The sequence below is a fragment of the Taudactylus pleione genome, unplaced genomic scaffold, assembly GCF_031769625.1.
Source record: "Taudactylus pleione unplaced genomic scaffold, aTauple2 ptg000519l, whole genome shotgun sequence".
Taxonomy (NCBI): domain Eukaryota; kingdom Metazoa; phylum Chordata; class Amphibia; order Anura; family Myobatrachidae; genus Taudactylus; species Taudactylus pleione.
In genome coordinates, this window is record NW_028284921.1 from 2,051,884 (window position 1) to 2,274,092 (window position 222,209).

A 222,209-nucleotide genomic window follows, 5' to 3' on the forward strand; every position below is an offset into this window, starting at 1 on the left:
ATGATTCACAAGGCACTTCCTCAATGATTTCTTGTGTCTCTGCAGCATCTAGTGGAAGATTAGGTGAACTGTATTTTTTGCAATGCTCATAAGGAACTGCTGTTTATTATAGATTTATGCTGAATTTATGGGCTGCCGGGTTATTTGTGGATTCTAAAACATAGAGCTATATTTATCTCTTGCACAATCTATAATATAATAGAATAATAGAAATTAAGCAATAAAAATACATTATTATAATGTGCATTGTTTTTTTTAAAAATATATCTACTATATAAAAGTTAAAATTTGTCCTTCTGTCCTCCTGTCTCTCTATACAAATCCACAGTTTACAAGCCACGTTTGTGAAATTTTACATACGAGTGTATTAAAACACGGCAGAGGCAACTTAAAATTTTTTAAATCTAAATGAATTACTGTTAATTTTAATGAATGAAAAACCACATTTTTTGCATAGCATTTGCCCTCTATAGGTCAGGTACGGAATTACAAAAGGATTTAGCTTATCCACTATTCTTTCTTTTCTATCTTCTCTACTAAATCGAAATTAATTACTGTTACTTTTTAATTAATTAAAAACCACAATTTTTGCATAGCATTCGCCCTCTACAGGTCAGGTATGGAAGTACAAAAGGATTTAGCTTATCTACTAGTTTTTCTTTTCTATTTTCTCTACTATATCAAAGCAAAAATTTTCCTTCTGTACTTGTTCTTCTTTTACATTGCTTAGTCTAATGGTTCCCATACACGTTACGATTTTTTACCCGATATGGATACAAATTCACAGTTTACAAGCAAAGATTGTGAAATTTTACATACGAGCATATTAACAACTAGGCAACTAAAAAAGTTTTAAATCGAAATTAATTACTGTTAATTTTTAATTAATTTAAAACCACAATTTTTGCTGGACGCTCATTGTGGGACCTCACGGCATATGGGTAGGGCCTCGGAGCAAGCATTTTGTGTTGTCATGTTTTGTCATGATCTTAATGTTTATTATCGAAGAGAGCTTAAGCAGGCTTTGCCTGCATTCTCAGCTCTCTGGCTGTACTGTAAGCTGCCAAAATATTACACATGGAATGCTTCTCCCAAAGTTTTTCTGAGCAGAAAACATGGAGTCGCTGTAGATGGTCATCCTGGTATCAGAGCAACAGAAGCTCTTGGCCGTGTTTACACTGTACATCCTACAATTTTGAATGCTTCTATCTCCAAAGTTTGCTTTACACCGTTACAGGTCCTACTTCCTTCGAAGACCTTAGTACTGTTGATGGGGAAGTTTGTCACACTTTTCGTGAGGCCTGCCTAAGGAGAGGTTGGTTGGAGGATGATGTGTAAACAAACATTCTTAAAATCCCAGGCAACTCCAGCTAGTATATATTTGTTGGCTAAATATTGGTGTTAACTCTATTTTAGGGGACAATGAATAGAGCAATCTCATTAAAATATACTTTGATCTGGAAAGAGAAATTAGTTCCTACCCTTTCAGTTTTTGGTAAGATATAATATTTCCACTTGTTTCCTAATGAAAGGAGCAGCATATAAGTTCTAGATAGTTTGTGGTCCCCAGAGTCTATGCGTTTCTCCTTTGCGCTTTTCTTAATAGGGCATGTTGTAGTGACATGTCTTCTGGGATTGTCATGTTATAAATATTATCTTGGATCATGTTCAGCGGCGGCAGCAGATCATGTTCAGCGGCGGGGAGGAAACAACTCCCCCTGGGACTGCCTGTCTGACATGTGATTAGCAGAAAATGCTTCCGAAAGGTAGCGCATCTGCATTTATTAAGGCTGCTAATTCACATGCAGGGTTTCTGGGGGATCACAGGGAAGTGTTGGATTTTACTGGGGGGCTGTAGCCCTGCAGCCCCTAGGTGAAATCCGACACTGGTCATGTTGAGTGTTTGATCTAGAATAGTGCTGGCCAATAGGTCGATCGCGATCTACCGGTAGCTCGCGGAGCTCCCGCTGGTAGATCGCGACCAACCTGCTGCAGTAATTGGGATACGCTGGTCTCTGAAGTAAACAGAGACTAAAGAAGCCTCTGTTCACTTCAGAGGCTAGCGTTCCCAGTCATGCAGTGCGCGGGTGATGTCATGATGACACCTGCCATGTGAGGAGCCTGTGCGCTGGCTGGATCTAGCTAGATCCAGTCAGCAGCAGGCACAGACAGATGCCGAAGAGAAGCTGGTGCGGCGTGCGCTGACACGCGTGAAGACAGGTAAGTACTGCACAGTGGAGGGAGCACAGCATAAGGGGCATTACTGGGGGCACATAATAAGTGGCATTACTGGAGGCACAGAATAAGGGGCATTTCAGGAGGCACAGCATAAGGGGCATTACAGGAGGCACAGCATAAGGGACATTACAGGAGGCACAGAATAAGGGGCATTACTAAGGGCACAGAATAAGTGGCATTACAGGAGGCACAGCATAGGGGCATTACTGGAGGCCCAGCATAAGGGGCATTACAGGGGACACAGCATAAGGGGCATTACTGGAGGCAAAGCATAAGGGGCATTACAGGTGGCACAGCATAAGGGGCACTACTGGGGTCACTGCATAAAGGGAACTACTGGGGCACTGCATAAGCGGCTGAAATACAAAGGGCATTGCATAATGGGCACAACTACAGGGGAACTGCATAATGGGCACAACTACTGGGGGCATTGCATAAAGGGCACTACTACTGTGGGCATTGCATAAGGGGCACTTCTACTGGGGCATTGTATAAGGGGCACTACTACAGTGGTCATTGTACATAAGAGCCCTACTGTGTGTCGTATCATGAATAAGGAACACTACTATGTGGTGTAATGTGAATAAGATTGTGCTGTTGTGTGGAGTAATTTGAATTGGGGATACAATGGGTGATTTTGCCAGGACAGACCCCCACGCCCCTCGCTGTGAGGTCATGCCCCCTTTTTTGCATACCACGCCCCTGTTTTTGGCTCGGTAGATCACAAAAAGTTTTAAGTTTTAAAAGTAGATCACTGAGTCCAAAAGTCTGGCCACCCCTTATCTAAAACATATTAAATATGCTGTAATCCTGAAAGCGAGTTGGTAGGGACAGTGCTAAGCTTTCTGAAGAGCTGATAATATAAATACACAGGAGGCAATCCAATTAGGTGTGAGCTGGCTTGTGTGAGCAGTTCTCACGGCGAACTCGCACTGGGAATTGCAGTTGCAACCCAATTCCAAATTTTTTCCAAAAGAAAATCAATATTATTAGTGCGCACGCCCCCAGAGGGTGTGAAAAGTAAGGAAAATCTTTATTTTAAGGTAAAAATGTCGGGACACAGTGCAGAACAGCATTTGGAAGTCTTCAATTTTCTTAATTAGTCCAATAATTACGTCATTATGGGTGTTAAAATAAATGGCCTGAAATTATCTCAAAATCAACTTTTTATTTATTTTAGGCACCCCAAATTGAAAGCATTTTTTAAATGAAACAGAACTGCTTTTATCATTTTGAAAAATTATTTTACATTTTTTTAGTGGCCTAGTTAGTAGTTACCACAAAATCACCTTTTTGTTTTTTCTACTTTTTGTTTTGCATTTTTCTTTTAATTCGTTTGAGATTAAACTAAAAAAAGTTAGCTTTTTTATAATTTTTTGTATTTTTAAAAAATGCACATATCACTCATTTGACACTGTTCAAAGAACTCCAGTACTTTCCTTATACCCCCTATCAGCATTCTGTAGGATTCTGCTAATGAATTTGTCACTTTTATGGGGTCCAAGATGGTTTCCCCACTTTTTCATGCCCTTCACCCAAATCGCATGTTATAGACAATTCGCACACCCAAACAGGCATTTTTAATTGGATATTGCATTTTTTAGGAGTGCGCATTCGAGCAATGTCTGCGAGTTTAATTAAACAAACTCGCTTTTCCAAACTCGCACCTAATTGGATTGACCCCACAATGTTATGAAGAAAAAAAAACGAATCTTTCCAGTCAAGCTGGGGTCCATGGATTCAAGGGCGACTGTAGGCATTGTGGACAGTGGAGCTCTACAGATGTTGCCTGATTGGAAAGTCAACATTTAGCTCTTGCTCTTGGGCCATGGGATGGGGGGTGTAGAAAGGTGATGGACAGACCTTGTAATCTTTGCTTTACGCTGACTCAGGCAGTAACAAACCTTATATATAATAAGAAAAGCAATATTTACCTGGCTTTAGACCTATGTGACCTTCCCAATTGTAGGTTTCTTAATTGTTGTCATTAAACAAGTCAATAATACTTGTTTAATGACAACAATTAAATACCCCTTTTCCACCAAAATTCTGGGTCTGACCCGGAGTTAGAACAGAGGGCCTCATTCAGAGGCGGTCAGAGGATGCAAGCGGTCCCTCAGAAACTGGGCGGCCACTTGCATCCTGACCGCCCGCCTCTGTTGCGGTCGTTAGGCTGTGGATTTACACCCACAGCTCTAACGACCGCTCGGGTGATGGACTTCAGGCTGTAATTGCCTGCAAAGGATTTGCAACAAAGTATTAAAAAGTGAAAGTTAGATTTACGATTGTTTAGTTTGTCCCATTACTTTTGGCCCCTTAAAAAGTGGGAGGCACATATAGAAACCGTTGTAATTCCTACACCGTTCACCTGATTTGGATGTAATTACCCTCAAATTAAATCTGAAAGTCTGCAGTTAAAGCACCTCTTGTTTGTTTCATATCAAAGCCATTGTGGTGGTGAATAGAGGCCAAAATATGAAAATTCTGTCAATGTTCCAATATCTATGCACCTGACTGTATGTGCTTGCTCCCCACATCACTATGGTGAGCAGGTGCTGAACGCAGCTGCTTTTTTAGGGACGGGAGCATTTGGGGTTGAAATAAAGCTTCAGAAGCTCTAGTCATATGGCACATCCCAAGCATAGTCCCTAAATTATTGTATTTGTGTCCTTGAAATTTCTGTCTTCAAGTGTTACGTAAAAATAATATTGAAGATTACCTCCACCCTAAAATGGAAAGCAGTGTGTGACAAACCTCCCATGCAGAGAAAAACAGCAGTTACAACAAGTACATTATGTGGATCCTTAAGGGATAATTTACTGTCCAGGTGCCGAATTTGCAGCCAAACAAACCATGTTATACTGATAGACGTGCAAAGCCAAATGCTTGCATGTTGAACAGGTATACCAGCTAGCTGTATTCTTTACACTGCATTTTAGGATTGGGCTAAGCTGTTCCCTCCTCACAAGTATAATCAAGTTGCACATATTACACCCTACGGCACAAGCTGGTTTATTTGTTGCAGATTTTGCATCTAGTAGCTCAAATTGCTTCTAAGTCTTAAGGTGCGTACACATGTAACGATTTTAGGAACGATTTAACTATAACAACGTCGTTATTGTTCAATCGTTCAAAAAATCGTTCAGTTCCTGAGTTATAACAATGAGCGATAATCGTTAAAGCACGCTCCCATTTGTAGTTTGTAGTTCATTTCAGACTGACCAACATAACGATTTTCATTAAGGGAAGGAACATCTTTCGTTCATCGTTGTAAAAATCGTCCATTACACTTCAAAAAATCGTTCACTTTTCCAGGGAAAATCTTGCAGATAATCGTTTGTTACAAAATCGTAATGTGTGTATGCACCTACAAACTACAAATGGGAGCTTGCTTTAACGATTATCGCTCATCGTTATAACTCAGAAACTGAACGATTTTTTGAACAATAACGACGTCGTTAACGACAAATCGTTAAAAAAATCGTTATGTGTGTATGCACCTTAAATCAGCCCCATAGTCAGAGGAAATTTGAGGAAAAATTACTTCACAGAAAGGGTAGTGAATAAGTGGAATAGCCTCCCATCAGATGTGGTTGGAGCTAAAACAGTGGAACAATTTAAACAAGCTTGGGATAGGCACAAGAATATCTTTGAGAGACGTAAGGAGTAAATAGGGTTGAAGTTGCCTAACGGATACATGAAAATGGGCAGACTAGATGGGCCAAGTGGTTCTTATCTGCCGTCAAATTCTATGTTTCTATGTTTCTAGTTAGCACACCTATAGTGATTCACTGTTGTTAATTTACCAATACATGAAAAAATATAAAATGATTGGAATACATTACACATTTCATGGAGGTAATTGAAAATGATGGGAAATAAGGAGAATAGTTGGTGCAGACAATTTTTATTGGAATCACATGAAGCATGCTGCTATATGGAGTGCACTGACCTGTTGTCAAAAGGAGCAGCCTCCTTGTCAATGTGTTGAACAGCATTTTGTGTTGGATAGCGACAAAATGTACACTGTGTTGTAGGACTTTGTGGACGTGGTGCAGAGAAAAGTAATGAAGAGGTCAAAGGGAAGATGTTCTCAAAACACAGCTTTTTAGTCCAGGTTTGCAATTATTTTCTTTGTCTGAGACAGCCATCAGTCACTCACGTACAGCATGGTCATGATTGAGAGTTTTTTAATGTGGTCCCCAAGGAGGACTAAAGCAACTTGTGTGGTAGAGGCTGTGTCGCTTTTGTTATGCACAGATCCTGATGTGACACATTCTTTTGGTTATTACACATCCAAGACTCTGTAATGCTGCAAGATCAATCTTATTTCTGTATAATATATAACTACCCTTTTACTGGTCTTTTGCAGCCCAATTCAGCAAGCAAAGCATTCCTCCGCAGAACTTGCCAGGAAGCCTGACATATATCTGGTAAACAGAGAAGCAGTTTAGTATCAAAAGGATCTAAAGTTTAAACCTAACAAAAACCTTAAGAATAATTTATTTAACCAGTTCTGTTCAGTGCTTTGACCAGGCTGCAGGTAATGTGGACCTGTGAGACTGGTTTAGACCACATGCTGTAGCTACACTGAGTTACCCACAGAGTTTACTGATTCAGATAAATATAATCAGAGCACAGAAGACAAAACAAGAGAAATTTTGGCTGGAAAATCATTCAAGATAAGAAATGGATTCAAAGAACTGGGGCCCTGATTCAAAGCCGGACGCTCTGACCAGAGCGCTCGCTCTGAATCAGGGCCGTCCTATTTAAATTTGGAGCGGCCTTTTGGACGCTCGCATAGCTGTCGGTTACCACCCACAGCTTATACGAGCGTCCATGATGATGGTCACGATGGTCAAGACCATCGCGACCATCAGGCTTGCAACGAGACCCTGCGGTAGGGTCTCGCTGTCGCAAGCCCTGGAGTGATTTTGGCTCTATCAGAGCCAAAATCACTCCCACTGACATCACTAGTGATGTCAGTGGGGCCGGCCCCAGACGGTAGGCGTTCCCATGGGAACGCCTCTGTCTGGCAGCCATGCCCCCGGCACGCCCACCAAAGGGGGCGTGCTGTCAATCACCATCGACAGCACGGCCCCTTTGGTGCGAGACCCAGAGTGACAGCTTGGCTGTCGCTATCCGTGTCTCACGCATGCGTACGACGGAGCTCCCTCCGTTGTGTGCATGCGCATTTGGGTACCATCGACCCGCTTGCGAGCGTCCTGCGCTCGCGAGCGGGTCTGAATGAGACCCTGGGTGTAGAAGAAAGTCCAGATCGGGAATAATGTGTTGTTCAATTCCGGACGGTGGGGATCAAACACAGGATGAGAATGCCATAGGAGATGGTTTTCCAGTAAAAATAATGAGGAAGCCAAATCTGACCTATGTGAGGGTAGTAAAAGTGAAATGATTAACGTGGAACCAATTACAAAAATAATAAATCACTGAATTTAAACCAGCATACAAGTATTTATGCATATATGAGAAATATTCATATGTTATACAAACCTACATCAATTCCACAATCTCATGTTTTGAAGACGGGAAGCTACATCATGATCTCTCTCAAAGTAGTCTGTTACACATCCTGGGCCTATTCAGAGGTGCGCGCTAATGCAGCCACGACTCCGTCTTTTGCCGCAGCACGATTCTGTCTGTATGCTAATACCGCAGCTGATGGGATTCATATAGAGACATAAACCAGCTGCGGCGCTAATATTCCACTGTGTACATTAAGACACATCATCAGAGATTGCACCAGCCCTATAGGGGCGCAGAATCTCTATTTGAACATGGCCGCCTGTGTCAGTGCAACTGCTGCAAAAGATGCAGTCGCTGACCACAACACGCCAGCGACATACTCACTGATACCACCCAGAAACGTCCACTGAAATTGCCTCTCTGCGTTCAATTTCATTCTGCATCTTTTGGCGGTAACCATCGAGACTCATGTATAGACTGAAAACATCGACCGCATCTACACTGTGTTGCACCTCTGAATCAGGATTTCATACTGATGAAATGTTTGCTTGGAGTTTTTCGTGTTTTGGATCAGGATTTGGTATTGCAAAACCACCATTGAGTATTTTGGTTTTGTATCTGTATTTTTTTTTTTTTTAATAAAATCATAGAAACAGTTGAAATCATATTATTTGGGCCTGCTATTGTTCCTACAGTATTATTAACCTCAATAACATTTATTTCCAATCGGTTTTGACCACCTCACAGCTCACAATATTGATTTAATCCAGTTTAGGCCAAAAGATTGCACCGAGCTAGCTGGCTGACTAAGCTAAGCGACAGCAGTGGGCATAACAAACATGTGGCAGTTCAGCTTCCAACATGGTACATCTAGGAAAGAGTGGCACTGCAGTGGCAGACAGTATGGCAGTTTAATAAACTATATGACCCCATAGAGAAACCAAGAATGTTTTCATTAATCAAGAACTAGATCAGAAGCCCGAAGGAGATGGAGTATGTTTATGGAGTAGTTGAAGGCAGGCAAAAGGATTGATTAGTTTGTAAATGTAATTATTTTTTTTTATTCTGAAGAATATTTATGAGGGAGGATCAATGTAGGATCAAGTTCTTTAGTTCCTGAAAGACATCTTTGATCTTGAGAAGGTTCGCTATTTGAGTGTGGAGAGTTTGTCAGAAGATAGTACGCAGTGTCTGGACCATCGCACAAAGATGCTTGGGGCATATATGGGAGCAGGCTGACTGAAGCCCACTTGTGTCCAATCCTATGTGAACCAACCACTTAAAACCTGATCACCTGAGTGACATTTGCAAAGCACCTGTCGCTAACACACAGTGAGGGCAGCCACTTTGTACCGATCCTGACTAAATATTGATGAAGAGACAATATACGCTGTATATTTTTATACATCTAATAGAAATGCGGTGGCCTTGCTTATGGAGGTGCTAAGTAGTACACACTGTAAACAGACATTTACTTTGTGCTCAGGGAGGTTGTTGGGGATAATGGGACCAATACTTTCTGTTTACATCAGAGGAAAGCAGCCTGTAGCTTCCTGGCTGAACTAAAACTCCCAGCATCCGTGCTGTTTGTCGGGTCACTAGAGGTTGTTTGTCAACAATGGGTGGAGTTCCACAGGTTACCTCAGCCTGCTTTACACCCAGTATGTACCATGTAAATATGTATGTATGTGACCAATATACACAACTCATTTTTGTATTAAATAGATTTGCACTTTATTGTACACATCCTGGTAGGAAGATGCTCTGTGCAGCTGCTCATATTTTTAGTCTCTCACATGACATCCACCATCTGGACGGACAGCACAGCCCCTGGATGGACTCAGCACTGGAGCGGATGGATACTGGACAGATGTGTCGGCACCAGGGATGCTGAGAGGTGGGGAGCAAATACAAATTAACTGGACCCGGGCTCGCTGCAGGGGCCCGGCACTGCTCCCCCTCCCTCTTAAGTCACAGCAGCCCAGCACACGCTGCTGTGTGCTGGGCTGCACTGGAAGACTGCTCGTGGCTGCTAAAGCAGCAGCCGGAGCAGTCTCCTATGCCTATGGGAGGAGTGATCATGCTGATCGTGCCCCCCATTGCCTGTGCGCCAGGCTGAGGGGGCACACAATGCCCCCCTCCCCAGCACGCAGTGCTGCTTCGTGACGCTGAAATATTTTTTTCTAAGGGGGCGTGGCCACACCTCCCATGATTAGGCCACACCCCCTGTCACCTGGGCCCAGAACAACTCTCCTCGGCAGCACAGGAGTAGATGGACACAGCACAGCACTGAGCACAGGAGCAGCCACTAGCATGTACGGACGGAGCACAGCCCCTGGACAGACACCGCACAGCCCACAACTCAGCCACCCAGCAGAGTATAGCATAGCCGGAGTGTAGCAAATGGCGCCGATCACCGCGAAGAGGGACTAATATGAATACCAAAACCTGCGAGAATCTGAAGCGGGATTGATGACGTTTTGCCTACTTTTTGGATCAAAGTAAAACTGGCCACACACTAGACCAACTTACATCCAAACAGCCAACTAGTTGATTGGTTGGAATGAAAATCTGGTAAGGTATGAAAGCAAATGACAATCAGCAATTTGCTCCCAAAAGCCGGAAAATGGACAAAAACTGTTGTTTGAACAAATTGTTTAGATCAAACGTTTAACAAACTTGTCTGAACGACCATTTTCATCTGTTTTCTGGCATATAGGAGCAAATTGCTGATCATCATTTACTCCCATTCCTTACCAGATTTTCATTCCAACCAATCAACTAGTTGGCTGGTTGGATGTAAGTTGGTCTAGTGTGTGGCCAGCTTTAGGCGGGAATGCCTGAGCCTGACTTGGATCCGATTCGTATCTGCAATGTTCGGGTGGGTCCGGTTTTCAGAGAACCGGATCCGCTCATCTCTAATAACATACAGGACATACTTAAGAACTTATAAAGAGTTGCTCCTATCGTAATTCAAAATAAACATGTAAATATGTTCACATGAATGTATGTTTTAAGTATCTATATGGGTCATTCCATGAAAAATAGGACACAATACATGAAAATAAAATTTCACATAATTGCTAACATTTTAGTATATTTATGCTGCTAAAAAATCATAGTAGATTAATGTAACTGTCACAGTGACTTCAGATGATGTAGTGAACGTTGGTGACTGATTCCATGTTGAATATGATGGAAAGAGTTACCCAGGTGAGATCAAGGACTTCAGAGATGGTGAATACCTAGGGGTAAATTTACTAAGAATTGAGTAAACCTGTGTCTGGCCATTTTTAAACACATGTAGGAATGATCAGAATCAGGAGGTTTTTTTTTATAAATTTGGGAATTTACAAATCTCCCAAGCTTCCCTATGGTGTATGCGATTGTTTTCAACCCATGTTTAATCCCTTAATCTCTGTGTATCCCTCCTGAACAAGCAGCCTGTACATATTAGTGTGCAGATTGCTTGTGTGTGTGTAACTAAAAGGTTTTTTTTTTTTTTCTTTGTTTTTTTTTAATGGCCCCCCACCAGGGCATAACCAGCCCCATGCTCCTCAGCCAGTCCTGGTTCTAAAAATACTGGGGAAAAATTGCCTGGGGTACCCTGTATTTTAGGAACCAGCACTGGGCTCCATAGCCAGTCCTGATGTTAAAAATAGGGGAAAGAAAATGCATGGAGGTCTCCCTATTTTTAAAACCACCACCGGACTCAAATGTAGCTGGGTTGTAATGCCACAGCCAGGGGACCCTTTCACTGGGTCTCCCCGGCTAAAGCATTAACACCCTAAAGCAAGTCAGCACAAGCTAGGTACACCAATAATGGGGTCTCTCCTCTCCCAAGCACCCCAGGCTTACGCTTAAGCCCGGGGCTCTTCCCTGCACCCCTGGCCGGTAGGTGCAGGGGTAATCATGTGAAGATTAGAATGATACTATTGTTTTTTACAGTAAAACTACAAGTGCCAGCGTGCCTGCTGTCAGAAACTGTATGGGAAGTTCCTCGGGAGAAGACAAAAGCCAGAGGGTTAGGGCGGCTAGGGAATAACCAGGTGAGTGACAGTACTAGGTCTCCCTATTGTGGCTAAACCCAGGTTTGGCTAGACCTGCCCAGAGGTGTGGAGTATAACTCACTTGGTGGTCTTCACCAGTGACCCCTCCAGTTGGGATATAGATTTTGCTGTACTAAGTGAGCAGGTCACAGCCCTCTGAACAGGTACCTGGGAGTGGCAGGAAGACTGGAACTATATTAGAATGAATTAGCACTAGGAACCCTAGGAATGAAATAACACTAGTGGCCAGCATGAAAACTAAATAGCTAGGACACAAAGGACCAGCTAGGACTGAATAATTGAACACAGGAGATCAGCGAATGAACTGAATACTTGAACACAGGAGATCAGTGAATGGACTGAATCTTGAACACAGGAAATCAGTGAATGAACTGAATACTAGAACACTGGAGATCAGCATATGAACTGAATACTTGAACACAGGAGACCAGCATATGAACTGAATACTTGAGCACAGGAGACCGGCATATGACCAGGGTATGAATTGAGGGCCTGATTCAGAGCCGGACGCTCTGACCAGAGCGCTCGCTCTGAATCAGGCCCTCCTACCTAAAAATGGAGCAGCCTCCTGGCCGCTCGCATAGCTGTGGGTGACCACCCACAGCTTATGCGAGCGGACAAAAAGATGGTCGCGATGGTCTTGACAATAATAACAACACAAGAGCTGTAAAGTAAAGAATTGAAGTTCAGTGAGAGAACTGAAATGACACACTGGAAAGTCAGCACGGAAGCTGATATAAATAACAGGAGGACAGCGAGAAGGCTGAAGCAACACACTGAGGACTTAACACGGAGAAACACTGATAAGTATCACAGTCACTGGAACAGTGCAGTTGAACAGCAGTTTTACTGTTCCTGGAGTCAGACTTAAATACCACTAGGCAGTTGGTCATTGGATGAGGAGATCAGCTGAGACTGCAGGACTGCCATTGGAGGAAACTGATCAGGTGACATAGACCAACATGGCTGCGCCCATGCCCGCTACCACGGGAACTTAGCAGACCCCAGGGAGAATACTCAGTCACCACTCACCTCCACTCCCAGCGACTGTACACCTAAGCCCAAGAATGCCGGTGTGGAAGTGAGTAGAGGCTGATCCCAGGTCGCATCCTGAACCTGTCTTTTGGCATTTGTGGAACTACGAGTGCCAGAAGGCGGCCAAAACCCTTACCCCCACTGAAAAATAGTAAAAAAAGACAGTACACACACACCATAAAATGTAAAACTTTATTACATACTTAATACACTCACACATACTTACCTTCTACCATATGTTCACATCCAATTCTCCAGTAGAATTCCCACGGGTTTACCTGTGAAAAAAATCCAATACTCACCAACCTCCTGGGTTAGCTTTGGTCCCCTTCTCCTGTAGGCTCCACGGGTCTTGGAAAAAAAAAAAAAAATCCATATCGGACATTTAGAGATGTATGTGTTAAAGTGAGTTACATATGTATGTAACATGAGTCTCATGTCAAAATTGATTTTAAGTATAGTTTGGTTAACATTCAGGGCCTGATTCAGAGCTGAACGCTCTGACCAGAGCGCTCGCTCTGAATCAGGGCCCTCCTCCATGAAAATGGAGCATCCTCCTGGACGCTCGCATAGCTGTGGGTGACCACCTACAGCTTATGCGAGCGTCCACGATGATGGTCGCGATGGCCAAGACCATCGCGACCATCGTGTTTGCGACGGAGACCCTGCGGTAGGGTCTCGCTGCCGCAAGCCCTGGAATGATTTTGGCTTTTATCAGAGCCAAAATCACTCCCACTGACATCACTAGTGATGTCAGTGGGGCCGGCTTCAAATTGTAGGCGTTCCCATGAAAATGCCTCCGTCTGGCAGCCACGCCCCCGGCACGCCCACCAAAGGGGGCGTGCTGTCAATCAACATCGACAGCACGCCCCCTTTGGTGCGAGACCCGGAGCGACGGAGAGCCCGTCACTACCCGGGTCTCGCGGATGCGCACAACGAAGCTCCCTCCGTCGTGCGCATGCACAGTGGGGCAACATCGACCCGCTTGCGAGCGTCCTGCGCTCGCGAGCGGGTCTGAATGACCCCCTCAGTTTTTTGTTTATGTGTCAAGCAGAAGTTTAGGGTCTTATAAGTGTATAGTATAACAATCATATTGTAAAACTAATTAGGAAAGCAGGTTTAAATAAATATATAAGTCCCCTCGGTTCCTATGTCCATTCTGTTGTAACATGAGTCACGCATGTAAACAATAAAATTTAACTACTAAGAGTACATTATTTTATGCTTCAAAGCATTAATTATGACTACATTATTGTCATATTTTGTAAAATATTGAATTCCAGCTCTATTTTTGTGTGTGGTGCATTTAAACTTCTAATAATTAACATGAAATGTAACGTGAGTCACATTGAATGACCCATATATAAAAACAAATGTCCTGATTGACTTATCAACCCCTGCACCTATAAACATGTAATTCAGTGAGTATATTCCTTCCATGACATAAGCACCTTCTAAGCATGAATTTTTCAAAACTTGAACCCTTAAGGGGGTGAAAAGTGGTAAAATGTTTCCTCTTGACGGAGTGCCTAGTATGTACCCACTGTAAAGCTGGGTACATACTAGGACAACGGAATGGCCATCTGGCTAATCTGCCGTCCTATCTGATGATTGGTAAGTGCATAAACACTGTGGTGGACAACTGGGAGGAGTTCTCCATCATGTCCCATGACAGCTCGGGGGACAACTACACCAGCTCCACTTAGTACCTCCTTGACATGTCACAACTCTTGAACTGGAGGTGGCTGGGCAACTGTTTGAGTGCGTCTTCGAAGTTTACTACACTTAGGGGTAAATTTACTAAGATTCGTGTTGGTCCAAATATGGATATAATTGGAGTGTTGAGTCATTTTTTCAAACACGGGAAGTTACTATTGCAAAAACAGGAGTATTTCCCATATCTTTAGAGTTAATCACGGGCGAAATCACAGTTAAAATGCAGCCACAAATAAATATGAATACACCATCGTCTCAACACGGCAGTACTTTCCCTAGACAGGAATTCAACACAGAAAGTTACCAAAAATCGTGATTATAATCATGGGTGTAATACTAGCAAACTCTGTGTCTATATAGAAGTTTCAAATAGATGCCCTCCTGAGCAGCGTGTCTAGCAGAAATATACACAGATCAGTGTGATCTGTTTATGTTTCTACTTTGTTATTGAAATGCTTAAATGTTTTAAAAAAATTACACGGGGTTCCCCCCCAAAAGCATAACCAGCCCCAGGCTCCTGACAGTCCTGGTTCTTAAAATACGGGGAAAAACACATGTAGGGTTCCTCCATATTTTAGGAACCAGCACTAGGCTGCTGCACCAGTGCTTGTTTTAAAAATGGGAGGAAAAAAATTGCATAGGGTTCCCCTATTTTTAAAACCAGCACTGGGCTCATATTCGGCTGGGGTGTAATGCCACAGCCAGTGGACCCTGGCCCTATTGTTTTTTACAGTGGAACTACAGGTGCCAGCGTGCCTGCCCTTTGGCACTTGTAGAACTACAAGTGCCAGCAGGTGGCCGACACTCGTACTACCACTGTAAAAAAAATGTTAAAAAATAAACCACAAGACACACACACCGTAGATTGTACAATTTTATTGCACACCTACCACACTCACACATACTTATCTACTGCCAGATGTTCGGTTCCCTTCTCCTTGTAGAAATCCAATGGGATACCTGTAAAACAAAAAAAATATTATACTCGCCTACCTCCTGGCGTAGATTCGGTCCTTTTCTCCAGGTAGAAATCCAATGGGTCTACGGTGTGTGTGTGTCTTGTGGTTAAAAATCTTTTTTTACAGTGGAAGTAGAGGTGCCTGTTGCCTGCTGACACTTGTAGTTACACAAGTGAGAAATGGCAGGCACGCTGGCACCTGTAGTTCCACTGTAAAAAATAATAGCTTAATTCTATTTTCAACACTATTACCCCTGCACCCACTGCCCACGGGTGTGAGAAGAGCCCCAGACTTAAGCTTAAGCCTGGGGTGCTTGGAAGAGGGGGGACCCCTCTATTGGGGGGATCCCCACCTTCCGAGATCACCGGCTTGTGCTGACTGGCTTGGGGTGATATTGCTATGGCATTACACCCTGGCCCGGATTTGAGCCCAGTACTGGTTTTAAAAATAGGGAGTACCCTATGCAATTCCCCCCCCCCTATTTTTAAAACCAGGACTGGCTGAGGCACTTAGGGCTGGGTATGCTTTTTGGAGGGGGACCCTATTTGATCGGGCAGGAAAGATCAAATACACCATTGGAAAACACGATCCTGACAAACACGGGAGCTAGGAAAATACCCGATTTTGTTTATTTTTTTAAATTCCCGATTTTGATAGTTTCTACCCGTGTTTAAAAATGGATCAAAACGGGACCAACGCGAATCTTAGTAAATTTACCCCTTAATCTTGATACTAGCACACTCTTTTACACCAGAGACATAAAATAAACTAAGCATATAAATTAAGATGGTATGAAGGAAATTAAAATATCCATGGTCTACCCAGGTAATACTGGGTAACCAGCTAGTATTGTAATATAGCAACTAACTTGAGGCGCCATTAACCAACATCATCAACTTGATAATGATAGTGAAAGATTTCGGAGAGTAGGTGTATATGCATCTGAGTAACCCACCCCAGATGTACTGGTCCCCTGGTCAAGGCTTGTTTCCAGATACTAGTATACAAAGCAATCTCTAGCATCACACACTGAGATAATTCTAAAGGCCTCATATGTTACTCACCTATACACTGTACTGTGCTCTCTGCTTTGTGTTGGTAAGATAATACACCAATATCCTCTACAGGACATAGAAGCTTTTAAGTTTAATTGCTGAGCAATTTTAATCTGTACCAAGGTTATAATTGAAACCCTAAGGATCCTGTTTGTTTACAATGATTGGTAGAAATCTCACTACAATTACATTGTTCCCAAAAGACATAATTTAATTTCTGATTATCCAAATGACTATTGTTAACAGTATATCAATTCATATAAACTATATTTGCAATTCATATTAACTATATATGCAATTGAAAATGTTGATTGCCATATTTGTTTAATAGTTCCATGCTAAATGTTAGGTTAAATAGGCCCAAAATGCAGCATGGTTATACATAGGGTTATTAGCCCTGTTCCTTCTAATTATGGGTATCGGGGTTTGTCATCAGCAAATGATTGTTGCTCTATTATTATTATACACTATGTAGCCAAAAGTGATTGGACACTGGGCCTAATTCAGCATGGATCGCTATTCTGCTTATATGCACGCAACGCAGTTGCTAATATCAGCGGTGATATGTAAATGTTTGCATTCGCATTGCGATCACAGCCTCACATAAGGACGCCCACTTCCCCTTACTCACATCCGTATACTTTGACAACATAGCTAAATAATCAGTAACATTGGACCTATACGCACAGTTAAGGCAGGTCAGACCTCACTCACTCAGGGTCTTGTGGAAGGAACTGTGAGACGGCCGCCTTCCTGCATTCTCCACCCTTCGCCAGGGCCGGATTGAGGGCCACATGGGCCTGGAGCTGAAAATGATCAAGGGCCTATTATGAAAAGCAGAGGTGTGACCATTGCTGCGTGGGTGTGGCCAGTGCCATGTGGGAGTGTACACACCCTACACTATCATCCCCAATGTCTCCCTAAAACTGTAACAGAAAAAAAAAAGCTTAATTTTGTGAGGTAACTAGAAATATAATTTTACTACTTATGATTTATGGCTGACCTTGTGGACAGCAGATGGGCAGTCAACATCATGCTGTCATGATGATGGGCCTATTTTTATGTGGAGGCCTGGAGCTGTAGCTCCATCCGCCCCCATTGTTAATCTGGCCCTGCCCTTCACCCAGTGTCGATTTATCAGCAGCAGGGCAAGCACACAAAGTGACATGCAATTGATGCTGGCTGATGCAGTTATTTCAGACTTCACTGGTCGCTGAAATTCATTACCTGGGCCTGCATCCTTGATGAAAACCAGACTGAGGAGCACAATGGCTGTGAATTGAACCCAGCAGTAACATTATAATATAATGTTGAAGATATTATCAAGCCTCTGGAAGCAACTCCAGCAACTTGCATAAGGTACTGTACCAAGAAATCTCTAAATATGAAGGGAACTTTATATATACTTTGGCAGTATCATCAGAGATGGCGCTGGTGAGCAGCAGATTCTAGTTGGGGCAGGAGACATCCGTCCACACAGGGTAGAAATACAGATGGTGACTGTAAGACCTGTGAGGCAAAGGTACAGAATGTACAGAAGTCTACAGAGATACAGTAGTGATGGCTTCAAAGGATGTAGTTGTCGTGTGTTCAAAGGATGTAGTTGTCGTGTGTTCAGAGTGATAAGAATGTAACTCAATCACACAGTTTTGCAGTGCAAAGCAGAACCTTAAAATAAGTTAATATTGACAGTCTTGTGAAGAGTAATAGTCCTGTATGTGAAACAGAGCCTTCATGCGACCAGGATGGAACTTGCAACGCAGCCGAATTTGCCTGTGAGGAAGTGATGTTGTCTCACAGTACAAAGCTTAGAGCAAGTAAACCTGCTAAACAGTATTTGAAACTAAAGACCTCTGTGGAGACTGAACTCCAACCGGAGCTGGTGGAAAATGTGGTAGTTCATCATATTTTCAAGGCTCAAAAAAAGGATGCTCAAGAAAATTAGTGATATACATTGCCTTGCAAAAGTATTCACCCCCCCTTGGCTTTTTTCCTTTTTTGTTACATTACAACCTGTAATTTATTTATTTTTTTTATCTGAATTTTATTGTGAAGTGAAATGAGAAAAAAATATATAAGAAATAATCTTTATAAATAAAATTCTGATAATTGGCATGTGCATATGTAATTACGCCCTTTGCTATGAAGTCCCTCAAATGTTCTGGTGCAACCAATTACCTTCGAAAGTCACATAATTAGTGAAATGAAGTCCATCTGTGTGAAATCTAAGTGTCACATGATCTGTCAGTATAAACGCACCTTACACCACTAAGCAAGAGGCATCACACCATGAAGACCAAGGTGCTCTCCAAACAACTCAAGGACAAAGTTGTTGAGAAGTACAAATCTGGGTTGGGTTATAAAAAAATATCCAAATCTTTGATGATCCCCCGCAGCACCATCAAATCCATCATCATCAAATGGAAAGAACTTGGTACCACAACAAACCTGCCAAGAGAGGGCCGCCCACCAAAACTCACAGACCTGGCAAGGAGGGCATTAATCAGAGAGGCAGCACAGAGACCAAAGGTAACCCTGAAGGAGCTGTAGTGTTCCACAGCAGAGACTGGTGTATCTGTGCATGTGTCCACAATAAGCTGTACACTCCACAGAGCTGGGCTTTATGGAAGAGTGGCCAGAAAAAAGCCATTACTTAGCGATAAAAATAAGTAGACGCGATTTGAGTTTGCCAATAGGCATGTGGGCGACTCCCCAAATTTATTGAGGAAGGTGCTCTGGTCAGATGAGACTAAAATTTAACTTTTCGGCCACCAAGAAAAACGCTATGTCTGGCGCAAACCCAACACATCCCATCACCCCAAAAACACCATCCCCACAGTGAAACATGGTAGTGGCAGCATCATGTTGTGAGGATGTTTTTGCAGCAGCAGGGACTGGGAAACTGATTCGAGTCGAGGGAAAGATGGATGGTGGTAAATACAGGGATATTCTTGAGCAAAACCTGTTTCAGTCTGCCTGTAATTTGAGACTGGGACGGAGGTTCACCTTCTAGCAGGACAATGGCCCGAAGCATACTGCTAAAGCAACACTCGAGTGCTTTAAGGGGAAACATTTAAATGTGTTGGAATAGCCTAGTCAAAGCCCAGATCTCAATCAAATTGAGAATCTGTGGTCAGACTTGAAGATTGCTGTTCACAAGCGGAAACAATCGAACATGAAGGAGCTGGAGCAGTTTTGCCTTGAGGAACGGGGCAAAAATCCCAGGGGCAAGATGTGGCAAGCTCATAGAGACTTATCCAAAGTGACTTGCAGCTGTAATTGCCGCAAAAGGTGCCTCGACACAGCAGGGCCGAAACTAGGATATCTGTCACCCGGTGCAAGGCAGCAATTTTGTGCTCCCTCCCTTCCCATACCTGGATTTTGTCCTTGCTCCTCCATAAGGCAGTGCACTACTCAAACGTCCCTGGTATTTACACATTATGCCACACATTGTAATGCCTATTATCAAAGTGCCACTTACATATTTGCCCAAGACCATTTTATGCCCCACAGTAAGGCTTCTAATTACTTTAAAATTACCTGCTTGTTGTCAGGAGTTTTATGCTCGTTGCCAGGCGGTTCCATGCTCGTTGCCAGAGGATTTCATGCTCGTTGCCAGGGGGTTTCATGCTCGTTGCTATGGGGTTTATGCTCGTTGCTATAGGGTTTATGCTCATTGCCAGGGGTTACATGCTCGTTGCCATGGGGATACATGCTGGTTACCATGGGGTTTATGCTCATTGCCAGGGGGTTTCACGGGAGAAGATGCAGCTTTCAGCATCTTCTCCCAGCACTTACGCTGGCCTAACAGACACTAGAGGTCCAGTAGGACCTGTAGTGTCTGTCTCCTCCTTGGCAGCGCCCATTTTTGGATGGCCGTTTTCAACAGAGTCCATGGGGACGGCTAGTCCACATGGAATCTGCTGAAAATGGCCATCCAAAAATGGCCACCGCCAAGGAAGGGACAGACACTAGAGATCCAGTAAGGACCTCTAGCATCTGTCTCCTCCTTGGCGGCAGCCATTTTTGGATGGCCATTTTCTGAATCTGCAGCCCCGAAGCCACCGTGAGTCAGCCCTTTTTCACCCCCTGCATTCTGGCACCTGGTGCACGTGCACCTCTAGCCCCCCCCTAGTTGCGGCCCTGGACAAAGAACTGACTTTAAAGGGGTGAATAGTTATACATGCTGAAGTTTTCTGTTATGTTGTCCTAAATGTTGTTTGATTCACAATATAAAAAAAAACACAACTTCACAGTTGTAGGCATGTTCTGTGAATGAAATGATGCACACATTCAAACAATACATTTTAATTCCAGGTTGTGAGGCAACGAAACATGAAAAATGCAAAGGGATGTGAATACTTTTGCAAGGCACTGTGGCCCTCATTCAGAGGCGGTCGGAGGATGCAAGCGGTCGCACAGAACCTGGGCGGCCGCTTGCATCCTGACCACCCACCTCTGTTTCGGTCGTTAGGCTGTGGGTTTACACCCACAGCTCTAACGACCGCTAGGGTGATGGTCACGATGGTCAAAGACCATCGAGGCTTACGACGAGACCCTAGGGTAGGGTCTCACTTGTCGTAAGCCCCGGAGAGCTTCTGGCTCTGTCAGAGCCGGAAGCTCTCCACTGACATCACTAGTGATGTCAGTGGGGCCTCCCCCAAACGGCAGGCGTTCACATGGGAACGCCTCCGTTTGGGCTGCCACCCCCCCCTGCCCACCTTCCAAACGGGGTGATCTGTCAATCAACATCGACAGCTCACCCCCTTTGGAAAGAGACCTGCTACGACCGGCGCTGTCGGTCATAGCGGGTCTCACGCATGCGCACGAAGGAGCCGGCTCCTTCGTGCGCATGCGCACTGGACAAACATCGAGGCGGCCGTGCGGTCGTAGATCGTACGGCCGCCTCTGAATAAAGCCCTGTATGCCTTATTGAAGTGGCAGATTGTCATCAGAGCCATGAGATAAAGTTTGTGAATCAATGGAGCAAAGATTCAAGTATTTTATGTGGGCATGAGAGTCTGGTATCTGAGGGTGGCAGTGGCAGTACATGCTCGGGATGACATAAAGCTTGGAAACTGTGATGCTAGTGACTCTCAGGATGAGGGTGGCACTATGAAAGAAAATTATTTGCCAGTGAAGTATGCCAATAGCCAATATCATGCTTCAAGGCTAAAGGTTAATTATCTGATAAACAGAAGTTGGCCAAATGGTGTGACTTTAAGAGGTTTAAGCAAGAGAAACCTATATGTGGGGGAAAATAAACAAAGAAAAAGCTGTTCTTTGTACTGTATGAACCAGAAGATTCTGAGGAAATAATTTGCTGGGTTTTGCTGAAGTTGACAAGAGTGAAGATGAAGTATGTCACTTTGGGAAAAGTAACTTCAAGTTCTTGATGCCTGACGTAGTACCCGGGGATGAGCCTCAAGTACTGCATCAAGAAAGCAAAGAGGACAAATGGTACCATAAAGTGAGAAAAAAAGTGAGGAGGAAGATAAACTCTGGAACCTGGAGGATGAGACCCCCAGAAAGTCTGTATGACCGTGTATGCGCTGGATTTTCCTCATGAGGAGAGTAAAGAGGGACATCATCATGAAGATGCCTCTTCACATTTCACTGAACCCAGGGGTTTCAAGCTGGGGAGGGGGATATGTGGCAGTATCACCAGAGATGGCGCTGGTGAGCAGCAGATTCTGTGTGGGGCAGGAGAGATCCGTCCACATGATAGAAATACTAAGTTTGACCACAACTATGGGCTGTAATGAGAGTCAGTCTGCAAGACTCTGCAGTAAGGACAGGCTGGGGCCTGTGTCCAGTCCAGGTGGGACTATAGTTGGAGACCAGTGTGGGCTGGGAAGCCACAGGTGGCTAGGAAGCCGGGTTCAGACCTACAGGAGGTAGGGAGAACCCTAAACTCAGAAAGACTGTATGTTAACCTGCTAGAGGAAGCAGAGTGTGAGACTGCAAGCAGGCCAGGAGCCTGAACGTGAGTAGGCTGGAGCCTGCGAGAATACCTGTCAGAGACAGGACTGGGACTTTGACACTGAGAGACTGTGGGCCTGATTCAGCAAGGACCGCAATTGCAAAGCTGCATGCAGGCAGCTTTGCAATTGCAATCCTTGCAGATATGGTAATGCAGCAGGAGGCATCATGCCTCCTGCTGCATTACGTATCCAAGCTGAGTTGTTCAACGCAGCATCAGATACTCTGCGGACCATCGACCGGCTGCGTGACCCATGGGATCCCACAGCCGGATGCCGCAAATTATAGTAAAAGGCCAGGAAATCTCCATCAGCCAACGGAGATCCTGGCCTCTTCCCTTCCCTCCAACTGCGGCGACACACCTCCGTTTTGGGAAATGGAGGCCATTGCCGCCCCCTCCCCACCCACAAACACCAGCAGACTGTCAATCACTGACAGTCTGCTGGCAGTCTCCGTGCGGCCTCGCAAACCTGTTCTGCACATACGCAGAACGGGTCGGGAATCTGCGTTCAGCAGTGCACTAGTTGCCCTAAATTGGGCTCGGCATTTATTATTTTGTGTTCATTTGTGTTGCACCCAAGTTATGCTGAAAAGTAAAGCACCATTCCATTTATTTACCTGAAAGTTGTGTTGGATCCTGATTGAGCACCTAATCACTGCACCACTGACACCCATATACCGAGCTAATTACCTGTGTCATCACAATACATACACACACATATAGACACAAGATAATGCTGACTGTGGTAGGAGCTGGAGGAGTTGTTTGAGGTAAAACTAATTCTATTAAGTTAATTGCCCTGGGGTCCCCAAAACCATGCCCTAGTGCCACCAGCCAATGAGGAGTATCGGTAGCAGTGGACGCAATGGACCTGAGAAGAAGAATCAGCCAAGGATCAGACAATGGACTGAAGCCACCAGGCCAGCCGTGGAGGAGACAGGTAAGCAATGCTCAGACATTGGGCTCCATTTACCATTAATATTACCGTTAGCGATACAGTGACAGACAACTGTAAGGTAAGCTTACTGCTGTTTGTTAAATACGGAACGGAGAACATAAGCCCTTTAATGAGTGCCAAAGAGGTTATGTTTCATTGGGTATTGGAGCCCAGAGTCAGAGAGAGACTGAGCACTGCAGAAATCCTGTGGCAGATGGGCCCGGCCTTTGTGGGTACCAAGGATCTGGGCTAGCACTTCCCTATATGAGTGAATTATTATAATATTGTTACATTTAGAATGCTGATTTTTTGCACATAGTTTATAATTGTAATAAAGTATATATTTTAACTAATGGGGCTATTCAATTCAGTTTCAAATAAGTTTGGCTTTATGCTTGCATCAATAATGACAGGCAGCAGTAAGCACACCCTCATACCACTGCGGTGGAACACTGCAGAGAGATGTGTCTCTCTAAAAGCTATGGGGGGGGAAGGGGTCCTTTAAAATTTTGCCATGGGGCCCACAAAGTTCTAGTTATGTCCCTGGTCCGGGGCATAATACAGATGTCGCCACGGCGCAGTGAAAGGCTACACAAGCTCTCCATGCACAACATAAGATCTCACCGCCGACTCAGCACCTAAAGGGACAGAGTAACTGAGCCTAAAGTCTGTGAAGTCAGCCCGGGCCTCCTTATGACCATGTCTATTAGTGTGTCAATACGTACACTAGCATTGGTCATGCTTACATGACTAGTCGCATCCCTGCGGTGCTGGTCACACCCCTGCAGCAGCCCACAATAGGCCCTTCATAAGTTTCAGCTCCATGCCCATGTGTACCTTAATCTGGTACTGCTTTTGACAACTGTTATTAATTATTATATTATATTTTGTATTTTAGTTTCCATAGTTGCTCTGCAGATCTTAATGGAGAAGGGATGATGTGGAGTTGAGTTTTATGGCCAATATGATGTTTAATTAAAAGAATCACAAAACTTCTGAGGGAGGTCAGTGCCATAAACAGAGTTTAATCCTTAATTGACTTGATCACTGATACACTGTAACATTAATAAACAACATTACCACAGTGACATTGGGTTCATACAAAGCCCTATATAGCTAAAAAAAATAATAGGTAAATCCTGCCATAAAAATAATAATAATCTGATGTGAATGTAATAGTTGTAAATAAGGAGTGACATCACATTTCCCTTAGGTCAGTCATACAAAATACACCAGGGGCCTCAAACCAGAAATAAGCAGTCTTGGGTATGTTGGAGTGTGTGAGGTCATGCTGTGATGTCATAATGGTAACTGTCTATCAGGCTTTGCTCTTGCTGCCTCTCTCATACACTACCAGTTCACTGACACTGCACAACACACCAGCAGAAGGAGCTACTCACATAAAGGATAATAAAGTTATTGACTGGACATATATAAGGGCAGCTTAGTTCCATGCGTCGGCAGACAGCGTGACTACTATAATATGACATGACAGTATTGGATAATAACAGAATTTCACACCAAGTGGGACAATTTCGTTACTTCATAGCACAAAGCGGCTGCATCTGGGGCATCTCTTATAGATGTTAGGTGGGCACTGTCTGGATGGGACTATGATGTTTCTAATTACTTACACAGGGCTCCTGCTGGGAGGTGGGTGGTAGATGGGACTATAATGTTCCAAATTAAATTCTTTATGCTCTATGTCCGGTATGCCAATATTGCAGACTGTTCCACTGTTATTAATGTGCAGGTATGAGACAATTATATATATTGTGCTTTAGTCATTTGCTTTTATTCATTACTGTCATTAGTAAATGTTACATCAAGATTATACTTTGGGTCTATTTAAGAGTGATACTAAATGCTGGTGGCATATTTTGTTTCATGTCACTGTGATGCATACAAAAATGGCGTTGGTATTTACCATCACTTACCTGTCCAGCGAGGTCCGCCTCTGCGGTATCCTCTGCTGTGTTGCTGGCAGCCTAAAGCTGCAGGCGATCGGTCACTGACTAATGCACATATGTGATGACCATCTGTGTATGGGCATAGAGCTCAAACCCTGTGGGGAGTCAGAAACAGCGTTAGAGCTGTTTTCTAGGAATAGCATTGGAGTTGTCACCCCTTTTTAGCACCAGAAATGAGTACTATAACTCTTTCTTAAATGGAGCTTTAAATACTAAGGGGATGCTAGGGTGTTTTCTTCCCATCCCCTCTTCCCTTCTCTGTCTTGTTTCTATCCCTCCCATGCCCACTTCCCCTGTCTGTCATTCTCTTTTCTGTCTCTCTCACCGTGGACATGCGCTCGTCATCAACTTGCAGATGCGTATTTCACCAGCCGGGTGATAGATGAAAATAGATTTGAGGTGCCAGAAGGGATGACCGGGTTATGTAAGGTTAGTGGTGGGTGGGTGATTTGGGCAAACTCTGCATAGCCTCTTAATGCCTAGAGGGACGGGCAGTCCTTCAGCCATGTCCCCAGAGGTTTCCTCCACGGAGGTTTTTCCTCTCCTGAGTGCTGAAGGATGATTCTTCGTGAGTCATGAGGCTTCTGCCATCTTGTTCCTCTTATAGGACAAGAGTGTAAGAATTCAGGAATAATCTTAGTCTAGAATTCTCTATTTTATGAGGCAGAGTAAATAAAAAAACAGTTTACATTTTACTTGAAATAAAAGCTTAAATAAATTTTTTAAAATATATTTTACTTGAAGTTGTCTTTAGTTTTATTAATAAATGCTCTCAAAAGGTGAAGAGGCTGAAGTGAGGCCTGGCGAGGTAAATGAGAGCAGAGTTGGTAATGGAAAGTAATACGGTGGTGGGGACGCTGAAAGGATGAACATTTAGCTTAAAGTATAGGTAAAGGTGTAAAATCTACAGGCTTAGAACCTAAAGACTGAGGTGACAATGCAAATGAGAGGGGTTTATTGAGAAATTATGAGAATGGATCGATGCCTCTAAAATAAATAATATGAGACCAAGAATTGGTAGTGAAACATATTTGTATGTAAGAGATTAATAAAAGTTAATAATATCATATATGGGCGATAAACTCCTAAAAAGTAGTAACAATAATAATTATAAATGACAAAATAATATTACATTTATATAGCACTTTTCTTCAACATGACTCAAGGTGCTTTACAGATACTATAAATATAATACAGAGGTTTAGATTTTCATAAAATACAGAAACCATGAATAAAATGCAAAGAGCAGCCAATTTGGGTCATCAATTCCCAGGCTTACCCACAAAGGATCCGGGTGAGGCAGCCATTTTAGGCACACTACAGATATAAAATACTGTACTAGGAGAGATCCTTGCTAAATCATCAGAACCATTCATTGTTTATTCTACACAAGAGAGCACCAGGTGAGACAGCCATGTTGGGTGCACTCCATAGGTATATGTGCAATTAGCGATACATAAAAATAAAACATACTGTACAAGGGTAAAATGAAAAATGACTAACTGGATACTAACTGCATAAATAGTTCTGCATCTTACAGAATGAAGAATATGGTCTTATAGTGAATACACATGGGACGATTGTCAGCTATAACGATATCGTTGAACAATCTCCCGTGTGTGCTGGATGATCGATATCGATCATCTAGCACACCACCAACGACCCGTGATCAACGAACGCGGGTCCCTATAGTAACCTGGTCGATATCGACCAGGTTGGCCTGCATGCACAGGCGATGGACGATATCGTTATCATCCATATGTGCCCGCACATCGCAGGACGCTGGTGTGTTGGAGGCACCGAAAAATGCACTATATGAACAATAACGATACGTTCATATCGTACTGTGTGTACGCACCTTTGCTCTATAATTGGTTTTATCCACTTTTCTCCTTTACAATTTTAAAGTGAGCTGAGGGGAAAATATCAAAAGAGGGTCCAGTCATATTAATAATTTACAAAACAGTTTGTAATGATGTAGTGATGTGATAACTTTGAGCTGTGGTAAGGGTTCCAATGACACAGAGTTTATTTAGGTGCAACATAGGTAAATGCAAGCACTATGTGACCACCTAAACAGTTTTTAGAAGTGAAGATGTTGCCCATAGCAACCAATCAGATTCTAGATATTATCTGCTAGAAGGTGCTAGTTAAATGTTCAGTAGAATCTGATCGGTTGTTATGGGCAACATCTCCACTTCTAAAAACTCTCACTTTAGTAAATATTCCCCCGAAGAGTGGAGTTAATATCATACAGGTTTAATCTACCGGTCACATGAGAACCATTATCTATAAAATGAATAATAATGTGGTGTTATATTAGCATAAGCACTATAGCTCCAATGTACTGTATATATAGGATACTGTGACCAAAAATCAATTAACAATGTGCCTATTATCAGGGTGCTTGGATAAATAGCAGATCAGGGTGGGCTCTAGGTCTACTAGCACCCTGTGTGAGAAAATTTGGATATCTTACATTACATGTACAGAGCAACTGTCTTGCAGTAATGTAAATCTTCAAATTATATTAGGAATGGATGTTGAGAATAAGCCTACAATAATTACATTGGTACCAACAATTTATTACACTCATATTGAATTAAGACTCAAAAATATGAGATATGGTAAGACCTTACCTTTGTTATCTCTATTTCTACGAAGTCCATAGGGTTCCACAGGATACCTTGGGGTATAGGTGATGACGTCAGACATCGGGCACCATAGAGTTAAAGCTTTCAGTCTCCCAGGATGCACTAGGGTCCCCCTCCTATACCCCGCCCCCGAGCCAAGGCATCTCAGTTACGTACCAAGCCATAGGCCGGAGGAGGAGAAGGAAGAGAGAGAAAAAAGATCTGGACACACACAAGAATCACATTCTCACCAGAGGGAGACGGAAAAACCGGTGACCAGAGCAAAGCCCATCTGCAGTACAGGTGCGACAGGGCGGGAGTCCTGTGGAACCCTATGGACTTCGTAGAAATAAAGATAACAAAAGGTAAGGTCTTACCATATCTCATATTTTCTACTTCAGGGTCCATAGGGTATCCACAGGATACCTTGGGGATGTCCCAAAGCAGTATCCTTTAAGGGTGGGGATGCTCCTGTGCTGAAAGGAGAATCCGCCGCCCGAAGGAAGCATCCTGAGAGGCAAAGGTGTCAAACGCGTAATACCTCACAAAGGTATGGACCGAGGACCATGTGGCAGCCTTGCAGATCTGGACTGCAGAGGCACCACGTCGAGCAGCCCACGAAGGACCCACGGACCTAGTGGAATGAGCCCTCACAGAGGAAGGAACCGGAAGGCCTTTATGAAGCTAAGCTTCTGAAATGGCCATACGAATCCAGCCTGCCAAAGTCTGCTTTGAAGCAGGCCAACCCTTTTTACGGAAGCCATAGAGGACAAACAAGGCGTCCGACTTCCTAAACGAAGAAGTGCGGTCAACATAAATCCTCAAGGCCCGCACAACGTCCAAAGTGGCCTCACCCACTGAAAGATAGGTGAGTTAAAAGCCGGCACAATGATTTCCTCGTTGATGTGAAAACTTGAGACAACTTTAGGAAGGAAACCAGGACGAGTTTGCAGCACCGCCCTGTTCCTATGAAAAATCAGAAAAGGGGGTCTACAGGAGAGAGTCCCTAAGTCAGAAACACGTCTGGCCGAAGCAATGGCCAGAAGGAAAATTGTTTTAGCTGTCAGCCATTTGAGGTCCACTGAGCCCAGTGGTTCAAACGGCGGTCCCTGGAGAGCCCTCAGGACCACAGCTAAATCCCAAGGCGCCACCGGTGGAACAAAAGGTGGCTGAATTCTGAGAACACCTTGCATAAAGGTGCGCACATCAGGGATTGCAGCAATCCTACGATGGAACCAGACGGACAGGGCAGACACCTGCACCTTCAGAGATGCAAGGCGAAGCCCATGGTCCAGTCCCGCCTGCAGGAAGGCTAACACTCTAGACAGATGGAACTCCCGAGGGGCATAACCTCTCGGTCGACACCACTGGAAGAACGTATGCCACACTCGATGGTATATCCTTGCAGAGGATGGTTTCCGAGCCCGTAGCATTGTTTGCACTACAGAGCTGGAAAACCCCCTGGACCTTAACATGGCCGTCTCAACAGCCACGCCGTCAAAGACAGCCGAGTCAGGTCCGGGTGAAGACAAGGACCCTGTGACAGGAGGTCCGGTCGTAACGGCAATTGCAGAGGAATGTCCACGGACAGTCCCTGGAGGTCTGAGAACCAGTGCCTCCGGGGCCATGTGGGAGCTATCAACAGGAGCAGCCCTCCTTCCTGTTTGAATTTCCGGATTACCCGTGGAAGGGAAACCAGAGGAAACAGATAAGCAAACCGGAACGTCCACTGGACGGACAGAGCATCCACCAGAGACGCCTTTTCGTCTCTTGTGTGAACCCGTACACCGGCAACTTGTTGATGTGCCGTGACGCCATGAGGTCGATCTCTGGAAGACCCCACCTGTCCACCAGAAGTTGAAAGACATCCTGGTGCAGAGACCATTCCCCCGGATGAACGTCCTGGCGACTGAGAAAGTCCGCCTCCCAGTTTAGGACTCCCGAGATGAAGACTGCTGATATGGCCGGAAGATTGCGCTCCGCCCAAACCAGGATCCGGGACACCTCCACGAGAGCCGCCCGACTTCAGGTTCCTCCTTGCCGATTTATGTGACCCCAGACGCTTACCAGCATCCCTGGATCGGTACCGGCGTTCTGGTACCGGCGGGGGTGTAGGGAAGACAGCATGGACGTCAGCACTGACTGTCCATGCTGTACTTCCAGATGTGCAGCCACAGCTGCATTGTAGAAAGCTTCAGGGGCTCTTCTAAGCCCCCCTCTAACAGGTGCATCCGACTCCGGCCGGGCACCAAACTAAACTGAGATGCCTTGGCTCGGGGGCGGTGTATAGGAGGGAGACCCTAGTGCATCCTGGGAGTCTGAAAGCTTTAACTCTATGGTGCCCGATGCCTGACGTCATCACCTATACCCCAAGGTATCCTGTGGATACCTTATGGACCCTGAAGTAGAAATACATGCTGCTCCTGCTTTTCACATTAATTTTCCACCTGCAATCGCCTGCATTCATTATTTGGAATTAAAAGCATTTAACATCAATTTACAAATTGGAAGAGACATCCATCACCTGCTCAGCCCCTCAGACCAAGTCTGGAGTCAGCACTGCGCCCGCAGTCTGCCCTGCCGCTCTGGTAGTGACTCACCCCCACTATGGGGTGGTGCCCTTGTGTGGCTACCCCGCATGAATGACTTTCGAGTGGGCCATGTACCAGGTGTAGACAGTCGGCACTGTTCATGGTGGATAACCACACTATTGTATGGTGAGAGATGATAGGTTAATATCCTGGCAGATGAAAAGCTCAGTGAGGATGGTCCTGTGGCATAGTATGCACTAGTATCCGAGTGTGAGCATGCCAGTGAGAGAGCTCTGGCTACTGATGGTCCAGTGGCATAGTCCACACTAATATCCAGATGGGAGCAGGCCAGCGTGAGAGCTCTGGCTACAGATGGTCTGGTGGAATAGTTTGCACTAATATCCGGGTGGGAGCAGGCCAGTGTGAGAGCTCTGGCTACAGATGGTCTGGTGGAATAGTTTGCACTAATATCCGGGTGGGAGCAGGCCAGTGTGAGAGCTCTGGCTACTGATGGTCTGGTGGAATAGTCCGCACTAGTATCTGGATGGGAGTAGGCCAGTGTGAGAGCTCTGGCTACTGATGGTCTGGTGGAATAGTCCACACAAGTATCTGGATGGGAGTAGGCCAGTGTGAGAGCTCTGGCTATAGTTCAGTGGCGTAGTCCGCACTAGTATCTAGGTGTAAGCAGACGAATGTGTAAGCAGACTAATGTGTAAGCAGGAGTAAAGGCACTCTACTAGCAGATACGTAATGTTCTGATGTAGGTAACAAATTGCAGTCCCAAAGGTGTGTAGAAGTGGAATAAACAGTGAGGTATCACTATAACGCTTTATCTTGTGTTGAATCGTAAAATAAATCTTTAGTACATTCCTGCCTATAAACCTCTAAGATTCACCTGCCTAGAACCTCTAAGACAAAACTTGCCTATACCTTCTAAAACCACAAGATGTCGCTAATTAGCGCTGTGTTTAATTATACCATTAATAAAACTCTAAGACAGTTGAATAGCGGTCCAACGCGCTAAAGATTATTATTCAGGTAACAGTACAGATGTTACAAGGCTATGATCTAATAATGAGTGCAAATAAATTGTACAAACATTAGGTAATAAAGTACAGTTAATGTACATGAAACTGTTATTAAAGATCAAAATACAATGAGCAATATGAGACAGGGAGACAGAGGACAGAGAGAGAAAGAGACACATCAAAATACAATGAGAGAGATATCAATGTCTGCTGAGAGCACATGTTCAAGATGGCTAGTGATGGTGTGTGTGTGTGTGGGGGGGGGGGGTGGGAATGCTACCTGCCCTATTGTCCAAACCGCATGGTCTACAGACAAACTCCATTATGAAGAAAACCCACATTAAGTTGTAACTCTGTAAATCATACATCCATCAATGATCACAATTATAATAATTACAATATACCTATCTGACCCATACAACACCATAACTGGGTAGAATTATAATTTCCTTTGTTCACCCCACATGGAGGTAGCCATCTTTAACAAACTGCAGACTATCTTCCATACGGCAATTACTTATGACCATTCAAAGCTGTTATTAATTCAACTTCCATAATATAACACTGATACCAGCCTATGATTACATTCATGAGTATACAACACATACCAAGCCTATCTCTCCCAAGCAGAGACATTGTTCAAACACATGGGAAGGCCCTAACACAGCTAACCAGCGGATCTCAAACAATTATATCAACCAGCATCAATCATTTCAAATATTACAAAAACTCCATAATCAATCCCTTTCGTGCATGCTGCTAAAACAACCACTATGAACAGACTATTGTACACTACAGTGTAGATGATAACATTACAGACTAGATCACATCATATCATCCACTGTATGCTAACACAGACTTATGAATATCCTTAAACTACAAACCACAACCTTAGATAAGCTAATAACAGGTTAACACCAAAAATAGCTACAGACACCCAAATAGGCTAAATATTGCACAATTTATACTTAGCCATATCCCAGGGGAACTGAGACCCATTTTCCGTTGTCTTGTGAGAGAGGGAACCTCTCTCTTCCAAAAATCCCTCCTGCAAGTGTGCCCTGGCCTCTGAGTGTGTCCAAAATGTGCATGCCATGTTCCCACCCCCTTTCACCTGTGAGGTCATCAGAAAGGGAATATCCTTTTGGTTACCTGAAACTACTGCTAATTAGATTCTAGTCTCAGTTAGCCATCTCTATTGATTAGACTGGAATAACCAGTCCTTTGGACAAAAATGTAAACAAGCCTACACAATGTCATTGTCCTTTGATAAGGGTTAGAAATCTGTTACAGGGCATTCATTGGACAATTTCAAATGGATACAAAAGGTCTCCAACCTCCCTTTGCATCCCCCTTTCTCCCCCACATGCAAATCTAAGCTGCTATGGCATACAACAGTTCAAGTAGTTATTCTCTCTAACATTCATATTTCATAGCCGCATGTTCTGATCTTCATATTGATGTCACCGGAACGCTGTGGGAACAGAGTAGATCAGTACGGTACCAAACACAGTCCAATTGTCATTTACTAAGCCATAGTTACAGAAAACATTCATTTCTTTATATACTGACATTGCGTTTAAACCAATAATTATCCTTTTTGCGTTACGGGACCATTGCTTTTAAATGTATGCGGGGAGAAACAGCACTGAATTGCGTTGTGCGTCAGAGAGTCGGTGGGGCACTCAGCGAGCAGCACTAAGCTGGAAGGGCATCTATGTGTGTGTGTGTGGCCATGCCAGTATGATTTTGGGAAGGATCACTAAAAAGCTGACTGTGTTCTGTTTAACATTGTGTGTATGAGTTGCAGGGAATTTTGCTACTTTTCAAATATAAGTCTGTGTGTGATATTATACACGTAAGTCCATGCATGATGGGCCACATGCACATACATATATATATACATACACATAAGCACACATGTATTTTTCTGATGTTTTTAAACTGCAATTGCAAAATGTGTTTATACAGTGAATTTAATTCTCATACAGGAAGGAGGCTTCCAGCTGTGCTGTCGGAGCCTCACTGTTTATTCTGCCTGTTTTGGGTTGAAGATGGGCTTTGTATAGGGTTCCAAATGTTAATAAGTTAGTGTTTGTGTTAAACACGGTCTGCCTGTGTTTGAGGAAGGCTGACTATGTACCTTTTTTTTTACAAAATAGTGCTGAGATTTTATTTCTAAGATGGAGTCTTGTCGCCCTTTACAAGATAGCATTGCGCAGATTCCAATTGCAAACAGATTCTGTCTTCGCCAATTATCCGGTTTTGACACTTGTTTCAGGGAAACTAACGTGCCATCAGTATAACTGAATGTTTATAATCTCACTATAAAGAAGCCTATGGGTGTGGTCTAATGGCAATGAGTGGTATATATAGGTAGGATATGAGGTCATTGAGGAGGGTGGATAGGTCTAGAAAAGACACAAAATATATACGACAGAGGACTAGCAGACACAACACCTTATGTTTCCTTACAGCCGCATCAGGACAAAATTCCTCCACCCCCAAATTTGTGCTGATCCCTCAGAACTTGTGCCAACTGCTGCCAGGGCCAAGAAGAAGCAAGGACACTGGTCTTCTCTAGGCTGCAGGTTTCCGTTCTACACAATCTGCTATCAAAATACTAGTGCTACAGGGGAGCGATGGTGCTGACCCCTAGGCCCTGCACAGCAGCACCTCTTGCACACCCTTAGTTATTGCCCTGGCCTGCACAGAGATAGAACATAAAACCTTGACTAACAGATGTAGTCTGTGCTGGAAAAAATTAAGCAAAGCAAATTGGGAAAATGTAAAAGAACCATTAAATGTAAATTATTTAGGCTGGCTTTCATAAAGGGAAAGGATATCACATATTATTGTATTATTTACACCATCACCAGGAATTCCTAGCAGCGGTGGGGTTGCACCCACAAAAGATAGACATATGAGTCCATTACAAATCACATAACTGACTCATATCCACTCAAGACCAGGGACATCTTATGAGAGGGGGGGCGCCCGTGTGCGGTGTCCAAGTGGGCCCCTCCTCCCTTGTGCCAGCACATGTGCATGGTAGACTGACTCTTGCACTGTGCTAGTTCCATTTTCCCGGTGATTCCATTATTGTGCTAGCAGCTGCAGAAGGTAAGTATATTGAACAGGTCTGCAGCGCACACCCTGCACCAATTACAGATACGCCACTGCACTGAAGCACACATTACGTAGCAAAACTGTCTCCAGCAGTGCAGAGTGGGCATGTACATGTGGCCTGTATGCAGGGCCGGCCCTACCATTACGCAAAGCGTAATTACAGTTAATTCAAACTTTGCTCGTCACTGATTTTCACAGAACCACAACACAAGTCTCTCTGCAGCAAGGAAAACACCCACACAAAAGAAAGAAAATAACAGTATTGGAACACCCGAGCTCTTCCGTATAGGTAGTAATTACCAAACATCTCAATATCATGCTCAGGTCTCAGCTCTAATATAATTGTATTTATATTGCGCTTTTCTCCCGATGCAGTATATAAAACATGTATCTATTTATAAACATTTGCTGAACAGTTAAATTCTGTGTATTTACCTATTATAATACATTATATACAGCGGTGCTATAAATTTTGTGAACCTCCAGGATTATTAGCTAATTTAAGAGTATAATTAGCAAGGAGCTTCATTCAATGGAGTGACAATCTGGTGTGTTTGGGTGGCCCTCCCCTATTTAAAAAAGCATAAACCAGAGTCTTCACTACCATCTGGTCTTACCAATAATGGTGTCACACTTCAGGGTCTTAACTCCTGTTACCGGGTCTGAAGTTGTCATGTCATCCGTGCCCCTCCTGTTGCTTCTGAAAACTTGCCTGGCACATCACATGTGGGCCCAACAAATCCCCTCTGGTAGTACCCATGGCGGTGGAGCATGGGTGTCGTCATCTTGGATTTGTTCATGTGACTACATTGACCTGCAGTCAGCCTCACATGACTTATCTGACCAATAGACGCTTGGAGTGCCCTATTTAAACCTCCTCTACTGGCATGCTGATTGCAAGAAAGCAAGATTCCTGAGTGCAGTATCCTGGCTACTGGCTGTGGTGGTTTCCAGCTTCCGAGTATTCATTAGACCATGTCCATTGTGCTTCCGGCACTCCATTCTGAGTATTCATTAGACCATGTCCATCGTCCTTCCAGCACTCCATTCCAAGTATTCATTAGACCATGTCCATCGTGCTTCTAGCACTCCAATCTGAGTATTTATTAGACTTAACCCATTGTATTTCCAGCACTCCATTTCCACTATTCATTAGACTATATTTATCATGCCCCCGGCACTCTATTCCGCTTGTTCATTCATAACATCCATTAACACTGGTTTAAAAGAGAAAGAGCTTTATCAAGGCTTCTGCTGTTCTTCTAACTACAAGGCTAATCCTAAAGGAAAAGGATGGGGGCCCTGCTATCTAGAGAACAGCAGAGAGCACAGACTGACATTGATTCTGTCACACATACTGTATAGGGTGCAAGCATACAACAGCTCACTCACCAGTTCGTCTTGCAGTGCTTTGCTGCATTAGCAAGTAATTCAAGTGCATGTGCACCAGCTCTTTGCCACTCTTTTTATATCCTTGAAACTATGAGGGTCTTATTTGTATTTAAGAATGAAGATAGTGTCCGTGACGGTGAGCAATGCCCTCAGCCGGGTGATGTTGCAGAGCTTAGGCTGTATCGGAAGCTGCGGACCGCTCCGTGGGGCAGCGTCGGCAGTTGATTCCCCAAGTGGTTGCAATAGGTCACATTGAGGTACATATATGATAGCGGCACTTAACGTGCCGCTATACCATTTCCTGCTTCGCCTCTTTACCGAGGCGAAGCAGGAAGCACTACCGATGAGATGTAAGAACATCTCATTGGCTGGAGAGGGGCAGCGTTAACTCCCCCCTATGGCGCTACCCGCTAGAGACAGCAGCGCATCAGCCAAGTGCTGAGTCTCTGTCCCAACCGGTTCCACTGAGCATGCGCGGGGTCTCGCAAATATCGCGAGATCCCCGCATGCAGCCCTGGAGCCGGCAGCAGCCCCAGCAGGGACAGCCCTGTCCCTGCTGTGGGGATAGGCTAGCGCCAGGCTGTAGCTGTCGATAACGACAGCTACAGCCGGCCGAACGGTCATGCGGTATGACCGTTCGTACATGGCCCTGCCGCTCGGCGCTGCTATCTTGTAGATAGCAGCGCAGATGAAATGGGCGCATAGCGCCCCTGTCATTTACCGCCCAGACCCCCAATCATACACTGGGGAGAAGCGGTATCGGCGCACATAACGTGCGCCGATACCGCTTCTAGGCTTCGTACATCTCCCCCATTAGTCCTTAGCAGCCCCGTAACTCTTCTGCCGGTGTGACCTCTAAGTCCGGCAATATATTGCGGCAGCCAGAAATCGTGCTTGTAAGCTCACAGGGTAGTAAATGGGTAGGTAGGAAAAGCAGCAAACGTCAAGGCATGTCATTGTCTTGCAAAGAACTTTTTCAAGACTTCCATCCCTGTACCTTGTAAACCCGAAATTAGCAAATCTGACTCTTTGACTTCCTTGAACTTTTTCTTTAAAATTCAGGAGATTCTCTACAAGATTGTAAACAGGTATATGAGGCTTACACCTCTTCTAATCAATATTCTACAATCATATTATCACATTACATTGTACATGTTGTTATTTGTTTTAATAAATGTACAACACCATGGGGATGTTTTTCTTTGAGTTTGGGCACAGTTATTACTTGCTGAAAGGTTGATGAGGACCACAAAGCTATTCCAGATAAATACATTTTACTGTGGCACACAGTTTAGACATTTCTTAAGCATAAAACACTTTGAATATATACTGGTTATAGAGTTTGTGCCTTTCTTTTTATTTCTAAATTCCAATCTGTGGGAGAAAAATAGGACACATCTAGGGGTAAATTTACTAAAATTCGAGTTTGGTTGAGTTAGCATTCTCTGGAGAGTTTGGGCATTTTTTTCCACTTGCAAATTTACTAATGACAAACTCGGGAGAGAAATCTCCTTTGCTACAGGAAAATTCTGGAGAGTTGGCAAACTCTTCACTTCACCAACGGCCAAACTCGAGTAACTTATCACTAGTGAAGATAGGATTCGGGAATTTACCAAGAAGAGAATTTCTAAACTCTCATGAGAACGGACAAAACTCCTGTCCAAATTCATGAAATCAATTCACCTGTCTGTGAGCTGCGAGTTCAACAGAAACATGCACAGATCAGTGTGATTCATGTATGTTTCTGGCTGTAAATAGTTAAGGGATAATTTTTATTACAAAAATTACGTAGCCCCAAAAAGCATAACCAAGCCCCAGGCTGCTCAGCCAGTCCTGATTCCGCAAATTACGGGGAAAAAAAATGTGTAGGGTTCCCCCGTAATTTAGGAACCAGCACCTGGCTGCAGGGCCAGTCCTGGTTTTAAATATAGGGGTTAACAAAATGTGTAGGGGTCCCCCTATATTTAAAACCAGTACCGGACCCAAACCGACCGGGGTGTAATGCCACAGCCAGGGAACCCTATAACCAGGTCTCACCAGCCAAAGCATTCACACCCCCAAGCCAGGGATCTCAGGGAAGGTGGGGACCCCCCAAGAAGGGGTCCCCCCTCTCCCAACACCCCAGGCTTAGCCTGAAGCCTTGGGCTCTTCCCCATACCCCTGGGCTCTGGGTACAGGGTAATAATGGGGGAAATAGTTCAAAACTGTTGTATTTTACAGTGGAACTACTGGTGCCAGCATGCCTGCCCTTTGGCACTTGTGGAACTAAAAGTGCCAGCAGGCAGCCGGCACCCGTACCCCCACTGTAAAATAGTTAAATAACCACAAGACACACACACCATGACAAGTACAACTTTATTACATACACCTACATCACTCACACATACTTACCTGTTGCCCGTCGTTCTGTCCCCTTCTACAAGTAGAAATCCACTGGAAGTACCTGGAAAAAAATCCCATACTCACCATCATCCTCGCACCGCTCTCCGTTGCATCCCCATACTTGGCAAAATAAAAATACGACTGAGCCAATCCATGCCGGACATGTGTAAGTATATGTTGTCACATATACTTATACTACTTGAAATGTATTTATTTACCGTTACCTATATAGCGCAGCAAATTCCTTTGCGCTTTACAATTTGAATCAACATTAACATTTTACTGGGTTGTAAAAGATAGACAGACATATGTAAAAGATATACATTAAGGTAAGAGGGCCCTGCTCGCAAGCTTACAATCTATAGGGAAATAGGTGTTGATACACAAGGATAGGTGCTACATATTGCAAATTGATACAGCCCGATTGCAGATGTTCTTGGTGGGCTGTATAATCCAATCACACTGGAAAGTTGGCCTAGGGTTAGGAGGATGTTAAATTGAAGAGAAGATGTGATAAGTGTTTACTATAAGAAGGGAGATAGATAGGGAAGCTATAAAAGGTTATGTGGGCGGTCTTGGAATCTGATAAGCTTGCCTGAAGAGGTGAGTTTTGAGAGAACACTTGAATGTTTGGAAACTAGTGGAAAGTCTTATTGTGCGTGGGAGGGCATTCCACAGGGTGGCTGCAGCCCGAAAAAAGTCCTGTAACCGTGCATGGGAACAAGTAATGCGCGGGGATGAGAGACGCAGATCTTGTGCAGAATGGAGATGTCGGGTTGGAAGATATTTTGAGATAGGTGAAGAGATGTATGTTGGTGTGGTTTGGTTAATAGCTTTATGTGTAAGTGTTTTACATTGAATACAGTAGAAGACCAGCAGCCAATGGAGGGACTGACAGAGTGGATCAGCAGACACTGAATGTTTGGTGACAAAGATCAGCCTTGCAGCTGCATTCAAAATGGATTGTAGTTGGGAGAGCCTCTTTTTGGGAAGACCAATAAAGAGACTATTGCAATAGTCAATGCGGGAAATAATGAGTGCATGTATGAGTTTTTGCAGTGTCTTGTGTAAGATATGGTCGAATTTTGGCTATGTTTTTTAGATGTATGTAACAGGATTTAGAGACAGATTGAATGTGGGGACAAAAGACAGGTCAAGTCAAGGATGACACCTTGGCAGCGAGTTGTGAGGTGGGGCTGATTGTCAAGTTGTCAACAAGAATAGAGAGATCAGGTTGATAACTACTATTGGCCAGTGGAAATATAATCAATTCTGTTTTGGATATATTAAGTTTGAGGTGGTGAGATGACATCCAAGATGAAATGGCAGAGATACATTCAGTGACTAGGACCAGCACAGATGGTGACAAATCTGGGGAGGATAGGTAAATTTGAGTATCGTCCGCGTACAGATGATACTGAAAACCAAAAGAGCTGATTAGTTTGCCAAGAGAAGTGGAATAGATTGAGATAAGCAGAGGACATAAGACTGAGCCTTGCGGTACTCCAACTGATAGAGGTAGCGAAGTGGAGGTAGAATCAGAAAAGCGAACAGTGAAAGAGCGATTAGATAGGTAGGATGAGAACAAAGATAGGGCTGTGTCTTGAAGACCTAGGGATTGTAGTGTTTGTATGAGAAGAGAGTGGTCAACAGTGTCAAAGGCAGTCAAGAGATTTAGAAGAATTAGAAGTGACTAATGGCCTTTACCACCTTAGTCATTCCTGTCTCAGTGGAGTGTTGGGAACGAAAGCCTGACTGAAGTGGGTCCAATAAATTGTGAATGTTAAGAAAGTGTGTGAGGCGAGTGTAGGCAAGTCTCTCCAGTAGCTTGGAGGGGCAAGGGAGCTGGGAGATAGGACGGTCATTTGAGAGTTAGGGTCAGAATTTTGTTTTTTCAAAATGGGTGTGATCACTGCATGCTTGAACAGTGATGGAAAGATACCAGTAGAGAAAGAGAGATTACAGATTTTAGTTAAGTGTGGAATGAGCACAGGAGACAGAGCTTTACTGGTTTGTGAGGGTATAGGATCAAGAGGAGAGGTAGTAGAGTAGGAGGATGAGAAGAGTGTAGATACTTCATCTTCATTAGTGGGGTCAAATGATTAGAACGTGCCTCTGGGTTCAGGTAGGGAATTGAACAAGTCCCTGGCTGAGGAAGTGCATACCATTTCATTTAGGATATTATCAATCTTGTTCTTGAAATAGGAAGCAAGATCTTGTGCACTGATAGTAGCAGGTGGGTTGGGTGAGGGAGAGGTAAGAAGTAAAAGACGCTTTGGGTAAGAGGTTTGGGCAGAGATGACAAATTGGAAATGTTTGTTTAGCATTGTCCAGTGCATTACGGTAAGAGTTGTAGATCGTGTTATATGTGAGAAAGTCACTTGGAGTATGAGACTTTCGCCACTGACGTTCTACTTTACGTGAGTTTTTGTAGGTGTCTTTTCAATGTGGAATGCCACGGTTGACGTTTAAGTCTACGCGGAGTGTGATGGGTAGCTGGAGCTACTTCCTCAAGAGCTAGTTCTAGGGTCTGGTTTAGGTGTGATACAGCAGTCTCAGGAGAAGTGAAATTAGAAATAGGTACCGTAAGAGTGATTGTTGCAGAGAGGTGGATAGTTGTTGAAAATAGCATTAATATCTTGAGGCTTGGTTAATTTGATTGGCATTGAGGTTGATGTAATGGAGGAGAGTGTGCAGGTGATAAGGTTATGATCTGAGAGAGGGAAAGGAGAATTAGTGAAATCAGAAACTGAAGCATAGTCTGGTAAATACAAGATCAAGGCAGTGGCCATCCTGATGAGGAGTCAGTCCATTGGGAGAGGCCAAGAGAGGATGTTAAAGAACGAAGTTTGGAGGCATTGGGAGATCGTGGACTGTCAATGGGAATATTGAAATCACCCATGATGATATCAGAGGATAGGAAGTGAGGGAGCCAGCTAATAGAAGTAGAGGGATATAAATATAATTGTGGATTTTGTATGAAAGATTTTTATGGCGACAGGTTATGGTCAGTTTATAAAGATAAGTAAATAGCTTATGTGTGTTCACAAGAGGGGAGCAAAATATACAGGCTGCAATGTGTACAGAGGGGTGAGCTGCAGGGAGAGTGAAGAATGTAATAGCCCTAAAGAAGATTCAGATGATCGCTGTCATCTGTGTTCCCCACGGACCGCTAGCAAGTTAGCAGCCATTCATTGGCTGGGACCCATGTGTAACCAGCCAATGAGCGGCCGCTTCATGTAAAGCGACCGCTGATTGGCTCGCAGTCCATGGAAAATACAGATGACAGCGACCATCTATCATTTCGTGTAGTGTAAGTATATGTGACAACATATACTTACACAGGTCCGACATGGATCGGCTCAGTGGTTTTTTTATTTTGCCAAGTACGGGGATGCAACGGAGAGCGACGCGAGGATGAAGGCGGGTATCAGATCTTTTTTCCAGGTACCCCCATTGGAAATCTATTGGAGAAGGGGACAGATCAGCTGGCAACAGGGTCATATGTGTGAGTGAGGTAGGTAGGGATATGTAATAAAGTTGTACTTTAGACGGTGTGTGAGTGTTGTGGTTATTTAACTATTTATTTTACAGCAGGGGTACGGGTGCCGGCCGCCCGCTGGCCATTATTACCCCCGTGGGTGCGGGGAAGACCCCCTGCTTTAGACTAAGCCTGGGGTGTCGGACGTTGTCCCCACCTCCCCGGCTTGGGCTGACCAGCTTGGGGAGTGAATGCTTTGGCTGGGGAGACCTGGTGATACGGTCCTCTGGCTGTGGCATTACACCCCGGTCGGTTTGGGTCCAGTGCTGGTTTTAAATATAGAGGGACTCCTATGCACTTCTTTTCCCCCTTATATTTAAAACCAGGACTGGCCCTGCAGTCAGGTGCTGCTTCCTAAATTACGAAGGAACCCTACACATTTTTTTCCTGTAATTTGAGGAATCAGGACTGGCTGAGCAGCCTGAGGCAGGTTATGCTTTTGGGGGGGAGGGGGGACCCTACGTCTTTTTTTTTTTTTAAACAGTTAACCCTTTACAGGTACAACACAAGCAGCCTTTACATATATCACTGATATGTGCAGGCTGCTTGTTCGGAAGAGTTAGGCAAAAAGAATACACTGCAATCTCAGGTGAGTAATCTCCTTCAAAACTTGCTACTCGGGGGAGAAATCTCGATCTGCTTCACTAACAGCCAACTCACTCTCAGCTAAACTCACTTCTTAGTAAATTTAAGAGTTTCAGAAGCCTCAAATCACTGGTCTTTCAGCTATGCTAATCGTGTTGAAATGAAAAAAACTCGATCAGACTCGATTCTTCGTAAATTTACACCCTGGTGTCCAAAAACCTAACCATTTTTTCAGGAATAAACAATACCATTAGGGCCATGATACATTCTTAGATAAACAGTACTATAATTCTGATATTTGTAGCTCAATGTCTCTCTCCAGGATACATTCAATATCCCGACAGATGGGATTCTGGCGGTCAGAATGCTGGCGCCGGAATCCCGACACCTGTCAGAAACCCGGCGCTGGCATCCCAACCGCTAGAATACGGAAGGTAAGTAGCAGGGTTGGGGGGAGGGTTAGATTTATGGTGCAGGGAGAGGAAGTTTAGGATTGGCCACTAGGGGTGGGGGGGGGGTTAGGGAAAGGGTTAGGATACCGACCGACAGGTGTCTCCTATACTTTTCCCCATTTAGCCGTTTGTCTCTCCCCATTTCTTTTTAGCCTGTTTGGATTCATATATAACATTTTTTTTTATAGCAACTGTGTAGCAATAACAGGACATGTACACACCATCCATTGTGAAAGTGCTTGGCAAGTTGTGCACTCATCTACAATGTTTCCATTGCAGAATCCTTACTGGTCTGGATGCTGGGTAGAATGGGGATATACAGGTGTGGTGCCCATAGGCAAGACTAATCCCAAAACAACCACGCAAAGTCTTGTGAAGAATTCAAAATAAATTCTAGTCATAGCTCCACTTTTTCATTATACGTATCTGATTTACAATTAGTCCTTCCCAAAGTGGGGATGGCCTTCGACCATCAATTATTCAAAATCATCAATAGTTCATGGCCAATGTCATACTTTTACCAATGGTTCTCTGCCATCCATTAATAAGTGGGTGACAATTTTTTTTTCTCTGGACGGGAGTAGTGATGGACATCAGAAGCCAATGGTTAGCTACCATTGATGTTTCCGATTCAATGGAAGTACTTCTTCCATCGAATACCAGAAATTTGACGGTTGCCAGCCATCAGATGCAGCTTTCCGATACCCATCTGATGGCTGGCCGTGGAGGGGGTGCACATTGCTCTGCAGCAGGTGAACAGCAGGAAAATAGACGGCGTGCGCATGTGCATGGCATATGCTCTCAGTGTAGGGAGAGCCTGGGGGCTGCCCAGCATCTCAGAGCGTGCTGGGCCCTTTTTTCGGCCGGTACTATACCCATTGCGAATTGTTGCGATCGCATAATTTGATGTCGGAAGCCTGGCAACTACTCAATGTCCATCCCTTGACGGGACTTAGCCCCACCCCTGTCTTTGATTGGCCCGCTGTTCCCCACCGCAGCTTTGGCCATCGAGGGGGTACAAATCCAGACCCTCCAACATGACCCTTCCGTCAGGTACAAAATGCTGTGCTCCTGGACTTTTCTCTTAATTGATGACTGCAGCCACCTGTGGTGATACCCCTGCCTCATCTATTAACTAGCTCAATACAGGTGTCTGCAATAATTAATTAGGTGGGAAGTCCAGGAGCAGAGCATCTTGTACAGGGTGAAAGGGGTCATGTTGGAGGGTAGGCAAATCATCGATGGTTCACTATAGATTGATTTTATGCCATCAATAGTAACCAGCGATGGAACCCATCAATGGACACCCCTGAGACGGCCATCCTTATCCACAAAGGGACAGAGCGGATAATGCCATCTTGTGGTGTTAGCTAACAGGACCACTGTCCAAAAGTCACTCACAGTAACTAAGCAGCATGTTTACTGCGACAAAAGAAAAACGCATCGTCGCACGTCATGACACAACTGGGTCTCTCGGTCTAGGTCTACGTCCTCACAGCACCCGAGCCGGGCGGCCGGTACGCGTCGCAGCAGAACCTTCCAGAAGCACCACCCCCAACCGCTGCTGCCATTGCGCCCTCACCCTGTCAGTCACCGCAACTATACTTCATCTCTCTGACCACGCCCCTTTATGCGCTCTCCCTTGCAGGCATTGGCTGGGCTGCCGGTGACGTCAGTGTCGCTGCCGGTCGCAGTCACTACCGGAGACGGAGCGGAGTCAGGTGCCGGAATATAGGTGAGAAATGGTCGGGGTGACACAGGGGCAGGGCGTCGTGTCTATATAGGGTGTGTGAGCGACACGTCATGCTCCACAAACTGGGGTTATACGCTGCTGCCGTTGTCGGCCTGGACTACTGTAGAATGAATGGAGATGGCAGCCATAGTCCTGATTCCTAGTGACACAGGAGTAGGCATGGCGGCCTGTATTTCCTTAGTGGTGCAGTCTGTGCATTGGGGCTGGTGCTGTGCTGTTATGATTGAGTACTGTTACCATTATATTGCATTGATCCTGTCAGTGACTGTGTTGCACCATTTGCTGCTTACTCATTCCATCATTTCCCAAGTACAGACATACCCCTAGGGAAGTGCTTCCTCATTAAGAGTCATTCGTTTTTACCCTGTTGTTTGTAATGTTTAGTAATAGGTTGAATTATCTGGATCACATCAGCCATAATTACTTTTTTAAATCTGTATTTTATTTTGGAGTTTCTTAATAAAATAAAATTGCTGAAGCCCTTGGAGATGTACCCATGGGGGGATTTATTTGTTATTTGCATGCCCGTTACAGCAATTTAATTGTTTTTCCGATTGGGCACAAGTGCCGCGGGCCCCCAGATTTCTGCTCGCAACTTCCTGAGGTGGCAAGCAGAAATCCACGAAAAGTCCAGATGTCTGGTTTATCACCAATCGTCATCCGGGCTCTTGCACCAGCTATTTGTTGCAAATGATACACCTGGCAGTAGTTCTTTTTATGCTTGCGTCCAACACTGCATAGCTTGCGGTTGCGCACCCACTGAAGCCTACGTGAGAACACCTGTTACATCCCATTCCTGACTCCCCAGCCGCAAAGTGAAGATGTGTTTAAAATGTATAGGACTTTGCATCGCCGTGTGTGCTCCTTTCTTTAGCATATGCACTGCAAAAACATGATATGCTTTGCATACAGGCATGTGCTCAACCAGCCCCTTTATTTTTCACTTGAATGAAGAGTTGAACACATTTAAAGGCACATTTAAGCTGACATTCAGAAATGTACAAGCTTCTAACTTTCACACTTTTTTACTCATTAAAAACCTTGACTTTCCCCTAAAGCTGGGTACACTCTCAGCGATCCGCAAACCCAGCAACATGGCGATGGATCAATACATCTCATCACCGTACGATGATACAATATATCATTGCAGGCTGTGTGACAACACTGTGTCTTCCATTGCGCTGTTCCATGTGCAGCACATCAGATGGGAAGATGCAACCACACAATGCAAACGATGAATTGGGTGTACGCACTATATGATGGTTTTTGCGAACCATCTCGGATCGCAAGGTTGGCCAATATATTCTATAATGTGTACCCAACTTATGTTCCCAAAGATCAGAGGTCGTCCTATACTTTCAATGGGATTCATTTTACTCCATTCAGATGTACATCTGCTACAATGCAAATTTCACTTCAGCTGTAATTAACCACTTAACTGGCTAATATCTTGACCAAAATATCCCCAATTGGCTTTTTCTTCTGCTAAATTCTCAAATTATGTATAAGAACTATTAACCAAATTCAGTATCATTTTATAAACCATTATGCATATTTGTCAATAAAGTTATACTGAATAAGGGTTAAATATCCTTTAATTATAAAATGTGATAATTATTTTTGAATAAATTTTATACAGTTAAACGTGTATGTATATATGTGTGTGTGTTTGTCTATATAAATATATGCTGTATAAAGTGTCATTATTAATCCACTTCTTACAGGACTCATCAGTCCTACAAGAAGATCAGCCAGCAGCAGGGAATCGCTGGGAGTGGGAGAGACCAGAAAGGAAACAGGACTCCCGCAGTGCTGGTGGCCGATCCCATTAGGTACGCCTATCGCAGTCGCCCTCCGGCAGTGCCTGTAGCCGGGGGAAAGGAAGCTGCAGGTTCCCTGATGCCCATGAGCTCAGGCAGCAGGCAGACTTGTCTGTCTTCCTGCAGCAGCGGGTGGGCGATCACCACACTTCTGTACACAGCCCGGCCTGCAGAAGGAGGCTGGGGGGTGGTTGCCGAACAAATAAGGATCTTACCGGGAGGGATTATGCGACCATGTCTAGGAAAGCTCAGCCTGGCGTGGCCACATGAGATGCTGCCACTCCTGGCAAGTGGTTAAAGTTATAGAAAAAGTCCAGCATTATTTTATTGTAAATTGGAGAATTAAGTTAAAAAAAAATAGATGTTTCACTAAAGTGCATTTTAAGATGAATCCACAAAGTTATGTACAGACTGCTTTTTGGGGCAGTTCTAATGAAAGTGGGCAGGCAGCTTAAAATGCTTTAGTTGAACAAGTAAGTACCAAGTAGCAGTTTGTAAATTACGTTTTGCAAGTGATGTTTGTTCAGTCATATAGAGGGCGATTCAATTCAGCGTGCGTAGAATAGCAGCGGGAAGTTGGTCCCGGAGACATACAATTCAGCACACTGTTTAGTCCGACACAAGTTAAGTCTGAGAATGCAGTTTCTCGTGACTTAACACCCAGGTTAAGGGGGGTATTCAATTTGGAGCAAAAAGTCCCTGCTGGACTTTTCGCTCCACATTGGAGGTTTTCCGGGGATAAAGTATCGTCCGCGCGCCCGCTTTATTCCCGTATTCAATTAGGAAACAGTGAAAACGGGAGCCGGTGGAAAGGTAAGTTTCGGGAAAAATAGGGAATTTTCGGGAATTCATCCTAGGACACCCCTAATGATGTCCTGACATGGGGGATTTGTGTGTACCCCCGTTTTTCCATGCAGAAGGTAATTAGGATTTTTAAATAGCCACGGCAGGTGTTTTTTCCCGACTTTTTAAAAAGTGATGAAGAACAGCACTTAGGTTTTTTGGGCAAAAAATAACTATGCCCATCAAATTTGGGGCACATGAAATGGGTGCAAGATTATTTTTAAGTCCCTTAAGTGCATTTTGAAAATTCTTCAAAAATGCACCTGTCGCTACCACCCGCATTCTTTTAAACACCTGCTGCTTAATTGGAACCCCCCCCCCCGAATGAATTTTGTTATTTAAAAACTTGTTCCCAATATAATTTTTTTTATTAACCCCAAAATGGAAATATTTTTTTTGGGGTGTCCCTATTTTTTTGAAACTTTTTTTGACACAGTTGATTTTTAGGGGCTATTCCCAGGGGTGCAGGCTATTTTTTTTAAGCCTGCACCTCTAAACCCCAATTCTGCACTTTTTTTCGCCATGTAAAACATGGTGAAAACTTATCCCCGTTTTTTTTCAAAGACTTTTCGCACTGGCGAAAAGTCTTTGAAATTGAATATGGGAATAATTCAAACATGCGAAAATGACGTCACAGGCGATAAATTATCGCTGATTCCAACTTTTCACAGCTAATTGAATATAGCCCATAGTCGCAAATACCGGCATTCTCAGACTAAAGTGCCCGCCGCGAGGCTGTTAGCGCCACGCTGAGCAGGAAAACAGCCTCGCAGCTGGCACAGCACGGTCAATTGAGAAGCTCCAGAAGCTCCTCCCGGCGCTATTCAACTCCTGCTGAACTGAATCGCCCCCATGATGCTTAATAAAAAATGCTATTTGAGTTTTCATTTGAAAGGCTGTGCAAATGCATTTGGCCATTAAAGGTAGAACTTTAAAATCTATACAGTATATTGGTCTGCTGTAAAACTTCTGTATCTTTTGTACAAGCTGTAGTATCTATCTACAAGTACTTTTATGTAGGATCATGTTTAATAATAATGCCCCTTTCTCCTTAATTTATCTGTAGTCAATTTCGCCTAGAATGGTGTAATAAAACTGCCCAACATGTCACATGACTGATTCCCTTGGAAGGCACAGTGTCTGTCATAGAAAAATGAAGTGCATAAACTATTTAAAGTGTTATTGCTACTTTGAGGTTTTTTTTCTACATAACAAAGGAAGCATTTATTACTAAGTAAATATTCTTAGGTCTATAAACTTCCTTCCTAGGGTGATATCAGATAATACAGGGAACTCACAGGTTCAAGAGGTTGTTACATTCAGTTTCTGTAGTTGTAAAAACATAAACCTATCTGTCTAGTTGTATTTTCAGACTCATTTACAGAGATTGTTGACTCAATCTGTTATTTTAAGGACACTGAAAAAGAACGCATTGAGAACTAAATAAACTACAAAGCTAGTAAAATGTCTAGTTAGTTAAAGGAATTTGTCCAACATTGAGCCCTACTAGAACAATGGTATCATTTCATACAATGCTTTGGGGAAATAATATTCAAATAAACCAAGAAGGGACATGTAGAAAATGCACTTAATGGGGAATTCCATTCAATGCGATGTGCTGCGTGCCTGGCTGCGCACATATCGAGCATTTATGGTAGTGTCGACATCACAAGCACCTCTATGGGGTGATGGCACATCGTGTCCATCGTGTAGAATTCCCCCTTATATGGCAACCTTATCAGTCACAGCCCAGTGGAGATATGTTGACTTGCATGGCCGCCATGTAAACAGTATTTTCCAGATGTCCCTTACCCACCACTAAATAAACCAATTAATACATTAAAGTGATTTTCACTTAGGCTTCTGCATTGGATCATAGTCAGGGGCAGAACATGGCATCACTGGGCCTCATCAAAGTTTTGGGAGGGTCTGACAATCTGGCTGACTCATCCTCCTAGACCTAGACCCTCCCATACTCTGAAGTAGACTTTGGGCCTCTTTTGAGCATGCGTGGTAACTGGGGCTTCACTGCGCATGTTCACAGTAGGTGCCCGCTCTGGGGGCCACAGGAAGATGAGCAAACCCTGCAGAGCCCCCTCACTTCCAGGCCCTATAGTTTCTGCCTCGCTGGCGATAGTTCTCGATCATAGTTCTTGATTAGTTTTTCAGCATTTGGATGCAATGGTGACATTGATTTTAGGAGAACAGATGTTATATGGAGATAATTTGATTGTCACAATGTAACATTTTCTCTTTGTGTTTGCAGACATGGCGGACTCTGTTCCTAACAGTCCTCCTCAGGGAGGGGCAGTGGTGAGTAGACTTACAGCATATTACATTCTGTAGCCTTTTGTCCAGGCACTGGTGTGATTGGGATGTAAGTGGGATCCTGGTGTACAGAATGACGTCACTCAGCGCCTCGGCGCAGGAATCCTGACGGTTGAGAATGCCGGCACCAGCATCCCTGCGGGTAAGTATGAGGGTTAGGTTTAGGCTGCAGGGAAGGTAGGGTTAGGCTGCGATGGGGGTTACACTGAGGGGGGGGGGTTAGGATTAGGGGGAGGGTTAGTGTAGGTGTACTTAACTTTGGGCATTGGGATTCTGACTGTCGGTATGCCGCTGTCGGTATTCTGGCCGTTTGCATACCGACCGCCGGGATCCCAACGCGTGTGATTTACATTCATAGCACATCATTTTTATCTTATCTCTTATCTTCATTATCTTCTTCTTCTAGAAGATCATAGCTAATCTATGCTATGGGCAACTTCTCCACTTCTAAAAATCGCACTTTAGTAAATATGCCCCTAAGAGATCTCTAGAATTCATTCAGTTTTCTGGTAATGTTCTGTTTGATTCTGAACTGGAATGTATTATCACTCAGATAATAGGAGAGAAGAGTTATTTTCTGCTGGCAAATGTCCCTTGTAGGTTTCGGTCTGTTTTAATCTCTCTTGACGCTAACAGTGCATGTTTTCCAGATCATTTAGCTGGAGCACAGGTCTGTTAATTGACTAATACAATAAATCTACAGGTGGTACTAATATTCCTGAGGGTACCTTGAAAACATGCACTGTTAGGGTTCCATGAGGACTGAGTTTGTTTCTAGACTAGTGGTGAGCAATAAGTGGCCTCTCAGCTGTTGTATAACTATACATCCCAGCATGCCCTGCAACAGTTTTGCTATTTGGCCATGCTAAAACTGTTGCAAGGCATGATTGAATTTGTAGTTCAACAACAGCTGGAGGGCCACTTATTGCCCACCCCTGCTCTAGACTCTGGGGAGGTATATTTACTAAAGGTTGATTTTTGTATTTCAGGGTCTAAAGGTGCATACACACACAATGATTTTTTTGAACAATTATCGTTAAATGAAATTGTTATCGTTCAATCGTTGAAAGAAATCGTTCACTTTCTGAGTTAAAACGATGAACGATTATCGTTCATGCACGTTCATGTTTGTAGTTCAGTCAGACTGACCAACTCAATGATTTTCAGTAAGGGAATATGCAAAAATCGTTTGTAGTTCAAAAAATTCGTTCATTACATTTAGGAAATGAATGATTTTAGTAAACGATTTTTGTTCATTTTTGCCTTGAAAAAATGAACGAAAATCGTTTACTAAAATCGTTAATTTACTAAATCGTTGTGTGTGTGTATGCAGCTTTAAGGTGCATACACACACAACAATGTAAGTAATGAACTATTTTCGTTGAATGATTTTCGTCCAGTTTTTCCCTTGAAAAAGTGAACGAAAATGGTTTTACAAAGTAGTTGGTTTTACTTAACTTAATAAACAATTTTCTGTGTGTTGAAGGAAAAATGTTGCAACTTCTATTGAAAATCGTTCAGTTGGCCAGTCTGACTGAACTACAATCGACAAACGTGAACGCATGAACTATAATCGTTTACACTGAACGATTTTTTTGAACGATAATGACGTTGTTATAGTTAAATCGTTCAATAAATCGTTGTGTGTGTACGCACCTTTTAATCATAGATTTACTGATTTATTTTTTTTTAATCATTTTTTTTAAACAATGTCAAAATCTGTTCGTAAATGTGTGCTTTAGGGGTATATTTACTGAAAGTCGATTTTTGGTAAATTTTGTGTTTCAGGGACTAAATCACACATTTACTTAGAGATGCATTTTAGACGTTTGAAAAAAAAAAAAAAAAAGATGTAAAAAATCATCTGTTAGTAAATATGTGTTTTAGAATCTGTACACAAAATCGACTTTTAGTAAATATACCCCTATGATCTTACAGGAAGGTCTAGTAATGGGATTTTAACTCTTTATGGCGGGATGTACTAAACGCAAAAATGCAAATATCTCAGGACTGGGATGTGGTAGAGCATTGGGACAAAAACCATTATTCTCAGCAAAGTTTGGGCTACATTTTTGGCTTGGTGCATATATTACCTTATTTAACTTTAATGGTGAAAAAGGGCCCAACGCGAACAAAATATTTGTGAAAACATGACTTTTCAGGCAGTGATTATCTCAACTGATAGAAATATCAGGTTTCATTTTTTTGTGAGCGATACATATGTACTAGTAGTTTGTTACCAAAAATGCTGAAGTCTGATATTTTTGTCCTACTGTTTTTATTAGATTTTGAAAAGTATGCTTAAAATTTTACTAACTTTAGGCCTAAAAATCTCGGGTTGGCAAAATATAAAAAATAAATTTTTTGACTCAAGCCAAGGTCCATATGATTCTAATCTTCTGTGAAAATTTCAAGTTTGAGACTGAAGGCAGAATGAAGTTATTGATACAAATGATAAAGAAAAAAAACATTTTTACAGGCTCCATATAAGTTTATAATACTGGACTTAGGGCCTGATTCAGACCCACTCGCGAGCGGCTGTCCGCTCGCAAGTGGGTCGATGTTATGCACTGAGCATGCGCACGACGGAGGGAGCTCCATCGTGCGCATGCGCCAGACGCGACGAGCGAAGGAAAGTCCTTCGCTCGTTGTGTCTGATCAAAGGGGGCGTGCTGTCGATGTTGATTGACAGCACGCCCCCTTTGGTGGGCGTGCCAGGGGCGTGCCTCCCTGACGGGGGCGTTCCCACGGGAACGCCTCCCGTCAGAAGCTGGCCCAGATGTCAGTGGGAGTGATTATGGCTCTGATAGAGCCAAAATCACTCCGGAGCTTGCGGTTGAAAACCTCAACCGCAGGCTCCGGCTTGCAGTTTCGATGGTCGCGATGGTCACGACCATCGCGGCCATCAAAATGCACGCTCGTATAGGCTGTGGGTGGTGACCCACAGCTATACGAGCGTCCAGGAGGACGCTCCATTTTCATGGAGGGCGGCCCTCATTCAGAGCGTGCGCTCTGCTCAGAGCGTACGGCTCTGAATGAGGGCCTTAATGTCTTAACTTACAGGTTTATTTTTATTAGTAGGACATTAATATATTTAATAACAATCACTTTTTATGTACTCACTAGTGATTACATTGGTGTTCAGCAGTAGGTGGGAAATCTCCTCAGAAAGTTTAGGTTGAATATTCTGTGATCGTCTAGTTGATGTTGTCAGCTCAATTGCATTGTTACCACAGGAACCCAGGTTGAGTCCTTGTTGTTCTTCTGAAATGAGGTCCTTGGTCCTGATGGATGGTAGAAAACCATGTGAATGTTCTGCATGCTGATGTCCTCCACTTCCCCCAGCCACCACCGTCCATCGTACCCACAGGCAACTGTGTCTTTGATCCTGGTTGTAAGAGGGACAAACTTGCTCACTAATGGTGCGTACACACGGTCAGATATTCTTGTCGATATAAACGATAACGATATCGTTAATCGTTTGATCTTTTTCAACGACCAAACGATGGTTGATGCGCGGGCACGGATGGTCGATATCGATATATGTGTACGGGCCATTAGACGACTTCATTCTCTGCAGAGGTTGAAGTTAAGTAGCATTCAGTCTTGCTCTCTGACAGAGGATCAAATCGATGGTAGCTCCTGGTCTCAGGAACTTGTTGGCAGAACTTTAGTTTTTTGTAATTTTTTTTCCGCAACCTTTAGATGCGTCATTGCCTACACGGAGGAGCTGGCTTAAATTGTGTGTTATCGTAGACAGGTGCTTAGAAGTAGACATGATGTGGAACAAAGCTTCTTAAAATGTATATTACTGTTCTCTGTGATTGATTTAATTTACCTCTAACACACAATAGTGTGGTCTTGACACTCACTATTTTTTGGTCCAGTAACACAAGTCATTAATTACTTTCTCAATGCTTTTGTGTTTTTCATAAGTCTGTTGCCTGTAAATAGACATCATTCTAACAAGATCTTTTTTTTTTTTTTTTTTTTTAATGATTTGTACTTTTAAATTTACTTTCCTATTGGCATTATTAAAAAAGAAAATGTGTATTATATATTTCAGGCTAATTAGTAACAGAGTGTCAGACACTGAGAGTGAGGAAACAAAGCAACTAAACAAAATGGAACACAGCAGAAAATGGTCAGCCACACAAAATTAATGACTATACACTTAGAAAATTTAGTTTAAACATACATTTAAATTGTAGAGTTTTGATAACATTGCAAAATCTTCAGCACGTTTCTGACTCAATCAGCAAATGGCTCAAACTGCAAAAGTAAAAGAATAAATACAGCAGTGAAAGGTAAATGACAGGTGCAGCCTTCTAGAATGAGTTTGTTTTTCAGGTGTACAGTTACAGTTGCCAGTCGTGTGTGTCTTGATTATTGTTTAGTGTATTAATTGCTTTCTCTTTTTTATTAGCAATTCATGCTGGCAAATAAGCTTGATACTGCAATGTGGTTGTCGCGGTGGTTCACAGTATACTGTTCAGCATTATTTATTCTTCCTATCTTAGGGTAAGTAACTCTAGGTTAGTCATTGCCTAAACCAGGGGTAATGGGACCAACAAATAACATAACATATTTTTGATTGTAGAAAATATGTTATTACATTTCAAACCACATAACTATAAATTGTAGGAAGTAGTAGGATGGTAGCATCAAACCGTTGGAGCTGGCAAGACACTAATAACCAAGCTTATGGGTAAAGCAAAGGGTTTCGGAGTGTTGGTTTTGTCTGCTATCTTCAGAACCTTCAGCGTGCCACATGACACGGTTGCTGACCTCTGGTCTAGACTTGCTCTTCCTGGATTGTACACTATCTCCATTACTTGTCCACCTCTCACACTGTAGCTAGTGAAGTAGTTTTTAAAAACTCTGCCCAGATTCACTCTTATTATCCTGTTTGCGCTAAAAGTGGTAATTTGCTATTGTCTTGTTATTCCCATCTACAGCTTACATGAAGCTGCCAGCTTCTATCAGCGTGCCTTGCTGGCCAATGCTCTCACCAGTGCCCTTCGGTTGCATCAGAGGTTGCCTCACTTCCAGCTGAGCCGGGCATTTCTAAGCCAGGCTTTGTTAGAGGACAGCTGCCACTACCTACTGTATTCCCTCATCTTTGTCAACTCCTACCCTGTCACAAGTATCCTTTGCAAGCACTGTCTGTAAGCAGTTACAACTAAGGGTGTAGAATCAATATATGGTAACATTTCAGAATTGTAAATAACCTGTGAGTATATGCCTATTAAATTGAACTGGTGATGGCTACTAGCTATCTTGAAGTTGGCCACACATTGCTATAGAGCCGCTGAAATCAGGTTCACACAGCTTGGTTCCAAAATGATCACGATGCCAGATTACTGTCCTATTTGAAATTCAGAGTACCGTTATCAGGCCTATTGAGGTGTGAAGATGGCCACTATTGTATGTTCTGGCCGCAGTGAAGCCGTGAATGGGCGTTGGCTTATTTTTAACAAAATTGTTATTCCTATACTAGTGTTGTTGTGGCCAGACATGGTCTTATTCTGCTGCTTCACCAGAGGGCAGAGCTGATGTCTTCTGATTCGGGCTGAATCGACCTCTGATCCAGTCTCTGAACTGCTCACATTCACAGCATGTCATTGTACATCGTGCAGTCGTACCACTGCTTCATGGAGTGTGTACGTACAGTGCAGTATGCCGGACTGGCGGATCGGCCGGGAACACATCGTGTACTTGGCCAAAGAGAATTAAACTTGTACATTGTTGATAGCTGGAAATGGCTTTGACAACTTTGTCTTGCAGCAGGTCAGGAATTGGTTTTACAGCAGGCTGGTACCAGAAGTCAGCTTACAATAGTGTGTGTATGTAGATTGCTGTTTTATAGATTAGTGCATATGTGATGGTGGTGACTTACTGTCATTCTTCCCCACCACATTGGCTTTTTTTGATCATGTGGTTACTTATCCCCAATACTATATATAACCATTCATTATATGGTATCCAGATAGTAGATACACAGTAACTAGAAAAAATGTCAACACATAGACACCAGAAGGTCGACAGTGACTTAGGTAGACAGGGTGAAAAGGCCGATAGGTTAATGGACAACCTGGTCAAAAGGTCGACACATGGTTTTTCATGATTTTTAGGGTTAGGCACTTGACGGAGGGTTTAGGTTAGGCTTCGGAACGGGAGGGTTAGTATTAGGCACTTGGGGGAGGGTTAGTGTTGGGCACTAGGGGAGGGTTAAGATGGAAAAAAAAATAAGTCAACCTTTTCTGTGTCGACCTTTTGACTTTGCTGACCGAATTCCATGTCGACATTTTGACCCTGTTGACCATTCACTTTCTACCTTCTGATGTATATACCAGTGGTTCCCAAACAGGGTGCCGTTACCACACTGGGGTGCCTCAGGGCACTTGCAGGGGTGCCTCGAGTTGGGGGTCAAAAGTATTTATCATCTGTGTGATAGGCAAAATCAGCGCTTGTGGTTATCAATCAAAAAATGTGTACAAACAGAAATACAACCCTGTCAACCACCACATAATGGAACCTTAGGATGACAGATGAGCACAATTTTCTTAATTTAATAATTTTTTTCTGAATTTCTCAAGAAGATATATTTGGTCTAGGGGGTCCATGAAAAAAATGCTGATAATCTGGGGTGCCGTGATTCAAGAAAGTTTGGGAACCACTGGTATATACATTCATTGTCTATCTATTAATCTACTCCCATTATATAATCCCAATCCTATATACAACTCTTCTAAAGAGTGTTTCCAATACTTCTCCACTGTTTTTATCTTTGGGAATCCATGTATATACAGGTATAGGTTTTCATATGCTCATTCATGAATTGACTGATGCAAATAGAGGCCATAGACGATATGCCTGGCCTCCCAAAAAGTTAGGTACACTCTCAGATTGTTAGACATGGGGCAAGGTGCTGTACTTGCAAGATATTTAGCAAATATATTTGTGGGAACAAAGTCCATATAGATGAATTTAATGGCTTATAACCAGTAACAATAACTTTCCACATTGAGTAAAATATTAACATTGAAAGCACTAATTCCTCATGTTGTCTTTTTCCTTAATGTGCCTCTCAGTGAGCATATTCCCTGTTTTGCTTTTTTCATTGCTTCATGCGTCAACGTACACGAAGAAGGTCTTGGATGTAAGTGTTGTTACCCTTAGAAGTTAGCATAGTATTTTATATATAAACAAATGTTGCGAATACAAGCACATCTTTCACAAATTCTTTTAAGTTAAATAATAAAACAAATGAGACTGCAGTCCTTGGTATCCTCACCATCAAAAAGAACCTAAAAACAACAATGTTAAAACCAAACGGAGGTGCTATACAGTGCAGTATATTTAGCACCAGACTGATATGATAAAAGTATGTACAGTATAAGGTACGTCATTTCTGTCTGTCAGAAGTTGGCTTATCTGATGGTGGCGGGCTGCTCCCAAAACACTGTCTTCATACTTTAGGCATGGCGTCATTGTATTTCTCATGTAAATTGAGTGTCTAAGCCTAACCCCAACTGCAGCCTAACCCTAATGTGTCGACATTCTGAATGTCAGTATGATGAACGTATACCCTATAACCAGACCAGGGGTAATGAAACCTTATATTGGATGGTTTTATAATATTCTCTTTATGGACTAAAACCCAGCGTTAGGTTCCTGGGGACTAAAGCATCCCTGCCAGGTTACCACCAGGAAGAGCAGGGTATTAGGGACGTGGGATCCTTGTGAGTGTTCTAGAATGGGGCAGGTATAATAGCGTGTCTTAATAATAATTTTATGATTGATAATTAGATGCTGACAGTGTAGGATAATGAGCAATAACATTACTGTGATCCAATTGATGGTCAGCTACATCACTAGTAAGGTTTTCAAGCTAAATCTTGAGATTTATTTTTTTTATCTCACTTCAGGCCAAGGGAGCAAACAGCATGCAATTTGTCAGGTCTCTTCTGGACAAACTGAATGCAAATCAGCAAAATATTCTGAAGTTTGTGGCTTGCAATGAAATCTTTCTAATGCCTGCAACGGTCTTCATGCTGCTCAGGTGAGAATTTAGGTTTCTCTTATGTTCTGTGGTCAGATTTCATCACATTGTGCAGACTGGTTCACACTGACTTATGTTACTGCAACTTTTAGTTTTGCATATTTAAGTTTAGAGTTTCCCATAATTTATTACTTGTTCACACTATAAAACTAAACATTGTGAATTCTTCTGTTTATTCCACAGAGAAATTTGTAGACCCAGTTTTATATAAAACAAACCTGTCCCCTAAACCAAGGGTGTCATTTTATTTTTTTTACAACAATAGGGACACGAAAACACTTTACCCAGCTCTTAAAATGAAAAGTAAATTTATATACTCTCATAACACTGTGATGAGGAGGACTAAAGAAGAACCGAGATGGGGGTGTCCAGTGTCAGTGTGGCATTACTCAGGGGCATCCAGTGCCAGTGTCACCTTGCTCGGGGGGTGTCCAGTGTCAGTATTACCTTGCTCGGGGGGCATCCAGTATCAGTGTGGTATTGATAGTAATGGAGCTGTAAATGTCAGTGTGGTGTTGCTCAGAGGCGCCCTGTGTGGTGTGAATAGGGGGCATCCAGTGCCAATGTGACGTTGCTTGGGGGCATACATTGTCAGTGTGATGTTGCTGAAGGGTGTCCAGCGCCAGTGTGATGTTGCTCAGGGGCACCCAGTGTCAATGTGGCGTATTTCTAAGGCAGTAAAAGAGAGGGTTCCTGGTGACTGATTTGCAATACATTTAATCTGGGACTCCACAGTCCCTACCCGCAATTTATATACCTCTGGCATACATATATTGGAGGCAAACATTACGTGCACTGAACCTAATGGTTTACTAGGGACTAGTGTCATTCCTTTGTGCCTCCTGAATCAGTGAGCTCATAAAATGGCTGCTCCACTGACTATAGCTAATGAGTACAGTTCAAAGAGAATGTGAGAAACTGATTTTTCCTAAACCACATCCCCAATTTTCAGTTTTGTAATGCAAATCTTAAGTCACTATTTTCCTTTTACCAATGTGAAAAAGTGACCATATTTGTAATTAATGAGTGTTACCATTATTAGTATGTGTTCGCACTGCTACTGACTTTATCTGAATAAAGCATATTCCATTCTTGAACAAGAACTCTTTCAGTCTATTTCATGGGTAATATTTTTATATTGCTAGTCTACTCTTACTACAAGCAAAATAAAATGATCTAATTACTATTACTCCCTAATTTACAGGATTAGTCCCAAGTTTTGTAGGTTTATTCCTGGAAGTGTTTGTACATTAAAAATGGGGTCTGTTCATTCAACCGTACATGTTTGTTTTCCATTTTCAGTGGTCAGGGGAGTTTACTACAGCCGTTCATATACTACAGATTCCTAACACTGCGTTATTCTTCCAGAAGGAATCCATACTGCCGGTAAGTACTGTAATGGCAAACTCTGCAACTTTCCTATTAACCAGGTGCTGTTGTAAAATTCAAGTTAAAATGTCCATTTCCCCTGTATATTTCTTCATGTTAGAGGCCAACAATGTAAGAACAATATTTTTTTAGTGAGTAATTTATTAACCCTCCCTCTCCCATCGTATATATAGTTAAGGATATTGTATAACTGTCAATGATGAAATTACATAAAAATTTCCAGGTATGTTGTGACTGCATCGTTTAACACATTTCTTATCCATAATTGTACTTTAATTATAGATGGATATACAAGTGTCAAATACAAACACTAGCTTTTTTCAACACTCAAATAAGCATTTGTTGGCTTGATTGGTTTATTAAATGCTGCAATATTTTGAGACCATGTGGCTAACAGAAACTGAAGAAAATCATTAGTCTCTGGGTGTAATTCAGTTTAGCAGGACGGGCGTGATTTACCGCTATGGGACAGCAATTCGCATCCATCCATATTGCAAGTTTTGCCTTGCACCCTGCATAGGTGCACAAGAAAACTTGTAATGACTGACATGCCGTGACTGGCTGATGCTCGGTGGCACGAGTCATTTACGGCTGTAATTGAATCTCCCCCCTCCTGAAAAAATTGTAGTCTCTAGTCCAGACATCGACTAACCCTGGTCTAATGCAGTGGTTCTCAACTCCAACTCATAAGTACCCCCAGCAGGTCATGTTTTCAGGATTTCTGTGTGTGGAGGTGGGTGGGATAATTACAGACCCGGCAAAATAGATTGACTCACCTGTGCATGATTAAAGAAATCCACAAAACATGACCTGTTGGGGGTACTTGAGGACTGCTTCAAGATAGAATGAACAATTACAGCAAAAATGTTCAGCTGATACAAAGTATATTTAATCCTCTTTTTACAGGACTTTGTTCACAGAGCTGCGGATTATCTTGGAGCACCTTGTAATGAAACCGGCATGTCCAGACTTTGTCAGAAGATTGTGTCTAAACAGCATTGCTTTTATAAGCAGACTAGCGCCAACTGTTGCATGAGTTACGGTTAATTAAATGATACAATATGTATGTAAATGAGCATTAGCAGCTGGTATTTCTGCACTCTGTATGATATCCAAATGTTTTACAATTATCTCAACCTGATGGCATCCAAACAGGTCCATCCAAGCAATGCTGAATCCTCGTCTGCCTTTTTTATACACCACTTGTTACAATTTCTTAGGATACTTACTGTTGATTGTTCCCAATAAGTGAATGTAGAATTAGTTACTATTCCCATCGAAATAGAAAATGAAGACTTGTTGAAATGGTGTCAGGGATCAAATTTCCAGCGATTGCCTTTGGAAGTTGCGTCCAGGGTATTTTAGTTTATACGCTGCAGCAATGCACAAAGATTGTTTCATTGGGAACAGCCAGTTTTGTGACCTAAAAATATAATGAGCTCTAAATATTCTAGTTTTAATTTAATAACGAAGTAGGTTGAACATTGTATTAATTAAAGAATTGTTACTTTACAGTTATAAAATAAATATTTCTAGGTGTGTTTAGATTGCTTGTATCGAATACAAACACGTTGATCAAAGTACACTCCTTTGTATGAAGATTGTTACTAAAATGTACATATAATAAATCACGCAATGATTTTAGAGATGTTTTTTTTTTTGAGGAATTTAGATTTCAGAAAGGTCCGAACAAGTGTATTTTTTCAGCTTTTGTTTTTCCAGTATAAAATTTCAAACAATGCAATAAAATCTATATATGCACAGATATAGTCGCTTGCTTGTGGTGCTTATGGTAAACCATTCTAGACAATGATGTTTCAGGGTAAACACTTGCTAGAGTGCAGTGACAGGCGCTGAGGCACTTTCAAATTTAACTCCAACTGTTCAAGCTTCTATAGGATGTAGTTGCTATCCCAGCGGTCGGGATTCCTGTGCTCGTAATCCCGGGGCCAGAATCCCGTCTTCCGTTATCCCGACGATAAGTATTAGGGTTAGGGGGAGGGTTAGCTTTAGGACAGGGGTGGCCAGATTTTTGGACTTGGTGCTCTACTTTTAAAGCTAAAACCCTTTCTTACCGAGTCCAAAAAATGGGGCATGACATAGCCAGCCTGAATTAAGTCTTTGGTCCAAGGAATTGCAGAGTTCATGCAGGTCATTGCACATTCTAGAGAACTGGGCAGAGACCTTCCTCCCCAAAGAGGAGCAATTTTACTCGCTCTGGGATCTCCTATCAGGGCCTGTCGATCTCTGATTTGGTTGAACCCTACAAACCGGCATTGCAAGGTCAGTACATGGTCTGATTCACATGTACTCTCCCTTGGAGTTTGTGTACGACTAGATGTGAAAGGGTCGGACTTGGGAAGAAACAATATGTGATTTTTCCTCCCATGAAGGAAGGTAAGGTGACTGAAGGCTCTGACCTTGAGGTTTCTTTGTGCCTTGATGAGGAGGAAGGAGGAGGTGAGGATCCAGTGCTAGTCAACACTTAATATCCCAGACCTCTGGGAATCGGAAGGTAGCAGGAGAGGCCTCCATTATACCCAGCTTAACTTTGGCTTTGGTCAGTAAGTAAGTGGAGAAGTAACTGGAGCTATTGCTGAGGGTTTGGAATCTGACTTACCAAAATTGGATTTGCTAACTAGTGGAACTTATTTGTGAGGCCTGCTGCCACTGATGTGGGTCTTATTGGGGCTAGGATTACAGTATTAGCTATCTTGCCACGTGGTTAAACTGAAATTAAATTGCACTATATTGGGTAGTGATAATGATCAATAAAGAAGTCTGGTTTGTAAATAAACAGATTTAATAAAAAAACAATTGACATGTAAAAAAATATACACAATATAAAAAAAGAGACAACTGTTGTCATCAGACAGACATATAAAAATACACTTAACTGCAATATACCCAGCAGAGCTGGAAATTTTAAATGAAAAGAGGCCCTGATTCAGAGCCGGATGCTCTGACAGAGAGCTCGCTCTGAATCAGGGCCGGGCTATTTTTTTTTAAGAGCTGCCTCCTGGCCGCTAGCATAGCTGTGGGTGACCACCCACAGCTATAGTGAGCGGCCAGGAAGACGGTCGCGATGGTCAAGACCATCGGGCTTGCGACGAGACCCTTGTGGTAGGGTGTCGTTGCCGCAAGCCCCAGAGAGATTTCTGCTCTAACAGAGCCGAAATCTCTCCCACTGACATCACTCATGATGTCAGTTGGGCCGCCCCCAAAAGGAGGCGTTCTCATGGGAACGCCTCCGTTTGGGCAGCCACTCCCCCGGCCCGCCCACCAAAGGGCGTGCTGTCACTCAACATCGACAGCACGCCCCCTTTGGTACGAGACCCGGAGCGACGGCTTGCCCGTCGCTATCCGGGTGTCGCGCATGTACATGACTGAGCCAGCTCCGTCATGCGCACTGGCCCACCATTGACCCGGTTGCGAGCGCACAGCGCTTGCGACCGGGTCAGAATCAGGCCCAGAGTCTCTGTAAGTAAAGAGATGAAACACTTGCTCTGTTTGTTACAATGATTCCCGGAGCCTGCTAGTGTGTATCCAATTATGTACAATGTATAAGATCTCCTCCCGCATATTCAATTCAGACCAGCCACAGCAAAACATAGAGGACACACTGTAGTGATTAAGGTGCTGTTAAAGGGGATAATTTCCCTCCTCACTGTGGGATTCCAAAGTCCAAGACACTGGCTGTGGACAAGCTCAACGGCAATAGATCACAAATATGTCGGTCAAACACTGGAAAGCACCAAAGTTGTATCCGCAGGAGTACTCAATAGTAAGAGCTTAGGGGAACATATATCAGCCCCAGTTCTGTCACCGTGACATGCAGAGTGTCTATAGGAAAGATCGCATTAATACAGTGGCAGGCAGTGAATAAGTTCCTCAATAGCTCAGTGAAACACTGCGTCCCAATCAAAACATGCAGTGTGTTCAAGCTGAGGACACTGGAGCGGCGTGGCAGGTGGAAAATGTGATCTGTAGACCATCAGGTATAACTTGCTGCGTCTGTTAGATATCCCGCTAAGCAGTTGTATGTTGCCTGTAATTGCCAGAGGTAGAATGCAGGGAGGGTGATCAGATAGAACCCACAGTTCTTCATTGATCATTATCACTACCCAGTGTAGTGCAATTTAATTTCAGTTTATCCTTTGTTCCTGTTTGGAGGTTGCAGACACCTATTCAATTGCTGCAATCTGGTTGTGACTCTGATTAATTTATACTATATATATAGGGCATTGTTTGTTCTTTTAGATTTTGAGTATCTTGGCACTCGGCCTGATTTAGATGTGGACGCAATGCCGACATTTACGCAGTTGGGTGATTATCGTCCAACTGTGCATATGTCATGGTCGCACTGCGCACTGTATCGCTAATCTTGGCATGTGCGCAGAGATTTTCTTTGCAAAGTGATTGACATTTGGGGGTACTTACGGGGACCCGCCGTAAAAACAAACATGTTGCAGCCATTTTTGGGGCGTGCCTCAGTATACTACTGCCAGCAGAAAACATGGCGCAAACTATCAGTTCCTGCGGCCATAAGATTACTTTTCGAAGGATCTGCGACCACTGCGGCATGTTTGCAGGGCTCTACAAAGCCGTCTGTGGGCATCTCAATACATTTCCAAGCAGCTGTCTGCAGTATCATATTTTCACACAGCAGCTGCGTACAGGATCACAGCTACAATAGCATTAGTGTACATATCTGAATCAGGCCCACAGTTCCCACTGCCTAATGACCTGGATGGTGGATGTAGAGCCCAAGAGGATTCTGGAGTCTCTACAATTCTCAGGTGAATATGGTTCCTTTCTCCTTTGTTAATACCACCAGACCGAAGGTTTTTCTCCTTTCGTCACCAATGGGAACGCGAGCAGTCTGTTTCTCATGGGTCAGTTATCCACTTATTGTGAAGGGCTGCAGATAGGTAAACAGGCTTGAGCAGCTAGATATCCACCTCCCAAGCCCTCTGAAAAAATTCTGCGTGATGCACAGACTGTCCACACGTGAAGTGATAAGTTGTAGCTGTTCTGTTGCTTATCCAGGACGAGAGCTTTTCACCATAGACACTTGGGTGAGCGGAAATGTTAGTTGGGGATGCATTGTACATGTCCCAAAGTTCAGCTCAGATGGTTTTTCACAACTGGTCTTCTTTCCGACATAGCAAAAATTTTGCCTTAAGGAAAGCCACTCAGTCCTTTTCTTAACAGTAGTTTTTCCAGTACTAGAACAGTAGAAGTTATTGGGTTTTCTACTTAAATCTTTACCTGTCCAGAAACTGAGTAGTTCCATTCTACCTATTCTGATCCTGAAATCCCTGAACATCCAGCGTAGTGTGGACCAGTTCAAGATTGAAGTCTTTGAGAACTTGTATGTTTCAATCTAGGAAGGACATCAGGGCCTATGGGATGTAGTGTGCTTAACAACAATCAAAATGAGCCCCGGAAGTCAGGTGCCGCAAGAGTAATATGCTAATTACAACATTTCAAACCCACCGGCAGTATAAGTGTAATAACATGATGAATTACCATCATGTTTATAGTTGTTCTGGCGGCATGCTTAAAATGCTTAAAGTAACATTTTACACCGGTGACCGACCACCAGATATGTTGTTCACCAGCACCATTGAACTTTCCGGCGTCTGCTGCTGGGTCACTCCTACGGAACGACCCCGATATCGGGCAGCGGGGGTGCACATAGTGGGTACACAGTAGACGATGTGCCCGATATGTCAGCCTGATCCGGCATTACAATGTCTTTGGACTCCCAATTAATTGAGCTGGAACTCCAACAATCTAGTTCGAGGATAACAGTTCTTTTGAGGAAGGGCTATGAAAATCCAATGAGCCCATGCCACAGTACTGGCTTACCTAGATCACCAGGGGTCCAACAAGAGAAAGATTTTGCGATGGGCAGAGCAAAATCTTCTAGTTTCTCTTTCATCCACTAGGGGACACTGGAGTTGCTTATGCTGGGGGTATAGAGGCGTGGAGAACTGGAGCTGGCACTTGAAATAATTTAGAAGTGTGAAGCTCCTCCCCATCTATTCCTCATCAGCCCTCAGTTTAGAAAATGTGCCTACTGAGCTGGTCACAATTTGCTGTGCTCCAGCAAGACATTTATTTTTTTATTTTATTATTTTACAAGCATCTTTTACACTGTATTGGTACCCTTCGCCACCTCTTGAAAGGTGGGGTCTGGGTACCTGGCGCCCTGTTATACAGAAAGAAGTGCACAGTGCTTATCTAAAAGCAACTGACAGCTCCCTGTCGCCACACAGCATTTCTACAAGCACTGAGAAGACAGTGTGGGAAGCAAGAGTGCTGTTATCAGAGAGGCCGTCCAGAGGAGCGCAGTGAGTAGATCAGCTGCGCATCCCCCATCTCCTGCCCCGCTGCCAACGCTGGCTTCAGAGCATAGCGCTATATCACTGCTCCATATTACATATCCTCCTTCCCTCTGCCCGCTAATACCTGCGGCATAGCGCTCCTAGAACTCAAAAAGTAACAATAATTGGAAAAACCAATCATCAGTATAGTGATTCCTTCGTGGGGCACTCTTGTATATAAATGATTTGTTAGTATAATTAAAAATTAGCTTTTAATATATTTCCAATAAAAGAATAGGGATTTGTTGTTCTCATTTATAAAATATCTATTCGAGCTCCCTTAGCAATTAATCTCATGAATTTATAAAAATAGATCTATTATAAGAATTAGCATAACGTATGTGGTGACTATGCTTGTTTAAATTCATATGTTCATATAGCTCCTGATGGGTACATAATATATTATAATAGCAGGGTCAGGTATAGTTCGTATGACATATAATAATAATTGGAAATAACTCATAAATTAGAACTGTATGTAATAATAACCACTCGGTCATTTGAGATAAATCTATACATTGTGATAATAGCGTGTCTGCTGAGTATCATCCCAAATTCATATACCATGTATGGCCAAACACATATGCAAATGATCCCCGGCTTGCAACAAATTATTTAATCCTATTGCCGGGTTGGATTACTACCTCAATGTAACCAAAAATATATAAATATACACATGAAATGCTAGCAGAGTACAAGCCCGTTGTATGGTGAACAAGCTCGTTGTGGTGAAACACGTGTCCAGTTAGTCACTCCCCACTGCAGGAGGGAGCAGCACGGTAGCAGGGTGTCAGGCACTATCCTTCGGTCATTTTAACTCGGGTTCTCTTCTTTGGGTGGGTCGTGACCTGGTCCGGTGGCGCATTCAGATTTCTGCAATGCTTTCAGCAACAGACACTGCCTAACACCACATACGGATCGGTGTCCCCCACCTCTTCCTTTATTTTCTGTCGGAGTTATTCCTGATCCCTCTCTCATCCAGGTGTCCGCTCATAGAAGACCCTGGACAGCAGAGGGGACCAGGTACTTGTACTCTGTACTTACTATTTAAATTTCTATGGGGTTATGTGACACTACATGATATTATCTGCCTATAGTAATTTATAATATTTAAGTATGTCATATGGAATTTCTATCCTGATTAAAACAAGAGATATGGTAAGAACTTACCTTTGTTATCTCTGTTTCTACGAAGTCCATAGGGTCCACAGGGTTGACCTTGGGGTATAGGTTGGGAACCAAATCCGGGCACCACGCAGTTAAAGCTTTTAGCTCCCAGGATGCACTTGGGTCCACTCTCCCTATAACCCCGCCCCCCAGCCAGAGGCACCTCAGTGTGTAAGTAGCCAAAGGCCGGAGGAGGAGAGAAAAAGAGAGAAAACTGGAACACTCTAGAACCATACTCACAGAAAAGGAGACGGGAAACCGGTGACCAGTAACACAGCCCATATGAAGCCAGGTGCGTCAGGGCGGGCGCCCTGTGGACCCTATGGACTTCGTAGAAACAGAGATAACAAAAGGTAAGTTCTTACCATATCTCTTGTTTTCTACTTCAGGTCCATAGGGGGTCCACAGGGTTGACCTTGGGGATGTCCCAAAGCAGTTCAACCAAGGGTGGGGACGCTCCTGTGCTGAGAGGAGAATCTGTCGCCAAAAAGGAAGCATCCTGAGAGGCAAAGGAAACCAATGCCTAGAACCTTAAAAAGGTATGGACAGAAGACCACGTGGACACCTAGTAAGGCAAAACAGCCGAGGCGCCACAACGAGCCGCCCACGAGGGTTACATGGCCCGAGAAAAAACAAGCCTCAACGACAGAAATGCCCACCCATGGGTAGGCCCCTGAGGAAGACATACGAGGCCATCCAGCCAACATTTCATTATAGGCCGGCCATCGTTTCCTGTGAAAACCAGAAACCGCAGACCACCAATAAGGAGTCCGATTACCATAAGGAACTTGAACGGATAACATAAAGCCAAAGAGGCCGGACCACAGTCAATGAGGCCACACTAACCGAGAGGACTGGGGACTGAATGGCCGTACCATAAGTTCCAGAATAATATGGAACCTAAAAATCCACTCTAAGAAGAAACACAGGGCGAGAGCAACTCACACCCTGACATGATGCCTCCAGAAGAGGTAGCCACATGAGAACGCTCCCAATTCAGACACTCTCCTGGTTGATTTAAACACCCTGAGAGAGAGAGAGCGCTTAAACAATAGACCATGTAATGGCTATCACAACCAGCAGTTCCATTGACTGTCCCCGGAGGGGACAAAGAACCACTACTAACTCCCCAGGAGTCCCTAGGGAGGACAAGTGGAGGCATAATCCAGAAAACACTCCAAAGGATGAACTGGATACCAGAGCGGAGCAATTCCATATCTTAACCATACCGACAGTGTAGAGATCCGCACTGTCAGGAAGGCCAGGCCAAGGGTGAAACCCAAGCCAGCCGGAAGGAATGCCAGAATATCTAGAATCCTGGACACCGGAGTATCGTATCGACAGGTACGATACCATAAGAATTATGTATGCCACAGTCCGTGGCAGATCCCAGCAAAGTCTGGCCTATCTGCTCTAAACATCTCAATGAAGACAGAGCCAGGGAAGCCCTAGGACCACAGTAGAGGCGCAGTCAAAGACAAACGATCCAGGTCCAGGGAAAAACAAGGACCCTGAGACAACAGGTCCAGATAGTGAAGCAGTAGGAACGGAGCATCGATGAGGAGACTCCGAAAATCTTAGTACCAGTGATGTCTGGGACGAACTGGAGCCCCCAGAAGGAAAGCCCCTCCGTCTCGAATTAAACTTCCGAAGACCTCAAGGAAGAAGGGAGACCGGAGGACACAGGTACACAAAGTGGAAGGACCACTTCACTGACAAAGAGTCACTGAAGGTAGCTTCAGTACTCCTAGAGCTGGACTGTAACACCGGTAATGTGTGATCGAGTCAGAAGGCCATGAGGATCAATCCCCTCAGGGAGGCCCCCTCTGCTCACCAGGAGTTGAAACCTCTCTTGGAGAAGAGACTAGTCCCCGGGATGCACGTCGTGACGGCTGAGGAAGCCCGCTTCCCAATGGAGAGCTCCGGGAATAAACACTGCAGAGTTGGCAGGAGAAGACCCTTGGACTATGTGAGAATGGATGACATTCCTGACATTGCCACCCAACTACCAGTGTTGCCTAGATGGAAGCCACTGTTGTGACACTGTCGGACTGAACCTATTCAGGTTTACCGTGACATATGGGTTAGGCCAGAGTGAAGGTCCAAGACAGCCTAAAGTATCAACAAGTTAAGTGGCAGGGCAGAAGCGACAGACGTCCAACTGCCCCGAAACGAATGCGGACCAGACACTGTCTGTAGCAAAGAACACCCTGGACGAGATGGCCATAGCCACCCGGACAGAGACCAACTCGCCTCCGGAGAAAGTATCATCGTTCGAACAGCGATCCGATGGAAAAAACTCGATCCATCTGGAGGGGAGTCAATTATGGCAAGGCCTGGAATGGAACTGAGCACATTCCACCCTACCAAAACGTAGACACTCTGGTAGACTGAGCATCACAAAGAGTAATGACATATGTCGACTGCGTAGATATCCGCACACTCCAAGTTGAAGAGTGGAGATCTTGTCTTACGCCAGAAAAAATCTCAGATTCTGAGAATCCAGCAGTGCTCCCAGATGAAGAAAACCCTGTGAGGGATGCAGGGAGGACTTTTTCTCCGTTGACTAATTATCTGTGCCGAGAAGAAGCCACGGTTATCCTGACCTGGCGGTAAAGTACCTTCGTGATCCTGCTAAAAGCAGGAGACCGTCCAGAGAAAGGAGCATTCGGATACACTGAACAGGTGAACTGTCAGAAAATCCATAAGGCTGGTAAACCCCGGTGGAGTTGAGGACAGTCCCAAAAGGCAGAGCCCGAAACTTACAAGTGTTGCTGTGGCACAGCAAACCTGAACCCATGCTGATGAGAGGGCTCTGTATGTACCCGTAGGTACGTATCCTGAATACTTAGATATACCATAAAATCCCCAGGTTCCAAACGTCGGATGATGGAGCATGGACGATTCCACCTGAGTCCAGGCACCATTGGAATCTGATTCAGGGATTTGAGACAGAGTATAGGCAAATGAGGACCAGTCGGTCACTGCCCCAGAAAGAAAGTAGAACAACCAATCCCTCACTGAAATAGTGAGGTTGGCCGAAATAGCTCTGCTTACCACAAAGACTGTATAGCTTTCTGGGATTGTAAGTCCCTGATCAGGTCTGAAGAAGGGCCCGTGTAACAATGCCTGTGAGGAGGCCGCTTGAGCAATGAGAGGCCGTTGAGAATCAGTACCTCACTCTGGAATTCCCCAGATGTAGACCTGTCCCGTCAGGCTGAGGGTATATCCTCAGGTGTAGAAACAGGGTCGTCCGGAAGTCCAGGACTGCTCGGTACTGGATATGGTGGCCCCCATGGAGGCCGACAGCCTAGGAAAAAACAGGCCTTTAGGCTGACCCTGAGGACAAAAAGACTTAACAGAGTTAGTCCGAATGTAGTGGGAGTAGCTAAAGACGGTATCTCCCCATTAGTGATACTGCCAATGATGCAACGATCTTGTCAAGGTCAGGACCAAACAAGATCTTCCCCATGGAAGGAGTCTGCACCTCTGCTTTCCCATAACGCAGCCATAGGGTATTGCGGCGGATACAGCCGCCGCCGAAACCCTGAAAGTTAGAAGACCGGCATCCAATGTAGGTAATCCCACATATGACCACTGCATATTTTATGTGAGCGGCAAAAGATATTTGAACCCCAGACGTGTTGGAGGGGAAAAACGTCACAAAAGCATCACCATGCGATGGCCATGGTAGGACGGGCAACAGGCCCTGAAAACGAGTACATTGATTTCAGGCAAAGTTACCACCTACGGATCCGTAAAATCCGTCCAGGCTGGGATGAGAGGCGTATTAATGCCTGTAACCCGACGATTAACATACAAATCCATCCCAGAAGGGGATATCCATTACTTGTGAGGACCCTCAGGGAATGGGAAACAGGAGGCCTTTGTGACTCCTCGTATCTGGTGACAGCCAGACTCCCGCTATGAGATCCACCCGCTGGGCAGAAAACGGGAGATGTATGATACAGGTGCAGGATCGACATTCTCTATATCCAGAATGAACCTGGCTACCAGCCCCAAAGCAGGGATAATAATACTTGAAATCGGCTCCCCCCATGTGAGAGGGAAAGAGCCGAATACACCATCCAGTTCACGGCAGAGCCACTGGGAAGTAACCACAGGGCGTATATCACGCCAATTAGTATTTCGTATAAAACGACATCCACCAGGGTGGCCGTTGTGGTAATCCCTGCAAGGGGAATGACAGACCGATGTGGTATCGGAGGTAATTCATGTACTGTGAAAAACCCCAGCGGGGAGCGATAGTCTGTTGCACAGGGGCAAATTGCAAGAAATTGCGAGATACCCCGAGTTCAAAAGGGCAGTATGGTGAAGTAACTCCAAGCGAGTGACGACAATGGGGCCTGCCCGGCGATCCTCAAAGGAGAGGATCCTGAGAAATAAACCGCCCTTTAAGGGGGTCGTGCAAGGGGCCCGGCCCCAGATGGTGCCGCATACATAAACCTTTCTGAGTTAAAATCCTCCGCACTACTACCTGCAGGCTATGACTTGCAGGATAGCAATAATGGGTGCAGTATCGTGTGCAATCTCCTGGTCAGATATATCTGACTATCTTGACGGAAATATTAAGCAGCGCCATACCAGTCCTGACTGACGCTAAGATTAGCTGCAGGGACCCATTATCAGCGTATGCAACTCACAGTTCCATCTAAAATATGGCAACGTGCAGCACGCAACAGTATGTGATAAACCTCACAGATATTAACAAGTATATATATGTGAGGTCTCAGAACCACCCCAGGTACACCTGTATTAGGGCAGATAAAGAAAAGGGATAGATATACACTGACAGGGGAGAGAAAAAGCAGACAGTCAGCACTAGCATAAGTCACATACAATGCAGAAAAATATATATACATACATTTGCATGACATATAATATACTGCACAATGTCGCTACATTCAACTGCCCAGTGTCTGGGAAGGCTATAGCGCTGTGTACACTCACCCAAAATGGCCAGGTACGCAGGGGGACTGGGCTCACTGACATCCTAGGAGTTCTGCAGCACCACAGAGAGAAAATGGCCACTGGAGACCTCAGAAGAAGCGTGGCCCGCGGAGGAAGCAGCTCAGCGACGCCAGACTGTAGTATTGAAATGCGCGCTGAGCTGAGGGGAGGAGCCGCTAGACAGGGAAGGCTTCCTCCCCTGGCTAGCAATTAACCCCCCGGGATGCTGGCTCCCGCTGCCGCTATAATCCCTGGTGGGCTGTGGACACGCGGGGTATGCCTCCATGGAGGGGGAGCCCGCCGCCACCGCTAGCGCCTCCGGTCTGTCCCCAGAGACCGGAGGCATAAGGCTGCATGTACACGCGGGTCACCGCAAGCGGTGACCACGCGACTTACCTGTCCCCGTCGATCCGGCAGCAGCCCAGGGATTCCTCCAGAGCCCGGCTAGTACAGACTCTGGGGTCCCGCTGCGATCCCCAGATCTGTACTGGCGTCGCAGCGCCGGCGGGGTGTAGGAGCGGCAGCTCAGACGTCCATTGGACAGTCTGATGCTGCCGCTCTGAAGAGTAGTAAAAAATAATAAAATAAAACTCTTTTAAAATAAATTTTAAGCTTAGGGGCTGCTATGCAGCCCCCCTGCAGTAACGGTGACCCGACTCCGGCCGGGCACCAACTTAAACTGAGGTGCCTCTGGCTGGGGGGCGGGGTTATAGGGAGAGTGGACCCAAGTGCAACCTGGGAGCTAAAAGCTTTAACTGCGTGGTGCCCGGATTTGGTTCTCAACCTATACCCCAAGGTCAACCCTGTGGACCCCCTATGGACCCTGAAGTAGAAAATCAGTATCAGGTCATCTGGGATATTTACGCCTACAGGGTGGTTTTTGTTCTCCCCTTTTTTCAGAGTACTCTGCTAGCATTTCATGTGTATATTTATATATTTTTGGTTATATTGAGGTAGTATCCAACACGGCAATAGGATTAAATAATTTGTTGCAAGCCGGGGATCATTTGCATATGCGTTTGTGTTTGGCCATACATGGTATATGAATTTGGGATGATACTCAGCAGACACGCTATTATTACACTCAATGTATAGATTTATCTCAAATGACTGAGTGGTTATTATTACATACAGTTCTAATTTATGAGTTATTTCCAATTTTTATATGTCATACAAACTGTACCTGACCCTGCTATTATAATATATTATGTACCCATCAGGAACTATATGAGCATATGAATTTAAACAAGCATAGTCACCACATACTTTATGCTAATTCTTATAATAGATATATTTTTATAAATTCATGAGATTATTTGCTAAGGGAGCTCGATTAGATATTTTATAAATGAGCACAACAAATCCCTATTCTTTTATTGGAAATATATTAAAAGCTAATTTTTAATTATACTAACAAATCATTTATGTACAAAAGAGTGGCCCACGAAGGAATCACTATACTGATGATTGGTTTTTCCAATTGTTGCTACTTTTTGAGTTCTAGTTACTCGATTCCAGGGAGCACCTCCAGCTTATAAAATGTATCTTATGATAAAATTATGATATAAGACATGATATATATGGTACCTATTGCTGGTTTTACTTTTAGATGTGTTATATAACAGTGGTTATTATTCCTGTGCAGGATATTGTGGTTTCTTTGGGATAAGGCATAGCGCTCCTACTCAGCGGGGCTTCACAGGGGAGGGAGGTGAAAACTCCAGCGCGACTGCCATTTTCAGAGCCCTTAGGGCATGAAGAAGGGGGGTGGAGCCTAACAGCGCGGGCTCTCTGTCTCCATTAAGAGCGCCAACGGCTGTTAGAACAGTGTGGCTGCCGTTTCACATGTGTCTGTGTGCACAGGGGAGTGTACAGAGGGCCTGATTCAGAGCCGGATGCTCTTTGTGAGCGCTCGCTCTGAATCTGGGCGGCTGGTTATTTTTATTTGGCTGGCCTCCAGGCCACTCGCTAAGCTGTGAGTGACCACCCACAGCTTTTGCGAGCGGCCAGGTGATGATCGCGACCATCGAGCTTGCGACGAGACCCTTGTGGTAGGGTCTCGTTCCCGCAAGCCCCAGTGAGCTTCCTGCTCTAATAGAGCAGGAAGCTCACTACTGACATCACTCGTGAAGTCAGTAGGGCCACCCCCAAACTAGAGGCATTCCTTCGGGAATGCCTCAGTTTGGCCAGCCACCCCCCCCACCCCGCCTACAAAACGGGGCGAGCTGTCGATCAACATCGACAGTTGTCCCGTCTTGTAGTGAGTCCCGCAGCGAGTGATGTCTCGCTCGCTGCGGGGTTCACGCACGCCGCGAGTGCGCACTGCTCGGCCATCGACACGCTTGCGAGCGGCTCTGAATCAGGCCCAGAGTGAAGGGAATCATTTCTGTGGGAGTCTCCTCCTCTGTTTCCCAAACTAGCCTTCTGTTTTTCTGTATCTGTCCCTCTGTGTGGGTGACTGGGTTTAGATGTTAAACATCCACCTATGGCTATTACTGCCTCTCCTGCTCCTCCATGGGCTGCTGACATGGTAGGAGTGATGGCTGACTTAATGTCTCAGTTGGCTGAGGCTCGCAAGTCTCGACCTCCCTGAGTGTCAGGGTTAACCAAGTTTCTAGACAACCTAATACAGGTGATGGGTACCGCTGTTTCTACTCCCTCCACTTCCTACCAAAGGCCTACTCAAAAGCGTCCCCTGATGACTGTTCTCCAGTCAGAGGGGTCTGATGAGGAAATCCTCACACCAGAGGATACTGAGGAAGGTGAATTGGAGGAAGTTTTGTATAATGACGGTACTCCTCAAGATTTAGGGTCTGCCTCTACTGAGGTGGAATCCGTAATTCTGGCAGTCAGGCAGGTACTTAATCTACCTGAGGATATAGTTCCAGCATCCAAGGTGTATGAATTATTTGAATATGTTACTCCCTGTGTCAGGGCCAGAACAGCAGTAACCTGTTTCTGTATATAGAACACAGCATGGAACAATTGCAATGTAACCAAAGGGTCGGCTGTTTTTCCGTTCTCGCGACAATTTCTACAGCAGCTGTCAGTAGTCTGGAATCAACCATATAAGAGATTCCAAATTTCTCGTCGGTTCCCGTCCAGCTACCTATTTCCGTCATCCATGATGGAAAAGTGGGAAACATCTCCCCCCTGTTGATGCGTCTGCTTACCGTCTCTTTAAGAAAACTACACTCCCAGTATCGGTTGCCTCATTGTTGAGGGACCCTTCTGATTGCAAGTGGGAGTCAACGTTGCGGTCTATTTATACTGCAGCGGAAGTTCAATTTAGACCTACGCTAGTTACCGCCTGGGTTAACAAGGCTATGGTTTGCTGGGCTGACCAGTTGATTGCGGGGTTGGTCTCAAGTACTTCCAGGGCACAGTTACGTTTTCTGGCAGAACACATCCGTGAGTCTGCAGTTTACATGGGAGAAGCCTCTAAGGAGATTGCATATCTGCTCCTGTTATTTCGGACCGGCCGAGCCCACTGGTTGCGCTTTTGGTAAGTGGACGCAGAATTCAAGCGTGCTGTGGAGGTTTTACCATACACTGGTGACATGCTTTTTGGCCCGGAGTTGGGCAAATGGATATCCCAGGCCAGGGGGGTAAGTCTTCCTTCCTCCCTTCAACTGCTCCGGCTTACAGAAAATCTTAAACGGGGCCTTCGTTTCTTTCCTTTCATGTGCCACATTCCTTTCGTGGTAGAGCCAGAGGTGCTACCACGCAAGCAAGAGGCAACAGAGGTAGAGGTCATCCACACACTGTTGCAGGTTAACAGGAGCCTAAACCAGCTGAGAAATAAGTGGCATGACGGTCTTCCGCCCGACCTGGGATCTCCTGCAGTGGGCGCCATTTTGCTGAAATTTCAACAAGTTTGGAACCAGACCTCTTCAGATCCGTGGATTCACAGACTGATTTCCCTAGGGTACCAAATAGACTTTGAAGTCCCCCCCTCCATCACTGTTCTAAACTACACGTCTGCAATACCTGCAGTCAGGGCCACAGTTCTACAGGAGGCTATTCAGTATTACTCGTATACTCTGTGCTAGTTCCGGTTCCAGAACATCAATGAGGTATGGGGCGTTTACTCAATCCTGTTTGTAGTACCAAACCGGATGGATCGGTTAGGCCCATCTTAAACCTCAAGTCTTTAAACCTGTATCTGAGGATGTATCTTTCAAAATGGGGTCTCTGCAGTCCGTCATTGCGTGGTTGGAACCAGGGGAGTTTCTATTATCCCTGGATATCAAGGATGCCTATCTACATGTTCCCATTTGGGAACCACATCAAGCCTTCCCGCATTTTGCCGTATTGCAGGGTCACTACCAGTTTTGGACATTGCCGTTCGGGTTATCCTAGGCTCCCTGCATTTTCACCAATCTCATGTCAGTCATGATTGCTCTCCTTTGGTCATCGGGAGTGAACATAATCCCTTATTTAGACGACTTGTTGCTCAAGGCTCCATCGGTATCCCTTCTAACAAACCATGTCTTACTGACATATCACTCTAAATCAAATCTCAATCCATTCCATAAACTCCTGTTTCTGGCCATGATCTTGGATATGGCATTACAGAGGGTTTTTTCTTCCAATAGACAAAGCCCGGGATATCCGATTGTTAGTTCAGCTGGTCCTCAGACCAAGAAGGTGTCCCTAGTTCTTTGTCTGCGTCACTTAGGGAAGATGGCAGCTGCCTTCGAGGCACTACAGTTCGGACGGTTCCACTCCAGAGTGTTTCAGCTGGACCTGCTGTCACAAGGGCCAGGGTCTCATCTGCTTCTACAGCGACAAATCCGTCTGAGCCCGGTTACCAGAGTGGTCCTCCTCTGGTGGACACAATCCAACAATCTTTTAGTGGACCGAAAATTCGGAGTGTGGGACTGGATTATCATAACAATGGATGCCAGCCTTGGAGGATGGGGAGCAGTAGTCCTCGATTATCACTTTCAGGGTTGATGGTCCCCTCTGGATCAGGCATGACCCATAAATGTGTTGGAACTCAAGAGTGATCTACAGTGCTCTGATAGAAGCAATAGAGTTGTTAAAGACTCGTCCGGTAAGAGTTCAGTCCGACAATGCTACGGTCATTGCTTACATCAACCTCCAGGGCGGGACTCGTAGTGGCATGGCCATGCGAGATGTATCTCAGATTCTCCGGTGGGCAGAAAAAAAAAAAAAGTCAGTAGTCCTGTCGGCGGTATTCATCCCGGGTGTGGACAACTGGGAAGCAGATTACCTAAGTCGCCAGGATATACATCCCGGGGAATGGAAGCTTCATCCAAATGTGTTCAATGCGCTCATATGTCGATGGGGGTGTTTTCAGGTGGACCTCATGGCGTCATGATTGAATCATCAACTCCCACTATACGTGTCAAGAACTCGAGATCCGCAGGCGGAGGCAGTAGACGCTCTGACAGTTCCATGGATCTACAACTTCGTTTACCTTTTTCCTCCGATTCCGCTTCTTCCTTCTAAAAAGGATAAGACACGAGAAGTTGGTTCTTGGACCTTCGGTCCCTGTTGATAGATGACCAGTGGCCCCTTCCTCTGCACATGGATCTTCTACAGCAGGATCCTTTTGTCCACCCTAACTTAGCGCAACTGCGTTTAACGGGGTGGCTCTTGAAACAGATATCTTAGGACGCAGAAGCATCCCAGACTCAGTGATTGTGATCCCACCATGCTGCGTATTGTCATCTTATCTGGCGTTCTTATATCGCATGGTGTTCCAGTTGGGGTCTTCTGTCTAGGACGTTTCGTTTGTCCCGGTTTCTGTTTTTTCTCAGATGGGTCTGGATTCTGGCCTTCGCCTTTGACCTTTAAAGGTGCAGGTTCTGCCCTTTCTATTTTATTTCAACTCAAATTGGCCCTTATTCCTGAGGTGCAGACATTCCTTTAGGGGGTCTTGCGTGTGCAGCCTCCTTTTATACCTCCGATAGCTCCCTTGGACTTAAACTTAGTGCTTCTGTTTCTTCAGTCTTCCAGGTTTGAACCTTGGAGGAGGTTGATATTAAGTAATTGACTTCGAAGACTGTCCTCCTCCTGGCTCTAGCTTTGGCACGTAGAGTTCGGAATTGGGTGCTCTGTCCTATAAGCCACCTTACCTTGTGTTTCATGCTGATAGGGCGGAACTCCAGACGGTAGCCGCCTTCCTTCTCAAGGTTGTGTCGGCTTTCCATATCAATCAGCCTTTTGTGGTACCGTCTTTGGTGGAGGACTCCGGTGATTCTTCTACCTTGGATGTAGTTAGAGCTCTCCGCATCTATGTTGCCAGCACAGCATCCCTCCGCAAGTCAGAGACTTTTTTGTTCTCTATGCTGTTCGAAGGGGGGCCCAGCGTCTAAGCAGACGTTGGCACGTTGAATTAGGCTGATTATTGATCAGGCTTATGTTAATGCTGACTGTCGGCCTCCTTCATCCATTTTGGCTCATTCCACATATTCTGTGGGTGCGTCATGGGCGGCTGGTAGGGGCGCCTCCACGTCACAATTGTGCTGTTCCGCCACTTGGTCTTCAGTTCACACATTTGTAAAATTTTACAGATTTGATACGTTTGCTGCTTCAGCATCAAGTTTTGTCCGCCTGGTTCTGCAGTTTCCGCAGAGCGCTCCCGTCCGTGGGGAAAACTTTGTAAGTGTAAGCAACTCCAGTGTCCCCCAGTGGATGAAAGAGAAAATTGGATTTTGGTACCTACCGGTAAATCCTTTTCTCTGATTCCACAGGGGACACTGGACGCCAAACCCTGCGCTCTTAGCCTGCCTGTTTGGTTTGTTCCGTATGTTGCATGCTTTGATTATTGTGTGTTCTTCTCTCCTTTTTACTCCGCTTGTTCTCCATCTCCTCTAGGTCTTCATTTTCTAAACTGAGGGCTGATTGGGAATAGAGGGGGAGGAGCTTCACATTTCTAAATTATTTAAAGTGCCATTTCCAGTTATCCACACCTCTAGCTACCCCAGCGTAAGCAACTCCAGTGTCCCCTGTGGAATCATAGAAAAGGATTTACCATTAAGTACCCAAATCCCATTTTTTGTAACAATTTTTCATCTTGGGTGTAGTAAAATGGTAAGTAGGGTTCCTCAGGAAACCGACCTTTCACACAGGTGGATGGTTCCTTCACCCAGAAGTCTTCCAGCAAATTGTGGACAGGTGGGATCAACAACAACATTATGTCACCTCAGGTGAATTTCCAGATGGTGTTCTTCTACTCCAGGACATGGGATCTCAAGGTGTTTCTGTTAGACATCATTATTGTTCCTTTGAACTACCATCTGTAGTGGGTATGCAATCGGGAAGCCGGCGGACGTAAGCCCGACAGCCGGCTTCCCGCCTGCTTTATCCCGGCGAGGGTTAAATGACAGGAGTCTAATTCTAGACGCCTGTCATTTTACCGACGTCGGGAGACCGGCGCCCGGCATCCCGATCGAAGGGATGCAGGGCGCCGCTGCAGACAGCCGCAGAGGGGGGGGGGGTAGGTTTAGGCTAAGGGGAGGGAGGGTTAGACACCCCCGGGGGGGGGAGACTTAGGTTTAGGCGGCGGGGAAGGGGAGGGTTAGGTTTAGGCACTTAGAGGGAGGGATTAGGGTTAGGCACTGGGGGGAAGGTTAGGGTTAGGCACCCCTAAGGAGGGTTAGGGGAATTAGGTTAGGTTAGTTGATACTTACCTGGGGACGATCAGGATTTTCAGCCGTGTCAGCCTGCCGATGTCGGGATTTGAACTCGCATTTAATTCGTATGTATTTCCTGTAGTGATACTGCCACAGAGTGCTCAGGAAGGTAAAAGGAATATTTCAGTGATTGTGATAGCACCACACTGGTCAAGAAACTGATTGTATACAGGCACTCAAAGTGTGAAAGAGGGTTCGGGATAGGTTGAGCAAAAGTTAGACTGCATTCTTGTTAGCCTTCTCTATAGCTAGGAGCGTTTCAGAGCTGGAGCTTTTGTAGGCCACATTTTCAAATTTTTCACGAAGACAGGGTGGTTATCAAAGCCAAACCTTTCTTTCAGCCTACTGTGGTCTCCAAGTTACCTCTAAATCAGGACATTGTGATTCTGGGCTTAAACTGGTATAAGTCTCAAAAGGAAGAGGGCTGTCTTTGGTCTCTTTCTTAAGGGAATTGGAATCTGTGGGCCTGATTCAGAGCCGGACGCTATTTGCGGTCGTTCGTTCAGAAAAAAGGGGTGGCTATTCAAATGAACCGTTCGCTCTTTGCGGTCTGTTCACGCCTCTATGTCTGAACGAGCGAACAAAACTTGCGGTCATTTTGTTGGAAACTACGCCCCCTGGCCGCTCACATCCTACGTCATGTCCGCTATTTATTAGGTTAATCGAGTACATCGACCAGCGTATGAACTGCTCGCTATTCTTGTGGTTGGTTTTTCCTACCGCAATCATGCGAGCTGTTCTGACTATAAAATAACCCAGTGACGTGGTCAATGACGCTGCTGTATTAATTATGCACACCCATAAAACGCCCGTTTTGACCTTTAAGCACGCCTGCGTTCTGATCTCCACTCCTTGTTTTCAAGCACCTTCCCGTTACCACCCACATACGCCTCCTCCTGTCACTCAAAATAGAAGGCATTCGCTATTTAGCGAACAAACGATTTTCGGCCGCACTGACTGGTTTGCGCACGCGTATTACGATCCATACGCAGTTGGGCAAACATCGCTCGGAACGAACGAGCGGCCGCTTACGAGCGACTCTGAATCAGGCCCTATGTCCGTAGGACTCATGCATTGTGCAGGGTGGATTATCTGTTGGTCCTTTACAATTATTGACCATCGTCCGACTGACCATTGGATTGCTTTGGTAATTTGCCTGGGGTATATTGCAGCAGAACAACCTGTCCCTGATAATGTGCGACAAATTCCACCAAATCAGTGTGGCACAGCATGGGTCCCCAGACAACCATCTGTTCTTTAGCACACACCTTCACAAAATTATATGAATTTAATACTTTTGACATTTTTTTTAGTACTTTTTACTTTAAAACACAAGTTATTGATAGGTTCAAACCAACAAGCTCAATAGTGAATAGATTGACATAGCCCAGTGGTTCCCAAACTTTTTTGAATCACGGCACCCTAGTGCATCAGCATTGTTTTCATGGCACCCCTAATCCAAAAGTTTGTTATTGAGAAATTCAGAAAAAAATTAAGTAGTAAAGTGAAGTAAATTGCGTTTACCTGTCATCCTTAGGTTTGGTTATATAGTGGTGGACAGGTTTGCGCTTCTGTTTGTGCACATATTTAAATTACATTGACCATAAAGAACTTGATTTGGTGCTGGACCACCAACCTGAGGCACCCCTGCAAGTCTCCCGAGGCACCCCAGGGTGCAGCGGCGCACAGTTTGGGAACCACTGAGTCATAGCCTGTTTTTTGTGAAAATTGTTAGGAAATGGTGACTGAAATTACAAGAAGTTTCTACATGCAATTTCATCGCTAGAGCAATTCTAGCTAAGCACTGGATATAAATTTATACTACAGCAGTAACAGATATAGCAGAGTACAGATATAACAGCAAACCCCTTTCTTCCAGTGAAAAACTAACAAATGTTTTTTGGGGCACAGGAGTGTGAGAAGTTGGGGGGCATATAAATTAGTTGAAAGTTTCCAGCTAAAGCTGTGTGTCCCACGCACTTAACTAGGAAGCTGGAGGAAAAACAACTGAATGTTTGAAATATCTTGAGTCATTTTGGTATCTTATGCAGGACACATGATTTGAGCTTTATCTAGTATGTGCCTAATCACTATGTAGTATTTCATGTGTGCTGACTGTTACCACTGTGTTACCTTTTGTAATAATAATTTGGTACAACAGAACTTTTTTTTTTATAAAACACATATGGAGGGGTATATTTACTAAAGTGTAGGTTTTTAGAAGTGGAGATGTTGCCCATAGCAACCAATCAGATTCTAGCTATTGGCTTCCAGCAAGTGCTAGATAAATGTTAAGTAGAATCTGATAGTTGCTATGGGCAACATCTCCACTTCTAAAAACCCGCACTCTAGTAAATATACCCCTTATACTGTAGGTCTTTTTCTGAAAGTAGCAGCATCTGTGCACATTGGTTCTATTACATTATTATGTGAAATGTAGAGCCCTGCCCTACCAGTTGTCACCACTGTGAAGTCACTGAGGTTCCTCACACTACTGCAAACCTCTGAGAATGAGCTTTTTACACTGAGGGGGTAAATTTACTATTCACCAGAAACCCGCTGATTGATGAATAAACCCTTTATTCCTGTGAAGGTCATTTTAGAATGTATAGTAGCCAAAACAACCTCTCTTCCTTGTGTTCCGAACCTCCACTCGTATAATGGTATAAATTTTTGACCATGGTAATAAAAATTTCCAAGCACAAAACCAACGGAAGTAATGAAGATGATACCCCCCTCACTTCCATGATTAATTTAAGGCTGGATCTAATGTTAGTTAAGCCTCCATAAGAAGACCGATATCGTTGACCAGTTTGGTTCGTTTCTACTGAATTGACCCAAGAATACACCATGTGTCCCGCAAATGATCTTTTGGAGAAAAAAAAATTCCAATTTTATCGTAAACTGAAACATTTATTGTTGTTTTCTATTCAACAATTGAGGCATAGAAATGCTAATGCTAGACTCCAGGGGAAATATAACTCTCCTGCATTTCTGAGAAAATGTGAAGCCCATTCAGCGAAATCTAATAAACATAATAATCACAGGCTGCTGACACTAAAGAAAAAGGACCTCATTCGACTTTTCTTTTATGCAGCGATTTACGGGTCCCCACTGATTGTAAAATTGGATCAGAGCAGTAAATTATCCGTACCACTACCAGGCAAGGCAAGTCCAGGGATCCATATTTCTGGAGCATTGTGCTTAAATAAGCAAAAATGATACATTTGACGGTGTGAAATTGGAAATATCAGGGGGCTCTCTAGTGTGATTGAGGTAAACAACAGCTTTACTTGCAATTTGGTGTTGCCCTTTTTCACAGCATTTGCTTTGTATGTTGAATAATATTTCAAGACAAATTAAATTGCTGTGTTTCTCTGCTGGGCAGTTGCATGCAGGCTTTATTGATGGTGAGAAAATGAAAGCGCTTAATGTAATTTCTGCTCATTTTTTGGGCACGTTTACAGAGATTTGTTTGCTGAGGTTTTTATCAATATCAAAAGTTAATGCTGACAAGTTCAAAGAGTTTTTACGTACTCTGCTGATATTGTTTACTATGGCGTTTGAGTGCTATGTGGCTAATAAAGTTTTGTATTAATGTTTTTTGTTTTTCTTCAATACTTATAAACAAGAATAAAAATTGACCACACTGGGTATATACAGTGCCTTGAAAATGTAATGAGTCACCATGCCTCTTTCCTGGAATTTTTATTTGTAAGTCACACATTCGTCTTCTCAGTACCTCCGAAACCCCCCTAAAAAAATAATAAAAAACTATTAAGTAATTAAAATGAAACAGCTGAAAGGTCATCATTTAACAAATGTTAATATCTCTTGGTAATAATTGTGTCGCTTCGGACAGCTATCGCAGCTACCAGTCTATTTGATTGTTGTCTATTAACTTGAACACCGGGCTGGGGCAACAGCTGCTCAGGGCCAGGTTGACAATGGAGAGATGATGGACAGCAGATTTGAGGTTTTGACATAAATTTTCTGTGAGATTTGGGGTAAGGAGTGAGGAGTGGGCCAATCAAGGACATCTCTTTTCTTAATCTTAAACCACTTACGATTTTATCTTGCAGCATGCATTTGAGTCATGCTCCTGTACAGTTTAGCAGAGTGTAGCATTCTTTTATTCAGGGTTACTCTCTAATGTGCACCTGTCATCACCCTGTTGATTCTGACCACATTGCAAATCTCTGTCGTAGTGGAGGTGGTATACCTAGCTGATGTGCAGTGTTTGATTTCCATCATACATATTGTCATACCAGGTTTGGGGAAAGGCCAAATATCAGTCTTTGGGTGCAAAGCATATGCCCATATCCCTAAAGAAAAGAGGTGCAAACTAGATCCAAAGTCCATCTGGTGTATCATGCTGGGATACTGTCAACAAAGCAAAGGATACAAATTATAGGACATTAACAATAAAAACCTTTCAAAGTCCATCTCGAGTATCATGCTGGGATACTGTCAACAAAGCAAGGGATAAAAATTATAGGACTTTAACAATAAAAACTTCTAAAGTCAAGAGACAGTGTTACACAAGACCACTTCAATCAGACAAGCAGAATATTGTAACACCACAAAACCTTGTGTTGACTAGACATACCCATAGCTGGAAGACCTTCAGAGATTGAAACCACAGATACAAGTGTTCACCCACAGAGCAGGACCTCTATGAGGAGCTACAAAGGAAACCCTTCTAAAGCTTACAGCGCGGAATTTGCAAACCTTGTTGGGAACCTCAAACTATAGAAGAAGCAAAGTCAAGCAGCAACTGGTAAGAGTGGAAATCAGCCATAGATAAAGATTTTACAGCTTTAAATGACAATGACACATGGATCATTGTGGACAGGCTTGAGTGACCATAAACAGTGAAAACCAAATGGGTCTTCTGCAAGACCATCAATACTGATGGAAGTGTTGCTCATTACAAGGTCTGGCTTGTTGCCAAGAATTGACTACAGGGAGATCTTCTTGCCGGTTGCAAGGTACAGTAGCTTACAAATGGTCATTGCTATTTCTACTGTGTATTATTTGCTACTACACCAACTAGACTTTGACTACCTGAATGGTGAGCTAGTGGAAGAAACTTACATGTAGCCACTGGCGCATTATAATGCAGATACATTCCCAGGAGGAAACATATGTCTTCTGAAGAAATCATTGTATGGGCTAAAACAGAGGGGCCACTGCTGGTACATCAAGCCAAACAGTGTACAGCTAGTGATGAACCTTATTCAAACACTGACCAGTATTTATATTACAAATGGAGAGAGTAAAGCTTATTCATCATTCTTGTCTATGTAGACAATCTTCTCGCCGGACAAGCGAACCATATAGTTGAAGTCAAGTTGTTACTAAGTGACCATTTCAAACTCAAACACCTTGGACCGGTGCATCAATTGCTGGGTATGAGGATTATACAAAACCTAAAAGCTGGGACTGTTACTATAGACCAACAAGGCTACATTGAGGCGATGCTCAACAAGTTTGGAGTGACCAATGCCAAGCGAGTCAGCACACCAATCAACAAAAGTGTGAAAGTCTCAAAGGTATGTGTACAACATCAGAGGCAGAAATTGAAGAAATGAGGAAAGTTCCTTACCAAAGTACCATTGGAACTTTAATGTATGCAGTGTTAGTACAAGACCAGACATCCCCCATGCTGTCAGCCATGTAAGCCAATTTGCAAACAACCAAGTAAGAGAACACTGGACAGCCGTCAAACGCATCCTCAGATACAAGCTCCTAAAAGCTGAAACCTGTGAAAACAAAAACTTTGGAGTTCTGTGATGCCGATTGAGGAACAGATAAAGATGACAGGCGTTCCTACAATGGATAATTATTTGCTTTTGAAAGCGCAATTGCGCAAGCAGGAAACAGCCAACCATTGCCTTATCCACTACCGAGGCAGAGTATATGACTCTTACAGAAACAGCCAAAGAAGACTTTGGGATATATTTACTAATGTTCGATTTTGATTCTAGTTTGATTTGACATTCGATTTTCATGTGATTTTGCATTTGGAGATTTTTACTAAAGGCAAAATCGAATGTCAAATCAAACATAATACTGAATTTCACTCAAAATTGAACATCGGAAAAACATCGGACCTTTTACATAGACCAACGCACAAATGCCTTATTTGCTAATAATCGATTTGAAATCAAACACCAAATCGAACTTCAAATCCCCAAATGAAGAGACCTGCTTCATGCTTTCGATTTTAGCATGAGCAGGTAGGAATGACACAGATGCATGCATAGATCAGTGAGATCCATTCATGCATCTGCGTGTAAAATGCTTGTAAAGTGTTAAATTACAAAAAAATTATGTGGAATCCCCCTCTAAAAGCACAACCAGCCCCGGACTTTTCAGAGTTGTGAAAATATAGAGTATAAAAGATGTATTAGTCCCCTGTATTTTGCACAACCAGCACTGGGCTCAGAAATCTGGTCCTGGTTTTGGAAATACAAGGGACAATATAGGTAGGGGTTTCCCTGTATTTGCCATAGCCGGCACCTGACTCTTTCTATCAGGGGTGTAAAGCCACAGCCAGGGGAATCCTTTCACTGGGTCTCCCAGCCAAAGCATTAGACCCAAGGCTGGGGATCCCCAATAAAGGGGTGCCCTTCTCCAGGGCACCTCAGGCCTGGGCTGATAGCCTGGGGCTATCCCCAGCACCCCTGGGCACCGGTTTGATTATGTAAAGTGTGGTGTAAAAATAGAAGTAATCTCATTGTCTAACAGTAGAACTACAGGTACCAGCAATCCTACCATACAGGTTAAGTACAATGGGGACCCAGTGGTGTATATTGGTGATGCAGTGGTTAATAAACAGTGAGGTACATTGGTGGTGCAGGGGTTAATACACAGTGGGGGCCCAGTGGTGTAAATTTGTGGTGCAGGGGTTAATACACAGTGGGGGCCCAGTGGGGTATATTGGTGGTGCAGGGGGGGGGATTGCATTGGTGGTACAGTGGGTACATTGCTGGTGCAGTGGAATACAGGCAATATATACTCACTATATTCAACAAGCCAAATCTCACCAGACGATCCACGCTGCAGCTCTTTCCGTCGTCTGGCACAAAAGGAGGAAGGGAGTGGCCAGGAGCAGTGATGACAAATCGACCATCGTACATCGCATCGTTCATCATGCACACACACAGGGCCTGATTCAGACCCGTTCGCTAGGCTGCATTTGCATGCAGCCGTCAGCAGCCAAAGTATGCAAATCCCGTGATTACTGACAAGACATTAGCACGCCCACTGTGTCTTGCCGTGCGATCGCGGTATGTATTTAGATGCCCACCAGCCTGACACAAGACGACCACTGTCCCTTAGTAACATACATCATCTCCAGGAAGTGTTTTAAACAATCGGTAACATCGAGTAACATCGGACCCATACGCACCACTTATGGCTGACCATACCCTACCGCAAGCATTTTGAGTGCTGCTCTATGTAATTCAGCCATGTGACGTGTATGCTGATGATGCATATTAATTATGCACGCCCCTGAAATGGCGTTCCAATGCACAGACACGCCTGTGGTCGCACCACCACACCCCCGTTACCATTGACCACCCTGTCACCACCCACAAATGGCTCATCCTGTCACTCATGCTTGTGGTGCTTCTGTGTACAGGCTGCAAACGCTTCCCGATCGCATGGACTAGTTCGTGCACTGAGTCTTGTACGCATGCGCAGATTGCAAACATTGGCAGGGTACATGCGAACGCAGCCTTGCAAATGGTCTGAATCAGGCCCACAGAATGATGTGTGCCAAATCCTGAACGATAGGTTGATATCTTCCTGCAGGTTCAATTAATCAGCGACGTCGATTTACGACGGCGTGGGCACGCATCAGCATTGTCATCATCCCCACAAATGGCACTTTTTACAGGATTGGTCATTCCAATCTATTGAAAACGACCAATTTCGTGTAAAAAAAATCGCACCACCGTGTGTGGGAGCCTTTAGCATCTCCTTGTTGTACTTGGCTGCCTCCAATCCATTGAACCAGTTGTTGATTGCAAGCTTCAACTCATCATCACTTCCAAAACATTTTCCATCCAGGAACTTTTTGAGCATAGTGAAATTGTGAAAATCACTTGGATTATAGGATGGATGATTGAAAGTCTCCCACCCAAAACTGTGACAAGTGATGGGCGTCTCGGTCGATTTTCGTCATGCAGATTGTGTTCATCCATTATTGAACATTCCACACCACTTTCTCACATCACCATACACCTTTAATTGACAATAAATTTTGGCAGGTCACGCTCTATGCGCATTCAAGAATCGAATAACACTACTCACCTCCCAGTCAGAGGGATTTTATATTGTAGGATTCATTTAAACAATGCACAACATTGTAAAAAACAACTATAACAGCATGCCACTCAGAGAACACTTAGAAAACAGGTGAGGGAGATCGCTAAACCATCATTTGGGGAGGGTGAATGACCTGCGTGGTGGGAATACGCAAACAGTCTTTACTTTCTGTATTGCTCCTGTACTACATGCCTTTCTTTAAAGATGGGGACTAGGATACATTTGAAATTTTGAAGTATTTTGTTAGGTTTTACATAACACCCTTGTGTACAGGTGCGATGTCCAATATGTTATTATTATTATTATTGTGTAACAAGAAACAGCCTTGAGCGAGGGGGATATTAGGAGAGGGCGCTCTCTATTCTCTGTTAAAGCTGCCAAGCACTAGGACCCAGAGCAGATGCTGTAGGCATGACCTCTGCCCTGCCAATTGCGCATGCATCGAATCCTGCAGTGTCTTTCTTCTCAGCGTCAGTAACTAACGGACGTGCCCTTGAATGTCCCTTCTAAAGCGTACCATATAGAGACTCCAGTTAACACTGTATCACCACCGCTGTGTATTACCTATATCCTACTGCCGGGTTGGGTACGGGATCCCGGCGGTCAGGATATCGACAACGGCATCCCAACAGTCAGAATCACCACAGAATTTCATAATTATCTTAACCCTAACCCTCCCCCTAACCCATCTTTCCCGCAGCCTACCTTGACCTCCCCTTCTGCAGCCTAACCCTAACCCCTACAGCCTAACCCTTACCCTTTTCCTTGTACCTAAACCTAACCCTAATAATTACCATGGGATGTCAGCGGTTGGGATTCTGGAGCCGGGATTCGAAATGCCGACATCCCGACCACCAGGATGTCGACTACACCCCCCATTAATAATCAGAGTGCAATGGTACTAATGCAACCTTATTCAGTAATTTTCCCAGAAATAAAAATCTGCAAATAGAATTCTAGGAATAGATAAACCGCATCAATTAGCAAATAAGCACAGGAAAAAATACTTTACTAAAACTGTGTCATAAACATTAACAACCAGCAATTGCAGAGTAAAGTTACAATGTTAGTGGTATCAAAAAATGTATCCTTTGCGGAGATGTTGCCGCTTAGTATAAAAAAAGGAAAACAATTCTCAAGTTCCAATTTTATAATTGTAACAGCTTTGTCCCTGTGTTTAAAAACTTACGCAGGCATGGTAAATGAAGTCAAGCTTGTAAACAATGCACTGTGTTTGCTAAGCCAAAAATATTATCCAGTTTTAGTTGTTAAGTATTCCAGCTTTCTATAGCAGACACTGTGGGTCATTAGGCATGGGTGGCAAGGAGAGGTAGAGACAAGTGGCATACATGCACAAAATTTACTGTCCAGAGTCTTGTTTCCATGTGGTGTCACTTATAGATTATTTGCACTTAGGTATTATTAATTCAGAATACTGCTCATATTACCAGTCCATCACATAGCGGTGCTCTGAAGCCGGCTGTCGGTCATGCACTAGTGTGGAGTAAATACTGGAAATAGTGCTTCATCGGACCAGGGAACCACTTGGTCACACATCAACCCATATTTCACCAAAGCCTTTCCACAGGTTGGCACTTTTTTCTATGCATTTCTCCACCTCTCAGGCCCATTGGCGGCTTTCTCAAGAAGTGTGTAGTTCGATTGCGGCAGCCTCTATAAATACTGCTGTGCCGGTAATTACAATCAGCTGTTTTTGTCCAGCACCTTATTGCACTTGTGTATTATTCATTACTAATTCCACGAGAACTTTATATCCAATTTAGTTACTTGATTTCCACAGCAACATGATGCTATCTGACTGCAGCTCTATATTACAGATGTCAAAGCAATCATCAGTGTTAAACCATTCTATTTCAAAGGAAAAGATATTAGGGAGCCCATCTCTATGCAGCTAAATCATGGCCATCAGCTCTTGTTGGGGTCCTCCAACACTCTAAGTCCGCGTTAAGAAAATATAGTAAAGGATAGCGGCAGAATGCCTATCCCGGACCCAAGAGACACACATCAACTTAAGATAAGTGTAAAAAACATATTATTATACTAATAGGGGTATTCAATATGGGAGCGATAACATCGTTTTTGCGTTAATATCGCACTTGTGACGTCATTATCGCAGGTTTTAGTTTTACACCGTATTCAATTTCAAGGATTTATCGCAGTTTTGAAAAGTCTTTGATAAAAAACGGTGATAACTTTTCACCATTGAATAGGTGTCGAAAAAAAGTGCAGAATTGGGGTTTAGGGGTGCAGGCTTAAAAAAAATAGCCTGCACCCCTGGGAATGACATTTTAAAAAGAACTTTGTCACAAAAAAAAAAAAAAAAATAGGGACACCCCAAAAAATTCATTTAAAAATTGGGGTGGAAAAAAAAAATGGGAAAAAAGTGTTTAAAAATAAGGAAATAGGTTCAGGGCTATTCTGCAAGTATGCGGCAGGTGTATTCTAGAATAGTCTATTAGCGGCAGGTGCATAGTTGCAGAATTTTTAAAAACTTACTTTAGGGACATAAAAATATGCTAGTACCCATTTTCATGTACCCCAAATTTGATGGGACCACTTAAAAAAACGAAAAAAATAACCTAAGTGCTCTTCTGCATCACTTCTTCAATGTCGGGAAAAAAACACCTGCTGCGGCTATTTAAATCCTCGACTTTCATTTGCAGGCTAAAACGGGGGTACCCATAGTGATCCCCCATGTTTTTACAACTTTAGGGGGGTCCTACAATTTTTTCCAGGAAAATTTCGTAGTTTATCACAAATCCCACTTCGCCAGGTCCCAGGGGTCATTCCCAGGGGTGCAGGCTATTTTTTTTAAGCCTGCACCCCTAAACCCCAATTCTGCACTTTTTTTTGCCACCTATTCAGTGGTGAAAAGTTATCCCAGTTTTTTTTCAAAGACTTTTCGAACCTGTGAAAAGTCTTTGAAATTGAATACAGTGTAAAACTAAAACCAGCGATAATGACATCATAGGTGCGATATTAACGCAAAAACTGAGTTTTCGCTCCATATTGAATTCCCCTATATGTAACTAAAGAAATACCAGATGAAATTAATAGCAAAATGGACAATTAATGAACAACTTAATAACATATATGATCTGCATGCATGAATATTGTTAGAGACAAACACAAATGATAAATGAGAATCTCAGATGAACAATCCACAGTCTCATCAAGAATTGTGTATAAGGAGCACCAGCTGTATGCTCCAATCTCATACAATTTGTGCTGTTTCTTTAATGTCAGGCTATTTTGAAAAATAAAAAGTTAAAATGTAGCATATGCATAAGACAATGAGCCATATTCAATTAGGGGCGAAGTTTTCGCCTGTCCGACTGTTCGCTTCATTCGCCTGTTTCAGAGGCGAATTTATTCCGTGCTCGTCCCCACTTTTCGCCTAATTCAATTGCAAAACAGGCGAACACGGAAACAGGCGAATACGGAACAGGTGAAAAGTATTGAAAGAATTGGGGAAATCAGTCTGTACCCCAGAAAAAGATGCACTAACAGGGAATCAGTATAGATGTGTACTAATAGCCCTAATAAAGCTATTTTGTGTACTTAAGTTGTGTAAATTGCTTGCTATTAGCGTTTTTGTAAAAGTGGTGAAGAATGGCATAAAGCTGTAGTTTTTGGTGAAAATAAGAATTCCTGTCAAATTTGGGGTGCTTGAAAATGGGTGCAAGCATGTTTTTATGTCTCTAAAGTGAACTTTTAAAAAACGTGAAAAATCCACCTGCTGCATGCACCTGCAATCCCAAAAACACCTGACCCATACTAGTGGACCCCCAAGAAGTCTTTTTCGCTACTTTTAATGTTTATCCCCCCACTTTTTAAATTTACACCCCAAAAAGATATGCCTTTTTTGGGGTGTTCTTAGGTTTTAGTTTGTTTTTTTGGCGTATTTGTCCTTTGGGGGGCTGTCCCAAGGGGTCTGAGTTGTTTCCCCATGGTTGCACCCCAAAATAAAGATTTTGCATTTCTTTTCACCAGCTATTGATTGGAGAATCATTTTTGGAGAATTGTTTCCACTTAGGCGAAATTGTCCTGGAATTGAATTTGGCGAATTTTTTTTTAGGCGAATTGTTCACAAAAAAAACAGGTGAATATGGCTTTTCGCCTGTAATTGAATTCCCCTCATAGTTTCACTTCTGCAAGTGTATTAAATCCAGCTTTGACCAGCTTTTGATATATCCTTAGTGGGACTCCAATTTACTTGTGTGATACTGAAAATTTAGCTGCTATTCCACAGACAGTCAGAACTAGTGCAGATGTAAAATGAATGGCCGACCAGTAGAATGCATGTCTCTGTGCAGCATAAATAAAAACTAAATATGTATATAATAAAAAACATATACATTTAAAAATAAACAGATATATTTGTTTATTTAAAAATATACAGATAAATTTATAGGAAAATTTATAGATAAATTTAACCAAAACAGATCATGTCATCACTCTATGAATATAAACAGACTTTGAATATATCAGAGAACCTGATTAAAATTCTAGATAGTGACATATCTCAGTATGCCAAATCTTCACAGACATACTGTATGTGTATATATATATATATATATATATATATATATATATATATATATTTTAATGTCATTAAAAATGTATCAGAGGTAGATGTACATAGACCAACATGGCAAGAAAGATATTTTTTATATTTATATATGTGATCATAAATAAATGGCAATCCCATATTAGTACCTGAAAATCTTCAAAGACCCTCAAATTCTGTATAAATAAATTATGTGGCTATAATGAATAACCAATTCCACATTAGTATTAGGATCTCCACATTTTTTATTAAAATGGACTCTAAACCTAACCTTCAACCACATTTTTGTATACTAGAATTCAAGGTCTATATTCCTAAGACAAGACAATATGTTATATTGGCATACTAAATCAATATTCCCCCAACTCCAACTTGACAAGAATACTAGTAATTAACAGTAAACATGAATAGTGTCACATATGGAATAACAGGATTTTGGTACTTACCGATAAATCCCTTTCTCCGATTCCACAGGGGACACTGGATGACTTCAAGACAGTGGGGTATAGACGGTGCTGAGTGGAACTGGCACTTTAAATTTAAATGAAGTGTGACTAGCTCCTCCCTTCTATACCCACCTATAGGCCAGTATTAGAACCGTGCCCGCGGGGAGCAGAGAAAAAAGATTGACAGAAGAGGAGGAGGCGAAAGTACACATAACAACTGAAAGGTGAAAAGAAAGTAACATAGAATGAAACAAGAGACGACAAACATGTCTCTAACATTCATAACATCACCCTAAACAAACATGTCGCCAACAGGCATAACAGGTGTGGCAGGAAGAACAGCGCAGGGTGGGCGTCCAGTGTCCCCTGTGGAATCGGAGAAAGGGATTTATCGGTAAGTACCAAAATCCTGTTTTCTCCTTCATCCACTAGGGGACACTGGAGGACTTCAAGACAGTGGGGACGTCCCAGAGCTCCCATCACGGGTGGGAAGTGCTGAGAACCCTGCAAAACAGACCGACCAAATTGCGCTGCAGAAGTCGCAAAGGTGTCAAATCTGTAAAACCGAACAAAAGTATGCCGGCCCAACCAAGTAGCTGCCCGGCATAGAGATTCCATAGAAACGCCTCGAGCAGCCGCCCACGAGGCACCCACTGAACGAGTGGAATGTGCGGTAATGGAAGATGGAGGTTCCCTAGACGAGGCCATATACGCCTGTCGTATGGTCAGACGAATCCATTGAGCCAGTGTCTGTTTGGAAGCTGGCCAACCCGGACGAGCAGCATCATACAAAACAAAGAGAGTATCTGTCTTGCGAACGGCTGCCGTCCTGTCTACATATATGCGAAGAGCTCTAACCACATCCAAGGATCTACAAGAAGGAGAATCCTGTGGAAGAACCGGAACCACAATAGGTTGATTGATGTGGAAGGCCGAAACCACCTTAGGCAGAAAATCCATTCTGGTGCGCAGCTCAGCTCTATCCTCATGAAATATCAAATATGGTGGACGACATGATAAAGCTCCCAGCTCCGACACACTCCTGGTGGAAGCTAGAGCCAGCAGAAGTATCACCTTCCATGAAAGATACTTTAATTCCACTGACTCCAAAGGCTCTAACAGCGAAGACTGCAAGAAAGACAGGACGAAGTCCAAGTCCCATGGAGCTGTAGGAGGAACAAAGGGTGGTTGTAATCTAACCACACCCTGCAGAAAAGTCTGCACGTCTGGTAATAAGGCCAATTTCTTTTGGAAGAAAACAGAGTGCTGAAATTTGTACCTTCAGAGAACCCAACCGAAGGCCTGCTGAGAGACCTGCTTGCAGAAAAAGCAGAAATCTGGGAAGACTGAACTCCGTAGAAGGCAGAACTCTACGTTCGCACCAGGTTACATATGCCTTCCAAATACGATGGTAATGCTTGGAAGTAACTTCCTTCCTGGCTCTAAGCATCGTAGGAATCACCTTGGAAGGTATCCCTTTACGGCTTAAGATGGCCCTTTCAACAACCATGCCGTCAAACGTAGCTGCTTTAAGTTTGGATAGAGTAAAGGACCCTGAAGGAGCAGATCCTCTCTGAGTGGTAAGGGCCAAGGATTGTCTACCAACAGGAGCTTAATGTTGGAGTACCGAGCTATCAGCAGGACCTTGGCCTGTTCCCTCTTGATGCGTTGAAGGATTCGAGGGAGAAGGGGAAATGGAGGAAATAGATAAATGAATTGGAACCGCCATGGTGTTGACAGTGCATCCACAGCCACCGCTTGTGGATCCCTTGTTCGAGAGCAGTAAAGGGGCAGTTGATGGTTCTGCCTGGATGCCATGAGGTCGACCTGCGGAAGACCCCATCATTGGACCAGCTGTTGAAACACCTGTGGATGTAGAGCCCATTCTCCTGGATGTATATCCTGACGACTGAGGTAATCTGCCTCCCAATTTTCGATGCCCGGAATGAAGATTGCCGAAAATCGACCTTGCGTAGCTTTCCGCCCAGATCAGAATCCTGCTGACTTCCTTCATGGCTTCTGGTGCCTCCTTGTTTGTTTATGTATGCCACTGCTGTGGCATTGTCGGACTGGACCCTGACTGCTTGGCCCCTCAGAGAGTGAGCTGCTGTCCGTAAGGCATAGAAAACTGCTCTTAATTCCAATATGTTGATTGGAAGACTCGTTTCCTGTGCTGTCAAGCGTCCCTGGAAGTGATGCTCTAGAATTACTGCCCCCCAGCCTCTTAGACTTGCATCCATGGTAAGAAGCGTCCAATCACACTCCCCGTAAGGTGAACTGAGTTTAGCCACCACAGTAGGGAAATCCGAGTCTTGGGTTGTAACCGGACTCTCTTGTGAAGAAACAGGTGGGATCCTGACCATTGTGATAGTAGATCTAGCTGAAAAGGCCTGGAGTGAAAACGACCGTACTGAACAGCCTCGAAGGCTGCCACCATCTTCCCCAGAAGTCGGATACATGCATGAACCGAAACCTGCCGATGTCGAAGGACCAACCTCACCATCTCCTGAATGGAAGTTATCTTGTCCTGGGGAAGGAACACCCGTCGAGACACGGTGTCCATGATCATTCCTAGAAACTGCAATCTCTGTGTCGGTTGCAGATGCGATTTGGGAAAATTCAGAATCCATCCATGACGAATGAGGAGGTTGTGCGTCACGGCGATGTCCTGTAATAGTAGATCCTTGGAATTCGCCTTCAGGAGTAGGTCCGTCCAGGTACAGAATAATAGTGATTCCTTGTTTCCGAAGGAGACTCATCATCACAGCCATAACCTTTGTGAATACCCGTGGGGCCGAAGATAAACTGCGAATCTCAGGAAAGCCTGGTGAGGGGGCAAATGGGAATGTGCAGGTAGGTGTCCTTGATATCTAGAGATACCATGAACTTGCCCTCCTCCAAGCCTGCAATTACCGACTGAAGAGACTCCATCTTGAACCGGAAGATCCGCAAGTATGGATTGAGATCCTTTAAGTTTAGAATGGGTCTGACCGAGCCGTCCGGCTTCAGAACGACAAAAAGACTGGAGTAAAATCCTTTTCCCCTCTGATGACTGGGGACTTGGATTACCACTTTCATGGACAGAAGCCTGTCTATTGCTTTCTCTAAGACCACACTTCTGTCGTTGGAAACTGGCAAACCTGTGGTAAAAAAATGATTCGGGGGGTTGCAGTTGGAAATCTAGCTTGTAGCCCCAAATTATTATATCTCGGACCCAAGCGTCCGCACAGGTTTCCAACCAGACCTCTCTGAAGTCCCGAAGACGCGCTCCCACTCTGGGGTCCCCCAGGTGAGAGGGAAGCCCGTCATTCACTGGGTTTAGAAGTGGACTTAACTTCCTGTAGACTCGAGCCTCTGGTGGCTGCAGTTCTACCCTGACCTCTGGTACCACGAGACGTTGATGATCCTCTGAAACGATCACGTGAACGACCCGGGGCCCGAAAGGACCGAAACGAAGGTCCTGAGTAAGATCGTCCAGGTGGAGGAGCTGCAGATGGTACAAAAGTGGATTTACCTCCAGTAGCCTGAGATATCCATTTATCTAGTTCTGCCCCGAATACTACATGTCCAGTGAAAGGAAGTGCTTCCACAGCCTTTTTGGATTCCGCGTCAGCCTGCCAAGTTTTGAGCCACAGCGCCTGCCATGCTGAAATTGCCAGAGCTGAAGTTCTGGAGGCAATAGAACAAACATCCTTAGACGCTTCCCCAAGGTAAGCTGCCGCTTCACCTATATGTTCTGCTAACGGAATGAGTTCCTCCATAGGTAGTTGATCCTTCATTCCGTCCACCAATTGCTTAGCCCAAATTTCGATAGCCTTGTTAATCCAGCAGCTAACTATCGCTGGACGAAGAGTCACCCCTGTAGCGGTGTAAATGGACTTAAGAGTGCTCTCCAGTCTCCGATCGGATGTGTCCTTTAAAGACGTGACTCCAGGAACAGGGAGTGTAGTCTTTTTTGACAATCGCGATACAGATGAATCTACCGTAGGGGGAGTTTCACAAGCCTTTCTAATATCTGCTGGAAAAGGGTAAAAAGATAATAAATGCCGGGACATCTGAAACTTTTTATCTGGATGTTCCCAGGCTGTCGTTAGAAGGGAATCCAGCTCTTCCAATATAGGAAAAGCCGTAGCTTGTCTTTGTTTCTTAAGAAAGAAAGACTGTTTTGCAGGACCTGAGTCCTCTTCCTCTATGTGCAATACCTGTCATATTGCAGCAATCAAGGCTTCTATTCCCTCTGATACCTGTTCAGGATCAGACTCCAGAGGCTCTTTAGGCGAATCTGGGGCATATTCACCCTCTTCTAATTCGGGCATATCCTCCTCCTCCTCTGGGTCATCCCAATGGAGGACTGAGGGTAACAATCTCTTTTTAGAGACCTGCGGGGCGGACGCCATTGTCATGGCTTTGGAAATCCCCTCCATAGAAACAGCTAGGGATCTCGCCCATGCTGGTTCCTCTGTAGCAGCTGACCTATAAGCATCTCTTTCTCTGCGAGAAGCCTCTAGTTCAGCCGAGAGAGGACATAACAGATGTAACCTGCGTCCAAGACGGTGGTTCTGACATCTCTGCAGATTGCTGATCCGTATAACAACCGTCACACAATCTGGAGGTAGATGACTGTCCCTGTGTAAATTTTACTCCACACTTTTTGCAGGTAAATAACTTTTGCGAAGCCTTAGACCTGCCAGTCATGCTACATACAGACCCCACACAAAACACAAAGAGGTTAAGTGACAGGGTAAGAAAAACAGTATACTGGGGTACAGAGAGATTGGAGACCGTCACACTTGCCCACCACAGCGCTCCTAGCAGTGCCAGAGTGCCAGGCAAAGATTAATTATTATTATGCTCTCTGTCTTCATCAGCCTAAACCCCTGCTGTGATACATACAGGTCCGTGTAGGCTGTCCAGCGCTGCCGCTCCCTGTAATGGCCGCCAGCAAACTGCATGCAGTGACACGCTGGGGCTGATGGGAGGCAGGAGGAGGAAGTCGGAGCTAAGCTCCGCCCCCCGGATTCTAGCGCGGTTATTACACACTTGCGCGTGTACCCAGTATAACTTTTATATATATTATATATACACTGCCTTAGTGCAGTATTGCTGAGCCGCCTAATGCCGGGAAAACACCGGCTACCCTGCTTGTCAGGGAGCCGATGCATACAGGAAGTCGCCTCTGTAGCGCTAAGCCGGCTTCCCTGCTAATCAGGGAGCCAGCCGTAATGATAGAGACGCCTCTGTAGCGCTAAGCCGGCTTCCCTGCTAATCAGGGAGCCAGCCGTAATGATAGAGACGCGCTGAGGCTGTACCGCCGTCAGCGCGCTCTGTGGGGGGTCTGTGAGGCCGCCTCTGTAGCGCTAAGCCGGCTCCCTGCTAATCAGGGAGCCAGCTGTACTCACACAGAGACGCGCTGGCGGCTGTGCTGCCGTCGGCGCGTCTCTGTGGAATGTGAAGCCGCCTCTGATCCTGCCAAGCTGGCTTCCCTGCTAATCAGGGAGCCAGCTGTACTAGCATCGCGCCGGTGGCTGAGCCGCCGGCACGGATCGCTGTGGGGCCGCCTATTGAAGCGCTGAGCTGGCTGCCCTGCTAATCAGGGAGCCAGCTTGCCGGTGTATAGGGGCCATCTACTGTAGCAATAAGCTGGCTGCCCTGCTAATCAGGGAGCCAGCTGTACTCACAGGGAGATGCTGAGGCTTGGAGGCTTCCTGCTGCCGGCGGCTGGCTCTGACTGAGGGGTCCGCAATGCGCGCTGCATGCAGCGGCATGTGCCCCCCCCCCCTGAAGACTGAGGTCTCAGGTGTCGGGGACCCCAGGTGAAGTGCAAGCACTTGCGAGTGGGCCCCCTACGGCAGCGTCCCGCGTAGCAGACAGGCAGTTACAGTTACTGCCCGTCTGTCCTCAGATTAGGAATTCTTCTTTTTTTTTTTTTTTTTAAAAAGCTATCCTAGCCCTAGCAGGAGAGATCCTTTTTTTGTGACCTGCTCCCACTCGGGCACAAACTAATACTGGCCTATAGGGTGGTATAGAGGGGAGGAGCTAGTCACACTTCATTTAAATTTAAAGTGCCAGCTCCACTCAGTACCGTCTATACCCCACTGTCTTGAAGTCCTCCAGTGTCCCCTAGTGGATGAAGGAGAAATATGGAACATAACCCATGGGCCTTTATCAAGTAAACTAACCCAATTAACACAGAAAAAGGTAAAAACTATATGGTGAGTATTCCTTATCCAATGTTATTAAGTTCTACAGTGTCATTGAGCCCTTGTGAAATCAGGGATATAAGACGAAAAATCCAATATGTCTCACATTTGCATAGGACATTGAATCTATCCCTTTCTCTTTTAGTGGGTTTAACATAGTCTATAGCTTTCATTGTGATTGTATCTATAGATTCACCCTGACAACTGGCTACATGTTTAGAAATTGAGTGTGTTTTGAGTTTTTTTAGGATATTTCTCCTACGCTCCAAAAATCTGACATGCAAAGGTCTAGTTGTGCGACCCACAAATTGCAGGCCGCATCCACATTCTACCACATAAATGACAAAAGATGATCTTCAATTCAGAAAATCCTTGATTACAAAATTCTCATTTGACACCGAAGGCCTAAACTTATAATTTCTCATTTCAGTGTGTTTACATGTGATACAATTATCCACACCGGTCAGATTTAAGGAGCATAGGAGAAACATCCTAAATAAACTCAAAAACACACTAACTTTCTAAACATGTAGCCAGTTGTCAGGGTGAATCTGTAGATACAATCACAGTGAAAGCTATAGACTATGTTAAACCCACTAAAAGGATAGGGGATAGATTCAATGCCTCATGCAAATGTGAGGCATATTGGATTTTTCATCTTAAAACCTGATTCCACAAGGGCTCAATGAAACTGTAGAACTTAATAACCTTGGATAAGGAATACTCACCATATAGCTTTTACCCTTTTCTGTGTTAATTGGGTTAGTTTATTTGATAAAGGGTTTTCTCTTTCTACGATTATATATATTCATATTTTTATGCTTTTGAGATTAACATAAGGCCCATGGGTTATGTTCCATATCTGACACTATCCATGTTTACTGTTAATTATTGGTATTCTTGTCAAGTTGGAGTTGGGGGAATATTGATTTAGTATGCCAATACCCTGTATAACATCTTGTCTAGTCTTAGGTATATAGACCTTGAATTCCAGTATACAAAAATGTGGTTGAAGGTTTGGTTTAGGGTCCATTTTAATAAAAAAAATATCGGAGATCTAATACTAATGTGGAATTGGTTAATATGAGGGTCTTTGAAGATTTTCAGGTACTAATATGGGATTGGCATTTATTCATGATCACATATATAAATATAAAAAATATATTTCTTCCCATGTTTGTCTATGTACATCTACCTCTGGTAAATTTTTAATGACATATTTATATATAATGTGACAAGAATCACATAGACCAGTTAAAATCCTAGGGAAGGTTATTTCCTCACCACAGGCAGGAATAAAGGACAGTGGAGTGTTCACAGGTAAGATGTTACAGGCTAGTACATAGAATCTACTAAACAGCAATACAGTTCTTTTAGTGGGCTCACAGGTCCAGGATCCCTAACACTAGTCACCACCGGGCCTATAACGTGGGCGACTATTTCACCGTCAGGATCACTGTAGACCTGCACTGACACAGCTTTAAAGAGAGACAACAGGTGCTGCTAATTAGCCTTGCTTGTGGCTTACAACAGAATCCAGGAAAACTTGGTCTGCAGCTCGTTACCATGCTGTTTCATTGCTCCATTTCTGCACTGAGATATGTCACTATCTAGAATTTTAATCAGGTTCTCTGATATATTCAAAGTCTGTTTATATTCATAGAGTGATGACATGATCTGTTTGGGGTTAAGTTTATCTATAAATGTATCTGTATATTTTTAAATAAATAAATAAATATATCTGTTTATTTTTAAATTTAAATGTATATGTCTGCTTTTTATTATATACATAGTTAGCTTTTATTTATGCTGCAATTGTCTCATATATATAAAAGTAAAGTGGGATCCCGTGACGATGGGCTGCAAGCTTAAATGCATTGATCAATTCATGAACCAAAACCCCACTGTTTATTATGTTATTATTATTATTATTAGTTATTATGGTGAGTGCAGAGCCCCTGTTTCTATTTAAACAATGTGGTCACATACCATGTTGCACCCCAAAACTAGGAATGGCGAGTGCCGTGGACTAGTGCATATATATATATATATATATATATATATATATATAGTCAGGTACATAAATATTGGGACATTGACAGAATGTTCATATTTTGGCCTCTATTCACCACCGCAATGGCTTTGAAATTAAACAAACAAGATGTGCTTTAACTGCAGACTTTCAGATTTAATTTGAGGGTAATTACATCCAAATCAGGTGAATGGTGTAGGAATTACAACGGTTTCTATATGTGCCTCCCACTTTTTAAGGGGCCAAAAGTAATGGGACTATCAACTCAAAAGCTATTTCATGGACAGGTGTGGGCTATTCCCTCGTTATTTCATTATCATTTAAGCAGGTAAAAGGTCTGGAGTTGATTCTAGGTGTGACATTTGCATTTGGAATCAGTTGCTGTTGACTCTCAATATGAGATCCAAAGAGCTGTCACTATCAGTGAAGCAAGCCATCATTAGGCTAAAAAATCAAAACAAACCCATCAGAGAGATAGCAAAAACATTAGGTGTGGCCAAATCAACTGTTTGGGACATTCTTAAAAAGAAAGAACGCACCGGAGAGCTCAGCAACACCAAAAGACCCGGAAGACCACAGAAAACAACTGTGGTGGATGACAGAAGAATTATTTCCCTGGTGAAGAAAAACCCCTTCACAACAGTTGGCCAATCAAGAACACTCTCCAGGAGGTAGGTGTATATGTGTCAAAGTCAACAAATAAGAGAAGACTTCACAAGAGTGAATATAGAGGGTTCACCACAAGATGTAAACCACTGGTGAGCCACAAAAACAGGAAGACCAGATTAGAGTTTGCCAAACAACATCTAAAAAAGCCATTACAATTCTGGAACAACATCCTATGGACAGATGAGACAAAGATCAACTTGTACCAGAGTGATGGGAAGAGAAGAGTATGGAGAAGGAACGGAAAGGCTCATGATCCAAAACATACCACCTCACCAGTGAAGCATGGTGGTGGTAGTGTCATGGCATGGGCATGTATGGCTGCCAATGGAACTGGTTCCCTTGTAATTATTGATGATCTGACTGCTGACAAAAGCAGCAGAATGAATTCTGAAGTGTTTCGGGCAATATTATATGCTCATATTCAGTCAAATGCTTCAGAACTCATTGGATGGCGCTTCACAGTGCAGATGGACAATGACCCGAAGCATACTGCAAAAGCAACCAAAGAGTTTTTTAAGGCTAAAAAGTGGAATGTCATGCAATGGCCAAGTCAATCCCCTGACCTGAATTAAATTGAGCATGCATTTCACTTGATGAAGACAAAACTGAAGGGAAAATGCCCCAAGAACAAGCAGGAACTGAAGACATTTGCAGTAGAGGCCTGGCAGAGCATCACCAGGGATGAAACCCAGCGTCTGGTGATGTCTATGCGTTCCAGACTTCAGGCTGTAATTGCCTGCAAAGGATTTGCAACAAAGTATTAAAAAGTGAAAGTTAGATTTAGGATTGTTTAGTTTGTCCCATTACTTTTGGCCCCTTAAAAAGTGGGAGGCACATATAGAAACTGTTGTAATTCCTACACCGTTCACCTGATTTGGATGTAATTACCCTCAAATTAAATCTGAAAGTCTGCAGTTAAACCACATCTTATTTGTTTCATGTCAAAGCCATTGTGGTGGTGAATAGAGGCCAAAATACGAAAATTCTGTCAATGTCCCAATATTTATGCACCTGACTGTATTATATATATATTATTTGTATTTTATTATAATAGATCTACTTATTAAACGATTTTTTATTAGTTGTATTTGAAATAGAATTACCTTGAGAAGCTTGTAGCGCACATATAATATGCATGCGCAATAATGTGCTGGACAAAAAAACAGCTGGTTGCAATTACAGGCACAGCAGTATTTATAGAGGCTGCCGCAATCGAACTACACACTTCTTGAGAAAGCCGCCAACGGGCCTGAGAGGTGGAGAAACGCGTAGAACAAAGTGCCAATCTGTGGAAAGGCTTTGGTGAAATATGGGTTGATGTGTGACCAAGTGGTTCCCTGGTCCGATGAAGCACTATTTCCAGTATTTACTCCACACTAGCGCATGACCGACAGCCGGCTTCAGAGCACCGCTATGTGATGGACTGGTAATGTGAGCAGTATTGTGAATTAATAATATCTAAGTGCGAATAATCTATAAGTGACACCACATGGAAACAAGACTCTGGACAGTAAATTTCGTGCATGTATGCCACTTGTCTCTACCTCTCCTTGCCACCCATGCCTAATGACCCACAGTGTCTGCTATTGAAAGCTGGAATACTTAACAACTAAAACTGGATAATATTTTTTGCTTAGAAAACACAGTGCATTGTTTACAAGCTTGACTCCATTTACCATGCCTGCTTAAGTTTTTAAACACAGGGACAAGCTGTTACAATTATAAAATTGGAACATTGAGACTTCTTTCCTTTTTTTAAACTAATGGTGCGTATCCAATAGCAGATAGTGGAACGACAGTACGATTACAACATTGTATTCGTACAGTCGTTCCTCTTCCCCTGCAGTGCCTACACTCAACGATATGCCATTCAGTTTAGGCACCCTCCCTCATCCCTGAACATGGTAAATCTTTCCTTATCGGCAGATTGACCAGCATGTTCAGGCGACGATTGATGTCGGAAACGACTAGTGGGAGCACGTATCGCTGGTTGTTTCCGACATGTTCATGCCAGATTTGTGCATGATTACTGAGCGGTTGAACGATAACAATATCGTTCAATCGCTCATTTTAATCGGCAAGTGGATACCCGCCTTAAGCTGCAACATCTCCACAAAGGATACATTTTCTGATACCACTAACATTGTAACTTTATTCTTCAACTGATGGTTGTTAATGTTTATGACACAGTTTTCGTAAGGTATTTTTTCCTGTGCTTATTTGCTAATTGGTGCAGTTTATCTATTCCTAGAATTCTATTTACAGATTTGTATTTCTGGGAAAATTACTGAATAGGGTTGCATTAGTACCATTGCATTGATTAGAGATGATTTTCGGTGTAATATACATCTGATGAATTTTTAGTCTGATCAGTTTATTTTACCATGTGTCATTATAGTTTTTTTCTGCTATTTTATATGTAATAAATGTTTATGTTTTATTTCACTAGCGCATCCAACACTCTCTTATATGCCTTATTGGTTAAATTTTTTGGGGGATCCAGTATTTCCCAATCTGTGTAAGGGCAGCTGTAAATTTTTTGCTAAATACGCATTATGCACCAAATGTTATTTTTTGCTAATTAAGCACTATACACTAATAGATATATTTACCCAGAAGGTCAGCGCCTAATTGTTTGTGTGTTCGATCCCCCCATTGCCACCATTGCACATAGGCACCAGTGAATGCAACTAGAGCCGCATTACCCAGCACAACCCTATATGCTCTTGGCTGCAACTAGATATCTCTGCATTCTGTACCTGTTGTTACATACTGTTAACCCTGTGTTACATTTATCTGACATGTGAATTGACCTTCATCATACACTGCTTCCACCTATTACCATTGTAGGATCTGCCAGTATCCCCGTTTTAAATAATGGACCTAGTCACCATTGATGTCCTAATGTGCTACACTGTCTATTCCAGATACAGTGTACCTATCAAGTTCCAGAGTGTTACATGGGATTCTTTTGATACAGCATCATTTTCTGGCCTCCACTGTGATCTAAGTAACAGCAAAAGTTTACATTGCTGGGTAGTGTGCGGTGGCATACACAGCAAGAAGAAATTGACACGGGTGCACTTAATTAGATGGACAAGTGATAGGACAGGAGCTGCTTAACATGTGAGGTCACCACACCCATCTTTTTGAAAATAGGAAAATATTATACTATACACTATTGCCCCATATAGCGCTGACCTAAAAAAAGGGTTGTTGTAGCAGTGCGGATAAATCAATAATGTCATTTGTGCCGTGATTTATCTGCTACAACAACACTTTTTTTAGGTGAGTGCTAACTGGGACAATACTGTTTATTATTATATTTTCCAGCATGCGCAGCAACACTGTTTAGCAATATAAACGTTCAGCTCTACTGAATATGGTGAAAATGTGGCTGTTGGCGTGTTCTTTTCTAAGCATCTGTCCGCCAACCGATGGATTTGTGTCTGCAGCTGCAAATCTAGTTAGATCATACTACATAATCTCCTGGAACATCTGGAAAGTTCCTGTATCTTAGTTGGCACTCCCGGATATCCAGAAGGGTGGGCATGTCTCCCACACATCAAGTGAAGTGGGCTCTGCAAAATATAACAGGGGCACCATGATGCCAACATGCCCCCCTCCCCAACCACTTGGCCGCAGACCCAGAAAGTTGACAACTATGAGTTAGATACCAGGGCCAGCTCCAGGTGTTCCAGCACCCTGTGCGAGAAATGTTGGAGCGCCACCCCCCCCCCTCCCCAATGCCTAAACTTAACTTGCCGGCGGTTGGAATTCATGCCAGGATGCTGACTACACCCCCTTCAGCCACCCCCACTCAGTTCAGCAAATAACCACTGACGTGTGAAGTCACTTATACACAGTGTTCCTCCTCAGCCAGAACTCAGTCCCCCTGCCTCCCCTACAGCTCAGCAAATGCACTTGCACTTAAGTCAATATCTCTGTCAGAGGCACGGCTCCTTAGCTAACCCCCCTACCCTCCTCAGACTCAGCACCTGCTGCAACATACTACATACTACTCTCTCCAGTCCTTGCTTAGTTATTATTACCACCTCTGCCACACTGTTCCTTCATCCCCAACTCCCCCACCCCACCCATGATCTCTTAGCAACAGCACCGCCACCTGCGTGCTGTCTGCATGCTGCAGTGCTGAGTGAGTGATTAGCTTCTCTTTCTACCATACCCAGCTGCCGCACTCCACCACACTCACAGCCTGCCTGCCAGAGCCAGCTGCCAGCCCATGAGTAAAAAAAAAAAACAGTGAAGTGTGTGGATGACACACTTCACCATTTTTTAAATCATGGGCTGGCTGCTGGCAGAAGACAGGCTGTGAGTGTCGCTGCAGCGCAGTCACTTCCCGAGTCTCTCTCTGAGACTGACAGGCTCATTTATCAACGAAACATAATTCTTATGATAATTACCGTTTGCTTTCTCTACCGTTTTCAGTGCTAATCTACATTTTTCACAGCTATTTATTAAACCATTACTACCCGGTGAGAGAAGACAGTAATTTAGTTGGTGTAATGTTTTTCTTTTCTTTATTTTCACTACTGACGAATCAGGGGCTGCGTGGGGGTGGCCCTGCTGGCGTATGATGGTTCGGGCATGCACCGGAGAAATGGGCCAAGGAGACACAGGAGGAGAGGGGTCACCTAGAGCAGGAACAGCTGGCATGGGAGCGGTGACATGGGCTTTGAGGAAGTGCAGGCAGGGAGCAGAGATATGGGCTATAGCTACCTTCGGCAGCTGCTCGCTGTCTCATTCAGGTGGATCTCTTTAGAAGCTACTGGGGGAAGGGGGGGCACGCTGAAACCAGCAACCAGAGAAGACACAGGTGGAGAGGGGAGACACGAGCATGATGAGCAAGCAGGGAATGGAGACAAGGGCAGAGGAGGATCGGGCAGGGAGCAGAGACATGGGCAGAGGAGACACAGGTGGAGAGGGGAGTCAAGAGCAAAAGCAGCGGGCAGGGAGCAGAGACATGGACATGAGTAGGAGCGGGCAAGGAGAACAGACATGGGCATTGCATTGAGGAGGCGTGGGCAAGGAGCGCAGACATGGGCTGTGGGGACACAGGAATAGAGGGGAGACACGGTCAGGAGCAGCAAGCAAGGAGCACATACATGGGCATGAGATGCATCAGTTAGGGAACTGAGAAAGTTCATGAGACATAGGGGGAAGCTACACATGTCAACTTCCTGCTTCATTGGTTGCCCTGGCGACACTCACCACAAAGAATTATGGGAGCTGACTGATGCCAATCACTAGCTGCCGGGTGACCATCGCTTGCCAATGCTACTTTAACAGCTGCCTGACCAGGCGAGTCCACAATAACACTACGAGCAGTATTACTAAAATACCGCTTGCTGATAAATAATGATTCATATATAAATAATATGTAAAATCAAGCATTAACAGTAACTGACAGAAAAATACCTTATCTACTTTTTTGATTGAATGATAAATAGCTGTCAGTAATTTAATCATTCGCCACAAATGAAAAACATCTTATGTTTGTTTAATAACTGAGCCTCTGAGTCAGAGGTGGATTTAGACCTCATGGGGCCCTAATTAAGACCCCAATTTGCCCCCCCCCCCCCAAACAACCCACAGCACTATATTTTTGTTCCCGATTTATTTATGTGCATTTTAGAAACTATCTGCAGTAAATACTGTTCTAGATGTATTATCTATGTAACAACCTAGAGAATTTCAATTGAGACAAGAACTCAGGCCAAGGTGGTGCTTATAGATGATTGGACAACTTAAACAGCAGCCCCCCAATAAGCTTTAATCAACTGATTGGGGTAGTCAGTACCGTCAAATGCACAATTCCTCAGGCTATTAGCCTTCTGTGAACCAGGTGAAAAATGCATGGGAACAAGAAGTATCTCCCCAGTCCCTGCGTCTGAGTAATACAGTAGATCTGGCCAGCTCCTCCCCCCAGCTCGCAAACCGCCAGGACCTGGTCAGGCTGTGGTAAGCTTCAGCTACCACAGCCTGTCTAAAAGGACAATATTCGCAACCAATGGTTGCGATTGTTCTGATGATGATCACAGGCTGCAACCTCGGTCGCAGCGCTGGGATCACTCAGATACACCAAGGACATCTCCTTCTGCATTTGCATTTTAGATTGACGGAATTGCACAGCCGCTTGTGTACGGCTCTGCAATTCTGTCTATTTCTGAATCAGGCCCTCATTGCACAGACTATAGCCGAATGCTCCATACATATGGAGCGACTTAACGATCAGACAACGATCAGACGATCGTTGTCTGATCGTCCTGCATGTGCCAGATCGAACATCCAGCACATGCAGCAAACCCCCAACTACTATAACGACCCGCGATCCCTATAGTAAACAGGCTAACATGGTCAATATCGACCATGCTGGCCTACATGCACGGACGATGATCGATATCTATATCGACCATTCATACCTGCGCATCAACCATCGTTTGAAAGGGCCAGAAACAGGACGATATGAACAATAACTATATGACTATATAGTTATTGATAATCTCATCCTGTTTAATCGTACCGTGTGTGCGCAGCATAACTGTCAAAACAATTACAGTTCACAAATGCCAGTTACAAAAACATTTTGAACAACTTTGCATGCATTTTGAAGTAGGTTTAAGAGATACTAAAATATTTTTGGATGTTTACACTGAAGATAATGAGTACTTACTGTACATAATTTTACAACCATCTGCACATACCTCCCAACTTTGCTGTGCATGGATGCCCCCATCAAGTTACAACCATCTGCAGACCTCCAAGTGCCAACTTTGTTGTGCATGACCCCGAATAGGGGGCGGAGCCTAGAAAAGGGGCGGATCCTATCAGCACTCTTTAGACCTCCCTCCTTTCTGTTTCTTATTGACACAGGCTAGGCAGGCATAGCACACAGCCACAGTACAGCCTGCCCTATATAAATTATTGCATGTATAGCCGCACGCTGATTCACTAATGCTGCATGCAGTGCAGCACGCGGCCCTGACTGTCCTCCCCAACCCCTCTGAGCACCTTCTGGCCACAGAGTCCCCGGCCTGGACTGACAGGCAGTAAGCACAATTAGAGGGACTGGTAGCACTATCTTGCTTACACTTATAGCCCTGCCGTCAGTAATATGTGGGTAGTGCACGCTGGCAGCCCTTCCCACACAGAACACAGGCTTCCAGCACAGCGCTACATGTCAAGGTGAAAGTGCTTTCTGCTTGCAGTTTTCAAAGTGCGGTGGTTGTGGGTCCACCTCCCCTCCCCGGTCACTGTAATATAGTGTATGCAGCCGCGCGCCCTCATCCCCTGGCCGCCCCTCATGTCTTATACACAAAATATAGTAAAGACCGCAGGCCAGCGCTGGAGCCAGCACCCGGCAGCTGTCTAATCACTGACAGCCTGTCGGGAGTATTCAGCTAGCCCAGAGCTTGTGCAGAGCTCTAAACAGCCGCTTTTGTTGCATAGCGGTAAATCCGCTACTGCTCTGAATCACTCACCGGGCCGGTGGTCCAACTCCTCAGCACGGCCTCATCAGTCACCATCTCCTCTCCAGAGACGCTGCCTGACTGAGCCTCAAGAGTTATGCTGGTCCCGTCGCCGGCCGCCCAATAGCACTGCAGCAGCCAACCAGTAACTACGCTGCATTGCCAGTGCTCTTCCACTTAAGCTGGCCACACATCTAAAGATTATCTGTCCAAGATTGGTTGGAATGAAAATCTGGTAAGGAATAAAAGCAAATGACAATCAGCAATTTGCTCCCAAATGCCGGAAAATGGACCAAAAATGTTGTTTGAACAAATTGTTTAGATCAAACATTTAACAAACTTGTCTGAACGACCATTTTCATCTGTTTTCTTGCATTTAGGAGCAAATTGCTGATCATCAGTTACTCCCATACATTACCAGATTTTCATTCCAACCAATCTACAAGTTGCCTGTTGGATGTAAGTTGGTCTAGTGTGTGGCCAGCTTTAGTCCGCAGCCCGCCAGAATCAGAGACTGCGCGGGCAGGGATGGCGTGTGACCCAGCACTGCCCAATCTTAGAGCACCGTGGGTTTGTCCAAAAGCGCCGCGGGGTGAGTGGGCAGCCCGGCACAGAGTGACAGCAGAGCCAGACAGTGACAGGGATGGCCAGGGTAAAATGGTGGCAGAAAATCGGCGCGCCCACTGTAGGTGGCGCCCTTGTGCGGCCCATCAGGTGGAACATGCCTAGAGCCGGCCCTGTTAGATACAATGTTTTGCATAGGGCCTTCACATGTTAATAATGAATATGTCCTAAAGTATTGTTCCTAGCAATATGATACTAGTAGTTGAGTAGGATATTGTTTCACTACTGGCACAAACCTTGTCAGAAACCTCAGTACCAAACACCGCCACTTGCCTGTCAGGAGTATGTGCTGGCATGTCAGGAGATATCAGCGTCTCTATTCATCATCCACAGCCACAGGGGACCTTGCTGTTCCAAACCGCCGGCTGTCACCAGCCGGAGCAGCTCACCACCACTCTTCCGTGGACCGCGTCCTGCTTATCTCCACAGGCAGCCAAACTGCATTTTTGTCAGCGTCTTATGTGGATTCCTTCCCGCCGGCCACCCCCCCGTCTTGCGGAACTGCTTAGCTTCATCCGCCAACTTTCACTTTAACACTTGTTATTTTGACGTTTGAAACGTCGCGTTTACAGCTATTCATAGCATTAACGGCCTCTGTGATGCCTACCCACATTTGTTTTTGTTTTTTGGCCAGGGGGTATAGTGTGCGCGGTCTCCAAGGAGGAATGAAAAAACTGGTACCATAGTACGTACCAGTGCTGTATTTTCTTCGTAGGTAAAGCGCACATTGTGCTCAGTGCGCATCATCCCTGGCAAAGGACAAGCAGGCTCTTCATCCTCCTCATCTTTATCCTCCTCCTGTGTGTCTTACGCCTCATCCTGCGCTTCCTGGTCAGCACTTCCTCCCTCCTCCTGCTCACTCTCACTCTGCCTCACAAACACCTCCTCCTCCTCCAGCCTTTGCTGCACTCCACCTGCTCTCCTGTAATACTTGCATACTCTCCCTCATGTCGCGGGAGGCTCCCGACTTTTCAGGGAGCCCCCCGCACCATGGAAGAGTAGGCATTTCTCCCACATCCTGCCCACTTTCTAGTGAAGTGGGCAGAATCTTACCATTGTTCCACAATCGCGCCTGGAGTGGGTGGGGCTTAATGACACGATTCTACGCTAATCGCATAATTTGGCTCCACCCTTATTCAAATACCCGCAATTCCCGAGATTTCGCAGTGAGGGGTGGGGCCTGATTTCACAATCATCCGCCTCTATCACTGCTCACTTCTCCTGGGGAGCCGACCTCAGATGTAGGCAGGTATGTCTCCTGTATGCCATGGTGCAGCAATAAAGTAATAAATAATGTTATCTCACTGTCAGCAGAAAAACTTCCTCTACTTCACTTTGCTTCTCACTTTCTATCAAAGGACAAATGATGGATCGGGGATTTATACACAGTGGACCTCATTCAGAGTTGGTCGCAAGCGCTGAGCGCTCGCAACCGACTCAATGTTTTGGTCCTGCGCACATGCAGCGGCCGCACTGCGCTTGCACAAGCCCCGGAGTGAGAGAGAAACTCTCTCGCTCTGGAGCTCACTACAAAAGGGGCGGCTGTCGATGTTGATCGACAGCTCGCCCCGTTTTGTAGGCGGGGCAGGGGCTGGCTACACAAACGGAGGCGTTCCTCACAGAACGCTTGCCATTTTGTGGGCGGCCGCACTGACATCAGCAGTGATGTCAGTGGGGAGCTTCCTGCTCGATCAGAGCAGGAAGCTCCCTGGGGCTTGCGCTTGCCGAGACCCAACCTTAGGGTCTCGTCGCAAGCCCCGATGGTTGCGATGGTCTTGACCATCGCGGCCATCACCCTGGTCGGTCGCTAAGCTGTGGGTGGTAACCCACAGCTTAGCTAGCGACCAGGAGGCTGCACAGAAAAAAAAGAAGCGCCCGCCCTCATTCAGAGAGAGCGATCGCTTCTTGCAATCGCCTCTGAATGAGTGCCAGTGTGTGATGCCTAATTCATGAGACTTTTGGCTGCCAATGAGTTTCTTTGAAAAACGTATGACTGTCAAAATGAAACTCGCATTCCGGTTGGTCAGAAACTCGCTGGTTTTCCAGTGAGTATTCTCGCGAGAAGTCACATGCGATCAACGTATGTGGCTGAAAACTTGCACCCTATTACATGAGTGAGCTGGGATTCAAACTCTCAGCTTTAAAAACTGCAAGAAGGTGCGAGATTCAAATTGCAAAATAACTCACACTCTTACATATAACCCCATATCTCACTATTGTAGACCATGAATAATGGAGATCTTGCAGCCCTGGAACAATGGAACCACGCTGGTGATTTAATCTGTTAGTATAGGAGGGGTGTATTGAATGGATCACCTGATTTAATATGTGCAGATTTTTATAACCATTGTGTCCTCTTCTATAGTGCTGATAGCACTCAGTGCTCCCTGCAGTTCACCTATGGAAACAGTAGGGGTCTCCCTTTTAACTCTAATATACAGATTTAGATGATTGTCTATACCTTGGCTTAGTTCTCAATAATTTTCAACCTGGACCCCTGGCAGCCCATTTGCGCTATTCGAACCCCCCAACAATTACAAAATGAAACACTGGTAATGAATGCTACTGAATAAATATTTAGACACAGCCACATATAACAGCAATAAATTATTATTATTATCCTTTATTTATGTGGTGCCACAATAGTTCCGCAGCGCTTTACAAAGTACATAAATAAGTGAACAAGAAACCAGTGACTTACAGTACAAGACAAGGTTTACATACATTGCTGCATTAGCAATCATAACTCTCAGATAAGCAATAGGGCATAAGCAACCGAGTGATAGGTGCCCAAGTGGTGAGTGAGGAGTAGTTGAAAGTAGAAGGAGAAGCACAAGAGGGTAGAGGGCTCTACTCGTGAGAGCTTACATTCTAATGGGGTGGAGCAGACAAACAGACATAACACAGATGGGGTAGACATGGAGGAAGGAGCATGTAGCAAAGAGTTAGGATGAGAGCTGGAAGGCTTTGATGAAGTAGTGGGTCTTGAGAGCCAGTTTGAAAATTTGTAGAGAGGTGGAGAGTCTGATGGGGAGCGGGAGAGAGTTCCAGAGGTAGGGAGCAGCACAGGGAAAATCTTGGAGGCGGGAGTGGGAGGAAGTAATCAGTTGGCAGGAGAGGCGGCGTGCATTTGTTGAGTGAAGTGGGCAGGAGTGTGAAGGAAGATGAGGTCAGAGATGTAAATGGCAGAGGATTGGGTGAGGGCTTTGTAGGTGTCAGGACCCGGACTGTCAGACTACAGCTGAGGTCCAGGGTGACTGTGCTCCACGTGTCCAGATTCAGGTGTCCTCTCTGGCTTGCCCGCTCTCCCCGCAGCCATGTGCGGCGCCGGCCGTGTGAAGTCATCTAAACACTGCCTGAGTGCCTAAATGTCCACTCCCGCTACCCAGTGGTTCTTAATCACCTGCATGGCGATATTCCGCGGTGTCCACGAGCGCCTCTCTGGTCCATGGGCGCGGCCATCTTGGTTTGATCATGTGATCCTACAGTTACCAATCATAAGTCTCTCCTGGGATTAGCTGTTCATATATGGCCAACCGGCAGCAGGCACTGAGTACATAAGTCCATTCTGGACACTCAGTCAGTGTCTGTGCAACGTCTCCTAAAGGTTTCCTTTTGGCTCCTGACGGTCTTTCTTTTGTTCCTGACTCACTACACTTACTGGCACCAAGAACTTCTGCTATTTACTGAGTATAGCTCAGCACCTTCCTCTAAGAACTTTTTGCTTATTACTGAACACAGTTCAGCACCTCGCTCCAAGTACTCTTGCTATTACTGAGCATAGCTCAGCACTTTGCTCCTAGAACTCTGGGCCTGATTCAGAGCCGGACGCTCTGACCAGAGCGCTCGCTCTGAATCAGGGCCCTCCTACCTAAAAATGGAGCGGCCTCCCGGCCGCTCGCATAGCTGTGGGTGACCACCCACAGCTTATGCGAGCGGCCAAAATGATGGTCGCGATGGTCAAGACCATCGGGCTTGCGACGAGACCCTGCGGTAGGGTCTCGCTGATGCAAGCCCAGGAGTGCTTTTGGCTCTATCAGAGCCAAAAGCACTCCCACTGACATCACTAGTGATGTCAGTGGGGACGGCTCCAGACGGAAGGCATTCCCATGGGAACGCCTCCGTCTGGGCAGCAACGCCCCCGGCATGCCCACCAAAGGGGGCGTGCTGTCAGTCACCATCGACAGCACGCCCCCTTTGGTGCGAGACCCATAGCGACAGCTTGGCTGTCGCTATGCGGGTCTCGCGCATGCGCATGACGGAGCTCCCTCCGTTGTGCGCATGCGCATTAGGGCACCATCGACCCGCTTGCGAGCGCTCAGCGTTCGCAAGCGGGTCTGAATTAGGCCCTCTGTCTTTTACCTGGGCTCAACCCAGTGCTTCAGCATACAGTCTTCAAGTCATTCACGGATCGTTTTAAGCATCTGTCTAGTGGTATATTATTACGTATTACCGGGACTGGTTCTGTGCTTATACCACTATACCCTCCTACCATTCTTGTCATCATTAAAGTTCTATTCTTCTGATCTACTTGTGTCTTGTGCCGTCATATGAGGAAAACATATCTAAGACCTCCTCAGTTTGTGCTGCCAGTATCACTGCCTGCAAAGCCTGTTCCATCATCGGAGGCCAATATCCCCAGAGTCGTGACAGTAGGTGAGTGTAAGAACCTTGAATTGAGTTCTGAAGGGGAGCCAGTGTAGGGCTTGTAGGAGAGGGGAGGCAAATGTAGAATGTTTGGAGAGTGTGCTATAAACAAGATTTAACCCTTTATTTGGTAATGTGTAGTTAACACATACTTGCCGACAATCAGCTCCAGCCTTCCGGGAGGGAGCTGATTGTCGGCTAACAGCGGGAGGGCGGTCATTGGGGTGGAGCCGGGGGCGGGCCAGCCAGTTGGTGGTACATTGGGGGCGGAGCCGCACGATCGCGTCATCGTGGCTCTGCCCCTCTTCACAATGCCGTTATTTTCGGCAGTGTGAAGCAGGGGGCGGAGCCGCGATGCCGCGATTCAGCGCGAATCGCGTCACCGGCTCCCCCACTGCGGGGGTTTCTAATCTTTTCAGGGGGGAGGACGGGAGGGTCGGAGGCTTCCGGGAGGCTTGCCTGCCTTTCCGGGGGGCCGGGAGCGGCACCCGAAAATCGGGAGGCTCCCGGCCAAATGGGGAGGGTAGGCAAGCCTGAGTTAACATGAGTTTTGTACTATAGTTATGCTGTAGTGTGTATATTTATATATTTGCTGTGCCAGTGATGCTCTCAAGTAACATTAACATTTGTGCTTTTATATCAGTCAGCTTGTTCAAAAGATCCAAAATTCAAAAATAGGTGAAAATATAATAAAAAAAAGTTAAAAAGTATTTTTAATGTTTACAAAAATAAAGGGCAAAATGTAATAGAGTCTGAGCTTTGTAAATGTGCGAGTATAGAGTTATACACTCACATTTTTAGAACTCACCCTTATGTAATAGGATGTGAGAACATGCAAACTCGTATGTTTCTCACACCCCAGCAACTAGCAATGGCAAAACTCGCATCCAGATGTTTTACCACTCTGAGAATACAACTCGGCCAATGTAATAGAGTGCTAGTTTTTAACTCGCATACTATTACTGACTAAAAACGTATAAAATACTGGACCTGCTTCAGACTTGCCAGTATAGCCTAAGCAGGTCCAAGTTACACAGAAACAAGCACAGATCCGTGAGATGTGTAAATGAAAACAAAAAAAATTAAGCAGGGATCCCCCCTAAAAGCACACGCATTCACACTCACACATACTCACCTACAATCCCAGCAGCGCACTTTCGCAGCCATCAGGGGCAGGGTATGCAAAATCCGCGATCGCACGGCGAGGCTTAAGGATGCCCTCTATGTCTTAGAGAGCGACGGCAGAGCGAACACACGCCGGTCTAAAAACTCCCCCTTTTCCTTCGCAGCACACATCATCTCCAGGAAGTGTATGTAATATCAGTAACATCGAGAGCCATCGGAGCTGCTCGTAGCCCTTGAGGTAGACCCTACGCTGCCGCAAGCACTGCAGGTTGAAATACAACCAGGTGACGTGTACAATGATGCCTCCATGCTAATTATGCATGTCCATGAACGCTGTTAGAACACACAGGCACGCCTGCGTTCACACATCCACACCCCCGACCATCCCGACACCACCCACAAACGGCACTATCTGTCTCTCAAATACAGATTAGCGCTCAGTCTGTGTAGCTCAGTCTGTGTCCTACAAGCGCACGATTCCTGATCGCAGTGGCTGGCTCACACACTTCGACGCATACTGGCGACTATCGGCCATAGCGTGCAATCGCGGCTTAGCGTCCAGGTCTGAATCAGGCCCTTGGAGCGCAGACATGTATACCTCACAACATTCCGAAATCAGTATGATCTGAGATGGTCCGCTAGGAAAATGGCCTAGAGACCAGCTAGGCCCTGCCCCCTGGAATTAAGTTTTGAGGACGTGCCGCGTGTCGTCCCCATTTTTCGGCATCCCTCAGCACTCTAGTGGGAAAATTTACTAAAGTGAGAGGTGTGCCTCATGTTCTGAACTGCTGTTGTGCCAATATGACAGCTGCTGAGTTGAATGGAGCCTCTCGCATAGTCCCCATCACGGCCGCTGGAGAGGAGACATAGCTGCAGAAGACACGGACAGCAGACATAGGGCCTTATTCAGACCCGGTCGCAAGCGCTGAGTGCTCGCAACCGGGTCGATGTTTGCCAACTGGGCATGCATACGTCTGAGCTGGCTCCGACGTGCGCATGAGCGAGACCCGGCTAGCGACGGGCGCTCCTTCGCTACGAGTCTCGCACCAAAGGGGGCGAGCTGTCGATTGTGATTGACAGCTCGCCCCGTTTGGGAGGCGGGCAGGGGGAGTGGCCGGCCAAACGGAGGTGTTCCCGACGGAACGCTTGCCATTTGGGGGCGGCCCCACTGACATCAGCAATGATGTCAGTGGGGAGCTTCCTGCTCGATCAGAGCAGGAAGCTCCCTGGGGCTTGCGCTTTCCGAGACCCAACCTTAGGGTCTCGTCGCAAGCCCCGATGGTCCTGACCATCGCGACCATCAACCTGGTCGCTCGCTAGAGCTGTGGGTGGTAACCCACAGCTTAGCTAGCGACCAGGAGGCCGCACTTCACACCACAAGCGGCCACCTTCATTCAGAGCGACCGCTTGTATCTAGTGATCGACTCTGAATGAGGGCCATACTCCCATAGTAGTGCTATCAGTAGCTGCCTCCTGCACAGTCACGGGTGAGTGGCGGTGTAGCCGGCTGTTAGCATTACCATGGGAACATGTCTCCTTTCCAGCGGCGGTGACTGTGTGGAAAGTGGGAGCAGCGGTGAATGTGTAGGATGTTGTGGCCCAACTGTGCTTAACTCGAAACTCCATTTTGTTTCAAAATTACATATATTTGGGACAGTATGCTACAAAAGGCTTTATACATAAAGTAATTCACCCCTAGGTATTTGTACACAGTAAATTACGGGTGAGAAAAGAAAAAGCAGAGTAGTATTATAACTGCGTGATAACATTGGTTGTTCCTGTTATTAATAAAGCTGTGGTGTTGTCGGAGTACCAGACGTTGTCGAGCAATCGCAAAGCCCCTCTGATAGGGTAATAGTGATAGATAGTGGATAGATCTCTTTAGGAAGGGGATCTAGGTGTTTCCGTGGATTTTTTTACTGTGTGACTTGTCGCACGTTTACTATGTCATAAAACTAGTGTGTGTACATGTACAGTAGTTTGCAAAAACAGGGTCACATGCATATTATATTGTCACAGTCATGCATTCGGACTGGTTGCCCTCCTCTGCGCTGTACGCCATTGTTCTGAAGACCGAATAGATCACAGAGTAGCAGCACGGTCTACACAAAAATGTCCTCTCGCTGGGAGACAGAAACACATGACGCAGAGCTCTGGCTCTAGCACTCCGGATCCCAGTCAGCTGTATGGGCTGAGTGTGTGTCGTTGCTGGCAGAGAGGGAGCAGTACAGGACTATGGCTGGGGTGTCTGCACAGAGCCGGGGCTGGTCCTCACTCTGCGGCCTCTACCTGCGCCTTCATGCGGTGCGGCCGGTCGGCGGGCGGTCCTGTCACGGTGAGTGGGCGGCGGCCGGGGGGCTCTGTGTATTATCCCTCCTGAGCCTTTCTGTTAGAGCTGTATATCCTTTCTGTGCTATATATCAGCACCCTACTGCTGATTGTTATAGATGGGAGCTGGCTACAAGAGGTGCTATCATATCATGCTGGCAATAGCTCCATATCCCCATCTCTTGTAGCAGTCATATCACTGTGGGAGATGACTCATACCTTTGACAGAGAGAAAGTGGCTAAGTTGCCCATAGCAACCAATCAACTTCTAGTTATCTAGCATTGGGGATCTATGTACTTAGTCTTGGAAAGAGATAAAGTGGATGGAGATAAAGTACCAATCAATCAGCTCCTAACTGTCACTTTACAGGCTGTGTTTGAAAAATTACATTTAGTAGCTGATTGGCTGGTGCTTTATCTCCATCCACTTTTTCTCTCTTCTAGGCTTAAGCTGCCCATACACATTGCGATATGCACCGTGCGACTCGACGGGGGATCCGACATATCGGATGGTCCACACACACAGAGCAATCTGGTGGAAAACCGCACGATATGCCGGCTCCCACCCCCCCAAATAGCGCTGCATGGGATTGCACATCGCATCCCCAGATCAACTGAACCTGCAGTAAGATCTGTGGGTGTGATGTACGACCCCAAGGGGGGATGCGCTCTCTGTCCGATATCATGCCCATACTCTGTGCGACAGAGCAGCCAAATCGTACCAATCCGTCAGATCGGCTGCTTTATCGCATCGTGTATGGGCACCTTTAGTACATAGACTCCATAGTTTGTGCCCTTGGGGGGTAATTTAGCAATACATGGATGTAGTTCATGGGTTAAGTGCCCAAGGCTATTCAATTCCAAACCCGGAAAGAGTTCTGCTTGGACTCTCCCGAGGGTGTGAACGGAAATCTACATTAACTAGTGCAGCGGAGCTATTCGCGACTAAGTCCCAGGGCGTTAGTTGCGGTTAGGTGCATCTCCTGGATTAGAAAAAGATAGGCTATTAAATGCAATATGCTGGGATTACAAAAAGTCACATATCAGTTACACTGTTGTCTCATTTTATTTTTTTTCTCTTATATTTTGGAAAATAGCAACAACAAGTAATGTTTTATAGTTGCAGGTAAATATAAAGCAAGAATAAAGAAGTAAAACTAAAGGTGCATACACATTGTCAGATTAACAATTTCAGACAGTATTAAAATGAATGGAATTGTCCAAATCTGACGGCTAACACATCAGATGTCAGATATAGTTATCTAACATGCGGGAACGCACATCGTTCATTGTTTCAGGCTCACATGTCAGATTTTCTTTCAGATATGAATGATTGAACGATATTTAAAATCGTTATCGTTCAGATCTGACAGAAATCTGACCGTGTGTATGCACCACAAGTGTAAGGTATTCTGGTGTGCAGTACAAGGTGGAAATTCAATTGTTTTCACACACCCGTAGGTGCTATTCAATTGTTTCTGCCGATAAGTGCGAATGCATGATTTGTGCTCGCTCCCTGCTGAGGTGGGGAGCAGAAATTGTCGAAAAGTTACTCCTTTGGTCACCCAAACTGCTTTTTAGGCTTGTCTTGTAGAACTTTAGATGGGTTTAGCCACTTTACATGGCTAAACCTGGTCTATTTGGGTGCAACATGCCAAAATGTCCAAAGGGTGATTGTGCTCGCAAAACCAATTCAATCTCACCCCCACCCCCCTTTCCACAAACCCTGTCTCTGGAATGTAAAGACCCTAGACTTGGGTCAGTTCCAGAAACAGAATAGATATCGGTTTTACACCTGTAATAATGTCATTTGGCATCATAAGATGTTATGGCACCATAGCCAGCTTGTGATATTTCCTGCACTGTCCTTGGCTTTGGAATAATAATTTATGATGTGTAACTACAGGCTGACCCTTTTTTGTTCTGCACCCTGGGCATTTTTGCACTTAAAAGATCAATTTATTGCAATATCTCGGTAGTATATTATTGTATCAGTTACCGTAATGGTGGGATTCTGTGATATTGTAGTATATTGATTTGTTTTTCACTGTAGTGCTGTATGGTTACATTAACGTACACTGACAAGACTTTTGTAAACAGGTATGTAGATCGCAGTACCAATTTTCCTTCTCCGCAATAAGGAGAGAGCCAGATTCTAGTCATACTTGTTTCTCACTAGAGTGATGCCCTTGGGTGGCTCAGCTGGGCTTTTTTGGGGGTGTCCCGTGCCCTGGACTTGGACTTCAACCCCAGTATTTTAGGGACCTACCCTAAGAGGTTACCTTGACATGGTGGATAGGCCCGTAACCTTGGCTATGATTAGGCTAAAACATCTATTTATTGCAAAATTGTTTAGCAGAATGTATTATATATGTAATTAGTAATGTTGGAGTTGTGCACTTGTAACTTTTCCTTTTGTATCTGCAATATTTGTCTCAACAGGTAGCACTTCCCATTATTTATAGTCAGGGTGTGCAGTCTAGGGCCCTCCTCCATAAGCCTCAGCTTACTCAGAATAACCACCAGAACTGCTCAGCCAGGGCCAGAAAATCTTACTGTTCATTCAAGCCCCCTGAACCTGTCACAACCCGTCCAGTTCCTCGGAAGATGCAGATCCTGGCCTCGGCATGCCTTCAAAATGTGGGCAACACGCCCCAGTTTTGTAAAATGGTCAGTGCCGCCACCCCCGCCCTGCCACCCTCTCATCGTGAGTGATGTTGCAAGACTCGTTCTGCACATGTGTAAACAGGTCATGTGCAGTCCAATCGCCATTGGACTTGTACGCAAACCTGATGGTAATGTAATTAAATTGTTTGTTTTTTTTGTTAAAGAAAGCAAAGCTGTTGGCCTGTCTCACAGCTATATGTAGTGACGTGATCCTATCTGTGACAGGTTTCTGTGGGGGTGGATCTGGGACCCATGTGAATGGGTTGTTCTTTGTAAATTTATTTCTCCTTCATCCACTAGGGGACACTGGAGGCTTCAGACAGTGGGGTATAGACAGTGCTAAGTGGGAGTTGGCACTTACATTTTTTTTAGTGTGACTAGCTCCTCCCCCTCTATACCCCCCTACAAGCCCAGTCTTCGTTTGTGCCCTAGGGGAGCTGGTGTGTTATTCACATTCTCCTCAGGGTTTTAATAAATAGAGCGCTTCCGCGCTGAAGAAAATAAATTCTACATGATAGGAACAGACAGGCAGGAGCTGCACTTCCTGTCTGCACCGATGGAGCTGCCGGGGGGACCTACTCACAACTGCACGCAGTTTGCCTGGAGTCCCAGACTACAGAGACAACTGTCTCCATATAGGAGGTCCTGCATGCCGCTGCTTGCAGTGCGCATAGCGGACCTCTATTAGTCAGCCGCACACCGTCAGCAAAGCAGCCACTTGAGTATTACCTGGCTCCCCGACTAGCGGGGTAGCCAGGTTACCATAAGAGCGGCATTTACAGCAGGCTGCTCCGTTTAGCGGGGCAGCCAAAACAAATCACTAGCAACAGCTAGTGAAGCAGACATAAGCGTGCATAGAACTCAGTTTAGGCGCCATAGCAGGGGGGAGGAGCCTATCTCCGGAGTCATGCTCCTTCCTCATAGCGGCTATCAGCGCTTCCCTCGAGGGTGCTGGTGGCCATTAACACGGAGGGACAGTCTGCTACATAAGAGAGCCTGAGCCGGTGTCCGGAGAGAGGCTTTCTGCAACGCTGCTACATGAAACTGGTAGCCTAACCTGGTACTGTAAGTAGACAGTGGGGGTTAGGCTGGTCAGGAGAGCATTTAAGGCTATACTACTTAGAGGTTGCTTACTTCTATGCCTAGTGTTTTCTGGCACTGCTAGAAGCGCTATTTGGACAAGTGTGGCTCTCTCCTGCCTCTCTGTATGTCAGTTTCTTCTTTTGACCTTGTTTCACTATACTTTACTGTTGTTTGTGTGGGGTCTGTATGTATCATGGCTGAAAGGGGCACTAAGGCATCCCAAAAGTTATTTACCTGCAAAAAGTCTGAATTTACAAGGGCAGTCATCTAACGCCTAATGTGTGACAATCCTGAATAACAATGTAAGGGAAGTCAGATCCACCGTCTTGAACGGCGCCGGTTACAATGTGTTCCAGTACCCTTTTTCGGGGTACTGGAATTCCCCCCCCTAAGTGAGGTAAATATGAAGAAGAAATACAAGAATGGAAGATAAAAATATTGGTCAAAGTATGAAAAACTGCAAAAATGGAGAAAAATATTTTAGTCGGGTAGCTGTAGCAAAGTAAAAAAAAAAAAAAGTTACTACTGGCTGCAAGCTCCTTAGGTCGATATATATTTAAAAATAATCAAGGGATACACTCAATTATACCTAATTTTGACCAGTCCTGCTACTACTCATATTATTGTGATATTGACCATACAGAATGAATGATGTTGAGAATTTTAATTTTAGTTATTTTTGTTTTGTATTTCCTGTTATTGAAGCACTAATCTCTATCATACAGTAGGTACTGCACATTGTAGCAAATCTGGAATTTGTGCTCTGACCAGAGGATTCTAGACCCCACATGATCTGTATGTAGTAAGGCTCAGTCACATCAAATTGTTGCACTGTGCTAGCTTGGTCACTTTGTTTTGTGTTATAATCACATTTTACACTTCATCCAGGAAACTCTTTTATAGTAGTTGCACATGACTATCCAAGGCAAATGCTTGTGATTTGTTGTACATATTACACATTTATTAGGGGTAGTTTTTCATAGCCATCTATTAGAGGATTTTACTGATAGTTTTAAAACGGCAATAGGACTAAATGCTAAACCAGGCTTATTTAGCATTATTTTATATTGCTGTTTTAAACTATTGATCAAAGCCAACGATGATTGGCAGCTTTGACAAGCCTCTCCTTTTATATCTACTCCTGTGTGAAGGGGTGCACAGGTTGGAACCAGCAAAAAAAAAAACATTCTTCAAATGCTGGGTAAAAGCTGTGTTTTTTACTTTTCCCTGTGCGAAAGTGGTATAATTGTAGTCTTTTTTTTGGTTGATGTGAATGGATTTATATCTCCCCTGACACCATATAAGGTCATGAATTTGAGTAATTTGAATTCTACATTATTTTGTTACCCTTATTGTGTTTCAATTGATTAGTGGTATTTCACAAAATTATATGGTACAGCGCAGTGTTCAATTTTTATATGATTTGCCGATGTAATAGGGCTCTTTTGGCTCTTAAAACTTATCCAAGTGTATTTTTCATTGTACATAGGCTTCCCCTTTGTTTAAATGGAAGGAGGGTGAATAGTTTTCAGCTGCCATACAAAAATTGCAAAATGCATATTTCTATATTCAAAAAGTAGTAGCATTTATTGTTTTTTTTTACTTAAAATAATCTCTAGTGTGTGTATGCTGTTGTGCATATAGTAGGGAACATAGATTGTAAGCTCCATTGGGGCAGAGACTAATGTGAATGGCTAAATAATCTCTGAAAGCGCTGTGGAATATGTGTGCACTATATAAATAACTGGTAAAAAAATAATATATTCCTTGATGATGCCTGGTATTACGAACATTAAACTTATACCTGTAACAACTATATTGTAAGAACTTTGTGTATTGAAATGGGAATTTTCCAAGTTGCCAGCCAGCCCAGAACCAGCAACCAGAGATGACTGGTTTAATCTTGCAGCTAGTAATTGTGTTTTGAGACCATTGTGAAATGACTTTTAAAATAATATATCCTTGTAAATATTACATAGTGCTGTACTATGATCCTTTATGGCAGACTCCTGACTAATGTATAATAGCTTGCCTAACCACTCACGCGGGACATATTTCATTAAGTTGGTCTTGCTCTCAAGAATGAATTATAATGAGGATGTGGCATGGTTAGTGGATGTGACATTATTGACTTAATATGACCATAATTTTTAGTTTTCACATTCGTTTCAAAATAAGTCTCTCCAAAAGAAGGGGGTTCTGGGTAACTCCAGAGCTTCCCTCACTGTGTTTGAGTGTTTGACACTGGTCTTCTCAAATGGTGATATACACACACGGTGCTTATTTAGTCATATATGGCTGTAAATCATTTATAGAACTGATGCTTTTATTTGCATAACTTTTTCAATGAATCCATCATTTTGTATGAAAAGCTGATGGATTCATTGAAAAAGTCACGTGAATTAAAGCATCCGCATCAGAATTGCTTGTAAACTGTATGGTTTTTAATTCATATAAGTGGTTTATTTTCTTTCCTGCATTTTGTATGTGCTTTATTTTCTTTGTATTGTAACTATTTGCAGCTCCTATCATGTAGATGCATAGCATATTTGCATGCTGTCAATTGTTATTTTTGACATGTCTAATCAAGGCAAGATGTGAAATTATTTTTGTTAATTGCTGATACAGTAAGATTGTTAAAACAGGTTGTTTTTTTTGGGAATGCAACCCAAATATTAAATAATAAATGGGCCCCCTAGTCTCCCCCCTCCCCCCCCCCCTTTTCACTCTCTCCTCTACCCCCTTCACTCTTTCTTTTTCCCCCTTTACTCTTTGTCTCGAAAACCCAGGCCCCCTACCCTCCCTCTCTCCCCCTCTCTTCCGACAGTCACTCAACACTGGTTATCGCCACTGTCCTCTTGCACTGTCCCCCATAATCTGTTCCACTTATTATGCTCCATAGGGGTAGTTTACCTGTGTGTCAGTGATGTAGGTGCCTGTGTGTTGCACAATGTGTAACTACATCTGTATCCATGGCAGCCTGCTTCTAAAACTAAGGTGGTGGTCTTCGTCTGTAAACATTTTACATTTGGATGATTTCCTCATGAACACTCAAGGGATGACACCCCAATTATAAGTAATATTACCTCAAAACTCAGTGTGTGCAGACATTTACAAGAGTTTATACATATATAAGAATCACTTTTGTATTATATATCAATAAAGCACACTGTTATATTGTTGTTTTTCATCATTATAACTGTTAACAGGACAGTGTTTCCTCTTGCAGGATGGCAAAACTCCCTGAAGAGTAGAGGGGTCTTCTGTGTAATGCCACCTAGTCGCCTGCCAGTCCAAGCACAAATCAGACTGTATTCTTCTAATGAGCAGAAAGAAGGAAGTGGTACCCCTGATGCTTCCAGCTCCCCAAACAAATCTACAGCAGGTAAAACTTATGTCAGGAGCTAAAGTTCTTCTTCACAGATGTTGGCTGCTGTTTTATGTCTTGTAGAATTATTATTTTTATATTAAAATATGATATAATAAAGCAGAGTTAAAAAAAAAATTGTATGTTAAAAAAAAAAGCGGAAAAACCTGCCGTCAGACTAGGGTATAGCAGCAGTTCTTGATCAACAGCATGAAAAACAGATACATTGGATGTCCAAAGAAAGAGATAATTTGCCTCTGAAAATACAGTATATTTGACAACTCCAAAGGAAGCATGTGATAGAAGCTGGTTACTGTGCACACAGCGGATGTGCAGATTGAGAAGGCTTATCCACTTTCACTGGCTGTTCTAAGGAGGCTTCCATAAATTTGTGTCCACAACACTAGCTGTGTAACAAAGCAGATGCATATGCGTTTGAGGATTGCAGCAGTTACTTGCCTCAGTTTGTTCTCCTTACAAGTTTGCCAGTCACTGAAGCCTGTAATGAGGGGTTTTGTGTCTGAAGACAGGCATTTGTAGATGATAACCCACAGCTCACTGTTCAGCTAATATTCACCTTGCAGTGTTCTCCCTAGGCTGTTTTGTGCGGGCGCATCGCCCGGCAGAAACAGCCTGCCGCCTGGCACTTTTCCCCACTGTGGAATGCTCGCCTTTGAAGTGACCGGAGGCTAAAGAAGCCTCCGATCGCTTCAGAGGCCAGCGTTCCCAGTGATGCACTGCGCGGGTGACGTCATGACGTCACCCGCGACGTGAGGAGCCTGCCCCGCGCGCCTGCTGGATATAGTTAGATTCAGTCAGCGTGAGGCAGTGGGAGTGGGAGCGGCCAGCAAGTAAAGGTAAGTGCTGGGCCGGTGACCAGGACCACTATTTAAGTCTGGGGGCACTGCATAAGGGACACTATTAAACCTGGGGGCACTGCATAAGGGTCCAGCCTGGGGGCACTGCAGAAGGGACACTATTAAGCCTGGGGGCACTACATAAGGGACCAGTCTGGGGGCACTTCTTCAGCCAGGGGGCAATTCATAAGGGCAAAGTAAAACTACAGGGGGCAATGCATAAAGGGGAAAACTACAGGGGGCACTGTATAATGGGCACTTTTGACTGAGAGCCAGTGGGGGAGCAGCCTGAGACCTGTCGGGCTGGGTTGGTAAGGGAGATACCCCCTTTCTCGGCTCGCGCATAATTGCGAAGGTCCCCACCCGGATACTTTTGGATGCCACCCGGCTGGAAATAAATTCTGGGGAGAACACTGCCTTTGTAAAGGATGTATATCAGGTTTGTATGGTCCATGTGGAACGCTGCTAGAATAAATCCAATCAGTTTTAAACAAATTGAGGACTTGATGCCTAACGCTTTTGGATTACACTAGATTTAAGAGGCCTCAATAAACCTCAATACAAGGTGGGGAATTCAATTGAATGAGATGTTGAATAGCGCAAGGAATGAGTGCCTGGAGCTATTCGTCGGTGCTTTGAATCCACAAATAGAGGTATTCTGCTCGCACCCTCCTGATGTGTGAGCAGAATTCCGACTAAACTAATGCCGCGATACTAGTTGCGGATTTACCGTGTGCTCTAACAGCATCGCGCTCATCACTTAAGTATGAAAATGCAGATTACCACAACTAAACCCCTGAAATTAGGCACAGTAAACTGCATCTCCTGATTTAAGTGTCGGATGCAATGCGGACAATTGAATAGCTCTGGACACTCGTTCCCGGCGCTATACAACATTGTATTCAGTTGAATTTCCCCCTAGGAGATTCAAGATTGAGTCGGTGAGAACCATCCTCGATGCAATGGAGATAGGAACATTCCTTAAATTAGTAGATCTAAAGGATGTTTATCTCCATATTCCAATTTACCTAACACATCGAAAATGTCTCTGATTTGTGATATTCAACGGTCGCTATCAGTACATGTGTCTCCTCTTTGGACTGTCAATATCAAGGGTTTTCACCAAAATTCTAGTCGTGGTCATGGCGAAACTGAGAAAGGAGGGCATGTCAGTATGACCATACCTAGACGAAATCTTACTAGCAGCACCTTCAGCAGAGAATTCAAAGAGAGCCACCAGTCATGTGCTACAGATCCTGAAGGATAACAGTTGGATAATAAACAAAAAAGTTATTTATATCTAGCACAGAGGATAGAATTCCTTGGAATGTGTATAGATACAGCTTAAGGGAAGGCTTTTCTAACATCAGAAAGATGCAAAGGTTAAGACAGGAGGTGTGGTGTCTCAGAAGAACACCTTGGACTCGGCAGAGGACTACCTCAGAATGTTTGGTCTTATGTCATCAGCCATACAGGTGGTGCCATGGGTAGGACTACATGGGAGAAGACTTCAAATAAATTGTCAAGCCCGATAGAATAGAAATACACAGGATCAGGGTCAGCTAATATCACTGGCAAAGGAGGTGAGACGGGGTCTGCAGTAGTGGTCCGCAAACAACACTCTGGAAAGCGGCAGATCATGAGCATATATTCATTATGACAGACGCAAGTCTATTTTGCTGTGATGCCATATGCTAATAGCAGATAGGGCAGTGCAACTGACAGGAAGAGATAGCCACTCTACCCTCAAAGGTAAGGGAAATGAAGGCTTTAAGTATGCATTTACTTGCAGGTTCTCATTGCAGGTCAGCATGTCAGAATACACTCATACCTTTAGACGGTAGTGTGTTATATAAATCATAAAGGGGGCACGAAAAGCAGCGTCATGATGAGGGAGATTGACCCTCTACTGATGTAGGCAGAGAACTACTTGGAAATCCTGACAGCAGTTCATATAGTGGGCGCTATCAACACCAGACCAGTTTTTCTTAGTCTGAACATCTAATTCCCTGGAGAATGGACATTGACCAAACAAATGTTTCACAAACTAGTATAAAGTTGAGGCCGTCTGCAAGTGGTCCTCATGGTGATATCACAAAATGCCGCCTCTCCTGTAACCTTCTCTCACTCTCTCCTTCAAGACTTTTCCTGTTCACTTATTTAACACCCTAACCCACAGGCCAAACCATTGCTCTAATTTAAATGTATGCACTTTCTTAAAAGCCACCTCTCCTCTATAGCCCTTGTGGTGTGACACCAGCTACTGGCCCATTGCCTATGCTCTACTGGCTCCTACTGTTTTGACATTGCCCTCTGCCTCTCTGTAAATGTGTTGATAATAAGTACCATATATAATGCAAATACATGCCCATATTAACCAGAGAACATCCAGCAGAACAGACTCCAGTTACCCTTCATCCTCCGGTACCTACATATAGGCTACTGATGTACTACCATGTTGTACCTGAAGGTTACCTTCAGTATCGGGAATGTTAATAAAGGACTATCTGCTTTACTACAGTCAGGTTCTAATTACATACATATAAAGAGAACAATTCTGTCATATCCCACAGTTAATATTAGGCAGGGTCTTCCAATATGTTTCGGCTAATGGAGATTCAGTAAAACATAAACTTGGTTGATGATTGAAATTTTTTTTCTTTTTAGCTTCACATCTTTTGGTTATTTATATCCATGATGAAACGACAGTGTTGTGTTTATTTTTTTTAAATGACCTCCTATGTGAAACGAAGTCATATATGTGACACTGCAGCCAGGCCTATTATTACTACATATTAAATCATTCTTGCCATATTGTCCTTGTTTGCACTAGTGAATAGCTGTGTTTCTGCTGTAATCAAAACAACTCCGCTGATAAATCTTTGTGTACACTGCACATTTGCTCCGACCTCTGCCCAGCATTATCCGTTGTAGGAAGACATGTAAAAGGCATATTCCGTGCATGTAAATGATTACCCATGGAGGATAAGTCACAGTACAAAAGAGATCTTAGGGGACAGATTGGGCGTGTTATCAGTGGTAAAGGGAAACACCTGGCCTTTAATAGGGAGCCCTAATGCTTTATGTATATGTCTACAGTATATTTTACTGCTTCATTTATTTTAACATGTATAGTTATCATCAGATTTGGCCTTAGATAAGGACCAGAATGACTTGGAAAGGGCCAGACATTGCTACAGCCTGTACTGCAGTAACCATTTGATAGTCGGTGAACTTTATTAATCCGTTCCTGGAGTGTAAAGGATGGGAACGGGCTAGTTGCGACCATAGGCGCATGGGCTGTTGAAGTATATTTAGAGAACACACACGCACTTCTATGTGAATAGAAGAGCCAGCTCAACTAGCCCAACACAGAGCTATTTTGTTTTTGCCGTTGTATTGTTATTCCAGTGATGCACTGAATAAGATATCTGGTGGTAAAACGCATATTCCCTATTATTTACGGTCTCTTCCTCTGATTATTGGGACTGCTTTTACAAAGCAAGTAACGGTAACAGATAGGGGTTCCTTAGTTAATTAAGCACTCTGCATCCAATCACATTTAGGGTCATGTATAAAAGATGCCTAGTTCTGAGGCTGATGGAAACTGTGATTGTGACATACTATAGTTGGGGAATATTTGGCAAGAGCTGCTGGTGTGATGGCTGCTGTACTTGTGGATATATCTCGATCTATCGATGGATAGATATAGCTAGACATAAGCTACTGCCATATATGGACAAAAGAAATTCTGCTTAACCAAGATGTTCAATGGTTTCTCATGCATAGGTAAAAGACAAGCAGTTCTAAATTAGTTTTTGGTTCCACCAGCTTTCAGCCACTTGGGGGATATGCATTAAATACAGCTCACTTCTTTCTGATTTTCCATTTACAACCTGTTAGGACATCTGCTAATATATAGCAGTAGGTTTAGCAATACTGATAATTTATGGTGGGTTTTATTTAAAATCCAATTGAAAATGTACCGTATTAAACTAATCTAAATTACAAATGCAGTAATTAGGTATAAATTTAGTCTATAATTAAATCCAGAAAGGAATAAATATGTTTATTAACCACTTAAAAAATGTGCAACCCTGACAAAGTTTTAGCATTTAAAACCACCTGTGATTTGACTGTGATTGACATGCCGGATCTAGTGAATGAGCAGGCCGTGTCTTCAGCGTGTTGAATTTTTTACAAAGAAAGAAACTGTGGTTCTGTTAAATTCAATATACTATGTAAATACACTTACATTTATTCAGGGGGTGCCCAGATATCAAGCAGTATAGAGAATAGGTTTGTCAATATGGCACTGATCAGAAGGATGGAAAATGAAAGAAAATAAAGAAACCGTGTCATAAATAAAATAATTGGGTAAAACTTCCCTTGGAATGAATGCAGATAGTCGCACATAGCAATGCAGTCGAATGGTCACAGGTGTATCTTGCCGGAGGTTCTGGACCCTCCAGGATTGTAATAGTGCCGCACATTCGGGAAAAGTCTTAGGGGCTGTGCATATCGGGAGCACAGCCCTTAAGACTTTTTCTGAACGTGTGGCACCATCCTTCTGATCAGCTGCATATTGCACACCTATTCTCTATACTAATATACGTCTGGTTTACTGTGGGTGAACAATCCAGGTGTTCCAAGATTGCTGTTCTTCCCCATAGGCGCTATTTGGCTTCCACTAACTATGTGGCTTCACATATATCAAGCGGTGACAAATTGTCATATAGTCAAAGGAGTCATCCTTCATTCTGTGCTGTAATTAGTGTTTTCTACACACACATTTTAACCTGTAGGATTCTTTCCCACGGATTGCAGACCTATTATGGTGTGGGATGCATTTACTTGGATGCAAGGAAAAATATCAATAATTACAAAGCATTTTTTTTCCCTGTAACTTCAACTATTTTGCTCTGGGACCCCGTATGACAAAAAAATTATTACAGTGTCCAAGCAAGTTAACGCAGAATAGCCGCTATGCGAGATTGGAGCCTCTGTCCCTGGATGTGTTTTTTGCTACATTCAAGCAAATGTTACATTTATACCCTCTGTGAAGGCTTTGCTTGTGGCAGGGAGTGGCAGTGGGTGACTAGGAGGAGACAATGGGTGACGGGGAGAGCCGGAGGTGTGCCACCTGTCCCATTCAATATTTAAGTCATTTGTGCCACATTCCTACTTATATGTTTAATGAAGTTGTGCCACCTGCCCTCCTCTTGCATATTTAATTACTTTGTGCCAGAAATGGAGGGGGTAAGGTGCGCTCTACCTTGGTGTGGTAGTACTGACTGTGGTGGTATATTGGGTGGGTGTAATTTGTGGTAGCTTGGTGTAGTGAGGGTGTTGTGAATGCGACTGAGAAATGTGGATGTGACTGGCAATGTGATGAAGATAATGTAATGGAAATGGAATGAAAGTCAGACACAGGTGTGAGGGCCAAATCTTTTATTGGAGTAGTCACAGTGCTTCTCCGATTGGGTCCCGGGCAGGTGGGGGTGGTGTGATGGTGGATGGATGGGGATGAGACTGGGGCGGTTGCTGGACACTTTAAGGGGGCTCCTTGCCGTGCGGTTCAGTTACTGGCACGTCACCCCTGCTGGACCTATGGTCGACAGTCTAGGAAGTCTCAGGTGGTGGGAGAATGGGGGGGGTGGGGGGGAGTCAGGATGCGTTGAGTGGGTCAGAGCACCCAGGTGGCGTCCCGCATCTGGGTGAGAGTCTCGGAGTTACTTACCTACCGGTAGGGTTTTGACGTGAGGGATGTCAACGTTGCGGCCGTGAATGGGATGTTGGTTGCTGCAGACGGTAAGTGAGCAACAGTCAATGCGGTGCTGGTGAGTCTGCGGATGCACGGGGCTGTTGGTGGTGTGAGGTCAACTACCACCCCATGTATATATTTAAGTTCTGCCCTCAAACTGCCCCTATTATTATTATTATTATTATTATTTTCTACTTCAGGGTCCATAGGCTCCACAGGGAGACCTTGGGGTATAGGTGATGATGGAGTCATCCGGGCACCACGCAGTTACATTTTCCTCACAGGATGCACTGGGTCTCCCTCCTATACCCAGCCCCCGGGCCAGAGGCACCTCAGTTTCGTTGGGTGCCCGGCTGGAGTCTGGTCACTGCACGCGGTGGGGCTGTTATTCAGCAACTGAAGTTTTATTTATTTTTTAAAGTTTTCTTCAAGTGCGGACAGTCCAGAGGACGTCCATGCTGCCGCTCCGTCACCCCGCTGGTGCTGAGACGCTGGTACGGATCCGGGAATCTTGGCGGGCCACCGGAGTCTTTGCTAGCAGGGACCCCGGAGGATCCCTGGACTGCGGCCAGACGCTACAAGGACCAAGGTAAGTGGCGGGTCACCGGGGCGGTGACCCGCTGAGACGCAGTCCTTTTCCCCCAGGGCTGGGGACTCTCTGGGGATGGCAGCATGTGGAGCCAGGCACTGAGACCTGCGCTTCCACTAGGCCTCGAGGGGCGACAGGCTAGAGTGATACAGAATAGTTCAGCATCCCGGGGGTTAAACGCTGGCCAGGGGAGGCTGCCTTCCCTGTCTAACAGCTGGCTCCTCTGAGCTCAGTGCGCCTTTCCACTGCGGTCTGGCTACGCTGAGCTGCTCTCCTTTTCTTACCTTCCATGTCATTTTACCCTATGAACTCCTGTTTTTAATAGCTTGTCCCACATTTTCTCTATTGGTCAAAACATATACCCCCTTGGTTTTAATCTTTTTCTTGTATGTCATATTCACTTGTTTTAAATGTATACCAATATTATTTAGATTACACGATTGTGCATATTAAATTAATTTTCTGTATATTTATAACTATTTTTTCATTTATTACTGTCTTGTGTATTCATTCACTTATATTATGCATTTGCACTTTAAAAACTCTGCTTAAACTAGAGATGTTTGCCAACCCCTGTGTTTTGGTTTTGGATCTGAATCTCCCCTGGTTTTGGATCTGGATTGGGTTTGTCAAAACCTCACCTCCATGTTTTGTTTTCGTGCTTTGGATCTGGATTTTTTTCTTTAAAAAATAAAAAAAACAGCTAAAATCACATAAATGGGCCTTTTTTTGTTCCTACAGTATTAATAACCTCAACAACATTTATTTCCACTCGTTTCCAGTCAGTTTTGGCCAGCTCACAATATTGATTTTTTTCGTCTAGTTATAGGGCCAAAAGGTTGCATCCAGCTTGCTGGCTCAAAACTGATTGATATAATTATTAATATTATTAATAGAGTTGAGGACTGTGCAAAGATGATGGTTGGGATACCCTTGAGGATTGAAGAATTGATAGTTGATATAGTTGGTGCAACCCCTGGCTGTAAAATTCATAATAAATTTAATTAAAAAAAAACAATTCATTGGGTGCAGCCCCTGGCCGTAAAATTGATGATAATAATTTAATTAAAAAGCAATTCATTAGATGCAGCTCTTGGCTGAATAATTAATAAAAAGCAATTCATTGGTACAGCCCCTGGCTGTACCAATGTCTAGCTTAAACACAGATACTTATTAATTGATTAAACACCGTATGTCTATATAAATTTACTTACTAGAAACTGGATAGTCGCTGAACAGTACACCCATCTACATACTACTCACAGCACCTATTCCGTGCCATTAAAACTGTACAGCTGACACCCTTAGATACAAAAAGAGAGGACAGTTTCTAGTTTTTTTCCATAAGCCCATCTTAGAGCTGTGTGCTACAATTGGCTGTATTGTTTATTTATTTATATGTTGCATCTTGAAGGGAGGATTGTTATCTGTGACTTGCGCCACCTTATCTACACTATGTGTATGTGTGTGTGTATATATATATATATATATATATATATATATATATATTAGGGGTGAGCGGGTTCGGATTTCTGAAATCCGAACCCCCCCGAGCCCCCCCGATCCGAGTCCGATCCGAATCAGGCTCGACTTTTCCCGCCTGACTCGGATCTGAAATCGAGGCAAAATGTCATCATCCCGCCTTCCGAGTCTCGCGGGTTTTGGATCCTATATAAGGTACCCGCGTCGGCGCCATTTTCTCACTCGGCTGTGGACAGTGAAGAGGGAGGGTGGGAGTTAGGGCTGTGTAGTGTAGTGTAGTGAAGCTGTTGTCCACTACTTCAAAGTCCATAGGGGCTGGCTGTGTTGTGCTGTGCTGCTGTTGTTAATAGGGGCTGTGTCCACTACTTCAAAGTCCATAGGGACTGGCTGGACTGTGTTGTGCAGTCAGTTCTCCATAGGGGCTGTGTCCACTCCAAAGTCCTGTGCAGTGTCCCAGTCCTAAAGGGGTGCTGTAGTGTTGTCCAGGGGGTGCTCTGTCCATCAGGGGTGCTCCCCCCAAGTGCTAAAAAAATAATATATTTTCTGTGTTTGTGAATTGTGTGCGCAGTAGCCGCACGTGCATCAACAAAGTAGTGCCAAGCGTGCGCCTGTGTCATAAGTAAAGGGCCGGCTGGCTTGACCGTTAAGGGTGCTGTAACCCCCGAAAGTACACTCCAGTCCAAACCAGTAGCTGCACGTGCATCAACAAAGGAGCAGCGCCAAGCGTGCGCCTGTGTCCCATAAGTAAAGAGCCGGCTGGCTCATTTCTTAAAGGGTGGTGTAACCCACAAAGTGCACTACTCTCCAGCAAAAATAAAAAAATATTTTCTGTGTTTGTGTGCGCTTTAGCCGCACGTATATATATCAATATAACATAAATGGAGGACCAAACTTTCTCCGATAAAAATAAAATAGGGAAAGATCAAGAACCACTTCCTCCTAGTGCTGTTGCTGCTGCTGGGAGTTGTTCATCATCCCAGAGAGGAAGTAGGAACATCACTACTTTTACTAAACAATTGACCCTCCAACAGTCCCTAGCGATGAGGATGAAGTACGACAGCAGCCATCCTGAAGCAAAACGTATAACTGAGGCCTTGACTGCTATGTTGGTGTTAGACGTGCGTCCGGTATCCGCCATTAGTGCAGTGGGATTTAGACAATTGATGGAGGTAGTGTGTCCTCGGTTCCAAATCCCGTCTAGATTCCACCTGCATCCTCAAAGCAGCAGTGACAAGCGTGCGTCTGTCTGTTAAAGGGTGGTGACACCCTCAAAGTGTGCTACACAAACAATTAAAATATTGTTCTTTTTTTTTTGGTCTTTGTGAAATGTGTGGGCTGTAGCCGCACCTGCATCCTTAAAGCAGCAGCGACAAGCGTGCGTCTGTCTGTTAAAGGGTGGTGACACCCTCACAGTGTGCTACACAAACAATTAAAATATTGTTCTTTTTTTTTTGGTCTTTGTGAAATGTGTGGGCTGTAGCCGCACCTGCATCCTTAAAGCAGCAGTGACAAGCGTGCGTCTGTCTGTTAAAGGGTGGTGACACCCTCAAAGTGTGCTACACAAACAATAAAAATATTCTTCTTTTTTCTGTCTATGTGAATTGTGTGGGCTGTAGCCGCACCTGCATCCTTAAAGCAGCAGCGACAAGCGTGCGTCTGTCTGTTAAAGGGTGGTGACACCCTCAAAGTGTGCTACACAAACAATAAAAATATTCTTCTTCTTTTTTCTGTCTTTGTGAATTGTGTGGGCTGTAGCCGCACTTGCATCCTCAAAGCAGCAGCGACAAGCGTGCGTCTGTCTGTTAAAGGGTGGTGTAACCCTCAAAGTGTGCTACACAAACAATAAAAATATTCTTCTTCTTTTTTCTGTCTTTGTGAATTGTGTGGGCTGTAGCCGCACTTGCATCCTCAAAGCAGCAGCGACAAGCGTGCGTCTGTCTGTTAAAGGATTACATCGGTGACAGCATCCAAGTAGGCATGTCAGACAGTCCGTACCTGTACTGGCAGGAAAAAGAAGCAATTTGGAGGTCCCTGTACAAACTGGCTCTATTTTACCTGAGTTGCCCCCCCTCCAGTGTGTACTCCGAAAGAGTGTTTAGTGCAGCCGGGAACCTTGTCAGCGAAAGGCGTAGGAGGTTGCTTCCACAAAATGTGGAGAAGATGATGTTCATAAAATGAATGATCAACTCTTCCAGGGAGACCAGCCTCCAGAACGTACAGAGGGACCTGTGGTTCCAGCAGGGACGAATTAATACTCTGTGAGGATGAGGATGTACACACTGAAGAGGGTGAGGAATCGGTGGATGAGGAGGATGAGGATGACATCTTGCCTCCGTAGAGCCAGTTTGTGCAGGGACAGATAAATTGCCAGCTTGTTTTGTGGGGGCCCAAACGAACCAATCATTTCAGCCACAGTTGTGTGGCAGACCCTGGCGCTGAAATGATTGGTTTGTTAAAGTGTGCATGTCCTGTTTATACAACATAAGGGTGGGTGGGAGGGCCCAAGGACAATTCCATCTTGCACCTCTTTTTTGTCTTTGCATTATGTACAGTTTGGGGCCTAGTTTTTCAATGCCATCCTGTCTGCCACTGCAGTTTCACGCCTAGATGGGTCACGTGTTTGTGCCGCCCACTCGTGTCGCTTAGCATAGTCATCCAGCTACCTCGGTGCAACCTTTTGGACATAAAAACACTATTGTGAGGTGTGAGGTATTCAGAATAGACTGGAAATGAGTGGAAATTAAGGTTATTGAGGTTAATAATAGCATAGGAGCAGAAAAACCCACAAATTCTGTGATTTTAGCTGTTTTTATGCTTTTTTTCAAAAAAATACAGATCCAAAACACAAAACCCAGAACCCAAAACACGGAAGGGTGGTTTTGGCAAAACCAATCCAGATCCAAAACACGAAGAAAGATCCAGAACCAAAACACGAAAAGTGGCCGGTGCACACCCCTAATATATATATATATATATATATATATATATATATATATATATATATATATATATACACACACACACACACACACTTAGTGGTGGCATTGATACTCCGTGCTCTACTGCTACGTCTGGGAGGAACAATAATGTGCGCTCTGCTGCAACCACTCTGCTATTTTGCAGGTCAGGTGCTGCAGGTTTCTGTGAGGAGATGTTATAGGATGGATTAGGTGGTATAATCCACCAGGCCCTTCTAATGTCCTGGACCCTGTGCAGGAACCCCCTTTAAAAGGGCTTCCTTTTATCTCAGGTCCTGGCTAATATTACGGGACACATAGCCAGCTGTTTTCCCATCTATGGGGTTACCACAGCAGTCTATATTTTTCCCTCTCAGGGATTACCACAACAGATTACTGCTATGCAGATTCCTCCTGTGCCCCTGCCAGGGGTAGATGGCGGCTACCTCTACTGCTCTACAGACTTGTTGCAGGAGGAGAAAGCCGCTAAGCCATTTAGGCGTCCTCTGGTGTCAGCATAGTCCACACAACTCTCTGAGATGTCGTCTGATGTCGGAGAGATTGCGTATATCTCTAACCCGGAGTCCCCTCCACTGCAGATGGAAACTCTGTTTGGAGTTACTATTCCTGCCTTGGTGTGAGCTGTCCGAGCAGGCTGGGTCATAGAGGATAACAGAGGACCCAATGCTCCTCTGTTCAAGCAGGCTTTGTTTGTACAAATAAAGGGCTACTTCTGCGGAATTCCCTTCAGTTAGTTGATCGCAGAGTTACAGCCTGGCGAATGCCCAGTAAGTGGTATCAATCTCGGGGACATTTGGCTGTGTGTTATCCATTTCCGTAAGTTCCTTGCACGAAATGGAAATCATCCCCTGCAGTAGATTCACATGTAATACGGTTAATTACAAGTGCTACGTTACCTATACCTTCCTTTTCTTCCCTGAAGGTTAGGATGGTGGAGGTTTGCTGTAAGTCTATATACTTTCCCTCAATTGCTTCTAGGCCTCAGAGGTTTTCTTGGTTGGTAACATCAGAGATGCAGCCACACATATTGGGAATGCGGTTCTGGATATCCGCCTCCTGACTTCGTGTCTCGGCGGCAGCTGTGGCGTCTCGCCGCTTGGTGGTGGCATTTTTGGAGGGCAGATGCTGATTCCAAGAAAGGCCTACAATGCTTCCCATACAGAAGTATTGTTCGGTCCTGACATAGACAGGATTGTGGACACGTTGACAGCGGTTAATTCTGTGTTTCTGCCTGCGGCTTCTGCGAAGCCTTGCACCTTCTACTTTCGATCCTTATGTCCTCAAGGTTAGCACACAGTTCAGGCCTTCCCAAGGCTGTCAGCTTCCAGTAGGGCTGTCAAACCTAAGAAGCAGGCCTGGAGTACAAGAAGTCCTTCTTCGAAGTTAGAGGATATACCCTCAGCCTAGTAGGATGGGCCTCCCTCTGTAGGTCGGCCTCTCAGTGTGGGAGGCCGACTTCTTCAGGCCACCCAGTGTTGGTGTCGGACCACTATAGACACCTGGGTAAGAGAAGTAGTTTCTCACGGGACGACATGGCCTTACAAATCCAGAAAGCTGTACTATCCTTGCTTCAAGCAGAAGTCATAGTACTGGTCCCTTTGCCCCAGAGGGGAATGGGTGGTTGTTCCAATCTTTCTGGTTTTGAAAACTGAACGGATCCCAGCCTATGCTCAATCTTAAGTCCCTGAACAAATTCCTCAGGGTACCTCTGTTCAGGATGGAAACATTGCGCTTGATAATACTGGCTATGGAACCTGGGGATTTTATGGTGTCTCTGGATATTCAGGATGTATGCCTGCATATTCCAATTGCTTTGGCTCCCCAGCTTTTTCTCTAGTTTGCTGTACTGCAACAACATTTCCAGTTTCGGGCTCTGCCGTTTGGCCAATCTACTACGCCTCGGGTGTTTAACAAAATTATGGCGGTAATGGCAGCCCATCTGCGGCAGCATAGGGTCCGCCTGTTACCATACCTGGACAACCATTTTACTATCGGCAGGATCTCCAGACTTCACCACCTACAGCCGACTATATCTATGCTGTAGCATAGATACCTTTGTTATCTCACTTTCTACAAAGTCTAAGTTCTTACCATATCTCTCATTATTATCCTTTCTATGGCATCACAAGGGTTCTGCAGAGCCTTACATAAACAAATTAGTTATTTAACAGCACAAAACAATGTAGGACAAGGACATGGTTTATAAACCTTGCTGCGTAAGCTATCATAACACTTAAATAATCATCAGGGTGCCAGCAACCAAGTGTTAGGTGCTGTTGTGTGGAGTTAGGAGTAAATGATAGTATAAGTAAGAGAAGGCGAGTCATGTGAGGAAAGAGGACCCTGCTCATGAGCGCTTACATTCTAAAGGGGAGGGGCAGACGGACATGGGTAAAAAGATAGAGTAGACAGTGAGGAAAGAGCATGGAGCAGTGTGTTAGGATGGGAGGAGGTAAACTTTGATGAGGAAGTGGGTCTTGAGAGCCCATTTGAAGATTAGTATAGAGGTGGAGCATCTGATAGAGAGCAGGAGAGAAGTCTGAAGGTGGGGAGCAGCATAGGGAAAATCTTGGAGATAAGAGTGGGAGGAAGTAATCAATTGTCAGGAGAGGCGACATGCATTTGTAGTATTCATTCTAGGACTGGCGCCAGACCTAGAGAAAGGGCACAACTGCGCGCGCACGCCAGAAAAGGGTGTGTGACCGAGGAAAAGGGTCTGTGTCTTTAAGACGTGTCCCCTTTTTGTAACTCTTGGGGGCTTGCCCGGCACTTGCGGACATCCCGGGTTGCCCCCCCAAAGCCTGGTGTGTATGTGAATAGATGTCTGGTGCATGCGCCCGGCATCCATTCACCAATGGTGACCTATATGCCACAGTTTTCCCCACCCGCAGGACACTGCGACCCACGGGTGGTGGGGACGGCACCCGCAGGCTATTTTAGCGGGGCGTTGCGCTGAAGGGCAGAGTGCTTTTGCCCTTTAGAAATAGGCAGGGCGCGTCGCCTAGCTAAAACAGCCTAGCAGGAATGCTACATTTGTGGAGCAAAGTGGGCATGCAGGTGTGTGGAGGGAGATGAGGTCAGAGATATAAATGGGAGAGGATTGGTCTAGGGCTTTGTAAGTGATTGTGAGAAGCTTGAATTGAGTTCTGGAGTGGAGGGGGAGCCAATGTAAGGCTTGTAGGAGAGGGGAGGAAGATGTAGAACATTTGGAGATTAAGATCAGCTGAGCAGCAGCATTAAGAACAGATTGGAGTGGAGAGAGGCGGAAGTCAGGTAGGTGGTTACAGGAGTCCAATTTGGAGATGACCAGTGAGTGGATGAGGGTCTGAGCAGCATCCCCGGTGCAGGTCTTCAAGTATACCTGGATGTGCTTATTTGAAGACCTTATTAAGGCATATAGAAGATTCAAACCGCTTTCTCCGCTCACGATCAGTACTTCACTGTGGTCACGGTTAGTGGCAGGTAGTTTGGCTGGAATAAAAGACCAAAGCAGTCTGGAAGCCCCACAGTCCTAATCCTCTGATGAACCTTCATTAATGAAGGGAAACTCGTTAGTACTGTGGGGCTTCTAGACTGCTTTTGTCTTTTATTCCAGCTGAACTACCTGTCACTAACTGCGACCACAGTGAAGTACTGATCGTGAGCGGAGTAAGCCGATGGTCAGAATCCTGACAGATTTCTAACCCACCTCTCCTGCAACCTAACCCTCACTTTCCTGTCCTGCAACCTAACCCTCACTTTCCTGTCCTGCAACCTAACCCTCACTTTCCTGTCCTGCAACCTAACCCTCACTTTCCTGTCCTGCAACCTAACCCTCACTTTCCTGTCCTGCCACCTAACCCTCACTTTCCTGTCCTGCCACCTAACACTAACTCTCTGATCCCACAGCCTAATCCTCCCGTTCCGCAGCCTTAACACTAAAGGTGCCTACACACTAGACTACTCGCAAAAGATGCAATGTCGTCAAACATTTCCCTTGAGCGCCCCTGCACTCCCAGACAAACGATATCTTGCATAAATTGTCAAATCTGACAAACGACCTTAATCTTGTTAACGAGATTGGCAGATATTGCCTGCTGTAGGCAATATCTGAAGATCTGATGTACAACCCACAGGGACGCGCATCATGATCGTGAGTGGATACTCATGATTTGGAAATATTTTACATGATTTGTCATTCCGATGCATCGAAATCGGGCAAAATATCGTCTAGTGTGTACGCACCTTAATCCTCCCCCTAACCCTAATACTTACCTCCACAATCTGTCGGGATTGTGACCATCTGCATACTGACTGGCAGGATGCTGACTACATTCGATTAGCAAGGCATTCAACAAAATATCAGAGGGGAGTCTTGGCCTTAGAAGTTAGGCTAGACTGATGGTAAAAATAGATTGTTGTTCAGTTGGAAACGTTATTGATTCAGTCTTTACTATATCTGCAAATTGCAGCTCTGCGCTATAGGTCAGTGTTTGGAATATGTATTCCCCTGCCCCATTATTTTAAAATAAATGTTGAAAATACTGCTATTTTTTATTAGTATTCCAAATAAAGGCTCAACATTATGTATAATCCTGAAAGTATGTGTATACCCAGGTAAGAAATGTTATTGTCACTTCCGGAGGCGGGGCATCCTAGATGGCCACATTTTAGAACTGCTCCGCGCCTTCTTGCAGAAATCTAGCAATACCCTCACCTAAAATCACATACTCCCCAGTGATAACATCAGCAGATTGAAGGGGAGTCTGGCTGGATCAGACAGATGTCTTTTTGAGGAAGGTCGGTAGCCCTTTTATATCTCTCCGGAGTCTGGCCAAGTTTTGGCGCGAATTGGCATGGCAGCAGGTCTATTGAAGACAGACCCTGCAGCCGCCTAAAGATAGACACCTTTCGTTCTACCCCTGACATACCTCCCTCCGGTGGACTGACAGGTCTTACCTTGTGTTTCTCTCCTGCTCCGGAGGTCTGCTACGTGCGCCGGCTGGTGCAGCAGTCAAACGCTCGGAGGCGCGTGGCCCCCGCGGCATCTGTGGGACAGACCCTGCAGCCGGCTTGCCTCTTCTCCTACCACTGGCGTGTTGCCCTCCGGTGATCCGGCAGATCTTGGCCTGCCTCCTGCTCCTGAGCCCCGTTCCGCGCGCTGGTTGGCGTGGCTGTCGGGCGCTCGAAGACACGTGGACTATACTGCGCACCTAAGTCAGACCCTGCAGTCGCCTGAAGATCGGCGCCTCCTCTCCCGCCCCTGGCGTATATCCCTCTGGTGGACCGGCGGGTTTCGGCTTGCCTCCCTCTCCTGCTACTGAGCTCCGCTCCGCGCGCAGTTTGGCGTGGCTGTTGAACACCCGTGGCTTCCGCTGCACACACAAGAGAGACCCTACGGCTGCCTGAGGCTCGGCGCCTCCTATCCCACTTCCGTCTGGAGGGCCGGCGGATTACAGCCTACCTCTCTCTCCTGCTCCCGGGATCCGCTTTGGCTGGAACAGGGTATCCTATACCTACCACTACATCCTTGATCTCGACCACTTCTCCTGTGTTCCTGCAGAGCTGGCTTGAGTATGAACATCCTGCTGCTGTCCTGGACTTGCATCGGGACATTTGATACACAAGAGAGTGACTAATCATTTCAGTGCAAGGTTCACGGCAGATTGTTCTTTCTGTGACTGGGACTGCTTTTTGCCTCTGACAGGGGCTAAGTTCTAGCTGCATTGTATGCTGGTGAAACTGGGGACAGTGACTGCTGTTTAGGGACACTCCTGCTTCCTCCTTCATCCTCTTTAGTCAGGTTTTTGTTTACTTTTCCTACTAATTGCCTTCTTTGTACTCTCCTTTAGTTTTGTTATTGTCCTCCCTCATTTATATATTTGCCCCCTTCAATCAGCTGTTCATTTCTCTCTCTCCCTACCCTCCCTTTGTGCTTCCCCTTACTCTTACCATTTCTTTCTCATTCTCTCCTCTTTTTTACTTTTTCTTTCTTCCTACCTATGTGAGTACTCCATGGAATTCATGCTCTGATCTCCAACTAATTACTAAGGGATTTTACTCTGTTATGTTGGGATTCACACATTTATTCTACATTCTAAACACAAATATGATAATGTGATGACCTTCCTTTACCGTTAAATTACTTTTGCTGTACTTATCATAAGCATTTATATGTACATTCTCAGCTAGTTTGTTGAAGGGTTTGCTCTGCAACCTAGCGGTAAATTCAATAGCTATTATCTCCTGTCTAACACATTGTGGGATTTATCCTTCCCCCATCTCCTTAGTTTTACCAGCAATGGAGGCCATACTTTCAACATCTGACGCTACAACACTCGCTACACAATTGGCGATGGAGTTATCGAAGATCCTGGTACCCTACCTAGATAACTGGTTTAATCGCCTGTCATCTCTTTTAGATCCTGGCCCAATCTCATTGAATTCCCAAGCCCCTTGTCCAGCTACTCCATCTCAGAGTTATGTTGTGACTGAGTTTAATGTATCTGCCTCATTTAATCTGAACCTTGAGTCTGTAGCTATGCCTGCATACTTTTCTGAGGATACTGGCGATAATTTTGCCCTGCCACCCTACCAACATTTAGTATTTTTTAGTTGTGAGGGTAGCCCTACTTCTTGTTTTTTTACAATTCGGGATCCACATCATGAGGTGGGTAATGTATCAAAGTATGCTTCACACCCCCTACCAAATAGGCATGTAGACAGTGGGTTGTTGTATCTGTTTCTTGGGAACAAATTTGTTCCAGGGCCACAACTATCCACTTCATTTTTATATCAGTGTTCTCTGCCTTACACTGTATATCTGCCTCCACACTCTGTTTTGATACTTAGCCCTCTTGTTACCCCAAGCCCCCCATTGTACATTTCCTCATTGTTTCTGAGCACCGTTGGATTTGTGACATAAATACTGTGTAAACACTATTTCTATTGGCCTGCCTACTGGTGCACATTCTCGGAAAGATTCCTCCAACAATCCCATGATTTAAAAGTATTGCTCTGTGTTCCACAGATTATCTCTGTTGCATTTCTCATTTAAATATTCTGATCCTGTCTGATACTTAAATATTCTTTTCTTATTTCATAAATGTTATTATTTAACTGAGACCCTTTTTTTTAATTTATTACGGAATTACTCTGTCATTGTTATTCTTTAAACATAGAACATAATAGTGAGTACTATTTAGAATATTAGACTAGTACTTTCCCTGATACCAATTTTATTACTTTTATGCAGTTTACTTTTATATATATATATTGTACTGTTTTATTATATTATTATAGTCTGCAGCCCAAATACTTGCTTATAGCATTATCCATCTATATTGAATAGTTGAACGAAGAGTCTAAAATTGTCTCCTATTAGTTGTTTTTCATATAAATATTTCAGAATGTTTAGTGTAAAGTTTCAAGGGGTGGAGACTGCTGTCCAGCAGTTACTTCCCATTTTTTTTTTTTGGTTGGAAAATGTAGAAATAGTAGTGGTGAAACTGAGCATTATGTGCAAACGTTACTTTGTACATTTTCTTAGTGGATTTTTGTAGCAACTTTGTAATATTGTAATCAAAATATCTATGTCAACCTGCTACACACACAGTATCTACTATTTGTGATATCTGTAACTGATGCTTCAATAAAAAAAGTATTTAAAAAAAAAAAAGAAATGTTTTTGTTTTGCCATTTGAAAATTACATTTAATACTCCATCTAGAGCTTCTTACTTGTGATGAGACTCCAGGAGGCGTTATTAAAACTTTGCTTATTTTTGAAACACCTCATATACTGTATATCAGACATCAGTATTACGTTTTAAATGAACTTACTTTGAGACTTTTTAGACATTCTTGTACATCCCACCCCATCTACTCACTATTTCAGTGTTAAGGAGAACTATGTTAGTTTGTCAGAGTGGAGTAGATTTACTAAACAAAGTAAAGTTATATTATATTTACAGAGCCGGACGTTCTAGATTGCACAAACATTATTGTAAACGATGCTATAAATGTAAGTAGTACAGCTTGTAGGCTTTTGTAGATTTGGTGGTGGAAGGGTGTAACTAAGCAGGTGCGCAGGTAACAGGTATTGTTGGTCAAACAACAATCAAATGCTGGTTTTTGTTGTTAGTTTTCAAAATTTAGAACAAATCCATGAGCTTCACCAAATTTTGCCTAAATCAGTAGGCTTACAAGGAAATAGGTTTTCAAAGTAAAATGAAAGTCTGTATTCATTTATACACTCAGCCACAGAATGGTTAACATTATTACATTCAAAGCACATTCAAAAGTAGTTTAAGGGAACAAACTAGTCACTTATTACAGATGCAGAATATCTAAGCAGCAATACTTCAAGCTCCATCTCCCCCGCATAAGATTTAGAAGACAAAAACATCTGCCATCATTAGCAAAACAAACGGATATTAATTTTCCTGAATCCATCAGTTTGGTTGCATTTTCTGAGAAGTATTGTTCTTTCTTAGTGATGCTTAATGATAAATGTATGTGTTTAGAATTACTCATTGTCTGCTTTCTATCAAAGTCTATTGTACTGAATCCTATGCAACACCAAAATCTAATTTTCAATCTTTATATTCGGGAGTCCACCTGTGGGGTAACTAATTTTCTGCCACACATTAATGGATACTAGTATTTTGGACCCGTCATCGCCGGGTTGCTAGCTATATTGTGCAGGGATTTTGTTTACATTCTCTTCCAATGCCTTCCCTTCTCCCACTCTCTCCCTATTGTGCAGCAGCAGTTCTCGATCGATCTCTCTGTCTCTCGGTCTCGATCTCTCTGTCTCTCGGTCTCGATCTCTCTGTCTCTCGGTCTCGATCTCTCTGTCTCTCGGTCTCGATCTCTCTGTCTCTCGGTCTCGATCTCTCTGTCTCTCGGTCTCGATCTCTCTGTCTCTCGGTCTCGATCTCTCTGTCTCTCGGTCTCGATCTCTCTGTCTCTCGGTCTCGATCTCTCTGTCTCTCGGTCTCGATCTCTCTGTCTCTCGGTCTCGATCTCTCTGTCTCTCGGTCTCGATTTCTCGGTCTCGAGATCTCTCCCCCCTGCCCTGGCACCTTGTCTTCTCTCCTGGGATCCTGCTCTTTGCCCTGGCAGCTTGTACCCGCTCCTCTTTCTTTCATAAGATCCCTCCGTTCTGCACTCCTCTCCCTAGAGGCCACTGAGAGACATGCATTAAGGCGATTATATTATAGATTCCCTCACATGATTGCCAGCCTGTTTGATAGAACGGATGTCTTGTGAAGTCTTTTGCTATGATGCATAGCAGAGTCACAGGCAGGTCCTGACCCTGTAGTACAGGGGTATTCCACAAGCAGCCCTCCAGCTGCTGTAGAACTACTCATCCCAGCATGCCCTGCTACAGTTTTAGCATGCACTAATAGCAAAATTGTGGCAGGGCATGTTGGGATGTCTAGTTTCACAGCAGCTGGAGGGGGTTGTATGTTGAATACTCTTGCTGTAGTAGGTGTTACTTTGCCCAGTACTTGCAGCATATTGTTGTAACGGTATGTGTTTGGCATCCCGGTGGTCTGGATGCCGACGCTTACAATACCGGCACTAAAATACAGACGCCGGTCAGAATCCTGGCGCTGGCATCCCGACCACCAGGATGCCGAAGGTAAGTAACGGGGTTGGGGGGAGGGTTAGGGGTAGGCACTAAGGGGGAGGTTTAGGGTGTGGGGGAGGTTAGGTTTAGACACTAGGGTGGGAGGTTAGGTCCAGGCACGACGGAGGGTTAGGGTAGGGAGAGGGGTGGGGTTAGCATACTGAGAAAAAATAATAATTAACAACACAATGGCGCTGCACCTCACAGCAGCAAAGGTTGCAACCTAGTTACCAACTCAAAACAATGTATACAAAAAACCAGCAACCTCACTTGTGCTTATGAGTTGTTCCTTCAGTAATTCATGTCACATGTGTTCAAAATGTTCCAATGTAGGTAATCCACAGTACATGAAAAGGATAATAAAAGTACAATTGGATAATACAGTAACTTCCTGGGTACACTCCACCGCAAGGTAGTGTAACACAAAAAGGAAAAAGGTGAACGTGGATCCACTCCCAGCTTCAGTTCCTACTCCCTTGATGAAATCTCACCCTTAAGTGAGGGGAAAGGTGATATAGTGAATTCCTTACACGTATGCTTACTTCTGAGAACGTGGTACTTGCACATAAAGGTATCTTTGATTATCCCCGGAGTGGGTTCCTCACATTGGAATAGGGCTCGCCAACAAGTGCAAACCTAGAAACTAAAACATATGTTTGCACTTGTTGGCGAGCCCTATTCCAATGTGAGCAACCCACGCCGGGGATAATCAAAGATACCTTTATGTGCAAGTACCACGTACTTATCCTTTTCATGTACTGTGGATTTCCTACATTGGAACATTTTGGACACGTGACATGAACTACTGAAGGAACAACTCATAAGCACAAGTGGGGTTAGCATACTGACAACCAAGTGTCGTTATGGTAACCCTATCGGAATCCAGGCATTGGGATTCTGACCGCCTGGATCCCGTCTGTCGGAATTACAGACAGATTCCATTGTAACTGTAGGGACCTTCTGGACAGTAGTTTCAGCCATAAGATATAAACTATAAATTTAGTTCATTTGTACAGTAATTCACAACCCTATTTCTCGGACAGTTTAGCAGTATTGTGCATTGCTAACCTATAATTTTGCTGCTACATTTTTATTGCCAGATGTCTATATGTAAATAAGTGCATAAAGCTTTTAACCTAATTCTAACAGCATAAACCTAAAATTGTTATTCACAAACTTGATGGGTGTCTAATCCGTATATATGATGATACATATTTTGGTGGCGTATTAAAAAAAAAAAACAGCACACAAGGTTCTTAAGATGCTTTATTAGGCCATGAAGAGCCTATCACAGGATGTACTGTAGTGTGCTTGTAGCCGATCACTCTAATCCCTATATACGATTGTTGGGATTTACAACAATCACAGACACTGTCTGCTTTATGGGATCGTTGTAGCAATTTATGGAACACCCAGGAAATAATTTCTGTATTGGCTTACAATGTCATGGTGGAGGGCAGCCTTTGTTTGTCTTCCTTGTGACTGTATTTTTTAACCCTTTCCTCATGGGCACGAGACAGAATAAAACCAGATTCAAGGGTAATTGTGAGGAAGCAGTGGAATGTGTTGCGACACTTGTGTAGATAAATATATTTTTCGCTTTGTAATTTTGCATGGTATATTATCACAATAAAAGGTTATGAGTGTCTATATATTATTTAGACCTATTATGCACTTCTGTCAATATAAGTGGCAGAAGAGTGTGTGTTGTTATTCTGCAGATGGTGCTATGATCTTATCTGTATGCATAAACCATTTTGTCAGCACTGAAATATCTTTGGAACACTTTATAACGGAGCACAACAGCAAAAGAGTTCGTAGTGCTTTGCCTCAATTATTCATACCTGTATAATAAATGTTAGTTAAAATGAAGATGGTGTTGAAGAGAAATGTGATTGCTGTATAAATGAATGTTATGTTGGTTAAAAGCTGTGTTATAGTACATAAAGTATATGTCTAAATTTACACTGGCTTTTGTTTTTTAACAGGACCAGATTCTAGCAAATTGGAACAGAAAAGCACTTTACTTACAGAGTCTATTCAAGTTAAAGGTTAGTGATCATCCTTAACTATTTCTCATAATTACATTGAGTAGATTATTGGAAACATGGTATGTTGTGTGTGTGTGTGTGTGTGTGTATACACACAACATACCATATATACACACACACACACACACACACACACACACACACACACACACACACACACACACACACACACACACACACACACACACACACACACACACACATACACACACACTATCCATAGGGTCTGGCACTCCAAATAACAAGTGTAACTTGCTGAGGTCCCCTCACATAAACAATAATAGAAATTCGGAGGTGCGGCACTCTCAAAAAAAATAATTTCAACAACACCGATGTGTTTAATCAACGTTTCTAAAGATGGTAAATGAATACCGAAACGTGGATTAAATACATTGGTGGTGTTTATATTATTTTTTTGAGAGTGTTGCGACTCAGCTTGCGCATCAGTTTAAATGTCGACGTTTCGACCTTGTACAGGGACATGTGCTGCCTACTGGTGCTGCAGCTGTTTATTTGATGTGTCTTGAGACAGCTGCACTCACAGGACTTGTACTCCCGCCGACTGCATAGTGTTTACAGTTCCATTTTGAATGGCACCTGGGCAATTGTGGAGCTTGTTTCCAAAGGGTACCAAATCCCCAAAAATGTTAAATGAGTTCTAGGTGGCAGCACATTGTTGGCTTGTTGTAGAATATTACTTCCAGATCCAAATTACCAATATGTTCAGATACCTGACAGCCAGGAAAATTCCTTTGATAAGCCTCCAAACCCTCCCCTCGTCCCCCGACACCACACAGCACTGTTCTGCACTGCAGTCAGTGACATGGAACATGCAGGCAGTGTAGTGGCCAACCTTTCCCTGAGCAACAGCAGTCTTCTCTGCCTGTGGGGGGGGGAGGGGGAACGATAGTACTGATCGGTACGCCCCCCCCCCTGGATTTGCGCCGGGCTGAGGGCTCAGAGCACCCCCTTCCTGCAGTGCTGCAAATAGACTTTTTTTATTTTTAAGGGGGCGTGGCCATGGCTCCAGCAATTAGGTCACGTCCCCGGGCCGGTTCTCTACGACACTCTACGTCATTGTGTTCATTGTGCAGAGAAAAAAGAGCATGTGTTAACAGACAAGTGACCTTTCCTTTAACTTAAAAATAAACTATATAGAAGAGAGTACTTGCTATTAAGTAACATAATAAATAATAGTTACAATTAAATGTTCTTTGTAGTATAATGGACATGTATTTTAAATCAACTCCCGATTTATTTTTAAAAGCTACCAAATCCAAATGTATTTGTTGAACAACTCCAAAATAAAAGGCAAAATATATCTTTGTGACTTATGTAAATAGGATGTTTGGCACGGAAAGAATATGTGAGCAAACAATGACTGATGTCACTTCAAGTGCATATCCTCACCGTTTTTTTTCCATTGCTGTAAAACTTGTTCAGATGGTTTTGGTACCTTTTATTATTATCATAGTGCCACAAGTGTTCCACAGCGCCTTACAAAGTACATAAATAGGTGACCAGTGACTTACAGTACAATACAATACAATGCAGGACAAGGACATGGATAATATACATTGCTACATTAGCGACCATAACACCCATAGAAGCAGCAGAGCATAAGCAACCAAGTAGATGAAAGTGTAGTAAGGAGAAGCACAAGAGGGTAGAGGGCCCTGCTCGTAACAGCTTACATTCTAAAAGGGAGGGGCAGACAAACAGGTGTGACATAGATGGGGTAGACTGGGAGGAAGGAACATGTAGCAGCAAGTTAGAATGAGATCTGGAAGGCATTAATGAAGTAGTGGGTCTTGAGAGCCGTTCCGCTTGGTCTGGCGACTCTGAGCTGCATTCCTCCTGCGGCCACTCCTCCTCTGAGGTCTCCCAAGGCCATCTTCTCTACAGTGGCAGCGCAGATCTCTCAGGCAACATGCGAACCGGTCCCCCTGTGGACAACTTCCCTGGTAGGACAGCATACACAGCACTATAGCCCTCCCAGACACTGAATCTGGGCAGGTTGATTGTAGTGTAAAGGTGCAGTGAGTATTACTTTCTGCATTGTATGTGACTTTTGCTAGTGCTGACTGTCTGTGCTTTATTTCTAAATACTGTCAGTCTATACCTATCCCTTTCCTTCTCCTACACTCTAGTTCAGTTCAGAGTTTGGCGGCCTCATCTTCAGCCTTGCAAACTGTTACGGAGTGACAAGCCTCAAAAGGCGTTGAAACGCCCCGTGTCATCCCAGTCTGCTCTACTATCAGACTCTGATGCGTCCTCGGATGAGGGGGAATTGCCTGAGGACTCTGACTCGGATTCCTCTGTCCGGGAAGTGGAAACAAAATCTTCCATTGATGTACCATCATTGGTGAGGGCGGTGCGGCCCATTCTTGATATAGAGGATGGCGCATCGGCCCCTAAGTCCAAGTATTCAAATTTTAAGCAGGCAATAGTGACTTCGGCTGTTTTTCCTCCAGCTAACCGATCATATGGCGGAGGCCTGGCAGTCGCCTAGTAAGAGGTTCCAGCCGCAGAAAAGTTTAGCATCTAGTTATCAATTTCCTGCAAGTCATTGCAAAAAGTGGGAAACTCCACCTGCAGTGGATTCTCATGTTACTCTCTTAATCAAGAGTGCTACTTTGCCTATACCTTCCATTTCATCCCTAAAGGATCCCACAGACAGGAAAGTTGAGACTTGTTTAAAATCAATTTATTCTCTCTCTCGGGCGGTGGCCGGTCCGTCCATGGCCATCTCTTGAGTGGCTAAAGCCATTGAGAGCTGGGCCAATGTACAGGAAGATACTTTTCCTGAGGAGGCTTCCGGAGGTTCAGAGAGCTTTAGTGGGACAGATGAGAGATGCCGCTTCCTATATTGGAGAAGCGTCTTTGGATAGCAGTCTTCTGACTTCCAGAGTTTCGGCGGCAACGGTCTCTGCTCGCCGGTCTTTGTGGCTCCGTTCTTGGAGAGCGGATGCGGATTCCAAGAAGGGCCGGGAGGCTTTACCCTTTAATGGGGAGACTTTGTTCGGCCCTGACCTGGACAAAATTGTTGATACCCTGGCAAAGTCTAAGTCTGCGTTTCTACCATCAGCGGCTGCGCCTTTTAAGGCTAGGTCTTTCGGTCCTTTCGTACTCAGGGGAAGTCCAAGAGTCAGTCCTTCTCGAGGCAGTTGTCAACCAAGGCCGCCCCTAAACCAAAGAAGCAGGCCTGGAGCACTAGACGCCCTGCTTCCAAGCCAGAGGATAAGCCTTCAGCCTGATGGGACGGGCCTCTCTCTGGGGGATCCCAGAGTGGGAGGCCGACTTCTTCAATTCGCCCAGTGCTGGTGCAATACCACCACGGATGCTTGGGTACGAGAAGTGGTCTCTCAGGGGTACGCCCTTTCCTTCCATCACAGACCCACCCCCAACAGTTCTTCTGCACGAGTATTTCTCAGTACAAGACCAAGGCCTTGCAGATTCAGGGAGCCATAGAGTCCTTGCTGAAAGCAGGGGTCATTGTTCACATTCCGCTTTCTCAACGCGGGACGGGTTACTACTCTTCTCTGTTTCTGGTTCTGAAACCCAATGGGTCTCATCGGCCTATCCACAACCTGAAGTTGCTGAACAAGTTTCTCAGAGTGCCCAAATTCAGGATGGAAACTTTGCGTTCCATCATTCTGGCTATAGAACTGGGGGATTATATGGTCTCCCTGGACATCCAGGACGCCTACCTCCATGTTCCTATAGCACCTTCACACCAGCGGTATCTGAGGTTTGCTATACGCCAGCTTCACTTCCAGTTTCAGGCTCTGCCCTTTGGCCTTTCCACGGCTCCAAGGTTGTTCACCAAAATTATGGCTGTCGTGGCTGCCCATCTGCGCAGCCAGGGTATACGGCTTCTGCCGTATCTGGGCAACCTCCTATTGCTGGCAGGCTCTCTGGAGGTACTTCTACAATATCTGCACCTGACGATTGCTTGTCTGCAAGGGCACAGGTGGCTGAAAAACTGGAAAAAGTCCTCCCTGATTCTGTCACAAAGGATGGTTCATTTGGGAGCCCTTCTGGACTCTCGTCAGCAAAGGATCTTTCTGACTCCAGAAAAGATTTCTTCCCTACAACTGCGAGTGAGCAGTTGTCTGAAGAGTTCCCAGGTGTCTGTTCATTCGGCAATGAGGGTTCTGGGGTCCATGGTGTCAGCATTCGACATGGTGGAGTATGCCCAGTTTCATTCAAGGCCCCTGCCAGGGCTGATTCTATCTAAATGGAACGGGTTACCACATCGGATCAGGACTCAGATGCTGGTGTTGTCTCCGGAGGTGTGCCTGTCGCTTGCCAGCTGGCTTCAGACATCACATCTCACCAAGGGTCACCCCTTTTGGATCCTGAACTGGGTTCTGCTCACGACAGATGCCAGTCTCTGGAGTTGCGGTGCAGTGACTGGTCCACTTTCACTTCAGAGCCGTTGGACAGCGGAAGAAGCGGTTCTTCACATCAACATTCTGGAACTTCGGGCCGTGTACAGGGCCCTCCAGTTGTCCGGTCACGCTCTTCAAGGAAGGGCCGTGCAAGTTAAAGCCGACAACGCTGCCACGGTGGCGTACATCAACCATCAAGGGGGGACTCGCAGTCGAGCAGCGATGTCAGAGGTGTCATGCATCCCGTCTTCGGCAGAGTGCCACTTTCCAGCCATCTCGGCAGTCTTCATTCCAGGAGTCCTCAGTTGGGAAACGGACTTCCTCAGCCATCACGACATGCATCCCGGGGAATGTTTGCTTTACCCAGAGGTATTTCAACTACTCGTGGACAGGTGGGACTGCCAGAGGTGGACCTCATGGCCTCCCATCACAATCACAAGCTGCCAGTGTATGGGTCCAGGACAAGAGACGCCGGCGCAAGCCTGGTGGACGCGCGGTCAGTGAAATGGACGGTTCAGCTGGCACATCTATTCCCTCCGATATCCCTGCTGCCTCGGGTTCTCCCTAAATTCAAACAGGAAGGCGGTTGGTGGCTCCGGCTTGGCCCAGACGTCCTTGGTACTCCAATCATCGGAGCCTCTCCATCGACGCTTCGTTTCTTCTGCCTCAACGTTGGGACCTGTTGTCTCAGGGGCCCTGCCTTTACCCGTTTCTGGGTCGTCTTTCTTTGACGGCGTAGCTCTTGAGACATCCGTCTTGAGGTCCCGGGTTTTTCGAGCTCAGTCATCAGCACGATGCTACAGGTGCGCAAGCCTGCAGAATTTACCACGGCGTGTGGCATAGTTATTTTCAGTGGTGTGAGTCCAGAAACTACGATCCTCATGTGTTTCTAAGGTTTTGGCGTTCCTTCAGTCTGGTTTGGATCTAGGCTTACGCCTAACTTCTGCACTGTCTGTGTGGTTCCAGCGTAGGATAGCTACTCTGCCTGATGTGCGCACCTTTTTCCAGGGTGTTCTCAGGATTCAGGTTCCCTCCATTTGAACCTCTCGAGTCGGTGCATCTCAAGTGGTTGACGGTTAAGACTGTTTTTCTCCTGGCGATTGGTTCCGGCAGAAGGGTGTCAGAATTGGGGGTACTTTCCTGTCGTCCTCCTTTTCTGATTTTTCACCAGGACAGGGCAGTGCTTCGCACTCGCCCGGGTTTTTTACCTAAAGTGGTTTCTAAGTTCCACAGTAATCAGGAAATTGTTGTGCCGGCATTTCAGTCACCTGATCTTTCGGCTGGTGAGGCTTCCTTAGATGTGGTCCGTGCTCTCAAAGTTTATGTGGACCGGACTAGTTCCATTCGGAAGTCGGATTCCTTGTTCGTCCTCATTGCTTTTCACAAGAGGGGTTGGCCTGCTGGCAAACTAACTTTGGCCCGTTGGCTTCGTTTGGTTATTTGTGAGGCTTATGCACAGGAGAGTTTGCCTGTTCCGGCCTCTGTTAAGGCTCATTCTACTCATTCTTTGGGTCCCTAGTGGGCTGCTAGCTGTGGTGCCTCCGCTGTTCAGCTGTGTAAGGCGGCCACGTGGTCTTCCATCCAGACTTTTCTGAGGTTCTATGCTTTTGACACCTTCGCCTCTCAGCATGCATCCTTTCGGCACAGGAGCATCCCCGCCCTTAGTAGAACTGGTTTGGGACATCCCCATGGTCAACCCTGTGGACCCACTATGGACCCTGAAGTAGAAAACAAGAGATATGGTAAGAACTTGCCTTTTGTTATCTCTGTTTCTACGAAGTCCATAGGGTCTACAGGGCGCCCGCCCTGACGCACCTGACTTCATATGGGCTCTGTGGCTGGTCACCAGTTTTCCGTCTCCCTTTCTATGAGTATGGTTCTTGTGTGTTCCAGTCTTCCTTCTCTCTTTTTTTCCTCCTCCGGCCTTGGCTACTTACCAACTGAGGTGCCTGTGGCTCAGGGACGGGTATAGAGGAGGATGGACCCAGTGCATTCTGGGAGCAGCAAAAGCTTTAACTGTGGGGTGCCCCTGGATCCAGATCCAGCTATACCCCAAGGTCAACCCTGTGGACCCTATGGACTTCGTAGAAACAGAGATAACAAAGGTAAGTTCTTACCATATCTTTTGTTTTTCCTCTGATAATATATTTAGGTTCCCAACTAGACCCAAGTTACTTGCAGCAGGTATCAATTATATGATTACATTATATTGTGTTAACAGCGCCAGGAAGGGTAGGGTTTTCCACTACATATTGTTTGATATATATAGATCTGAGAGAGAGAGAGAGATACACACACACACACCGTGTGTGTGTGTGTATATATATATATATATATATATATATATATATATTATATATATATATATTATATTGCAGTACAGATTGGCACTCAATATAAATAAGATAATTGCACATTTAAAATGGAACTGTAAACGTGTACAAGTACTGTCAGTGACTGCACAGCGTTTATATGTTTATTATAAAATATTTGTGTTGATATTGATGGATAATCATAGCAGAAATGGCAAACTATTCCATACAGCTGATTTTGTTTTTGGTTTAAACTAAATATCCATTAATATGTTGTTTTTTTATGTTTATTTCAGTTAAAGCAGTGTTAAAAAAGAGAGACTATGGCACTAAATACATGAAGAATAACTTCATCACCGGGGTACGAGCAATGAATGAATTCTGCCTTAAACCCAGGTATTTTACCAGCTGTTGTAGAATACGGTCAGTATTTTCTTTCCCTACACCATCTTTCCAAAGACATCACTGGAAAAATGGCACCGCTGGTTACAGGTATGGGCCAGGGTTACAGGTATGGGCCATCCATATCTCTTAAAACTCCACTGGTACTATGATCTTCATCTTAGTAAACAATGAGTCTTAATAGTAGATTTAGTAGTCCTGGTAGTCTTAATAGTAGGTTAAAGTGAATTTGACTTAAATCAAAATAGAAAATATTTCGGTCTTCAATTTTTTACCCTTTAAGAAATACAGCATTGCTTACAGTGGTATTAGAGGTTACAGTGATGTACACAATTATAGGTTCATTAATATGTAAGATACATTGCTTCAACATAATACTGAACAAATGAAAATGGAAGCGCTAAACTGAAGGGAAAAAAAAGTTTTTTTTTGATTTGGTCAAAATTTCATATCTACTACACAGGAATCCTTAATGTACACATCAATCATCTCTCCGATTGCATACAAAATTTTATATTTACAGTCTTACCCCACAGAAAATGAGCAAGCCGAGGGGGCTATCGGACGGTAATAGGACATGTCCACAGACGGTTAGGCCTATTGGGAAAACGCTATGGGACTTATTGGGCTCAATTCAATTAGGTGGGAGGTCCTTGGAAGCACGAGTAAGTGTGGCTCTATGCCACACTTACGGTACTGCCAGATTTTTGTTTTTGGTTCATAGCCCCATAGAGCTGCGTACAAAAATTTGCTAAACTGGTACAAGATCGGGACGCATTGTTAAATCCAACTGAATTTTTCCAAAAGCTTTACTAGGGAAAAAACATCCTGTATGCTCTACAGTGGCCATCAAGTCATCTTGCTATGTGAGATGGCAATCTGCACTGCAATGCCAATTATCTGGGTGGGGGTTAATTCTTTGCTGATCTACATTTTTCCTTTGTCACACCAGTGACTTGGAGCCATTGCGGAAGATTAGACGAAGAAGTCCTCACGATGACACTGAATCGTTTACTGTGTACCTAAGATCAGATGTAGAAACAAAGTAAGTACACAGAATATTTAAGCAGCAAATTTTTGGTATGTGAATATTTTTTTTAATAAATATTTATTTAAATGTGTTTTAGTAAGAGCTATGTCGGTACTACAAATTACATTCCTTTTCCATCTATCTGGGGGATACCTTACATCTGGCTTATGCATAGTGAAGGGTGGAGTCGGACACTAACTAGTTTGAAAACTGGCTCCTATCCCCTATATAACCCCTCCCCTTCCACCGTAAGCTCAGTCTTGTTTTAGTGCCTTTGGAGTAAGGCACTGGCTAGTTCCTAGCTTTTAGTTAGGTTTATTTTCTTTATTTTGTGTGCTTAGTTCCTGGTGACAGGCAACAAGCACTAACAGAGTGAGAGTTAGATAGATTAGGGGTCTGTGTGAACCTGTATCCCACTCTAAAGACAGTCCCTGAGAGTGTCACCAAACTACCATGTCCCTGGGTCTCTTTCCATGCCAGACACACTTCTGAGGGGGCTGCAGGCAAAAGGAGGTAAGATTTGTACTATGTATATAAAAAAAATCTTATTTGCCATTATGAACTGCTCCCCGACACACACTGCTTTTGAGCGGCTTGGCCAGGCTTGTGTTTACTCACATGCCTGTAGAGTTGGCTTGTCTCACAACTGCCACATTACCACGCCGCATTCAGTCCCCTGGGGTGCCTTCACTGGACCTCTGGAGGGATTATGGAGCAGCAGCATGCTTTAAGCTTTTAAGGAGAGAGGGGCTTGCTGGGTTCCGAACACGGAGCTGCCGTGGCACGTGGAGGTCGCGCAGCGGGTGACGTCTTCAGGCCTGGCCATGGGCAGTCTCCAGAAAACCGGAGGCTATGGATTACAAACAGGTGTCCTGAGTGAGCAGGACGACGCGGCTGGCCGCGCCTCCCCCAGGTATTTAATTAGCAGCAAGTACAAGCTGCTGCAAAGCCAGGCTATCAAAGAACGGCTGAGATCTGCACAGCACAGCAAATACTGGGGGACAGAGGCGCACAAGCTAAACAGTGAATAGGATTATTACTTGATGTATTTAACCTATTTTTTCTGGGCTTGTGTGTGTATATGTGTACACACACATGTATATGTGTGTGTATGTATATATATAATATAATTTTGCTGCAATGTTTTTTCTGAAAATCTAGGCAGTGTCATATAGGGGTATGTGAGATGTATTGCGTTTTGGTTTCTGCAAAGATTTTGGTCTTTTAACAGTCCAGGTTTTTGTGCAAACACATGGGTTAATGGAATCTTAATTAACCTCTCTTGTTTCTATTATTTCATTCAGTGCTACACTTCTTTCCATGGGAAGTTAGGTAGCTATCGGTTTGGATTAGACTTGTCTTTCTATTTCAGCACGGCTAAAGACAAGGGTTCCAAAAAACAAGTCACTGTTTATACTTGTATTAAATGTAAGAAAAAATTGCCAAAATGTACGGTCCCAGGGTCGCTCTGTGTGATTGGGCCAGGTGTATGGCAGACGCCATAGGTAAATGACGTTACATTCAGGAAAATTATATGATAACCGTACTGTGCTTCTTTTCTTGTCTGATCCCTTGGTAGAGCCAAGATGAGCTCAGAATATGGGACGATGTCTTGCTCAGATGGCTACATCCCTAAATAAAATTATACTGTCTGCAGGGGCTATAGCCGTTAAAAGACGTTCAAGCCATTCTTCACTTGATTTTCCTGGAAAAGAAGCATCAGCTACTTCTTCCCCGGAAGAAGGGGAATTTGATTATGACTGGGAAGACGCCTCAAACTGGTAGGGTGATTCCCATTCAGATTCAGGAATTTCTATGTTGATAGAGGCGATTGGAGTAACTCTGCAGTTAAAGGATACAGCTGTTATGGAGACTAGTTCAGTTTCCTTCTTTAAACATAAGAAGAAACATGTATCTGTTTTCCCAGAATTTTTACATTTTGGGGAAATATTAAAAGAAGGCTAGTTAAAACCGGATTCTAAATTTCGTATACCGATAAAAATTTAAGGGTCTTTACCCTTTTTCAGAAGAGGATACCAAGCTTTGGGAAGTTCCACCAGTGGTGGATGCTCCTATTGCTGGGTTGGTCAGGAATACTGTTATTCCCACAACTCAGTCTGTAACTCCTAAAGTTCCTATGGATAGAAAGAGTGAGGCTGTACTTAAATCTTTATTCACTTTGTCAGGAGTATTGCGGCGGCCAATTCTGGCTAGCGCCTGGGTGTTGAAGGCTGTCAATCCTTGGCTGTACCACATGACTGGTTTTCAATCGGGATGTGTCTGAAGTGAACTCTTTAGCTGATCAGATTCCGGAAGCTTTAGACTATATAGGTGACGCTTTAATGGATACTATTCAGGTACAGTCTCATTTCAGCTTTGGCGGTTCCGCCTAGCGCTATTCCGCCAGGTGTGCGCTATGGCAGATATAGAATCCAAGCATGCTTTGGAGGCATTGCCTTTTGAAGGTTCTTTGTTTGGGTCAGAATTAACTAAAAGCCATTAGCTTCCTGTAACTACACCTAAAACAAAATCTCCTAGGTTTCGTTCCTTTCGAACTCAAGGCAGAGGAAGCTTTCAGGCTTTCCAAGGTATGCCTAGGGTTTCCTGAAAAGGGATTGTAAGGGGACAGAAGTCTCCCTGCTGCGAAGCCAACAGGTCAATCCACATGACTGTCTAAGGACTGGGACCCTTCCTCTGGTAGGAGGTTGCTTACTCAAGTTCCGGGAAACTTGGATTAATTCCAATCCGGATTTTTGGGGCAGTCAAATAGTAACCAGGGTTACATTTTGGATTTAGAGGTTCCTGTTCCAAAAATATTCTTTTCAACCCCTCTCCCTGTGGAAGGTTGCAGAACGGCGGTTCTCATGCAGGCAATTTTTGCGCTCTTCGACTCTGGAGTAATTATTCCGGTTCCTGTACTACAGCAAGGCCAGGAGTTTTACTCCAGTCTTTTCTTAGTAGACAAACCAAACTGGGCTATGCACATACTGGGTAAAATGGTAGCTTAATTCGAAACCGTTCCTTTCGCCAGATTTCACAATTCACCTCTACAAAACCAATTGCTTCATCGATGGGTGAAACCAGACCCTCGAATTAAACAGGCAGATGTTCAGATTATCTCTGCAGACCCGGAAGTCTCTCCAGTGGTGGCTACACAAGGCAAATCTGAACAGAGGTTGCCAACTGTCAGTAGTAAATTGGACCATTGTTACCACAGATGCCAGCCACCAGCCTTAGAGGCTGGGGGCGGTTGTTCTAGACAGACACTTACAGGGTCATTTGTCCACGAAACCTCTCTTCCCATAAATATACTGGAACAGAGGGCAATTTGATATGCATTGAATCAGGTTAAATACCAGTTGAGGAATTTACCAGTATGAATCCAATCAGACAATGCCACAGCAGTTGCTTACGTAAACAAGCAGGGTGGCACACGCAGCTGGCCTGCAACGAGGGAGATTTCTCACATCCTTCATTGGGCATAAAATTGGGTTCCAGCTATTTCAGCAATTTACATTCCGGGGGTAGACAAGTGGGAGGCGGATTTCTTGAGTCGACAGTGTGCACTCAGGGGAATGGGAATTACCCCAGGAGGTGTTTGCATAAATAGTGGCCAGATGGGGATCTCCAGACATAGATCTAATGGCTTCTCGTCTCAACAAGAAACTTCCAAGGTACGGATCTCGGTCCCGAAATCCTCAGGCATCTCTGGTGGATGCCTTGACAGCACCTTGGGTGTTTCAGTTGGGATACATATTTCCACCTCTGGTAATGTTATCAAGGGTAATCCAGCGAATTCGATTAGTGGCACGGCCGGTCATTCTGGTGGCTCCAGACTGGCCGTCAGTCATTGGTACACAATTCTTCAGGCCATGTTGGCAGACGTTCCATATGATCTGCATCCAGATCTGTTGCTTCAGGGTCCATACAGTCACCCCGATTTGCCTCATTTGGCTTTGACGGCATGGTACTTAATATTTTGAGGGCCAAAGGGTTTTCTTAGAGTGGTCGGTTCTGACGCTCCCCCCCCCCCTCCCCCCCCTTAATTATTTGCCTTTGGTATATCCCAGATATACCAGATGGATGAAAATGGAAATACGAGTTTTACTAACCATCAAATATCTTCCTGGAAGTCCATGTGGGGGATGCCAAGGACCCTCCCTTGTTTGGTTCATACTAGATACCTGTGGTTTCTGGTTTCTAACTTAGTCTGTGGCTCTTTCTCCGGCTATGTTAAGCATTAGACTGAGCTTACAGTGGAAGGGGAGGGGTTATATAAGGGATGGGAGATAGTTTTCAAACTAGTTAGTGTCCGACTCCACCCTTCGCTATGCATGACCTAGATGTAAGGCATCCCCCAGATGGACTCCAAGGAAGAGATTTTACAGTGAGTAAAAATCTTATTTGTTTTAAACTGAGCCGAACGTTTAGAATAACTCCATTGTTGCAGCATTGTTAGATAATCAGTGACCAACAAGATTCATTTGAGTTTGGGTTTTAGCCAGTCCTTCGCTTCAAACCCAATATAATGTAACACTTTCTCATTTTATATAATTTTGAGTATATTAAAACAGAGCTGTACTCATCTCTGCAGACGGCATGAGCTTATGAGGGAAATCCAGGACCCCACCTTAATTTTTTTGCAGTCAATAAAGACGGACAATAACTTAAGATCATTATCAACAACGTCATATTACCAGTCATGTCGTGGTAACAGGACATAATGTTCCGCTGTGTACTTGCGTATGTAACACTGAATAATTCTTTACACAGGGCTTTGGAGGTTTGGGGGAGTCCTGAAGCCGTTTTCAGGGAACGGAAGTTAAGAAAAGAAGAAGAGATCGCTTATCGAGAGAGTGAGTTGTAATACTGACACTTTACTATACTGTAAGATAAAATAAGCGGGGCCATTCCCAGGAAACGGGAGTGTCGTCCCCGATTTCCAGGAGGGACGAAGCCAGGGTCTGCGTCGGCGGGAAGCTTCAGTTCACACAGCCTGACCAAAAAAGCGACCATTGGTGACGATGGTGATCCCAGTCTGTGGCGTTGGTGTGATCGCAATTGCAGCAAGGAGGTGTCTGACACCACCTTCTGCATTTGCATCTCAGATGGAAGGATTTGTAGAGCTGCTTGTGTGTGGCTCTGCAAATCCGCCCATCTCTGAATCAGGCCATAGGCAGTCACATCCCATGGTGCATACAGCTCTGCATTAGGGATGTGCAGGCTTGGATAGGTTCGAGTTTGCACGCAGAGTTCGGATTTTTCCCTCAAAAAAACGGGACTCAGAAAAGGCAAAACGTCATCCTGCATGGACAAACCTCATCATTCCTGGACTTTTGTCCAGGAATGATGATGTTTGTCCATGCAAGATGACGTTTTGCCTCTTTCTGAGTCCTATTTTTTGGAGGGAAAAATCCGAACTCTGCGTGCAAACTCGAACCTATCCAAGCCTGCACATCCCTACTCTGCATAAGGGCCAATATACAGAGTTTCTCTGAGCTTCTGTTGAGCCCAACTTACCCACAAGTGACCAGTGACACAGAAGGTGGAAATTACAATGGTATGTAGAGATTCATTATTTAGCGTATAAAGACATATAAAACACATTAAGGGGCTTTTATGGAAACCTGTGTACAGGTTGATGTGCAGCAAAGCTGATATACTCTGTAAAGTCCAGTCACTCTGCTAGTACACTTACATACTGAAAGGAAACATCTAGTTACTGTAGGTTACAGCACACTTTCTGCCCTATTTTTCATGTATATTTCTCCCCTGTTGTTTTCCGGAGTAGGATCTCATCCATCACTGCCGGTCTTGCTTTATGTTCTCGTCTCACTCATGGATACAGTACATTTTCATTTGTAGATCAAAGTGGTTGCATTGAATTGATCTTTGTTTTTCTTCTTGATTTTAGATGTATTTAAAAACCAGAAACTTTTAAAAGAATACAAGGACTTTCTAGGACATACCAAGGTATGAATATGTTCTGTGCAAACATTTTCTTATAACCAGCTCATGCATAATACAGTGAAGATGATATCCCCGCTCATAGCAATGCTCTCCTTCCATGGCCTGCACACGCCAAGGAACATTATGCATTGGAGCAGTGAAAAATGTTGTATGTCCCAATTCGGTCTGAATCAGACTTCTATTGTGTAGTAGGTTGGAAGAAGAAAGCAAAAATCTGATTTGTTCTCAAGGGCTACACTACAGTTTTACTTTTAATAAATTTACATAAATGTCCCAGCATACCTTGTGTTTTGGATGTACACATGCATGATGGCAATGTTCTGCCAGCATCTGGAAATGGCTGTCAGCAATGTGTTTGTGTGAGGTTAGTTAGCTTTTACATATGCAGGAAAAGTCATCTAAGTAAATGATAGTGTCTATAGCAGTGGTTCTCAACCTCAATGTTTCCCAACAGGTCATGTTTTCAGGATTTCTGTCTGTGGAAACAGGTGGGATAATTACTGACCCAGCAAAATAGAGTAACTCACCTGTGCCTAATTAAAGAAATCCATAAAACCTGACATGCTGGTGGTACTTGAGGACTGGAGTTGAGCACCTGCTTGGTTTAAAGCAAAAAATTAAGCATTTTTCCCCATTATCTTTGTTTTCACAATCCTTTTGTATTTTTCATATTTTAAATGTAGTGTTCTTTTCTCTTTCGTCTAGGCTGGGGGACACTGGACCATGGGGGTTGTAGGTGGGAAGGTCTGGATTTGGCACTAAACGCTGAAATCTATAACTCCTCCCCTCTACTACTCCTGACTTCAGTGTAAATTTAGTGCCTGTGGAGAGAGGTACATTGTATTTTAGGGTAGCGGCAGCCCTGTTTAGTATAGGTTTTTACTTTTATTTGTCATTTTTTAATTTTTGTTTATATGTTAGGTGCTGTGCGCGGCTTATAGCAGCGTACAGCCGGAGTGTAGTGGCGGGGAGAGCCGCATCAAGGGGGGCAATGGCGCTGATCACTTCCCCTGTTCTATGCACTCCGGTCTCTGAGGAGACAGTCTGGGCCCAAGAATTGTGCGCTGCTGTTACCTGGTAGAGGGGCAGGCAGTTAGCGTGGTCCTGGAATGGCGGCCGCCATCTTGCCAGGTTTCTTGTTGGCGGCTCCTGTGGGGAGAGCGCCTACTACAGACCACCCGAAGGTGAGTGCGGGTTAGTCCAAGTGCTTTCCCCACTGAGGGGAGTAGCACTTGAGGGAGAAGCCTTAGGGCTTGCTCTGTATAGCGGGGGGAGGAGCCATGGACTGCTGCCCCCCCCCCTGCTCTCCAGCGGTAGAATGGAGACTCCAGAAAGCTGTGTGGACTGTTCCTGTCTTCATAGTGGGACAAGCCTGGCCATCATGGAGGGAGGACAGAGAAATGTCAAGCTCCTTCCCCTCTGCGGGGTGCAGCTAAGTATTTTGCAGTTATTGTTAAATCTTTTCTGTGCCACAGAGAGGAACAGACTCAGACACTGCCAGCCCCTAGTTTACCCGCACCGCCCGCAGCAGGGGGAGGGGGTCGGTCACCAGGGCCTTGACCCAGCTTGGGTCCATACTGTGGAGCGCACAGGTGCAGGGTTTGAGAAGGTGTCCTCCTATATGGAGTGCTTCTTTGAGGATCCTAAACTCTGCACTGTTCATAAGTGTCTTCTTCCATCCAGGTGGCCGTTAGTAGGGTCAGATCCCGAGGAGGAGGAGGGGGAACTCCCAGTAGAGGAGGTTCCGCTCAAAGAGGAAGGTTCAGAGTCCGCGTCAAGTCAGAGCGTGGAGGACCTTATTATGGCGGTACGTCAGTCTTTGGACTGTCTGGACCTTGACACCGCAGTTATGACGTTCAAGCAGAGGCGTAAGAGTTATTTGTTTTCCGGCTTCTCAGGAACTCGCGGATCTCGTTGAAGAAGCCTGGAAGACCCCGGACAAAAAGTATACTACTCCTCGTAAGTTTGCAACCCTTTATCCTTTTCCACAGGAGCAGGTCGCTAAATGGTAGCTGCCTCCGAGAGTGGATGCGGCCGTTGCTCGTTTAGCCAAACACACGGCTCTGCCGGTCCAAGGGACTGCTTCCTTTAAGGATCCGCTGGATAAAAAATTAGAAGAATGCCTTAGGAGTATTTTTATGGGCGCCAGGGTTGTTATTCGCCCGCTGTTGGCATCAGCATGGGTTTCTCGAGCCATGGAGAAGTGGGCTGACAAGTTAGTGGCGGGCCTTTCCAGTGACTCATCCAGAGAAGAGTTGCTGGAACTGGCGGAACAGATTCGTGCGGCAGCAGACTGTGTGTGAGGCCGCACAAGATGGAGCGCAGATGTCCTCTAGAGCACTCAGGCTCCGCACCTGGGAGGCGGATGCCGATTCTAAACGCGCTTTGAAATCTCTCCCTTTTGGCGTGGGCATCCTGTTCGGCTCCGAGCTTGATACTTTCATATCCCAGACGACAGATGGAAAGAGTAATTTCCTGCCTGTAGTTCCCCAGAAGCAAAAGGGCTCATGTTTCTGGGTCTTCCGTTCTTCCTTTCGAGGGGTGGGGGGGGTTAGGTCAGACGGCCCGAGGACACTCTTTCCCCAGCAGGGGTTCTGCGCCACGGGGTAGATTGTCCGGTGCATTCAGGCATCTGGGTGCTAGGGCATCTGGGTTCGGGGAAGGTGGGGGCCGTCTCCTCCTTTTCAGAGAACGGTGGGTAGCTTCGGGAGCAGATGCCTGGGTAAGAGGCGTTGTCTCTCAAGGTTATGTGATCGACCTAAGGGGGCCACCACCGCAACGTTTCATTGCAATGCCCAAGAAGCCGGAGAAGAGACTGGCTTTAAACCAGGCTATCCGTTCCCTCTGTTCAGAGGGGGTTATAGCTCCAGTTCCACAGTCTCAACAAGAACTGGGTTTTTACTCAAACCTGTTCCTGGTCCGAAAGCCCAATGGCACTTATCGGCCAATTTTAAATCTGTGAGCCTTGAATGCCAGCCTATGGGTGGATCAGTTCAGTATGGAATCACTCTGGTCGGTGATCCAGGGTATATCGGCAAACGAGTTTTTGGCGTCTCTCAATATCAGAGACTCACGTTTCCACATACCGATTTGGGCAGGGAATCATTTGTTACACAGGATGCCGGCAGTTTCAGCGCTGTTCATACCGGGGGTAGAGAATTGGGAGACAGACTGCCTCAGTAGGACCACTTTCTTACCAGGGGAATGGTCTCTCCACCCGAAGGTTGGAGGTGGATCTGATGGCGTCTCCCCACAATTACAAGGTCCCTCGATTTTGTGCGAGGTCCAAGATTCTTTGGCGTTCGCAGTGGATGCAATGACAGTTCCCTGGAACTTCCATCTGGCCTACATTTTGCCTCCAATTCCCATTTTACCAAGAGTACTCCGTCGAGTCAGGGAGCAGCAGGTTTTAGTCATCCTAGTGGCTCCAGACTGGCCGCGCTGGTCGTAGTTCTCCACGGTTCTCAAACTAGCCGCAGGTCCAGGTTGGCGTCTTCCGCTGCGACCAGATCTTCTTCTGCAGGTGCCATTCTATCACAAGGACCTACCTCAGTTGGCTTTAACGGCCTGGTTGTTGAGACCAAGCTTTTAAAGGCTAAGGGATTTTCCCCTTCAGTCATTGGAACCATGCTCCGGGCGCGGAACCAGGTTTCTGCGCAGAACTACCACAGGGTTTGGAAAACATATCATGTGGTGTGAGCGACGCGGAGTGCATACTTCTCAGTTCCGCCTTCCAAGGTTTTTAGCATTTCTGCAGGGTGGTTTGGAAGCCGGCTTACGGCTTCAATCTTTGAAGGTACATATTTTGGCTTTGTCCATTTATTTTGGCTCTCCTCCCAGAGGTGCAGACTTTTTTTTTTTACAGGGGGTCTTGCGAGTGCAGCCTCCATTTCAGCCTCCAGTAGCACCATGGGATTTACTCCTGGTTCTGTCGGCACTTAAACAGGCTCCGTTTGAGCCTTTGAAATCCGTGGACCTTCGGTTTGTCACGTGGAAATTAGTTTTCCATATGGCCATTGCCTCGGCTCGGCGGGTTTCGGAGTTGGGGGCCTTGTCTTGCAAACCACTGTTTCTTGTTTCTATGATGACAGGGCTGTTCTCAGAATGGTTCCTTCTTTTCAACCGAAAGTGGTTTAATCTTTCCACTTGAACCAGGAAATAGTTTTTCCTGTTTTTTCACCTTCACGTTCTTCAAGGGACCAGGACGATCTGTCACTGTTGGATGTTGTCCGGGCCTTGCGGATTTACTTAGTCAGAACTTCGGACTTACGTCGCACGGACTTTCTATTGATCCTCTACGACGCCCACAAACGTGGCTGGCCAGCCACGAAGCAGTCCATTACAAGATGGCTCCTCTCAGTGATCTCGAAGGCTTATTCTGATGCGGCTCTCCCGGCTCCAGCCAAGGTGTCGGCTCATTTCACTCGGGCTGTGTCGGCCTCCTGGGCGGCGCGTCACGGGGCTGAACAAGTTTGTTGCGCAGCTACCTGGTCCACTGTCCACACGTTTGCGCGGTTCTACAGATTTCGTGCTTTTGCCTCCGGGGACGCCCATTTTGGATGTACAGTTCTTCCGGTCAGGCAACCTGAGCGTTCCCTCCCCTGGAGGCGGCTTTTGAATGTCCCATGGTCCAGTGTCCCCCAGCCTAGACGAAAGAGAAAAGAGGATTTTTGGTACTTACCGTTGAATCCTTTTCTCTGAGGCAGGCATGGGGACTCTGCATTCCCTCCCTCACGCTCAGTCGTATTGAGTATGAGTTATGATTTAGGTACTTTTGGGCCATCAGTTTCGGTTTTTTTTTGTTTTGTTTTTTAGTGTGACACTGTCACTGACCATTGCTTCTCCTTACCAGGCACTTTTGAAGTTGTACTGAAGTCAGGGGTTGCAGAGGGGAGGAGTTATAGATTTCAGTGTTTAGTGCCAAATCCACACCTTCCCACCTACAACCCCCATGGTCCATTGTCCCCCAGCCTGACTCTGAGAAAAGGATTCAATGGTAAGTACCACAAATCCTCTTTTCTTTAGCTAATCTTCTACATAAATACAGTGGCTTGCAAAAGTATTGAACTCCCTAAAAAGTCAAAATATTTGTCTCCTAAGCTGGGTACACACGATAGATGGCAATGACAATCGTATAGCGTGTACACCCAAATTGGAGGGTGGCTAGAAAGAATCCATTACAGAGGAAGAACCACATGAAAGCACGGCTGAAGTTTGCCAGAATACGTCAGAGTGACCCAGTTGAAATGTGGGATAAGGTTTTGTGGTCAGATGAAACAAAAATGGAGATTTTTTTAGCCCAATTCAAAATGCTATGAGTGCCGAAAACCTAACATTACCCATTCCACAGCAAACAGCCTCCCAGTAGTGCAGTATGGGAGAGGCAGCATCATGTTGTGGGGTTGCTTTTCTTCAGCTGGGACTGGGCATCCTGTTAAAATTACAGAACTGATAGATGATGCAAAATACAGGGAGATACTGCAAGTCAACCTGCTACAATCTGCTAGAAAAAAAGTAAAGCCTAGGAAAAGGTTCGCCTTTCAGCGGGGCAATGATTCCAAACACAAGGCCCAAACAACACTTGGTTGAACAACAAACAGATGAATGTTCCACAATGGCCAAGTCAAGGTCCAGATCTAAGTCCAATTAAGAATCTGTGGCACCATTTAAAAAATTCAGGGCCTGATTCAGACCCGCTCGCGAGTGCTGAGCGCTCGCAAGCGGGTTGATGTTGGCCCAGTGTGCATGCGCACGACTGAGCCGGCTCCGTTGTGCGTATGCGCGAGACCCGGATATCGACGGGCAAGCCGTCACTCTGGGTCTCGCACCAATGGGGGCGTGCTGTCGATGTTGAGTGACAGCACGCCCCCTTTGGTGGGCGTGTCGGGGGCGTGGCTGCCCAGACGGAGGCGTTACCATGGGAACGCCTACCGTCTGGGGCCGGCCCCACTGACATCACAAGTGAAGTCAGTGGGAGTGCTTTCGGCTCTGATAGAGCCAAAAGCACTCCAGGGCTTGTGGCAAAGAGACCCTACCACAAGGGTTTCGTCACAATCCCGATGCTCTTGACCATCGCGACCATCTTCCTGGCCGCTCGCTATAGCTGTGGGCGGTCACCCACAGCTATATGAGTGGCCAGGAGGCCGCTCTAAAAATTAAGAAGGACGGCCCTGATTCAGAGCGAGCGCTCTGTCAGAGCGTCCGGCTCTGAATCAGGGCCTCAGTCCACAAGCGTCATCCAACCAACCTGGAGCAACTGTGCAAGGAACAATGGCCAAAAATCACTTCCAAACAGTGTGTTAACCTGGTAGAAACTTACTGTACCCCTACAGACTTAAACCCGTGATTGCAGCAAAAGGTTCTTCTCCTAAATCCTAGTCTGCAGGGGTTGAATACTATGCTGGCAACATTTTTAGGTTTTAATTAGAAAAAAAAAAAACATTCTGCAGATGAATTATGAGTTTGAAAATTTACTTTAAGAGCCTACTGGTTCGCAATAAAAATACTGTCAGGAATAACCAGTGTCATTTGTAATGCAGACACATCTGTTGACTTTCTATGGGGGTTTAATACTTTTGCAAGCCACTGTATATGCGTTAATAATCTGATCTTGGGATAAAACTCTGTACATTATAATTTTATGGGTTAAATAGTATGTCTGCTTCTAAGGAGAATTCATTCCATCATATTTTTCATGATACTATTATTTTTGATCTCCATTTCTAAATTACAGATCATATTTATGCCTTTTGTTGCACCTCACAGACTATAGCATTGTGGTATTGATTTTCAGTTGCATTATTTGCTGTTTAGTGCTCTAGGTAACACAGTAACCTCTTTCTTCACTATTCTTTATTCCCAGAGATTGATCCATTTTTTTGTGCAACATACAAGTTGTACATGTATAATGGCAGCATATTCAGATTATGGGCCAGATTCAATTAGCCACAATAAGCCTGAAACTGGCGTTAAACGGCTTTTCCCTCAAAGTTTTCGGGGAAAAGTTATCGGGCATTTCAGATTCCGGGGCTTTTCGCATGGCATAAAGTCTGTTTTTGACTTTACGCCAGTGTTTTTCCAGTACCCTGGAAGGGTGAAAAGTTTTTTTTTTTTTTTTTTTAAATCCCTATTTTTGGGTAAAAATGTCAGGTCTTGCTTCAGAACCAGAGACGGGTCAAATAAGTGTTTGCATGAAAACTCTTTGTTTACCACATCTAATTGAATTCCGCCCCTATCTGTGCTAAGAACACACCATATATAATTTTATAGTGTAGCTCAGGGGTAACCAACCTCAGTCCTTGAGAGCTAATAACAGTTCAGTTTCCAGACCACGTAGCTCGCGCACAGTTGTATTCATTTCTCACTAACACATTTCACATTTGAAAAGATCCACAGGTGGAGCTAATTATTTTACTGGTGATTCTGTGAGGAGACCTGGAAAACATGCACTGTTGGTAGCTCTCGAGGACCAGGGTTGGCTACCCCTGGTGTAGGTTTAGTATAACTTTAGAACAAGTAAGAGAAAGGTGCGCTGGTTTACAAACAATATTATCCTGAATTCAAATCGGCAGCTCTCAGTGGGCTCTGCAACCCACAGTATATAGGAACAAAGAAATAGAAAGTGCAGCGCCGTATGGAATTCAGTAATGAGAAATCTGTAATGTCCCGTAATGCAATCTGTAAAGCAGCAGACAAATGTGACACATGTAAATGTTTCATATGAAAATAAAAGCAGTATTATGTTTTCAAATAAAATCCTTACATAGTGTAGTAACTATAAAATATTTTATCTGAAAAATGGGAAGTAGTGAGTTTACCTGTAGTGAATATGTGGACAGCGGCATAATACAGACTCAGTAATAATGCTAATTACAGCAGTTTAACCCTGTCGGCATTATAGCTCTAAACATAATACTGTAACATCATGTTTATAGCGATAATGCAGACACTGGACTGCTTTAAATAGCATTAGTATTGTATCGGGATCACGCTGCCAACATTAGAGCTATCAACGAATCTTACCAGTCACCTTCAAAACGTCTAATAAAAATATTTACTTTTTTATTATAATTGACGTCTGGGATTTTCGATAACATATTCACTGCGCTACCATTGTGGCCCCCGGGTGGTCAACGCTATTGCACCAGAACATGCCTTTAGGCCTGAATATGTTCTCCCATCTGCATATATAGCAGGTTTATCAACTGTGAAGATTGTGGGTGCTCTTTACAGTAGCGACTACGTTTATACAACCTTACCCTGTGCTTTAGCTGTGGATTACTCCTGAAGAGCTCTTAGCATTAATACTGTAGACTATTAGAGCCACAAATGAAATGTCTAATGTATTGCTATTTCTCCTCTAATAGAAGTTCAGGGTAATGACCTGAGATATTGCTTAATAATGAAGCTATAAATCACGCATATTGATTTGCTGGAGATGCTCATTGCAGTGCTTGGAAAAGTCTACACTGCATTTATTGTGCCCATTACATTTCCTGTTGATTGGGATTTGATGGGAGATTATGTATTGACATTAAATTCATCATTAAGTGTACTTATTTACGTTAAGCAAAGCTGATGCCAACTGGTTTCTTAGAACATTTATATTTTTTGTTAAATCCTCAAAATAGTTGTCTGCTATAGAATTACTATTCTCTCAGCAGTCCCTAATATCTATCTCACCAACAGAAAGCTGAGTTATATATCTCTTGTGTATAAGTGAGACCCCGAAGCAAACACTCAAGGATGCAGCCATACACCTAATATAATGATTTACAGCAATGTGACCCATATACGGACATAAGCCAGGTGTTTGCATATGTAGCAGACATAGATCAAAGCCGTGGTAGTCCTTTGAAGTTGGACTATGAAGAGTCCTCATCTCTGTCCTATAGTGATTTTGAAGAAAAAGGACATTGACTTGCCAGTTATTATTTTTGTGTATGTGTATATATATATATATATATATATATATATATATATATATATATATTTATTTTCAACCGATCCGAGGGTTGTAGCTACAGACGCTGGGCTGTGACTTTAACCACACAGGAATTTGTTTTAAACACGTACCAAGTCACAGTTGAAGCACAACGAAAGTTGGCGTGGGGAAAAAGCTGCGGTCCGTGCATCGTATCTATTCGTATTCAGAGTCAGTCATTCACTCACAGATGTACAAATGTTGCACATCAAATTGATCAGTGCAATCTAGCAATGTAGTTCTGTCGCTTCCAGTTTTATTTATGCGAATAAGATGCTAATTTTGAGCGTAAATGACGCTTGGCCGTGTTGCTGTGGTAAACCAGAGGTTAATACACACTAGCCCATTGATTCCGACTAAAGTGCGGAATCAATGGGTTTTCCACGCGCGTTAAACCCCAGAGGATGCGTTTTCTCGTGGAGTTTTCCACCGATTCACTAATTAAATTGGCCGGCGCTTGTAAATCCCCACGGCTAATTGGATTCCCCCCCTTATATCTTGAAGCTGATGCGTTAGAAGCAGGAAAAATGGGCAAGCGTAAGGATCTGAGCGACTTTGACAGTGGCCAAATTGTGATGACTAGAGGACGGGTAAGCACATTTCCAAAAAGACAGGTCTTGTGGAGTGTTCAATGGTCAATACTTACTAAGTGGTGTTTGGATTGACAATCGATGAACTGGCGATGGGGTCATGGGTGCCCAAGGCTCATTGATGTGTGTGGCAAGCGAAGGCTAGCCTATGTCGTCCTATCCCACAGAAGAGCTACTGTAGTAGAAATTGTTGAAAACTTAATGCTGGCTACAGTATGAACAAAAGGTGTTGGACCACACAGTGCATCACAGCTTGTTGCATATGGGGCTGTGTAGCCGCAGACTGGTCAGAATGCCCATGTTGACCACTGTCCACATATTTTCTTTTACATCATGTGGATGGTGTGAGGAACATGACAGAGTTCAAGATGTTCAAATTCCCCAGATCTCAGTCCGATCAAGGATCTGTGGGATGTGCTGGAAAAAGAAGTCCAAGCCATGGAGGCCTCACCTCTCAATTTACAGGATTGAAATTATCTGGTGCCAGATACTACTGGATTCCCTCAGAGGTCTTATGGAGTCCATGCCTCGACGGGTCAGAGCTGTTTTGACAGCTTGACAGGAACTTACACAATATTAGGCAGGTTTTTGCAATGTTAAGCCTGATAGGGGTATGTGTATATATACACTATAATATAATTTCTAAATAATGGTAGATTATGACACTTAAATTAGTATTTTATTATTAGTTTTATTTTTACACATAATAAAAAAATGGTAATGCCTGGCTAGTCTTCACAAAGATCAGAATCCAGCTGTATTATATTGATATACACTTAAGAACATTTGCAACGTGATCAAACATTCCATTTTAAATGTGTTCCTCGGCCCCTGCCATGTTTTCTGACATTTTCTAGTCTGAGGAGATCTAACATTTGTATTTGAACACATTTTTCATGCTACCATGAATTCATATCTGAGTAATAATATACTTCTTTTTACCATAAAAATGTAGATAATGCCATCTCACTTAAACAAATGTTCATCACTGTACAGAAGTAAAGCTCAATTGAGATCTGCCATGAAGCCAAATTGCTGCTGTTATTTTTTTTTTTAGAAGTCCAATAAGGTAATATTTAGTGAAGCCAGTTAAAACCTTGAATCAAAATGGGCTTCATCCACTGTGTCATGGGTCACAAACAACAACACAGTGAAGGAAGCTATTTTGCCTCAGGAATTTTAATGGTTCCAAATTAATTTATAGACGGAATATTGCTTTCTTCCACAAAATGGCTGCCTGCTCTGTGTAGATGGAAGGTCTATTTTAAAATGCTTTAACAATGAGTAATCATAAACATTGGTCTAATTTTCCTATAGTACCTCTTCTGCATTAATTAATTTGCTGCACATTTTCCTGTTTACAGCCGTTACATATGGAATATTTGTGTTTGATTGCAGCCTCGGTTGAGCACAGCGTCCATGTTTACCAAGGGTCCTGGTAAAGTTGTAATGGTTGCTATCTGCATGTGAGTTTTACCCTTGAGAAGTAAATACAGGATTTATTTTACATTTACAGTATGGAAATCTTTTTCATATCCTGCCTACAATTATCATTCAAATCATATGAGTTGATTTTTTAAGTGTGTGAAATGAAATGTAATTGAACAGTATATCTATATTTTATTTTATTTCACAATCTTTTTCATTTTTATTTGATATTCTTATTTTAAACACACTTTTTTGCTATTTAGTTTTTGTTTTTTGTTTTTTTTCACAATTGAGCATGGAACAGAGATATTGTTAGATATGTGTCTGCCCTGTTCTAGATTGCATTCCTAGCTAACACACAGCATCTTTTGATCCTGATCATATTTATTTGTATGCTTAGATTATAAGCTTCTCAGAGCAATAAACCCTATGGTCACTGTCATCAATAATGAAATTGGCATACTTCTTACTAACCACACAATGACTTATTTACTCTGACATATGAAATGCAAGTGCTTTGTGCAAATGCAGTCCATTGATATTGATGTGTTCTCCCTTTTTTGTTTTTTCTCCTCATGAATCCAGAAATGGCTTAAACTTTTTCTTCAAGCTGTTGGCCTGGGTGTACACAGGTTCTGCTAGCATGTTTTCTGAAGCCATTCACTCCTTAGCCGATACTTGTAACCAGGTAAGGAAAATGTGCAGTTTTGTTTCTCAAAAGCATGGAGTCAGCCTTCGTAAAGCATCAAAATGTAGACATGCCAATGAATTACTTGTTGGCATGGGGTGAATGAGCTGCATTGGCGCAGCCAACGTACCGTTGTATGGGATTGATGTAGGCAGTGCAGTACCAGCCCAATATTTGGCACCAATGCACAGTACACTCCAGAAAGACTTTACTCACCAACTCTTCGGTTGATTAAACAATCTTGAGAACATGATGTTTTTAGTGTACTCACTAGTGATTTATTGTTCAATTCCAAACTATTATCTAGCCTTTGTTAATGAACAATCCGCAGAAATGTGCACGATATCTGCTCATGGTTTTTTAGAAGTGTTGTGCAGCAGGTCAGATCCAATAATCTGATCTGACTGGTTTTATAACGATAACGGCCCTAGGTGAAGCGTGTACACTCAATCGACCTAATTGCCTAGTGTGTACCCAGTTTTACTGTAAAGGTGCGTACACACTAGACGATATTTTACATGATTTGCCCGGTTTCGAAGCATCAGAACGACAGATCGTGTAAAATATGTCCAAATCGTGTCCACTCGCGATCACAATGCAGTTGCGCGTCCCCGCAGGTCGTACATCGCATCTTCAGATCTTGTCTACAGCAGGCAAGATCTGCCAATCTCGTTCAAGATCCGACGGCGTATCGCACAGTATTTTATGCCTGTACGATATGTCATCTGGATCCGCATACGATGCTTGCAGGCATGGATCATGGAGATCCGTCATGCTGCAAGCATGAAGACTCAGATGTATGGATGGACCATACCCCCCCCCCCCCCCCCAGACGAGCAACCAGCACCCGCGCTCAGTGCTGGCTGTGCAAAATACGGGGGACAAACGACATAGGGGTCCCCTGTTTTAAGCACAACCAGCACCAGGCTAGTTGGAACCAGCCCTGGTTGACAAAATACAGGGGACAAACGACGTAGGGTATCCCCGTATTTTGCGCAACAAGCGCTGGGCTCTGATCCGGTCCTGGTTCTGGAAACAGGGGAAAAAAATGAGTAGGGTCCTCCCTGTATTTACCAGAACCAACACAGAACTTTTTCTAGCGGGGGGCTAATGCCACAGCCAGGGGAACCCTATCACTGGGTCCCTCGGGCGAGTCACCCCTGGGCGGTGGGTGCTGGGTTGATAGTGTAAATGTGGTGTAAAATATAAAAATGTAAATATTTTATTTTGCAATAGAACTACAGGTCCCAGCAAGCCTTACGGGCCCGCTGGTACCTGTAGTTCTACAGCAAAAGCAATATTAAAATAAACACAGGACACGTACTGTACAAAGTAAAAGTTTATTAAACATACATGCACAAACACATGTACACACACATGCACACACTATCTCACATACGCACCTATGTAGTCCATCGGTCCCCTTGTCCAGTAAAATCCATAGGGTACCTGTAAAAAAAATATCCATACTCACCATCTCCTATGCGATGTTCGGGTCCTCTTCGTTCCATGTAGGCAAGCCATGGGGTCTTGGCAAAACAAAAAAATGCAAATACGCGAGCCACCAAACACAGTACCGTCCTTTTGCGGTGAGAACCGCAAAGGTAACGTAAGGTTACCTTCGCGGTTCTCACCATTGACTTCAATGGTGGGAACCACTCATTGGCTGAGAGGTGGAAGGCTTGCCTCTTTCAGCCGATGAGCGCTCAGCGGCGGGGTTTCCATAGTGAAACTCCGCCGCTAAGCTCTTATTCGTCCGTAGAGGATCTGTCTGCTATCCTGCACGATCCAAAGATCGGCAAATCATGTCCTGGAGTGCTGGGGAGCTGCCGGGAAAAGTTCAAGGGAAATTGCTCACTCCATCGTAGCCCATGGACGAAGGGGAGAAACCTGTTTTAGAAAGATAATCAATGGGTGTGTGCAAGTCCAATACTAATGATGATGGTTGCGGAGGGGAAAACAGTGGGCGCACGGACTTTCTACATACAGGGGTGGATTCTGGCATTGGCATAAGCTAGTCCAGAATAGCTGCCTCAGAACTCTTTTGTTTTCATTTATTTAGAGTTTTGGCAAATTACTTTAGAATATCTGTTCTACAGTGTTTATATATGCCTTAAATTGTGTATTGTGAGAGTGTACATTAAATCATGTGTAACTTCAAATTCTATAGAGGTCTGCGTAGATGACAGATTTCTGTATTCCCTATTTCAGGCACTGTTAGCATTGGGGATCTCACAGTCTGCACGGACACCAGATCCTGGGCACCCGTAAGAAGAGTCATCTTTACATTTACATTCTGCAATGTCTGAAGTTTTAATACTCTGTATCCAACTAGTTCTAGAAGCAGCTATCTGCTGACAGGAATGGGCTAAATCTTTTATCAAACTTCAAGTACATATAAACAATTTGACATTACTTTTTAGAGACATTAACATATCTCTCCCTCATCTTCCTCTCTACTCTTCAGTCTCTCTATAACGCTACTAGCTAGTTACCACTCTGCTTCTGCCAATCCCTCCAATGGTTCCCTATCCCAGTTAGAATTCAATTTAAACTCCTTATTCTAACCTACAAAGTTCTTACCCTCTCCCCCTTCATCCGTACTCCCTCTCTCTCACTGCAGACAGCTGGGGATTGTCATCTCTCCTCCCCATTAATTCCCACCTCTCACTACCATCTCTAAGACTCCTCCCGTGCTTCTTCCCCATTGATTTACCAACCTCTCACTACCATCTCCAAGACTCCTCCCGTGCTTCCTCTTATCTATGGAACATTCTTCTTTCCCTTTCCTGCTTCCCCCATTCCTTCAGATGCTGCCTCCAAAATCACATGTTCACTCATGCCTACTGAACCACCTGGTGATCCTTACCCCACCTTCTGTCTCCTCAGTATCACCAGTACTACTTCTTCCATTTAGAATGCAACCCCTTGTTTCATTCCTCCCCCTAACGTTTACATAATCATTCCATTCCATTACGTGTATGTGTGTAATGATGAATTTGCTTTAGTTATTCATAGATATGATGGTCACCCTGTAATTTTGTCTCCTCTGCTGTATCTCTGCTGTACGGTGCTGCAGAACTTTGTTGAGCCCTAGAAATAAAGTCTAATATTAATAATCATATGGGAAGTCCCAGTTACACAACCAGCCTAAAATTCAATTTCTGAAGGTTATTTTTAATCCGCTTCATTTCTGAAATATAAGGTGCATCTGTTGCATACTCAAAGGAGCCCAAATATGTACATAAAAACTCAGAGTATACTTGGACATTTTTTGGCTCTTAAGCATCACCCATTTCAGTCTTCAGTTCAGTTACCCCCAAGCTGCTTGGCAGGGTCAGAGTTGCACTGAAATTTCGGAAGGCCTGTGAATTGGGAATGAGTATGCCATAGGGGTAGATTTACTAAAGTGCGGTTTATGAAAGCAGCCAATCATCAGCAGCTTTGACCAATTAGTTTTAAAAGCGCAGTAGAAATTATTAGCTTAGAAATTATTAGTAGAAATTATTATTTCTGTTGCCGTTTTTAAACCTTCGGTCAAAACCTATGATCGGCGGATTTGACCAACCGCGCCACAGTAAATGTACCCCTAAATTTAGATTCAAGTTGGAAGAAGGGGGACATTAAAGATTCAGTACCTTGAACGATCATACCACTTTTTGTTGGGGGTCATCTTTTGACTAGACTGCATTGGTGCACTTGTGATTCGGCCTTTCAGACTGACTTTTAAATGATCACAACATTACTTAAAAAAAAAAAATCATGATTGTCGGAGGATATTTATAGCGCTGAAAACCTATAATGTAATGTCTAACTTAAACGTTTTTGAAGTGTCTTATGAAATTATCCGAAATGCCAATACATTTTTTTAGGCCTTTTTTAAAAAAATTATTATTATTTTTTTTTTTTAAATATCCAATTTTATAGCATTCTCTTCACAATTTAGTTGAGTTGTGAACGTTTTTATACACATCTGTAATTTCTGATAATTGTTAAACAATATGAAATATTTCTTCTAAAATTATTTTACTAGAGTTCAGTTCCTATGGCTGCTTTTAGCCACAGATCTATTAGACCTGCCTTTGCACCTGCCCAGGCCACCACATTCATGTAAAGCATTTTTTTGTACAATCAGCCTTTCCCCTGAGAATATTAACCAGCTATTTGGACTTCTAAATGCTTAATAATAACAAATGTGAAAATGTATTTCCTGTATCACAATATATCTAAAATTGCACAGAGCGACCAGAGGTATTAAATTCAGAATGGTATTCAGTGAATATTTAAATACTACCCTGTTCATTAAACATCTGAATGCATTAAAAAGAAAAAAAGGGGGATTAAATCAATTTCATCAGCAGCTGCGGTGCATAACATTTATACAGAATTAAATTACTTTTTTTTTTTATACACTAAAAAGGGCACAAAGTTATAATACTCTATTATATTGTTCTGCCCCATGCTTAGTTTGTGTACTTTTCGCAGTACTTTATTTATTTTTTTAAATAACATGCAATTGTTACTGCACACAAAGGACATACAGGAAAATAAAAACAAGTACATTGCCTAACAAGCGGTGACCAGTAACCTGCATCATTGGCAGCACATGTGGCAAGTCTGTTTTATAGCAGAAGTCTTCTCTTGTGCTTGTTTGAAATTGGGATTTGATCAGGCATGTCTGGAAGTCTGGTCGCATTTACCACTTAACCACTTGTACTCAGTCTTCATCCAACCAGACAGGAGGGAACCCTTAAGTGATCTGGTCCGTCAAATGATCCTGTCTGGCCAATTTGTTTATAGTTGTGGAAAGCCAGTGTTAAGGTGCGTACACACTGGGCGATAAAGTGGACGACTGAACAATATCGTTATCGTTCAATCGTCCACTTTATCGTCCATTTTTAACCCCATTAAGATGAACGATAACGACAACGCGCGTTCCCGCGGGTCGTTCGTCATTATCGTTCATCGGGCTGAAATGCAGGCCAACCTGACGATCTCGTCAGGTTGCTGCATGTCAGGGAATCGGGGAGAGAGCCCGGCGCTGAACGATATCGTTAATGATATCGTTCAGCGGCTGTGCTCAATGTCATGAACGACATTGCGCACGGCCTGCCGGGGACAACACTACACGATATCGCTCAGGGAGCAAGAGTTTTAAACGGTCGCCTTTTGCTCTGGGGGTTAGATCACTGCGTTTATGGGCAGCTGTAGTGAAACGGCGGTTCTGAATTTGTAGTGAACTATAAGTGCATGCAGGTCCTAGGACCAAAGTGTAAAAATGTATAACAATATAATTTAAACTCATTAGTTCGACAGAGTAGTCCTGTGATCATGGACACCAATGCCAATGTAGAGGTAGCAGAATATGTGGTGAGATGGCAATCATTCTCACATTTGTATGTAAGTCAAGGTAGCAGGCAGTACTATAAAAGGCTATTTAACAAGTGCCACTACACTGTCCATAATGTGTCTTTCCCACTTGGGTCCATCTGCGGACTTCTAATACAGCAATGAACACTGATAATGAGAGAGAGCATTTGTTTTATTATATAAAGCAGAATTGACCTGTTCATAAAAGCCTGAAGGGATTACTGGATTAGTCCGTCTCTGAGAACAAGATTCACGGTTTCCTTTATCATATCTGCCATATAAGAGTGTTCGATTATTTCATTTCTTTAATGTGAGCTACAATTTTAAAATAACACTTATTACACCTTTTAATAGATATTTATATTAAATTATTTACAAAAATTTTTTGTTAGTGTGCTTTTATACAGGGAGCTCAGAGTAGAGACCTGAAGCCTTAAGAATATACAGTAAGAAACCGCAAGAAAATTGACTTTTATTTGTTTGGAATCACACAGGTACGGCTTCACAAACATGCGCTATATTGCTTCCTTGATCAGTGGTGTTGGCATTTTTATGATGGGCGCTGGCTTGTCGTGGTACCACGGCATCATGGGATTACTTCACCCACAGCAAATGGAATCTCTGCTCTGGGTAGGTCCACCTTCTGTCTCAGCTGCACGCCGGCAAACAAGCTCTTCCTAGAGAGAGAGAAATAATTTTGTCTTTCATTGCAGGCATATTGTATTCTAGCAGGATCATTAGTTTCTGAAGGAGGTAAGAAACAATTTTTGCCTTTTTTTATTTATTTAAATGTTACCAATATACTGTAATATTGGGAAATCTGTATTTGCATTACTTCCCCATTATTATCAGGAAGCTCATATTGGATGGTCTCATCAGAACAATTTGTTTTCTCATCAGATTAGAAGAATCATAATTATTTCTACTTGTTTTTGTAGACCTACCAGTTTTCTTAGGCTATAAATCCTCAGACTGATACATGTGGGAGAGGAAACTACCACACTCAGTTTACTCTTTATTGACTGACAAAAAGTAAACGGAATCTGCAGATGTAATGCATTTCATATCTAACTAGGATGCTGCTTTGAATCATATAAACGTCTAATAAATTGAATACATCTGTAATTAGTGCACCATGTTGACTGTACGGCTAGTTCTCTGCTGAAGCATCTGCCACAACATAACATTGGCCTGTGGCCTATCATCTAGGATGTTTCTAAGGATATACTGTTTTAATAACTGTAGTCTCCTATCTTTGATTTAGCTACACTCCTTGTTGCTATTAATGAAGTTAGGAAAAGTTCAAGGACAAAGGGATTGTCCTTTTACCAATACGGTAAGTCCTGGGCTGTACAACCTCATCCGTACTATATAATGTGCTAGCTTTCTCTAGGTAATTTATGCTTAGATTTTTACAAAGGTTTACTTGCTGCTAAATCTTAAACAAATAAATACAGAGACCCGTCTCCTCCATCTATGACTTGCAGACCTGTTTTATGATAGTGATTTGTTCCAGAGAATGAGATTACATTTTTTTGCCCTTTTTTTTTCCCCTAAAGGCCAGAAGCCTTTTATTGTAGTAATATGGTTAATATGGCTTTCTGCACTACACATGTAGCTGTCTCCTACTTGTCTGGCATCATTCAGTTTAAAAAGAGTGTTCTGTGATTGAATGTATATGCAAAACATTAAAGGCAGTACAAAATAAACATGGACTTAATGGTGCAAATACGTCCATAGGCACAAGTACAATATCTTGATCAGTGCTCGCACGTCCATAGGCTGCGAGCAAAAATAAGCTACTGAGACATCCCGCTGAGCTCTGGCGGCAGCTTGTGGGGTAATTGAATCTGTCCCTAAGTGTTGACCTAACATCTCACTGCAGCTTTCTTTCTTCGAAAGTAAATTATTACCTCCACACGCCATTACAGGTGGGTTAAGCTCCACCCCCCCCCACATCATTAAAACCGAATTCTAATGGGGATCTAATATAGTGCACTCTGCAGACATGACAGTGGCACCTATAGAGCTCATCTTTTGTGCTTTGTAAATTACCTCCATTGTAAGGTCCAATTCAATGCTAAATTTGGTGACGTCACAAGTTTTTAGTTTTTTTTTTTTCTACTAGTGAACAGTTTAGCAGTGTAAGATATTGTAGCAGCACGGCCCTGTCATTGAAACTAGAGATGTGCGGGTTCGGTTTTACTCGTAAATGTTCGGATCTGAAAAACTGCATTTTATTGGCTATCACGTGTTTTGGATTGCCAATAAAATAAATCCGAACTTGAGATAATTTTGTCGAAAAGAACCGAGTAAAACCGAACCCACACATCTCTAATTGAAACCAAGGTCACAGTAACAAACTGGCGGAAAGAAAGTATCCCTTTTTCTGTATTATAGATTCTATGGGGGTAATTCAATTCAACGCCATGTTGAATAGCCACGGGAGGGAGGGAGCGCAGCTATTCAATACACCGCACTGCTAAGGATGTCTTCTCGCACCCTCCCTGGGGATGCGAGGAAAAATCCGACCAAAGGTCTTGGCGAGCAACTGTTTTTCTGCTTAGCGTGGCGCTAACAGCCGCGCACCCGGCACTTTGGTCAGAGAATGCCGGTCAACGCGCCTTAACACCATTGTTAAGGCGCGAGAACCGGCATTCTCCGACCACACAGCGCACTGAATTGAATAACTCCGAGAGCTCGCTCCCGGCGCTATTCAATTTACGTTGAATTGAATCTCCCTTATGATCTTAAACTTCTGTAATGTTTGTTCCATTTTTTTGACCAAACTACACAATTTAAAAACAAAAAACAAAACTATAGTTTGGAGCAGACGTCATTATGTGATTTTATTAATATTTCACAGCAGAATAAACTGTCATTTATCTTTTAGTGATCCAATCTCGTGACCCGAGTACGAATGTAGTGTTGCTGGAGGATGCTGCAGCAGTTTTGGGAGTGATTATGGCTGCCTCTTGTATGGGTCTGACATCACTAACAGGTAACAAATGGTATCATGTTTTGTGGTTTGTCATAGGACAGCACCATTCTAACCTTAAAATGTGCCGTGTGAAGGAGAACATTCCAGGCCTCTGTATAACACTAAAGGTGCATACACACGTAACGATTTTTTGAACGATTTAACTGTAACAACGTCGTTATTGTTGAAAAAATCGTTCAGTTTCTGAGTTATAATGATGAACGATTATTGTTCGTTCACGTTTGTAGTTTGTAATTTGTAGTTCATTCTGACTGACCAACTGAACGACTTTCATTAATGGAAAATAACAAAAATCCTTTGTAGATCAAAAAATCGTCCATTACACTTTAAAAATTCTGACAGATAATCTGACAGAAAATCGTTCATAAAATAGTTGGTAACAAAATAATTTTGTGTGTATGCAGCTTAAGTGCTGCGTTGTAGTCATAGTCAGGATCCCTGCCTGACTGAATACATAGTTAATACGTAGGTCAGCTCCCAGAACTGACTGACCAAGCCAGGGACGGACTAAATGCGTCTCAGATAGACCAGCGTATCCCTGTGTGCACGGCAGGATCCCACTCAAGACAGACCCTACCATTGCTGGTTTCCTAATAACAAAAGGTACCCTTCTATCTCTTTCCTGTACTCTCATCAACTGGGTTATGCTAACCCTAGGAGCACAGCGCAAAATAGCAGATGCAAACTTCTCTGAGTAACTCATTCCACTGGGCTAGCATGACACTCTCATTATATCCTTCACTGCAAAGCATAAGGAAGAAAAGCAGATGTCAGGCAGTGTAGATTGAGTCTTTCTGTACTGTTCCTACTTCCACCCACTAATGATTATTTTTAAACCACTCACAGAATGGTTTTCTCCATCAATCCAACTTTATTTACAATTTACTGTGTTTGGACCACTCATTTGTTATTCAATGTCTTTATGACAATTAACAAAAAGCAGTAAACTGGCACATCAGCTGTGAATCTTTTCCCAATTTTCTATATAATGGACCTTTTAGAAAATCGACGGTAATTATGCAATCTAATAGCGGTTGAGTCTCCCATATCCAAATATTCCGAAATACGAATTTTATTGAGCGCGACTGAGATTGTAACACCTTTGCTTTCTGATGGTTCCATGTACACAAACTTTGTTTTCTGCTCAAAATTCTTAAAAATATTGTATAAAATTATCAGGTGTAAATGAAACCTAAATGAATTTCGTGTATGTATACAAACTTTGTTTGATGCACAAAATTAAATATATTGCATAAAATTATAAGCTGTATATGAAACATAAATGCATTCTGTGTTTAGACTTGGGTCCCATTCCCAAGATATCTTATTATGGAATGCAAATATTCCAAAAATACGGAAAAATCCGATATCCATAATACTTCTGGTCCCGAGCATTTTGGATATGGCAGACTCAACATGTACAGGAACATATTGCTTACATTTTTGGCTGTTTGATACATAGAGTCTGCCCATAGGGTACACCTGTCAAACCGTAATGCAGGTGTCCTAAGGCGAGCTCAGGGAGGACAGAAACCTCCCGTGGAGCAGAAGGACACTTTATTACCGTGATAATTGTTTTCAAACTAATGTAAGGTAATTTGCCCATCACATGTTTCTGTGGTATACTACCACTGGATACCATTGTTTTCACCTGTATGAACCTTAATACCAGCAGCGGCTCCTGCTCTCTTACCTGAGGGAGGCTGTCGCTGCTTCTGGTCCCGTGACTTGGGCATAAGCGGCGGTAGCGCCGCGCATAACACTAGATCAGCTTCTCTGGGCTGCATTGGTATCAGCCCCGAGAAGCCCTGTAGGGCTGCCTAAAGTCAAAGCAGCGGCTTCCACTGGAAGCAACTCTGTGCTTATGGCAGTCCGGACTGGCAGTCCAAGGTGGAGTAGACACTTCCCCCTGGGGCTGCCTGTCCTGTGCGTGACTGGCAGGTGGCGCTTCCAATAGGAAGCCACCTCCAGTCACAGTGTAGCCAGTGCAGTTACGGACTGCACTGGCTCACTGAAGTGGAGGATTTTACATGGGGGGGCTGCAGTCTCGCACTGCTTAATACAGATTACACAATTACATGATACATACATATTTCAAGGGTGTTCACAGAGAGTATCTGTGTGGTTTGTTTTTTATTCTTAGTGGATACTAGTAAAAGTAAAATTTTAACAGAAAGAGTTAAGAGTGCCCCCACAAAAGCTAGTTTTGTTCCTTCTTAACATAAAACATTCTACCTAAACTCTAGGGAATCATTATTGTTTTTTTCTAACATTTACATGAGCATTTCTACCCCAGATAATTATGTGATTACTATTGAGCTATTCTGGTATATATAACATTTATTTGAACTTTGCTGGAAACCACATGTGTATATATTCATATTGGTTCAGCCTATAAAATGACTGCTGTCCTCTTTGCATACACTTTAAAAGCCTAAAAGTAAAGATTGCAATTCATTTAGATGTCTTCTCTCAGTATTATGTATTGTTTAATTTAAATATTAGTTCCTTGATAAATGTGTATGTGCGTATTAATCAGAGCATTGCTGTTGAGACCTGATACCTGTTGTTTGTCGTTGTGTTGGGGAGGTAGGTTACATGCAATACAGCAGTGAGGTTGTTAATTCTGAAGATGCTTTTTATTTTCCTGTCATTCCCATGATTGGACACAGGCACCCAAGGCACATTCACGTGAATTATGGTTGTATACTGCTATCGCCTGAACTTTTAATTCTTTCTTTCACCTCATAAATCTCAACAGCCACATCTGTTGCTTCTGCAAACTGCAGTCACATCTTTTGTTTTATTGTTCGTCGCCTGTCACAGAGAGCGTTTACATTTTAAGGTGTGTAATATTCTCATCCGCTCCGCTGATCTCTAGTACTGCCTGGAATAACTTTCCACTGAATAAACTTGTGCAACTTCTGTGTGCTCCCACTACCTGAGCACGCGGCGTAAGACTGACGTGGAAGACTTGTGTGTTTGGTGCTGGCCTTCTGTTTTGTAACGGTACATTTAGACAGTGGATCCTGATAGTTTGACTCTGATTTTTATTAGGGAACCCATATTACGACAGCCTGGGCTCCTTGGGAGTGGGGACATTGTTAGGAGCAGTATCTGCCTTCCTCATTTACACCAACACGGAGGCTCTTATAGGACGCTCCATACAGCCGGAACAAGTGCAACGTCTGACTGAATTCCTGGAAAGTGATCCTGCTATAAGGTAATAAAACCTTTAATAAATGTCATTGATTCATGGCAATATTCTACAACTCTACAATATTCTATGGGCCTGATCCAGAGATGGGTGCTAATGCGATCGCAGCTGCGATATCGCACAGAATTCAGCTGCGAAAATATGCTAATGTTAGCATAGATCACCCGAGCATAAAGACGCCCACTGCTGCCTTTTTACCTGCATGTGACAACGCATACCTGCGGAAATATCGGTAACATCGAAGCACATCGTTGTCCATCTTACCCTTGCGGCAAGTCTCACCTGCCGCAGCCTTGGGCGCTCTTCTGACACGCAGAACTACGTATGCAATAGCAGTGGCTAATTTATGCACGCCCATGTAACGCCGTTCAAACCGCCAGGCACGCCTGTGTTTCGCCGACCACCCCCAAACGCAAATTTCCTGTCAATCGCCACTGTGATGGGTCTACGTGGCCTGCGTGACCGCAGAGCTGCCTTCACGCACTGCTATGCATGCGCAATGGCAAACAATCGCTTGATCTGTGTGATAATTGCATTCGTGTCCATCTCTGAATCAGGTCCTATGTCCACCAATGGATAATAAAATGATTTGGAAGGTAACGTTTCCCTACCGTTTTGGTGGAAAAATAAGGTTATTGTCAACTTACCTTCTATTAGGCTGGAAATTTCAGTTGAATTTTTTATCGAGAGACTTGGAAATTAGTTGTAGTTGAATCTCCCATCCCTGTCGCCTACCTGTTCACTGCAATAGAATGTCTTGGAAAAATGAAAGCAGGTCAGGTGGTTCTACTCCCTTAAGAATTCTGCAGAAGGTTGAAGTCCCATTGAAGTCAGAATCTGTACCCTGAAAAGGTTGTGACAGCACTCCTTACAGCCTGGAGTTCCTGGACAAGCCAAACACTAGAGCTCAATGAAATCAAGGATTCAACAATCATGGAGATCCAATTCTAGAGTAGCAAGTTTAGACAGTAATATAGTAGCGGTAGGAGATCAAATGACCTTCTGGGTATCTTGGTTTTAGCATATCCTAAAATAACGGAAATTACTTAAGCAGCCGTTCTGGATCAGTGATGGCTTTTACTTAACTGTGTGACTGCTTGTAAACCAACTGAGGGCGGGTGTGCAGCACTCTGGCAGGGTGAGAAGTACAGTGCTGCAGTTCAAGGGGGCATGAGGGGAATGTGGTAAGAAGGACACATGTGGGTCGCGCTGCAGTTCCACTGCACAAGAAGTAGCAGAACGTCTAAGGGGCTGGTATCCACAGAGTTGATGTTAGTGGTCAAGATAAGGGTCCTGGCCAGCTGTGTTTAGGGTGGTCTGCTTTCAGACTGTGAAGTTGTAAGCTTGGCTGTTAAAAATGATTTCTCTGTTCTTTAGGGGAGGACACTAGGCCTGATTCAGAGCCGGACGCTATTTGCGCTCGCTCGTTCAGAAAAAGGGGCCGGCTATTTAAATTGAGCGTTCGCTCTTTGTGGTCTGTTGACGCCTCTGTCTGAGCGAGCGAACGAAACATGCGCTCGCTATTTTGTAAAGACGCCCCCTGGCCGCTCGCATCCTACGTCATCTCCGCTATTTATTTGATTAATCGAGTACATCGAAAGGCGTCTGAACTGCTCGCAGTGCTTGTGGTTGGCAGTTCAGGCTAAGAAACAACCAAGTGACGTGGTCGATGACACTGCTTTGTTAATTATGCACACCCTTAAAACGCCCGTTTTGACCATTTGGCACGCCTGCGTTCGGATCACCACTCCCCGTTTTCAAGCACCTTCCCCTGTTACCACCCACAAACGCCTCATCCTGTCACTCAAATTAGCAGGCACTCGCTATTTTGCGAGCGCTCGATTTCCAACCGCAATGACTGGTTGGCGCATGCGCATTACGACCCATGCGCAGATGTGCGAACATTGCTCGGAGCGAACAAGCGGCCGCTTACGAGCGGCTCTGAATCAGGCCCAGAGTCTGTTAGGTTTTTTTTTGTTGGAATGTTTTTACTGCGCTCTGCAAAATGGTAAACCTATAATGCTGCATGGAATTGGATATGATTCAAGGACGTGTCCATTTATTTTGTTAAAGCTCCGATTGCTAAAGTGATGCATGCATTGTATACATTTTTTTTATTTTGCCGTATTCTAGTTGAAAACAAGACTTATAATGATTGGCTTCTCGACAACACTAAAGGACTAACTGTTTTACTGAGTGCTGCAATATTCTGCCAATAATGTAATCAAAACATTGTAGCGTGTGAAGTGTGAACACTGCCTTTCCAGACTAGGGGAAAATCAACCATACCTGCTTATTTATCCACCAGAGGCCAGCGCAAAATTCTGCAAATGTGATTATCTGTTTGGCATATGATTTTTCTAAACTAGTTGGAGTTCTTATATATGGAAGAAAATATGTAAGTAATTGCGACAAACATACTGAATTATCTCGAGTTTAATGAAATTTAAATCTGTCCCTTTGTCACTGTGGTGCAATTGGCTGAAACATCTACTTCATACACTTGATACATTTGTCTGAGCCTATAGACTTTTACTATCCACATACCTGATGACATATACTGTACAGCCATGACCAAAAGCTTTGAGATTGACACAAGTATTGGTTTTCACAAAGTTTGCTGCTTCAGTGTTTTTAGACCTTTTTGTCAGCTGTTACTATGGTATACTGAAGTTTTGAAGGTATACTCAAAATTTCGATATTTTGTTCCCCGAGCCACTTAGTTATCACTTTAGCCTTATGGCAAGGTGCTCCATCATGCTTAAAAAGGCATTGTTCTTCACCAAACTGTTCTTGGATAGTTGGGAGAAGTTGCTCTTGGAGGTTGTTTTGGTGCCATTCTTTATTCATGGCTGTGTTCTTAGGCAAAATTGTGAGAACTTGTGGTCAATCCTCAAGAGGCGGGTGGACAAACAAAAACCCACAAATTCTGACAATCTCCAAGCATTGATTAGGCAAGAATGGGCGGCCAACAGTCAGTATGTGGCCCAGAAGTTGATTGACAGCATGCCAGGGCGAATTGCAGAGGTCTTGAAAAAGAAGGGTCAACACTGCAAATATTGACTCTTTGCATAAACTTAATGTAATTGGCAATGAGAGCCTTTGACACTTAAGAAATACTTGTTACTATGGTATACTGAAGTAAAATTACATCAAACAACGTCTTTATTGCACACATAGGGGGAGATGTACTAAGCCTTGGAGAGTGATCACGTACCAACCAATCGGCTCCTAACTGTCAGTTTACAGGCTGTGTTTGAAAAATGGCAGTTTGGAGCTGATTGGTTGATACTTTGTCACTTTCCAAGGCTTATTACATATTCCCCATAGGCAGTAGCAGTATGCTATATGTGTCCATAGAAACTTTCCTTAACTATAAATTAAGTTCAAACTGTCATTTAAAACAAAAGTACGCAGTGACTGGCATTAATCTGTATTCCATCTATCCAGAAACACTCTTCATCAGCAGCTTGGTGGTAATTGCTGTGAGAAGCCGGAGAATGTACACTAATAGTCATTTAATCTGCTCTAATGGAGTTTAGCATTTTGTAGTTGCAGTCAGGTTTTTAAATGAATTTGCTGCAAAATAAATTCCTTAAAGCGGAAGTACAGCGGCTCATGTATTTGTCTCTTTGCAGCTTCATAAGCATTGTGTATTAAGAGTGGCCGCTGCTAATCTCCTAAATACTTCTTTTTAGGGCAATTCACGATGTCAAAGCTACAGATATGGGTATGAGTAAAGTACGATTTAAAGCAGAAGTTGATTTTGATGGACGGGTTGTGACACGATCATACTTAGAGAAACAAGATATTGACCAGCTTTTACATGTAAGTTTAAGTGTATATTTTCCTGAATTTTACAATACAACATGACCTGAGATGATAAAAGCAATCTTTCCTGGCTGCGTCTCAGGAACCATTTACCAACGCCATGTATCTGGATAGCACTGGGGCCAGCTTGTCACTGTAGGGCAGCAGTCGTACGCTCGCCACCACCCTTAAATGAAATCCCTCCAAAAAGGGAAATGTTTAATCTCCTCCCCCCCCCCCCCCCAACAATGCTACGTCTGTTGCCAACTGGGAGGAAGCTGATTAGTCTTTTCTCATTTTGCTAATTTAGGGGGGGGGGGAAATAGTAATTGATTCTTTAATCCCTTAATGTAAAATGACTGTTAGAAACGTCACATCTGCTGTGAATTCCTCAGATTTATGTTTGTAACCATCAGAAACGAGGTGAAGCCATTCGGTGCAGAGATGGAGCCAGATACAGTTTAATCTGGTTGCTGGTCCCACGGTCAACTCTGCGTTGTGTGAAAGCCCTGGAGTTATTAGCTGTCCCATACACTATTATTATATCCCTCTGAAGACTAGAAGTGGATGACAGCTCTTGGAGCCATGATGTAGATGTGTAATCCACCTTCAGTCTCAATTTTCTTTTACTTTCATTATAGGTTATATTATGGGGACATGGTTAATATTAAAATATTAAATGCCGTTTCTTATTAAAATAACTTGTATTTTTGGGTCGGTGTTCTTTTTTAAAATCTAATAGTGCGGAAATGTATTCCAATAATGTGTGTGTGCAAACAGTGTACATATTGGTAGTGAATACAAATGTGTAAAGCTGGCCACACACTATCTGTCCAACCAGCCAACTAGTTGATTGGTTGGAATGAAAATCTGGTAAGGTATGAAAGCAAATGACAATCAGCAATTTGCTCCCAAATGCCGGAAAATTTACCAAAACTGTTGTTTGAACAAATAGTTTAGATCAAACATTTAACAAACTTGTCTGAACGTCCATTTTCATCTGTTTTCTGGCATTTAGGAGCAAATTGCTGATCATCAGTTACTCCCATACGTTACCAGATTTTCACTCCAACCAATCAACTAGTTGGCTGGTTGGATGTAAGTTGGTCTAGTGTGTGGCCAGCTTTAGTTGCAGGCAGAGTGGGAAAGCCAGGTATTGCGCACACTGCTGAAGCTTTAAGGCAAAGTGGGAAATGAAGAAAAGGTTACCCGCATTTTGTCTAGGCACCGTGCAAACTCTCTTCCATTGTCTGACTGGAGGGTGGAAGGTGCTCTGATAAGAGTGATGATATTAATAAAATGATAAAGCCAAGCCTGGTCTGTCTTGGTTTTAAAATGTTTCGAGATCACAAACTTTCTCCTGGCAGACTAAGTGGTTTTCAGGCATAGTAGGTATTCCATTTCCCACATTGTACAATATACTGTATATTAGGCAAAGTAGGTAACGAAGATAATTTCCCATCATCTTTATACCTAGGCATTCTCCACAATGCCTGATGTGCCACTCTGCCATATACATATTTATTATAAAGTGCTCATTTCACAGTAATACTTATACTACATTCATATCTTCTTCCTTGTTGGGTTTCTATCCATTTGCCTTATGAGCTGACATTCTCCTGCTTCTCTTATGACTCTGGACCTAGAGGTCTAAAGTGGTCTGGTCCCCAGAAATAATAAACAAAATGTAAAATAGCCTGGCATATACTTTCTGTAACCAATTTAAAAGCAAGATATGCAAAATGATTAACTCTTCTCTAAATACAAACTTATTATTTATATGCTGAGGGGGCGATTCAGTTAGCACCGTGGCGATGTAGCTCCTGGTTTAAGTGCTCCCAGCTATTTAATTGACTGTATCATGCCTGGCACTTAACCCGTGAGGGGCACTGTACCGCCCCGGGGCTTAGTCGCCGGTATGCTGAATATCTTGGTATATGTGCAGTCACCGCACTCCCCGAGGCATTAGTTAACGAAGATTTAAGGGCAAGTTGCAGGCTTACTGTGGGTGTAATTGAATGATTTTGGGCTGTTAACCCAGTAGCTACATTCCTGCTGTGCTAATTGAATCGCCCCCTTAAATGACTGCAAAAAAAACCTATACTAAATAAAGGAAAGCATTAATTAACAAAGTGGCTATTTTCTAAGAAGCTAAACAGGTGGATTTCTTATTAGTTCCTAGCTACTATGGAAAAAATGTCCACTCATATGTATTCATATTTTTGCCACTAGATGGCACAGCAAATAAGTAAAGTCAGAGAATCACGGGCATCCCAGTCTTGCCCTTTAGAATGAATCTTTTACCAATGATGGCATTGCAGAGGTGTAATGCTGTCATCGACCAATTTAGTACATAAGACACTGACATGCACGTGACACTGGCTGGAGATTTATTGAGACTCATGGGTCCCACTGTTGTGTTTCTGTAGCAAGGTTTATAAAAGAACCTAGCTGTATAAAGTATGCAGATATTTAGCATTTGGAACAAGTTGGGTCACACTGACCCCCAAATATTGCTTTTTGTAACATAGATTTGATCTTTGTTGATTCTCCTTATCTGTTTATGATGCAGGAAATCCGCCAGGTTAAGACTCCAGAGGACTTGGAAGCTTTCATGCTCAAACATGGAGAAAACATCATAGACACATTAGGAGCTGAAGTAGACAGACTTGAAAAAGAATTGAAGGTATATATCTTTGTGCAATTATTATTGCCAATCTGGTTACATGACAGTGGTGCATTTACATTTTGTTTAAGCCCATCCCAAGCCTCCACACTGTATAAAAATATAATTGTTTGCCTAAAATCAACATCATATGTAGTAACATTAATTTCTTCTTCAGGGTCCATAGGGATCCACAGGGATACCATGTGGGATATTATGGTTGGAGACCAGGCACCAAACAGTTAAAGCTTCAGCTCCCAGGATGCCTCGGGGTCCTCCTCCATATATACCCTTCCGCTAGCCATAGGACTTCAGTTGTTTGGTGCGGCAGGATCAAGACACACCTTTGTAACAGGGGACTGTTCTGGCGGTCCTAAGCTTTTATTTTATGTTTTTGGGTTGGCAGTACTAAGCGTCTGAATTAAGGCGCATATACTGCGACTCCATCTATGTCCGAAGGGCCGCAATGCCAGTAACTGGGCTGGTGATTTTGGCAGGTCGCGGCTAAGCTTGCTAGCCGCAATGCTGCAACCTGGACTGCAACCGGATGCTCAGAGATGTCAGGTAAGGTGATTACGGGGAATCGCGCGGCAGTCCTTGCTTCTGGTGTCAGAGACGCACCAAAAGCCGCTGATGTCAGGGCCCGGGTTATCAGCGTCCTCACTACACCACCAGGGCCTTATCATCTGAGGCCAGCGTACCCGGCTGGTTAGGGGAGGTAGGCGCTCCCCCGGCAGCACACTCAGGCCCTGATTCAGAGGCACTCGCAAAAAGCGAGCGCTCACTCTGAATCAAGGCGGATGCTGTTTTTTTTTTTTTAGTTGCGGCCTCTTGGCCGCTCGCATAGCTGTGGGTTACCACCCACAACTTATGCGAGCGGCTAGGTGATGGTCGCGATGGTCAAGACCATCGCGACCATCGGGCTTGCGACGAGACCCTTGCGGTAGGGTCTCGTTGCCGCAAGCCCCAGTGGACTTCCTGCTCTAATAGAGCAGGAAGTCCACCTACTGACATCACGAGTGATGTCAGTAGGACCGCCCATAAACGGCAGGCGTTCCTGCAGGAACGCCTCCGTTTGCCCAGCCAGCCCCGCCTTCCAAACGGGGCGAGCTGTCGATCAACATCGACAGCTGCCCCTTTTGGATACGAGCGCCGGAGCGAGTGCTTTGTGTGCTCGCTCCGGGGCTTGCGCATGGCCTAACAATCAACACGCTTGAGAGTGGGTCTGAATCAGGCCCTCAGTGCTTGCTGTTGGTCTCCGGTGGATTTGGGTCAGTCTCCCTGTATACCTCTCCCTTGGTTAAGGTATATAATTCTACCATTCCTTTGTGTTTGTGTAGTTGATTTAGAGTCGATTGTGATTTTATTACATATGCATGGTATGTGACTGTTGGCTAGCTGCTGTATTGACACTGTCTTTTATTTCTGTCTATCAATTATAACTATCACTGTTTTTTCTCTCCTTCCTCTTGGGGTGGAGGTTTTTCTCTGAGTACTTCACATTCATTTAGATTTTGTGAAGGCTGTCACATAACATTGCAAATATTGCCTTTACTGAACATGTCAAAAGATAAAGGGATATAGGAGGGGGAGCCTTCTGTGCTGGTTTCATGTAAAGCATGTATGACTTATTTGTCCCGTCAGGGCATTAAGAATGGTTGGTGTGTTGTCTGTCATAAAGAGCCACCTAACCAACCCCCAGTGTACATGTGCCTGGACAAGAGCCTTCTTGGGTAGCCTCTTTTTCCCAGGTAATGAAGCAGTTTGTGGATCGTATGGCTGCTCCCACTATGTCTCCTTGGATGAGGTGTACACAGCATGCTATCTATGCCCCTCCTATGCATTTTTCCTGGAAGGATGTTGATGGCCATTCTAATTGGAGGATGGCACCATCTAATGCCGATAGCAGACCGGTAGTTACTAAGGCGCCTAAGCACAAGTTATCTTTTTATCATTCTGCTCAACATATGGATTCAGATGCATGATCAGAGGATTCAGATAAATTTCCTCTCCAGGGTCTAGCTTGGGGGAGGACAACCATCCATCTACAGTGGATGTTCCTTCTTTAGTGAAGGCGGTTAAATCAATCCTAGACATTCAGGATGATGAACTAGCTCAAAGTAAGAAGGCTCCAGTGTTTAATGACCACTGGAAGGTGGTCAAAACGGAGTTCCCTGTATCTGAACAGCTCACTGAGCTTATGGATGAGGCATGGGGTAACCTTGACAAATGTTTTTATGTGAATAAGAGAATTACATTGTTGTATCCTTTTCCAGCTTCTGAATGTACTAATCGGGAGGTACCTCCTACTGTGGATGCTCATGTGACGCATTTGATCAGAAATGCTACGTTGCCTATTCAGTCTGCATCTTCCCTGAAGGATTCCATGGATAAAAAGACTGAAGCATGTCTTAAGATGATCTTTTCATCATCTGGAGCTGTTACTTGTCCAGCTGTGGCAGGAGCCTGGGTAGCCAAAGCTGTTGAAGAATGGATGGGAGCATTAGAAAATTCTCTACTAAATGCTACCAGTGAACAGATAATGTATATCTCCCATATACAGGAAGCGGCTTCCTATCTGGGAGAAGCTGCTCTAGATGCCTAATGGGGCGGGCCTCCTCCTGGGGGATACCGGGGTGCAAGGCCAACTTCTTCAGTTTGTGGTTTGTTGGCGTCAAACAACAACAGATGCCTGGGTCCGAGAAGTGGTCTCTCAGGGGTATGAAGAAGAAAATAAGAGTTATGGTAGAATTACCATTGATAACTCTTTTTCTTCGAGGTCCATAGGGTCCACAGGGCAGCCACCTGGCTGCATTAGGTATTTTTTCTTTCGGTCACAGATTCCCTCATTTTGTGTAAGAGTATTTCTGGTATACGATTACTCTTCCTTCTCCTCTTTCCTTCTCCTGCCTTGAGGCTTGTTAACGAAACTGTGGCGGGGGGGTGGGGTATATATGGAGGAGGACCCGAAGGCATCCTGGGAGCTGAAGCTTCAACTGTTTGGTGCCTGGTCTCCAACCATAATATCCCCCATGGTATACCTGTGGGCCCTATAGACCTCGAAGAAAAGGAGTTATCTAGGTAAGTCTACCATAACTGTAAATTTTACAGAGCTCCTGTAGTTGTTACAGTAAATCAGTGAATATGGCCAGGCAACGTTCTATGAGAATGGGGCCTGTCGCTAACCTTCAAGGCCTTGGCTACAGATCGCAGACTAAATGAGCTGCTTCTTTTTACATCCATATCTGGTTCTGCAACAGCCTTTGCTGTTGCTAATTTATAGTTGCTAATTTCCTCACTATTCAGTTTGTCAGCTACCCAGGGAGCCTATTTTTCGGGTTTATGTACGTGTCATGCTGTGCTCACACAGTGCTCTTGAAGAAACCTTCAGTATTTATGAAGTTCCCCCTCTGTGTTTTTAGATCTACTTTACTAACATCACAAAAACAGTAGTCTGTCATTTCTTCCAATTACTTCCAAACTGGAGTGTATCCTATGTGCTTACAATTAAGGCAATGGGGGACTGGTTAAATAAACTGATTCTGTGATCAAGAATGAACCGTATCAAATTGCAACAAATAGCTTTCTAAATTATGTTTATCAGCACATGAACCTGTACACAATGTGCTGAATTCAATTAGTTGCGAGTTCTGTAATGTGACGTCCCACATTACATTAACGCACACTTTGCAGGATATATTCTTGAAGCACGATACAGGTACACGCACAATTCGGTTAAAAAATGGAAAGTTGCAGGCATTGCTGCAATATTTGAAGTGCATAATAGATTGGGGAAATCATCCTGAACCCCACCAAAAGTGGAAAATAAGAGCATAGGACAGTGTAGATGGCTGTTAGAGGCCATTAGCAAAGTATTGGAGGCTGTTATATGGTTGAGTTTAGCAACTTTTAGAATGTTGGAAAATGGTAGCCAGCAATTGTATTTCAGCAAATAACCGTATCCGATGAAGTTAGACAGGGTTTGGTCCCTATGGCAGTACACTAGCTTCACCATAGACCCTTGGACAACTCTTCTCCTTAGGAGATGTTTTCATGTCTTACTGGCAATTTTATTTCTGTATTTTAAGTCTTATTCTCAATAGTTCACACCCATTTAAATGTTATTTCGCTGTATATGTATTATCCATAGTGCTTATCAGCTGTCTACCTTTACTATCTTTCTTGGTCTCATAGTACAATTCTATTTGAAGTTTTGTACCTCTGAAGAAGTCCCTTAAGCAGACAAAACGCGTAGGATCATCGATTTGATAGCCCGCACCCATCACATGAGAGCTCTCACCCGTAACGGTGTAGGTGGTGCATAACATAATCTCTTCAGTATTGAGGCAGGTTTACAAAGTCATTTTATGCTACTCATGTCATGTGCATCCGGAAAGTATTCACAGCGCTTCACTTTTTCCACATTTTGTTATGTTACAGACTTATTCCAAAATGGAATAAATTCCTTTTTGGCCTCAAAATTCTACACACAATACCCCATAATCACAACGTTTGTTTGTTTTTTAATTAAATTTGCAAAAATCTAAAAAAAACTTTTTAAACACTAAGAAATCACATATACATAGTATTCACAGCCTTTCCTCAATACTTTGTTGATGCACCTTTGCCAGCAATTACAGCCTCAAGTCTTTTTGAATATGATGCCACAAGCTTGGCACACTTATCTTGGAAACATAGAATTTGACTGCAGATAAGAACCACTTGGCCCTTCTAGTCTGCCCCTTGTGTCCTTTAGGCAACTTCAACCCTATTTACTCCTTACGTCTCTCTTAAGGATATTCTTATGCCTATCCCAAGCGTGTTTAAATTGTTCCACCGTTTTAGCTCCAACCACATCTGATGGGAGGCTATTCCACTTATCCACTACCCTTTCTGTGAAGTAATTTATCCTCAAATTTCCTCTGAGCCTCCCTACAGTGTTGGTGCATGTCCTTGTGTTCTTGTACATCTCTTTCTTTGAAAAATGCTTCCCTCTTGTCCCTTGTTAAAACCCTTCATGTATTTGAAAGTTTCTATCATGTCCCCCCTTTCCCTTCTCTGTTCCAAACTATACATATTAAGATCTTTTAGTCTTTCCGGGTAAGTTCTGTGCTGTAGGCCATGCACCATTTTAATGGCCCTTCTTTATACCGTCTCTAATGTGTCTATATCCTTCTGGAGATATGGCCTCCAGAACTGAACACAGTATTCTAGATGAAGCCGTACCAAGGACCTATACAGTGGCATTATTACTTCTCACTTCGTAGCTGAAAAATGAATCATGGCCCCAGTCTGAGGTCAAGAGCGCTCTGGAGCAGGTTTTCATCCAGGATGTCTCTGTACATTGCTGCATTCATCTTTCCCTCTATCCTGACTAGTCTCCCAGTTCCTGCCGCTGAAAAACATGGTTAGGCATATTCTATTTGCAAATCAATCACAGTTGGACTCAGCAATGCACTGCCACATTGTAAACAGAAGTATGGGTACAAGGTAATCAGCAAGTGGGTACAATAATAGTAATATAAAAACAATAAGATACATACAGTTAGGTCCATAAATATTGGGACATTGACAGAATTTTCATATTTTGGCCTCTATTCACCACCACAATGGTTTTGAAATGAAATAAACAAGATGTGCTTTAACTGCAGACTTTCAGATTTAATTTGAGGGTACTTACATCCAAATCAGGTGAACGGTGTAGGAATTACAACGGTTTCAATATGTGCCTCCCACTTTTTAAGGGGCCAAAACTAATGGGACTATCGCCTCAAAAGCTATTTCATGGACAAGTGTGGGCTATTTCCTCGTTATTTCACTATCAATTAAGCAGGTAAAAGGTCTGGAGTTGATTCCAGGTGTGACATTTGCATTTGGAATCAGTTGATGTCGACTCTCAATATGAGATCCAAAGAGCTGTCACTATCAGTGAAGCAAGCCATCATTAGGCTGAAAAATCAAAACAAACCCATCAGAGAGATAGCAAAAACATTAGGTGTGGCCAAATCAACTGTTTGGAACATTCTTAAAAAGAAAGAACGAACTGGAGAGCTCAGCAACACCAAAAGACCCGTAAGACCACGGAAAACAACTGTGGTGGATGACAGAAGAATTATTTCCCTGCTGAAGAAAAACCCCTTCACAACAGTTGGCCAAATCAAGAACACTCTCCAGGAGGCAGGTGTATATGTGTCAAAGTCAACAATCAAGAGAAAACTTCACAAGCGTGAATATAGAGGGTTCACCACAAGATGCAAACCATTGATGAGCCACAAAAACAGGAAGACCAGATTACAGTTTGCCAAACAACATCTAAAAAAGCCATTACAGTTCTGGAACAACATCCTATGAGATTAGACAAAGATCAACTTGTACCAGAGTGATGGGAAGAGTAGAGTACGGAGAAGGAAAGGAACTGCTCATGATCCAAAACATACCACCTCATCAGTGAAGCATGGTGGTGGTAGTGTCATGGCGTGGGCATTTATGGCTGCCAATGGAACTGGTTCCCTTGTATTTATTGATGATGTGACTGCTGACAAAAGCAGCAGAATTAATTCTGAAGTGTTTTGGGCAATTGTATATGCTTATATTCAGTCAAATGCTTCAGAACTCATTGGACGATGCTTCATAGTGCAGATGGACAATGACCCGACCCAAAAGCAACCAGAGTTTGTTAAGGCTAAAAAGTGGAATGTTATGCAAGGCCAAGTCAATCCCCTGACCTGAATCCATTTGAGCATGCATTTCACTTGATGAAGGCAAAACTGAAGGTAAAATGCCCCAAGAACAAGCAGGAACTGAAGACATTTGCAGTAGAGGCCTGGCAGAGCATCACCAGGGATGAAACCCAGCGTCTGGTGATGTCTATCCGTTCCAGACTTCAGGCTGTAATTGCCTGCAAAGGATTTGCAACAAAGTATTAAAAAGTGAAAGTTAGATTTAGGATTGCTTAGTTTGTCCCATTACTTTTGGCTCCTTAAAAAGTGGGACGCACATATAGAAACCGTTGTAATTCCTACACCGTTCACCTGATTTGGGTGTAATTACCCTCAAATTAAATCTGAAAGTCTGCAGTTAAATCACATCTTGTTTGTTTCATTTCAAAGCCATTGTGGTGGTGAATAGAGGCCAAAATATGAAAATTCTGTCAATGTCCCTATATTTATGGACCTGACTGTACATACATACAGGCACTCGGCACAATAGAAGATGCAAAAAATAGTGTATTGTAACACATTTTTTGCTTCTTATATTGTGCCTCCGAGTGCCTGTCTTCTTCTTTGGATTTGTGCATATTTCTGACATTGGACATCGGGGCCAGTTGCTAGTGTTTGTATTGAGTGTCGGCAGTCTTGGGATCATTTGGACAGCACCATTTTGTTGTCTACTTAGACTTCTCTAAATTTATGTAGTCATTCCGCCAGTAGCCATTTTCTTGTGGAGTCCTTCAAGAGAAAAAGACAGTTGATCACTCTATTCAGTTATATCTTAAATCTGTAGTGACCTATACAGGACAATATATTGGGAAAGGTACATTACATAATAAACAATACAAATATAAACAATAACAGTAAAAAAATTGTAGAAATAAAAAAATAGATAAATATAGCAAATACACTGGGATCATTTCTGAGCTGGTTCTGTTTTGAATAATTCTTTCTAAGATTGACATTTCAAATAAACTAACAATATTTTACAACAATCGTGACCTTATATTCAACAGATCCAGATTATTTCAGATACATGGATCATATAAAATTAATAATTTAAGAAAATGCATTTAATCTAGCAAGAAGGGATGATAATTTATCAGTCTGCTCAGCATGTAGATTCAGACACATCATCGGAGGAGTCAGATGATGCGCCTGGTTCTTCTCCAGGTTCCATCTCAGGAGAGAAGGGCCATCCTTCTACAGTGGATGTCCGTCCCTTCTTTGGTGAGAGCAGTCAAATCAATCCTAAATATAAAGGATGATGAACCAGCTCCTAGACCTAAGGCTCCAATGTTTAAACACCAGAAGGTGATAAAAGCTGACTTTCCGAAGTCTGAGCAGCTCACTGATTTATGGAGGAAGCATGGAGTACCCCGGATAAATGGTTCCATGTTACTAAAAGATTAGCATCTTTATATTCTTTCCCACCTACTGAATGTACTAAGTGGGAATCCCCTCCGACTGTGGATGCCCATGTCACACATTTAGTTAGGAGTGCTACGTTGTCTATACTGCCAGCATTTTCCCTCAAAGATCCTAGAGATAGAAAAATTTAAACATGTCTTAAATCAGTGTTTTCATTGTCTGGAGCTGTTACTCTGCCAGCTATGGCTGCGGCCTGGGTATACAAGGCTGTTGAAGAATGGACAGGGGCATTGGAAAATGCTCTACCATATGCTACCAGAGAACAGCTGACTTATATCTCCCACATACGGGAAGCAACTTCCTATTTTGGAGAAGCTGCAGTAGATGCTGGGCTCCTGGCTTCTAAAGCATCGGTTTTTGCTCGTAGAGCACTTTGTTTAAGGTCCTGGAAAGCAGATGCGGGATCAAGAAGGTTCTGAAATCCTTACATTTTATGAAAATATACTTTTTGGAGCAGAATTGGATAAGATAGTGGCTACTCTGGCAGCCTCAAAATCTGCAGGTCTGCCATCAACAGCTACATCAAAGTCTAGGCAGTTGTTTTTTTTCGGTCCTTTCGCCCTCAGGGAAGAGCAAAAGGTAAGCCTTTTTCCAGACTGTCTAATTCTTGCTGGACCATCAAGCAGCAAACTAAGAGATCCTGGCCGGTCAGACAAAGCTTCCAAGCCGGACGACAAACCCTCTGCCTGATGGGGAAGGCCTCCTCCTGGGGGATCCCAGGGTGGGAGGCCAACTTCTTCATGTAGCGGACTACTGGCATCAAACAGACTCCTGGGTTCGAGAAGTGGTCTCTCGGGGGGTATGCCCTCACCTTCCGGAGGCATCCTCCCCAGAAGTTTTTTTTGTACAAATCCCCCATCAGATTCTATCAAGGTTTTGGCCCTCCATGAGGCTATTTACTCCCTGCTGCGGGCAGGGGTGATGATCCCGGTTCCTGTGGTTCAACAAGGTAGGGGTTATTATTACAATCTGTTTTTGGTTCAGAAATCAGATGGGTCTCATTGCCCTATTCTAAATCTGAAAACCCTCAATAAGTTTATCCGTGTACCCAAGTACCGTATGGAGACCCTTCGGTCAATTATTGGAACCTGGGGATTTTATGGCTTCCCTGGACATTCAGGAGGCATATCTGTATGTGCCTTTTACACCATCCCACCAAAAATTTCTACGGTTTACTTTCATTCAACAACATTACCAATTTCAGGCAATGCCCTTTGGTCTACCAACAGCCCCTAGGGTCTTCACCAAAATAATGGTGGTTATGACAGCCTACCTCAGGCGTCAGGGAGTCAGAATACTGCCATACCAGGAAGACCTTCTGATATTGTCACAGTCTCCAGCTGTTTTACAACACCATCTCCAGCTGACCATTGCCTGCCTACAGACACACGGCTAGATCATCAATTGGAAGAAATCCTCTCTTTCTCCAATACAGCGGATGGTACATCAGTGGGCACTTCTGGATTCTCAGGCATAAAGGTTGTTTCTGCCAGGGAACAAGATTTCGGCCCTATTATTGTGAGTGCGCAAATTATTCCGCAAGTGAAGGGTATCCATTCTATCAGCGGTTGACCACTGGATGCAGGTCCAGTGGTCAATCGTATCCACCTTCAACATGTTGGTATATGCTCCGTTCCACTCCAGGATTTTGCAACAATGGATTCTTTCCTGGTGGAACGGGGGCAGTATCATCTAATACAGTCCCAGAGGATACCTCTCACTCCGGCGGTTCGTCTCTATCGTGGTGGCTACAAAAGTCTCATCTGGACAAGGGTCGCCCATTTTTTATTCAAAATTGGGTGTTCCTCACCTCGGACGCGGGTGGGTGGAGGTGAGAGGTCATCATACCTTTTCAGGGAAGATGGACAAATCAGGAAAGTCACCTGCCCATAAACATCCTGGAGCTTCGTGCAGTATATAAAGCGCTCATCCTGGCAAAGGACCTCCTCCAAGGCATGCCGGTCCAGATCCAGTCTGACAACGCGACCACAGTAGCCTATCTCAATCATCAAGGAGGCACGCGAAGTCAGGCAGCCATGAGGGAAGTGGCAAACATTCTGATCTCGGCCTAACGCCGTCTTCCGGCTAATTCTGCAATATTCATCCCGGGAGTCCTCAATTGGGAAGCGAACCTCCTAATTCATCAGGACATACACACCGGAGAGTGGGCTCTCCACTCAGGAGTCTTTTGACTCCTGGTGAACAAATGGGGCCTACCAGACATAGACCTCATGGCCTCACGTCACAACTACAAGGTCCCCAGGTATGGGTCCAGAACCAGAGATCCCTCAGCAGCCTTCATGGACGCGCTGGCAGTGAGGTCGGACTTCAGGCTGGCATACCTCTTTCCTCCGATATTCCTCCTCCCGAGGGTCCTCAGGAAATTCAAGCAAGAAGGCGGCACAGTAATACTAGTAGCTCCTGCTTGGCCCAGGCGCAATTGGTTCACCGACATACGGAATATATCCGTAGACACTCCGTTGCCCTCTTCATCTATGGCCAGTTTTGTTAGTACAGGGTCCCTGCCTGCATCCGGATTTACCTCATCTGTCTTTGACGGCATGGCTCTTGAGACTTCCATCTTCCACTTCCAAAGGGTTCTCCAGCTCTGTGATTCATACGATGCTTAGGGCACGAAAGCCTTCCTCTGCTCGCATCTATTACAGAGTTTGGCACTCTTTTGGTCAATGGTGTTCCCACAGAAAGTATGACCCTAAAGTTTTTAGGGTTTCCCGGGTACTTTCTTTTCTCCAGGCTAGGTTAGACCTCGGTATCCGCCTGGCCACCCTGAGAGTACAGGTTTCTGCGCTGTCAGTTTGGTTGGAGAGAAGGATTGCTTGTCTGCCGGATGTTAGAATCTTTTTACAGGGTGTTCTCCAAGTTCAGCCAACCTTTATCCCACCAGTTGCACCGTGGAATCAGTAGATTTGAAGTGGTTAACAGCAAAGACCCTTTCTCCTCGCTATCTCCTCTGCACGCATAGTCTCTGATTTGGCAGCGCTCTCTTGTCGCTCCCCCTTTTTGATTTTTCACCAGGATAGAGCTGTCCTCCACAGGATAAATGTGTTGGCTTATCTGGACGATTTGTTGCTAAGGGCTCCCTCAATAGTTCTATTGCAACAACATCCTCAGATCACCTTAGATATGCTCCAGAGATTCGGCTAGATCATCAACTTTCCCAAATCAAATGCCTTCTCATACACCCCGTGTCACAGAGTGTTTCTTCTGCAGGCAAAGATTCAGCATCTGCAATCCCGAATAAGGACCATTTTACAGATATCTCATATCTCGGTGCTAAGAGCTAGGATAGCTTTATTCGAAGCTGTTCCTTTTGCCAGATTTCACGCCCGACCTCTACAGAACCAATTTCTTCATTGATGGGTAAAACCAGACCCTCTATTAAACAAGCAGATGTTCAGATTATCACTACAGACCCGCCAGTCTCTCTTGTGGTGTATACAGGATGCTAATAAGAACAGGGGTTGTCAATTGTCCGTAAAAGACTGGGCCATTGTCACCACAGATGCCAGCCTAACAGGCTGAGGGCCGGTGGTTCTAGACAGACACAGGGTCTTTGGTCTGTCCAGGAAGCCTTTCTTCCCATCAGTATACTGGTATTAAGGGCAATTCAATATGCATTGACTCAGGTTCAATGCTATCTAAAGAATTTACCAGTACGAATCCAATCCGACAATGCCACAGCAGTTGCTTACATAAACAAGCAGGGTATCACATGCAGCTGGCTAGCAATGAGGGAAGTTTCTTACATCCTTCATTGACCAGAAAATTGGGTTCCAGCTATTTCAGCAGTTTGCATTCCAGGGGTGGACAACTGGAAGGTGGACTTTTTAAGTTGTCACAGTGTGCACCCAGGGGAATGGGAATTACACCAGGAGGTGTTTGCAGAAAAAGTTGCCAGATGGGGATCTCCAGACATAGATCCTAATGGCTTCTCGTCTGAACAAGAAACTTCCAAGGTACGGCTCCCGGTCCCGGGATCCTTAGGCATCTGTGGAGGGCGCACCCTGATTTGCTTCGCTTGGCTTTGAAGGCATGGTTCTTAATCCAATATTTTGACGGCAAAATGGTTTTCTTCACTCTGTGGTGAAAACCATAATACAGGTTCGCAAACAACTTCCCAGATTTATCATCGGATAGCGAAGATATATACAGTACTTGTCAAAAGTCTGAGCACACCCCCTGAAATCGAAAAGAAGCTGGTTTATCGTACATTCTGCTACTTGTGCTGCTTTTTTACATTCCAAATTGTCAACAAGTTTCCTGAAAGCTGCAGTTAGTCAAAAATGGACAAAAAGAACTGAGTTAAGTGTGGAAACACGTGCTCAAATCATTATTTTGAGGGAATAAGGTTATTATTTGCGGCAAAGCCACAAACGGTTGAGAGGTATCCGTTGGGGCCATGCATCGGGCTATTGAACGAAAGTCAAAAACCGGTCAAAATGTTACAAGAAAACGAACTGGTCGTCCAAATACAACAACGATTCGTGAGGACAACTTCATTGTGACTACTAGCAAGTGTAACAGATGTTTGACTGCTCCGGAAATTGGAAGAGAATTGCGGAAAAGTCGTTCCCAGCCTGTGTCCGATAGGATGGTGGCCAGGCGCTTGCAGGAATATGGCCTTAGTGGTAGGGTTGTGGTAAGAAAACCACTTCTACGAGCTACAAACGTAGCAAAAAGGCACGCATGGGCTAAGAAGCATTGGACTGAAGAATAGTGGAAGAGGGTGCTCTGGACTGACAAATCTCCTACACTGTGTAGCGCCAACAGTTAAGCATGGAGGAGGCAATGTGATGGTTTGGGGATGTTTCGCGGGCAACCAAGTTGGTGACTTAGACAGAATCGATGGAATAATGAATCAAAAGGTGTACCACAACATATTAGTGCGTCATGCGATTCCCTCCGGAAGGCGACTTGTGGGTCAGAACTTCGTTTTCCAACAAGATAACGATCCAAAACATACGTCCAAGTTGTGTACTAATTATTTGCAAAAGAAAGAAGACACTCAAGTCGTAACAAAAATGGAATGGCCACCTCAATCACCAGATGTTTCACCCATCGAGCTTTTGAGTGGAAGAACTAGACAGGGAACTCCGAAAACAGATGCCTACCAACACTGAGGGCCTCTGGGAGGCTCTTCAAAGCTGCTGGAGTCGAATGGATCGCCAAAAGCTGGAAAAATTAGTAAATAGGATGCCAAGGATATGCAAAGCGCTTATCAAACCTAAGGGTCGTCACTTCAATGAAAGCAGACTACCTAAATAAACTTGCCTAAAAGTCAAAACAAGTGTTTTTTTTTTTTTGTTTCCTTATTGTTCAAACAGTTGTTTATTTTGTAAACAAAGCCAATAAAACAGGTTTTATTTAGTTACTGTGCAGTTAAATTGAAACTCCCTTAAAATATACTGGTGTGCTCAGACTTTTGACAAGTACTGTGTTTCTAGGTGTGAACAGCATAAGCTCAAACCTGAAAGGTTTAATGTGTCCCGCCTCTTGTCTTTTCTACAAGAGGGTTTGGTTAACGGTCTGAGATTGTCCTCTTTTAAGGGACAAATTTCGGGCTCATCATTCCTGTTTGAAAGGAAATTGGCCACCATTCCTGAAGTTCAGACATTCTTGCAGGGGGTTCTTCACATACAGCCGCCTTATGTCCCACCGGTTCCTCCTTGGGATTTGAATAAAGTTTTGGAGGCACTTCAAAAGGCACCACTTGAGCCTTTGGAATCTGTAGAATTGTGATATCTCACTCTGAAGGTTGTTTTCCTTCTGGCCATTGCTTCGGCCAGAAGGGTATCTGAATTAGTGGCTCTTTCTTGTAAAGCTCCGCTTCTCTTGAGGATAGGGTAGTGTTACGCACTAAACCTTCCTTTCTGAGGAAGGTGGTTTTGGCTTTCTACATGAACCAGGACATTGTTCTCCCGGCTTTTTCGTCAGAGTTCAGTGACTAGTAGTGCTTCTTCCTTAGTACTGTTGGATGTGGTACGTGCGTTACGCATTTACTTGGACTGTACTGCGTCTTTGAGGCATACGGATTCCCTGTTGGTGTTGATTTGATGCACCAAAAAGAGGCTGGCCTGCCTCATAAGGGTCCATTGCTAGATAGGTCACTGGTGCCACTCGGCAGGCATATTTGTCCTCGAATGTGACTGTTCCGGCCTTAATTCGGGCTCACTCCACTCGTGCGTTCAGGGGCTCTTGGGCTGTACAGCATGGTATACAAGGAAGATGAAGACCACACTGGCACTCCTAGTTATGCTGCCTGATAAATTCCCAGTTGTACCCCAATACAACAACAATCTCAGAATAAAAAAGGAATTTCTCAGGGCGCTACAGAAACAGAATTTTTACTATATAGGTAAACATAATAAAAATCTTAGTTGAAAGTCTAATAAGACCTTTTTCAGGTTTTATGAAAGTCCTTTCAATAATATATAAGTCCTCTTCTACCAGATGGAGTACTCCATATGGAATGTCCATAGATAAAACCACTGTTCAATTAGGAGTCTTTCCAAGGTTGCATGAAGTGTGTTCTCTTCTTGAATCACATGCACAAAAAAGGTAATAGAAGCAATCTAAAATTAAAAAACAATTAGAAAAAACAAAGTGGACTGTAAGGATTTGAACCATACCGTGATGGCTCCACCAGAGGAAGCTAGGAAATGGCTATTCGTAAGTGGGAGGCTCCGAAAACATCCCTCCTCCCTTCCAGACTCTGTTCCAGGGGGTTAAACCAGGTCACTTCACTATTTGAAATATCCCAAAGTCCTTATAGATGTACACAGGTGAGTACAATAAACAAATAAATCAAACTAATTCGGGCGCTATATAATACAATTCCTTGTTATTTGATTAATAATGGTTCTTACGAGTACAATAAACCGCCAACATGTTCAAGTCACCAGGACTCTTCCTCAGGGCTGCATAAAATGTACGACATGGTGCCTCGGTTGAGCAGCTCTGTAAAGCAGTTAACTGGTCATCCATACACACTTTCACTTAATGTTACCGCTTCCATACATTAAAATTATGTGCAGCATGCGTATGGCTGTGTGTGAGTGCAGGTGTATCTGCATGTGAAACGCTATGTTATAGTGTCAGCGGCTGTGACACTGTAACTTGGCATTTTGCATGCAGATACACCCGCAGTTGCACACAGAACATAGGTATGCCGCACATCATTTTAATCATAGCTTGTGCATAACTTGTGCTATCTATTCGCAAGATGCATTTGAATGTAGAAAGTCTCACAAAAAAGACTCGCCGCTACCGAGTCACGCCACGGCATGGCGCGATTAGAAGGGCTGTTTAACTCGCAAGAAGGCTAGATGTATGAGGACACATCTGACATCTGTACATGTGAGGCGGTGTCTGATTTTATAAGCTTTTACTGTATGTGGGTGGTAAAATGTATCGCCTGGTAATAAATACCCTCCAGGTCTTGCGTGAGCACTTGATGCATCCTTTTTTATTATTAAGGAAATTGGTATTAGTTCTGCCTATAATAGTGATGTCAGTTTTTACCAAAATGTCCCTTAAATTACAGTTGCGAGTATAGCACAGTATCAGCCTAGATTTTTGTGAGCCAGGAGTGCTGCATCGTCCGGTGAAGTGTGTGCGTATGTGTGTGTATGTATGTATGTATGTATGTGTATACATATTACACATACACACACTGCATTTGGTAATCACACAGATTGTTACAGAAGGCGCTAACAGAAATCTATTTAGTACAAGAATAAAGGTCCGCACTTTGGGCCTGATTCAGAGCCGGACGCTATTTGCGGACGGTCGTTCCAAAAAAGGGGCCGGCTATTTAAATTGAGCGCTCGCTCTTTGCGGTTTGTTGACGCCTCTATGTCTGAGCGAGCGAGCGAACGAAAAATGCACTCGCTATTTTGTAAAGACGCCCCTTTGCCCTTCGCAACACACGTCATCTCCGGTATTTATTAGATTAATCGGGTACATCGAAAGGCATCTGAACTGCTCGCAGTGCTTGTGGTAGGTTTTTCTTACCACTATCACTGCGAGCAGTTCAGGCTAAAAGACAACCAAGTGACGTGGTCGATGACGCTCCTTTACTAATTATGCACTCCCATTAAACGCCCTTTTGACCGTTTGGCATGCCTGCGTTCGGATCTCCACTCCCCGTTTTCAAGCACCTTGCCCTATTACCACCCACAAACGGTACATTCTGTCAATCAAATTAGCAGCCCCTCGCTGTTTTGAGAGCGCACGATTTCCGACCGCAATGACTGGTTTGCGCATGCGCATTACGACCCATACGCATGCGCAGTTGTGCGAACATTGCTCAGAGCGAACGTTCGGCCGCTTACGAGCGACTCTGAATCAGGCCCTTTGTACTCACATGATACACCCGGTTTCGTCATTTTGGCCTTCCCCATGCTCAAGCATTATGTATCAGAATACAGCACCAACTACACCACTGAGAGTAAGGGACAGATCTTGCCTTCTCTGTTCAATGCTACCACAATAGTGTCCACTCATACAATTTATAATCTACTTCCTTTGTGCTTAAAATATGTAATGTCGATTTTATCTGCATGGAAAGAAATGCCAGATTATCATGCTTACCTCTTGCAATGCTCCAACATCTTATAAACCGTTCTGGAAGGCTTACATAATTAATTTGCTGGTCTGCCATTTAACTAAATAATAGATCATGTTTTGACATAATGATAATTAAAGAGTAATTTGGATTATTACTGTAATGCTTTATACTTTTATGAAATATGGATTTTAGTTATAGATGTGTGTGGTTTGTAAGTATTAATGTTTGCAGAAAGTGCCGAAATACCCACCATCATTTATTCCTTAGCTTTTATTTCAAAGCATAAAGAAATAACCTTCAGTAATTTATTGCATGTTAGGAAAGTTTGATTCAAGTACTTTTTTTTTTTTTTTTCTATTTTCAATTGTGAGCTAAGGAGGGCAATTCAATTAGCCGTGAATAGTTTTCAAGGGTGAAAAAGGGAGAGAGATTGTGGCTTTAATGCCCCAGGCTATTCAATTACACTCCCTTTTTCACCCGACACCTTTAAGGTTAACGGGCGTTAACACACATCTGTGAGAAGTTCATGGGTTCTTGCATTAACATTGTTGCAGCATTTGTTAACCACCTGGTCATCGGAATTGTTTTTCGTTGCTTGTGCAGTTGTAAATAAAAATCCCCGGTAAATGCTGCACTTTGGGGCTAATTGAATAGCTCCAGGGATCATTTAGCCCACTGCAAATTACCGCGGCTAATTTCAGTACCCCATAAGTCTGTTAGTTAAAATGTTATTCCTTTAATGCTTTCTTTTCCTGTAACTCTGGAACAACTCCCAATATACAGATGTGTCCACATCTTACTTCCTTGCGCGTTAAGCTGTGGCGTGACTCTAGCAGCGAGCGTCTTTTTTTTTTTCGTGCAACTTTTTCCCTTCAAATACATCATATTCACACAGCGACACTGTAACGTAGTATTTTGCATGCAGATACACCCGCAGTCACACACAGAACATAGCCATGCCACATGGTTTAATCAGCAGAAGCTGCTTGTGCATCCTATTCTGTGCGAAAGACGCATTCGAAGGAAAAAGACGCCACGGCATGGCACGTATAGAAGGGCTGTTTTAACGCGTAAGGAGGCTAGATGTTTGAGGCCACATCTGTACATCTGCAATTGTATCGTTAGAGAAGACCGGCAGCATCTGTTGTATTTAACTTGATAATTCAGTGCTCCTTTTAGCACACATGAATGGTTCACACTACACTAATTACATTTCTTGTGTCTTTGTAAGCTCAGGGGTAAATGTACCCCAGTGCTTTCCGTCTTGTCATATGGTAGGATTAGTATTTTGTAGTCGCAACGGACTCTGTATAAAATAGCACATTAAGATGCATATTTTAAGAAAAAGTCCCATGGTGTGGCTAAACGCGCAAATCCACTAGACTATTAAAATGAGCGATTGAACGATTGCGACATCATTAATCGTTAAAAAAAATGTTGCAGTAAAATGTCGAAAACTAACAGCGATGCGCGCTCCCGCTGGCCGTTTTCGACATCTATCATCGCCTGAATATGCAGGCCCGTCTGCCGATATCGACAGGTTGTGCATGTTCAGGGATGAGGGAGGGTGCATGCACTGAATGACATATCGTTCAGTGTGGGCACATTATTCACTGCACAGGGCGATGAACAATTGCACGATTACAATGTTGTAATCGCACAGTCGTCCCACTCTTGTGTAGTGGATACGCACCTTTAGTTGCAAAGTCTGTGGCGTGCCAAATGGGGCTATTTGGTGTGATTTGAGGATTGGTGTATGTGGACACATCTGTATATACCTGACTTGCACACTGTAAATGGAGGTGGCTTTCTAAACATATTGCATTTTTTTCATGTATTAAATACACCCATAAGCCATAACATTAAAACTACCTGCCTAATATTGTGTAGGTCTTACTTGTGCCACCAAAACAGATTTGACCCATCGAGGCATGGACTTCACAAGACTGCTGAAGGTGTCCTGTGGTATCTGGCACCAAGACGTTAGCAGGAGATCCTTTAAGTCCTGTAAGTTGTGAGGTGGGGCCTCCATGGCTCAGACTTGTTCTTCCAGCACATCCCACAGATGCTCGATTGGATTGAGATCTGGGGAATTTGGAGGCCAAGTCAACACTTTGAACTATTTGTCATGTTCCTCACACCATTCCTGAACAATGTTTGCAGGGTGCATTATCCTGCTGAAAGAGGCCACAGCCATCAGGGAATACCGTTGCCATAAAGGATTAGTAGGTGGTACGTGTCAAAGTAACATCCACATATATGCCAGGACCCAAGGGTCAGAGCATTGCCCAAAGCATCGCATTGCCTCTGCCGGCTTGCCTTCTTCCCATAGTGCAGCCATCTCCTCTCCAGGTAAACGACTCACACGCATCCGGCCGTTCACATGATGTAAAAGAAAATGTTATTCATCAGACGATCAGGTGAACATTGTAGGTGCTTCTTGCTGTGGACAGGGGTCAGCATGGGCAGGTAGTCCCATACGCAGCAAGCTGTGATGTACCGTGTGTTGTCACACCTTTCTATCATAGCCAGCATTAACATTTTCAGCAATTTGTGCTACAGCTCTTCTGTGGGATCGGACCACACGGGCTAGCTTCCCCACACGCAACAATGAGCCTTGGGTGCCCAGGACACTGTCACCGGTTCACCGGTTGTCCTTCGTTCGACCACTTTTAGTAGGTACAAGAATGGACTGTTTACTTGTTGCTTAAAATATCTCACCCCTTGTCAGGTGCCATTGTAACAAGATAATCAATCTTATTCACTTTATCTGTTTATTGTTTTGGCTGATGGGTGTATATATATCCCCTGGAAAAGCTTGAGGTATATATTTTGGTACTGAAGGACATGTAGAGATACCAGTCATTTACTAACTCCCAAAATGTACATACATTAAATGCTTCTACTTGTCTGTCAAGCACATTATAAAGTGCATACCCACTTCATGCTCTTCTCTCCAGGGGTGCTAAGAAAATGGTGGGCTTCTGTATTTAGCGAGATGTGGCTTTGGGGTGCGGGACCCCATGCCATTGTGAACTATGTATATCTTGAGGGGGGCGTGACCTCAAATTCTTCCAGACAGGCACAGTACCAGCCCCCACCATATCTTGGTGCCTCTGTTCATCTGTGTAAAATAAGTATGTAGATTGGTGGATGCGCAGGTAATGTACATTGTAGAAACAGAAAAATATCACATCATGGTCCATCCTAATAACACCTCAGGACCACTTTATTATTATTATTATTATTATAACTTTTATAGCTTTTCTCCTAAAATGCTTCTAAATGTATATGTTTATCATAAGAGTGATTGGGCAGTGTTGCTGTCTTTAGTACATGTGTAGTACATGTGTGAGTGTTGTGTGGTTTAAGGATATATTTTACATTGGTCAGAATGCAATTATACATGTGCCACACTGTACGAAAATTGCACAGGTGCGGCTTGTCCCGCTGTATAGGCTGGAAGGTGCAGCAGCGTGTCCTGTTGTATAGGCTGGTAGGTGCGGCTTGTCCCGCTGTATAGGCTGGAAGGTGCAGCGGCGTGTCCCGTTGTATAGGCTGGAAGGTGCAGCAGCGTGTCCCGTTGTATAGGCTGGAAGGTGCAGCAGCGTGTCCCGTTGTATAGGCTGACAGGTGCAGCGACGTGTCCCGTTGTATAGGCTGGAAGGTGCAGCAGCGTGTCCCGTTGTATAGGCTGGAAGGTGCAGCAGCGTGTCCCGTTGTATAGGCTGACAGGTGCAGCGACGTGTCCCGTTGTATAGGCTGGAAGGTGCAGCAGCGTGTCCCGTTGTATAGGCTGGAAGGTGCAGCAGCGTGTCCCGTTGTATAGGCTGGAAGGTGCATGCTGTCTCTAGGCTCCGTATAGGAGGAAAACAAGATCTTGGGGAACTGAAAAGTGGAAGATAATTAGTCATTTGGTGGTGGAGGACAAGGAACACCTATGTAACTGTGCTCTTTTCCTTCCCATATATTAATAAAATAATTGTGACAAAATGAAAGCTCATGTTGTCTCTTCTGTATGAAATTAGATGTGCTTGTGTAACTCATCCACATTTGGCAAGGAATTCCCTCAATCCTTCCGTCATACCTTTGGTCCCGCAATCATTGCATCTCTGTGTGAATCTAGACGCACCTGCTGAAATGTAGGCGTCTAGGCACAGAGTTACTGGCTTTTTTTTTTGCTTTGCTCCCAACTCAGAACCTGCGCCATAGGGCGTAATCACTTGAGGTAAACCGTGCTCATTTTTTTTTCTTTCTACTACTGGAGCAAATGCATTTTTAATAAACGGTGATACTTGGGAATGAGACTGCTCTGGATGTGTGATTCTATGGTTATATTCTAAATTAATAGGTTTGTTTCTTTATAAAGGACAGCTTGGGGCCCCTAATGACTGGTGCACAGAAGCTGCAGCTACAAAGTGTGGTCAGGAGAGTACTTGCTGGCAGCATTTGCTGAACCCTCTGTTTCCACATAACATCCGTGTACAAGCAGCACAGAGCAGGACAAGAAAGAGCTTCCAGTATTCATTATGACCATTAAACATCACTTATGCTGTAAACAGATTGAGGCTGCAGAGCGTATATACAGTTCTGCACGCAGGGGGCTCCCCAGCTCTGACATATCTTTTATAAAATATTAACTCGTCTCCTATAAACGATATCTATCGTAGAGACTATGTTTCTGTTGCTGAAGTAATGTGACCAGGATGCAAATGTTTTCCTATGTATCATTAATTACATCTCCTCTTTGTTACAGCAATGCAATCCTGAGGTTCGGCACGTTGACTTGGAAATTTTATAGAAGCGGAAAACATTTCTATTCATACAATTTATAGAGGAAGAGAGAAGGAGACCGTACAAGAAGCTTCATTTTATTTTCTGTGTGCATGCTCCATGACTAAATTGTAAATGAGTGCATATTGCACTGCCATGCAAATGCTTTGCATAATAAGTCATGTTTACAAGAGCATCATAGAGGCCAGTGCTGTACAATTATTTGCAATCCCTTTTGGTGCAGGATAAAACAAAGCTAGTGTTATTTATTTGTAGATCTGCCTCACTGGAGTCAGCCGCGTTGTTTTATTTCATTCCCTCTTCATGCACAAAATGTTCTTTTATTTTTAGTTTTTTGTATATTTTTATTTTGGTTGAAAGCTTGAGATAAGAAATCAACCGTTTGCACTCCCACAAATGATGCCATTCCTTGAATGTACTTTAGGCTCATTGTATAAGACTGTAATATTGATGGATTCATTATTTTTGAGGACAAGGTCAGTGCAACAAGTTAGCTGTCATAATCATAGGACTCCTGCATTAGGCTGGTATTTAATACAAAGGAATGTGTAGATATACACTACGTAATGTCGGTCACATCATGTTTCCCAGTCACTGAAGACCATCATATAACAATGTCTATGCCCCATGCTTGCTCTCTCTTTTCTAAATCTGATTATCCAGATGTTTGGAAATGGTGGTAACATTACAGAATAATGCATGGCTGCTATGGTAGTGAAGTTACCCCTTAGTACAGCACAACAAATCTCTTTGGATCCCAGTGATGTCTGTAGTTTCTATGAGTTCTCATGTACAACAATCCATTGTCAATGTTCTTTTCAGCTGCTCCCTAATGCCTGAAAAGTGCATAGAATCTAGATTTCTTATGGACTTATTCCCACCATGGTGTGAGAAAACGCCAGTGCTGCATTTGAGAATGAGGAACAGCCTATTCCCTCATGCTTTTTTTTACCAATTACCAGTGCAATAGATTGTATTGGTAAAAGCACAATGCATGGGAAACATGTATCACTGTAATGCTTCTAATTTGCTGCATTTGAATGCATTTCACCCATTTTCCCATTGCTTATGTGTGAAGGAGTCCTGACAGGTGAAAACAGTAAGTGTGTAATGCCAACCCTCTCCTGATGACCGAATCAGAAGGGCAGCAGCACACACCTTAATTTCAAGTGCCCACATTAATGAAGCTACTTTTGATGTCAACTTTCAAAAATCTCATTCACTATCTGAATGTTTATAAAGCATTTTTTCCTCTTTACACAGAACATCTTCATGCTGCAGCTCGTCTGTCTCTAACAGGGTCTAACTTGGGCATTTGAGCGCTGCTATCGCATCTCTAACTTCATCCTATGTTTTTTAGCGCACATGATCTCACATCATTTGCTTTTCCTGCAGATTTATCATGGACTATAACATGTTTTTTTCTGTGTATATATAATTACATGTAGGAAATACTTTTAATTTATTGATAAAAGAACATTTAATGCTCTGACTGCCGAATCTAATTTGTACAGGATAGAAAGTGTTTTTTGTTTTTTTTTACGTAAATTGTATTGGAAACTTTTTTTTAGAAAAAAAATTGTATATAATCCATTGTATATAGAGAGTGCAAGAATAGTATGACAGTAGTATGACTGTGACATGACTTGCATGTGTCCCATACAGTATGTCTGTCTTTTATCTTACATTAAAGATAGATGTGTAATGATCACCTTTATTTCTCCAGTGCTAAAATGACTCCGCTTTCTCTACACGTTAGAATGTCTGTCTAAAGCATCTCTTTTTCTCTTACAAGGATTGTCGCTGACATTTCAGGGGCACCAGGAAACATGGGGCCTGATTCAGTAAGGATCGCTACTGCAATTGCAGCTCCGTAATCGCACGTAGGTCTGCGGCAAAATATACTAATGATTGTAATCGCAATGCCGTCGCACTAGCAGCATATAGAGTCGCCCACTACCGCTATCTCACATCCGTAATACTTTGCAAACCTTCATAAACATCGGTAACATTGAGTACCTTTGGTCACTAACGCAGAATTACAGCAGCCCTGACCTTACTTAGAAATTGCTAAGTTTGTTGCACGCAGTAAGTACTCAAGCTGCACATGCAGTCGCAATGGCTAATTTATGCACGCCCATGCAACAGCGTTCAAACGGTCAGGAATGCCTGTGTTTCTCCGACCTCACCCCCAAACTTCCACTTCCTGTAAATCTATGCGATAGATCTGCGTGGTCACTGCGATCGCTTTGGAGCCTTTGCGCACTGCAATGCATGCACAGTACGCAACAATCGGCCATCTGCGCGCGGAATCGCAATAGCGATCCTTGCTGAATCAGGCCCATGGATTTTATGTTTACAGACCCCCCACACCTAATACATTGCATTCATAACAGCTGTCCTGCAGCTACATTTTTTAACATAGTCCTTTCAAGTGACCACACAGTGTACATTTGGATACCAAACATTAGTAATTGGCGAGGACCTGACAACTGAGAAGGAAGATGGGTAATAACTGAAGACTTTAAAACATATTTCTGGGAAAAATATATATATTTTTTTAAATGGGTTCAGTAAAAAGATTTGAAAGCATGATGAAGGTCTAATTTAATCTGATTCTTGTACTATTAATATTGATTATTGCAATTTCAGTAGCTGATTTCAAAGCCACTTACAATTGCATATTAAATATCACATTACATCCTCTCATTTCTTGGCAAACTTGCAACGCAGGAGAAGAATGTGTGTACTTTTTGCCACTGCTGCTTTGAAAGAAATGGCTGATTGAGCCACATAGATCGGTATAGTTTCCTGTGATAATATGTCGGCTCGTTATCACGAGATTAGGGTTGTTCAGAGATAACGATACAGCAGCATTTTAGAATAGTGAAAAGCACATTTATTCCAATGGCATTCACGTTGTATGGAGCATTGGTGAACTTGCCGATATGGATGAATGTTGTAGCTTACATTATTGTAGAAATTACTGTAGTGCATATGACATACTTCTCATCAGCTGAAGTGTCCAGTTTTTTTTTTGTTAGGAGTACTTGACTTTACTGTATGTATTTACATGGTCCGTACCAGAGTTTAAGAAAAAAAATAAACAATTTTAAGAAAAATAAAACTTATTAAAAATGTCTCCTGGCTTCTTAACTGCTTCTCAATTTCCACCATAACAGTGTGATAATAAATCTGTGTCCCTAAATGTTGTGTGTGAAAATGCTAATTTTACAAGATGGTATATGGCCAAATGGGCTGAAGTCTACTGCTATTCAATTTACCATTTATTCAATTGAGCTTCTTTTATGATCTTCTTTTATGACTCAGCTGTAAGTGTGCAGGCAGAACTTCGCAAACAATGGTGCAGCCCAGTACTTATTTATGTTTAATTAGCTCCACCAAATTTTATGCAGCACTCTAAAGAAAATCTAAACTTTTTTTTTTATTATTTATTTATTTTTTTTTAAATATTAGTTTGGCCATTTGACTGATGCCTTCATGATGAATGGAAATTTGGATTTTAAGAATTTGCTTTATTGGTCAGGAAGTCAGACAATTTTTACGTTTGCAAAATAATTTGTTCTTCACAACGCCAACCTAGACGGACTATATATGATCGACCAGCTGATCCAGCTCTCATCGCACCGCCCACAGGGACCAGTACCTTATTTAAATCTTAAGCTCCAACCCAGCTCTATCCTAATTTACTGGTTTTAAACCCAGGATTTTCCTTTCACTGGCTACAAACCTTAGTTTTAGGGAGCTTGTTATTGTATTCACTGATCATCAAGAACGCTAAAAAAAATACATAAAAAAGGCCTATTCCTGTTCAGGCCATATATGCACAGTTTTGCACGTCTTAATATTAACACAACCACAGACTAAAGATAGGTACACACTATGTAATTACTGGGCCAATTTAACAATAATTGGGTGATCTGCCTGTTTTATTATGTAGTGTGTAGGCATGAGTGTTTTAGTGATAACACAGTAACAAAACAAAAAACCCGGCCACAAACACTCTCCTTTGATTATCAAACCGGTCAGACTTGCCAGAAGATATTGGCCAACAGGTCCCCATATAATATAGTGTGTGGACATAGACAATAATCAGACCATATTTCTTATGAATTTTCCTTATTACCTCATATGATCAGAGTGGCTTTACAAGAAACATTCCTTTGGTGGTCGACTGCCTGGCAAACTCTAACTAGCTTTAGTGGGTAAACTCTATGCAGCTTAAAAAAAGGGGGCACATCAAAGCCTTTGACCAAAGATCTCCTTGGTACCAGAACATTTTCAGTTGACCCAAGAAAAATTCTCTACTATCACATAAGTTACTGAGAAATAATAAATATATGAAATATCAGTGACAAAGTCCTTAGAGATGTGACTACAGGAAGAAATGGAGTAATATGGATGACTGGCGGGTGGGTGGAGATCACAGCAAGAGTGGAAGAAGGATCTATAACCTACAACAGTGCTACAAAGTCCTCTTGAAAGGAATGATCACAGGGCCTGATTCAGACCCAGTCGCAAGCACTGAGCGCTCACAAGCGGGTCGATGGTGGCCCAGATGGCATGCGCGAGACCCGGATAGCGACGGGCAATCCGTCGCTCCGGGTCTTGCACCAAAGGGGGCGTGCTGTCGATGTTGAGTGACAGCACGTGGGTGGCAACCCAGAGCAATGCGAGCGGCCAGGAGGCCGCTCCATAAAAAGAAAAAAAAGACGTCCTGATTCAGAGCCTGACGCTCTGACAGAGTGCTCGCTTCTCATGGGAATGACTCCGTTTGGGCAGCCACCCCCTGGCCCGCCCACCAAAGGGGGCGTGCTTTCACTCAACATCGACAGCACGAGACCTGGAGCGACGGATTGCCCGTTGCTACCCTGGTCTCGCGCATGCTGCTCTGGGCCACCATCGACCCAGTTGCGAGCGCTCAGCACTTGCGACCGGGTCTGAATCAGGCCCAGAGAGCAGTATGATGCCCATTGTGTCAGCTACCAGTGGAGATAGTGATGGGATGAGTAATTCCTTGGAAAACATGTTCCAAAATTCCAATGTTAATTTGCTAACATTTCTCAATCTCAAATGCAAAATTTATTTTCAACATTAGATCACTTTTTTTTTTTAGAAAACAATCCACATGGGAGATTATAGATGATCTTATTTTGCTTGGACAGAACTACAGATACAGAACTACTATGTTATTGTACTTTCATTTAGAAGACCCTGACCTCCAAGAAGAAAGGGAGAAAATATACGGAAGTCTTAACACAGGAGCTGAGGAAACATCCTTTGGGAGAAACTGAAAAGCCTACACTGCTACATATTACCATACTCTGCAAATGTAGTTTTCTAAAGTGCTATACTGGATGGAGGATCAGTTAATAATTCCAAATACACACAATTAATAGTTTTCAAGCCCCCAGAAAGCATTTATCACTGTTAGGTGAGGTTAGTTTAGTACAGAGGATGTCTTTCAGGGACCATTCAGACACTGGGCCTGATTCAGAGCCGGACGCAATTAGCGCTCGCTCGTTCAGATAAAAGGGGTGGCTATTCAAATGAACCGTTCGCTCTTTGCGGTCTGTTGACACCTCTAGGTCTGAACGAGCGAACAAAACTTGCGGTCGTTATTTGGAAAACTACGCCCCCTGGCCGCTCGCATCCTACATCATGTCCGCTATTTATTAGATTAATCGACCAGCGTATGAACTGCTCGCTATTCTTGTGGTTGGTTTTTCCTACCACAATCTTGCGAGCAGTTCTGGCTATAAAATAACCCAGTGACGTGGTCAATGACGCTGCTGTATTAATTATACACACCCATAAAACGCCCGTTTTGACCTTTAAGCACGCCTGCGTTCTGATCTCCACTCCCCGTTTTCAAGCACCTTCCCCTGTTGCCACCCACATACGCCTCCTCCTGTCACTCATATTAGCAGGCATTCGCTATTTAGCGAACAAACGATTTTCGGCTGCACTGACTGGTTCGCGCATGCGTATTACGATCCGTACGCATGCGCAGTTGGGCAAACATCGCTCGGAACGAACGAGCAGCCGCTTACGAGCGGCTCTGAATCAGGCCCACTGTGTGTAGAAAGGTTACATGTGGCTGCTCGGACATGGGATTGTAAATCTGCAGGACTAATTTAATGTGATATTGATGTGTAGCCAAGTCAGTAGAATGAATGAGAGTGTCATCTAAATGACAACTGGTACAGATCATCTCTGAGAAATTGGAATCATCAAAATGTAATGGATATCCATGGTATTGTCTAAGCTGACTGACATTACATGATATTCATAGTGTCCATCATAAGCAGTCTACCAATCCTCTCCCTCTTAATATCTATTATACTTGTAAATTGTATTTCTAAAAGTAGTGGCTTCTCAGATGCGATCAGAGTTCTAAAATCAGAGGCAATGTGTATTTATTTCTGATAGCAAAGGTCATACTGGAATGAATGCATAACAATGGTATATCCATGAGCTTTTTCCCACTTGAGTCTCTGTCCAAAATTTGTAAACTAGCAAGTCTTTGGAGTACTAAATACAGAACTTTCATTTAAATTGATAAGGATACACTCTTAGGCTGTGCGTTCAGTACACTGACCGATAACCATTCAGATCAGCTGATGAAAGGACTGTTCTGAACTATTATCCTTTACAGGCTGAAAAATTATCAGGATCATTTGTTTTACAAACCAGCCCGATCCTCCTGACCGTCGCTTAGCTGACTCCGGGCAGTGCATGGAGATCGCCTCCATCCATCTTGCAGTGTAAAGTATGTAGGCGTTTCAAATATCCATCTGTCTCTCGTCCCCTCGTCTGTTTCTGGTCTGAGACTTATTAAACTTTTGTAGAATCGTGCCACCTGTGCGAGGCCAAGTCTTCTAGAAATCAACTCTTGAGTAAATGAACTTTACACATCCCTACGTAATCTCTTAATGGATCTAGTGATAGATCTCCCCCAGTGGTGATCTATGATTTGGATTCTAGATGATCGATTCTGCATTTTTTTATTTTTTTTTATCATGTGCCACATATTGAAATTCTTTCTGTTCTGAATTTCACAATCTATTATCCACATATCATTGTATATATCAAGAGAATATACAAATAGAATTCTGGGCTCATGCTCAGATCATTGTAATTTGCTTCTAAATCGCAAGAGTGAAATGTGTCCTGGAAAAATTAGCATTTTGACAACTATCCAGAGCTGGAGGAATATACAGGATGTATCCAGTGCTGCATGGTAGCATATGTGTCTGCATTATTCCTTGAGTGTACAGTAGTAAAAGTGTCTGGTTTATGCCAGGAGTAAAATCTAAATGCTAAAAATACAGTACCCAATCCATACACAATATAGTACTTCACTAGACAGTGCTCTGCACATGTGCATAAGCTCATTCTGGCTACAAGTAAAATGGCCAGAGGAGGACATGCTGCACATGCCCAGCTACAGCCACTCCTTCCATGGGCGTTTGCAGAGCTCATGAGTCACACCTCATGGCTCCACCTCGGCCTCCATCAGTCACCCAGCGCCCACCAAGTCCAAGGACGGTCCAGGAGCTAGAGAAAACAAGCAGACGCGAATGCCTGCCTGGTCCTGATTTAAGAGTGAGTCTAAGTAAGTTAGCTCTCAGCTGGGAGAGGGGTGCTGGGTGACTGAGGGGTGTTGACTGTGCTGGTAAAGGGCTGAATAATTAATGAGGTCAGGGGTGCTGACTGTCCTGGGAAAGAGATGCATACTTAATGAGGCCAGGGGTGCTGACTATGCTGGGAAAGGGGTACACAATGAGGTCAGGAGTGCTGTGCTATATGAGGGGTGCTGACTGCTGGGAAAGGGGTACACAATGAGGTCAGGAGTACTGTGCTGGATGAGGGGTGCTGTGCTGGGAAAGAGGTACACAATGAGGTCAGGAGTGCTGTGCTATATGAGGGGTGCTGACTGCTGGGAAAGGGGTACACAATGATGTCAGGAGTGCTGTGCTGGATGAGGGGTGCTATGCTGGGAAAGGGGTACACAATGAGGTCAGGAGTGCTGTGCTATAAGAGGGGTGCTGACTGTGCTAGGAAAGGGGTAAACAATGAGGTCAGGAGTGCTCTGCAATATAAGAGGGGTGCTGACTGTCCTGGGAAAGAGATGCATACTTAATGAGGCCAGGGGTGCTGACTATGCTGGGAAAGAGGTACACAATGAGGTCAGGAGTGCTGTGCTATATGAGGGGTGCTGACTGTGCTGGGAAAGGGGTACACAATGAGGCCAGGAGTGCTGTGCTATATGAGGGGTGCTGACTGTGCTGGGAAAGGGGTACACAATGAGGTCAGGAGTGCTGTGCTGGATGAGGGGTGC

The 222,209-nt window shown here is 44.0% G+C and overlaps 3 protein-coding genes across 3 annotated transcripts; 2 read left to right on the forward strand and 1 right to left on the reverse strand.

Annotated features, from left to right (window-relative positions):
* The first annotated feature begins 44,749 nt into the window (after positions 1 to 44,749).
* On the forward strand, positions 44,750 to 60,962 carry TMEM33 (transmembrane protein 33). The gene is made up of 9 exons (XM_088450542.1): positions 44,750 to 44,855; positions 46,598 to 46,705; positions 49,803 to 49,849; positions 54,291 to 54,385; positions 54,823 to 55,010; positions 56,959 to 57,026; positions 57,796 to 57,929; positions 59,232 to 59,315; positions 60,225 to 60,962. The coding sequence occupies exons 3-9, from the start codon at positions 49,805 to 49,807 to the stop codon at positions 60,352 to 60,354; spliced, it is 744 nt and encodes a 247-aa protein (XP_088306668.1). The 5' UTR covers positions 44,750 to 44,855; positions 46,598 to 46,705; positions 49,803 to 49,804; the 3' UTR covers positions 60,355 to 60,962.
* Positions 60,963 to 96,197: 35,235 nt separating this feature from the next.
* Positions 96,198 to 109,340, reverse strand: LOC148501392 (lamina-associated polypeptide 2-like). Its single transcript, XM_088450585.1, has 2 exons — positions 109,296 to 109,340; positions 96,198 to 97,094 (listed from the first exon to the last, which is right to left on the reverse strand). Exons 1-2 carry the CDS (start codon positions 109,338 to 109,340, stop codon positions 96,198 to 96,200), a joined length of 942 nt encoding a protein of 313 aa, XP_088306711.1.
* An 8,493-nt stretch (positions 109,341 to 117,833) lies between these two features.
* On the forward strand, positions 117,834 to 216,986 carry SLC30A9 (solute carrier family 30 member 9). Its single transcript, XM_088450574.1, has 18 exons — positions 117,834 to 118,014; positions 124,987 to 125,142; positions 148,397 to 148,459; positions 155,462 to 155,561; positions 156,520 to 156,612; positions 161,371 to 161,453; positions 162,512 to 162,570; positions 173,539 to 173,606; positions 174,154 to 174,256; positions 176,468 to 176,523; positions 180,121 to 180,256; positions 180,340 to 180,379; positions 180,891 to 180,962; positions 182,520 to 182,627; positions 185,685 to 185,850; positions 189,543 to 189,672; positions 192,227 to 192,340; positions 213,807 to 216,986. Exons 1-18 carry the CDS (start codon positions 117,915 to 117,917, stop codon positions 213,849 to 213,851), a joined length of 1,692 nt encoding a protein of 563 aa, XP_088306700.1. The 5' UTR covers positions 117,834 to 117,914; the 3' UTR covers positions 213,852 to 216,986.
* Positions 216,987 to 222,209: the final 5,223 nt, after the last annotated feature.

Bases quoted from the DNA above. Each gene is read 5' to 3' on its own strand.
- TMEM33 (XM_088450542.1), top strand. From the start codon at position 49,805: ATGGCGGACTCTGTTCCTAACAGTCCTCCTCAGGGAGGGGCAGTG. The intron at 49,850-54,290 runs GTGAGTAGACTT...CTTTTTTATTAG, and splicing joins CTCCTCAGGGAGGGGCAGTG to CAATTCATGCTGGCAAATAA. The intron at 59,316-60,224 runs GTAAGTACTGTA...CTCTTTTTACAG, and splicing joins AGAAGGAATCCATACTGCCG to GACTTTGTTCACAGAGCTGC.
- LOC148501392 (XM_088450585.1), bottom strand. From the start codon at position 109,340: ATGGTGACTGATGAGGCCGTGCTGAGGAGTTGGACCACCGGCCCG. The intron at 97,095-109,295 runs GTGAGTGATTCA...GCAATATGACAG, and splicing joins GGAGTTGGACCACCGGCCCG to GTATTGCACATAGAGGAAGA.
- SLC30A9 (XM_088450574.1), top strand. From the start codon at position 117,915: ATGGCTGGGGTGTCTGCACAGAGCCGGGGCTGGTCCTCACTCTGCGGC. The intron at 118,015-124,986 runs GTGAGTGGGCGG...TTCCTCTTGCAG, and splicing joins CGGCGGGCGGTCCTGTCACG to GATGGCAAAACTCCCTGAAG. The intron at 189,673-192,226 runs GTAAGTTTAAGT...TTTATGATGCAG, and splicing joins ATATTGACCAGCTTTTACAT to GAAATCCGCCAGGTTAAGAC.